This window comes from Dendrobates tinctorius, unplaced genomic scaffold (genome assembly GCF_039654945.1).
Source record: "Dendrobates tinctorius isolate UK_male_01 unplaced genomic scaffold, ASM3965494v1 ptg000250l, whole genome shotgun sequence".
Taxonomy (NCBI): Eukaryota; Metazoa; Chordata; class Amphibia; order Anura; family Dendrobatidae; genus Dendrobates; species Dendrobates tinctorius.
This window is the reverse complement of record NW_027361917.1, coordinates 62,196,031-62,484,388: the sequence shown is the minus strand read 5'-3', so window position 1 is coordinate 62,484,388 and position 288,358 is coordinate 62,196,031. Positions and strand designations below refer to the sequence as shown.

The window sequence follows — 288,358 nt, the reverse complement described above, 5'->3', positions numbered from 1 at the left end:
GAGCAGCACCGTAAGGTGCAGAATGAATGGCAGAGCAGAACTGCAAGGTGCAGAGCAAAGCGCAGGTACAGAGAGAGCAGAACCACAAGTTGCGGAACTTGAGCAGAGCAGAACCGCAAGGTGCAGAGCAGAGAACAGAACAGAATCGCAGGTTGCAGAGCAGAGTGCAGAGCAAAGTCACAGGATGCAGAGCAGAGTGCAGAGTAGAGTCGCAAGAGAAAACACAAGGATACACACAGTTTGGTAGGGAAGGCTACAGACAAGGATGCAAAGTATAGGTATAGGACTTAGTTCAGACAGGTACGGGTACAGGTATGGGACTCAGTACAGACAGGGTCAGGTAAGGGTACAGGTACAGTATCAAGGATTCAGACCAGGGTATGCAGCCCCCTGGGAGGCGGAAAAGAGAGACACAGAATACAGGCACGGGCCCTCTGGGAGGTGGAGACAGAAGAAACAGAATGACAGGACCTGGCAACTCAGTAGCCAAAGACAGACTGAAAGAGTTTATTGCTCAGGCATCCTCCTATAGGTGGGGATGCCTTAAGTACCTGATGCCTCTTGGCAATTGGCTGGGAACACCTTAGGAAGGTGCACACTGTCTCTATAAGAAACAGGAAGTGCCGGTGCCACAGCCCTAAGCACATATCCAGGAAGTATGCAAAGAGCAGGCAGGAGTCATGAGGTTCACAGCATGGAGCTGGCAGAGAGCAGAACTCACAGCAAGGAGCAGGCAGAAAGCAGAACTCACAGCATAGCCTGGAGGGCTAAGTAAGATGATGCATCTGCCTTGTGAGAGATGGAAAGCCATGCAGTGATGCCGGCAGGGTTGTTATACTCTCAAGTGGGGTACCACAGAGCTCTGTCCTGAGCCCTGTATTGCTCAATATCTTTATCAATGATTTAGATGAAGTAATTGAGGGTAAACTGATTAAATTTGCTGATGACACAAAGCTAGGAGGGATAGCTAATCCTAGAGAAGAGAGAGGATTCAAAAAGATATAAATAAACTGGCGCTGTGGGCAGCAACTAACAGAATGGTTTTTAACAGGGAAAAATGCAAAGTACTACATCTGGGCAATAAAAATTAAAAAAGCATATACAGAATGGGAGGAATAGGGCTAAGCAAAAGCACATGTGAAAAAGACTTGGGTATACTAATAGATCACAGACTGAATATGATTCAACAGTGTGACGCAGCAGCAAAAAAGGCAAATACGATTCTGGGAAGTATTAACAGAAGTATACAGTCTAGATCACGTGAAGTCATTACTGCCCTCTACTCCTCTTTGGTCATCTGAATTACTGTTTTGGGCAACATATTTTAAAAAAGACATCAACAAACTGGAGCAAGTTCAGAGAATAGCGACGAGAACGGTGACCGGTCTGCAAACCATGTCCTATGAGCAGGGCCTTATTTAGAGTTTGTGCTGCCCTAGGCACTTTTAGTGCTGCTGTGGTATTCGCAGGTACGCAGGATGCAGTGACGAGGCGGAGACGGAGAAAGCTTAAATTCAACTTTTATATATGGGTTATTTGAGTAACTGGCTACCCCTGATGAAGGAAACATACCGAAACGTGCGTCGGGGAGCACGCAAATGGGACGTGGTGACCCTTAAAGGTATATGAGCTAATTCCCTGTATTCCTCTGCAGCATTGCACCTTATGTAAAAAAGTCACTGTGACTCTTTTTTGCATGGTAATGTGAGTTTAATGATTTATGGTTGCTAATTGCACATGCACACTGCACTTTATATTGCAGTAGTCATTGGTTTCAGCATTGATATATGGTTTATGATTGTTTTTTGCACATGCACATTGCACCTTATATTCCATTGAATACAGTATTGATATATCTGATTTTTTCATCTTATTTGCACTTTTTTTAATAATGATATACTGTGATTTTTTTTTTTTAATTTTCTTTGATTTTTTGCCTGCACAAAAAGTTTTTGTTTTCATTTCTCTAAATATATTGAGGAATACATATGCGAATATAGTATATATAATTGGGTCAAATTTATTGTCATACAATTGTCCCTATACGTGCACATTGTTCTTAAATTGGTTTTAATATATATTTTTTTACCACTAATACAATAAAAATTATTGAAGTAACTATATCCTGTTTGGTCTTTTCTGGTCAATGGGTCCCTCGGTAGATTGGGATCTGGTCTCTTAATCAGTGGGTAAACCACTAACTTCACTGAACACTGGTGGTAATATATATAATTATTTTAATAATTCATCCCTATTATTATTTTATATGTATATATATATAAATATTATATATCTCAGATATAATACTATATCTGGTGCTCATGTATTTTTTTCTCTGACGTCCTGCAGAGTGGTTGTCCAGGAGGTGTCCGTTCAGCGTCTCAGCCGCTGGGCCCAGCCGACGAGGAGTTGACGTAAGCTTCGGACTGCAGGCGGGTAGGCCGTAGACGCGGTCTGGAGTCAGGCAGCGGCGGCCGCGGGTGGCAGCGAGCAGACCGCAGCCGCGGGCTGGAGTCGGGCAGCAGTGGCCGCGGGTGGCAGCAGGTAGGCCGCAGACGCGGGCTGGAGTCGGGGCCGTGGCGGTCACGGGTGTCGGTATCTGGAGTGTGACCACGGTCATCCGGTCGGCGTCCCCCTGCTGTGCTGCTCGATGCTGTCCTCTCCCTGCTACCGGTGAGTCCCCGTCCAATCTCCCTGGTAGGTGCTGACTCCTTCCGGCTCTCTGGCACCACCTAGGTTTCCTGCTCTTTCTCTCCCGCTCTGTCGAGTGCCCCCTGCTGGTGTTCTGCGTTCCTTTCATATCCACTCCGCCCCCACTCCTAGAACTGTCTCTGGTCGGTCCTCTAATTATGTCCCCCAGAAACAGTTCTCATAGGAACCTTGGTGACAGCTCTCTTGGTTCCGGACCGGTTACACAGCGGAAACTCTCCCCCCTACACTCCCCCATCCTGTGTGCTTGCCAGTCCTCGGGCGAGGGCCTGGGGGGCTTATAGTTGTCCTTTGATATTGAATTCTCATCTGCCACACGAACTGATCCTGCTCATAGCGTTAGGGGGGTTTTCCGGCTGTAGACCGCTCAGAGCGTCGCGGTTCGACTGTGGTGTAGTCTTCTGGGGTGGTGGAAGGTGGTTGGGTGACCGGGGTCATCGGGATATTGGTCTTAGAAGTGTCCGCTTGTACTATCGGAGGTCCTCCTCGTCGTCATCGTTCCATATAACGGGTGGAGTGTCATGATCCAGGTCGGATCTGACAGATTAAATGCACAAAGTAACCTTTTTTTTCCCTTGGCTGTGTGCCAAAGGTAGTTTTCCCCCCGGTGGCCATTAGGGTCATTGCACTCTGGTTACCTTAGTTTGTGCACGTGATTATGTAACAGGTGTGATTGCTCTATAAAAGAGTATCAGGTGTGTTAATCACGGTTGGTGAGAGTTTCTCATTTGCAAGCAAGCCTGGGTGAAGAATGGAGCTGAAGGAGAGTCACAGGCAGCTCAGTGAGAGTCCTGGAGTGTCAGCTATGGTGTCTGCAAGGAGGGCTGGCATGGCTTGGTGGAGTCGCAGCTATGGTGTCAGCAAGGAGTTCTTGCATGGCTTGGTGGAGTGGCAGCTATGGTGTAGAGCTGCACTCAGGATGCTGGATTTGGTTGCTGGAAAGCTGGACTCAAAATGTTGGACTCTTTGGCAGAAAAGCTGGACTCATTTGCTGGACTCTGTTTCTGGACAGCTGCACGCAGGTGGTGGACTCTGTTTGCTCCAAGGCTGCACTATGGTGTTGGATCCGGTCGGAGGAAAAGATGCACGCAGGTGGTGGGCTCTGTTGCTGGGAGCGTAAGCAACAGAGCAAAGCTAAGTGGTGTTCCCCTGTTTTGTCATTTTTCCTTATGTGTGTTTAGTGCAGTGGTGGGATTAGTTTCCGCACCACCATTTCCCTAATGAGGGTTTAGGTGCAGGACGAGCTAGGGATATTAGGTATCCTGATCGGCGCCCGGTGCGGAACCGGCCTAGGGTACGTTAGGAGTGTAGAGACACTGACTCAGGGGAGTGTTGTGAGTTCATTCTCACCAGTTGTGAGTTCCCCTTCTGGACTCCCTCTGGTGGTGATGGTAGGTGGTGTGGCTGGATTGATCAGTGGAGACCTTCCACCTGAGAATGAGGATGATGATTGGATTTCAGGATTCTCAGATTGGATTTAAGACAGCCGACGCCCTATTCAGTTGCTGGTGATTCCTTCTGGCTTGTCAGCTCTTGGTTTTCAGCTCTGTTCCAGTCATGTAAAGCTAAGTTTTACTGCTAATGTTCACACTTGATTTTTGTTGGTCTATTCAGTTTTTTGTGAGGTCTGCCAGCCCCGGCTGGGGGCTGAGCTGAATTCCCACTCTTATTTATCAGTATTTTGCCAATTGGCTTTTTGTCCCTTACGAGTTCCACCTTTTTGCTCTGTCTCAGAATATTTCAGAATGCTGATATAGTGGGAGAAGTCTAGTGACTTCAGGGTTAATTTTGCTATCAGAAGTGTTGGACATTATTTTGTAGGGTTTTTTGCAGGTTGCAGATAGTGTGTACATGTGTGAGGGCTATCTATTCCTTTGGGGTCTGCTCTGGGGCAGTTCGTTTTCCCTTTTCTTGCTTTAGGCTTATGTAGTCCTCCGGCCGTGATGAGGCATCTAGGTTCATCATAGGCATGCTCCACAGCTACTGCTAGTTGTGTGGTAAGATCAGGGATCTGCAATCTGCATAGTTACCAAGCACTCTGTTTTCTGTGGCTTAGCGTGTTTGCTTTTTTTCTCCACGGTGACCCATTCATAACAGAATCACCAGCCATACCGCAGATTCTAGGGTACTCAAAAGCAGGAAAGAATTGTAAAAAAAAAAAAAAAAGTGTCAAAATTTTTTTTTTAGTTTATATGTACATTTTTCCTCTTTTTCTCTGGGCCCGCAGGAGGATTTTTTTTTTTTTTCAAATGGAGATTAAGCAATTGTCTGATCGTGTGGAGCAGCTCACTGCTGAAGTGCGGGGGAATTTCCGCCTATCTCGCTCATTCACATGCTGCTGAACCAAGGATCCCTACTCCTGATGTGTTTTTTGGGGATCGGTCTACATTTTTGAATCTTAAGAATAATTGTAAATTATTTCTTGCCTTGAAGCCTAATTCATCGGGGAGCTCTGCGCAGCAGGTTAAAATTGTCATCTCTTTGCTGCGCGGCGATCCCCAGGATTGGGCGTTTTCTTTGACACCTGAAGATCCTATTCTGACTAATGTGGATGCATTTTTTTCAAGCCTTGGGGTTGTTGTATGATGAACCTAATGCTATTGATCAAGCTGAGAAAGTCCTACTGGCATTGAAACAGGGTCAGGATTCTGCAGAGTTATTCTGTCAAAAATTCCGAAAGTGGGCGGTCCTTACTAACTGGAATGATGGTGCCTTGGCAGCTCTCTTTCGGAAGGGTTTGTCAGAAACCGTAAAAGATACTATGGTGGGATTTCCTGTTCCCTCTGGTCTTGACGATTCTATGTCATTAGCCATTCAAATTGATCGGCGTTTACGTGAACGCAAAACTACACGAGAGGAGTTGCCACCTATTGGACAAATGTCTGAACCTATGCAATGTGATAGAGTTTTGTCTAGGGCGCAACGTCAGGAGTTTAGAAGGCGTAATAAGCTGTGTTTTTTCTGTGGAGACGTCTCATATTATTTCTGTCTGCCCAAAACGAGAGAAACGTTTCTTTTGGCAATTACACTGATCTGCTCCTTTTCCACATTTTCCACAAAGGCTTTTGTGGATTCAGGTGCAGCATTGAATCTGATGGATTTGTACTTTGCTAAACATTGTGGTTTTTCCATGACGCCTCTGTGGACACCTTTTCCTTTGAGGGGTATTGATGCTAATCCTTTGGCGGAGAATAAACCTCAGTTTTGGACCCAGGTGACGATGCGGGTTGCCCCAGACCATCAAGAAAAGTAAATTTTTGGTGCTGCATAATTTGCATGATACTATTGTTCTGGGTTTTCCTTGGTTGCAAACTCATAATTCAGTTTTGGTTTCGAAATCTGGGTCTGTGGTGAGTTTGGGTTGTCATTGTGTTCTTAGGCCTCTTTCACACATCAGGTTTTCTGCTTCAGGCGCGATCCGGCGCTTTTGACTAAAACCGGATCCGTCGAAATGCAATGCCGGATCCGGTTTCCCCCCCATTGACTTGCATTAGAGCTGGATCGAGCCGGATGGCCATGCGTTTCATCCGATTTTCGCCGGATCCGGCAATGTGACGTGATCCGGCGTCTGGAAAAAACGTTGACTGTAACGTTTTTTGTATCCGTCGAAAAAGGCGGACACGCCGGATCAGGCGTGTCCGGCTTTTTCATACAATGAAAGCCTATGAGCGCCGCAATGCGCCGGATCCGGCGACAGCCGGATCCGCCGGCCGGATCCGGTTTCTTTGGTCTGAGCATGCTCAGTAGCTCTGCCCACAGGACATATATAAAAGCAAGACAATGGGACCCTCAGCCACACCCAACATGCCACCCAAGCCAAGAACCAGGAGCAGGAGAAGGCAGCAGACATCTGCAGCAGCAGCACCATCAGCACCACCCCAAATGGAGCAGCATGCTGAACAGCGGGAGGGGAGTCCAGCAGCAGATGAGAGACGGTAATTATCAAATCCCCCATTCCTCCAAACTAGGGCTATGGAATATCAAGATATTCATTGGCCCTTTGTTTCTCTTTATTCAACAGCCGCCCAATAGATGCAGCAGCAGCAGCAGCAATGGCAGCAGCAGAAACACCACCCACAGCCATGGAGTCTGGCCATGAGGAAGACAGCACATCTTCAGGGAGCCCTCCCTCGCATCGTCAGCGTTTGACGGTAAGTTTTTATTTCCAAAATCCATCATCTCTGTAATATATGTGTATTCATTGCCTTTTATTTCAAAACAGGAATCACAAGATGAAGAGGAGCTCCCAGAAGAAGAAGGAAGGGGTGGACAGACACTTGGAGTGGGCTCACAATTGGTAAATTTTTTGCATCAAACGCAGAAACACAACATCACACTACACACAACACATAGAAAACAATGTTCTGCAGACCACACACAGCAAACAAATGCCTACATCCAAAGACATAACATTTTTTGTTTTCTTCTCTAGTCTTCCCAATCTGGTGCTCGGCCAAGAGGTCCTCGCAGTGCCTCCCAGGGTCGTCGGCGACAGCAACGCGGCGGTCACCAGCGTGTAAGTATAAATATTTTTGCTTTGTTTTTTTTGCACTTTTTATTTCATTTCTTTTGTGGAGGCTAATTATGTTATTTTTGTCTTTTTCTTTAACAGCCTTCACAGCGTGCTCCCGACTCTGACGGTGAGGATGGAGGGATTGATGTGGACCGCCTCATCGATCTCGTCAGAGAAAGGGAGCCGCTCTGGAATATGGCTGACCGACGCCACGCTGACCTGATCGTTACCCGACGACTCTGGGAGGAAATCTGTTCGCTCCTTGTGGACCGCTGGGAGGACCTCGAAGCTCGGGCCCAGATTAAAGAGCGTAAGTATATACAGTACCGGTTGCTTGATTTAAACCAGTGTTTCCCGAACTCCAGTCCTCGTGGTCCCCACGGATCATGTGTTCAGGATTTCTATTTACTTTGGAAATCCTGAAAACATGACCCCTGGGGACCATGAGGACTGGAGTTTGGGAAACACTGATGTTGTATACTAACCACTTTGTCCTTTCTCGTTTCAGGGCAGAGAATTGTGAAGCGGTGGCGGTCTGTGAGGGATCGTTTCAAGAAGGAGTTCAATAAAGAGATGCGGGCCCCGAGTGGATCTGGAGGACGCAGGAGCAAGTACAAGTACGCACGAGCCCTGTCGTTCCTCCGGGAGACAATGCTCACCAGAAGGTAAATATTACACACCACATGTGACAAAAAAATGTTTAGATGTAACTTTTTTTTTTCAGCCAGGGCCATACCATGTCACTATTTTAATTGTTTTTTTTTCTCTTTATTCCACAGCACGGTGAGCAGCACTCGGGAGCCTGCACGATTGGACCCTTCTGAGGCGATCCCTGAGGAGACCTGCACCGAGGGACACTTCGACCGCCCCGATACATCTGCACCTTCCCAGCCTTCCCACACATTCGACCCATCTGTCCCATCCACCAGCACAGGAGCATCGTGGCCGCCTACATTACATGAAGCTGCTGGTGAGGAGATCGCTTTCCCTTTACCCCACCCTTCTGCCCCTGCCACCTCTAGTACACCTGCGGGTACTGGGCGGCAGCGGCAGAGGGGTCAGGAAAAGACTTATGTGCCAGAGTTCTTGCATCTGAATGCATCTTTCCAGAACTGTCTAAAAGTCTTTTCAGAGCAAATCTCCGCAGGCTATCAGCAGATCAACTCCAGCATTCTGGAGGTGAAGACACTTCTGCAAACCATGCATTCAGAAGCAAGATCTTCGCCAAACCACACCTTTTTCAGGTCTGTTGTGGAGCGCATGGAAACGCTCTCTCCTGCCCAGCAGATGCATGTAATGCATTCATGCCACGCTGCTCTCCAGCAAGTTACCTCCCAACCTCCTCCTCCCACCACAGTAGTTCCTCCAACTGCACCCCCTCCAGCCACTTTCCATCCTCCCCCTCCTATTACATCTACACCCCCTCCAGCCACTTTCCATCCTCCCCCTCCTATTACATCTACACCCCCTCCAGCCACTTTCCATCCTCCCCCTCCTATTACATACCATCCACCTCCCCAGCACCATCCACCTCCCCAGCACCATCCACCTCCCCAGCACCAGCAACCTCCCCAGCACCAGCAACCTCCCCAGCACCAGCAACCTCCCCAGTACCAGCAACCTCCCCAGTACCAGCAACCTCCCCAGTACCAGCAACCTTCCCAGTACCAGCAACCTCCCCAGTACCAGCAACCTCCCCAGTACCTGCAAACTCCCCAGTACCAGCAACCTCCCCAGTACCAGACATCTCCCCACTTCCAGCAACCTGCCCCGTACCAGACATCTCCCCACTTCCAGCAACCTGCCCCGTACCAGACATCTCCCCACTTCCAGCAACCTGCCCAGTACCAGACATCTCCCCACTTCCAGCAACCTGCCCCGTACCAAACTCCTTCCCCATACAACTTGCCATCAACATCATCTGCTCCTACAGTCCCTGCCCAACCCTCCACTCCACCACCCACCACCTCTTCTGCTTCCCACATGTCCACCCATTCTGTAGTTTTTTCCACACCTTCACCTCTAACTGTTCCTTCCCCACCACGATCCCAGTCCTCTCTCCACACTCCCAGTGTCGAAGTGTCCCGCAGCCCCTACAGCAGTATTTCCACCACACACTACACAGATTTATAATGTGTGTATTTAAATAAAAATGACCAGTTTTATGGTTTCAAAGCTTTATTAAACAAGTTTATTAAAATTTTAAAAAAGTTTACTAAAAAAAACATTTTTCAATAAAAGTTAAATTATTTTACACTGGTTGTCTGTCATTTCTTTCTGCGGCGAAAAAGGTTAAATACAGGGTATTTAAAAGGTGAAATGGTATTCAAAACTAGGTATATAACTGTGGGTAAATTTTAGCTTTTTGCCACAGTTGTGTTCCTGGTTGTGTTTGAAGCAAAGTATTTCACCTAAAAAGTTGTGTTTATTGTTGGTGATTTCATAACAATGTACACAACTTTTGTTAAAAGGTGAAATACTTTGCATAAAACACAACCAGGTACACACCTGTGGCCTAAAGCTAAAAATAGAGACCATGACAAGATAGCCAACTTTGGTTGGCAAAGGTATATACTGTTGGTACAGAAGGTACACAAGTTTGGTTGGGCACAAATCTTTCACACTCTGTCATCCTGCCAGTGTACTCTGCCTTGAGGTGACATAAAGTATAGTGCAAAATTGTCCCTCATTACTGAAACCGTCACAGAACTTCTAGTGGTAATGTCATGGTAATCTTGCAAGGTAGTTTCTTCAGAGGTGTCCTCAATGGAAATGGGTTCCTTGCAGATAACAAAATTGTGGAGTACCACGCACGCTTTGATCACCTCGTCCACAGTTTCTGTCTTGAGGTTGATCGCAGTCAATAGGACCCGCCATTTGGCTGTCAGAATACCAAAGGTACATTCAACCATTCTTCTTGCTCTTGTGAGGCGGTAATTAAAAATGCGTTTTGGTCTTGTCAATCCTCTGCTAGAGTACGGTTTCAAAAGGTGTTCTGACAGCTGGAAGGCTTCATCCCCTACACAGACAAATGGCATAGGTGGACCAGATGTTTGCGGCAGCGGTCTAGGTGGTGGGAACTGGAAGGTGTTTCCATACAGTTTACGCCCCATGGCAGACAGTTTGAAAACTTGAGAGTCATTGGAGCGGCCATAGGCCCCAATATCAACCGCAATAAATTTGTATTCCGCGTCAGCGATGGCCATGAGGACAATTGAAAAATATTTCTTGTAATTGAAATATTCCGATCCCAATCCAGCTGGCTTTACAATGCGGATATGTTTCCCGTCCACAGCGCCCAAGCAGTTGGGAAACTGACATATCTGTTGAAACTTGTCAGCAATTTCAATCCACCTCTCTGTTGTGGGCTCTGGTAAAAACTCTTCAGCTAAGGAGTCCCACAGTGCACGGCATGTGTACTTCACTATTCCAGATATGGTGGAAATCCCGAGTCTGTACTGGAAATGCAGTGACGAAAGGGATTCTCCAGTTGCAAGAAATCTGTGGGGAATTAAAAAACAATAAATTAGTTTTAAATCACAGCATTACATACCAAAACTGAGCTATAACACTTGGAGATACAAACTACCACCAACAAGATTGCAGTGAAAGTGTGCTCTGATGCGATCACATCCAATAAATGTGGCTTACCTTAAAGTCACCATCAGACGCTCTGTGGGTGAAACAGAGAAGCGGCAATAGGTGTCCGCTTTTCTTATGAGGTGTGCAATGCAATGCACCAAGTAAACAAAATTCTCCATTCTCATCCTAACATATCCAAAAAATTTATCCGGGTTTCGTCGAAGGTCCATGCAGAGTGTAGAATAGACCCCACGCGTCATTCTCTTGGCTGTGATGGGGTGGATCCACAAACGTCGTCTACGATGCCTGATGCGCTGCTGTCTCGCTCTCTCCTTCTCCAGAACAATCACCCTCAAACGATTCGCCTCCGCTATAAAATCCGCCAAATTCTTCAAAATATTTCCAATGACAACATCCATCTTCGCCAGTAACTTGCTCTTCTCTCCAACCTGCACTTTCTCCTCTACAACCTGTCAAAGAAGGGCTGTAGGAACATGCTATATATAGTTTTCCAGTAGCCAATCCCGTTCGGAAGGCCACAAGGGTCAATTTTAAAAACCGGATCCGGCGTAATCCGTCAAAAAACGGATAGAAAAACGGATGGACCGGATGAGACGGATCCGGTTTTGTCTGTCAAGAAAAAGATGGATCCGGCAGAAAACCGGATCCGTCACATCCGGTTTTACTAAACATTTGCCGGATCCGGCGTTCCGGCATGACGCCGGATCGCGCCTGACGCCGAAAACCTGAAGTGTGAAAGTAGCCTTAGGGACGCTCCTGTTTTCTCCACCTCTCCTCAGTCTCATGATATTCCTGATTATCTAGCCGATTTTTCTGATGTATTTAGTGAGAGCAAGTCTGCGTCTTTGCCTCCTCATAGGAGTTATGACTGTGCAATTGAGTTGATGCCTGGGTGTAAATTTCCCAAGGGTCGACTTTTCAACTTATCAGTACCCGAACATGATGCTATGCGATCCTATATTAAGGAGTCATTGGAGAAGGGTCATATTAGACCATCCTCGTCACCTTTAGGTGCTGGGTTTTTTTTTGTGGCCAAGAAAGATGGTTCATTAAGACCGTGTATTGATTATCGTTCCCTTAACAAGATGACGGTTAAATATCAGTACCCGTTGCCTCTGATGTCTGATTTGTTCTCCAGAGTTAAGAGTGCCTGCTGGTTTACTAAGCTTGACCTCAGGGGGGCGTATAATCTTATTCGCATCAAGCACGGGGATGAATGGAAGACGGCGTTTAATACTCAGGAGGGACATTTTGAGTACCTGGTGATGCCTTTTGGGCTCACTAATGCCCCTTCTGTCTTCCAGTCCTTTATGAATGATATTTTCCGTGACTTTGTGGATAAGTTTTTGATCATCTATCTGGATGAAATTTTGATCTTTTCTAGTGATTGGGATTCTCATGTGGAACACGTCCGGACTGTGTTCCGGATTTTGAGAGAGAATTCCCTGTTTGTTAAGGGATCGAAATGCCTCTTTGGTGTACAGAGGATTTCATTTTTGGGATTTATCTTATCTCCATCAACTATTGAAATGGACCCGGCCAAGGTACAGGCCATTTATGATTGGGTTCAGCCTACTTCTTTGAAGGCCCTCCAGAAGTTTTTGGGTTTTGCTAATTTCTATCGTAAATTTATAGGTAATTTTTCTGGTATTGTCAAACCACTGACTGATCTGACCAAGAAGGGCACTGATGTGCTGAATTGGTCTCCTGAGGCTATCTCAGCATTTCAGGAGCTTAAGCAGAGATTTACTTCAGCTCCAGTTTTACGGCAACCTGATGTCTCACTTCCATTTCAGGTGGAGGTAGATGCTACTGAGATTGGTGCAGGAGCTGTTTTGTCCCAAAAAGACCCTGTGACTTCTAAGATGAATCCCTGTGCCTTCTTTTCTCGAAAGTTCTCCCCATCTGAACGCAACTATGACGTGGGGAATCGGGAATTGTTGGCCATGAAATGGGCATTTGAGGAGTGGAGACATTGGTTGGAGGGAGCTAGACATCAAGTTGTGGTCCTCACACGCTTGAATCCTAGACAGGCTAGATGGGCCTTGTTTTTCACGCGTTTAAATTTTGTGGTCTCTTTTCTTCCGGGCACTAAGAATGTTAAGGCAGACGCCCTTTCTAGGAGTTTCTTTGCCGATTCTCTTAGTGTGACCGAGACTACTACCATTCTAGGTAAGGGGGTAGTTCTTTCTGCCATTTCGCCTGATTTGAGACGTGCCCTGGAGGAATTTCAGGAGGATAAACCTGAGCGTTGCCCTATGGGAAAATTGTATGTTCCAGACCAGTGGAGAAAGAGAGTGATGTCTGAAATTCATTGCTCCGCATTGGCTGGTCATCCAGGTATTTTTGGTACCAGAGATTTGGTGAGTCGGTCCTTTTGGTGGCCTGCCTTATCTCGTGACGTCAGGAATTTTGTGCAGTCCTGTGGGACTTGTTCTCGGTCTAAACCCTGTTCTCGTTCTAGTGGGTTGCTGATGCCCTTGCCGGTGCCCAAGAGGCCATGGACCCATATCTCAATGGATTTTATTTCTGATCTTCCTGTCTCTCAGAGAATGACTGTTATCTGTGTGATTTGTGATAGATTTTCGAAGATGGTCCATCTTTTACCACTCCCAAAGTTGCCATCTTCTGCTGAGTTGGTGCCCTTGTTTTTACAACAGGTGGTTCGGTTACATGGGATTCCTGAGAACATTGTGTCCGACAGAGGAGTCCAGTTTGTTTCCAGATTTTGTAAAGCCTTTTGTTCCAATCTGGGAATTCAGTTATCCTTCTCCTCCGCGTTTCATCCCCAGACCAATGGACAGACTGAGAGAACAAACCAGACTTTGGAGTCTTATTTGAGATGTTTTATATCTGCTGATCAGGATGATTGGGTCTCGTTTTTGCCCTTGGCCGAATTCGCGCTGAACAATAGAGCTAGTTCTGCGACTTTGATGTCACCCTTTTTCTGTAATTTTGGGTTTCATCCTCGGTTCTCTTCAGGGCAAGTGGAATCTTCGTCCTGTCCAGGTGTGGACACTGTGGTTAAGAGAATGCAGCAGATATGGGACCAAGTGGTGGATAAGTTGTCACTTTCTCAGGAAAAGGCCCAGCGATTTTCCAACCGGCATAGGACCATTGGTCCCCGGTTTAAAGTGGGTGATATGGTTTGGTTGTCGTCTAAGAATATTCCTATGAAGGTTGCATCTCCTAACTTTAAGCCAAGATTTATTGGTCCTTATAAGATTTTGGAAATTCTTAATCCTGTTTCGTTTCGATTGGCTCTTCCAGTTACGTTCAAGATCCTTAACGTATTTCACAAATCTCTGTTGAAGAGGTTTGTTGAGCCAGTGGTTCCTATGGCAGCACCTCCTGACCCTGTGTTGGTCGAAGGCAATGTGGAATATGAGGTAGAGAAAATATTGGATTCTCGTTTGGTTAGACGGAGACTCCAGTATTTGGTAAAATGGAAGGGTTATGGTCAGGAGGATAATTCTTGGGTCTCTGCCTTCGATATTCATGCCAATAGATTGGTTCGTCCTTTTCACTGGACCCATCCTGATCGGCCTGGTGGCGTGGATGAGTGTTCGGTGACCCCTCCTCAAGGGAGGGGTACTGTTGTGAGTTCCACCTTTTTGCTCTGTCTCAGAATATTTCAGAGTGCTGATATAGTGGGAGAAGTCTAGTGACTTCAGGGTTAATTTTGCTATCAGAAGTGTTGGACATTATTTTGTAGGGTTTTTTGCAGGTTGCAGATAGTGTCTTCCCTTTCCTTTCCTGTCTAGTTAGTTTGGGCCCCATCATTTGCTCAGCCTATTTTCCTGCCTGTGTTTGTGCCTTCATCTTGTTTCACCGTCAATACATGTGTGAGGGTTATCTATTCCTTTGGGGTCTGCTCTGGGGCAGTTCGTGTTCCCTTTTCTTGCTTTAGGCTTATGTAGTCCTCCGGCCATGACGAGGCGTCTAGGTTCATCGTAGGCACGCTCCATGGCTACTGCTAGTTGTGTGGTAAGATCAGGGATCTGCAATCTGTATAGTTACCAACCACTCTGTTTTCTGTTGCTTAGCTTGTTTGCGTTTTTCTCCACGGTGACCCATTCATAAAGGGGGAGTGCAGGAGGTCTCCACTTCCCCGTTCCCTATCGCAGGGCCACCATTGTTATTGTTACCCAGGTTTTCCCTATTCCCTTGTCTTATTGTATTAGTTACCGGCCTGCGGGTCGTGTCACATAGGACAATTACACGTGTCACTCAGGATGGGGCAAGTGACACGGAGGCTCTGGGGGCTGAGGAGAGGCCTCAGGCTGTTCGGGGTTTGTGGATATACAGGGTCGCAGCATATTGCGATGTACTGTTCGGGTGGGGTGATCCCCCTCCCTTTCAGATTGTATCTCATACACCGACCCATCTGGCCTTATTCATCGCCGTACTCGGTAGGGATTTTCTTCCCAGCGGTGCCCCAATATGTTTTGGGGGAGCTGGTCTCGTACGAGTACGCGATCCCCTGTCTGGAATTCGGCAGGTTGGGACGGGGTCTTCCCTAGATGTTTCAGGTCCCGAAGTTTTGTTTGGACTATTCGGTGCAGGGTTTGCAGACGGTACCGGTGATTTCGGACCCACAAGGAGACTCCTGCCCATGGTTGCTCCTCCTCTGGGTCCAACTCCACCTCAGTGATTCCCTTGCCTTCTCGGTCGAAGAGTAGCGAATACGGGGTGTAGCCAGTAACTCGGTGTATTCGATTGTTATATACCCAGATCAGTTCGGGGTTGTAGTTCGGGATTTGTCAATGTATAGACGATGTAGTTTCTCCATTACTTTCCCCAGGAAGCAGGTACCTTGGTCTGAATGAATTTGTTGGGGGCAGCCGTATACTTGAATAAAGTTCCTACAGATCACGTAGGCGGCCGATTCCGCTGTTTGATCTCGGGTTGGGGTCACCACGGCGAATTTGGTAAAATGGTCCACCATGGCCAGACAGTGCTCGTGTAAGGGGCTGACATTGCTATGGACAGCAGAGACACGCTGCCCCTTTAAGAGACAGCACCCCCTTGGCTGATGCGATGGAACATTCGATTCTACCCTTCAAAAGACTGCTTTGGTTTGCTATTCCAGCTATGGAGAGGGGAGGAGCTGTTTTCCCAGTGAGTGTTTGTGTTAGGAGTCACATTTCTGCCGTTACTATGCAGGAAGCCAGACCCTCACATTTTGCAGTCTCCTGCGCTTTATCTACTGCAGAAGAGATTGCAGAGGAGATTGCCTTGCGGCAAATCTCTCCAGAGGCTAAGTTCTTCCATCTGCCTTCTGAGCATGCTTGTGAGACGATCTCCTATTGGAGATCGGGAGTCATGTGCTCAGGACCCACTCCAGATCTCATTGGTCCATCTCGGAGGTCTGGAAGCTCCCGGCTGCTATAAAAGGCACGCATGGCTGTTCCGCCATGCGCTAGTATAGTCATACTTGCTGCTGTGTGAATGAGGATGTATGCATGATCTGGTGAATGACTCATTTGAAACCCCTACACTTTGATAATATGCTTGTGTGAGGGATTGAGTTATTGCCAGTACCAGCGCCAGCGCTCTATTGCTCCATAGCCACAGCTGCTAGCGTCTGACATTGCGCTTGCGCAATAGCAGTGTCGTTGAGTGGCAGTATCCACGCCGCGCTGCAGTAGCAGCCCTTTTGAGCGTTCGCGGTTGCGAAGCTATATATACGGACACACACGGTAGGTCTAGAAGGACTTAGTGCCGCCATCTTGGGCTACTCCTGTGACCATTTACCATGAGTGTTATTTCTCTGAGTTCCTGTGACCCTAACAGGCTCAGCACTTTATGTTCTGTAGCATCTCTGTGACTAAACAGTGACTGCTCTGCGCACCTGGGTGAAGGTTAACCCCGTGCACACCTCCGCCATATTGCTCTGCCACCAGCTAGCAGCGGTTATACAATCTACCGCACGGTGGACTCCGAGCGGCGAACGCACTTTATTTATATTTTTATTTACTGCGTTCCGCCGTTCCTAACAGTTTGGAGCTGGGAGTCTGCAGGAGACTGACGTGAGGAGAAAAACGTGCAGCTTAGAACTGACTGAACCTGTGGGATTGTGTATACCCTTCTGGGGATAATCTACAAGAAAGAAATTCAGAAGAGGGAGTTCACCGTTTCTAGGAACAGGTTCGGAATCGTCACACAAGGACAAGACCATGTTGCACAGAGCTTCCAGGGAGGACATCGCATCATCTTGCAGAGAACTGCAGGGGGCCCCCAGGAAGGAACTGAGACACCAACTTTACCGTGAGTGTTAACCCTGTGTGCGCACATGTTTAGGGCTTAGGATAGGCTGCAATAGACAGAGCACAGTAGCCGTGCGGCCGAAGTAGCAGTGGCCAGTCAGGCTACAGTTAGAGTAGCAGTATACTGTACTTTATTGTATTGTTTAGCCTTTTGAAAGAATACACTGATCTGTAATAGTTGGTGCACCGTGCCATTTGTACGGCCCAGCTAGAGAATATCACTTTTGTAAATTGTTTTATGTCATTGCATACCGCTGTTTACACTTTCCTAACACTGCATTCCTTGCCTGTAAATAAATTAACCCTTTGTTGTTTGCACCTCATCTTGTGTACCGTAGTCTCCCTGCATTGTGGTGGTCCCCCGGCCATCGCTTCACTCGTACCCCTGGTGAACCGGACCGATGGTTAAATAGTCTATCATCAGTAGTTCGAAGGGTGCTGTTATTTTATCGTTTTTATAGGAGCCTGTTGCTCAGGTGGTTTAGTTAGTTCACACAGGCGGCATGCACGGCAAACGCCTTCCACTTTGGCTTATAAACGGGGATGGTAGGCCATCTGTTGTAGCCACTGAAAAGTCTTTTGTGCCCCAAAATGAGCCCCTTTCTCGTGAGCCTCACGAGCAAGTTCAGTAAGTTGGTCCCCCGGCACCACTACCTGCTATGCTACGGTTGGTTCTGTGCGTAGCACTGTCTTTCAGTACAATAATCCACCTCTGATTATCAGTTTCTCCCACTGGTGTAGCATTAGCAAAGTGTCTCTAGAGAACGTCTTTCTTTGGGCGTCGTTGGGTAGCTGTCTCGTGGCTGCCCATCGACGAAGAGGACCGAATTTCTCCATCTTCCTACTGCTGTTGGATCCATTCATCCCAGGACTGCTCTAAGATGCCCCTAGTGGGTCCCGTATGGGACTGTTCTCGTGTTACCGCCGTGATTTCGGCGGGGCCTAGGGAAAACGACGTTTCTTCTCCTTCTAGCTCTTCATCTCGGCTCCACCCAGGGGTCGTGCGTCGAATTCGGGAGAGGGCATCAGCGTGTACATTCTCCGCTCCCTGTTTGTAAATGATTTTGTATTTGAACTTTGCCATCCGGGCCACCCACCATTGCTCCAAGGCCCCCAGTTTGGCATTTTCGAGGTGGGCCAGTGGATTGTTGCCTGCTCCTCCGCTAACTGCTCCATCATAGCCCACACTACCACGAGAAGCTCAAGGTTAAAGGAGCTGTAATTGTCAGGGTTGCGTTCGGAGTCGTGAAGTGATCGGCTACCGTAGACGATCACTTTCTCCCGGCCGTCCTGCACTTGGGACAACACAGCTCCCAGCCCGTGCAGGCTTCCATTGGTGTGCAGGATGAATGGTTGCGAGAAATCGGCATAGGCCAACACTGGGGCTTCCAAGAGTGTGGTCTTGAGGTCTCTGAAAGCTTCTTCTTGTGGTTCACGCCATTGGACCTTCCAGCTATTGGCTCCGGTAGGGGTCCCCTTCAGCAGGTCTTGCAGGGCTCGGTCCCGGCGGGCGAAGTTTTTTACAAAGCAATGGTAATATCCGGCCAGTCCCAGAAAGGCCCGCACATCTTTTACCGTCTCAGGAGTAGGCCACTCCCGTATTACAGCTACTTTCTCCATAGACGGTCCCTCGGCGGAAACGATATGTCCCAGGTATTCGATTTGTGTGCGGAACAGGTGACATTTCTGGGGCTTTACCTTCAACCCATACTTTTGCAGCCGACCGAGCACCTGCCCCAGACGTTGCAAGTGATCCTCAAACGTGGCGGCGTAGATTATGATGTCGTTCAGGGATATCAAGGTGGCCTTGAAGTTGAAGTCACCCAGACACCGCTCCATCAATCGCTGGAAAGTCCCGGGGGCATTGGCTAGCCCGAACGGCATAAGATTAAATTCGAACAGTCCCATAGGTAAGATGAAGGCGGTCTTGGCACGATCTTCTTTCGACATTGGCACCTGCCAGTATCCGATGGCCAGGTCCAGGGTAGAAAAGTATGTCGCCTTTCCCAGGGCAGACAGGGACTCCTCTATATGGGGAATCGTGTATGAGTCTTTGATGGTACAGGCGTTCAACTTTCCGTAATCCACGCAGAACCGCAGTGTGCCGTCTTTCTTTCGCACCAACATGATGGGGACCGCCCAGGGGCTCTGGCTTTCCCGGATAATCCCTTTCCGCAGCATCTGGCCAAGTAGTGTTTTTACCTCTTGGTATAGTTGCGGGGGAATCTGCCGGTATCACTCTCTGATGGGGCCGTTCCTTCGGTGGGACTGCCGTGCGTGATTGCCGTGGTGCATCCAAAGTCGTCTTCGTGGCTGGCGAATACCTCTCGGTACCGGCCCAGGAGTGCTTCTACCTGGTGTATTTGGGTCAGTGCTAGGCCAGAGAGTTCTGCTCGCATTTTCTCCAAGATTGCTCGCCCTTCCTGCTCAGGCGGGGATCCCGCGGTCTGGATGGAACGTACAGTTACATTCCATGGATCCCCTGCATTCACCTTTAACTGTAACTCCGGGGTCGGCAGCACTTCCTCCAGGGGTTTCACCAGTTAAGCCATTTCGGCGTGGGGTCTTAGGAAGACGTCTCGATCTTTTAGGTAGACACAGCGTACGAGGGCTGTCCTTTTCCTCACGGTGGCCAGGGGGCGGGCCACTAAGATTCCGGGGGTTAGGTGCTCCAAGAAGCATGGCTCCACCTGCACCTCTACTCCCTTCAAAGGTACGTGGGCCCGGACGGGCAGAGCAACCACCGACTGTCCTGGTGGTAACACGAGCTGGGGAGCCGCAGGTGTGATCACTCTTCCCAGCACCTCCCCCTCCTGGCAGGCCTCTTGGACCCACGCACCCCGCACCAGCTGTTGGAAGACTTGCCCTTGGGAAGTACGAGGGCTCCATTGTTTCAGAGTCTCTTGGGCTGGTTCGCTAAGGAGCAGGCTGCCAAACTCCCTCAAAATATTCATGCCCAGGGTGACGGTGTGTCTGTCGCTCGCGTCTCCCTGGGTCAGGACCACACCTCGCCGGCCTAGTTGTTTGCCGCATATCGAAATTTATCACGGACCCCCACTGGGGCCTTATGGCTTTGGGAAAGTGCTGCCGGAAATAAGTCTCTGGCATGGTTGTGACTTGTGACCCCATGTCCACCAGGCAGTGCACTGCACGTCCTTCAAACTCTGCCCATATCAGCGGACACTTTGCAATTAGATCTTTGGGACTTCCACCACCCTGTGTTGTGGATTCTGGCTCCCAGCGGCGTCCCCCCAGCTCAGAGCCCTTTAGTTTAATGGCCGCCGGGATGGGTATTTCCCACGCCGAGGGCACTCTCGGGCGAAGTGGCCCAGTTCGCCACAGTCAAAACAAACCTCACATCCCACAAACTCTGCATCACACAAGTCATAATTAACCATAGGATTCTATTTTTCACACGACCATATGCACCAATTCCAAACATTGCAACACGCCAGTCAATAAAACTCACACCCGCTTACTCCTTACACAACCCACCTACACACTTCCACACACTGCACGCGTGATCACAGTCCCACATAGTATGCCACACAGTCTCACATCCACCACATCCTTCCCTCGGGCACACATCCGTTCTGGTCAGACCTCGTCTCTTCTGAACCTGTCGCACAGGCAAAATATTGTGCAAGGGCATCCATACAATATCCTTTTGTCTATTAGACATCCCATGCGTTCCGAAACTCTTCCATGCAACCGAAACTTCATTCCCTCTCAACCCCACAATATTACATTCCACATCATTCTTACATATTATTTTCATCACATTCTTAGCCATTCTAAAATCATTCATCGGCACACTCAGTAAATCATGCTTCCTCACAAACTTCTCAATCACCTCATACCAGACCGGACACTTGAAAGCAACAGGCACTCTAGCATCCCTCTTTCTCCAACATAAGCCATGTAGCATCCAACCAGCAGAATAACTTGCCATATACGCTCCATTATTTCCTTTATTCAGCAAAATAACAACAGTTTTGATATACTGAAGCCCCAGAAAAATCTCAATGTTTGGAAAGGCCATGCCACCATGGTGACACGCCTTGAAAAGACTCTCTCTCTTAAGTTTCTCTATTTTACTGCTCCAGAAAAAAAGTAAAAACTAACTTTTCCACTCTTTTTATTTTCCTACATGATGGTGGAAAAACTGTTGCAGTAAAAAGCAAAATCGGAAGAATCACCGCTTTTATGACCAAAATCTTACCACTCAAGGTCAAGTCTCTCAGTCACCAAAAATTTAACTTACGCTCTATGCGCAATCCACACTCCTCCCAGCTCTCCTTACCTTCCAAGTCCTTATTAAATAATACTCCCAGCACTTTGATAGCACCCTCCTCACACTTTACCCCCTCCATTTTAACCCTGTCATCCCCAAAACATTTAAAACTGCATTTATTCCAATTCACTCTAAAGCCAGATGCACCACAGAAAAACTCCAGAAGCAACTTAACGCTACTTATAGACGCAACACTTTCACTCACAGCCACAACATCATCCATATATCCAAGAACTTTCACATGCTTCCCACCACTCCCAGGTACCAACAAATCTCGCATCATTTGATCACGTCTCACCAAGCACAACAAAGGTTCAATCACACATACAAACAAGACAGGGGACATGGGACACCCCTGCCTTACACCAGACTTCATATTCACTTTCTCACTCAACCACCCATTAACAAGAAACTCACTTGACACACAATCATACAAAGACATTATCCCATTCACAAATTTTTGAGGAAAACCCATTCTCTCCAGAACTTTAAACAAAAACACATGCGAGACCCTATCAAACGCTTTCTCAAAATCAATTGACAGAACCATACACTTCCGTTTCCTTCCCATGCAGTCTCCAATCAAATCCCTTAATAACAATAAGTTATCACTCATACTTCTTCCAGGCACAGCACACACTTGATCCTCATCCACAACACTACCAATCACCTCACGCATACGATTCGCCAACAATTTGCTATAGATTTTGTAATCTGCGTTCAGCAATGTTATAGGTCTCCAATTCTCTAAACACTTTCTCTCACCTTTCTTATGCACAAGCACATCCACCCCCTCTTTCATTGATTCACACAACTTACCACTCTCCCACATATACTTACATATCTCAGTCAAATCAGCACCCAGAAAATCCCATGCCTTCACATAGAATTCTACCGGCAATCCATCTTTACCTGGAGTCTTATTCTTTTTAGCACTCTTCATCACATTTTCTACTTCTTCCATAATTACGTTCTCATTCAAAATATCACATTCTCCACTGTCCAACTTGTTCTCTAACCCATTCAGCACTTCTGAAACAAGACCAGAATCAATCCATTTTTTATCATATAACTTACTATAGAACCTATTCACCTCCTTTATCACATTCTCACCTGACACACACAAACCGTTCCTATCCAGGATTTTATCCATATCAACCTTTCTCCCATTCATTTTCTTAAAAAAGAACCGCGTGCACTTTTCATCTTTCTCAAGATGTTCTATTTTGGTGCGATAGATGATTTCTTTCCCTTTTTCATCCATAACACGCTTTAATTCACTCTTTGTCTCAGCCAGCAGATCAGACACATCCATCCCACTTTCTCCACACTTCCTTAACCAGTCTAAGCGCCTGTTTAAATCATTAAAACTACTCCGATAAATAGCAGCTTTTTTATAGCCCCACTTTTTGAAGAATTTTTTGCAACACACCTTAACCCAATCCCACCACTCCAGTACACACGCAAAATCCCTCTTACATACTCTCCACTCTTTATACTTTATTTTTAATTCATTCATCACATCCTCATCTTCTAACAATCTTACATTCAGCTTCCAAACCCCACCCCCATACACACGGTCATCAATCGCACTAAACACACCTCTCAAACACTCATGATCAGAATGGTACGTTGGCGGTGGTGGGATGCCAAATTTCAGAGCAGCAGCAACTAGAAGGGAAAAATCAGTAATAAGATTGGATAACTTTTTACCAGTTATGTCACAATTCCCTTCTGTGGTGCAATTAAAGTCTCCAACTAAAACTGTAGGCATTTTGCCTGGAAGAAACAAACTTAATTTTTCCAAAAGAGCCAGACGCTCCTTTTTCCTGTCGTGTCCTGATGGACAGTACACATTAATAATTCTAGCCCGCCACCCCCTATAACTAACATGTGCAATTATACATCTACCCACCTCTACCACTGTGTAGCTATCTAAACTAATCTCCCTGTTACCCATTAATATCCCTACACCATCATTCCTATTAACACATGAGCCAGACCATACATGCTGTCCGTAAGGCCAGTCCTTATGGCTTGGCGTGTCCAAAATCCCACATTCCTGAAGACAAAAGATGTGAACATTCATCTGTTTAATATAATCTAGAACGATTGCCCTCCTGAATTTGGATCTAATTTGCCTGACATTCAGGGACGCAATGCCCCAACCAGCTTGGGGAGCCATAACATGACTGTGTTATTTAAAAAGTGTTATTTAAAAAGTGAGGATGAATGAACTCATGGAGATCAACATCCAACACTGCGGAGACACCATCACGTTTCTCAACGCAGTGATTCTAGAGCAATGCCCCCATCCCTTTTGGGAAGTATGTAAAAACATGCAAAACACAAGCCGCGGAGACAACATCACATGTTTCTCAACGCAAGCAATGAGAAAAATGTGTAGTGGCTGTCTCAAGGTCCTGCAGCGCTGGCCTCATTCAAAGTGAATGAGAACTACTCAGCAGCGCTGCACAGGAGAGTCCGCAGCTGCCAACTCTCTTCCCTATACAGCGTTTGCCGTCCCTAATCCCTGATGATCAATTCTATTATGTAAACAGTTCATTGATTTTAAACTTACCTTTGCAGTCTTCTCTTCTGTTCAGCAGGGGGGCTTCAAGCTAATGCGTGCTTATCACACACTGAAACTGAGCCACTCATACTACCCTTTCCAGTCACAGCAGTTGGATTGATCTTTATGGGAAAAAAAATGCAGAATATTAGATTGATGGATTTTACCATGGAATGCAAGCAGATCCCAAGCTGAAATCCACATTTCACAGCGTGAATTTCTCTAATCTCTAGCCACAGTCACACAAATGTGATAACACTTACTGTATCTGGCTGCTGCTGACTTCTGAATCCTGGCATGGAGATGGCTGGCTTGGGAAGCTGGCTGGCTTGTGGATAGCACCTGGCAAGAATGGAAGGCTAGGAGGCTTCACCGTGATCTGAAAAAGTAAAAATATTTGCTGCGGCTCCACATTTGACTATATATATATATATATATATATATTGCTGGCGGTGCAGATGCTGAGATTGCTAACAGCCGCCAAACTAGTAACAGGTACACACTTTATCTTTTAATTACTGTGCTCACCACCTGCCCAATTAGAGTGGTCCCACAGCCAGTTGTTATGTTCCCATCCTGAACCCCTTCTTGTAGTAATATTCCCCATCATTGTCCCCTTATTTTAGTAATGTGTCCCATCATGATCCCATTCGTGCAGAAATATGCCCCATCATGATGCCCTTCATGCAGAAATACGCCCCATCGTGATCCCATTCATGCAGAAATATGCCCCATCATGATACCCTTCATGCAGAAATATGCCCCATCATGACCCCCTTCATGTAGAAATATGCTCCATCATGATCCCCTTCATGCAAAAAAATGCCCCATCGTGATCCCATTCATGCAGAAATATGCCCCATAATGATCCCCTTCATGTAGAAATATGCCCCATCATGATCCATCATGATCCCCTCCATGTAGAAATATGCTCCATCATGATCCCCTTCATGCAGAAATATGCCCCATCATGATCCTCTTCATGCAGAAATATGCCCCATCATGATCCCCTTCATGCAGAAATATGCCCCATCATGATCCCCTTTATAAAGAAGCAACCGAAAAAACAGTGCATAAACATCCAAGATAAATAGAAATAATATGAATCTTTATTGAAGACACAGATAAAAATTGGCATGACAGAAGTGACACAAGGAAAACGCACAGAGGTACAAAGGATCCCTAGGGTATATCAATATGGTAAAATATATCTCCATATCTAGTATAAACAAGCCGACTAGTCATAATGAAGTGAAGGGAAAAATCCCCAGACCGTCAGACAACCCAAAAAGGAGGGGGTTATAGGAAATCAAAGTGAAGGCATAATGCTCATACCTAGGGAGCACTGGACCACTGGCGCAAGGAAAACAGCCCAACGTACGTTTCGGAAGCAACACCGCTTCCTTCCTCAGGGGGTGTGTCATAGAAGGCCACCGGGTGTACTATAAATAGGGGTCCAAATAAGTGTGAGCGCCAATCAGGGGAGCGACCGACCACCAGCCCACCAACAAATCCGGGCTGGCGCCGACAATACACGGGGCCCCGTGACGTCAGACGCCAGACCACGGGCGGATGGGGGTGGAGCTAGGCGCGCGTCACCCGCGCATGCGCAGACGGCCACGAAATAATCGCGGCCATCTTGAATGGGGGCATAGAAGATGGCAAACAAGGAAACATGATATTAAGACTCATATTTAGCAAAAACAAACGCCAGACATCTACAAATATCTAATAAATCACATAGTGGCAATATTAGGCATTTTGGATAAATATCCATTAGCATAGGTGGAAAAGGTCACCGCGCGTGCGCAGGTGACCACAAGCAATATGCGGCTGTCTAAGATGGGGACATACCTAATAACAAACATACCTTTTCCACCTATGCTCCAAAAAAACATGATTATTTCGATTTTCATTAAATTGAATTTAAACTATATATATCTACTTTTTAGCCCTATACACTGTCAATTCTGCTGCTTACTAATTGTTGCTGTGTTATGCACAGGTTTTCTGACAGACGATATGGATTTTCGGGCCAAAGAGAAATCTTGGCTTTCGCAAATGGACCAGGTGTTTGGCATGAATATGGCTGGTGTACAGCCGTCGGGGGATATTGGATTAGAGGATAAATTCACTACGGTTAAATCTTTAATAACTAAACGATCTAAAATTTGGTGGAACCGTACACTCTTGTAAAAATATCAAAGTAGTAAAATGATTCCGAGAGGTCTTAGAGTGAGAGTTGTACCATCCTTTCCTGTTGAGGATGAAACATTTATTTCTAAATGGGAGGACTCATGTAACAACTGTTCCTTCTCTCTCTTACAATGTTTGATTGATTATAATACATCTACTATTACTAATCTGGACACGATGATTGATACGGCACTAGGGGAATTTCGTGCCGATTGTCCAATAGATAAACTTCCGAAATTTGAAGGAGATCTTGATAAATCTCTGGACATCTTGGTCAAAAAGATTCAGGAGACCAGGTGTCTAAATTCAATAGGGACATTAAGGACTATCAGTCCAAAAAGGTATATCTATGGAGAAAAAGCAATACTCAACAGTCTAATCCCCGTAAGGCATCCTCCTCACTGTCGGTCTCATCCTTAAGTGGACGCTCGGATATTTCCTCTTCATCTACTTCTGCTATTGATGAGATCTCGAGGCTACGTAATCATACATATCACCCATATAAAAGAGATCTGACGATGAAACGTGACAATAAGGTGATTAATCTAAGCGATATAGAATTGTCTGATGCTGATTTGCACCTCCTTAGTAGGGGTCTCTCCTTCTGTCCAGCTTCTCATTTTGACTTATTTGACACTATTAAAGATCTACATTTATTTGCTCGTACATTGTTGTTTAAGAGATACTTTGATAATAATGACATCCGTTCACTTTTTCCCACAGAGGAGGAACAGGAGGCTCTGAATATACTTGAGGAACTATCCACTGAAAGTTGTCCTGATGGAGGTAAGATTCCTCCTTCTATCCGTCCACGGTCGACCAAATTTCCACCTTTTTCTACTTGTACCAATATTGATATGTTCGTCCGGGTGGTCACTGAAGAGCTCTATAAAATTCCCAGTTTTGTGGTGCATGATAACCTTGGTAAGGAGGAGAGATGTAGATTGGGATTCTTGCGGAATTTGCCTGGCATTTTGATTAAACCAGCTGATAAAGGTGGTAACGTTGTCTTGTGGCCAGCTGAGATGTACGAGAGGGAGGCATTCCGACAACTGAATGTCCATACTTGTTATAGAAAATTGACCTATAACCCCCTCTCTTCATACTTATCTCAGCTGGAAACAATTCTGAAAAGATCTTTACGGGATGGCGTTATCACCAAACCATTATTTTCAGCATTAATGGTTTCTGAACCCAAGATCCCAACTCTGTATCTGCTCCCTAAGATACATAAGAGTTCTTCGGTGCCACCCGGACGACCTATAGTGTCGGGACGTGGCAACTTTCTGGAAAATATAAATAAATGGATAGATTACCACCTGCAACCTCTTGTTATGAGCCTCCCTTCCTTCCTCCGTGACACTGGGGATCTGCTGCGCAGGGTCGACGGACTCTGCCTTGAGGGTGATACTCTTCTAGTTTCAGCAGATGTGGAGTCCCTATATACTAACATCAGACATTCGGATGGCCTGAGAGCCGTGAAATTCTTTTTGGAGACTTCTCCTCTGGCTCCCAGGCTTAGGGATCTTCTGCTGGAACTATTAGAGTTCACCCTCACTCACAATTTTTTTGTGTTTAATGGGTCCTTCTACTTCCAGCTCCAGGGGACCGCCATGGGTGCGGCCTTCGCGCCCACCTATGCTGGCCTCTTCCTGGGGCTGTGGGAGAGGGACCGCTTCTTGTCAGATGAGGATGCGTCAATGTGCCGTGTCCCCCTTTGGACGCGGTACATTGATGATATATTCTTCAACTGGCAAGGCAGCTCCGTCGACCTTGCGCAGCTTATCTCAAAACTGAACAACAATGACCGTAATATTATACTTACATTTACATCCGATGCGAATGAATTGGATTTTTTGGACGTTACTGTAAGGAGGGATCCCTATGGGATGTTACAAACGGACATATTTAGAAAGATTACCGCGACTAATTCCTTGTTGCACGCCTCATCCGCACATCCGAGACATGTTATTAAGGCGGTACCCATCGGTCAATTTTTGCGACTGCGCCGTATCTGTTCTACGGATGAGACATTCTTTCACCGGGCGGATGAGCTTCGTCAACGATTTCTAGAATGTGGATATAGCCGGAGATCCATCAAAATAGCATTTAATCGAGCTAAGCACGCTACTAGGCAGGATTTATTATATAGATCAAGGGTATCCAATACATCTAGGGGAAATCAAATTGTTAGGTTCATTACTACTTTTAGCTCTAGATCAGAGGCTGTTCGTTCTGCCCTTGATAAAGCATGGCCCATTCTTCGCATTGACCCGGTAATTAATAAGATTACAACAGAGAGACCAGCCATGGCGTTCCGACGGTCTAGAAATCTAAGGGATCATCTAGTTATGAGCCACTATTCTGTGGGCTCTAAAACTACATTTTTGGACGGTCATATCCCCAGGGTTGGTTGTTATCCGTGTGGCCATTGTGTCGCCTGCCCCAACATTCTGCGTTGTACTGAATTTAATAATTCGAGTGGAGACCAGGTCTTCACCATTAGACAACGTATTACCTGCACGACTAGATATGTCGTATACTATGCTACGTGCCCCTGTGGCCTTATTTATGTAGGCCTCACTACACGACAATTTAAGGTTCGAGTCAGGGAGCACGTGTTGGGGATTCAGGTAGCTCATAGCCACACGGATGCCTCCATCCTGAGGACTATACCTAGACACTTCAAGGAGCGCCATGACTGTGATTCCACCCTACTCAAGGTACGGGGCATTGAGGCCCTGAAAATAGATATTCGAGGTGGGGGTCTCTCTAAAAGACAGTCAATTAGAAGCTAAATGGATTTGGAAACTGAAAACAGTCCATCCATATGGCCTTAACGAATGTCTTTCATTCGTTCCATTTTTGTGAGTTCTTTATTTATTTTTTCCTCTTCTCCTCCACCTATTCCCCCGTTGAGGTGCTGTTACACTTTTGGAGTGACATATGTTGTGTCTTTTTTAATATTGTTTTTATTTTAGTTTTTTAGATTTGGCATCTTTCTGGCTGTGTTGTCTGGGTCCGAAATATCTCTTGGAGGCTTCGGATAAATGTGATAGTCTCTCCAATGAATATGATGACATTTTCCTGTATAAGAAGATGAGGATGTGTCTCCTGTGTTGCCAGTTTCTTCATTTTGTATGGGTGGACTTTTATTTGGTGGCCTTTGATATATGGCTATATATACCTTTATCTATAAGCATATTTAGCTATATATATGGGGGTAATTTATAATAATGAGGTTGACAGAGATTATTCTATATACTATTTATTCAAATAAATTTTTCACAATATTGTAATAGCATCATTTTTGGTCTAACTCCTCTCACTGAGATTGTAATAGAATTATGTACATTTTTATGGTCATAACAATTTTTGACTAAACTGATGTATGGTATATATATTGTTTGTTATAACCCTTATAGAATTGGAATATGTTAGGTCACTCTACATTCCTATAATGTTTGTTATCAAACCATTATTATTTATATATTTTGTAAATTTATCTAATTCGATGTTTGGTAACAACCTATAAATTTCTATATATATATATATATATTGACGTTTAGTATGTTTGTTATTAGGTATGTCCCCATCTTAGACGGCCGCATATTGCTTGTGGTCACCTGCGCACGCGCGGTGACCTTTTCCACCTATGCTAATGGATATTTATCCAAAATGCCTAATATTGCCACTATGTGATTTATTAGATATTTGTAGATGTCTGGCGTTTGTTTTTGCTAAATATGAGATGAAACTGAATGGGAAGAGACACAGATTAGATATTAGAAAAAACTTTTTGACAGTTAGAGTGATCAATGAGTGGAACAGGCTGCCACGAGAAGTGGTGAGTTCTCCTTCAATGGAAGTCTTCAAACAGAGGCTGGACAGACATCTGACTGGGATGATTTAGCGAATCCTGCTTTGAGCAGGGGGTTGGACCAGATGGCCCAGGAGGTCCCTTCCAACTCTACGATTCTATGATTCTATGATTCTATGATTCTATGAGTCTTAATATCATGTTTCCTTGTTTGCCATCTTCTATGCCCCCATTCAAGATGGCCGCGATTATTTCGTGGCCGTCTGCGCATGCGCGGGTGACGCGCGCCTAGCTCCACCCCCATCCGCCCGTGGTCTGACGTCTGACGTCACGGGGCCCCGTGTATTGTCGGCGCCAGCCCGGATGTGTTGGTGGGCTGGTGGTCGGTCGCTCCCCTGATTGGCGCTCACACTTATTTGGACCCCTATTTATAGTACACCCGGTGGCCTTTTATGACACACCCCCTGAGGAAGGAAGCGGTGTTGCTTCCGAAACGTACGTTGGGCTGTTTTCCTTGCGCCAGTGGTCCAGTGCTCCCTAGGTATGAGCATTATGCCTGCACTTTGATTTCCTTTAACCCCCTCCTTTCTGGGTTGTCTGACGGTCTGGGGATTTTTCCCTTCACTTCATTATGACTAGTCGGCTTGTATATACTAGATATTTAGATATATTTTACCTTATTGATATACCCTAGGGATCCTTTGTACCTCTGTGCGTTTTCCTTGTGTCACTTCTGTCATGCCAATTTTTATCTGTGTCTTCAATAAAGATTCATATTATTTCTATTTATCTTGGATGTTTATGCACTGTTTTTTCGGTTGCTTCTTTATATATTATAGTCAGTGTATCCTATTCTTGAATTGTGTTGGGCTATAATAATAATATACAAAAAAACATGATTATTTCGATTTTCATTAAATTGAATTTAAACTATATATATCTACTTTTTAGCCCTATACACTGTCAATTCTGCTGCTTACTAATTGTTGCTGTGTTATGCACAGGTTTTCTGACAGACGATATGGATTTTCGGGCCAAAGAGAAATCTTGGTTTTCGCAAATGGACCAGGTGTTTGGCATGAATATGACTGGTGTACAGCCGTCGGGGGATATTGGATTAGAGGATAAATTCACTACGGTTAAATCTTTAATAACTAAACGATCTAAAATTTGGTGGAACCGTACACTCTTGGAAAAATATCAAAGTAGTAAAATGATTCCGAGAGGTCTTAGAGTGAGAGTTGTACCATCCTTTCCTGTTGAGGACGAAACATTTATTTCTAAATGGGAGGACTCATGTAACAACTGTTCCTTCTCTCTCTTACAATGTTTGATTGATTATAATACATCTACTATTACTAATCTGGACACGATGATTGATACGGCACTAGGGGAATTTCGTGCCGATTGTCCAATAGGTAAACTTCCGAAATTTGAAGGAGATCTTGATAAATCTATGGACATCTTGGTCAAAAAGATTCAGGAGACCCAGGTGTCTAAATTCAATAGGGACATTAAGGACTATCAGTCCAAAAAGGTATATCTATGGAGAAAAAGCAATACTCAACAGTCTAATCCCCATAAGGCATCCTCCTCACTGTCGGTCTCATCCTTAAGTGGACGCTCGGATATTTCCTCTTCATCTACTTCTGCTATTGATGAGATCTCGAGGCTATGTGATCATACATATCACCCATATAAAAGAGATCTGACGATGAAACGTGACAATAAGGTGATTAATCTAAGCGATATAGAATTGTCTGATGCTGATTTGCACCTCCTTAGTAGGGGTCTCTCCTTCTGTCCAGCTTCTCATTTTGACTTATTTGACACTATTAAAGATCTACATTTATTTGCTCGTACATTGTTGTTCAAGAGATACTTTGATAATAATGACATCCGTTCACTTTTTCCCACAGAGGAGGAACAGGAGGCTCTGAATATACTTGAGGAACTATCCACTGAAAGTTGTCCTGATGGAGGTAAGATTCCTCCTTCTATCCGTCCACGGTCGACCAAATTTCCACCTTTTTCTACTTGTACCAATATTGATATGTTCGTCCGGGTGGTCACTGAAGAGCTCTATAAAATTCCCAGTTTTGTGGTGCATGATAACCTTGGTAAGGAGGAGAGATGTAGATTGGGATTCTTGCGGAATTTGCCTGGCATTTTGATTAAACCAGCTGATAAAGGTGGTAACGTTGTCTTGTGGCCAGCTGAGATGTACGAGAGGGAGGCATTCCAACAACTGAATGTCCATACTTGTTATAGAAAATTGACCTATAACCCCCTCTCTTCATAATTATCTCAGCTGGAAACAATTCTGAAAAGATCTTTACGGGATGGCGTTATCACCAAACCATTATTTTCAGCATTAATGGTTTCTGAACCCAAGATCCCAACTCTGTATCTGCTCCCTAAGATACATAAGAGTTCTTTGGTGCCACCCGGACGACCTATAGTGTCGGGACGTGGCAACTTTCTGGAAAATATAAATAAATGGATAGATTACCACCTGCTACCTCTTGTTATGAGCCTCCCTTCCTTCCTCCGTGACACTGGGGATCTGCTGCGCAGGGTCGACGGACTCTGCCTTGAGGGTGATACTCTTCTAGTTTCAGCAGATGTGGAGTCCCTATATACTAACATCAGACATTCGGATGGCCTGAGAGCCGTGAAATTCTTTTTGGAGACTTCTTCTCTGGCTCCCAGGCTTAGGGACCTTCTGCTGGAACTATTAGAGTTCACCCTCACTCACAATTTTTTTGTGTTTAAGGGGTCCTTCTTCCTCCAGCTCCAGGGGACCGCCATGGGTGCGGCCTTCGCGCCCACCTATGCTGGCCTCTTCCTGGGGCTGTGGGAGAGGGACCTCTTCTTGTCAGATGAGGATGCGTCAATGTGCCGTGTCCCCCTTTGGACGCGGTACATTGATGATATATTCTTTATCTGGCAAGGCAGCTCCGTCGACCTTGCGCAGCTTATCTCAAAACTGAACAACAATGACCGTAATATTATACTTACATTTACATCCGATGCGAATGAATTGGATCTTTTGGACGTTACTGTAAGGAGGGGTCCCTATGGGATGTTACAAACGGACATATTTAGAAAGATTACTGCGACTAATTCCTTGTTGCACGCCTCATCCGCACATCCGAGACATGTTATTAAGGCGGTACCCATCGGTCAATTTTTGTGACTGCGCCGTATCTGTTCTACGGATGAGACATTCTTTCACCGGGCGGATGAGCTTCGTCAACGATTTCTAGAATGTGGATATAGCCGGAGATCCATCAAAATAGCATTTAATCGAGCTAAGCACGCTACTAGGCAGGATTTATTATATAGATCAAGGGTATCCAATACATCTAGGGGAAATCAAATTGTTAGGTTCATTACTACTTTTAGCTCTAGATCAGAGGCTGTTCGTTCTGCCCTTGATAAAGCATGGCCCATTCTTCGCATTGACCCGGTAATTAATAAGATTACAACAGAGAGACCAGCCATGGCGTTCCGACGGTCTAGAAATCTAAGGGATCATCTAGTTATGAGCCACTATTCTGTGGGCTCTAAAACTACATTTTTGGACGGTCATATCCCCAGGGTTGGTTGTTATCCGTGTGGCCATTGTGTCGCCTGCCCCAACATTCTGCGTTGTACTGAATTTAATAATTCGAGTGGAGACCAGGTCTTCACCATTAGACAACGTATTACCTGCACGACTAGATATGTCGTATACTATGCTACGTGCCCCTGTGGCCTTATTTATGTAGGCCTCACTACACGACAATTTAAGGTTCGAGTCAGGTAGCACGTGTTGGGGATTCAGGCGGCTCATAGCCACACGGATGCCTCCACCCTGAGGACTATACCTAGACACTTCAAGGAGCGCCATGACTGTGATTCCACCCTACTCAAGGTACGGGGCATTGAGGCCCTGAAAATAGATATTCGAGGTGGGGGTCTCTCTAAAAGACTGAGTCAATTAGAAGCTAAATGGATTTGGAAACTGAAAACAGTCCATCCATATGGCCTTAACGAATGTCTTTCATTCGTTCCATTTTTGTGAGTTCTTTATTTATTTTTTCCTCTTCTCCTCCACCTATTCCCCCTTTGAGGTGCTGTTACACTTTTGGAGTGACATATGTTGTGTCTTTTTTAATATTGTTTTTATTTTAGTTTTTTAGATTTGGCATCTTTCTGGCTGTGTTGTCTGGGTCCGAAATATCTCTTGGAGGCTTTGGATAAATGTGATAGTCTCTCCAATGAATATGATGACATTTTCCTGTATAAGAAGATGAGGATGTGTCTCCTGTGTTGCCAGTTTCTTCATTTTGTATGGGTGGACTTTTATGTGGTGGCCTTTGATATATGGCTGTATATACCTTTATCTATAAGCATATTTAGCTATATATATGGGGGTAATTTATAATAATGAGGTTGACAGAGATTATTCTATATACTATTTATTCAAATAAATTTTTCACAATATTGTAATAGCATCATTTTTGGTCTAACTCCTCTCACTGAGATTGTAATAGAATTATGTACATTTTTATGGTCATAACAATTTTTGACTAAACTGATGTATGGTATATATATTGTTTGTTATAACCCTTATAGAATTGGAATATGTTAGGTCACTCTACATTCCTATAATGTTTGTTATCAAACCATTATTATTTATATATTTTGTAAATTTATCTAATTCGATGTTTGGTAACAACCTATAAATTTCTATATATATATATATTGACGTTTAGTATGTTTGTTATTAGGTATGTCCCCATCTTAGACGGCCGCATATTACTTGTGGTCACCTGCGCACGCGCGGTGACCTTTTCCACCTATGCTAATGGATATTTATCCAAAATGCCTAATATTGCCACTATGTGATTTATTAGATATTTGTAGATGTCTGGCGTTTGTTTTTGCTAAATATGAGTCTTAATATCATGTTTCCTTGTTTGTCATCTTCTATGCCCCCATTCAAGATGGCCGAGATTATTTCGTGGCCGTCTGCGCATGCGCGGGTGACGCGTGCCTAGCTCCACCCCCATCCGCCCGTGGTCTGGCGTCTGACGTCACGGGGCCCCGTGTATTGTCGGCGCCAGCCCGGATGTGTTGGTGGGCTGGTGGTCGGTCGCTCCCCTGATTGGCGCTCACACTTATTTGGACCCCTATTTATAGTACACCCGGTGGCCTTTTATGACACACCCCCTGAGGAAGGAAGCGGTGTTGCTTCCGAAACGTACGTTGGGCTGTTTTCCTTGCGCCAGTGGTCCAGTGCTCCCTAGGTATGAGCATTATGCCTGCACTTTGATTTCCTATAACCCCCTCCTTTCTGGGTTGTCTGACGGTCTGGGGATTTTTCCCTTCACTTCATTATGACTAGTCGGCTTGTTTATACTAGATATTTAGATATATTTTACCTTATTGATATACCCTAGGGATCCTTTGTACCTCTGTGCGTTTTCCTTGTGTCACTTCTGTCATGCCAATTTTTATCTGTGTCTTCAATAAAGATTCATATTATTTCTATTTATCTTGGATGTTTATGCACTGTTTTTTCGGTTGCTTCTTTATATATTATAGTCAGTGTATCCTATTCTTGAATTGTGTTGGGCTATAATAATAATATACAAAAAAACATGATTATTTCGATTTTCATTAAATTGAATTTAAACTATATATATCTACTTTTTAGCCCTATACACTGTCAATTCTGCTGCTTACTAATTGTTGCTGTGTTATGCACAGGTTTTCTGACAGACGATATGGATTTTCGGGCCAAAGAGCAATCTTGGCTTTCGCAAATGGACCAGGTGTTTGGCATGAATATGACTGGTGTACAGCCGTCGGGGGATATTGGATTAGAGGATAAATTCACTACGGTTAAATCTTTAATAACTAAACGATCTAAAATTTGGTGGAACCGTACACTCTTGGAAAAATATCAAAGTAGTAAAATGATTCCGAGAGGTCTTAGAGTGAGAGTTGTACCATCCTTTCCTGTTGAGGACGAAACATTTATTTCTAAATGGGAGGACTCATGTAACAACTGTTCCTTCTCTCTCTTACAATGTTTGATTGATTATAATACATCTACTATTACTAATCTGGACACGATGATTGATACGGCACTAGGGGAATTTCGTGCCGATTGTCCAATAGATAAACTTCCGAAATTTGAAGGAGATCTTGATAAATCTATGGACATCTTGGTCAAAAAGATTCAGGAGACCCAGGTGTCTAAATTCAATAGGGACATTAAGGACTATCAGTCCAAAAAGGTATATCTATGGAGAAAAAGCAATACTCAACAGTCTAATCCCCGTAAGGCATCCTCCTCACTGTCGGTCTCATCCTTAAGTGGACGCTCGGATATTTCCTCTTCATCTACTTCTGCTATTGATGAGATCTCGAGGCTACGTGATCATACATATCACCCATATAAAAGAGATCTGACGATGAAACGTGACAATAAGGTGATTAATCTAAGCGATATAGAATTGTCTGATGCTGATTTGCACCTCCTTAGTAGGGGTCTCTCCTTCTGTCCAGCTTCTCATTTTGACTTATTTGACACTATTAAAGATCCACATTTATTTGCTCGTACATTGTTGTTCAAGAGATACTTTGATAATAATGACATCCATTCACTTTTTCCCACAGAGGAGGAACAGGAGGCTCTGAATATACTTGAGGAACTATCCACTGAAAGTTGTCCTGATGGAGGTAAGATTCCTCCTTCTATCCGTCCACGGTCGACCAAATTTCCACCTTTTTCTACTTGTACCAATATTGATATGTTCGTCCGAGTGGTCACTGAAGAGCTCTATAAAATTCCCAGTTTTGTGGTGCATGATAACCTTGGTAAGGAGGAGAGATGTAGATTGGGATTCTTGCGGAATTTGCCTGGCATTTTGATTAAACCAGCTGATAAAGGTGGTAACGTTGTCTTGTGGCCAGCTGAGATGTACGAGAGGGAGGCATTCCGACAACTGAATGTCCATGCTTGTTATAGAAAATTGACCTATAACCCCCTCTCTTCATACTTATCTCAACTGGAAACAATTCTGAAAAGATCTTTACGGGATGGCGTTATCACCAAACCATTATTTTCAGCATTAATGGTTTCTGAACCCAAGATCCCAACTCTGTATCTGCTCCCTAAGATACATAAGAGTTCTTCGGTGCCACCCGGGCGACCTATAGTGTCGGGACGTGGCAACTTTCTGGAAAATATAAATAAATGGATAGATTACCACCTGCTACCTCTTGTTATGAGCCTCCCTTCCTTCCTCCGTGACACTGGGGATCTGCTGCGCAGGGTCGACGGACTCTGCCTTGAGGGTGATACTCTTCTAGTTTCAGCAGATGTGGAGTCCCTATATACTAACATCAGACATTCGGATGGCCTGAGAGCCGTGAAATTCTTTTTGGAGACTTCTCCTCTGGCTCCCAGGCTTAGGGACCTTCTGCTGGAACTATTAGAGTTCACCCTCACTCACAATTTTTTTGTGTTTAAGGGGTCCTTCTTCCTCCAGCTCCAGGGGACCGCCATGGGTGCGGCCTTCGCGCCCACCTATGCTGGCCTCTTCCTGGGGCTGTGGGAGAGGGACCTCTTCTTGTCAGATGAGGATGCGTCAATGTGCCGTGTCCCCCTTTGGACGCGGTACATTGATGATATATTCTTCATCTGGCAAGGCAGCTCCGTCGACCTTGCGCAGCTTATCTCAAAACTGAACAACAATGACCGTAATATTATACTTACATTTACATCCGATGCGAATGAATTGGATCTTTTGGACGTTACTGTAAGGAGGGATCCTTATGGGATGTTACAAACGGACATATTTAGAAAGATTACCGCGACTAATTCCTTGTTGCACGCCTCATCCGCACATCCGAGACATGTTATTAAGGCGGTACCCATCGGTCAATTTTTGCGACTGCGCCGTATCTGTTCTATGGATGAGACATTCTTTCACCGGGCGGATGAGCTTCGTCAACGATTTCTAGAATGTGGATATAGCCGGAGATCCATCAAAATAGCATTTAATCGAGCTAAGCACGCTACTAGGCAGGATTTATTATATAGATCAAGGGTATCCAATACATCTAGGGGAAATCAAATTGTTAGGTTCATTACTACTTTTAGCTCTAGATCAGAGGCTGTTCGTTCTGCCCTTGATAAAGCATGGCCCATTCTTCGCATTGACCCGGTCATTAATAAGATTACAACAGAGAGACCAGCCATGGCGTTCCGACGGTCTAGAAATCTAAGGGATCATCTAGTTATGAGCCACTATTCTGTGGGCTCTAAAACTACATTTTTGGACGGTCATATCCCCAGGGTTGGTTGTTATCCGTGTGGCCATTGTGTCGCCTGCCCCAACATTCTGGGTTGTACTGAATTTAATAATTCGAGTGGAGACCAGGTCTTCACCATTAGACAACGTATTACCTGCACGACTAGATATGTCGTATACTATGCTACGTGCCCCTGTGGCCTTATTTATGTAGGCCTCACTACACGACAATTTAAGGTTCGAGTCAGGGAGCACGTGTTGGGGATTCAGGCGGCTCATAGCCACACGGATGCCTCCACCCTGAGGACTATACCTAGACACTTCAAGGAGCGCCATGACTGTGATTCCACCCTACTCAAGGTACGGGGCATTGAGGCCCTGAAAATAGATATTCGAGGTGGGGGTCTCTCTAAAAGACTGAGTCAATTAGAAGCTAAATGGATTTGGAAACTGAAAACAGTCCATCCATATGGCCTTAACGAATGTCTTTCATTCGTTCCATTTTTGTGAGTTCTTTATTTATTTTTTCCTCTTCTCCTCCACCTATTCCCCCGTTGAGGTGCTGTTACACTTTTGGAGTGACATATGTTGTGTCTTTTTTAATATTGTTTTTATTTTAGTTTTTTAGATTTGGCATCTTTCTGGCTGTGTTGTCTGGGTCCGAAATATCGCTTGGAGGCTTTGGATAAATGTGATAGTCTCTCCAATGAATATGATGACATTTTCCTGTATAAGAAGATGAGGATGTGTCTCCTGTGTTGCCAGTTTCTTCATTTTGTATGGGTGGACTTTTATGTGGTGGCCTTTGATATATGGCTATATATACCTTTATCTATAAGCATATTTAGCTATATATATGGGGGTAATTTATAATAATGAGGTTGACAGAGATTATTCTATATACTATTTATTCAAATAAATTTTTCACAATATTGTAATAGCATCATTTTTGGTCTAACTCCTCTCACTGAGATTGTAATAGAATTATGTACATTTTTATGGTCATAACAATATTTGACTAAACTGATGTATGGTATATATATTGTTTGTTATAACCCTTATAGAATTGGAATATGTTAGGTCACTCTACATTCCTATAATGTTTGTTATCAAACCATTATTATTTATATATTTTGTAAATTTATCTAATTCGATGTTTGGTAACAACCTATAAATTTCTCTATATATATATATATATATTGACGTTTAGTATGTTTGTTATTAGGTATGTCCCCATCTTAGACGGCCGCATATTGCTTGTGGTCACCTGCGCACGCGCGGTGACCTTTTCCACCTATGCTAATGGATATTTATCCAAAATGCCTAATATTGCCACTATGTGATTTATTAGATATTTGTAGATGTCTGGCGTTTGTTTTTGCTAAATATGAGTCTTAATATCATGTTTCCTTGTTTGCCATCTTCTATGCCCCCATTCAAGATGGCCGCGATTATTTCGTGGCCGTCTGCGCATGCGCGGGTGACGCGCGCCTAGCTCCACCCCCATCCGCCCGTGGTCTGGCGTCTGACGTCACGGGGCCCCGTGTATTGTCGGCGCCAGCCCGGATGTGTTGGTGGGCTGGTGGTCGGTCGCTCCCCTGATTGGCGCTCACACTTATTTGGACCCCTATTTATAGTACACCCGGTGGCCTTTTATGACACACCCCCTGAGGAAGGAAGCGGTGTTGCTTCCGAAACGTACGTTGGGCTGTTTTCCTTGCGCCAGTGGTCCAGTGCTCCCTAGGTATGAGCATTATGCCTGCACTTTGATTTCCTATAACCCCCTCCTTTCTGGGTTGTCTGACGGTCTGGGGATTTTTCCCTTCACTTCATTATGACTAGTCGGCTTGTGTATACTAGATATGGAGATATATTTTACCATATTGATATACCCTAGGGATCCTTTGTACCTCTGTGCGTTTTCCTTGTGTCACTTCTGTCATGCCAATTTTTATCTGTGTCTTCAATAAAGATTCATATTATTTCTATTTATCTTGGATGTTTATGCACTGTTTTTTCGGTTGCTTTTTTATATATTATAGTCAGTGTATCCTATTCTTGAATTGTGTTGGGCTATAATAATAATATACAAAAAAACATGATTATTTCGATTTTCATTAAATTGAATTTAAACTATATATATCTACTTTTTAGCCCTATACACTGTCAATTCTGCTGCTTACTTTATGATCCCCTTTATGTAGAAATTGCCCATTCCACCACCTCCATCATTTCCTCCTCCCCATCATTACCCTCTCCCCATCACTCCCATCATTGTCCCTCTCCCCATCACTGGCCCTCTCCCCATCACTCCCATCATTGTCCCTCTCCCCATCACCACCATCACTGGATCTCTCCTCATTACTCTCATCATTGTCCCTCTCCCCATCACTCCCATCATTAGCCCTCTCCCCATCACTCCCATCATTGTCCCTCTCCCCATCACTCCCATCATTGTCCCTCTCTCCATCACCGCCATCACTGGCCCTGTCCCCATCACTCCCATCATTGTCTCTCTCCCCATCACTGCCATCATTGTCCCTCTTCCCATCACTGCCATCACTGGCCCTCTCCCCATCACTCCCATCATTAGCCCTCTCAGCATCACTACCATCATTGTCCCTCTCCCCATCACTACCATCATTGTCCCTCTCCTCATCACCGCCATCACTGGCCCTGTGCCCATCACTCCCATCATTGTCTCTCTCCCCATCACTGCCATCATTGACCCTCTCCCCATCACCGGCCCTCTCCTCATCACTCCCATCATTGTCCCTCTCCCCATCACCGCCATCACTGGCCCTGTCCCCATCACTCCCATCGTTGTCCCTCTCCCCATCACCTGTCCTCTCCTCATCACTCCCATCATTGTCCCTCTCCCCATCACTGGCCCTCTCCACACACACAGGGCCACATTCACGACACACACACCAGTGGCCACACACACACCAGTGGCCACACACACACCAGTGGCCACACACATACACACCAGCGGCCACACTCACCTCTCCGCGCGCCGGCAGCGTCCTTCCTGTCACTTCCTCACACGCATTGAGAGGCGTGGCTGGATGACATCATCATTCAGCTCCGCGGCCGCGCCACTCAACGTGTGTGAGGAAGCTGCAGCTCGTCTGAACAGTGAGGCGAGGACTTGGCCGCGTGCCAGCTGAGAGGGCTCTGTGTGCCTTGTCTAGCATGCGTACCATAGGTTTGCCATCACTGCGTTAGGGTATGTGCACACATTGCAGATTTGTCTGCAGAATTTTAGCAGAAAATGCAGATAAAAATCTGTGCGTTTTGATGCAGATTTTCAAGCGTTTTTTTTCATGCGGATTTGTATGCATTTTTGTAGGTTAAATAAAGATCTATTATTTACAAAAAAAAAAGAATTGTGATGTCATTTCTTGTTCAACCTCTTCATTTACATACTTCATTGAAGAATAATGTTTACACACACAGATACAAAGATAGATAGATAGATAGATAGATGATAGATCTATCATCTATCTATCTATCTATCTATCTATCGATACATCTATCTATCTATAGATATCTAATACCAAGATAATACCAAGCCGATGTTTAGTAATATTTATAAATGGTACATAGTTAAATAAAGACACACACACACATAAAATCTGCGTTAGGCCGGGGTCACACTTGCGACAAACTCGCATGAGTCTTGCACCTCAATACCCGGCACTTGGGACTGGAGCGTTCAGCTACATAGAAATACATGCAGCCGCACACTCCAGTCCCCTCCATGTATGCATGGCTGGGCTCATCCCCCCTTGTATGCATGGCTGGGCTCATCCCCCCTGGTATGCATGGCTGGGCTCATCCTCCCTTGTATGCATGGCTGGGTTCATCCCCCCTTGTATGCATGGCTGGGCTCATCCCCCCTTGTATGCATGGCTGGGCTCATCCCCCCTTGTATGCATGGCTGGGCTCATCCCCCCTGGTATGCATGGCTGGACTCATCCTCCCTTGTATGCATGGCTGGGCTCATCCCCCCCCTTGTATGCATGGCTGGGCTCATCCTCACTTGTATGCATGGCTGGGCTCATCCCCCCTTGTATGCATGGCTGGGCTCATCCTCCCCTTGTATGCATGGCTGGGCTCATCCTCCACTTGTAGGCATGACTGGGCTCATCCCCCTTTGCATGCATGGCTGGGCTCATCCCTCCCTTGTATGCATGGCTGGGCTCATCCCCCTTGTATGCATGGTTGGGCTCATCCCCACTTGTATGCATGGCTAGGCTCATCCCCACTTGTATGCATGGCTGGGCTCATCCCCCTTGTATGCATGGCTGGGCTCATCCCCCCCTTGTATGCATGGCTGGGCTCATCCTCCACTTGTAGGCATGACAGGGCTCATCCCCCTTTGCATGCATGGCTGGGCTCATCCCTCCCTTGTATGCATGGCTGGGCTCATCCCCCCTTGTATGCATGGCTTGGCTCATCCCCCCTTGTATGCATGGCTGGGCTCATTCCCCTTGTATGCATGGCTGGGCTCATCCCCCTTGTATGCATGGCTGGGCTCATCCCCCTTGTATGCATGGCTGGGCTCGTCCCCCCCTTGTATCCATGGCTGGGCTCATCCCCCCTGTATGCATGGCTGGGCTCATTCTCATCCCCCAGCTGGGCTCATTCTCATTCCCCCCTCTGGGTTCATTCTCATCCCCCCCGCTGGGCTCATTCTAATTCCCCCCGCTGGGCTCATTCTCATCCCCCCCGTGCTGGGATCATTCTCATCCCCCCTGTGCTGGGCTCATTCTCATCCCCCCTGCTGGGCTTATTCTCATCCCCCCCTGTATGTGGGTTGCCCGTCAGGGCAGTGGGGTACTCGGTACCGGGCCGCTATCTCAGAGGGAAGTGTCACAGTAGCGGTGACCCGGTCCGTGGCCCTGGGCATCCATGTAAAAGGGGTTAAGAGTGGCTGATTAAAGTTTATAAGTGGATGATACATGACACCACCTGTGGTGATCGACAATGAAGGTGTTAAGCCGACGCTGCAGTGCAGATCCTCTGGGACAGATGGTGTGGGGCAGCAATGATGTTGTAGCCCTCCACAGTTAGGGCTGTAGTCCCAGGGCAGTGAGGATAGGTGTTGAGGAAGAGGGTGTAGTGTTTGGCACAGAGATGTAGCAGTGCTGGAGAGGTTGCAGGAAGGAGGCAAGGACACAATAAGGTGCAGTTTCTTTTACCTTTACTTTGCTTGGTAAATGCAGTTCAGACTTCCAAATTACAGATGAAACAGAGGCTGGCCAGCCTGGAAGCAACTTAGGAATCTCTCTATGCTGATGGGTTGTGTAGTCTTCTTTCTGGCGCTTATCTTAGGTACTTGCAGTACTGTGTTACACTGAAGTTCCACTTGCTTGTTCTCATCTAGAACTCCCTCGTATGGCAGACAGCTGTAGCCTTCTTCTTCTTCTGGCTCACCCGTTGCTGTTGTGCCTCCGAGTCTTATATGGGAACAGAGCATTTACAGCTTCCTATTCCTCCGGTTTCTGCTGCAGGAACATCAGTATTCATACAACCTTGGAGACCGGCTCCAGATCATGCACTATAGCTAGAAGTGAGCTCTGAACTCTGCTCAATCTTCCAGCTCCTCTCCTCACGTCCGCACACCAACTCCTAATTTCCCCTTCCCGGCCCCAGAGAGCAGTTCTTCCCTCAGTTTTGGGTTCAGAGCTCCCCCTGCTGGCCTGGAGTGGGAACTGTGTTGTGTGTTGTGATTAACTGACAGAGAGACCCTTCATTGTTTCCAAGCATGACATCACACTCCTTAGGAGTAAGGTAATGCCATTGTGGCGACCAAACTCCTGGGGGCACCACATTCCCCCTAGTGCAATTCAGTACTACCGGACTGAAGAAAACATGCAAAAAAAATTAACAAATTAACAATTGTAACTGTTACAAGATTTCAAAAATGAAAAATTACAAAAACCAAAGCTCAAAAATAGTCCTGATGACGATTAGTCCATGCGGCAATGTCCATGGTCCATTTCCTGAGCATTTGGTAAACTATGTACAAGATTGTTTTGCTGGACAATTGGACCACAGGACTATGTGTGGCCAAAACTAACAGATTGTTCAAAAGTTCTTACAGAGTCTCTGTAGGCACATAAACTTGAAAAGTTGCATATTTACATGTACAGTTTACATTTTCTAGTTGCACTTTAATCTCTATATCTAACTGGGATCTCACCTTTTGTACTACGGGTAGATCTGCGTAGCATGGGTTCTTCTAATGGCCTATTTAGGTTTAGTGGGCCTGTTACTGCTGTTGGTAAACTGGGTAGTAGCCGTCTACGAACTCTTAGACTTACTGTAGGCATGACAGATTCACCACTGGCAGGGTGAGGATTCTCTTGTTCCACTGCTGGTGTAGCATCCGCTGCCTGAACTTCCTGATTTTCAGAGTTGTCTTGAGTCTCTGCTACTTCAGTTGCAGTAGGCTGGGGAAAGATTAGGACAGGAACTACGATGGCTTGATCCATTCTTGTCCAGTTTGCAGGAAATTCTCCGAGTACAGTGTTGACCTTTTCTTCTTCTTCTATGGGTTGAAGGTTGTTTTGTTCTCCCATTCTGTCCTTTAGTTGGTCAGGGCACAGTTTCAGATGATCCCTCAATACTGCTGATGAGGTTTCTCCTAAATCCTTACTGATAAGGCACACTTTGGTGTTGTCGAAGTTTGATGGTAAGACGGTGTAGGGTTCAGATTCCCATTGGTCATCCAATTTATGCATCCTTCTTTTCCTGTTTAGGACTTGTTCTCCTGGTGACAAGGGAACTGCAGGTGTATGTTGATTGTAGTTCTTCTCCTGCTTTTGTCTCGCCTGAGCTAGACTCTTTTCCACGCACTCTTGTACTCTACGGTACTGCTGTTGCCGTTCTGTATCCCAGTCAGCATCTGGTGATGTTACCTCAGGTGTCATGACTCCCATGTCCAAATCAATAGGCAGCTTGCCAGGCCTCGCTCTCATTAGGTAGGCTGGAGTGCAGTCGGTCGAATTCACAGGAATGTGATTGTAGAGGTCGACCAGATCTGGCAACTTCTCTGGCCACAGATTCCTTTCTTCCAAACTCAAGGTCTTCAGTAGGTCGATCACCACCTGATTCATCTTTTCACACATGCCATTGGTCTGTGGATGGTACGGTGTTGTCCTAATCTTCTTGCAACCGTACAAGTTACAGAATTCCTGGAACACTTCTGCCTCAAAGGCTGGACCTTGATCTGTAAGCACTCGCTCGGGATATCCGTGTGGTCGACAAAAGTGCTGTTGGAATGCTGTGGCTGCTGTCCTGGCTGTTTGATCCTTGACAGGCATGACTACAGGAATCTCGAGTAGTGGTCAACGATGGTAAGAGCATAAATGTAGTCTGAACAACTTGGGACCAGCTTCACATGGTCCAGGGCGACCAACTCAAGTGGTTGTTTGGTTATTATTGGCTGCAAAGGAGCTCGCTGGCTGTTACGGTCCTTTCTGCACAGGTTGCATTGTCAACACTCCCGGCACCAATTTTTAATGGCCTTCCTCATACCAGCCCAGTAGTATCTCCCCCGGAGAAAGGCCTCCAACTTCTTCCATCCGAAGTGTCCAGCTCCATTGTGGTATGCTTCCAAGACCATTGATGCCTCCCTCTTTGGGACTACCACTTGCCAGACCAGCTCATGAGTGCTGGCATTGATACTCCTCTGACACAGCTTTCCCTCATAGATGAACAGCTTGCCTCTTTCCTTCCACAACTGCTGGGTTTCATCAGGAGCATCTGGATCTGGGCGTGAGTCAGCTTGTGACAGTAGCTCCTTTACCAAGCGGACTGCGGGGTCACTATCCTGCGTTTCTGCCCAGTCTTGATGAGGCAATGGATTTTGGGTGGCCTCTTTCATGATAGACCATCTGTTTCTCACTCCTTGGGCACGTTGGGCCGCAACTGGCTGGTGAAAGGCAGGTAACTCTATTTCTTCAAGTGCCTCAGTGTCTTCTCCTGCATCTGGCAGATTAGGCATTCTGGACAGCGCATCAGCATTGGCATTCTTGTGCCCCGCTCGGTACTTGATGGTGAATTCATAGTTATACAGCCGGGCCATCCATCGCTGCTCCAGTGCACCTAATTTTGCAGTTTCCAAGTGAGTCAACGGGTGGTTGTCCGTGAAGATGGTAAACTTGGCTGAAGCTAGGTAATGCTTGAATCGCTCAGTCACAGCCCAGACTATGGAGAAGAACTCCAGCTTGAAGGAACTGTAGTTGTCAGGGTTTCTTTCAGTGAGATGAAGCTTCCTGCTGGCGTAGGAGATCACTCTTTCTTTGCCATTCTGTACCTGTGACAGTATTGCTCCCAGTCCCACGTTGCTGGCATCAGTATAGAAAACAAATGGTTGGTCATAATCTGGGTAGGCCAGAACTTCATCTCCTGTGAGAGCCATCTTCAGTCGAGTGAAGGACCTCTCCAGTTCCTCATTCCATTCAAATGTAGGACTCTTCTTCCTGGCTTTCTTGGGCTGGCCCACCAGAATATTTTGCATAGGTGTGGCTATCTCAGTGAAGCCTTTGATGAACCTTCGGTATTAGCCTACCAACCCGAGGAATTGATGTACTTCATGGAGGTTGCTGGGCTTCTGCCAGTCCCGGATGAAGGTGACTTTGTCAGGATCCGGTGCCACACCTTCTGCACTTACTACATGACCAAGGTACTGTACCTTGGGCTTCAGGAGGTGGCATTTGGATGGCTTCACTTTCAGGCCAAAGTTGGACAAGGCTTCAAACACCTCAGCCAGGTGCTTCAGATGGTCTTCATAAGTCTTGGAGAAAACAATGACATCATCAAGGTATAACAGGACTGTCTTGAAGTTCTTGTGTCCAAGACAGCACTCCATTAGCCGTTGAAATGTCCCAGGGGAGGTGCAGAGCCGGAACGGCATGTAGTTGAACTCGCAGAGACCCATTGGTGTAGTAAACGCTGTTTTCTCCTTGTCTGCCTCTGCCACGGGAACCTGCCAATACCCACTAGTGAGATCTAAGGTGGAAAAATAGTTAGCAGTTTTAAGTGCAGCTAATGACTCTTCAATTCTGGGTAATGGGTAGGCATCCTTATGTGTAATGCTGTTAATTTTTCTGTAATCAACACACATTCTCATGGTACCATCTTTCTTTTTCACAAAGACTATTGGGGCTGCCCAGAGGCTACAACTGTCTCTGATCACCCCAGCCTCCTTCATTTCCCGCAACATACTTTTGGCACATTGATATTGTGTTGGGGTATAGGCCGGTACCTTTCTTTAATGGGGGGATGATCTCCAGTGGGGATATGGTGTTGAACCCCTTTTGCCTTCCCAAAGTCTAGAGGGTGTTTACTGAATACCCGCTCATACTCCTGAGTCACTTGGTAAACCCCACTCTTTTGGTATGAAGGGGTGGAGTCAGTCCCCACCTGCAGCTGCTGACACCACTCCTCCAGCTGCTTTACCGAGCCATTGTCCTCCACCTGGTCGGATGAGACCAAGGGCTCTGATGCCTATATTGCGTTGTTACTGACAGTAAGCAGCTTAGCAACTGTGGCATACCGAGGTATTGTGGCCTCCTCTTCCCCACAATTCAAAAGGCGTACAGGTACTCTCCCTTTGCGGACATCAACTACCCCTCTGGCTGTCAGGACAGTGGGCCTACTATCAGAGTACACTGGCTCTACCAATGCTTGGTAATCTTTTCCTCCGAGGCCTATGGCTGCCCGACACCAAATTAACATTTCCCATCTGGGGGGTATCGCAATGGGGAAAGGATCACTCACTCTGACGCTGCCAATTTCTCCGCCAGACAGTTCTACCTGCTGTCTTTGCATTAGGGCCTTGATCTCCTTCTGCAGGACTCATTGTTCACTGGAACCAGCAGTCTCGGCCACCTGTTGCAACAAAACAATAACCTCGGCAAGACAATTTTCAATCACATTAGTACCTAAGCTCATCATTGGGTTACATTCTCGTCGATCAATGTCTACAACTATCAGACCTTGAGATTTTAACTCTACTCGACCCACTTTAATGGTAATCTCTTTACATCCTACTTGCGGCAAAGACTGACCATTGCTGGCAACTACTGTCAGTTCATCACTTGGGCCGCAAGTAAGTTCAGTCAGACCAATACCGCTTGTAAAGGATATATGGCATAGTTGTCACCTGAGAGCCAGTGACCAGGAAAGCGTTCATGGGGATGCCGTCAATCACCACTGGGAGGATCGGTCGCCCTCCAACATACTTGGCTCGCCAGTTCTTTGGGCCTTGTGGTCCTACTCATGGGGGTTGGCCCTCTGCCCCAGGGGTTGCTCATTTAAATAACAGAACCTTGCCATGTGGCCTGCCTTGTGGCAGTGACGACAGATGGGACGTCCGTTCTGGTCATAGCGATCGTTGTCTCTCCCTCGGCCTGGGACTGCACAGTTTTGGCAAGTGCAGCCATATTCTTGGTCAGCTCTTGGACCTGAAGGCGCAGTTCTGTAGATGGATCCTTATCCAGAGTCTGTGCATCAGCCCCCAAAGGGCTGGGAGGGAAAGATGCTGCTTCTTGGTGGTATGTGATCGCTGGGCGCCTAGGGGGCGCTGGACGGCTGACATTTGGTTCATGCAGCACCCGGATAGACCTGTCCTTGAAGTCTGCAAAGTCTAGGTCAGGGTTTTGTAGGGCTATGATGCGCAGCTGTGCTTCTGTGGTTGCTGGATAGGAGGCCCTCAATAAATTGCTCCTTTAACAGTCTGTCTCCATCTTTCACACTGACTGGGTCAATCTGCTTTATAGCTCGCAGCGCCTCCTGCAGGTTAAGAGCATAGTCCCGTATACTGTCCTGCGCTCTCTGCTTACACCCAAAGAATCTCATTTTTATTTCAGCTGCAGTGCTGATGTCAAAGGTGCTTCTTAGCTTAGCCAGGATCTTTTTAACAGTCTCTTTATCAGTGTCCTGCCAGGCTTTTACTTCCCTTTGCGCTGCACCAGTTAGCTGCCCAATAAGGATGTTCACTTTTTGGTTTTCAGTCAGAGGATACACCTCAAACAAACTGCACAGTCTCTCTTTGAATTCACTCAGGGTATGTGACTCCCCTGAGTACTGCGGTAGCCAGGCTGCTCTCGGTATATAGGGCATGGACAGCGGCATTATGGGGACTGCAGAGGTGGGCACTGATTCTTGCGGTGCTCTGGAGGCAGCGCTGGCTGCTGGATTCTGCGGCGCTATTGGAGCCGTAGCTGCGCTGGCCCCTGCATCTTGCGGCGCTGTGGGGGGTGCGGTGGCATCCACCGCTGCATCTGCTCTTGCCTCTGACATCCTCCTCCCTCATAGTTAACGTTGGCCAGGCCCTGGGTTGCGCTGGCTTACCAGTTGCCGCTTTGCAGGCTGGATGATAGGGGGACGCCGGGACTGCAGGCCTCGGCTTCTCACTTCCCGCACGCTGGCCTCTTCCCGCGCAGCACTTCACTTTTTCGCGCTCTTCAGCTGGCTCCGCCCACAACGGCCCGCCCCTTTTGCTTCCCGCGCGCCAAGCGGCGGGGCAATGGCGGCAATTGCACAGATAGTCTATGGCACACAACACAGAATCTGGCACACAGGACCCGGGGACACCGGGCTCCGTAAATCCTGTTCGTGACGCCAAAATGGGTCGCCTGTCAGGGCAGTGGGGTACTCGGTACCGGGCCGGTATCTCAGAGGGAAGTGTCACAGTAGCGGTGACCCGGTCCGTGGCCCTGGGCATCCATGTAAAAGGGGTTAAGAGTGGCTGATTAAAGTTTATAAGTGGATGATACGTGACGCCACCTGTGGTGATCGGCAATGAAGGTGTTAAGCCGACGCTGCGGTGCAGATCCTCTGGGACAGATGGTGTGGGGCAGCAATGATGTTGTAGCCCTCCACAGGTAGGGCTGTAGTCCCAGGGCAGTGAGGATAGGTGTTGAGGAAGAGGGTGTAGTGTCTGGCACAGAGATGTAGCAGTGCAGATGTAGCTGGAGAGTTTGCAGGAAGGAGGCAAGGACACAATAAGGTGCAGTTTCTTTTACCTTTACTTTGCTTGGTAAATGCAGTTCAGAATTCCAGATTACAGATCGAACAGAGGCTAGCTGGCCTGGAAGCAACTTAGGAATCTCTCTATGCAGATGGGTTGTGTAATCTCCTTTCTAGCGCTTATCTTAGGTACTTGCAGTACTGTGTTACACTGAAGTTCCACTTGCTTGTTCTCATCCAGAACTCCCTCGTATGGCAGATGTCATGGTATCTGGAATTTTGGTCTGACAAGCAAAGGGTTAATGTCATGGTATCTGGAATTTTGGTCTGATAAGCGAAGGGTTAATGCTTGGAGCCTCTCTTTGGTCTCAGGGAGGGTATTTATGGCCACAGGCGAGCAACCTTCCCTGTCGTTTATACTTCATACATGAGTGTGTCCGACCCTGCCTTTGCTAAGTGCCTCTCGCCTGTTTTCCGTGTTTGTTGTGTGTATGACCTGGTCTGGATTTTGGTTTCTGTCTCTTGGCTTTCTGATTTTGTACCGTGCAGCCCGACCCGTGTTTCTGATCTTTGGCTTCCCAAGACTACTCTAGGACTTTCTGATTTTGTACTGTGCAGCCTGACCCGTGCCTGACCTCCTGCTTCCCTGACCATTCTTGCTCTGCCTGACTCTGTAACGCATTGATTCTCCTGTGTATGACTTCTGGCTTGCCCGACCATCGCTACTGTGTAAACTCCTGGCTTTCTGAGCCCTCTGCCTGTCACTTCAGCGTCCCTGCGATAAGCTCCGCCCCCTCTGACGTCACAGGTCACGTGGTGCTAGGTCCTACAGCTTCTGAGTGCTTCTGTAAGCGCTCCGCCCCCTCCACAGGTCCTGCGATATTTCAGACTGTGTTGCTGACAGCCCCGTGGTCCTAGTTCCTACGCCGGGACTGCTGACCGGTCACGCTACCCTCCTGCAGATAAGGGTAAGCGTGATATTATAAACGACCTTATTACTTTTTCCTCCCCCCCACTCATCCTTCTGTTACTACCTGTGTGTGGTGGGTTTGCTGCAGTCATGGACCCGATGCAGGCATTGTCAGAGCAAGTGAAGCAGCTCTCTCAAATGTTCCAAAAGATGAGTGTTGAACAGCGCAGTATGGCTCATACCCAGCAGCAGCTGGTTAATACTATGCAAGGGGCTATGTCTTCCGAGAGTAGGGATGTATCCCTTACGTCCCCTGAATCCCCGGTTTAAAATGCCTGACTCCCTTTCTGGAGACAAAAAGGAGTTCAGAGCGTTCCGGGAGGGGTGTAAATTATTTTTCTCCCTGAGACCTCGCTCATCCGGGGGAGAATTTCAGAGGGTGGGGGTAGTTATCTCCCTGTTGCGAGGTGCGCCACAAGCCTGGGCATTTTCGCTAGCACCCACAGCACCAGAACGTATGACTGTGGATGCGTTTTTTGAGGCCTTGGGGCGTATCTTTGATGAGCCTGATAGAGTACGCCTGGCGGAAGACATGGTGATAAGCGCACGTCAGGGTCGGCACTCTGCAGAGTGGTATTGTTCTGAGTTTCGGCGGTGGGCAGCGGAAGTCACCTGGGACGATGCGGCTCTCCGCGGTCTATTCCGTAGGGGCTTAGCAGAACGCCTTCAGGACGCCCTAGCTCTGCATCCGCCTCCTGATACCCTGGAAGATGCCATGACACAGGCAGTTCGGATGGATCGACGGTTAAGGGCCAGAGGGGTGATGCAATCTGAGTCCCCTCTGTTTACTGGGAGCAAGGAAATTGGGGCCAGTGCAATCCCCATGGAGATTGGTGTCACATCCATCAGAGAGAAAGAGAGGAGACGCCGGCGCGATAAACAGCTGTGCTTTTATTGTGGAGAAGCAGGACATTGGAGGAGAGACTGTCCATCCTGTCCCTCGTCTTCCCAGCCGTCGGGAAACTACTAGGTCTGGGTAGTGATCGAGGAGGCTGCCCAGACCCGCAGGTACCTTTTTCCTCATGCCCCAAGCTGTTGCTTGATGTTGAACTGCTGGTAGACAAATGTAGTTTTTTTTCCACAGCTTTGGTGGACTGCGGTTCCTCTCTAAACCTGGTCAGTGCCAGCACCGTCTCCAGGGCCAAGATAGGGACAGTCAGGTTAGAGACCCTGTTGAAAATTGTGGCAATTGACTCCTCCCCTCTCACCCGTTCGGGGATTCGTTATGCCACCAATACCTTTGTGTTACAGGTTGGCTCCTCTCATGCGGAGGAGATGAAATGTTTCATTATGGATAATCTACCTGAAGGGCTGGTGTTGGGTATGCCGTGGCTTCAGCGGCACAACCCGGTAATTGACTGGGAAAGGGGGGTAATTGTTAAATGGGGTCTGAAATGTGATGACTGTTCCTATAAAGCTGTGTGTTGTGTTTCCCCTGCAAATACTGTCTTGGAGTCTTCTGTGTGTCTGGAGGGCATTCCGGAGTGCCTGAAAGACTTCGAGGATGTGTTCTCCAAAAGCGAGGCCGAGGCATTACCCCCACATAGGCCTTTTGATTGTAACATTGATTTAGTCCCAGGGGCCAAATTACCAAAAGCCCGTCTGTTTAATTTGTCTGGGCCTGAATGCTTGGCAATGAAAGAGTATATAAAGGAAAGTCTCCGTAAAGGGCATATCAGACCGTCGGTCTCTCCAATAGCAGCGGGGTTCTTTTTTGTTAAAAAGAAAGATGGTGGCCTGCGTCCCTGCCTCGACTTTCGGGAACTCAATAAAATCACTGTTAAAAATGCTTATCCCTTACCGCTGATTCCCGATCTGTGCAATCAGCTCTCGGGAGCAAAATGGTTCTCCAAACTAGACCTTAGGGGGGCTTATAATCTTATCAGGATTAAAGAGGGGGATGAATGGAAAACGGCATTTCTAACTACTGAAGGGTTGTTTGAGAATCTGGTGATGCCATTCGGTCTCGCCGACGCACCAGCCGTTTTTCAGAACTTTATTAATGTGATTTTTGCGGACCTGATTGGCCGCTTTGTTGTCATTTATTTAGATGATATCTTGGTTTTCTCCACAGACGAGCAGTCTCACCTATCTCATGTTAAGATTGTTCTCCAGAGACTCAGCAGCCCGACCCGTGTTTCTGATCTTTGGCTTCCCAAGACTACTCTCTGACTTTCTGATTTTGTACCGTGCAGCCTGACCCGTGCCTGACCTCCTGCTTCCCTGACCATTCTTGCTCTGCCTGACTCTGTCTGTACCGCATTGATTCTCCTGTGTATGACTTCTGGCTTGCCCGACCATCGCTACTGTGTAAACTCCTGGCTTTCTGAGCCCTCTGCCTGTCACTTCAGCGTCCCTGTGATAAGCTCCGCCCCCTCTGACATCACAGGTCACGTGGTGCTAGGTCCTACAGCTTCTGAGTGCTTCTGTAAGCGCTCCGCCCCCTCCACAGGTCCTGCGATATTTCAGACTGTGTTGCTGACAGCCCCGTGGTCCTAGTTCCTACACCGGGACTGCTGACCGGTCACGCTACCCTCCTGCAGATAAGGGTAAGCGTGATAGCAGACAGCTGTAGCCTTCTTCTTCTGGCTCACCCGTTGCTGTTGTGCCTCCGAGTCTTATATGGGAACAGAGCATTTACAGCTTCCTATTCCTCCGGTTTCTGCTGCAGGAACATCAGTATCCATACAACCTTGGAGACCGGGCTCCAGATCATGCGCTATAGCTAGAAGTGAGCTCTGAACTCTGCTCAATCTTCCAGCTCCTCTCCTCACGTCCACACACGTTGCCCTCCTCACACAAACTCCTAATTTCCCCTTCCTGGACCCCAGAAAGCAGCTCTTTCCCCAGTTTTGGGTTCAGAGCTCCCCCTGCTGGCCTGGAGTGGGAACTGTGTTGTGTGTTGTGATTAACTGACAGAGAGACCCTTCATTGCTTCCAAGCATGCCATCACACTCCCTAGGAGAAAGGTAATGCCATTGTGGCGACCATACTCCTGGGGGCGCCACATATGCATGGCTGGGCTCACCTGAGTCCCCGCGCTGTCCCAGCATGTATGTCCAGGTGCCGGTATCTTCTTCCTGTGTGAGCGGTCACGTGGTACCACCCATTAAGGTAATGAATATGGGTGCCACGCCTATGGGAGTGGAGTGGCGTCCATATTCATTACTGTAATGAGTGGTACCACGTAACCAATCACACAGGAAGAAGATACCGGCACCGGAGACCATCGGAGCTGCAGGCACAGCTGGAGGAGGTAAGTTTGATGTCTTCAAGAGGGGGGAGGGGGAGGTAGAGGGGGGAGGGGGAAGGGGCGTCCGACCCCGAAGTTATAAAAAAAAAACTTGCTCAGGTGCCCCCCGCCACATCCTCCCGCCCTAGGCACATGCCTGTTGTGAGATCATTTTTCCCTCCATCATTGAGGTCTGATGAACTCCCTCCTCTGGTGAAGGAAGGTAGTGAGACTGATTGCCAAACACCTGGGCAGCTAGATGATAACTGGGTGGCTGGAATTGAGGACTGGCTATAAGGCTGCCGACGCCCTTCTTCCTGGCTCTTCCCGTCACATTTAAAATTCATAATGTGTTTCATAAGTCCTTGTTGAAGAGGTTTGTTGAACCAGTAGTTCCTGTGGGGTATGATGAACCTGAATGGCTAATGACATAGAATCGTCAAGACCAGAGGAACTACTGGTTCAACAAACCTCTTCAACAAGGACTTATGAAACACATTATGAATTTTAAATGTGACAGGAAGAGCCAGGAAGAAGGGCGTCGGCAGCCTTATATCCAGTCCTCAATTCCAGCCACCCAGTTATCATCTAGCTGCCCAGGTGTTTGGTAATCAGTCTCACTACCTTCCTTCACCAGAGGAGGGAGTTCATCAGACCTCAATGATGGAGGGAAAAATGAACTCACAACACATGCCCTCAAGTGCCTATTGGCAAATACGGCCCTGCCTATGAGGAACGGTTACAGGATTTGGGAATGTTTAGATTGCAAAAAAGACTGAGAGGAGACTTAATAGCTGTCTACAAATATCTCAAGGGCTGTCACATTGTAGAATGATCATCTTCTCATTTGCACAAGGAAAGACTAGAAGGATTGGGATGAAACTGAATGGGAGAAGATACAGATTAGATATTAGAAAAAACTTTTGGACAGTTAGGGTGATCAATGAGTGGAACAGGATGCCACGAGAGGTGGTGAGTAGTGGTGAGCGAGTATGCACGTTATTCGAGATTTCCTGAGCATGCTCGGGTGATCTCTGAGTATTTGGATGTGCTCGGAGATTTAGTTTCTGTCCTCGTAGCTGCATGATTTGCGGCTGCTAGACAGCCTGAATACATGTGGGGATTTCCTAACAGGCAGTGTGGGGCTCATGCAGCATATATGGAGGCTGTGTGGGGCTCATGCAATATATAGGTAGGCTGTGTGGGGCTCATGTATTATATAGGGATTGTTTTTTCCCGACCCCAGTGTCGCGATCACCGTTATTCAAGGATTAACGGCGACAGCAAAAATAAATTCCGATTTTCCATTTAATTTTTCTTTCCTCTGATGTGATTTTGCACCTTAATGGGGAGGGTGCAGCTGTACTGGGGGAGAAAATGGCTAGAAGGTTGGAAGGGTGTTTAAACTAGGGATTGGGGGAAGGGTATTCATTTTATAGGAGGGGAAGATAGTTCAGATAGAGACCTAGGCACAAATAATGAAATTGGGGGTGGGGGTGGCATGGGGAGTGGGGTTAGAACAGTTAATAATTTAAGAAAGAATAGAGGTACAGAGAGATACATAAAGTGCATGTATACTAATGCGAGAAGCCTCACCACCAAAATGGAGGAATTAGAATTAATTTTGTTGGAGCGTAATTATGACACGGTGGGGATATCTGAGACATGGCTGGACGAGAGCCATGATTGGGCTGTTAATTTACAGGGCTATAGCATGTTCAGAAATGACCGTACAAATAAGCGAGGGGGAGGCGTGTGTTTATATGTAAAATCATCCTTAAAACCCATCCTGCGTGATAATATATATGAATCAAATGAAAATGTAGAGTCCCTGTGGGTAGAGATAAGGGGAGGGGGAAAAAATAATAAATTACTGATGGGGTTTGTTATAAGTCTCCAAAAATAATGGAAGCTACAGAGAATATCCTCATCAAGCAAATAGATGAAGCTGCAACTCAAGGAGAAGTCATTATTATGGGGGACTTCAACTACCCTGAAATACATTGGGGAACCGAAACCTGCAGTTCCAGCAAAGGTAATAGGTTTTTTACAACTATGAGAGACAATTACCTTTCACAACTGGTTCAGGACCCAACAAGAGGGGGGGCACTGCTAGACCTAATATTAACCAACAGGCCAGACCACATATCAAATGTAAGGGTTGGGGGTCACTTGGGTAATAGTAATCACAAAATAATAAGTTTTCATGTATCCTTTAATAAGATATGTAGTAGAGGGGTTACAAGGACACTAAACTTCAGGAAGGCAAATTTCCAACGGATGAGAGATGATCTTGGTGCAATTAACTGGGATGATATCCTGAGACATAAAAATACACAAAGAAAATGGGAGATGTTTATTAGCATCCTGAATAGGAGCTGTGCACAATATATACCGTATGGGAATAAACATGCTAGAAATAGGAGGAAACCACTATGGCTAAATAGAGCTGTAAGGGGCGCAATAAGTGACAAAAAGAAAGCATTTAGAGAATTAAAGCAAGTAGGTAGTGATGAGGCATTAAATAAATACAGAAAATTAAATAAATTCTGAAAAAAGCAAATCAAGGCAGCAAAGATTGAGACAGAGAGACTCATTGCCAGAGAAAGTAAAAATAATCCCAAAATAATCTTTAACTACATAAATAGTAAGAAACTATAAAATGATAGTGTTGGACTCCTTAAAAATAGTCTGGGTGAAATGGTGGATGAGGATGAGGAAAAAGCCAATATGCTAAATAAAGTCAACAGAATTTACACAAGAAATTCCCATGACGGATAACATGATCAGTGATAATAAAAATTCTCCATTAAATGTCACCTGCTTAACCCAGCAGGAAGTACGGCGTCTTAAAAATCACTAAATTGACAAATCTCTGGGCCCAGATGACATACACCCCCGAGTACTGCAGGAATTAAGTACAGTCATTGAATTGACCATTATTTTTAATCTTTGAAGATTCCACAATAACAGGGTCTGTACCACAGGATTGGCGTATAGCAAATGTGGTGCCAATATTGCAAAAGGGGACAAAAACTGAACTTGGAAATTATAGACCAGTGAGCTTCACTTCTACTGTGGGTAAAATCCTGGATGGTTTTCTAAGAGATACTATACTGGAGTATCTGAAGAATAAGCTCATGACCCAATATCAACATGGGTTTATAAGGGGGGCTGTTCCTGTCAGACTAATCTGATAAGCTTTTATGAAGAAGTAAGTTCTGGACTGGACCAAGGAAATGCAGTGGACGTGGTGTACATGGACTTTTCAATAGCTTTGTCATGATCCAGGTTGGATTATGACAGATAAATGCACAAGTAACCTTTTTTTTCCTTAAGCTGTTTGCTTAAAGATAGTTTTGCCCCCGGTGGCCATTAGGGTCATTGCACTGTGGTGGTTTCAGTTCTAGTTTTGCCCCCGGTGGCCGTTAGGGTCATTGCACTCTGGTTACTTTAGTGCACGTGATTATAAAGCAGGTGTGATTGCTCTGGCTCTGCTCTAAAAGAGTGTAAGGTGTTGCAATCACTGTTGATGATATTGCTCATTTCCAACCAAGTCTGGTGGAGGAAGGAACTACAGAGAGGTGTTCCTTGCAGCTCTGACAAAGATTGGAGAAGTAGCAGCGATTCTGGAGGAAGGTTGCATTCTGGTGGTGGACTCTGTTGCTGGGAGCAAGCACCACAGAGCAAAGCTAAGTGGTGTTATCCCTGTTTGTGACTTCCCTTATGTGTGTTTCAGTGCAGTGGTGGGATTAGTTTCTGCACCGTCCATTTCATTAGAAAGGGCTAGGTGCAGGGCGAGCTAGGGTTCTTAGGTTCCAGCTCGGCGACAGGTCCGGAGCCTATATAGGGTCTGTTCGGAGTGTAGAGACTGGCTCAGGGGAGTGCAGGAGGTCTCCACATCCCCGTTCCCTATCGCAGGGCCCTCCATTGTATCGGTTTCCCTGGTGTTTCCCCTTATTATTTAAATTCACCCTGCTGGAGGCGGTGTATCCAGTTTCACGTGTAATTCTGAAATTTGCCTGCTGGAGGCGGTGTATCCGGCTGCACTTTATATTATTTAAATTCGCCCTACTGGAGGTATCCAGGGTCACGTGTGTCAGAGAAATTCGCCCTGCTGGAGGTGGTGTGTCTAGCCACACGTTGATCATCACAAGCTTTTGATACGGTGCCACACAAAAGGTTGATACATAATATGAGAATAATGGGGGATAGGGGAAAATATGTGTAAGTGGGTTAAGAACTGGCTCAGGGATAGGAAACAAAGGGTGGTTATTAATGGAGCACACTCGGACTGGGTCACTTTTAGCAGTGGGGTACCACAGGGGTCAGTATTGGGCCCACTTCTTTTTAACATATTTATTAATGACCTTGTAGGGGGCATAGAGAGAAGAATTTCAATATTTGCAGATGACACTAAACTCTGCAGGGTAATCAATACAGAGGAGGACAATTTTATATTACAGGAGGATTTATGTAAACTAGAAGCTTGGGCTGATAAATGGCAAATGAGCTTTAATGGGGATAAATGTAAGGTCATGCACTTGGGTAGAGCAATTACAATGTATCATAGAATCATAGAATCATAGAGTTGGAAGGGACCTCCTGGGCCATCTGGTCCAACCCCCTGCTCAAAGCAGGATTCGCTAAATCATCCCAGTCAGATGTCTGTCCAGCCTCTGTTTGAAGACTTCCATTGTAGGAGAACTCACCACTTCTCGTGGCAGCTTGTTCCACTCATTGATCACTCTAACTGTCAAAAAGTTTTTTCTAATATCTAATCTGTGTCTCCTCCCATTCAGTTTCATCCCATTGCTTCTAGTCTTTCCTTGTGCAAATGAGAATAAAGTTGATCCTTCTACAATGTGACAGCCCTTTAGATATTTGTAGACAGCTATTAAGTCTCCTCTCAGTCTTCTCTTTTGCAAACTAAACAATTCCAAATCCTGCAACCTTTCCTCATAAGACAGGGTTTGCAGACCGGTCACCATTCTGGTTGCTCTTTTCTGAACTTGCTCCAGTTTGTTGATGTCTTTTTTAAAATGTGGTGCCCAAAACTGGACACCATATTCCAGATGAGGTCTGACCAAAGAGGAGTAGAGGGAAATAATGACTTCACGTGATGTAGACTGTATGCTTCTGTTAATACATCCTAGAATTGCATTTGCCTTTTTTGCTGCTGCATCACACTGTTGACTCATATTCAGTCTGTGATCTATTAGTATACCCAAGTCTTTTTCACATGTGCTGTTGCTTAGGCCTATTCCTACCATTCTGTATATGCTTTTTTCATTTTTATTGCCCAGATGTAGTACTTTGCATTTTTCCCTGTTAAAAACCATTCTGTTAGTTGCTGCCCACTTCTCCAGTTTATTTATATCTTTTTGAATCCTCTCTCTCTCTTGTCTAGTATTAGCTATCCCTCCTAGCTTTGTGTCATCAGCAAATTTAATCAGTTTACCCTCAATTCCTTCATCTAAATCGTTGATAAAGATGTTGAACAATACAGGGCCCAGTACAGAGCCCTGTGGTACCCCACTTGAGACATTCTTCCAACTGGATGTGCAGCCATTTACGACCACTCTCTGGGTCCGATCACTAAGCCAGTTATGAATCCACCTAACAGTTGCCTTGTCCATTCCATACTTAGTCATTTTTTCAATAAGGATTGTATGAGATACTTTGTCAAATGCTTTGCTGAAGTCAAGATACACTATATCTACAGCATTTCCTTGATCCACCCAATCAGTGATTCCGTCATAGAAGGAAATTAAGTTAGTCTGACATGACTTATTAGTTACAAACCCATGCTGACTCTGTTTAATCACTTCATTCTTATCCAGGTACTGACATACATGTTGTTTAATAATGTGTTCAAAGATCTTTCCTGGTATAGAAGTCAGACTCACCGGCCTATAGTTGCCTGGGTCCACCTTCTTCCCCTTTTTGAAGATAGGAACAACATTTGCTCTTCTCCAGTCTTCTGGGACTTCTCCTGTTCTCCAAGAATTTTCAAAGATTATGGAGAGGGGTTCAAAAATTTCTTCTGCTATCTCCTTCAGTACTCTGGGGTGTAATTCATCTGGACCTGGAGACTTGAATTCATTTAGGTTAGCTAAGTGTTTCCTCACTATCTTTCTGTTTATAGATATCCTGGATTCTTCTATTCCCTTAATAGGACAGTGAAGAACAGTTGGTGTTACATTTCCTTTCTGAGAGAAAACAGATGCAAAATAGGAATTTAAAAGTTCGGCCTTCTCAACATCCTGTCTTACCATTTCATCATTTTCATCCTGTAAAAATCCTATAGCATCTTTGACTTTTCTTTTACTTTTGACATATCCCCAAAATCCTTTATTATTGCTTTTGACATCTCTTGCAAGCCTCAATTCATTGTCAGCTTTAGATAATCTGATTTGTGCCCTGCAGGTTCTGCAGACAGCATTATATTCTTCTTTAGATATGCCTCCCTCTTTCCATTTTATAAACATTTTTTTCTTCCTTTTTAGCATGTGCTTAAATTCTGTGTTCATCCATCCTGGCTTCCTTAAATGCTTCTTATTTTTCCCTCTTTTTGGAATTGTTAACAATTGTGCTTTTAGAATTTCATTTTTCAAGATTTCCCATCCTTCCTGGACATTTTTGTCTTTAAGGATATCCAGCCATTGGATCCCTCCAATTCTCTTTCTGAATCCCTTAAAATCTACCTTTCTGAAATCTAACCTTGACGTCTGAGTCTTCACAGGTCTTCCTCCTCTAGTTATCCAAAATTCTAAAATAGCATGGTCGCTACCTCCTAGGGTCCCAGCCACTTTTACCTCCTCAACCTTTTCCTCCCTGGTTATAAGGATTAGATCCAAGGTAGCAGTTCCCCTTGTTTTCTCCCCTACCTTTTGGAAGATAAAGTTGTCAGCAAGAGAGGATAAGAATTTCCTTGACCTGTTAGTTTTGCCTGAGAGAGATTCCCAACAAATGTCTGGATAGTTGAAATCTCCCATGACAACTATGTCATATTTTTTGGAGAACTTGGCCATTTGATGCATAAAGCGTTCATCCATATCTTCAGCTTGCACAGGTGGCCTGTAGTAAATGCCTACAATGGTGTCCTTTCCATTGTTCTGTCCTTGTATTCTTACCCAAACAGTTTCCACAGAACTCCCAGTCTCTGAAGCTTCAATCTCTGTGCAGATATACGCGTTTCTAACATACAATGCGACACCTCTTCCTCGTTTATCAAGTCTGTTTCTTGCAAATAAGTTGTATCCTTCTAGTCTTGTATTCCAATCATGTGTATCGTCCCACCAGGTTTCAGTGATTCCAATGACATCATATTTCTTTTCCTGTGTTAGTAGTTCCAATTCTCCTTGTTTGTTGCCCATGCTTTGTGCATTAGTATAGAAACATTTAAGTTTGTGATTGGTTTCTCTTTCTCCAATATTTTTATTAATTAGATTCTTTTGTCTTTGTTCTTACTTTCCACTTCTAATAGCAGAGTTCTCAATAGCATTTGTCAGGTGTATGGCTTTTTCTGGTCTTTTGCTTCCCTTCCCATGTTCTAGTTTAAAGCTCTCCTTACAAGTGTAGCAAGGCGACTTCCAAATACTTGTTTTCCAGTCTTCGTAAGGTGCACCCCATCTCTAGCAAGTAGTCCATCGTAAAGGTAATTCACTCCGTGATCCAGAAATCCAAATCGTTGCTGACGGCACCATCGACGTAGCCAGTTGTTCACCTGCAGAATCTTATTCCACCTCGTTGTTCCATGGCCATCCACTGGGAGGATGGAAGAGAAGACCACCTGCGCTCCCCGTTCTTTCACTTTCTTGCCTAAGTCTTCAAAGTCTCTGCAGATGGTTTCCAGGTCGTTTCTTGCGGTGTCATTTGTCCCCACATGTAGTAGCAGGAATGGGTAGTTATCTGTAGGTCTGAAGAGTCCTGATATCGTGTCAGACACATCTTTAATTTTTGCACCTGGAAGACAGCACATTTCTCTTGAAGTTATATCAGGTCTGCAGATAGCGGCCTCTGTTCCTCTCAACAGGGAATCCCCCATGACCACCACTCTCCGTTTCTTCTTCACAACATTTTTCTTTCTCCATTCAGGAGGACTCTGAAGGCGTACAAGGTTGCTGTTTGTGGGCAAAGTCTTATCCTGATGTATTTCTTCATCGTTTTCCTGCGTTAGAACCTGGTACTGGTTCCTGAGAAGTATGGGTGCTGACTGCCTCCCGATCCTCCTGCTTCTCTGGGTCACATGTCTCCATTCCTCTGTTTCTTCAGGTGCACTACGAATTTCTTCTCTTTCTGTAACATGAAGAGATAATTCGGCTCTGTCTAAGAACTCTTCACCTTCCTTAATGATCTTCAACGTAGCTAACCTCTCTTCGAGATTTTGCAACTTTTCCTCCAACAGGGACACAAGCTTGCATTTGTGGCATGTGAAGTTTGGCTTTTCCACTGGTAAGTCTGTGAACATGTAGCAAGAAATGCAGCTCACCAAATGGCTCCTGGCCTCTTCCATATTGAGATTTCTTAAAAACGATGAAAGATGAGCCAAAATTCGCGCGCCTATCGGCGTGTGCATTTCCGATTTCCTCTTTTCAGCTGCAACGGCCAAAACCGAGTGATCGTTGAGCTCGCGGAGACTCTTCACTTATCCCAGAAGGCACTGGGAATATGCAAATGATCTCCTCAAGACTCTTCCCCTGGTTTTCCGATTTCCTTTTTTCAGCTGCAACGGCCAAAACCCAGTGATCGTTGAGCTCGCGGAGACTCTTCACTTATCCCAGAAGGCACTGGGAATATGCAAATGATCTTCTCAAGACTCTTCCCCTCTTCCTTATGTGCTTAATTGTAAAACACTGGGCAAAACCGTCAATGAAAAAGAACTGGGTGTATGGGTGGACGACAAACTCACATTTAGTGGCCAGTATCAGGCAGCTGCTGCAAAGGCAAATAAAATAATGGGATGCATTAAAAGAGGCATAGATGCTCATGAGGAGAACATAATTTTACCTCTATATAAGTCACTAGTGCAACCACACTTAGAATACTGTGTACAGTTCTGGTCTCCGTTGTATAAGAAAGACATAGCTGAACTGGAGCGGGTGCAAAGAGCGACCAAGGTTATTAGAGGACTGAGGGGGTCTGCAATGCCAAGACAGGTTATTACACTCGGGGTTATTTAGTTTGGAAAAACTAAGGCTTAGGGGTGATCTTATTACAATGTATAAATATACGTGGGGACAGTACAAAGACCTTTCTAATGATCATTTTACTTTTAGACCTGTGACGGGGACAAGGGGGCATCCTCTACGTCTGGAGGAAAGAAGGTTTAAGCATACTCACAGACGCGGATTCTTTACTGTAAGAGCAGTGAGACTATGGAACTCTCTGCCATATGATGTTGTAATGAGTGATTCCCTACTAAAATTTAAGGGACTGGATGCCTTTCTTGAAAAGTATAATATTACAGGGTATATACACTAGTTTCCTTAATATTGTGTTGATCCAGGGAGCTAGTCTGATTGCCGTATGTGAAGTCGGGAAGGAATTTTTTTCCCCAATGTGAAGCTTACTGTTTGCCACATGGGTTATTTTTGCCTTCCTTTGGATCAACATGTTAGGGCAGGTGAGGATAGGATATGGGTTGAACTAGATGGACTTAAAAGTCTTCCTTCAACCTTAACCCCTTCACCCCCAAGGGTGGTTTGCACGTTCATGACCGGGCCAATTTTTACAATTCTGACCACTGTACCTTTATGAGGTCATAACTCTCGAACGCTTCCATGGATACCGGTGATTCTGACACTGTTTTCTCGTGACATATTGTACTTCATGTTTGTGGTAACATTTCGTTCAAATAACTTGCGTTTATTTGTGAGAAAAACGGAAATTTGGCGAAAATTTTGAAAATTTCGCAATTTTCCAACTTTGAATTTTTATACCCTTAAATCACAGAGATACGGCACACAAAAAACTTGATAACTAACATTTCCCACATGTTTACTTTACATCAGCACAATTTTGGAACCAAAATTTTTTTTTGTTAGGAAGTTATAAGGGTTAAAAGTTGACCAGCGATTTCTCATTTTTACAACACCATTTTATTTTTAGGACCACATCACATTTGAAGCCACTTTGAGGGGTCTATATGATAGAAAATACCCAAAAGTGACACCATTCTAAAAACTGCACCCCTTAAGGTGCTCAAAACCACATTCAAGAAGTTTATTAACCCTTTAGGTGCGTCACAGGAATTTTTTTGAATATTTAAAAAAAAATGAACATCTAACTTTTTTTCATAAAAAAAATACTTCAGGTTCAATTTTTTTTATTTTACCAAGGGTAACAGGAGAAATTGAACTGCAAAAGTTATTGTGCAATTTGTCCTGAGTACGCAGATACCTGATATGTGGGGGGGAACGACTGTTTCGGCGCATGGCAGAGCTCAGAATGGAAGGAGCGCCGTTTGACTTTTTCAATGCAAAATTGGCTGGAATTCAGATTGGACGCCATGTCACGTTTGGAGAGTCCCTGATGTACCTAAACAGTGGAAACCCCCTACAAGTGACCCCATTTTGGAAACTAGACCCCCCAAGGAACTTATCTAGATATGTGGTGAGAACTTTGAACCCACAAGGGCTTTACAGAAGTTTATAACGTACAGCGGTACAATTAAAAAATCATATTTTTTCCACAAAAATGATCTTTTCACCCCAATTTTTATTTTCCCAAGGGTAGCAGGACCCTAAAAGTTATTGTGCAATTTGTCCTGAGTACGCTGATACCCCACATGTGGGGGTAAACCACTATTTGGGCGCATGGCAGAGCTCGGAAGGGAAGCAGCGCCATTTGACGTTTTTGGCTGGAATTGAGATCCGACACCATGTCGCGTTTGGAAAACCCCTGATGTACCAAAACAGTGGAAACCCCCCACAAATGACACCATTTTGGAAAATAGACCCCCTAAGGAACTCATCTAGATGTGTGGTGAGAACTTTGAACCCCCATGGGCTTCACAGAAGTTTATAACATAAAGCCATACAATTAAAAAATCATATTTTTTCAACAAAAATGATCTTTTCACCCTCAATTCTTATTTTTCCAAGGGTAACAGGACCCTAAAAGTTATTGTGCAATTTGTCCTGAGTACGCTGATACCCCACATGTGGGGGTAAACCACTATTTGGGCGCATGGCAGAGCTCGGAAGGGAAGCAGCGCCATTTGACGTTTTTGGCTGGAATTGAGATCGGACACCATGTCGCGTTTGGAAAACCCCTGATGTACCAAAACAGTGGAAACCCCCCACAAATGACACCATTTTGGAAACTAGACCCCCTAAGGAACTTATCTAGATGTGTGGTGAGAACTTTGAACCCCCATGGGCTTCACAGAAGTTTATAACATAAAGCCATACAATTAAAAAATCATATTTTTTCCACAAAAATGATCTTTTCACCCTCAATTCTTATTTTTCCAAGGGTAACAGGACCCTAAAAGTTATTGTGCAATTTGTCCTGAGTACGCTGATACCCCACATGTGGGGGTAAACCACTATTTGGGCGCATGGCAGAGCTCGGAAGGGAAGCAGCGCCATTTGACGTTTTTGGCTGGAATTGAGATCGGACACCATGTCGCGTTTGGAAAACTCCTGATGTACCAAAACAGTGGAACCCCCCCACAAATGACACCATTTTGGAAACTAGACCCCCTAAGGAACTTATCTAGATGTGTGGTGAGCACTTTGACCCCCCCAGTGCTTCACAGAAGTTTACAACGCCCGGGCGTGAAAATAAAAAATTCGTATTTTTTCCACAAACATGATCTTTTAGTCACCATTTTTTATTTTCCCAAGGGTACCAGGAGAAATTGGACCCCAAAAGTTGTTGTCCAATTTGTCCTGAGTATGCTGATACCCCATATGTGGGAGAAAACTACTGTATGGGCACACGTCGGGGCTCGGAAGGGAAGTAGTGACGTTTTGGAATGCAGACTTTGATGGAATGGTCTGCGGGTGTCATGTTGCCTTTGGAGAGCCCCTAATGTACCTAAACAGTGGAAACCCCCCACAAATGACACCATTTTGTAAACTAGACCCCCCAAGGAACTTATCTAGATGTGTGGTGAGCACTTTGACCCCCCCAGTGCTTCACAGAAGTTTACAACGCCCGGGCGTGAAAATAAAAAATTCGTATTTTTTCCACAAACATGATCTTTTAGTCAGCATTTTTTTATTTTCCCAAGGGTACCAGGAGAAATTGGACCCCAAAAGTTGTTGTCCAATTTGTCCTGAGTACGCTGCTACCCCATATGTGGGAGAAAACTACTGTATGGGCACACGTCGGGGCTCGGAAGGGAAGTAGTGACGTTTTGAAATGCAGACTTTGATGGAATGGTCTGCGGGTGTCATGTTGCCTTTGGAGAGCCCCTAATGTACCTAAACAGTGGAAACCCCCCACAAATGACACCATTTTGTAAACTAGACCCCCTAAGGAACTTATCTATATGTGAGGTGAGCACTTTGACCCCCCAGTGCTTCACAGAAGTTTACAACGCCCGGGCGTGAAAATAAAAAATTCGTATTTTTTCCACAAACATGATCTTTTAGTCACCATTTTTTTATTTTCCCAAGGGTACCAGGAGAAATTGGACCCCAAAAGTTGTTGTCCAATTTGTCCTGAGTACGCTGACACCCCATATGTGGGAGAAAACTACTGTATGGACACACGTCGGGGCTCGGAAGGGAAGCAGTGACGTTTTGGAATGCAGACTTTGATGGAATGGTCTGCGGGTGTCATGTGCGTTTGGAGAGCCCCTGATGTACCTAAACTATTGAAACTCCCCACATGTGACCCCATTTTGGACACTAGACCCCCCACGGAACTTATCTAGATGTGTGGTGAGCACTTTGAACCCCCAAGTGCTTCACAGAAGTTTATAACACTCGGATGTGAAAATAAAAAAATCATTTTTTTCCACAAAAATGATATTTTTGCCCCCAATTTTTTATTTTCCTAAGGGTAACAGGAGAAATTGGACCCCAAAAATTGTTTTGCAATTTGTCCTGAGTAGGCTGCTACCCTACATGTTGGGGTAAAACACTGTTTGGGCGCATAGCAGAGCTTGGAAGGGAAGGAGCACCATTTGACTTTTTCAACTCAGAATTGGCTGGAATTGAGATCAGACGCCATGTTGCATTTGGAGAGCCCCTGATGTGCCCAAACAGTGGAAACCCCCAATTCTAACTCCAACCCGAACCCCAACACGCCCCTAACCCTAGCCCTAACCCTAGCCCTAACCCTAGCCCTACCCCAACCCTACCCCAACACACCCCTAGCCCTAACCCTAATGGAAAAATGGAAATAAATACATTTTTTTTATTTTATTATTTTTCCCTAACTAAGGGGGTGATAACGGGGGGTTTGATTTACTATTTATGGCGGTTTTTATGTTTGGCGGCTGTCGCACGCTAAAAGACGCTTTTTATTGTAAAAATAGTTTTTGCATCACCACATATTGAGAGCTATAATTTTTCCTTATTTTGACCCACCGAGTCATGTGAGGTCTTATTTTTTGCGGGACGAGTTGACGTTTTTATTGGTACCATTTTCGGGCACGTGAAATTTTTTGATCGCTTTTTATTCCGATTTTTGGGACGCAGAATGAACAAAAACCAGCGTTTCATGAATTTCTTTTGGGGGGGGTGCGTTTACACCGTTCCGCGTGCGGTAAAATTGATAAAGCGGTTTTATTCTTCGGGTCAGTACGGTTACAGCGATACCTCATTTAGGTCGTTTTTTTATGTTTTTGTCGGTTTTATGCAATGAAAACTATTTTATATAAAAAATAATTATTTTTGCATCGCTTTATTCTGCGAGTTATAACTTTTTTATTTTTTCGCTGATGATGCTGTGTGGCGGCTTGTTTTTTGCGGGACAAGATGACGTTTTCAGCGGTACCATGGATATTTATATGGGTCTTTTTGATCGCGCGTTATTGCACTTTTTGTTTGGCGGTATGATAAGAAATCATTATTTTTTGCTTCGTTTTTTATTTTTATTTTTTAAGGGGTTCGCTAAAGGGGTTAACTAATGGGACAGTTTTATAGGGCAGGTCGTTACGGACGCGGCGATACCTAATATGTGTACTTTTATTGTTTTTTTTTTTTATTATTTTCAAAAAATGAATTTATTGGGGAATATTTTTTTTTTTTTTTACTAATTTATTTGGCGATTTTTTTAAATTTATTTTTACACTTTTTTTTTATTTTTTTTTTACTTTATTACATAGTCCCAGGTGGGACATCACTGTCCTGTGACAGATCGCTGATCTGTCACATCACAGATCACTGTGACAGATCAGCAATCTGTCACAGGCAGTGCACAAGGCTTCCTCATGCCTGCGCTTTGCAGGCACTGAGGAAGCCAGCTTCCCCAGGCCCCCGAAGGCCCCCGTCGCCATCTTGGATTCGGGGGCCTGGAGGAAAGGAGCCCCCCGCAGCAGCGCTGCACATTGCGCTGCCGTGGGGGGCTCAGGGAAGCACGGAGGGAGCCCCCTCCCTGCCGATGCTTCCCTTTAACCCCCGGTACACCGCGATCATGTTTGATCGCGGTGTGCAAGGGGTTAACGTGTCGGGGGCGGTCCGTGACCGCCCCTGACACGTAGTGCCGGGTGTCAGCTGTGATAATCAGCTGACACCCGGCCGCGATCAGCGGCGCTCACCACGTGGGCGCCGCTGATCGCGGTAGACGTACTATCCCGTCCCCGGTCATACGGGCCCGGGTACCGTGGACGGGATAGTACGTCTCATGTCAGGAAGGGGTTAATAACTATATAACTATTTTGTGTGACATATTTCTCTGATTCAAGGGTAGAAAAATTAAAAGTTCGAAAACTGCAAAATTTCTAAATTTTTGCCAAATTTCCATTTCTTTCATAAATAAACACAAGTTATATCAAATAAATTTTACTACTATCATGAAGCACAATATGCCACGAAAAAAAAAATCTCAGAATTAGTGGGATCCGTTTAAGTGTTCCAGAGTTATAACCTCATAAAGTGACAGTGGTCATAATTGTAAAAATTGACCGGGTCATTATACCAAATTGTCTCTGTCACTAAGGGGTTACAAAGGATGTCCACTACTACTAAGGGTAGGTTTCCACGGTCAGGATTTGCTGCAGATTGGACGCTGCGTACAGCCGCAGTGTCCAGATGTTACAGCATAGTGGATTTTCTGAAATCCCATGTCCACTATGCATACAAAGCCTCAGGTGGCAGACCAGCATATATGCACATGCGGAGCGTCTTTATAGACCGCTGCATGTCTATTTATCTTGTGGAGACGCTGAGTCTCCGCAACATAAAATACACAGTCTATGTATAGGATGCAATGATTCTGCATGTGTTCAATGAACACATGCGGTATCACCGCACGTACAAAAGGCGGAGTGGGTGTCAGCTGCGTCCAAAGCGCAATAATTCCGGAACTTGGACACATACCCTTCGAACACTAGCATGAAGGGGTCGTCCTAGTAGTGAACAACCCCTTTAAGTTCAATAAATGTATGATTTTTGGCTGCGAGACTTTTATGTATTTATTTCTGTATAGCATATTATTAGATACAATGCTGACAGACCTTTCCTAGTAAGCCACTTTGTAGTTTAACCCCTTAACCCCCAAGGGTGGTTTGCACGTTCATGACCAGGCCAATTTTTACGATTCTGACCACTGTCCCTTTATGAGGTAATAACTCTGAAACGCTTCCATGGATCCTGGTGATTCTGACATTGTTTTCTCGTGACATATTGTACTTCACTCTAGAGGTAAAATTTCATTGATATAACTTGCGTTTATTTGTGAAAAAAAACGGAAATTTGGCAAAAAATTTTAAAATTTCGCAGTTTTCCAACTTTGAATTTTTATGCCCTTAAATCACAGAGATACGGCACACAAAAAAAAAAATTAATAAGTAACATTTCCCACATGTTTACTTTACATCAGCACAATTTTGGAACCAAATTTTTTTTTTGTTAGGAAGTTATAAGGGTTAAAAATTGACCAACGATTTCTCATTTTGGCAACACCATTTTATTTTTACGGACCACATCACATTTGAAGCCACTTTGAGGGGTCTATATGATAGAAAATACCCAAAAGTGACACCATTCTAAAAACTGCACCCCATAAGGTGCTCAAAACCACATTCAAGAAGTTTATTAACCCTTCAGGTGCGTCACAGGAATTTTTTGAATATTTAAAAAAAAATGAACATTTAACTTTTTTCACAAAAAAAATACTTCAGATTCAATTTTTTTTATTTTACCAAGGGTAACAGGAGAAATTGGACTGCAAAAGTTATTGTGCAGTTTGTCCTGAGTACGCTGATACCTGATATGTGGGGGGGAACCACTGTTTTGGCGCATGGCAGAGCTCAGAAGGGAAGGAGCACCGTTTGACTTTTTCAATGCAAAATTGGCTGGAATTCAGATCGGACACCATGTCACGTTTGGAGAGCCCCTGATGTACCTAAACAGTGGAAACCCCCCACAAGTGACCCCATTTTGGAAACTAGACCCCCCAGGAACTTATCTAGATGTGTGGTGAGAACTTTGAACCCCCAAGGGCTTCACAGAAGTTTATAACGTACAGCCGTACAATTAAAAAATCATATTTTTTCTACAAAAATGATCTTCTCACCCCCAATTTTTATTTTTCCAAGGGTAACAGGACCCTAAAAGTTATTGTGCAATTTGTCCTGAGTACGCTGATACCCCATATGTGGGTGTAAACGACTATTTGGGCGCATGGCAGAGCTCGGAAGGGAAGCAGCGCCACTTGACGTTTTTGACTGGAATTGAGATCGGATACCATGTCACGTTTGGAAAGCCCCTGATGTACCAAAACAGTGAAAACCCCCAACAAATGACACCATTTTGGAAACTAGACCCCCCAAGGAACTTATCTAGATGTGTGGTGAGCACTTTGAACCCCCCGGAGCTTCACAGAACTTTTTAACGCCTGGGCGTGAAAATAAAAAAATCGTATTTTTTCCACAAACATGATCTTTTAGTCACCAATTTTTTTTATTTTCCCAAGGGTACCAGGAGAAATTGGACCCCAAAAGTTGTTGTCCAATTTGTCCTGAGTACGCTGATACCCCATATATGCGAGAAAACTTCTGTATGGGCACACGTCAGGGCTCAGAAGGGAAGTAGTGACGTTTTGGAATGCAGACTTTGATGGAATGGTCTGCGGGTGTCATGTTGCTTTTGGAGAGCCCCTGATGTACCTAAACAGTGGAAACCCCCAACAAGTGACCCCATTTTGGAAAATAGACCCCCCACGGAACTTATCTAGATGTGTGGTGAGCACTTTGAACCCCCAAGTGCTTCACAGAAGTTTATAACGCCCGGGCGAGAAAATAAAAAAATCATTTTTTTCCACAAAAATGATATTTTTGCCCCCAATTTTTTTATTTTCCTAATGGTAACAGGAGAAATTGGACCCCAAAAGTTGTTTTGCAATTTGTCCTGAGTAGGCTGATACCCCATATGTGGGGGTAAAACACTGTTTGGGCGCATGGCAGAGCTTAGAAGGGAAGGAGCGCCGTTTGACTTTTTCAGACGCCATGTTACATTTGGAGAGCACCTGATGTGCCCAAACAGTGGAAACCCCCCAATTCTAACTCCAACCCTAACCCCAACACGCCCCTAACCCTAATCTCAGCCCTAACCCTAGCCCTAATGGGAAAATGGAAATAAATACATTTTCTTTTAATTTTATTATTTTTCCCTAACTAAGGGGGTGATAACGGGGGGTTTGATTTACTATTTATAGCGGGTTTTTATTTTTGGCAGCTGCCATACGCTAAAAGACGCTTTTTATTGTAAAAATAGTTTTTGCATCACCACATATTGAGAGCTATAATTTTTCCATATTTTGACCCACCGAGTCATGTGAGGTCTTCTTTTTACGGGACGAGTTGACGTTTTTATTGGTATCATTTTCGGGCACGTGACATCTTTTGATCGCTTTTTATTCCGATTTTTGGGACGCAGAATGAACAAAAACCAGCGTTTCATGAATTTCTTTTGGGGGGTGCGTTTACACCGTTCCGCCTGCGGTAAAATTGATAAAGCGGTTTTATTCTTCGGGTCAGTACGGTTACAGCGATACCTCATTTATGTCTTTTTTTATGTTTTGGCGCTTTTATGCAATGAAAACAATTTTATATAAAAAATAATTACTTTTGCATCGCTTTATTCTGCGAGTTATAACTTTTTTACTTTTTTGCTGATGATGCTGTATGGCGGCTCGTTTTTTGCGGGACAAGATGACGTTTTCAGCGGTACCATGGATATTTATATGCGTCTTTTTGATCGCGCGTTATTGCACTTTTTGTTTGGCGGTATGATAATAAATCATTATTTTTTGCTTAGTTTTTTATTTTTATTTTTTAAGGGGTTCACTAAAGGGGTTAACTAGTGGGACAGTTTTATAGGGCGGGTCGTTACGGACGCGGCGATACCAAATATATTTACTTTTATTGTTTTGTTTTTTATTTCCAAAAAATGAATTTATTAGGGAATATTTTTTTTTTTTTTTTAATTTATTTAGCGATTTTTTAAAAATTATTTTTCACCTTTTTTTTTTAAAACTTTATTACATTGTCCCAGGGGGGACATAGCTGTCATGTGACAGATCGCTGATCTGTCACATCACAGATCACTGTGACAGATCAGCGATCTGTCACAGGCACTGCACAGACTTTCCTCATGCCTGCGCTTTGCAGGCACTGAGGAAGCCAGCTCCCTGCAGGTCCCCGAAGGTCCCCGTCGCTATCTTGGATTCGGGGACCTGCAGGAATGGAGCCCCCTCGCAGCAGCGCTGCACATTGCGCCGCTGTGGGGGGGCTCAGGGAAGCACGGAGGGAGTCCCCTCCCTGCCGATGCTTCCCTTTAACCCCCGGTACACCGCAATTGTGTTTGATCGCGGTGTGCAAGGGGTTAACGTGTCGAGGGCGGTCTGTGACCGCCCCTGACACATTGTGCCAGGTGTCAGCTGTGATAATCAGCTGACACCCGGCAGCGATCAGCGGAGCTCACCACGTGGGAGCCGCTGATCGGTGTGACGTACTATCACATCCCTGGGAATTAAGTCCCAGGGCACATGGACGGGATAGTACGTCACATGACAGAAAGGGGTTAAAGGATGATAAACTATAATGCATTTACCCAATAGAGAAACAATGATAACACTATATATAGGTAGCCATACCCTTAATAAAAATGGCGGCGGCAAGCTGACGGTTGTGGCTAAATCCAAGTCGGCTAAAGGACCTGGTCCCTCTGCCAACTTGGAAATAGCCGACTCAGTATAGAGAAAGCTAAATCCAAGTCGGCTAAAGGACCTGGTCCTTCTTTGCACTGGGATTTAGCTTTCTCACACGGAGTCGGCTATTTCCTAGTTGGCAGAGGGACCAGGTCCTTTAGCCGACTTGGATTTAGCCTGCTCTATATAAGAATGTTAAATCCCAGTAGACAGGACACTTATTGTATACTATATATATAAACACCTTATCATGTCTGTCTGTAACCGAAATAACGCTGCGCTGATTGGTCGCGGCCACAAGGCCCCTGCCAGGCCGCAACCAACCAGCAAAAGGCGCAGTGCGTAGGCCGCAATTAGAAGGACGCACGCCACCACTACCGTGCCGTGGGTCATCTCCGGGCGCATGGGCGTCAGCGGCGGCGCAGCCGGAGATGCCCGGCGCCAGCCGGTACCCAGGGTCCGGAGGAGAAGACTCCTTCGGACCCTCGGTACCACAAACGTGTAAAAAATAGAATTAAAATAAGATAGTTATCTACTCACCTTCCTCTCGCGAGAGGACGTCAGCAGCGGTCTTTGGCGCAAAGCAGTACTGGAAACGGAAGATCCCAGCAGCGTGGAGAGGAGGGACAGATTCTGGGGGCCGTTGGATGGTAAGTATATCACATTTTTTATTTTAATCTCCCGCTGGCCATATTCTAGAGTACTCGATGCTTTAGAATCGGGCCAGCAGCTAGTAGATATATATGAATCCTGTCATCTTATTTTTTGCAGTAATACTGAGCCGCAGACTAGATATCACATCTGATTACCCATTTATTTATATGTGACATTTATACTCAAGAATGATCCCCTTAATTCCAGTGTGTACAATATTCTGCGCCAGTCTCATCCGCGTCCCGTTTTATTTACTGGTGATCATTTTTGTAGATCACACAACCACAGATTTTTTTCCATGCATGCACCTAGGAGTGTTTTAACCCTTGGGCGATTTTCCGTTTTTTTCCTTCCCCTAACTTTATTTTTCCATCCACATCGCCATGTTTTTTTTTTGAGGGATGTTCTTATTGATACTGTCCACAAACTGAGAAAATAGATATCCGGCACCGTTGTGTGGAAAAATACCCTGGATGTCTGCACATATATTTTTCACATTATTAAAAAAACACCTTAATCCCACTTGGAACGGGTGCTCAATCCCATGTTGAAAAAACAGAACATTTCATTGTGAAGAGAAAGAAAAAATAGGATGGCATTCTGTTCATGTGAATCAAATCACTTTACCATTTTGGCACGGATACTATCTTTTGATCACCTCTTATTTCATTTTATTGCAATGCTGCAGCAACAAAAAAAACGTAATTATGGCGTTTCGATTTTTTTTCTCGTTATGACATTTACCGATCAGATTATTTTTGATTTTGATTGGTCAGACCTTTCTGAATACGTTAATTCCAAATTTGTGTATTTTTTTAATGGAGCAAAAGTGATATATTTTTTTTTCTTATATTTTTATGATAAATGACGTAACTGAATCATGCATTGTGAAGAGGTTAGGCTGAGTTCACACGTGGCTTTTTTTCGCGTTTCCGTGGCGGTTTTAACCGTGCGATTTTGCCGCGAAAACGCGAAACATAAGCATCCCATGCATTCCTATGGGATTCCGCAATGCTGTGCTAATGCTGCGGTTTTTACCGCGGCGGAATCGCTTCGCGGTAAAAACCGCAGCATGCTCATTAATTTGCGGAATCGCGGCGATCCCACACCCTTAGGATTGCATTGTTCCGCTTACTTCCCGCATGTGGCTGTGCACACCATGCGGAAAGTAAGCAGAACATTTGCGGATGGTACCCACGGTCCGGAGGAGGGGAGACTGTCCTCCGGGCTTTGGGTACCATATCCCTGTAAAAAATAGAATTTAAAAATAAAAAATATTGTTATTCTCACCCTCCGACGTCCCGCGCAGCCTTCCCGCTTCTCTTCACGCTCTCGTTCCTAGTAGTCCTTTGCGAAAATGCCCGCAATGGCGTCCGTTCTCGCGGGATCGCGAAGTCTCGCGGTCATTCGCGCGACGTCATCGCGAATTACCGCGAGACATCGCGATCCCGCGAGAATGGACGTCATCGCGGGCATTTTCGCCAAGGATTACTGGGAACGGATGCGCGGGACGTCGGAAGGTAAGAATAACACCATTTTTTATTTTTTTTTACATTCTATATTTTACTACTGATGCTGCTTAGGCGGCCTCAGTAGTAAAAAGTTGGTCACACTCGTCAAACACTATGTTTGACGAGTGTGACCAACCTGTCAATCAGTTCTCCAAGCGATGCTACAGATCGCTTGGAAAACGCTAGCATTTTGCAAGCTAAATACGCTTGCAAAATGCTAGTTTTTCCGCAGGAAAATCGCGGGAATTTAAAATGCGATTTTCCCGCGGACTGGAATTCCGGAATTCTCGCGGTAATTTCCGCGAGAGTTCCGGTACGTGTGCACTTAGCCTGAATACTATAAGGCTGAGTTCACACGTGGCGTTTTTTTCGCGTTTCCGCGGCGGTTTTAACCGCGCGATTTTGCCGCGAAAACGCGAAAAATAAGCATCCCATGCATTCCTATGGGATTCCGCAATGCTGTGCTAATGCTGCGGTTTTTACCGCGGCGGAATCGCTTTGCGGTAAAAAACGCAGCATGCTCATTAATTTGCGGAATCGCGGCGATCCCGCACCCATAGGAATGCATTGTTCCGCTTACTTCCCGCATGTGGCTGTGCACACCATGCGGAAAGTAAGCAGAACAATTGCGGATGGTACCCACGGTCCGGAGGAGAGGAGACTGTCCTCCGGGCTTTGGGTACCATATCCCTGTAAAAAATAGAATTTAAAAATAAAAAATATTGTTATTCTCACCCTCCGACGTCCCGCGCAGCCTTCCCGCTTCTCTTCACGCTCTCGTTCCTAGTAGTCCTTTGCGAAAATGCCCGCAATGGCGTCCGTTCTCGCGGGATCGCGAAGTCTCGCGGTCATTCGCGCGACGTCATCGCGAATTACCGCGAGACATCGCGATCCCGCGAGAATGGACGTCATCGCGGGCATTTTCGCCAAGGATTACTGGGAACGGATGCGCGGGACGTCGGAAGGTAAGAATAACACCATTTTTTATTTTTTTTTACATTCTATATTTTACTACTGATGCTGCTTAGGCGGCCTCAGTAGTAAAAAGTTGGTCACACTCGTCAAACACTATGTTTGACGAGTGTGACCAACCTGTCAATCAGTTCTCCAAGCGATGCTACAGATCGCTTGGAAAACGCTAGCATTTTGCAAGCTAAATACGCTTGCAAAATGCTAGTTTTTCCGCAGGAAAATCGCGGGAATTTAAAATGCGATTTTCCCGCGGACTGGAATTCCGGAATTCTCGCGGTAATTTCCGCGAGAGTTCCGGTACGTGTGCACTTAGCCTGAATACTATAAGGCTGAGTTCACACGTGGCGTTTTTTTCCCGTTTCCGCGGCGGTTTTAACCACGCGATTTTGCCGCGAAAACGCGAAAAATAAGCATCCCATGCATTCCTATGGGATTCCGCAATGCTGTGCTAATGCTGCGGTTTTTACCGCGGCGGAATCGCTTTGCGGTAAAAAACGCAGCATGCTCATTAATTTGCGGAATCGCGGCGATCCCGCACCCATAGGAATGCATTGTTCCGCTTACTTCCCGCATGTGGCTGTGCACACCATGCGGAAAGTAAGCAGAACAATTGCGGATGGTACCCACGGTCCGGAGGAGAGGAGACTGTCCTCCGGGCTTTGGGTACCATATCCCTGTAAAAAATAGAATTTAGAATAAAAAATATTGTTATTCTTACCTTCCGGCGTCCCGCGCAGCATTCCCGCCTCTCTCCACGCTCCCGATCCCTTTGCGAAAATGCCCGCGATGACGTCCAGTCTCGCGGGATCGCGAAGTCTCGCGGTCATTCGCGCGACGTCATCGCGAATCACCGCGAGACATCGCGATCCCGCGAGAACAGACGTCATCGCGGGCATTTTCGCCAAGGATTACTGGGAACGGATGCGTGGGACGCCGGAAGGTGAGAATAACACTATTTTTTATTTTTTTTTTGCATTCTATCTTTTACTACTGATGCCGCATAGGCAGCCTCAGTAGTAAAAAGTTGGTCACACTCGTCAAACACTATGTTTGACGAGTGTGACCAACCTGTCAATCAGTTCTCTAAGCGATGCTACAGATCGCTTGGAAAAAGCTAGCATTCTGCAAGCTAATTACGCTTGCAAAATGCTAGTTTTTCCGCGGGAATTTAAAATGCGATTTTCCCGCGGAATGGAATTCCGGAATTCTCGCTGTAATTTCCGCGAGCGTTCCGGTACGTGTGCACTTAGCCTAACTATTGGCCAAATGAACCAGGTCCTTCTGCCAACTTGAATTTAGACAGCTCTTTGTGAGAAAGCTAAATCCCAGTCAGCTGAAGGACCAGGTCCCTGTGAGGCTGTGTGCAGACGTTGCATATTTTTGGTCTGATTTTTCTGCACAAAAACTGCAGCTGCTGGCAGAAAACGCATGGTGAAATGTCTGCGGTTTTGATGCGGTTTTATAGCGTTTCTGATGCGTTTTTTATGCGGTTTTTTAGCATTTTTCAAACACTTTTCCATGCAGTTTCTTTGCTGATTTCATGCATTTTTTGTGCGGTTTTGCTTGCATTTTTCTGCCATGATTTGTGTCATGCCCGTCATGCTGCTTACGCTACATGATCCCCACTGTCATGCCTTATTGTCCCCAGTGCCGGGTCCCTGCGGGCACTCCAAAGGTCCCTCTCGTGTATGCACGTGCACCTCACAGTCATACCTGTTGTGTCTGTTATGCTGCATGGCCCCTGGAGCAGTGTGCACGCGTACTCCATCCCACGGCTGCCTGCCGTTGCTGGTTCACACTCATGCTTTACCTCATGGCTATACGCCATGGCTTGTGCGCACATGTGCTTCATCTCATGGCTATGCATCTTCGCTAGTGTGCACGCGTACCTCACCCTGGCTGCATGCCGTTGCTGTGCGCATGTGTGCCTTACTTTGTGGTTGCTCGCTGTTGGTAGTGCGCGGGCGCATCTCCTGGGCTGGATCCTCTGGCTGGACGCCTGTGCTCGGCGCCCGAATGCATGCTCATCTCCATGCTGCCTTCAACGAATCCTGTCTATGGTCCTGGAGGACCGAATCCAGCAATCCTCTCTATGGTCCTGGAGGACCGAATCCAGCAATCCTCTCTATGGTCCTGGAGGACCCGACCATGTGATCCTCTCTATGGTCCTTGAGGACACGACCATGTGATCCTCTCTATCGTCCTGGAGGACACGACCATGTGATCCTATGGCCCTGGAGGACCCGACCATGTGATCCTCTTTATGGTCCTGGAGGACCCGATCCAGCAATCCTTGCACACACGTTGTTTCTCGCACTGTGCGTTTCGTGCTTCTTTAGCACATGTCTTTTGCTATCTTTGCTCTGCCCTGTATCTTGTCTCTCTGTCTTGTCCTGAGTACTATGTTTTTTCTGAACCCAGCTCTGGGCTCTAGCATACACTCCGCTTCTCTTTTCTGTACCCGACTCTGTGCTACTGCCTACATTCCGCACTCTGTCCTGAAGCCTGGCGTGCCTCTTTGCACGCGCAGGACCTTGTCTCGAACCCTGCCCCTATGCACGTGCAGGACCATGCCTTGAACCCTGACCCTGGTGTGCCCCTCTGCACGTGCAGGACCTTGCCTTGAACCCTGACCGTGGCGTGCCCCTCTGCACGCGCAGGACCATGCCTAGTACCCTGCCCCTGGCGTGACCCTCTGCACGTGCAGGACCATGCCTAGTACCCTTCCCCTTGCGTGCCCCTCTGCACACGCAGGACTATGCCTAGTACCTTGAACCCTGGCATGTCCCCTAAACACACACCAAGCCTAGTATCTGGATCCTGGTGTTTCCCTAGACACGAACCATGCCTAGTACCTTGGCGTGTTCCCTAAACACGCACTATGCCTAGCACCTTGAACTTTGGTGTTTTCCCTAAACACGTATCATGCCTGGAACCTCGGACCTTAGTGTGCCCATTGGCACGTTATCACCTCTGTGTCTTCGTGATTACGTTTTGCACCTTATGGATTTTGTGACCACACTTTGTACATCCTAGAACCTTGTCATCCACCTGGCGTGCCCTACATGCACCCTTGTCATGAACGTGGTGTGCCCTCTGGCTGCACCCGTCTCAGTCATGTCTTTTGTGAGCCGGCCGTCTGGTCTCAGCAGTCGTGGTGGCTCACTCTCTTGGGCTTGCCCCTGACACTCCCTGTATAGGGGGTGGTCCTCACTAGGCCAGCTCGCCCTAGGTGAGTGGGTGCCACGACCCAGAGGGTCCACTCCAAGAGTTACGTCTCTTCTCACCACGAGACGTCACAACCCCTAACATCTAAATCCCAGTCGCCTAAAGGACCAGGTCCTTCTGCCAACTTGGATTTAGCCTGCTCTCTATGAGAAAGCTAAATCCCAGTTGGCTAAAGGACCAGGTCCCTGTGAGTGTTTTAATACTAGATCTAGCAGGCTAAATGATCAGGTCCTTCCGACAATTTGGATTTAGCCTGCTCTCTATGAGAAATCGAAATCCCAGTCGCCTAAAGGACCAGGTCCTTCTGCCAACTTGGATTTCGCCTGCTCTCTGTAAGAAAGCTAAATCCCAGTTGGCTAAAGGACCAGGTTCCTATGAGTGTTGTAATACTAGACCTAGCAGGCTAAAGGACCAGGTCCTTCTGCCCACTTGGATTTAGCCTGCTCTCTGTGAGTGTGTGCGTGAGGTTCATGTTTATTGGGCCATTCCCAGCATAATGAGACCAGATCACAGCCAATAGAGGTCAACGTGGTCTCGAACTTTCGTGCTGTAAAATGGGGGTATTAAGGGGTAAAGCTGAAAAAGGGAACAAAATGGGGGTAAGCAGGACAATAGCCCTGAAAACAAATGTGGATATTGAGATTACTTAAAATAACAGAGAATAGAAAAAAAAAATTATAATCTAGAATAAAAGAGGCGTAGGTGGTATAGTAGGTGGATAAGCTTGAGGTGGACGTGGCGATGAAGGTGGAAGAGGCAGTTTTTTTTTTTTTAATTTATTTTATTACTTTATCTTTTAGGGACAGCACTTAAAATAACATATATAAAATAAAAAAGAACAATGTAGATACAGTAGTCAGATGTCCAAGTGGAGGAGGAGGTGGTGTAGGTGGACGAGCAGAAGGTGGACATTGCGGTGTAGGTGGAAGAGGCAGGGCAGATGGTATCCCACATTATTTTTGTTGATTTTTTTCTCTTAGTTTCTGGTGAGACCCTAAAATAAAATGAATGGTAAAAGAGAGTATAACAATGTCTGGATTCAGATGGTACATTTGTCTAGTCAACCAAAGGTACAGACAAGTCCTGTGTGCTCCACTCCTGGTTTATTTTAGTGAATGCGAGTGCCCACGTTGGCTTTGGACAGGTGGATGCGCCTATACGTGATTACAAAATAGAAAAAACACAGCACTCAGTGAGGAGGGAGGTGCACAAGTCGGGTATCCAGCCAACTAACAATGTAGTACAAAAACTTGGCACTCAAAAGAAAAAAAAGAGAGCATCTCTCATACCAGCAGCACATGCGTCCAGCCACAGACCAAGCACTATTCCTCTGCACCCTCAGTGCTCCTCCTGAACAGTGCGTTCACTCTCCCTGTGACACACTTGCCTCCCTGTGCAGGACAGACCATTTGGATAATCACAGCACCCAGCGGTTCTTTAATAATAATATATGGAATTTTCCATTACAGTTCCTCTCAATTAAAACCAACTGTGAAAAAAATTCTGTTTCTGATGAAGGTCAATTGTATGACCGAAAACGTTTAACCCCTTCACTACCAAGGGTGGTTTGCACGTTAACTCCCGAGCCAATTTTTACAATTCTGACCACTGTACCTTTATGAGGTCATAACTCTGGAACGCTTCCATGGATCCCTGTGATTCTGACACTGTTTTCTCGTGACATATTGTACTTCATGTTAGTGGTAAAATTGCATTCAAATAACTTGCGTTTATTTGTGAAAAAAACGGAAATTTGGCGAAAATTTTGAAAATTTCGCAATTTTCCAACTTTGAATTTTTATGCCCTTAAATCACAGCGATACGGCACACAAAAAACTTAATACATAACATTTCCCACATGTTTACTTTACATCAGCACAATTTTGGAACCAAAATTTTTTTTTGTTAGGAAGTTATAAGGGTTAAAAATTGACCAGCGATTTCTCATTTTTGCAACACCATTTTATTTTTAGGGACCACATCACATTTGAAGCCACTTTGAGGGGTCTATATGATAGAAAATACCCAAAAGTGACACCATTCTAAAAACTGCACCCCTTAAGGTGCTTAAAACCACATTCAAGAAGTTTATTAACCCTTTAGGTGCGTCACAGGAATTTTTTGAATATTAAAAAAAATGAACATTTAACTTTTTTTCACAAAAAAATACTTCAGGTTCAATTTTCTTTATTTTACCAAGGGTAACAGGAGAAATTGGAATGCAAAAGTTATTGTGCAATTTGTCCTGAGTACGCTGATACCTGATATGTGGGGGGAACCACTGTTTCGGAGCATGGCAGACCTCAGTAGGGAAGGAGCGCCGTTTGACTTTTTCAATGCAAAAATTGGCTGGAATTCAGATCGGACGCCATGTCGCGTTTGGAGAGCCCCTGATGTACCTAAACAGTGGAAACCCCCCCAAGTGACCCCATTTTGGAAACTAGACCCCCCAAGGAACTTATCTAGATATGTGGTGAGAACTTTGAACCCACAAGGGCTTCACAGAAGTTTATAACGTACAGCGGTACAATTAAAAAATCATATTTTTTCCACAAAAATGATCTTTTCACCCCCAATTTTTATTTTTCCAAGGGTAACAGGACCCTAAAAGTTATTGTGCAATTTGTCCTGAGTACGCTGATACCCCATATGTGGGTGTAAATGACTATTTGGGCGCATAACAGAGCTCGGAAGGGAAGCAACGCCATTTGACGTTTTTGGCTAGAATTGAGATCGGACACCATGTCGCGATTGGAAAACCCCTGATGTACCAAAACAGTGGAAACCCCCCACAAATGACACCATTTTGGAATCTAGACCCCCCAAGGAACTTATCTAGATGTGTGGTGAGAACTTTGAACCCCCAAGGGCTTCACAGAAGTTTATAACGTACAGCAGTACAATTAAAAAATCATATTTTTTCCACAAAAATGATCTTTTCACCCTCAATTCTTATTTTTCCAAAAGTAACAGGACCCTAAAAGATATTGTGCAATTTATCCTGAGTACGCTGATACCCCACATGTGGGTGTAAACCACTATTTGGGCGCATGGCAGAGCTCGGAAGGGAAGCAGCGCCATTTGACGTTTTTGGCTGGAATTTAGATCGGACACCATGTCGCGTTAGGAAAGCCCCTGATGTACCAAAACAGTAGAAACCCCCCACAAATGACACCCATTTTGGAAACTAGACCCCCCAAGGAACTTATCTAGATGTGTGGTGAGCACTTTGAACCCCCCAGTGCTTCACTGAAGTTTATAACGTCCGGGCGTGAAAATAAAAAAATCGTATTTTTTCCACAAACATCATCTTTTAGTCCCCATTTTTTTATTTTCCCAAGGGTAACAGGAGAAATTGGACCCCAAAAGTTGTTGTCCAATTTGTCCTGAGTACGCTGACACCCCATATGTGGGAGAAAACTACTGTATGGGGACATGTCGGGGCTCGGAAGGGAAGTAGTGACGTTTTGGAATGCAGACTTTCATGGAATGGTCTGTGGGTGTCATGTTGCCTTTGGAGAGCCCCTAATGTACCTAAACTGTGGAAACCCCCCACAAATGAACCCATTTTGGAAACTAGACCCCCTGAGGAACTTATCTAGATGTGTGGTGAGCACTTTGATCCCCCAAGGGCTTCACAGAAGTTTATAATGCCCAGGCATGAAAATAAAAAAATCGTATTTTTTCCACAAACATGATCAATTAGTCTCCAATTTTTTTATTTTCCCAAGGGTAGCAGGAGAAATTGGACAGCAAAAGTTGTTGTCCAATTTGTCCTGAGTACGCTGATACCTCATATGTGGGAGAAAACTACTGTATGGGCACACGTCGGGGCTCGGAAGGGAAGTAGTGACGTTTTGGAATGCAGACTTTGATGGCATGGTCTGCGGGTGTCATGTTGCTTTTGGAGAGCCCCTAATGTACCTAAACAGTGGAAACCCCCCACAAGTGATCCCATTTTGGAAACTAGACCCCCTGAGGAACTTATCTAGATGTGTGGTGAGCACTTTGAACCCCCCAGTGCTTCACAGAAGTTTATAACGACTGGGCGTGAAAATAAAAATATCGTATTTTTTCAACAAACATCATCTTTTAGTTCCCATTTTTTTTATTTTCCCAAGGGTAACAGGAGAAATTGGACCCCAAAAGTTGTTGACCAATTTGGACCTGAGTACGCTGATACCTCATATGTGGGAGAAAACTACTGTATGGGTACACGTCGGGGCTCGGAAGGGAAGTAGTGACGTTTTGGAAGGAAGGGAAGGAGCACCATTTGACTTTTTCAACGCAGAATTGGCTGGAATTGAGATCAGACGCCATGTTGCCTTTGGAGAGCACCTGATGTGCCCAAACAGTGGAAACCCCCCAATTATAACTCCAACCCTAACCTCAACACACCCCTAACCCTAATCTGAGCCCTAACCCTAGCCCTAACTCTAGCGGGAAAATGGAAATAAATACATTTTCTTTTAGTTTTATTATTTTTCCCTAACTAAGGGGGTGATAACGGGGGGGTTTGATTTACTATTTATGGCGGTTTTTATGTTTGGCAGCTGTCGCACGCTAAAAGACGCTTTTTATTGTAAAAATAGTTTTTGCATCATCACATATTGAGAGCTATAATTTTTCCGTATTTTGACCCACCGAGTCATGTGAGGTCTTATTTTTTGCGGGACGAGTTGACGTTTTTATTGGTACCATTTTCGGGCACGTGACATTTTTTGATAGCTTTTTAATCCGATTTTTGGGACGCAGAATGAACAAAAACCAGCGTTTCATGAATTTCTTTTGGGGGGTGCGTTTACACCGTTCCGCGTGCGGTAAAATTGATAAAGCGTTTTTATTCTTCGGGTCAGTACGGTTACAGCGATACCTCATTTAGGTAGTTTTTTTATGTTTTGTTGGTTTTTTGCAATGAAAACAATTTTATATAAAAAATAATTATTTTTGTATCGCTTTATTCTGCGAGCTATAACTTTTTTATTTTTTAGCTGATGATGCTGTATGGCGGCTCGTTTTTTGCGGGACAAGATGACGTTTTCAGCGGTACCATGGATATTTATATTGCACTTTTTGTTCGGTGGTATGATAATAAATCATTATTTTTTGCTTCGTTTTTTATTTTTTAAGGGGTTCGCTAAAGGGGTTAACTAATGGGACAGTTTCATAGGGCAGGTCATTACGGACGCGGTGATACCAAATATGTGTACTTTTATTGTTTGCAGGCAGTGAGGAAGTCAGCTCTCTACAGGCCCCTGTCGCCATCTTGGATCCGGGGGTCTGTAGGGAAAGAGCCCCCCGCAGCAGCGCTGCCGTGGGGGGCTCAGGGAAGCACGGAGGGAGCCCCCTCCCTGCCGATGCTTCCCTTTAACCCCCAGTACACCGCGATCGCGTTTGATCGCAGTGTACAAGGGGTTAACGTGTTGGGGGCGGTCCGTGACCGCCCCTGACACATTGTGCCGGGTGTCAGCTATGATAATTAGCTGACACCCGGCCGCGTTCAGCGGCGGTCACCACGTGGGCGCCGCTGATCGCTGGGACGTAATATTCCGTCCATGGTAGTTAGGTCCAGGGTCACATGGACGGAATATTACGTCCTTTGTAGGTAAGGGGTTAAAGAAGTAAAAGAAGTATATTTATCTGGATGCCTTTTACAATAAAGGAACTGTCAAATCAATTTTTCTTTTGAGTGCCAAGTTTTTATACGTGGTTACATCCCCCGCTGTGATAAACACACGTTCCATTACACTTGCCATGGGGCTTGCCAGCACTTCCAAGTAAAAAAAGTACAAGCCTAGGCCATGTGTCCAGTTTGGAAACCAACAAGTTAAATGGGCAGACGCATCACTTAGTACCTGCAGACATGGACAAGTACACTTTCACCATGTTGTTATAATGCTGGAACCTGGTTGTATCAGATGGTGGTGGAAGATGTTGTGGCATGCTGATGGTGCCCTAGGTGCATTGGCGACTTCCTCCTCCTCTGCCTTGTTTCATCTGTCAGGTGGGAATGCTGTCAGTAGTGCCTCTACCAGCGTGTGCTTGTATTCACACATTTTGCCATCCCACTCCATTGAGGGAAGTAATGATGGTACTTTGTCTTTGCAGCAGGAGGGGTACGGTCGGGGAAACTCTGCGGTCGTTGCGTAGGCACAGCAGCATGTATTGGCTCATTTGTACCAGGCTGCCCAGAGGAAAAGACAAGCTGTCCTGTGGGAGGTGTATGGTCTGTGGCCTATATCCTCCATGCCATGCTCCAGTGATGCTCGTGAGCGACTTTGAGGGCCATTCTGTTGTGTTCTCTACATGATGGTGAAGTGGTGTTGTTCCACAGAGCGACTCACCCGTGCCTGCTGCAGTTGGAACTCTATTATTACTTGCTTCTGCTCGCAGTGTTTACAGCGGATTCAACTCTTGACTTCCACCTTGTTGATATGTCGCATTTGAGCTGAGCGAGAAGGCAGAAGTGACGCTGCAGCGCAGACAGGTAGCAGCTGCAGGGTGTGAATGCCATGAGTGTGCACAGACGTCCTACAATTTCTGTAGCAGCTCTCACATATGGGTAATTTTTAATAAAGATTTGCACCACTTAATTTAATACGTGGGGCAGGCAAGGGTTGTACATCAAACAGGCAAAGCCTAGAGCTGCTATCAGATTTTGCACGTTATCGCACACCACCAGGCCAAGACTTATGTTCAGCGGCCCCAACCACTCATCGGTCTCTTGTTTAATCACTGTCCACAGCTCCTGCGCAGTAACGTCCCTGCCCATGCTTACTGTTCCACGTATCGGTAGTTATCTGTACCTTGCCACTGATAGCGCTGCGCAGTGCACACCTGATTTTGGCTGCAACATGTGTGTGCTGGGTAGGGATGGCCTGCTTGAAAAATTAGTGGTGGATGGGAACCACGTACTGCATAACAGCCACCACCATCACTTTTTTAAAACTGTTTTTCTCCATTAGATGGAATGGCAGCGTTTCAAAGGCCAGAAATTTGTACATGCTGTTATTCAGGGCCAGGTAGTGTATTTCCTCTTTCTTTATAGGGTTTGGGTGATGGAGAGCTGAACACGTCTATTGGACGGGGTGGAGATGTTTGGTCAAAATGCTGGTGGTGGTGCTGTTGTAAGGACAAAGACCGGGCTGCGGGTACCTGTACCGAACCTGGTCTGGAACTGTTGAGGCTGCCTCCCACGTTGCAAGGGGCAGTAAGGAGGAGCCGGACCAACCTCATGACCAGGGGAGGCGTGGTAAGATAAAAGGAAAAGCACGTGCTGCAGCAGTCAGTTTGGAGATAACCAGCAGCAGCGCACAGCTGAGAGAGCAGCACGCTCCGTCCACCGAGCATCGGCACTGCGGGAGATAAAGGTGCCTTGCGCCCCTAACAGAGAAAGGTGCTGTGCACTCCGTGACTGAGTACCGCACACTTGCAGAGAAAGCCGAGCACCAGACATACGCTTTCAGCCTTCCCTGCAGGTGTCTCCGATGCCCAGCGGATGTGCTCCCATTGTGCGGATGCCGTCTGCGCATGTGCTCCCATTGGCGGCCGGACACCTACGCAGCACATGCGCAGACGGCGATCTCAGGACCAATATCCCAAGAAATGAGATTTCAGCGCTGAGATCTCATCTCTCGAGATCACCATCTGCGCATGTGCCGCCCCCAGTGGCGGCCATATACTCGGAGTCCACAGCACACGCACAGGGAACTATGGAAGTACTGGGGTTCTGGCATGTCGCAAACTGTCGGCAGAGCCCTGGGCAGCGCTAGACACCCACGCAGCACCGCTGGGCACCGGAGGCAGCAGCGGCCAGCAACCGCCGAGCACCCGCCCTCATCCCAGCCTGCGGTCTACACCCACAGTATCAGTAAGGCATGTACGCTTTGTAAGACGCACCCCCATTTTCCCCTCAACTTTGTAAGACTCACTTTTTTCCCCCAAAGTAAAAAATACGGTACTCCACTAATGTCACACCGAGCTTTATCATTCTAGAAATGAAAATTCAACTCATCTTTCAAACTATTTTATTACAAGTCAAATAGAACTCAAATATATAAATATATGCATACATGCAATTGATAATGAGTTGTAGAAATCAAAACAATGAATTAAGGCACATTAGAGATTAAGGACAAAAGAAAACAATCAAAGCACATTTTGTACCAAAAGTCCCTTGTGCTTTAGCTGCAAACATTGTATTGCGGTACTTAACATAAAATTCCTTTCTCATTGAATACGCTATAAAACATGAGGGTGGGTAAAGGGAAGGGGACTTAGGTGGGCCCTGTGCCATAGATAACACGTCCTAGGATGACCCAAAAAAAACAAACAAAAAAACAAAGCCCCGAGAAAAAGACAGAGAGAACCATGACAGTACAAAGAGTACGTAAAGCAAATACAGTAAAGGTGAGAAATAAATATTGGACAAAGGAAATGAAAAGGTGGTAGTTCTCCCCCACAGGACCAACCCTAGCAAGCCATGAGAAGTAGAAAGAGGGGAGGGGAATTTCAGAGATCTTAGACTCATCTGACATCAGAGGTGACCTGGGTCACACCCATTTTGGCAGAACACGGATGGTGGAGGCACCAGCACTCCACTTGGTGGACAGACGACAAATGATGAATTGGCATCCAAAGAGGTCACTACTGTGGAGGGCACAGTGAAAAAAGATAGAGGAAATCCACAACACCTAGAATAAAACAAAGACTTTTTTTTTAAGAAAAATCCTAAGTTGTATAAAAAGACATGACCGCACCCCCCAATATTCATACCTTGATCTAATGCCCATCAGCAAAAGTGTACAAACTGAACATGAGGTTATTACTTTACATTCTGATCAGACTGTATGAAGCCCACTACCACGTCACAGTGACCAAAACATTGGGTCCCTAGCCTTAAAGGTGCGGCGCCGTGGGCAAATCTTGGTTAGAGCGGCAGCACACCCGACAGGGCGAGCGGCAGCGCATCTCCTTCCCTAGGCAGACCCCGAGCACGCAGTCCCATGCAACCTACACCCACTTCCCCAGGCTGACTCCCAGCACGCAGTCCCATGCAACCTACATCCACTTTCCAAGGCAGACTCCCAGCATTCAGTCCCATGCAAGCAAAATCACCCCCTTATCCACAGGCAGACTCTCCCCTAAAGCATGCACATGCAGCCCCATGCAAGCAACATCACCCCCTTCTCCCCAGACAGACCCTCCCCTCCAGCATGCACATGCAGCCCCATGCAAGCAACATCACCCCCTTCTCCTCAGACAGACCCTCCCCTCCAGCATGCACATGCAGCCCCATGCAAGCAACATCACCCCTTCTCTCCAGGCAGACCTCCCCATGCAAGCAACATCACCCCCCTCCAGCATGCACATGCAGCCCCATGCAAGCATCACCCCCTTCTCCCCAGACAGACCCCCCAGCATGCACATGCAAGCAACATCACCCCCTTCTCCCCAGGTGGACCCCCCCCCCCTCCAGCATGCACATGCAGCAACATCACCCCACTTCTCCCCAGGGAGACCCCCCTCCAACCCCATGCAACCATCACCCCCTTCTCCCCAGGCAGACCCCACCCTCCAGCATCCTGCCCCATGAAAGCAACATCACCCCCTTCTCCCCAGGCAGACCCCCCCTCCAGCATCCTGCCCCATGCAAGCAACATCACCCCTTCTCCCCAGGCAGACCACCCTCCAGCATCCTGCCCCATGCAAGCAACATCACCCCTTCTCCCCAGGCAGACCCCCCCCCCCTCCAGCATGCAGCCCCATGCAAGCAACATCACCCCTTCTCCCCAGGCAGACCACCCTCCAGCATCCTGCCCCATGCAAGCAACATCACCCCTTCTCCCCAGGCAGACCCCCCCCCTCCAGCATGCAGCCCCATGCAAGCAACATCACCCCTTCTCCCCAGGCAGACCCCCACCCTCCAGCATGCAGCCCCATGCAAGCAACATCACCCCTTCTCCCCAGGCAGACCCCCCCCCTCCAGCATGCAGCCCCATGCAGGCAACATCACACCTTCTCCCCAGGCAGACCCCCCCTCCAGCATGCAGCCCCATGCAAGCAACATCACCCCTTCTCCCCAGGCAGACCCCCCCCTCCAGCATGCAGCCCCATGCAAGCAACATCACCCCTTCTCCCCAGGCAGACCCCCCCCTCCAGCATGCAGCCCCATGCAAGCAACATCACACCTTCTCCCCAGGCAGACCCCCCCTCCAGCATGCAGCCCCATGCAAGCAACATCACCCCTTCTCCCCAGGCAGACCCCCCTCCAGCATCCTGCCCCATGCAAGCATCACCCCCTTCTCCCCAGAGAGACCCCCCCTTCAACATGTACATGGAGCCCCATGCAAGCAAGATCACCCCATTATCCCCAGGCAGACCTCCTCCAACATACACATGCCGCCCAATGCAAGTAACATCACCCCCTTCTCCCCAGGCAGCCTCCCAGCTCTCGCATGAACATCCACTTACCTGATCTGTGACTCCAAATCCCACCATAGCATCCCCAGCTTTCTCGTGTCTGCTCTGCTCTGCTCTATAGGGGAAGAGGCACCGCCCCTTCTGGTCACATGGGCATGACGTCAACAGAGGTGCTTTCGCCGAATTGGAGTTAGCCTCTTCTGGTCACGTGCTCACACTGATTCTCGCAGTTTTTCCTCCAACCTCCGCACAGCTTTGAATCCCATTGGCTGGAGCTGGTCGCCTATAGTAGAGGCACGTTTTGAACTCGCGTGTAATTTGAAATTGTGTTTGGCAGAGAAAGCGGGACAGGCGTGAATGGTGAGCGGCGACTGTTAGAGCGGAGCGTCGGAGCGCAGCCATGGACGGCCAGAGCTGTGGCCAGTAAGTCACTGTTCCGTCGGGTGATCGTCCGAGAAGGCGTTACCAGCCCGGAGCCGTGGGAGGCTTTTACATGATCGAACTTGTAATGATCGACATATAGGGCATGCTGTGCCTTGTAGTTCTCACGTACTCTGCGCTGTAATACTCCTGGTACGTGTAGTTCTCCCCGTACTCTGGGCTGTAATACTCCTGTTACGTGTAGTTCTCCCCGTACTCTGGGCTGTAATACTCCTGGTACGTGTAGTTCTCCCCGTACTCTGGGCTGTAATACTCCTGGTACGTGTAGTTCTCCCCGTACTCTGGGCTGTAATACTCCTGGTACGTGTAGTTCTCCCCGTACTATGCGCTGTAATACTCCTGGTATGTGTAGTTCTCCCCGTACTCTGGGCTGTAATACTCCTGGTACGTGTAGTTCTCGCCGTACTCTGGGCTGTAATACTCCTGGTACGTGTAGTTCTCCCCGTACTCTGGGCTGTAATACTCCTGGTACGTGTAGTTCTCCCCGTACTCTGGGCTGTAATACTCCTGGTACGTGTAGTTCTCCCCGTACTCTGGGCTGTAATACTCCTGGTACGTGTAGTTCTCCCCGTACTATGCGCTGTAATACTCCTGGTATGTGTAGTTCTCCCCGTACTCTGGGCTGTAATACTCCTGGTACGTGTAGTTCTCGCCGTACTCTGGGCTGTAATACTCCTGGTACGTGTAGTTCTCCCCGTACTCTGGGCTGTAATACTCCTGGTACGTGTAGTTCTCCCCGTTCTCTGGGCTGTAATACTCCTGGTACGTGTAGTTCTCCCCGTACTCTGGGCTGTAATACTCCTGGTACGTGTAGTTCTCGCCGTACTCTGGGCTGTAATACTCCTGGTACGTGTAGTTCTCCCCGTACTCTGGGCTGTAATACTCCTGGTACGTGTAGTTCTCCCCGTACTCTGGGCTGTAATACTCCTGGTACGTGTACTTCTCGCCGTACTCTGGGCTGTAATACTCCTGGTACGTGTAGTTCTCCCCGTACTCTGCGCTGTAATACTCCTGGTACGTGTAGTTCTCCCCGTACTCTGGGCTGTAATACTCCTGGTACGTGTAGTTCTCCCCGTACTATGCGCTGTAATACTCCTGGTACGTGTAGTTCTCCCCGTACTCTGGGCTGTAATACTCCTGGTACGTGTAGTTCTCCCCGTACTCTGGGCTGTAATACTCCTGGTACGTGTAGTTCTCCCCGTACTCTGGGCTGTAATACTCCTGGTACGTGTAGTTCTCCCCGTACTCTGGGCTGTAATACTCCTGGTACGTGTAGTTCTCCCCGTACTCTGGGCTGTAATTCTCCTGGTACGTGTAGTTCTCCCCGTACTCTGGGCTGTAATACTCCTGGTACGTGTAGTTCTCCCCGTACTCTGGGCTGTAATACTCCTGGTACGTGTAGTTCTCCCCGTACTCTGGGCTGTAATACTCCTGGTACGTGTAGTTCTCGCCGTACTCTGGGCTGTAATACTCCTGGTACGTGTAGTTCTCCTGTACTCTGGGCTGTAATACTCCTGGTACGTGTAGTTCTCCTGTACTCTGGGCTGTAATACTCCTGGTACGTGTAGTTCTCCTGTACTCTGGGCTGTAATACTCCTGGTACGTGTAGTTCTCCTGTACTCTGGGCTGTAATACTCCTGTTACGTGTAGTTCTCCTGTACTCTGGGCTGTAATACTCCTGTTACGTGTAGTTCTCTCCGTACTCTGGGCTGTAACACTCCTGGTACGTGTAGTTCTCTCCGTACTCTGGGCTGTAACACTCCTGGTACGTGTAGTTCTCTCCGTACTCTGGGCTGTAACACTCCTGGTACGTGTAGTTCTCTCCGTACTCTGGGCTGTAATACTCCTGGTACGTGTAGTTCACCCCGTACTCTGCGCTGTAATACTCCTGGTACGTGTTGTTCTCTCTGTACTCTGGGCTGTAATACTCCTGGTACGTGTAGTTCTCTCCGTACTCTGGGCTGTAACACTCCTGGTACGTGTAGTTCTCTCCGTACTCTGGGCTGTAATACTCCTGGTACGTGTAGTTCACCCCGTACTCTGCGCTGTAATACTCCTGGTACGTGTAGTTCTCTCCGTACTCTGGGCTGTAATACTCCTGGTACGTGTAGTTCTCTCCGTACTCTGCGCTGTAATACTCCTGGTACGTGTTGTTCTCTCTGTACTCTGGGCTGTAATACTCCTGGTATGTGTAGTTCTCTCCGTACTCTGGGCTGTAACACTCCTGGTACGTGTAGTTCTCCCCGTACTCTGGGCTGTAATACTCCTGGTACGTGTAGTTCTCTCCGTACTCTGCGCTGTAATACTCCTGGTACGTGTTGTTCTCTCTGTACTCTGGGCTGTAATACTCCTGGTATGTGTAGTTCTCCCCGTACTCTGGGCTGTAATTCTCCTGGTACGTGTAATTCTCACTTACTCTGCGCTGTATTACTCCTGGTACGTGTAGTTCTCCCCGTACTCTGCGCTGTAACATTCCTGGTACGTGTAGTTCTCCCCGTACTCTGCGCTGTAACACTCGTGGTACGTATAGCTCTCCCCGTACTCTGCGCTGTAATTCTCCTGGTACGTGTAGTTCTCACGTACTCTGCGCTGTAATACTCCTGGTACGTGTAGTTCTCACGTACTCTGCGCTGTAATACTCCTGGTACGTGTAGTTCTCTCCGTACTCTGGGCTGTAATACTCCTGGTACGTGTAGTTCTCTCCGTACTCTGGGCTGTAATACTCCTGGTACGTGTAGTTCTCGCCGTACTCTGGGCTGTAATACTCCTGGTACGTGTAGTTCTCCCCGTACTCTGGGCTGTAATACTCCTGGTACGTGTAGTTCTCCCCGTACTCTGGGCTGTAATACTCCTGGTACGTGTACTTCTCGCCGTACTCTGGGCTGTAATACTCCTGGTACGTGTAGTTCTCCCCGTACTCTGCGCTGTAATACTCCTGGTACGTGTAGTTCTCCCCGTACTCTGGGCTGTAATACTCCTGGTACGTGTAGTTCTCCCCGTACTATGCGCTGTAATACTCCTGGTACGTGTAGTTCTCCCCGTACTCTGGGCTGTAATACTCCTGGTACGTGTAGTTCTCCCCGTACTCTGGGCTGTAATACTCCTGGTACGTGTAGTTCTCCCCGTACTCTGGGCTGTAATACTCCTGGTACGTGTAGTTCTCCCCGTACTCTGGGCTGTAATACTCCTGGTACGTGTACTTCTCGCCGTACTCTGGGCTGTAATACTCCTGGTACGTGTAGTTCTCCCCGTACTCTGGGCTGTAATACTCCTGGTACGTGTAGTTCTCCCCGTACTCTGGGCTGTAATACTCCTGGTACGTGTAGTTCTCGCCGTACTCTGGGCTGTAATACTCCTGGTACGTGTAGTTCTCCTGTACTCTGGGCTGTAATACTCCTGTTACGTGTAGTTCTCCTGTACTCTGGGCTGTAATACTCCTGGTACGTGTAGTTCTCCTGTACTCTGGGCTGTAATACTCCTGGTACGTGTAGTTCTCCTGTACTCTGGGCTGTAATACTCCTGTTACGTGTAGTTCTCCTGTACTCTGGGCTGTAATACTCCTGTTACGTGTAGTTCTCTCCGTACTCTGGGCTGTAACACTCCTGGTACGTGTAGTTCTCTCCGTACTCTGGGCTGTAACACTCCTGGTACGTGTAGTTCTCTCCGTACTCTGGGCTGTAACACTCCTGGTACGTGTAGTTCTCTCCGTACTCTGGGCTGTAATACTCCTGGTACGTGTAGTTCACCCCGTACTCTGCGCTGTAATACTCCTGGTACGTGTTGTTCTCTCTGTACTCTGGGCTGTAATACTCCTGGTACGTGTAGTTCTCTCCGTACTCTGGGCTGTAACACTCCTGGTACGTGTAGTTCTCTCCGTACTCTGGGCTGTAATACTCCTGGTACGTGTAGTTCTCTCCGTACTCTGCGCTGTAATACTCCTGGTACGTGTTGTTCTCTCTGTACTCTGGGCTGTAATACTCCTGGTATGTGTAGTTCTCTCCGTACTCTGGGCTGTAACACTCCTGGTACGTGTAGTTCTCCCCGTACTCTGGGCTGTAATACTCCTGGTACGTGTAGTTCTCTCCGTACTCTGCGCTGTAATACTCCTGGTACGTGTTGTTCTCTCTGTACTCTGGGCTGTAATACTCCTGGTATGTGTAGTTCTCCCCGTACTCTGGGCTGTAATTCTCCTGGTACGTGTAATTCTCACTTACTCTGCGCTGTATTACTCCTGGTACGTGTAGTTCTCCCCGTACTCTGCGCTGTAACATTCCTGGTACGTGTAGTTCTCCCCGTACTCTGCGCTGTAACACTCGTGGTACGTATAGCTCTCCCCGTACTCTGCGCTGTAATTCTCCTGGTACGTGTAGTTCTCACGTACTCTGCGCTGTAATACTCCTGGTACGTGTAGTTCTCACGTACTCTGCGCTGTAATACTCCTGGTACGTGTAGTTCTCTCCGTACTCTGGGCTGTAATACTCCTGGTACGTGTAGTTCTCTCCGTACTCTGGGCTGTAATACTCCTGGTATGTGTAGTTCTCCCCGTACTCTGCGCTGTAATACTCCTGGTACGTATAGTTCTCTCCGTACTCTGGGCTGTAATTCTCCTGGTGCGTGTAGTTCTCCCCATACTTGGGCTGTAACACTCCTGGTACGTGTAGTTCTCTCCGTACTCTGGGCTGTAATACTCCTGGTACGTGTAGTTCTCTCCGTACTCTGCGCTGTAATACTCCTGGTACGTGTAGTTCTCTCCGTACTCTGCGCTGTAATACTCCTGGTACGTGTAATTCTCACGTACTCTGCGCTGTAATACTCCTGGTACGTATAGTTCTCTCCGTACTCTGGGCTGTAATTCTCCTGGTGCGTGTAGTTCTCCCCATACTTGGGCTGTAACACTCCTGGTACGTGTAGTTCTCCCCGTACTCTGGGCTGTAATACTCCTGGTACGTATAGTTCTCTCCGTACTCTGGGCTGTAATTCTCCTGGTGCGTGTAGTTCTCCCCATACTTGGGCTGTAATACTCCTGGTACGTGTAGTTCTCTCCGTTCTCTGCGCTGTAATACTCCTGGTACGTGTAGTTCTCCCCGTACTCTGGGCTGTAATACTCCTGGTACGTGTAGTTCTCTCCGTACTCTGCGCTGTATTACTCCTGGTACGTGTAGTTCTCCCCGTACTCTGGGCTGTAATACTCCTGGTACGTGTAGCTCTCCCCGTACTCTGGGCTGTAATACTCCTGGTACGTGTAGTTCTCTCCGTACTCTGAGCTGTAATACGCCTGGTACGTGTAGCTCTCCCCGTACTCTGGGCTGTAATACTCCTGGTACGTGTAGTTCTCTCCGTACTCTGCGCTGTAATACTCCTGGTACGTGTAGTTCTCCCCGTACTCTGGGCTGTAATACTCCTGGTACGTGTAGCTCTCCCCGTACTCTGGGCTGTAATACTCCTGGTACGTGTAGTTCTCTCCGTACTCTGAGCTGTAATACGCCTGGTACGTGTAGCTCTCCCCGTACTCTGGGCTGTAATACTCCTGGTACGTGTAGTTCTCTCCGTACTCTGAGCTGTAACACTCGTGGTACGTGTAGCTCTCACGTACTCTGCGCTGTAATACTCCTGGTACGTGTAGTTCTCTCCGTACTCTGCGCTGTAATACTCCTGGTACGTGTAGTTCTCCCCGTACTCTGGGCTGTAATACTCCTGGTACGTGTAGCTCTCCCCGTACTCTGGGCTGTAATACTCCTGGTACGTGTAGTTCTCTCCGTACTCTGCGCTGTAATACTCCTGGTACGTGTAGTTCTCCCCGTACTCTGGGCTGTAATACTCCTGGTACGTGTAGCTCTCCCCGTACTCTGGGCTGTAATACTCCTGGTACGTGTAGTTCTCCCCGTACTCTGGGCTGTAATACTCCTGGTACGTGTAGCTCTCCCCGTACTCTGGGCTGTAATACTCCTGGTACGTGTAGTTCTCCCCGTACTCTGGGCTGTAACACTCCTGGTACGTGTAGTTCTCCCCGTACTCTGCGCTGTAATACTCCTGGTACGTGTAGTTCTCCCCGTACTCTGCGCTGTAATACTCCTGGTACGTGTAGTTATCCCCGTACTCTGGGCTGTAATACTCCTGGTACGTGTAGTTCACCCCGTACTATGCGCTGTAATACTCCTGTTACGTGTAGTTATCCCCGTACTCTGGGCTGTAATACTCCTGGTACGTGTGGTTCTCTCCGTACTCTGGGCTGTAATACTCCTGGTACGTGTAGTTCACCCTGTACTCTGCTCTGTAATACACCTGCTATCCCCACCGATCTGCTGCCAGGTCTTGCAGCAGCTCAAAGTACCGTACATTACTTATTGTCTGTTATCTGGTGCTGCAGCTCGCTATCATTACTTAGCTAGGAGCTGAGTTGCTGTGTCGGAGTCTGCAGGGTGGCAGACCATCAATAGCAAAGTGCTGGATGACTTGAACGGGAACCTGTAGCTTCCAAAATTTCAATTTGCCTGCAGATAGTGTTAATATGTAGGTAAATGGTGGCAGGAATAATGGAAGTACTGCTACAGGAATAAAATATGGTAGTATTGTCCCTGCGTCGGCACTTCCAGTCATGTGAGCGGCACAGGGAGGTGTTGGTCATATAGTGACAGCCTGATCTGCACAAAGACCCTGTGGAGCTGGCTGTCAATCACTGCCCCGGAGACTGGGAGCATCCGGGTGCAGGCAGAATGTCTAGCTTTGTTTTCTCCCTGTATCCTCTGCTCCAGTAATTCTGAAAGAATACATATAAAAAAGATGATCAAAAGCTAATATATGTATAAAAAATACAATTTTTATCATGCAAAATCACATAACCAAATACTGATGAGAAACAGAAAAGTGCAAGGTGTTTACCACTCCTAACTCTCAAGGTCGCACAGGTCCAGGAAGGACATCACAGATGGATTATTCAGACCATGCAGATACCCAAAATATTTCCCCATGCTAAGTAGAGAAGAATATAAATAGTAGACATTCATGTATAGGCCTATAAAAACATTATTTACCTAGCGCCACCTAGTGTGCCGCATGTGTCTCCATATTAGAACTGCAAGATAACATCAAGTAAACTAGATGTGTATTTCCTGAAGGAAGTACAGATAGTGCTTTGAAATGGTGCCCAGGCTGCCCCTTTAAGAGACACTTGCCTGCTGCCCCTGCAAGACTTTCAACTAAGGATCCGTTTTAACTGTGGGTGCCTCTCAGGGGCCACTTTGGCCTGCGGGGCCCCTCTGGGTCCGATTTGGTGGGCGGGGCCCATCTGGGTCCGGTTTGGTGGGCGGGGCCCCTCTGGGTCCGATTTGGAGGCCATGGTGGCTCAGCTTTCGATTTTGCGCGCCGGTCCTTTAAGACTCATTTCGGTGCGCCGGCCCTTTAAGAGCCAGTTCTGTCTGTTAACACTGCCCATACTACTTGGCACGCATCCATAGTCCCAACATTACCCGGCAAATCCCTCATACCAGTGACCAAAAAGTATTTCATAATATAATCCATAGTGATTACCTATTGACGTCAGTGGTACCAGGTGGTGTGATTCCTGGGCCAGCGCTGGCCCAAATTGCTAGTAATTTACTTGATGTTAAATTGCAGTTCTAATATGGAGACACATGCGGCACACTAGGTGGCGCTAGGTAAATAATGTTTTTATAGGCCTACATGAATGTCTACTATTTATATTCTTCTCTAAGCATGGGGAAATATTTTGGGTATCTGCATGGTCTGAATAATCCATCTGTGATGTCCTTCCTGGACCTGTGCGTCCTTGAGAGTTATGAGTGGTAAACACCTTGCACTTTTCTGTTTCTCATTAGTATTTAGTTATGTGATTTTAATTTTGCTCAAAAATATTTGAGCTGTTTGACATCTCACCAGCGATCATGTAGTGATGCACCAGCAATCCTGACAAGGTAATATCGGGATCGCTGGTGCGTAGCTATGTGTGACGGGGCCCTAAACAGTGGAAACCCCACAATTCTAACTCCAACACTAACCCCAACACACTTCTGATCTCAGCCCTAACCCTAGCCCTAATAGGAAAATGGAAATAAATAGATTTTGTTAATTTTATTATTTTTCCCTAACTAAGGGGGTGATAAAGGGGGTTTGATTTGCTATTTATGGCGGTTTTTATGTTTGGCAGCTGTCACATGCGAAAAGACGCTTTTTATTGTAAAAATAGTTTTTGCATCACCACATTTTGAGAGCTATAAATTTTTTCCCTTCCCAATGACAGCACCGCACATGAGAGATGGTATCCGCCCCCAGGACCGGAAACCTGTAGCAGAGATAAAAGAAGGGGGCGACACCTCTCTCCTCAGTTTGGTTTCCTGTTCCTCCAGGTGCCTGTGGCAGGTCTCATACCTCCAGGGGGATCCCCCTCTGATGAAGTCCGGTCTGGAGGCCGAGGTCCGTATGGGGGGAAAGGCAGCTGGGCGCGGTGACGCGCGCCAGTAATCCCAGCCAAGGGGGGGGCTGTCAGTGCCGCGCGCATTCCCCCTGCTGGACTCCCCGGTGGCCGCTCCTGTCTGGAGGCTGGGCCGGGAGGAGGCGTGCCCATTACGACATTGGCGCCGACTGAATACTGGACGGCTTCCGGTCGCACTGGAAGTGACGTCACACGCCGGGGGTAGCCGGTGTACTGGACACTTCCGGGAGGGAGTTGATCCAGGAGCGCGCACACCGCTCCCCCGTTATAATGAAACAAGGCGCAGGCGACGGCAGCAGCTGGTAAAGCATGGCGGACCCCGCAACTGAAGTGCGAACAACAGAGGAAGACCCGGAGGCTACCGTAGTACCCAGGGGGTATGGTTGAGTGCCTTTGTAAGGCAAAAATGTGTGAGTAATGATGCCCTCTGTCATGTGTTCCCTAGCATGAGTGCTCTCATCAGGTGTCAGCTGCTAAGCAGCTTAAAGCTGGGCGGCTGCTAAGCAGTTTGAGACTGGGCCTGGACCAGAATGGGAGACTAGCTGGAAATTGACAGGTCACGGGTCATGTTTAAGAAAAAAAAAAATCACCATCCCTACTGCAGAATATTAAAAATATTATCCGGGATGGGGAAAAATCAAAGCAGCACACTGCGCTCTGCTCTGCCAAACCTACCTCAACCCACCCCCTACAGAGATTCAAACGGGAGGACTCAGAGGAACAGCTGGAATATCTGCAATACCTAAGGGGGAGTGGAGATTGCTCAGGTCCCCACTCACCGTCAATATCAATGCCTTCCCTTCGGGGTGTCATGGGCCCCTCGCATATTCACAGTACAGGATTTCATGTTTAGTAATTTAGAAAGGAAGGAACACAAGGTTCCCTTCCCACGGTCAGGATGGCTGAGCGTTCTAAGGCGCTGCATTCAGGTCGCAGTCTTCCCTGTAGGCGCGGGTTCAGATCCCACTTCTGCCACAAACACTTAAAAGTAAATACCCGTTTAATAAAGAAGTATGTGAAAGTTTGAGAAAAAAGAAAAGCTCCTACACTGGATGCTGCCATCGCCAGTACCTCCAGAAGGATAGCCCTGCCATTTGAAGACATGGGTGCCATAAAAGATCCAAGAAAGAAAGAAAGAAAGAAAGAAAAAGAAAAAAAGCTGATGCTTTTCTAAAAATCTGCTTGAGAGGCGCCAGTATGGTCATTTAAACCGGGGTTACCCACCACTTGCACAGCACATGCTATGGCAAAGTGATTAGAGGAACTCGATAAGCAAATAAATGCCCAAGGGAAAGGCTGCTAGAAGCAATACCTTCCCTACAGAAAGCGGCACGATTCCTGGCAGATGCCACGGGTAATTCCGTCCAATGTGCATGCGCCCCTTCAAATTCTGGTTGCAGAGCACTATGGAAAAAAATTGGGCCGCAGATTTCCAGTCGAAGGTCAAGCACCGTGCAGTCCCATGTGAGGGACAATACCTCTTCAGGAAGGTGTCAGACGAATTTTTGGGAAAAACGGAAAAAAAAAAAAAAAAAAAGAATTCCCACCACTCACCTTCTCTAGGCTCCAAATTTTGGTGGGGGGAAAGACTTCGAAACCAGGGGCGGCATTACCTACCTCAAATTGAATAACCAAGCCATTATCGGGAGGTCTGTGCAGCACCCCGCCGTAGTGAATAAAAATGACACATGACAAAAAGAACCAGGCGATGATAGAGGAGGTTTAGCTCCTCATACAAAAGTAAGTACTGGTAAAAGTACCACACCACCAAATATGAAATGGATTCTACCGCACCCTGTTCCTCACGCCAAAGCCAGACAGTCCATTGAGAACAATATTCAACATGAGAGAATTGATCCGTTATCCGTGTGGATAGCTTCAAAATGGAAACTTTAAAATCGGCGAGCACCCTAAAAGTGGTAAGGTTACTCGGCCCGGGCTGCTGCAGGGCAGTAGTGGATCTAACCAGTGCTTACTACCATGTGCCGATATGGGCCATCGGCCATTCTAGGCTGAGCGTGAGTACATTTGTCAGGTGGCAGCCGCTAAACAGCTTGAGCCTGGGCTGGGACCCGAATTGGAGACCAGCCAGCGCTCACAGGTCCAGGGTCATGCATTTAAAGGAGAACATCTGCAATACCTAAGGGGGAGTGGAGATTGCTCAGGTCCCCACTCACCGTCAATATCAATGCCTTCCCTTCGGGGTGTCATGGGCCCCTCGCATATTCACAAAGATCATCTCAGAGATGATGTTCCGTGTGAGAAAAGAATACATACTGCTAGTACCCTATTTGGACGATGTCCTCGTCGTGGGGAACAACAAGAGAATTGTGGAGAGGCAGTCACAAAAGTATTGCGAGATATTAACCAGGTTAGGCTGGATGGTAAACCTAAAAAAAAAAAAAAATCCAGGTTGGTCCGGACCAGACAAGAATTCCTCTGAGTTCAGTTAGATTCAGTCAAACAACAATGTGTCCTCCCAGAGAAGAAGAGTCGGACCGTTCATCAAAAGTACAACAAATACAACCTGGTCAGGCCATATCGGTAAGAGGGGCGATGTCACTTCTAGGTCCCTTAAACAGCCATAATCCCGGCGGTCCGGTGATCGCAAAGCCACACACACACAAAAAAAAATAATAATTAAATTACAGTGGCAGATCTTGACCGAGCAGGAAAAATAACCCTTGCAATTTGAATCGGGAGATAGTCTTGTTGCCACAAGTTCACAACTCGTTAAAATGGTGGCTGAGCGGCAAAAACTTAAGCAGGGCAGTACCCTGGTCTGTTCAGAATCCGGTGGTGCTAACCACGGACACAAGTCCGATAGGTTGGGGAGCACACCTAGCGGACCGGATTCTACAGGGCCAATGGGAACCCTCAATAAGAACAGCATCCTCCAGTTTAAAAGAACTGGCAGCTGTAAAGTGGGCATTTCTTCAGGTAAAAGAAGAAATCCAAGGCAAACATGTTGCAATTTTATCAGACAATAGTACAGCCATAGCCTACATAATAATAATCTTATATATACAACGACAAAGCAAAGTCCAGCAATAACATGAGCAATCCAGGATGCTGTTAAAATTTTTTTTCTTTTTATTCATAAATCCATTAAAATGCAATGGTCCAAGCAGTTCAAAACAGCAATAACGCAGGAAAGTCGTGCAGATAGGACTACACGTTTCAGCGGTAGAACCCGCCTTCTTCACGGTCCAGAATCTAATCTGCTTTCCAAACATGGAACCTTATATACATCCCACTCCCATCAGGGTAATTATAAACATATGTGAGAGACTTAAAAACATGTGCTATAAAAGCAGATCAAACATATAAACTATCCACATATTGATCAGTATACAACATGCATAAAGATTATAAGGAAAGAATTCAACATATTGGAGAAAAGTACATTAGGAATGTCTGATAACCTGACCATAAGATTTAAGGCCCTGTGCACACAGTGCAGACTCCGTGCAGTTCCGCAGCAGATTTGGCCCTGCAGAACCGCAGCAGAAAAGCAACAGATATATATTTATTACATAATAGATTACATAAACCGGCATAAACCGACATAAACCGGCAAGGGGGTACATGGCCAACATTTCTGATGGCAGAAGCAAAAAAAAAAAAAAAAAATTTTTATTCATGTTGGCAGAAAGCAATCTTCTGTCCCTGACTGGGACACATTTGAAAGAGGGACAGTCAATCATCTGGCCGACTTCTTAGGCCGGCATGTGTTACACCAGGGGGAGTGGGCCCTAAATCTGGAGACATTTGGGAGAGTCCATGCCGTATGTGGCACACCAGAAGTGAGTCTATTTTCCACAAGAAAGAATCGGAAAATAAACAGGTTCTACTCTCTAAACACAAGAGAACACCCAGAAGGGGTGGATGCACTGCTACACCGCTGGGAATTTCGCCTAGCTTGTGCATTTCCCCCTATTCCGTTAATTCCAATATTCCTGGAAGGAAAAGATTCGAGAAGACAAGGCACGAGTAATCCTTATCGCGCCTTCTGGCCAAAAAGAGCATAGTTCACATGACTCAGACGCATGTCTATCTCGAACCCATGGATCCTCCTGGATATCCCGAATCTAGTCACCAGGGCCCAGTACTACATCCTCAATTGCACAGACTCCATCTCACCACATGGAACTTGAGGGGACTCCTTTTAGCAAAGAGATTCTCAGGCCCTTGGTGACCACCCTGCTTGTTAGCAGGAAAAACGTAACCTCAGTCAAGTACCAAAAAATTTGGGAATAGTTCCTGGAGTTCTCAGGCTGACAGTTATCCAAATGAGCCAGGAAGTTCCAATAAAAGAGATCCTGGAATTCCTCCAAAACGGGCTAGAAAGAGGGTTGTCCACGAGCACCCTAAAAGTGCAAGTATCTGCCCTGGGTGCGTTGTTGGACAAAAAACTTGCAATTACCCTTGGGTCTATAGGTTCATTCGAACCTCCTTCACAGCCAGACCTTCAAAATTACTCACTAAGGTAGCTCCCTGGGATCTAAATTTAGTATTAAATACCCCATCATCTCCTTTCGAGCCTATTACTTCCACTTTGGTAAAGGCATTAACGTTGAAAACTGTACTTCTGGTGCCCTGACTTCAGCTCGACGTATCTGCAAGCTATTTCTGTAAATCCCCCATACGCTACCTTTCGGGATGACAGAGTAATCATAAAAACTGACCCAGCCTTCCTTCCGAAGGTCAATTCCGAAATTCACAGGGACCAGGAAATAATTTTGCCCTCGTATTATGCCTACCCAAAATCCCAGGGAGAGCAAACCTTTCATTTCTTGGATGTCGGGCATTGCCTACTCCAATATGTAGAGGCCGCAAAATTATGGCGACAGTCTTCGGCCCTTTTTTGTCTCCTTCCAGGGGACAAACTGGGAAAGAAGGAGAAAGGGGGAAAAAAAAAAGCTTCAAAATCAACCATTGCACGATGGCTACGTATGGCTATTTCACTGTCTTATTCTTCCTCAGGTCAGACTCCCCCAATGGGTGTAACAGCTCACTCCACAAGAGCCATAGCCACATCCTGGGCTGAAAGGGCAAATGCATCTGTAGAACAGATTTGTAAAGCAGCAGTATGGTCTTCACCATCCACTTTCTTCCGACACTATAGGCTAGACCAGGGGTCCTCAAACTTTTTAAACAGGGGGCCAGATCACGGTCTCTCGGACCATTGGTGGGCCGGAATATAGTTTAAAAAAAAATTAGCACCAAATTCATATGCACACTGCACATATCTTATTTAGAAATCATAAAACAAAATAGGAACAAATACAATATTAAAAATGAAGAAGTAAAGTTAAATCATCAAACTTACCGATTCTTTTGGGTTCTTCGAATATCCTACACTTCGAGTCAATTTTTTCTTTCTTGATATCATTGTTTCCTAGGGATTCAAAATTGCTATTGGTAAAATACCAACATATATGCAGCGCTACAAAAACAATATACCAGCAATAAAATTGCCCATACAGAGACATACAGACTGCACTGCCCATCAATGCAGCCTGATCAGTGCCCATCAAAGCAGCCTGATCAGTGCCCATCAATGCAGCCTCACCAGTGCCCATATTGGTGGAACTCCACTTTTACCTCAGGCTCAGACTAGTGTGGTGCAAGAATCCCCAAGAGGCAGCATTGGTCCCTAAAAGGCAAGTAAATGTCCCCAGTAAGCAGCACAGGTCCCAAATAGGCAGCACAGGTCCCCAATAGGCAGGTAAATGTCCCCAATAGGCAGGTAAATGTCCCCAATAGGCAGGTAAATGTCCCCAATAGGCAGCACAGGTCCCCAATAGGCAGGAACAGGTCCCCAATAGGTAGCACAGGTCCCCAATAGGCAGGTAAATATCCCCAATAGGCAGCACAGGTCCCCAATAGGCAGGTACAGGTCCCCAATAGGCAGCACAGGTCCCTAATAAGCAGGTAAATGTCCCCAATAGGTAACACAGGTCCCCAATAGGCAGCACAGGTCCCTAATAGGCAGGTAAATGTCCCCAATAGGCAGCACAGGTCGCCAATAGGCAGCATTGGGCCCTAAAAGGCAGGTAAATGTCCCCAGTAAGCAGCACAGGTCCCCAATAGGCAGCACAGGTCCCCAATAGGCAGCATTGGTCCCTAAAAGGCAGGTAAATGTCCCCAGTAAGCAGCACAGGTCCCAAATAGGTAGCACAGGTCCCCAATAGGCAGCACAGGTCCCCAATAGACAGGTAAATGTCCCCAATAGGCAGGAACAGGTCCCCAATAGGCAGGAACAGGTCCCCAATAGGCAGGAACAGGTCCCCAATAGGCAGGAACAGGTCCCCAATAGGTAGCACAGGTCCCCAATAGGCAGGTATATGTCCCCAATAGGCAGCACAGGTCCCCAATAGGCAGGTAAATGTCCCCAACAGGCAGCACAGGTCCCCAACAGGCAGCACAGGTCCCCAACAGGCAGCACAGGTCCCCAACAGGCAGCACAGGTCCCCAACAGGCAGGTACAGGTCCCCAATAGGCAGGAAAATGTCCCCAACAGGTAGCACAGGTCCCCAATAGGCAGGTACAGGTCCCCAATAGGCAGGTACAGGTCCCCAATAGGCAGGTACAGGTCCCCAATAGGCAGGTACAGGTCCCCAATAGGTTGCACAGGTCCCCAATAGGCAGGTGCAGGTCCCCAATAGGCAGGTACAGGTCCCCAATAGGCAGGTACAGGTCCACAATATGCAGGTACAGGTCCCCAATAGGCAGGTACAGGTCCCCAATAGGCAGATACAGGTCCCAAATAGGCAGATACAGGTCCCCAATAGGCAGGTACAGGTCCCCAGTAGGTAGCACAGGTCCCCAATAGGCAGGTACAGGTCCCCAGTAGGTAGCACAGGTCCCCAATAGGCAGGTACAGGTCCCCAATAGGTAGCACAGGTCCCCAGTAGGTAGCACAGGTCCCCAATAGGTAGCACAGGTCCCCAATACATAGCACAGATCCCTAGTAGGCAGGTAAACGTCCCCATTTTGCAGCACAGGTCCCCAATAGGACCCGGAGTTAAAAAGAATTAAAAAAACTACTCACCTATGTCCCCCGCTGTTCTGAAGAGGCGCCCGCTTGTCTCAGTCTTCTTCCGGCACAGGTGGCGTGACGTCATTAGGCCGAGCAGGCGGCGTGATGACAATCACGTCGTCTGTGTGGTCTCTGCTGCATATTGAGGGCTTCACTACGCCTTTCCTCGGCGCATCGTCCCGCCAGCGAGTTTGCACTCTGCAGTCTAGTTCTTTAGTGGGCGTGTCAGGGGGGGTGGCAGTGTTTGTGAGCTGCAGCGCTGATTGGTTCATCACGGCTGCAGCGCTGATTGGTTCACCACGGCAGTGAGGGCGGTGCAATCAGTGCAGTTAATGTCAGCCTGGCCAGGGGCCGGATAAAAGTCCTTCGCGGGCCGCATGTGGCCCGCGGGCCGCAGTTTGAGGAACCCTGGGCTAGACCTAGGACTCTCAAATCTTGCCTTTGGGGAGAAGTGTTATCTGCTGTTGTCCCACCCTAGGAGTCTCTGCTATCTTTCCTCTCATGTGCGGTGCTGTCATGGGGAAGGGAAATGATAATTACTTACCGGTAATTTGATTTTCCAGAGCCATGACCGCACCGCATTGTTCCCGCCCTATCTTGGTGATGGTTGTGTGGTGCATAAATATATGTATATATGGGGAAAATATATAATAGATAATATATCAAAAGAAGGTGGTAAGAGTCACGTAAACAATACATGTCAACTAATAAGGCGGTTACCTTGCATACTCTGAAACAAACTGAGGAGAGAGGCGCCGCCCCCTTCTTTAATCTCTGCTTCAGGTTTCCTGTTCCTGGGGGCGGATACCATCTCTCATTTGCGGTGCTGTCATGGCTCTGGAAAATCAAATTACCGGTAAGTAATTATCATTTTTCCGTATTTTGACCCACAGAGTCATGTGAGGTCTTATTTTTTGCAGGACGAGTTGACATTTCTATTGGTACTATTTTCGGGCACGTGACATTTTTTGATCGCTTTTTATTCCGATTTTTGGGAGGCAGAATGAACAAAAACCAGCAATTGATGAATTTCTTTTTTTTGGAGGGGGGCAATTACACCGTTCCGCTTGTGGTAAAATTGATGCGGTTTTATTCTTCGGGTCAGCATGATTACAGCGATACCTCATTTATATCTTTTTTTTTTTTTTATGTTTTGGCGCTTTTTATACAATAAAAACAATTTTTTATATAAATTATTTTTGCATAGCTTTATTCTGTGAGCTATAGCTTTTTTTTATTTTTTCGCTGATGATGCTGTATGGTGGCTCGTTTTTTGCAGGACAAGATGACTTTTTCAGCGGTACCATGGTTATTTATATACGTCTTTTTGATTGCTCGTGATTGCTCTTTGTGTTCGGCGGTATGATGATAAAGCATTGTTTTTTTGTTTTTTTTTTTTATGGGGTGCACTAAAGGGGTTAACTAGTGGGACATTTTTATAGGGTGGGTCGTTGCGGACACGGCTATACTAAATATGTGTACACTTATTGTTTTTTTTATTTACAAAAAAACAATTAGGGAATTTTTTGTATTTAGGAATTTTTTAAATTATTTTTAACACTTTTTTTTATTTTTTACTTTATTACTTTGTCCCAGGTGGGGACATTACTATAAAGTGTCAGATCGCTGATCTGATACTTTGCAGTGCAGTGTGTCAGATCAGCAATCTGACAGGCACTGTAGGAGGCTTCTCAGCGCCTTGTTGTGAATTCGCTTTCTGACCTACCTCTGGTTATGACTGAAGGTAGTGGAGCTGGTCAAATTAACAGAGAGGTTGCGAGTTCTCTTTCTGGGCTCCCTCTGCTGGTTACTGGAGGTAATGGAGCTAATCTGATTAACAGAGGCTTGCCACCTGATAATGAGGACGACGATTGGAGATCTGGGGTTTCAGACTGGATTTAAGACAGCCGACTCCCTCTATCCCTGCTGGTGATTTTTTCCTGCCTCCTGAGGTCTTAGTTTCCAGCTCAGTCCCTGCATCTTCAGCTAAGTGTTCTTTTGCTATTCTGTTCACATTTGATCTGGTTCTGTCTATTTCAGTGTTGTGTGGTCAGCCAGCTCCGGCTGGGGCTGTGCTGAATCACCCTCCATATGTTACTGCTTGTGCCAGTTTGTTTTTGTCCCTTATTAGATTGGCCTCTTTTTGCTCTGCTTTCAGAATATGCCAGAGTGTTGATATAGTGGGCGAAGTCGTGTGACTTCAGTATTTTTGCATCAGACGTGTTGGACATTTTTTGCTGGGTTTTTTGCGTGATTGCAGACAGTGTCTTTCCTGTCCTGTCTAGTCAGTGTGGGCCCCATCGTTTGCTCAGTCTATTTTCCTACCTGCGTTTGTGTTTTCATCTTGTCTCACCGACAATATATGTTTGGGGGCTATCTATTCCTTTGGGGTCTACTCTGGGGCAGTTTAGATTTCTCCTTTCTTGCTTTAGGCTTAGTTAGCTCTCCGGCTGTGTCGAGGCATCTAGGATCATCGTAGGCACGCTCCACGGCTACTGCTAGTTGTATGGATAGTATCAGGGGTCTGCAATCCACTTAGTTACCAACCTCTCTGGTTTTCTGTAGCTTAGCTTGGGCTTGCTCTCCTCCTCGGTGTCCCAATCATAACAGCGCCTGTTCTCAGCAGGCGCTGAGAAAGCCCCCTCCCTGCAGGACCCTGAAGGCCCCCGCGGCCATAATGGATCTGGGGACCTGCAGGGAGGAGGACCTCGGAACAGCGCGATCACATCACAGGGTGTCGGGGAAGCATGCAGGGAGCCCCCTCCCTACCTGATGCTTCCCTGTGCCGTCAGTACACTGCGATCATGTTTGATCGCAGTGTGCCAGGGGTGAATATGCTGGGGGCGGTAAGTGACCGCCCCTGGCACATAGTACCGGGTGTCAGCTGTGATAATCGGATGACACCCGGCCGCATTCAGCGGCGCTTTCCCCGTGAGCGCCGCTGATCGTGGTGACATACGGGCCCGGGTACCGTAGATGAGATAGTATGTCAGAAAGGGGTTAGATAAAAAGTTCCCGTGCTGAGATGATCTGATAAATGTGTGGCTGCTGTGTACTGTGTAATGTCTGTGTGACCGTACAGGAACGTGGTCTGATCATACCACAGCTCCTGGGCAGGGGAGAAAGCAAAAGAGTATACAGACGTTACAGCATGGGATCACCGCTAATTCTTTCTGTGAGGTAATGTATTTCACTGCTTGTTTTTAAAAAATGTTTTACCTCAAATATATAATTATTTGTGATACTCTTCTGTAATGTATGGTAAAAAAAGAAAATTTTTTCAGCTCACCCCAAAGAAGACAGCTATAAGTCCGATCGGTGCACGGAATGTGGAAACAGGATCCCTCTGCAGCAAAGCGTAATATGGAAAAAAATTCCAGCATCCAGATCAGTAATTAGATTAAAAAAATTTTTATTCCTTTATTCCAAAATTTAAAAAAATCATAAGATTCTCCATCATGATAAGAGACGCATCAGGACGTGTAGTTGGACGCGTTTCGGACAAAAAAACAGTCCTTATTCTATTGTCTTAGAATAAGGACTGTTTTTTTGTCCGAAACGCGTCCAACTACACGTCCTGATGCGTCTCTTATCATGATGGAGAATCTTATGATTTTTTTAAATTTTGGAATAAAGGAATAAAAATTTTTTTAATCTAATTACTGATCTGGATGCTGGAATTTTTTTCCATATTACGCTCTTCTGTAATGTATGTATACTCTTTTCCTTCCTCCCCTACCCAGGAGCTGTGGTGTGATCAGATCATGTCCCTGTACGGTCAGACACAGACTTTACACAGTACACAGCAGGGGCACATTTATAAGATTCTCAGCACAGGAACATTGTATTTAATCTCGTCCAATTGTGAAAATTATTATTCCATGATCTATTGATTCAAATTAACTTTGTTTGTGGTAAAACACCTTTAATCTCTGGAGTCTGTGAAATTGTGAATGCAGCTTTGGATGATATTACAAGCTTTTCCAAATTTGTTGCAGTAACGTTACTAAATAAAACATATATTTTATGTTAGTAATAACTTTGAATTTCAAAATGATTTATTATTCTGCAACTATGTTCTATATCATCAGACATTGTCTTCTGTCTGTCACTAATGGAATTTTTATTTTCTTCTTAACACTCTAGAGCGTCTCAGATGAGGATTCCCCAAAAGAATCAACCAATACAAGGTAAAGATTCCACAATTTTGTTTCCCAAGAGCCCAGATGACTCTACTTTGGTTAAAGGAAACCTGTCACTAGTTGTCATATATCAACTAAAACTATCACCTTATTCAGCGCATGTGCTGCATTCCAGAAATGCTTATATAACCCCCTGTATACCACCCAAAAACCTTTTAAGTTCTCCCACGCTATATGGTAATCCGGTCGGTCCGGTTCGATGGGCGTAGTTTCGGGACTCTCCCATCTCTGTCCCTGACTGCTGTTCGCAGTCCTCCTTCTTTAATTGATGTCGATGACTCCTCACATCATCCGCATTGCCAGGCTAAATCTCGGGGGGTTAGATAAGCATTTGTGGAATGGAGAACAGACAGGGGTAGATTATGGGTAGCCAGGGCCCCGGGCTGTTCATACTCTGTGGGCCCCCGGTCATGTGACGGGGTCAGAAAGTCACTAGTTTTCATGACGCATACGGTGCGTCAAGGGGCAGGAAGGGGTTAAATACTGAGGTTAAAAAACTCTGCAAATACGCAACATGTGCACGAGGCCTCACAAATACTGAGGTAAAAATCACCAAATGCTCAGCGTGTCCATGAGGCCTTACAAATACTGAGTGGAAAAACTCACCTAATATTCAGCGTGTGCACGAGGCCTTATAAAAACTGAGGTAAAAACTCACCAAATACTCAGCGTGTGCACGAGGCCTTATAAATACTGAGGTAAAAACTCACCAAATACTCAGCGTGTGCACAAGGCTGTTGTGAGTTCATTTTCCCCTTCACCGTCGATGTCTGATGAACTCCCTCTTCTGGTGAAGGAAGGTAGTGAGGCAGATTACCAAACACCTGAGCTGGTAGATGATGACTGGGTAACAGGAAATTCTGACTGGATATAAGGCAGCCGACGCCCTTCTGAGTCGCTGGTGATTTCTCTGCTGGATTCTTGGAGACCAGTCTGATTCCTGCTTCCCAAAGATAAGTTTTTGCTCTGCTAGTGAACTTATTAGTTTTGTTTTGTTTACCTTGTTTTTTTTTGGAGTTCAGCCATCCCCGGTCGGGGGTGTGCTGAGTTCCATTTTTGTCTCTGATCAGTTTGTCTCTTTGCTCTGTCTTCAGAATTTACCTGAGTGCTGATGTAGTCTTTTTGAAGTCCTAGCGACTTCAGGGCCTGTTTTTCCTATCAGACGGTTGGGATATTTTTTGGTAGGGTTTTTTACGGATTGCAGACAGCAGCTTTCTATCCTGTCCTTTTTAGTTAGCTTGGGCCCCATCGTTTGCTCAGCCTATCTTTTTATCTGTGTTAGTGTTTTCATCTTGCTTCATCGTCATTATATGTTGGGGTCTGCCTATTGCTTTGGGGTCTGCTTTGGGGCAGTTTAGAGTTCCCCTTTCTTTAGGTCTATTTAGTTCTCCGGCTGTGATCGAGGGGTCTAGGGCATCGTAGGAACCCCCACGGCTACTGTTAGTTGTTGTGGATAGGATCAGGGGTCTGCAATCCGATAGCTACCAACCTCTCCGGTTTTCTGGACTTAGCTTGTATTTTTGTTTTTTCCTCCTTCGGTGACTCATTCATAACACAAGGCCTTATAAATACTGAGGTAAAAACTCACCAAATACTCAGCGTGTGCACGAGGTCTTATAAATACTGAGGTAAAAACTCACCAAATGCTCAGCGTGTGCACGAGGCCTTACAAATACTCGAAGACTTCCACCCAACATCTAGTCCTGACTCACCTGTACCTAACATCGAAACCAGCTAATAGTCTGCAATCACCTGCTGACCTGGACCCATGACCTGTCAGACAAGTTACTTCACATGAGTCACACAGAGGCTTTAGCTTCATGAACTTCCCCAGATAGAAGAAGCAGCCTCCGATGTGCAGCCTGTGGCTGGATACACAGGAAGAGACACTTCTCGTCACAGGCTGTGCCCAACACGGCAGTAGAGGGGTTAACGCTACAGACAAGTCGCCGTCTCCTCACACACTGGACACGACGCTGCATCTGGCGACGAACAAGCGCACATTGCGCAATGTTAGTCATGTCCCAGATGTTCAGCATGTGGAGGACCAAGGGGGGACCAAAAAAGACCCCAGGATTGGAAAAGGAGCATGGGAAAGTGGACGTGTGTGTGTGTGTGTATGTGTGTGTATATATATATATATATATATATATATATATATATATATATATATATATATATATATATACATACACACACACACATTACTTTACTACATGCGGGCAGTGCACAAATGCACAATCCTCAGTTGTATAACTTTCAATTGGTCAAAACATTTCTCTCAGTAGGCCAAGAAAGAAATGTGGCAGGAATAAAGTACACCTCATATTAACTTATGTGTGAGGCAGAGGTGACAAGACCCGCCATCTCGTGCCCACCTTACTAGAGGTGGCCACTACCCACATATAACAAAGTTGATGGAAGCAGATGACTTCCACTATGATGATTGGTTACCGGCTGTTCGACCACACCCATTTCAAACTAGTCACACCCATGTCCATGCCCCAACCACACCCATTTAGCACTTCTGATCACACTGATTGGTACTGAGGGCACAGTGGCTGATACTTTGGGCACACTGACTGGTACTGAGGAAAAGAAAGAACAGAGAGGAAGAAAGAAAGAGAAATAGAGAAAGGAAGAAAGAACAGAGAGAGAGAAAGAAAGAGGGGACAGAAAAGAAAGGGGAAAGAGAACAGAGAGGGAGAGAGAAAGAAAGAGTGGAAAGAAGGAAGAAAGAGGTGAAAGAAAGAACAAAGAGAGAAGAAAACAAAGAAAGGGGAAAGAAAGAGAACAGAGAGGGAGAGAGAATGAAAGACAAGGAAAGAGGGGAAAGAAAGATTCTATAAAGATACTATACCAGCCCGGCTCACATTGTAGTGCCCACCTGAGCCTCCTGGTGCAGGACATATCATGATCCACTCACATGGCTGACATCCCCAAGTCCAAGGCGATCCCGCTGTCCACGCTGTCAGAGGAGGGCATGGTGATGATCTGAAACATTCCTTGAAGTGCCTCCATGGTTCCGTCACAATCTCCTCCGGGCAGCTTCCAGCACGTCACTTCTGATGGAATGTCACGTGCAAGTTTTTAAGTGCTCCTCGGGGCTCCGCCGTATACTCCTGTTAAGCTCCCCGTCGGGGCAGTGGGGCAGACTCAAAATCTGTGACGGTTGGAAGGTATGAATGCTCCCCATCATACATCTTGTACACGGATGGCTCTGCACACCTCATACACACACGGTTCCGCTTTGCATGCCTCGTACACACAGCTTTGCTCCGTACACCTCGCACACACGGATCCACTCAGTACACACATGGCTCCACTCCGTAAACCTCGTACACATGCGGCTACGCTCTGTACACCTTGTACACACATGGCTCTGCTCCGAACACCTTGTACACATGCGGCTTTGCTTCATAAAGCTTGTACATACGAGGCTCCGCTCCGTAAACACACGGCTCCGCTCTGTACACTTTGTACACATAAGGCTCCATTCCATACACCTCGTACACAAATGTGGCTTCGCTCTGTACACTTCGTACACACACGAAGCTCCGCTCCGTGCACCTCGCACGCTCGCGGCTCCGCTCCGTACACCTCGCACGCGCGCAGCTCCGCTGAAGCCCCTGATCATGTGACCCCCTGACTCCTCCCTTCCTGTGACCTCATCACAGGTCCTGTGCGCACAGAGCAGGGATTTATCAGTGAGGGGATGGTGCTGCGGTGGCCGGTGTGTCTGGGAGGGAGAGGAAGGGATCGGTACATGGGGGGGCATGGCGCTATGGTGGTAGATTATAATGGGGCAATTTTTCGCTGGGCTGGTGGGCCCCCCCCCCACACCACTACCGCCCAGATTGACCTCATTATAATCCGCCACTGAGCACAGGCACTGAATAAGGTGATAGTTTTTTAGTTGATATGATAAAACTGGTGACAGGTTCCGTTGAATCCTTTTACCACCTTAGACTTAGTTATGTCTAAGGTGGCCTACCCCTGTTTGCTGCGGGTTCCGACAATGAGTCAGCAACTTTTCCAGCACATGTCAGCTGGTTTCATCAGCTGTCATATGCCTCTAAGAGCCGAGGGTGGAATCGCAATCCACCCACCGCTGTTAACATGCTAAATGCCGCTGTCAATCTTTGCACTCGGCGCTCATAGCAAGTGAGCATTGCTGCTACACAGAGCAGGGCTGTAGCACAGGCGATTGTATAAACGCAGCTTCTAGTCTCCCATGGAGACTATTGAAACAAGTTAAAAGTGAAATGTTTTAAAAAATATAATATATATAAAAGTTAAAATCGCCCCCCATTCAAAATGAAATAATAAAAAAAAACATATACTTGGTATCACCGAGTTCAGAATCACCCAGTCTCAGTATATAAAAAGAATTAATCCGCACGGTAAACTGCGTAACGAGAAAAAAATCAAAACTCCAAATTTGTTTTTTTGGTCGCCGCGAGATTGCATTTAAATGCATTAACAGGTGATCAAAAGATCATATCTACTCCAAAATGGTATCAATAAAAACGTCAGCTTGGCGCGCAAAAAATGAAGCCCTCACCCAGCCCCAGATCATGAAAAATGGAGACCATACAAGTCTCGGAAAATGGCACCCTTTTTTTTCTCCACCACTTAAATAAAAGAGAACCTTTGCATGTTTGGTATCTACAAACTCGGAATGACCTGGAGAATCATAATGGCAGGTCAGTTTTAGCACTTGGTGAACATGGTAAAAAAACCCGAAAACAATTGTGGAATTGCATTTTTTTTTTGCAATTTCACCGCACTTTGAATTCTTTCCCGTTTTCTAGTACACAATATGGCAAAACCAATGGAGTCTTTAAAAAGTACAACTTGTCCCGCAAAAAACAAGCCCTCACATGGCCACACATTGACAGAAAGGTAAAAAAAAAAAGTTATGGCTCTGGGGAAAAGGGGAGCAAAAAAATGGAAACTGAAAAATCCAAGATGGTGAAAGGGTTAAAATTTTCTTTAATTTATAATAAAAATGTTTTTGGTTTAGTTATATAACATGTATGATATGGCGTTGTTAATTTTTTATCTACTTTTAATCCGCACACTTTTTGCAATATACGCATCTTGATTAGTCACGTTGATCAGGCTGAAGCCATATCTCTGAGCCATACATAGTGAAGCAAGGTGTACTTGCCTCAATTTTTTTCAACAAGTTGTCTTTATGGCTTTAGTCCAGACAGCATTTGTTCGAATTCAGTTCCAAATACGATTGGCTGCGATATTGTTTTTGCAATATTCGTCGAACACAGCCGAACGTCATTAGAGTCAATGGAAGTAGAAATTATTGAATATGTTTGGAACCAATCATAAGACATACATTCGGCACAAACAGGGTACCAATATGGCACGAATAAGTCAAATTCATTTTCAGCGACCGAATCCAAACAAATTTGCTTAACTCTAATATCACTCTCCAGACTGGCATCCATTCCCTAAGGTGTTCCTCTTTCCTCGTCTACTTCTGCATGAAAGTTTTGGGCTAGATGATTGCTGCCATTGGGACCATTCTTTTTTTCTTCGTTCTGGACCAGCTCCCTGCAGCTCATTCCCTTCTGTAATAGACTGTGGGTTGTCCAATTTTCATTCTGCCTATTGTCAGACAGTCTCCGATCTAGTGATGGGTCTAATCATTGGCAGATTGTGACGAGGGCCATTTGTCTGTCCCTTCTCCTTTGTCAGGTCCAGCTGTCATGCCTTGGCAGAGTTCTCTTAGAATCTTGTGTGCTGGAATTCTTTGTTCTGCTCAGTCTCTGCTGTCCATTAGTGTGGTCAACTGGCTGGTGATTTTTCCAAAGATGCAAGGAAACTTTCTGTGGGAAAATGATCTCATTTACCAGACGTCTTCTATCAGATATGTATCCAGTGCAGCATTCCAGATGTCAACCAGATACAATCTAGACTGAACTACAGTGTTTCAATTCATATCTAGGTCCCAAGGTCTTCTACTGATCGCTTCCAATGCTTTGGTTATGCTATGGCTTCCGTTCTTGTTTCATTTTCTGTTCCTTCCTCTGCACTTGATCTTCTTGAGCAATATAGGAAACAAGTCTGAAGTGGTTTCTATTTTCTTTGAGGCCCTAAATTGATTCAGAAGATCCCAGTACACAAAATTAATCAACTTCCTTTCAGGCGCTCGATGACACTATTGGATCATCAAGAGCTATTTTCCCCAGAGTTCTCTCCTCTTCTGGCTTCTCGATCACTTAAATCCAGAATATGATTGGAGCATGAAAACCTTCCTTTTCGCATATTGTACTAAGAAACCCACTTTTCTCTAGATGATTCCATGTCACACCTTTATTCTCTCTCCTAGTCTTCCTCACCATCTTGTAGTTGGATCTGGAGTCAATTCCTTTAAGGGCCAGCTTCCTACCCTGCCTATACCTTTTTCATAATAATCTGGATTTTAAACATTCTCAAATTGGGGCTTGTGATAGCCTATCACACTATGTGGATATCATTTTGTGTATATTTCTATTTCACTGCTTTTCATAATGTTTTCTTGTTGCCCTGTATCGTTTTGTGTATTCCACCTAATTTGCCAGAGTCTCAATTACCTTCCAAAAGGCTGATAATTGAGTTAGCTCACTTACTGTCTGCAGCCTGATGGTACATAGTGTGTGTTTATCTTTTGTCTGTTGATGTGTACTGATATGCTAATTGTGCATTGTATCATGAAACTAGTTTGTTGACTTCTAAAGAGGGAACCGATTGTGAGGGTGTGCTGAAGGACACTGGGTAACTCTAAAAAAAAATAGCTTACCTTTCTGGGTATAAAAAACCCTGAGACGGAGAGACTACATCTCATCTCATCACACAGCACGTCAGAGAGAAGGGGAAGCATATGGACCCATTTTATTCTCTGTCTGCCGGATAATTGGACTCTCATCTCCCTGGACATTCATCCTGTTACTGAACTGCATTCGTGTTCTGGACTATTGTATCCTCAGTGTGGTGGATGGTTTATGGACCGTTTAATTTTGCAAATAATAAAGGTCTTGGGATTGTTCACACTTCCCTCGCTCTGTTGATTGTGTGATACCAGAGAAGAACCCCGTGACAACTGTTGGCAGCAGTGGGATCAACAGAGTGTAACCCAATGGAGAACCACCCACAGAGTGAGTACAGAAATTGGACTGTAACCAGTTTACAGGAGAGAGCCAGACACCTGGGCCTGAACTACCAGGGACTGACTAAAGATTCCTTAATTGACCTACTGGTGGGTGCTAGCCCGGCCACCTCCTCCCTGATGTCTGAAGGACTAGCTCTGGAGACAGAGATCCCCACCCCAAAAAGCCAGTGATTGGTGTGGTACGAAGAAGAGATGGTGGTTCTGGGTCCAGGCGTCTCCTAGGAGTACAAGGAGGAGGCTGCCCGACGGGCACAGCGGAGACAAGAAGCAATGTAGCTTGAAAGAGGGAGTAACGTAATGTGGAGTGTAAACCCAACGATCCGGGAGCCTGTACGGATCACTCGGACAGAGTTTAAGCCATTTGATGAGACTTCCGGAGATGAGGAGGGGTTCTTCAAGGACTTTGAGCAGCAGTTTGCTGTGATGGAGGTGCCCCACTCTAGCTGCATGTGTTTGTTAGTGGGACTCCTGAACGGTAGCATGGCAGAGGCTTACCGAACCATTGACGCACAGCAGAATCGGGATTATAACATTGTAAAGCAGACAATCCTGGATTACCATGCTATTACCCCAGACTCATATAGGGCCAAGTTCCCAGACCTCCCATGCACCACGGGGGGATCGTTTAGGATGTATGCACATAAGATGTCCCAGGCATGTCGGAGAGGTTCTGGAAGCAGAAAACTCCTTTACTGTGGAAGATGTTATACAGGCGTTCCTTATAGAACAATTTCTTACCAAGTGCCCCGCAGAGGTACGGGAATGGGTCCAGGAGCGCACGCTATGTACCGCGAATAGAGCTGCAGCCCTGGCAGATGAAGCCCTTACTATCCGGCCGCAATGAAGGAGGCTTCTGGACAATGAACCACGGCCTGCTCCCACGCCCCGTACCCCTCCGATTATATCTGCCCTTCCACCTAGTCGCAAGCCGATGACAATCACGCCTCACAATCCTAGGTCCCAACAGTTCCGACCACGACCTGGGGGTATCACAGAGAGGAGATGTCATGTGTGTGGGTAACCTGGACATTTTCAGTCTGGCTGTCCCTCAAGGATTCGGAGGGAGCCCCATGCAGCCCCACCTCGTCCAGTGCATCTTGTACCCTCCATCTTGCCTGAGGAAGAGCTACCACCACCCTCACCAGAGTGGACCACTGACCACGGCACCATAGATACCCCTCCTGGAGTGTACGGACTCCGGCCTTTGTCCTTTAGCTTCCCAGAGCAACGGCAATGCCACCTGCAGGACATCTTAATTGATGGATACAAAGTTTCAGGATTTAGAGACAAGGGTGCATTTCTGACTATCGCTGACCCCCATGTGGTTCGACCCGAGGTAATTTACCAGGGTCCGGGAATTCCCATTGTCTTGGCGGGGGGTGCCCGCAAATATATACAGCAAGCTTCTGTGCTTTTGGATTATGGTTGTGGATAAAAACTGTGTTGGATTGGAGTTATGGGAGGACTTCCTGCAGATATCCTCCTTGGGAACGACATTGAGGAGTTAGGCTAAGTGCACAGTTACCACGGAAATTCTGGAATTCAATTCAGCGGGAAAACCACATTTTAAATTCCCGCGATTTTCCCCGCAGAAAAACTAGCGATTTGCAAGCGTAATTATCTTGCAGAATGCTAGCGTTTTCCAAGCGATCTGTAGCATCGCTTGGAAAACTGATTGACAGGTTGGTCACACTCGTCAAACACAGTGTTTGACGAGTGTGACCCACTTTTTACTATTGAGGCTGCCTATGCAGCATCAGTAGTAAAAAGATCTAATGTTAAAAATAATTTAAAAAAAAAAAAAAAATGGTGTTTTTCTCACCTTCCGATGTCCTGCGCAGCGTCCCCGATCATCGTGATGCTGCCGGCAGGTCCTGTTCCCAGTGATGCATTGCGCCAATGACCTTTGACGTCGCGGTGTTTCGCGAGACCGTGACTTTATCAAAGGTCATTACCGCAATGCATCACTGGGTACGGGACCTGCCGGCAGCATCGCTGATGCCTGGTGACGCTGCAAGGGACATTGGAAGGTGAGAATATGACAATTTTTTTATTTTGATTCTATTTTTTTACAGGGATATGGTACCCAGAGCCCGGAGGACAGTCTCCTCTCCTCCGGACCGTGGGTACCATCCACAAATGTTCTGCTTACTTTTCGCATGGTGGGCACAGCCACATGCGGAAAGTAAGCAGGACAATGCATTCCTATGTGGGCGGAATTGCCACGATTCCGCAAAATTAATGAGCAAGCTGCGTATTTTTCCGCGATGCGATTCCACCGCGGGAAAATCCGCAGCATTAGCACAGCATTGTGGAATCCCATAGGATTGCATGGGATGCTGTTTTTGTGTTTTCGCGGCAAAATTGCGCATTAAAAACCGCAACGTGTGAACGCAGCCTTACAGTGCCAAGTTGTGGGAGCAGTCACCCGACTACAGGCCCTTCAAGCACTACGTCATCCGGACCTCTCCGGGGAGCAACCACCACAAACTGCATCAGAGGTGGTAAGCAATACGTTCTCTGCTACTACATTGGGAGAGTCTTGGGACAGAGAGGAGTTTAGGAGAGAAATGAAGGGTGACACTACCTTAGCAGCCCTTACGGGAAAGGCGGAAACTGGGCACATGGGAGATAATAGGGATGGCTTCACTCGAGAAAACGGACTGTATTATCGTGTAACAAAGGTCAGTGACCAGGGCAACCCTGACCCAACGACCAGGCAACTCATTGACCCTCAGAAGTACAGGGCACAGCTACTCCAACTGGTCCATGACATCCCCTTGGCTGGGCATCAAGGGAGGAAAAGGACTGAAAAGAGACTCGCCCAAAGTTTTTACTGGCCTGGCATCTCGCAGTCGGTAGCCCATTATTGCCGCACCTGCGATGTGTGCCAGTGAATGCGGCATCCAGGAGCTTGACATAAGGTACCCCTGCAATCCCTGCCCATAATTGAAGAACCATTTCAACGTGTAGCTGTCAACATCATAGGTCCTCTGGCCCACCCCAGCCGGTTGGGGAAAAAATATATCCTGACCGTGGTGGATTATGCCACTAGGTATCCTGAAGCTGTGGCCCTGTCCTGTATTACAGCAGTCATGGTAGCCGAGGCACTTGTTACCATCTTTACCCGGGTAGGGTTTCCTAGTGAAATATTATCGGATCAAGGCACTCAGTTCATGTCAGATCTGGTCCAGTCCCTATGGCATACCTGTGGTGTTCGAGCCATTCGCACCACCCCATACCACCCGCAGACCAATGGACTAATGGAACCCTGTGGTGCTAATAAAAATATGGATATCTTATAGCCTACATATTGTAATATATTGATTAGTCCATATTGAAATTAACCTGTAATGTCAGCATTAGAAGGCCACATATCCAGTACCAGAGTTCATGAGGTCAGACCTGCAATGGCTATTGAAATGCAGCCTGTTTGTTGAGTATACTGAAAGACAATGCTTGTTGAAACAGTATGTTTAATCTGGATTACTAGAAAGGATTAACCTTTGTGTACGTTGTTGACTTACTTGAATTTTAAGATCAGTGAATGGTGCAGTATATTGACAAGACATCATCTGATATTTGTGTCATGTGGAGGTTAAAAAGTGGACTAGGCATATGGACAGTTGCTCATTATTATACATAAGGTCATAGAAATATGGATGGAGGAGCCTAATGAATATAGTTGGCGATCTGAAACCATTATAGTATATTCAATCTTAGAGATCTCTTTAACCGTAGTCTGAAATATATATATATATTGTGCTAGGGCTTTGGTCATAGAAAGTTGTTGGAAACTTTGTTCTGTGTATGATTTGTTGTTATCATATGTAAATTTCAGGGCAAGAGTAAATAGTCCGAAGAGGCAAGTCTTGTTTGATGTTATTTATTCATGATAGGTGGCCACTGTCATGTTATTGGAACATCAAACTACTAACTTGTGTATTTTTCATGTTTACCCAATATTATATTGAGTAAGCCTTTGTTTAAAGCATATAAAAGCTGGGAGGCAGCCAGAAGAGAGAGGAGCTTGTGGATCTGTGTGAGAGGCACAGTGTAGTAGATCCTAGGACGCATTCTGTCTTCACTGGCTGCTCCTCACAGTTGAAGTATTTCCGGACAGGTGTAAATGCCCCTAGTGAAGATTCTTTTCTTTTCTTCTTTCTGATGTAAGTATATGTACCAAAACCTTTGTAATTTGAATATATAAGTATACGCAATATCATACTATTTTCTATTTCGATATCATTGTCATACATTCCATTGATTTAGTGTTTTGCCACTTGGATTGATCATTGTATAATAAAATTGTGTTATATGCAAGTAGTAGCCTTCTTTAAAGCCGTATCCGAACCTTATTGCTAAACAGTTGGCAATACAAACCCTAAAAAATATGCTGAGGGCTTTTGTTGACGTTGAAAAAGACTGGGAAAAGTACCTGCCTCATCTCTTATCCTATCGTGAGGTTCCCCAAGAGTCCACAGGGTTCTCTCCCTTCGAACTACTGTCCGTGGGCCTCTCACTCTTCTGAAAGAACTTTCTGAGGGAGATATCTCAGACACCGGAATGCCCATCATTCCCTATGTTCTAGAGTTCAGAGACCGTCTCGCCCAGCTAGCTACCTTGGCTAAAGAACATCAGCGAATGGCCCTGTCCAGACAAAAAACCTGGTATGACAGTAATGCCAGGACCCGGGAATTTATGGAAGGACAACAAGTGCTCATGATTACTGCTTCCCCTGCCAACAAGCTTCAAGCAGTGTGGGAAGGCCCTTATCAGGTTGTCAAGAAAGTTAATGACACTAACTACATTATTGCCCTGGACTCTAGTGGTTGACGACAGAAAACCGTCCACATTAACATGCTGAAAGACTACCACGACCGATCTCTGCCTGTTCTAGCTGTGTGCCACCCCCCTAGTGATACTGCCGCTGACGAGTATCTCCCCGATCTTCTCCAGGTTGCCCAAGCGGGAGGATTACTGGAACAAGTGCCCCTGGGCTCTCATTTATCGGATATACAAAAGGACGATATTTTTGCCGTACTAAGGCCAAGGGCTGCTGCTCTCTCCTCAAAGCCGGGGAAGACTACTCTCACCAGCCACCATGTGGAAACCCCCGGACAACGCCCCATCCTGCAGGCTGCCTACCGGTTTCCAGAGGCTGTTCAAGGTATGATAAAGAACGAACTGGAGGAGATGAAACGACTGGGAGTTGTTCAGCCATCTCTCATGGTTCTTGGGCCTCTCCTGTCGTCCTGGTCCCCAAGAAGGATGGTACAACACGATTCTGCGTTGATTACAGGCGATTAAATGATGCCACCAAGAGTGATGCTTACCCCCATGTCCAGGATTGATGATCTATTGGATCGTTTGGCCAGTGCCCAATTTGTGACCACGTTAGACTTGTGCAAGGGGTACTGGCAGATACCCCTAATGGAGTACGCTCAGGAGCGCTCGGCCTTCATTACTCCATTTGGGCATTTTGAGTTCCTGGGAATGCCCTTTGGGATGAAAACTGCCCCCACTACTTTCCAGAGACTGGTAGATCGACTGTTACAACAATGTCAAGACTGCCAGTGCTTGCTTAGATGACATTGCCATTTTAGAACCACCTGGGAGGAACATCTTAAACACTTGGGCATAGTGCTAGACTGTATCTTTGCTGCGGGACTGACCATTCGCCCTAAGTGCCAAATAGGGATGGCTGAGGTGCAGTACCTTGGGCATAGAGTAGGGGGTGGGACCCTAAGGCCTGAGCCTGCCAAGGGGTGAAGCCATTAGCAACTGGTGTAGACCCCAGACTAAAAAGCAGGTACTTGCATTTTTAGTAACTATCGCAAATTTGTTTCTAACTTCAGCACCTTGGCCAAACCCCTAACCGACCTGACGCGCAAGAACATGCCTAGGAATGTGACGTGGATGACTGCATGCGAGGATGCCTTTTCAGCGTTAAAGACCGCCCTCATCACTGCTCCTGTCTTGGCTGCCCCTGATTATAAGTGCTGGTTCCTCATGTAGACAGATGCATCCACCTTTGGGATTGGGGCAGTACTTGGCCAAGTGAACGCCACCGGAGAAGAACATCCTGTTGCTTTTGTCAGTTGGAAACTACTGGATCGGGAAGTTGCCTATGCCACTATTGAAAAGGAGTGCCTTGCCATCGTATGGACGCTAAAAAAAATTGCAGCCATACTTGTATGGCAGAGACTTTACCATTGTTACAGACCACAACCCCCTCACATGGCTGAACCGCGTATCGGGGGGACAATGGCAGATTGCTGTGGTGGAGCTTATCCTTACAACCCTACAGCTTCTCCATCCAATACAAGCGGGGAAGCCAACACCAGAACACCGATGAATTGTCTCGACAAGAAGAACCATAGGCTCCCCAGGCCGACCTACCCCTGCCACTGTACAAGGAACTATAAATGATTGAGCAGTGTGGACTAAAGTGAGCAGGCCAGAGGTCTGTGTAGATCTCATGGCGTGCTCCCTTATTATGAGGGGGAGAGGTTGTGATGGTGTGATATGCTACGTGGATATCATTTTGTGTATATTTCTATTTCACTGATTTTCATAATGTTTTCTTGTTGCCCTGTATCATTTTGTGTATTCCCCATATTGTCTGCAGTCTCAATTACCTTCCAAAAGGCTGATAATTGAATTAGCTCACTTACTGTCTGCAGCCTGATGGTACATAGTGTGTGTTTATCTTTTGTCTATTGATGTCTACTGATATGCTAATTGTGCATTGTATTATTAAACTAGTTTGTTGACTTCTAAAGAGGGAACAGAATGTGAGGGTGTACTGAAGGACACTGGGTAATTCTAAAAATAGCTTACCTTTCTGGGGTATAAAAGACCCTGAGACGGAGAGACCACGTCAGAGAGAAGGGGAAGCATATGGACCCATTTTATTCTCTGTCTGCCGGATAATTGGACTCTCATCTCCCTGGACATTCATCCTGTTACTGAACTGCATTCGTGTTCTGGACTATTGTATCCTCAGTGTGATGGATTGTTTATGGACATTTTAATTTTGCCTATAATAAAGGTCTTGGAAATGTTCACACTTCCTTCGCTTTGTTGATTGTGTGATACCGGAGAAGTGTCTCACTCTGTTCCTCATTACCAGAAACCTGGATCTATGAGATCTCAACGTTGACCTTGACACCATACATTGATCTCTACTTGAGCCAACCGGGACATTTCCCTGCTCTCACTCTCTCCTTTAAGGAGTGCATGTGTTTTTTGTTTTTCCTGGTTGCATTTACTTCCCATTAACAAGTTTCCAGCTGGTAGCTCTCCCTTGTCGCTCTCAGTTCCTTGGCCTTCGGCAGGATAACTGATCCGAAGAAAAAACGGATCCGTCGCATCAGTTTTTCACAATCTGCGACTGACTATGACTGACGGCAAAAAAACTGATGTGTGAAAGGGGCCTTAGAGAAACGTTCAGATCAGTTTTTTTTATCCGTTTCTTCTGTTTTTCGACGGATCCGTTTTTTTAAACCAAGATTCGATACATACACATAGAATATGAATATATATATCACAGTACAGACCAAAAGATTGGACACACCTCATTCAAAGAGTTTTCTATATTTTCATGACTATGAAAATTGTAGATTCACTCTGAAGGCATCAAAACTATGAATTAATACATGTGGAATTGTATAATTAACAAAAAAGTGTGAAACAACTGAAAATATGTCTTATATTCTAGGTTCTTCAAAGTAGCCACCTTTTGCTAAGATTACTGCTTTGCACACTCTTGGCATTCTCTTGATGAGCTTGAAAAGGTAGTCACCAGAAATGGTTTTCACTTCACAGGTGTGCCCTGTCAGGTTTAGTAAGTGGGATTTCTTGCCTTATAAATGGGGTTGGGACCATCACTTGTGTTGTGCAGAAGTCTGGTGGATACACAGCTGATAGTCCTACTGAATAGACTGTTGGCTGCTTTTTTCTTGCCATAATACAAATTCTAAGTAAAGAAAAACGAGTGGCCATCATTACCTTAAGAAATGAAGGTCAGTCAGTCCGAAAAATTGGAAAAACTTTGAAAGTGTCCCCAAGTGCAGTGGCAAAAATCATCAAGCTCTACAAAGAAACTGGCTCACATGAGGACCGCCCCAAGAAAGGAATACCAAGATTCATCTCTGCTGCGGAGGATAAGTTCATCCGAGTCACCAGCCTCAGAAATCGCAGGTTAACAGCAGCTCAGATTAGAGACCAGGTCAATGCCACACAGTGTTCTAGCAGCACACACATCTCTACAACAACTGTTAAGAGGAGACTTTGTGCAGCAGGCCTTAATGGTAAAATAGCTGCTAGGAAAACCACTGCTAAGGACAGGCAACAAGCAAAAGAGACTTGTTTGGGCTAAAGAACACAAGGAATGGACATTAGACCAGTGGAAATCTGTGCTTTGGTCTGATGAGTCCAAATTTGAGATCTTTGGTTCCAACCACCGTGTCTTTGTGTGACGCAGAAAAGATGACCGGATGTACTCTACATGCCTGGTTCCCACCGTGAAGCATAGAGGAGGAGGTGTGATGGTGTGGGGGTACTTTGCTGTTGACACTGTTGGGAATTTATTCAAAATTGAAGGCATACTGAACCAGAATGGCTACCTCAGCATCTTGCAGCGGCATGCTATTCCATCCGGTTTGCGTTTAGTTGGACCGTCATTTATTTTTCAACAAGACAATGACCCCCAAACACACCTCCAGGCTGTGTAAGGGCTATTTGACCAAGAAGGAGAGTGATGGGGTGCTACGCCAGCGACCTGGCCTCCACAGTCACCAGACCTGAACCCAAACGAGATGGTTTGGGGTGAGCTGGACCGCAGAGTGAAGGCAAAAGGGCCAACAAGTGCTAAGCATCTCTGGGAACTCCTTCAAGACTGTTGGAAGACCATTTCCGGTGACTACAAATTGAAGCTCATTAAGAGAATGCCAAGAGTGTGCAAAGCAGTAATCAAAGCAAAAGGTGGCTACATTGAAGAACCTAGAATATAAGACATATTTTCAGTTGTTTCACACTTTTTTGTTAATTATATAATTCCACATGTCCACATGTGTTAATTCATAGTTTTGATGCCTTCAGAGTGAATCTACAATTTTCATAGTCATGAAAATAAAGAAAACTCTTTGAATGAGAAGGTTTTTCCAAACTTTTGGTCAGTACTGTATATATAATATATAAATTGTCCATAGATTCATAGAGTTCTACATAGCATAATAGCCGCTAAATCAATTGCCGGCTTCTGTAAAATCATTACAAAACCCAACATGAAATGACACATGGTTTACAGTAAACCGTTTCATTTAGTTTTTTTTTATATGTCTTTGACTAATAATTAGATTAATCTACGTGTGTCAAATTTGGGACATATAGGTGTAGAATTAAAGGGTAAATGCGTTGAAAAAAAAAAACCAGAGAGGGGAAGCCAGTGACAGAGGGCAGATATTAATAACCTAGAGAGGAACCATGGTTATTGCCCCCCCGCTTAAAAAATCCCGGTCAATAAGATACCTATCCATTATTAATCCTATAGTAAAGGGTTAAAAAAGACCCATTAATTCTTTTAATGAAATAATTACACACAGTTTTTGACAATTTATTATGCTGCCAATCCAAAATAATCCCTTGTTGTCTTGTAACAAAAAAAAAATCCATACCTCTCTGTAGTTCAGTCAAGTCCCCCGCTGCAATAATTCACAAGGGGTTAACTAGTTTACAACCGGGACCAGTGCTAATGCTAGCTGCCTGGCTGTAAACCACTGCAGAATGAATGAAATCATGTCTGCGCAGGTGCCCCGGCTGACCAGGAATAATCTCATAAGCGTGGGAGAGTTTCTGAACTTTTCCCACACTCCTGACTTCACCTCAGGTCAGGCGGGGACTTCGCACAGCCTCACTCACTACCGCTGACGTCACTGAGGCTGCGCAGAGTCCTCGCCTGACCTGAGGTGAACTGACAGCATGGGAAAAAGTTCCTCTCTAGGCTATTAATATCTGCCCTCACTCACTGGCTTTCCCTCTCACGCATTTTTTTACGCGATTATAGCCTTAAATTTAACCCCTAAAGTTCCAAAATGTTCCTAACACAAACTAATAAATTTAGTAAACACTGACATATATAAATCGTTTCGATATGACATGGTTTAAACCATGAATTTTTTCAATTTTAACTAAACTTTTGTACCTTGTCACCCCATGTTTTGTACCTTCCTTGTCTCCCACGTTCTGTACCTTATAAGTAAGTAAATGAAAGACAAATCTTTTTGTCAAACAAAAATATTTTTATTTATTAAAGAATTATAAATTAAGAAAGTTTGGGGTGGAGATAGTACTGGAGGGGCTGAAAGGTCGGACCACTTCGAGAGTGGGAGTATGGAGACCAGATTGTGGTTGTGACGAATTGGAAGGTGAAGGGGTGGAGAAACCAAGAGTATGGGTGGATAAAAAAACGTGAGTAGGGATGGGATTTGGTAAGGTTGAGGTGTGGCGTGGAGGGATTAGGAGACACAGAAGAGGTGGTGGGTGGAGAAGAGGCTTGTGTTTGGGGCGTGATGGGTGTGGAAGGAGACTGGTGGTAGTGGGCCGGGAGTACAGGTTGGGCAGGAAGTGGAGGCACAGATACTGTGGTTGGGAACTGGTACAGGGCAGGAAGATGATATGGGGCAGGAAGATGGTATTATTATTATTATTATTATACAGGAGGGGGAGGAGGGACAGTGGGAGGAACTACCGGGGTGGGTGGAGGGGCTTGGGAGCTAACCTGCGCTAGAACAAACTGGCAGACTTGCATTACATGCATCTGTTGATCAGGAGATAGCTTGTCTGTGTCCCCGACTACTGCCTGGAAAAATGAATGATTGGGCGATTTACTTGCATCTAAATGCATCCTATCCAGACACATGCTCAATTTGAGCATACTGTTGTTCATGAGGTTGAATCCAGCACTCATTTGCTCAGACAACAGTTTTAGCGAGTACTGGAAGGATGCATTTAGATGAAAGAACTCGGGTGCATAATTATTTTTCTGACCCCTCTGGCGCTGCCGCCCAGAACCCAAAGCTGTTCTATAGGTGGCAGCAGTGTCAGAGTGGTGGGGTAAAGGAAAAGCTACCTCGTCACAAGCAGCTTCATGTAACGAAGTCTACCATGATGCTCCAGCGCTGGTGGATGGGACCGAGGGACCAGATGTGAGGACAGGTGCAGATGGGTCGGGTCTGTCGAAGTGGTCCCCGGTGGCGGATTCATGTGGGATCACTCCAGAAGGGTTCAACTCTGCAGGCTCCCGAGTGCTGCAGGCTGCCGAGTGCTGCAGATGGTGCTGTGGTTCAAAGAAAAGAAATATGTAATATATTGCTACTGCTTGGCCCTGGCTGAAACAAAAGAAAAAAAAGGTTACATGTAAACATTTTTACTTAGTAAATTGGGTGGGGAATTTTTACCTTCTGCTCACCATAGTTGACCGGAGGAGCGACAGGGCTCTTGCATATTTATACTTGATCTGGGTCCTCCCGATCCACTCGGGGCCTGCATCTCTTTGTTGAACTCCCTTTTTTGAAATCCCTCTTGAAGCGATCCCTGAGTGATTGCCACCGCTTGATAATTCTGTCCCCTGTAAAGTGAAAGCACAAATAATAGTATACAACACATTACATCCTGCAACATATCTTACTGAACTGTGAATACTTGCGCGCTTGATTCTGGGCCCGATCATCAAGGTCCTCCCAATCTTCCACAACTTCGTGGCACACTTTCTCCCAGACCCGACGGGTCACAACCACATCAGCGTGGCGGCAGTCCCCCATGTTCCACTGCGGCTCCCGCTCTCGAACTACATCGATAAGGAGGTCGATGTTTATTCCTGCCTCCTCACTGTCAGTCGGGAGCACGCTGTGAAACCTGTTAAAGTAAAAAAAAAAAATTATCCACATGAAATTGAAAAATACAAAAAACAAACACAAAAAAACCCTTACTCTCTGACCGCGCGGACGTTCACACCGATGACCCTGGGAGGCGCTTTGAAGACCTCTACGTTCAGCCCTAGAATCGGAAGAGTATAAAAAAAAAAAATTATGTGCTTGGATGTAGGCTTATGTGTTGGGTGTACTGTGATGTCTGTGATGATCTGTTTCTGCGATGCACATAAGAAACTTACACTTCTCGTGCCTGCTTCGGGTCTTTCTCCACTCTGTCCGTCTCCTTCTGAAAGCACCTCTAATGCTGCAGCTTCCTGTTAAACAAGAATTAATGCATATAGAGTCATGTGTACAAAAAATGTTATCCCAAAAAAAAAAAAAAATTACCTCAGTTCTCTCACTATGCGAGGGAGGGCTCAGAGAAGAAGACATATTTTGAGACTGGTCGGCCTGGCTGTGTTGCTGGTAGGGCGGCACAAGTATCTGCAAGTATAAAGACACTTGTTAGCTACTATACAAAGGATATATAAAGCTTTCTGGCCTTTAATACTTACTTGATGGGTTTTACTAGCTGGCCTGGCTGTGTCGCTGGTGGCCTAGGCAACTTTCTGCAAGAAATAAACACGATTGTTAGCCATCATACTAAGATTTTTTCTGTGTTGTATGCCGATTTAGAAAAAAAAAAAGGTAGCTCCATAGCCATTAGGATTTCAACCCCTCCCCCAAAAAATAATCCCCCTATACCCCCCTAACAAAAATGCTAACTACTTTAGTAAGATGCTAAACCACCCCCCTCTGTAATTAAAAGGTTTTAGATATGCGCGATGCGCTAGCAAACATAACTTTCCCCCTCCAGTATTTCCCAAAAATAACAAAACATAACACACCCATCCAAGTACTACCTTGCAAACACCATTGCACAGTAAGTACCCTCCTTCCCACTTTAAATCAATAAGCCCCCACGTGAATATATATTGACCACAGATGTAATATTTTAAAAACCCTGGTAAAATTTTAAAGACCCAATTTCTGCATTCCCCATTTGTATACGCCATGTTTTTTTTAAAATACAACCTCAAACACCTCAGTATTGCACGTAAACCAAAATAACCACCACAGGTGCTTTCCTGTGAGACATAACCCAAAAATTTAAAGTTACCTTGGTGAAATGATACTATGGATGGCAAGGTTTTGGAACAATTTAAATATTTTTTTTTAACTCACTTTTTTAAAATTTTCTTAAATCAAAGTAGGAGCTACACCGCTCGTTATTGAAATACAAGGACAGTAATGGGAAAAAAAATAAATTGCTTGCCTGGACACTGCAACTCCCACTGGCTGCACCCACCGCTGGCTGTGGGCTGGCTGGACTGCCACTGGCTGGACTCTGGCTGGCTGGACTCCTGCTGGCTGGCTTGCTTGCTGGGACATAAATGAGTGAAGCCCTACCTGGCAGGTTTATATACTTTTCCTGGTGTCTGGCTAATTGGATACAAAATAAAAATCGTCGCATGCTCAGTTAAAAAAAATAAAAAATAAAAACAGAATCCTTCGCCGGATTCCGTCATTTGACGGATTATGAAGGATCTTGCACCCATAGGCTTCCATTCTAGCAAATGACGGACGGCGACGAATCCGTCGCCATCCGATTTTTCAACATAGACAAAAAACGTTACTTTGTCCATCTCCGGCCGACGGACAAACAATTTTTGACGAATTTGTCGAATGATGGATGAAACGTGAGGCCATCCGTCGCTAATACAAGTCAATGAGAAAAAAAACAGATCAGCGGCATCAGTCGCCGGATCCTTTTTTCAAAATTCGATTGATTGCGACTGATAGCAAAAACCTGATCTGTGAAAGGGGCCTGCTTCATTGTGGGACACTGCACACACCCTTTTAATTGTCCTTGTTTGGGCTTGTGTGTTTCTTCCTTATGTTGCTTCTCCTACTTTCTCATGAGTTCCTTGGTTGCCAGTAAGGCAGGTGTAGCCTTCAGGAGTAGCGATGGGTGGACCAGTGGAAGTTCGGGTTCTGGGTCCTGACCTGAACTTCCACCAGAACCCGAACCCATTGAAATAACGGATTCCTGAACTGCTAATAAAAAAACAAAAAACAAAACAAAACCTCCATCTCCTGATTTATCCCGAACACCGCATTGGACTTCAGCAGAAAGTCCGTGTTTAGACCTGAACAGTAACTGGTACAAACACCAAACATTTCTGTCCCGGTTCGCCCATCTCTATTCAGGAAGATCCAACTTTATTCTTTTCTTTTAGTATAATTCTTAGTGTCAGCCTCTTGGTGGTAGCAGCATACAGCCCATAGTCTCTTGTATCTGTCAAATAAAGCTATGTCAGATTTTATGGTAAGTAACAAAAATCCTCTTTGCACTATTAATGGGGGGTGTCTGCCACTTTTGTATTTTCGTTCCTTTTCTTATGGGGCTAAGAACTTACAGGCAGTTAGTTGCTGCCTGGGGCCTATCTCTGCCAGCTCAGAACAGTCATGGACTGCTCCTGCTGGTGATTCTGCAGCTTCCGTTGATGTCATTTTCACAGGGCAGCTTTTCTCTTCCCCTTTGCCCTGATGGCTGAGTGTCTTTGCCTTTTTCATGCTGATTGACAGCCAGCTCCCTGCTGCCCAGCTGCGGGGGTACGGCTGTTAATTAGCATTGTGTTGGCACTGACTGCACACCGGCAAAGCAGACTGGAAGAGGAAGCGACGCTCTGTTGAAGTTAGGCCATAAGCAGCTGCAGAATCTCCTTACAGAATCACTTGTGTTCTTATACCCTGCACACGTGTAATCTGTTTGGGGGTTAGAACGAACTGACAGATTCCCGATCTCTATGAAACATTGCCACTAAACACGGAAACTGTAAGATATTCATATTTGTAGAAAAGCCTTGTGTAATACTCAGTGCTGTGATCTTTAGAAAAGGACTTTTACTTTATTTTGATTTCACCTCCCTTTCGTAAATGCAAGCAGATTCTGCACACCGACAATTGCTTGTTCTAGACGACACAGTAGTAATGCGTTGGTTTTTCTCCATCTGTGTAGAGAACGCTGTACAACCCCTAAAGGATTCCCAGATTATAAATCAGATGGTGCCGGCATCAGAGGTTGCCCCCTTATCACGTGGCAAATGTCAGGTAAATACTCTGTAGCAATCTGTAATGTATTTATTACTTATATTACTTTAGTCACATCCGGTAATGTCTATGATCACAATGATGGTTGACAAGTCAATACTAATCTAGGAATGTTTGCAAATTTGTATAGTAATTTACATTTTTGTTATGGTGATGTGATTATGTGACTTTTTTCGTCACTGTACTATGTGGCCATCTTTAACTAAATAGTTTGAGTAAAAAATATGATCAAGTAAAAATTTCTCTGGTGAGCATTACATGGCTACAACTGCCGCGCCATCATTGCTAGATCTTTATAGGTGTTGGATTATGTATTTTGGATCCATAAATTATGCTTGTAAGGCTGCTTTTACACTTACCGTGTTTTTGCCAGCCGATTTTGTGGCCCCAATAGATTCCTATGGGGCCGCAAAATCGTCCCGCAAAAATTCCACGGTGCGCCGGGGGCTGTATTTGCGGCCGTGATAAAAGATCAAGCTTGCTCGATCCTTTTCACGGTGTACGGACTCCGCCCCCATTGAAAATCAATGGGACCGCAAAAACCCTAAATGGAAGTTTGTTTTTGCAGTGCACCGTGACTTCCGTTTTGCAGAACGCCGTTTTTTTTTCTTTCTTTTTTTTCAAATACTATTTCAATATTATTGGAAAACTAAAAAACAGCGATCCGCAACATTTTTTTACGGTCCGTTATTGTGGCGGACTGTAAAAATTGCGGCAATAACGGGCTGCAAAAACAGCTGTAAGTGTAAAAGTAGCCTAAGGGCACAAGCCCAAGTGAGTGGTCCTCATGAGATTGATTTCAGGTTATAATTTGCCCACAGTTAACAATGTATGTATCTCGGCAACCAAATGTTTCTGTTTTTCAAGTGCCTCTAAAATGAAAGAAAAAAAAAAGCAGCTTTGCAAATACTGTTACTTAAAGCGAACCTGTCAGCAGGATTGTGCACCGTAACCTACAGTCAGTGTCAGGTCGGCACCATTAGGGTGAGTGCACACGCTGCGGATTCTGCTGCGGGTTTTTTCCCGCGGAAACGCAGGTAAAACCGCAGGTAAAGTGACCTGCAGTTTGGCCTGTGGTTTTGCCCTGCGGTTTCACACCTCTACTATGTTAAAGGTGTGAAACCGCAGCAGAATCCGCAGAAACAATTGACATGCTGCGGAAAAAAACCCGAAGCTTTTCCGCAGGTAAAAAACCGCAGCGTGAGCACTGCGGTTTTGAAAACCCATAGGCTAACATGGTGAAGTACCATGTCTGCGGAACTGCTGCAGTTCTGCAGGGCCAAAACCGCAGCAAAACCGCAGCGTGTGCACATACCCTTATACTGATTAAAATGATACCTTGGTTGATGAAATCCGTCTTGTGGTGGTTTAATTTTCAGTTTTGTTAATGATATGCCTGTGCTCTGGGGTGGGCTGTGGGGGGCTTCATGTGGTGCCCTGATTATGTATTCATGTGTATGGCTTCTGACAGGTCGCTGATCCCTCACTGACCTGCCCCCTAGTTTACATAATGAATATAATATGTATTGAGAAAAAAAATAAAAATCCCTTTCAGCAGGCCGGCGCTGCAGCATGATAGCGTCTATAATATGCATTAAATTATTTTATTTAGTGATACACATTTTTGCTGAAAAAAAAAAATCTGTCTCAAAATAGCACTGTCAGTGCCTGCACAGTAGCATCTATCGACGATCGATGGCGGACAATCGGTGTTGATAGAGACATTTTTATTTTCCTTTCGCAAAATGCCTGCCGAATGTGTTTTTCTTTTTTTTTTTTTTTTTTTGTACCTTACTATTTACACTATGCTGGTCTTATAGTTTTCCATATGATTTCAGCAGGTTTTTGCTATGTAATGAGTAGCATGATGTAAGGGCTGATTCCAGTGATGTCACTTTCTGGATTCTCTGCTGTAGATGTAGCAGTGGTCCGAATGCCGAGCCCTATGTCACTCCACCACATCCCTAATTGGTGTCGTCTTGTGTATGCTGCGATTTGTCTGCAATCAGTGGTAAGGGCAGGGTTGCATAGATTAGCTGGACTGCACGTGCACATGAGGCATAGTCAGGCATTCATAATTTCTTGCTGATAAAACACTATTTGTATTGAATCTACAGCACACAGCCAAATAAGTGACATCCCTGGAATCAGACTTTCTGCCCATACCTCATGCTGCTCTCAAATTATAAAGCAAAAACCTGTTGAATAATTCCTTTTAAAGAACACTTGCTTTGTCAAAAGTAGCCAGTTTTTGCTCTAATGTTATGCCCGCTGCTCCCCTGAATCTGCTTTTTATATTTCTTAAAATCTGCCTTATGGTTCTAAAGATATGGACTTTTTTTATTTAGTGCTAATTTATTTGGAAGTTACTAAGGGTAATCATGGAGAGCCGCCTAAAGAAAGAGGAATGAGCAAATACTCCGGGTAGCGGCAAGGATAAAATGGCAACAACTGTCCACTTTTGGGCTGATGATCGGTGCTTGTTAAAGGGGTTGTGGGAGATATTATTTTGTCACTAACATAGAAGTATTGCTGGTTCCTCTCCTTCCTAGCAGGTTACACTTGCTCTCCTGTTTTCAAAATGGCTGCTGATTGAGGAGCTTGGGACCAGACCTCTCTGTAATTCTCCTCCTGTCACGATCAGGGGTGTGACCTTTGGCCAGCACACGGCTATCACACGTACAGGGGGGGCTTATCTTAGTTATCCCACCGCTGCCACAATGTGTTACAAACTGCCGAGATTTATGTATATCTCACTTTCCAGTTCCACTTTGGAACTTGCAGCTCTCCGGCACCCCCTTTACCCTCAGGTCAGTCAGGGAACTGCACCTAGGATAATTAGTCGCCGGACGGGCCACATGTTGTGCACTGGCTATAAGGCCACTGCAGCGAGGGAATTATAAAGGCTCTGGCCGCAGCCAGACAATCAGCTTATAAAACCCCTTGCGTCACTGCCAGCTAGCCCAGTGCACACTTCACTGCCACCAGCTTCCGGTTTCTCTATCAATATTTAAATTAATAAAGGGGTATGAAGCAAACCCAAATTAGTAGTGCAATTAACTTTAAGGCACGTGAATTCGTTATAGAGCAAGGAGATACGAGACTAATAATTTTATATTTTACTCCAAAAAAAAAGGTAGGCAGTGTTTACAGAAGGTATAAAAAGATTTTACAAAATGAGACAATTAAAATATGTACAATGCAATTACAAATAAAAGGGGATTAAGAGAAGAAATAAACTCGCGTATTGCTTAGATCATCTTGGGCAAAACCAGGCTGGGGAGATGAGTGACACATCCCAATGCATGTGGGGGTCTTGAGACAACAGCGTCCAGGCAGCAACTGCTGGGGGGGCTTAGTTGCAGACTTGCCACCAAAAGAGAAAAACGAAGGAACAAGATCCCAAAAATTTATCAAATTTTATTAAACCATAAACAAAAAGCATATATCATAGCACCACCATATAACAATAAATACAATACAGAGTACAAAAAGGGAGGAAATTGCCTCACCCTAATTACAAAAGCTCATAGTTGTGGATATAGGATGAACTGTATAAAGGTTCACACTAACCTGATAAGGGGCAGCCTTGGCCTATTAACAGAATTACACTTGATGTGCACCTTGTGTGCAACTTTCAAGGTGCAAGATATCACCATATCAAAAGGCACTCAGAAAAAGTCACTATATAAGAATTGCCAGTGTACCTGTAGTCATGTTGCCGCCTGGTTAAGTGGACCTGTAACACACCCCGACGCGCGTTTCACCGCCTCTGCAGTTTCACCAGGAGGTAAGTAAGCATCATATCTGATCCTTTATATAGCTCCCACATGGATCGCTGACCACCCACAGCTGTATGCGGCGCGCCACCGCCATGTTGTGACGCGGCGAGGGAGGCGGCGCTCAAGGCGCGCGTCACAGAGTCACATGATCCGGTCATGTGACCGGGCATGTTGCTATGCGACGTAACGCCCTAGAGAACACCGGCCGCCTCACCGCAGCACAGCGCATGCGCGGTGCGCGCTCAAGCCTGTGGAATCAGAAGATGTCTAAGTCCATTCCCAATGCATATTATAATAGAGAGAGGCTATACCTCAGACCGCACCCATATATAAAAAAAAAAAACTTCATATGAAAAAAGAGGGGGTGGAGAGAGAAATAAATATAGACTAATATAAGTAGACATGTCATCCTTAACTGCATTTGGATCCAAACGCTCAATGGATTATAACTTCATTTGTAAACATACATAAGCGATTAGATATCCAAATGCATAGTAGACAGGAAATACTGCACTATTTATAACACCATAAAAATACAGTTATGCAGATACAAAAATACATACATTCACATATAATCACTAAATTGTCAATATGCTACTTATAGTGTTAAGATATATCAATATGCATAGATATCCCAAATCCATTCCATTGCAAAAAGAATATCTAACATTATTCTATACTAATATCCATAATTAGCGCTTTAATATAATATCTCAGAGTCCTGGATTATTCTACATATTCTCACAAGGAAAACAAAACAGCAAATTACTCAAAATTTATTCCATGGCTGGTATTGGGAGAAGTAAGCAGTATGTAGATTTGCTTGATGTTTTTCTTATTTCATCCAGAGCCATGTCTCTTCATCTGAGTCCATAGGACCAGTTTCTAGTGGATAGGTAGGTAGACAACAAACACCCATGTGTGGCACAGAAATCAGAACCTCAGTGTGCTGATATGTACTAGGAAAGAATTTAAAAACACATATAATCAATACTTGACACACACAAAGAAGATTAATTAAAATTTGCGCTTACTATAAAAAGGACTTGAAGCCCAATGTTTCATTAAGACCCTTAGGGGCACATGTATCAAGCACAACCATCCATTTAGTTTCTTTTTTGAGCAATTCCTTTTTATAATCGCCCCCCCCCCGGATGCCTAATTGTACCCTGTCTATTCCTTTCACCCTGAACCATTTAGGATCACTTTTGTGGCATACACGAAAGTGTCTTGGTACAGTTTTCAAAATGGTCAGATCTTGCACCGTCACTGCATATTTATATTTGCTTGGATTCATATTGGTATAGTTTATCTGTGTTGCAGATGCCTCAAACACTGAGTATATCGATTTTAGAAAATGTGACAAAAATTGGATCCCCCCCATTTAGGGTCCTTATTTGGTAATAAGGTAGTTGTGGAAACGGAGAACTGTGATGTCAAGGACTTGAAGCTCAATATTAAAGGCCTATTAAAAAAGCGCACAAAACTTTGGTGGAAAAGTATCTTTGGAGAACTATCTCCAAAAAGATATTCTCCCAACAGGGTTGAGGATTCAAATTTACCCCATATTGGCTGTTTTTATTGGCGTTTATATTTTCTCTGAGATTGTTTGCATTATACCCAGGGCATTTTTACGATTCATTTCTGCACTATCGGATATTGTTTTCACACCTGTGATATTAGGGACTGGTAGGGGAGCGAGGGACGGTCCTAGTTGAGTGGGGGCGCCAAAAAATCGTGATCTATAGGGTGCCAACCTCCACGGATAGGAAGGTAACAGATATGCCTAATCTAGGGCTGTGCAGCATCTCAGTTTATGTCTTTGTTCTATATTGTGGCATTTGCCGCTATTTTTCACTGGGAAAACGGTATTTTTTAATATTATTAAATAAAATAGTTTTTTATAGCCTTTAGTGATGTCACAAGCCGAGACATATAAGTATGCACTAATATGAATCCAAGCAAATATAAACGTCATATCATCATAAATACTGATCCCTTCACATTAAGAACATTCCAACAAAAGAGAAAAACGATCCCAAAAACTATCAAATTTTATTAAACCATAAATAAAAAGCATATATCATAGCACCACCATACAACAATAAATACAATACAGAGTACAAAAAGGAAGGAAATTGCCGCACCCTAATTACAAAAGCTCATAGTTGTGGATATAGGATGAACTGTATAAAGGTTCACACTTGCCAGAAAAGGGGCAGCCTTGGCCTATTAACATAATTACACTTGATGTGCACCTTGTGTGCAACTTTCAAGATGCAACATATCACCATATCAAAAGGCACTCCGAAAAAGTCACTATATAAGAATTGCCAGTGTACCTGTAGTCATGTTGCCGCCTGGCTAAGTGGACCTGTAACACACCCCGACGTGCGTTTCACCGCCTCTGCAGTTTCATCAGGAGGTAAGTAAGCATCATATCTGATCCCTTATATAGCTCCCACATGGATCGCTGACCACCCACAGCTGTATGCGGCGCGCCACCGCCATGTTGTGACGCGGCGAGGGAGGCGGCGCTCAAGGTGCGCGTCACAGAGTCACATGATCCGGGCATGTTGCTATGCGACGTAACGCCCTAGAGAACACCGGCCGCGTTACGTCGCATAGCACAAGCGGTTCATCAGGAGTCATAGAAGATGGGTATGATGGCCGTCATATCAGATACCATGATACAAAGAGCACTGGTGCAGGGAAATGCGTTAGGGTGACACCATACATGATAAGTGACCACTTCTCTAATCTTTATTCTTTATGCTCCATTGTCAGGGCATGTCTAATTTAATGCAGATACATGGTGGACCTTTGATTATCATGATGTGGTAATCTGTTTTTATTGGCGTTTATATTTTCTCTGAGAATGTTTGCATTATACCCAGGGCATTTTTACGATTCATTTCTGCACTATTGGATATTGTTTTCACACCTGTGATATTAGGGACCGGTAGGGGAGCGAGGGACAGTCCTCGTTGAGTGGGGGCGCCAAAAAATCGTGATCTATAGGGTGCCAACCTCCACGGATAGGAAGGTATCAGGCCTAATCTAGGGCTGTGCAGCATCTCAGTTTAGGTCTTTGTTCTATATTGTGGCATTTGCCGCTATTTTTCACTGGGAAAACGGTGTTTTTTAATATTATTAAATAAAATAGTTTTTTTTATAGGGATTATATGTTCACATGATTTGACTAGTGATTCCTACATTGTTTTTTTTTTTCTCTAATTGACATCACTAAAGGGGCTGGTTTTAGAACGCCCTCCCCCTGCTTTCAGAGTTCACATTCTGTTCAGAAAACTTATAACGATCATAACTGGGCTTGAGGACCTAGCAGAATATCGTCAGAACCATCATTCGTCTTATATTGAAATTAGCTTTCTAATGACACCAAACACTGGCTGTCTATTCAACTCTGTTCAGGAGAAATCCGTTTCTCCGGTTCTGTTAGCGCTGGAACTGGGAAAAACACGGGCTATGAAGCTTAGTCAACGCACGTCCCAGAAATGTAGTTTTCATTTTTCTAGCACAACCTCACATCGCTTTATGACCAAATGATCAGATTCTCATTATTGTCTATGGGAAGTCAGAGCACATGGGAAGACAAAGAAGCTCCCTGCTGTGAGGAGGGATATCACTCACTGGTATCTCAGGTTACACTGAGTGTGTGTGTGAAGAGTGGGGGGCGAAGGGGGGGTGGACAGTGTCACAGACTGTGAGTGAAGAAGTCTGCAGATGCTGGCAGGCTGACCGGAAGGGAGGTCGCTTGTCTCTGTGCAGCCATGAAATTATTCACATTATCGTTACACCCCCAATTGGAAATTCCTTCATGTGGGAAAGCTGGATGTCCGTTGGAGGCTGATGGACAGATCTGGTTACATGCTTCCGCCTCAGCTGCCATGTTGAGAACAAAAGAGGTGTATTGTCTGCAAGGAAGGTTGCACTAACGAGAGCAGAAGACCCTGTAATGCTTGCCACAAAATTGTGTCCTCTGCATTTCTGTTACGATCAAGATAAAGTGGATAATGCCATGAAATTTTAAATAGTTTGTGTCCATAACGCTACTTTAGTGTCTATATGTGGTGGCAGCCTGCCAACAAATCCAGGTAATCTAACCCTAACCAACCAAATGTACATTGCCAACAAGTGGGGGAGGTAGTCTGTCATCCATTTGGTGGTGGTTGTAGTTTATTGTGGTTAAAGAAGTCCTCCCATCAGAGTTTTTACCTCTTAATATATTGCAGTCATCATATTATAAAGCACTGTGCACTTACAATTGCTGATTTTGCCTTTCTACCCACCTAATTCTTCTCTGTTCTCTGCGCTATGTAGAAACAGGAAGTCTCTTGTCCTTACATTCATCGTTCCCCTCTTCCAACTCCTGATCCAGCTGCTCCCTTTCCCCCACCCCTTCCAAACATTTTTGCAGTGACTTATGACTCCTTCAGGGAAAATTGACCTCCTGTTTCTACATAGAGCTTAGAAGAATTCAGATAATCAGTAATTAATTCAGAGGATTACATTTTGATTGGAGTACTTCTTTAAACATAGGTAGATCAAAAAATCTGAACATTTTTAATTAAAGGGAACCTATGATGTCCCTAAATGCTGTTAATCTGAAGGTCAATAACGCTAGAACCGGCCACCTTTCTGAAAGTAAGCCGGCTGTATTCATGCTGGCGTGACGTCCGTCATTACTAACTGTACTGTGAGTGCGTTCCAGCACACTTACACTCACAGCAAGCTCTACAGTGCAGAGCCAGCTGTCAGTCATGTTGCTGGGGTGTACTAACAGCACAGTGCTGTAGGAAAGCCAGTGGTTCCTGAGGGAAAATAAAGTTCATTTTCTCCTGGAAGCTGCAGTTTGAGTGTGGCAGCTGGACACCTTCATAAAGCTATTAACTTCTGATTAACCCTACATCTGCAGGCTAGTGGAATAATCAATCGGGACCGGTTCCCTTTTAAGAATATGTGCAGAGTTGCTCTCTTTTCATTCTAGATGCACTAAAATGTAATTGGTGGACATTTTATTGTACTTTCTGTTGGATGATAAATCTTTTGATGCAGTTAGTGTTTGCCAATCTAATTGAAGTGAGACCTCATCAACCTCATGACATCCTCTTGTAGGGGAGGTATCCTGGATAAAAATCACACCTTAGTCTTCTAGTTGCTGCCTCTGTCCTCCCGAAACATTTGTGTGTGTAAACCTGTTGTGCGCAGTCACTGAGAGCGGAGACTGATGGAGTCAATTCTTTCAGCGTTTTTGTTGCATTTATGACCCATTTGAATGAATAAAAATTAGGGTTGATCGAATAGCTTTGGATAAGTCCTTATTAGAGATGGGCGAGTAGCATTGTTGATCGGGTCTCCTCGAGCATGCTCGGGTGATCTCCGAGTATTTTGGCGTGCTCGGAGATTTCGTTTTCGTGGTCTTATCTGCATGATTTGCGACTGCTTGACAGACTGAATACATGTGGGGATTCCCTAATAAACAGGCATTCCACACATGTATTCAGGCTGTCTAGCAGTCGCAAATCATGCAGATAAGACGAGGAAAACTAAATCTCCGAGCACGCCAAAATACTCGGAGACCACCTGAGCAACGAGCATACTCGCACATCAATAGTCCTTATCCGAAGAGCTTATAACGCTTCCCAAATAGCTGCATCGGTAACCCGGATACTTGGAGAGCTCCCGATAATCAGCTGTTGGGCACCGCAGCTGCATGTGTCACGGCTGTGTGACAGTCACAACATGTATGGAGAGCTCAACACACAGGTTATCCAGGATACCAGTGCATCTATTCGGGAAGCGCTATAGCTGTTCAGATAAGCTCTTATCCAAAGCTATTCATTCATGCCAAATAAAATGAATAAGGGAAAAAATCACGTTAAAAAAAACTCCTCAAAAGTGTGTGTGTTTTACACATTCTCTTTCCTGCCAACACTCTGGTATAGACCATTCTGCCCCAAATACTCAGCGTCTGCACATACCCTTACATTTGAGACACATGTTTCGAGCAGTGTTTCTTCAGGATGCAATGTGTCCTGAACATGCCTAAAGACGGGGACAGAGGGGTGAGGGTTGCATCTTCAAACGGGATGTTGGTCATTTTGATCAAGTTCTCAGGAAGCCTCTTTATTACATATGCTAATTAGTGCACTTGTCGCACACCGTTCAGCATGCTGGTTTAGCATACCCCCATCTTTCTCACTGGTGATTGCCAGCGCTTTCTCTGCAGGCAAGGCAGAGCTGTCAATCACCAGCGAGTGAGGGAGAGCCATATGCTGCACTGAGCACCCTAATTGGTCGATTTGGTTTCCCTTCAGTTTCTGAAAACCAGAGGCAGTGACTAAAACGTGCAATTATTTTAATTTTTTGTTTTTAATAAGGTGGTATAACATCTATAAGCTTATGTGATGAGTTTATACTGTCAGTTTGTTAGACTTCCTTTTAAGTTGCGGTTTTGCTCTTTTATTATTAAATGTTGAATATTTTCATATAGGACTCTGCAGAATTGCCATATCCACCTGCAAGGAAATCAGAAGTGTCCGTTCATAGGGACGAGCCCCGACTGTAAGTAATCTCTTCACTGTTGACATTTCTCAGAAGAAACCAATTGAGAGTTACATTATATTCTGGAAATAATTCTCTAGAATGTGACTTGTGGCTCACGTTTTAGAAATATAGTTTTCACACAGCAGCTCAGATCAGGTTAAGACCGAAAAGTGATATTTTAAAAGAAATTCCATTTCTAATGTATACTAATCTCAGTGGCCCTGAGATATGGCTGATGCAGCAGCATAGACAGGCTAGATCTGTGGTAAGCATGTTTTTTAGGCTGCCATAGCCAGTCTTGTGACTTTTTTATTTTGCAAAATTATGCTGCATAATGGTGCCATTAAACAAGAAATATTTGTGCACTCAGTGTATAACCATATGCTTAGGATTAATATTCACCGCACACTCAAGTGGAATGACTTGCATAAAGAGTAAATTTTATTGTGATACAAACAATAAGCCAGGGAGCAGATTTACATATGCAATTATAGGTATGATCGCATATGTAAATCTGCTCCCTGGCCTATTGTTTGTATCACAATAAAATTTACTCTTTATGCAAGTCATTCCACTTGAGTGTGCGGTGAATATTAATCCTATTGATTTGGGGCCTTGGGTCCGTTACACCGACACCTCAGAATTTCACACAGTGTGCATGCTAATCTAATTATTTATAACCATATGCTGACAATTATGAAATATAATGCCCCACAATATCTTAGGTCAGGCTACTCCTGTGTGAGATGTAGCGCTGGACACCCCTCATTTCCTAGTCTGACCTGCTTCATGATTAGAAAGTGCTGGGAGTAGAGCACAGATGATTTAGTGCCTTTCAGATGAGGTCCTTACAGTCAGTGTGGAGTGAGAGCAGCACAGCTGAGTTTAGCCCTTACATTACAAGCCCTTCTATCAGCTCTCCTCCTCTCCTCCCTCTGCTATACTGTTCCCTCCCCCAGATGAGAGATGAAGAGCTCAAAGGTGTCAGTAATCAGAGTTCTCTGCCAGTTGTGCTTGTGATTGCTCTGCAGTGAGAGCAGAGAGGCCATCATTATAGCTCACATGGAGCTAGCCTGTTGTGATCCATTGAGGGGGGTGTTCTATTTCTCCTGTGGGAAAAAAATTAAAAGAAAAAAATTCTGCTTTCAATCATTACTAGTTTTGTGTCCACTTCATCATGAAAAATTAGTTGAAACTTCAAAGTACATAAAGCAAATGGTAAAGCCTTGTTTTAATTGGTGGTCAACGTGTTACCTTTTGGATTGTATTTAAAGGGATTGTCCGGTCTAAATCGATAAGTCTGCAGTCACTGTGTATGACTGCAAACCTATGAATCCCTTATGAGTTGTGAGGCCGCGCTCACTGAACAAGGCTCTGGCCGAGAGTTTGTGTAATGAAGGTGACCGGATGCAACGCACAGAGACCAGGAGACGAGAACAGTCAGTGAATGGTGTAATTTGCAGTAGTTATAAGACAATTGGTGATATTAATGCAAATTAACAATGAACCATATAATGATGCAATTCTAATAACAATGCAAGCTCTTTGGTATATAGCACTAATATTCTCTTTACAAGGTCACGCCCATTCACAGGAGTTGCCACGAAAGTTCTTCCTGCAATTCTGGCCCTAGCGGGGTTCACTAAGTTTTCCCACTAGATTGCAAGTCTTTCTGATGAAGTCTAGTAAAGCTCGTTGAGCCTCCCACTGTCCAACCACACGTCCCTCCTCCATCCCCAACTGTGTCCTAGCCCAGGCTAGCCCCAATACCATATGTTATAACTGGAAGTGAACGGCCCTGCTCACTCGCGCTGTCCCTCTGCAACCACAGGCGTGCTCCTCTGGTCACATTCACCTCGCGGATTTTCAGGAACATTGCAGAGTATTCGGTCAGTGATTGGTCAGTGGAAAGTTGATGCCTCTTCCTTGACAATGTAAAAAAAATTTAAAAAAAAAATTGTAAAAATATATATGAAAAGAAAAAAATAAAGAACAAAAAAATAGAAAATTTTAATCCAATAAAAACATTTATGTAAAAATAAACAAAAGTACACACATTTGGTATCTGTGTCCAGAACAACCCGCTCTATAAAACTGTCCCACTGTTACCCCTTCAGTGAACATCTTTAAAAAATTAAATAAGACGAGGCAAAAAAGGATGCTTTATCATACTGCCGAAAAAAAGTGGAAGAAAACGTGATCAAAAAGACCAATGTAAATAAAAATAGTATCTCTGAAAATGTCATTTGGCCCCGAATAACAAGCCGCTATACAGGTCCATCAGTGGAAAAATAAGTTATACATCTCAGAATAAAGTGATTCTAAAATTAATTCTTTTTACTATAAAATATATTTTTTATTGCATAAAAGCTCCAAAACATAAAAAAAAATAAATGTAGTATGGCTGTATTCATACTAACCCGAAGAATAAAGCTGCCTTATCAATTTTACCACACGCAGAACGGCATAAAAAAATCCTGAATTGATGATTTTTGTTCATTCTGCCTCCCAAAAATCGGAATAGAAAGCAATCAAAAAATATCATGTGCCCGAAAATGGTATCAATGAAAATGTAAACTTTTCCCCTCAAAAAACAAGCCCTCACATGACTCTGTAGGTGGAAATATGGAAAAATTATAGCTATCTAAATATAGGGATGCAATAAAAAGCATCTTTTAGTGTGTGACAGCAGCCAAACAGGGAAAAACATTGTAAGGCTATGTGCACAAGCTGCGGTTTCACCTGCGGGTTTTTTCCCGCGGAACCGCAGGTAAAACCGCAGGTAAAGTGACCTGCGGTTTTGCTGCGGTTTGGCCTGAGGTTTTGCCCTGCGGTTTCACACCTCTACTATGTTAAAGGTGTGAAACCGCAGCAGAATCCGCAGAAATAATTGACATGCTGCGGAAAAAACCCGCAGCAAAACCGCGCGGAAAAAACCGCAGCGTGAGCACTGCGGTTTTGAAAACCCATAGGCTAACATGGTAAAGTACCATGTCTGCGGAACTGCTGCGGTTCCGCAGGGCCAAAACCGCAGCGGAACCGCAGCAAAAACCGCAGCGTGTGCACATAGCCTAAGTGCGCATGTCGCGTATTTGCTTGAAGAAATTTCTGCAAGGTTTCTGCATCTCTTGACAGAAAAACGCAGCGGAAAATAAGCGTTTTTTTTGCATGCGTTTTTTTCCTGTCCATTCAGTGGGTCAAAAACACACACAGAATTGACATGCTGCAGAAAATAAAATGCTGCAAAAACGGACGTAAATTTACTTATCATGTGCACACTTCAGGATTGTCATTGAATTACCTTGGATAGAATTCCATCAAGTTTTTGGACCATTTATGTGCATAAAACAACGCAGCAAATACGCAACGTGTGCTGTGGTATTTCTTTAATCGCACCGACCCAAAGAATAAAGTCATCTAATCACTTATACCACATGAAGAACGGCATAAAAAATAAATACAATAAATTCTTCACCTGCTGTTGATTTGTTCATTTCATCTCCTAAAGATCGCAGTAAGGCTTGGCGCACATTTATCCTGTGGTCTGTGCTGAGCATTTACACCTATAATGAGGCAAATTTAGCCACCGTGGATGCCGTCTGGCCTATGATCCGACGGTGACCGTATTTTTAGGCATGCATTACAGCACGGTCTGCTAAATTTTGTCCTCTAAAAATGACACCTCTGAACAGAGGCCAGATGGCATTCACAGTAAAGGCCCCGTCACACATAGCGATCTCGCTAGCGAGATCGCTGCTGAGTCACAATTTTTGTGACACAACAGCGATCTCACCAGCGAGATCGTTGTGTGTGTCACTGACCAGCGACCGGCCCCCCTGCCGATATCGCTGATCGCTGCAGGAAAGGCCTGGACTTTTTTTTTGGTCGAAGGTCTCCCGCTGGCCACCACGCATCGCTGCGTGTGACAGGCGGGAGACCAGCGATCTGTTGGTAACTAATGTACACATCGGGTATCAAAGCTCCCCCCTTTCCAAAAGAAATTAAACAAATCCAATTGCCGCCTTCCCTTCTGAGCCTGTGTACCAAAACGACATTTAGCGTCCACATGTTTGGCATTTCTGTAGCGATGGCAACCCACCTAATTGACAGGTGCATGTCTTCAGGAGCACCGGCTGGTGACTGCAACATACTGGGCACTGCAATGTCAGTTTGCATTTCTCACTCAGCAACATCCACTGCTGCTTGTTTCTGGAAAACACCCATGAAGTCTAAATAGTCACTACATCTGTAGAATAACTCCCAGAGGGGAATACTTTCCTAAATGACTTCACGTGAGGGGTGATTCAGCTATTCTAGCACTTAGGGGCTCTGTATATGGAGTCCACAAAGCTATTGTAGCAGACTCTGGAGACAAATAGTGCTCCGTCCCTCCCGAGTCTCTCCATATGGCTAAGCAGTACTGTACAGCCACATATGGGGTATTTCCTCATTCAGCAGAAATTGTGGGACAAATTTTTGTGCCATTTTTACCCATTTCCCAGTATGAAAATGTAAAATCTGAGGCTAAAACATTTCTTGGGGGTAAAAATGTAACTAGTTTTTCTTTACTACCCAATTTTACAAAAGTCTGTGACACAACCCTTAGATTAATTCATTGACAGGTGTAGTTTGTAAAACTGGGTCACTTTTTTGGGTTACTTCTGTTAAGGCACCTCAGGGGGCTCTACCAATGTGACATGGCACCCTCAAACCAGTCCAGCAAAATCTGATCTTCAGTATGGCGCTTCTTCCAGTTTCAGCTTTGCACTGTACATTAAAAGTAGTTTTCAACCACATATGGGGTATTGGTGTACTCAGGAGAAACTGCACAACAAATTTTGGGGTCTATTTTTTGCTGTAAGCCTTAGTGAAAATGCAAAATTTGAGGCTAACAAAACAATCATTTTTGTGGGAAATTTTTTTTTTTTATTTTCACTGCTCAACATTATAAACTTCTGTGAAGCACCTGTAGGGTTCAAGGTGCTCAATACACATCTAGAGAAGTCTCCTGAGGGGTCTAGTTTCCAAAATGGTGTCACTTGTGAGCAGTTTCCACTGTTTGGGCACATCAGGGGCTCTCCAAACGCAATATGGCATCCGCTAATTATTCCATTTTTGTTCCCAAAAAATGACGCCTTTTTCCTTCCGAGCTCTGCCGTGTGCCTAAACAGTGGTTTTCCCACTCATATGAGGTTTCTGAATGCTCAGGAAACATTGCTCAAAAAATTTTGGGGTCCATTTTAAAAAAAATTGAGTCTAATGTAAAATTTTTGTGAAATTTTTTTTTCCTTCCACACTCCAATAATTCCTGTGAAGCACCTGAAGGATTAATAAGGGGCGTGGCCTAACCTGTGATGTGAGCGGTCACATGCTTAGCGCTCTCCCTCCTGTAAATCCGCTTGTGGGATGAGATCGCCGCGTTACAGGGCCAAGTGAGTACTGTAGCCAGTGTGGGGAGTACCTTGGAACCTGAGGGTGTATCCGAAGCAGAGCGGGATGCCATTATGACCCGCACAAGGCAGTGGGTTGCCGGCAATGCTGAGGGAGGGAAAATCCAAGATGGCGCCGATGCACTGAAGGATACGGCAAAGGAGAACGCGGCATGTGCCAGGAGGATGGCGGCGGCTGCCAGACTTGAAAGGTTTGCTAGAGTGGAGGTGGAGGAGCAGTCAGTGGATGAGAAGGGGGAGTTGGAGGCACCGGTTGAAGAGGATGATGAAGATCAGGAGCTGTGCAGGAAAGAACCCATGGTGGGGGAAAGAACTGTGTATGGAAGCCCACCTATGAGTAGAGGAGATGATGGTTCAGGAGATATAGCTGCCTCTATCACCGAGCCCATTAAAAAGGATGTCTTTGCTGTAGTGAATTTTTCTAAAGCCCCCGTCACACATAGCGATCTCGCTAGCGAGATCGCTGCTGAGTCACAAGTTTTGTGACACAACAGCGATCTCACCAGCGAGATTGCTGTGTGTGACACTGACCAGCGACCGGCCCCCCTGCCTGTTATCGTTGATGTTCCTGGAATGGCCAGGACATTTTTTTTGATCCCTCGTCTCCCGCTGGCCAGCACGCATCGCTGCGTGTGACAGGCGGGAGACCAGCGATCAGCGCGCTGGTAACTAAGGTAAACGTCGGGTTTCTAAGCAGCGCTTAGAATAGAAACCCAATGTGTACCTTAGTTACCAGCGCGCTGTTGCAGGGAGCTGGTAACCAAGGTACACATCAGGTTTCTAAGTGCCGCGCGCTGCTTAGAAACCCGATGTGTACCTTGGTTACCAGCTCCCTGCACGAGCGCGCTAGTAACTAAGGTACACAGTGGGTAACTAAGCGACGTGCGTCGCTTGTTACCCTCCTGTCGCTGGTCCTGATCGCTGATGAAGCTGCCTGTTTGGCAGCTCACCAGCGATCATGTAGCGACACACCAGCGATCCTGACAAGGTAATATCGTTGTGGGGATCGCTAGTGCATCGCTGTGTGTGATGGAGCCCTTAGGCGACCCTTACCACTCTGACTCAGTAGGTTCATGGCATTCAAGCTGAGATGTTGAATATGAGGACTGCTATGCAAAAAGCAGATGCCAATACTGGAGAGGTGGAGGAAAGAGTGGGTACTGCAGAGGATCAAATAGTTAAATTGCAAAAGGCTCATAAACAATTGGCTGAGGTTATTGCCAAAAATGATGATCTGGAAAACCGCTCGCGGCGGAATAATTTCCGGATAGTGGGAGTCCCAGAAAAAGCTGAAGGTCTAAATCCAACTGAATTCATAGAGAAATGGTTATTACAAAAAATTGTCGCTGATGCACTTTTCTAAGTGTTTGTGGTTGAAAGAGCCCAAAGAGTACCAATAAGACCCCTGCCCCTTGGCACAGCTCCCCGCACTGTTCTGGTAAAGATCTTTAATTATTGGGATAGAGACAGTATTCTGAGGAAAGCTAGGAATGCTGAAGACAAGATGATTGACGGTCAGAAGAATGTTTCCATCTATTCTGATTATTCTGCCAGCGGTACAGAAATTAAGAATGAGGTTTGGCGAAGAGAAAGAAAAAGAGACTGACAGGTTTCCTGCAAAGCTGAGAGTGGTGGCATTTGAGAAAATTCATTTTTTTTCAGTCCCCTGGAGGAAGTTATTGAATGGATTGAACACAACGACAAGCGGCTGAGAGACTTGGGAGCTGGCTGAGTGGTGTCAGTTTGAAATGAGTCTTCTGTTTTCATGTTTCCGATCACTTCAAGAGGAAGAATCTTCTTGGACTGGCATCCTAGATGGTCTCCTTTTGAGCTGTGACACTGTGGCGTGCTACTGTAGCTTACAATGAAAGTTGTTGTTTTTTGAATTGTTTATAAAGGCAGGAGGGGGAGGAGGGGGATTTGACTGTTATTTTATAGTCTATTTAAGGGAGTGGTTTGCTCGGTTGGGCGCTTTTACCCACTTTTGGATAGAGAGATGCTAATCTTTGGAGGGTGAAAGGGGTTGGGAGTTGGTAGTATAAGCTTGTATAGGGGATTGTTTAGCGGGGAGGGCAGATTGCGAGAATTGGAGCTCTTTCGGGTACTAATGCTGGAGATAATTGTTTTCAATGTGATATGGCTAGACAAGTAAGGGTGATCGGCTGGAAAATTTGGGGCCTTGCTGACAGGAGTAAGAGAGCGGCTGAACTGAGACATGCTCTTTCTTTTAAACCGTCTACTTTGTGTCTGATGGAAATATACCTGGTCAGAGACAAGATTGGGTTTTGGCCAGAAGGTGGATTCGTCATTCATATCACTCTATGTGCTCTAACTTATGCAAGGGGGGTCTCGGTCTTAGTTCACATTTCGGTGCCATATGAGGAGGTGGAAGTGTAACTGGATAAAGATGGACAGTATGTGTATATAGTGTGTCGTGTGTATAGGTACATGTTGTGTCTGGCTGCAGTGTATTTTCCGCCACCATACATGTATAAGAAATTGTAAGAGATTCTGGAACTCACGAGGCATAGAGTGGGGATACCGTTGTTGATAGTTGGAGATTAGAATAATATTTTGAACTGGGAGCTGGATAGGCATTGGGGTGGCATAAGGGGCACGGGAGGGGACGTTGAAACATCCTTTGCAAAACGTATAAAATAATTTTGTTTGGATTTGTGGAGAGTTAGGAATGTAAATGTGAAATGTTACTCGTGCTTTTCGGCTTCTCATAATGCTATGTCAAGAATAGATATGGCGTTTGGAGGTAGACTTATAGATGCGTGGGTTAGGAAGGTGGACTATTTACCTAGAGTGGCCTCCAAATCATAAACCGGTGTAGGTGGTAATACAGATTGGGTCGGGAAGTGCGGGACAAAGAGGGGAGTGGAAAGTTCATCCAGCCTGTTTAAAATCTATTGATTTGGAGAAAATTAGGAGTGAGGTGTAATTGTTTTTCCAGGATAATGAAAGGAGTGCACCTGAGGGAACTGTATGGGACTCCATGAAGGCCTATTCATTAGGGAAATTTCCAGATGAAAGAACGAATCTAGGAGGGAGGAGCGACAGGCTTTGGAGGACTTGAGGAGTGCTGAGAGGGAGGCGGAGAGTTGGCCCACCCCAGAAATGCAGGGGCGCCTAAAGGGAGCACAAGAGGCACTGGACAAAATCCATTTAAAAATGCAAAAAAGGGCATGAGTTTCAGAGGGAGTCATTTTATGAAGACGGTGAAAAAGTGGGTCATCTCTTGTTGTTGATTGCGGCTGCTCAGAGGGAGTCGTCTTATGTGTATAGTCTGTATGATGAGGAAGATAGGTTGGTGGTGGAGATGAGGGACATTTTGGATGTATTTGGGAGGTTCTATGGAGAGCTGTACAGTTCTAAGCTTTCGGCTTCTAGGGAAGAAATTTTAAGTTTTCAGGAGGGGTCGGGCCTATTGCAGCTCAGTGCGGAGGATAGGGATAGTTGAGAAAAACCCTTAACAGTTGAAGAGCTGAAATATTGACTTTTATAAATAGGTCCCCATACCTGTATTGCATCCCAGAGGTATGTTGTGTCCCCCTGTATCAGGCGCCTCCCAGCCATCCATCATGCCCCTGTGCGCTTCTGCCTCCTGCTGTGTTTTATAACGGCGCCTGCGGTGTGGCAATAGTTCTCAGGCAGCGCGCATTGTGCATGCCCGAGAACTGTTGTCACAGCGCAGGCGCCGGCATACAACACAGGAGGAGGTGGCGGCGCACGGGCATGATGGACAGATGGGAGGCGGCGCCCAGACGCAAGACAGGGGCATGATGGATGGCTGGGAGGAGGCACACAGACGCAAGACAGGGTCATGATGGACGGATGGGAGGCGCCTGATTCAGGGGGACACAACATACCTCTCGGATGCAATACAGGTATGGGGACCTATTTATAAAAGTCAATATTTCGGCGTTACTAGGGGTCAGAAACATAAGAGCCACCCACCTTCACAGAGTGCAGCCTTAGTGCTGCTGAAGGTGGCTCTTTTACTGAAAAACACCCTGGGGGGGAGGGGGGGGGTAACAGGTTCCCTTTAAATACATCACAATCTAGGTAGCAAAACATCCTTAAGCTGTTTATAAACTCCAACAGGTAGGCCATCTTCCCCAGGAGCCTTATCATTTGCCATGGAAGCCAACACCTCTTTCAGCTCTTCAACTGTTAAGGGTTTTTCCAAACTATCCCTATCCTCCGCACTGAGCTGCAATAGGCCTGACCCCTCCTGAAAACTTAAAATTTCTTCCCTAGAAGCCGAAAGCTTAGAACTGCACAGCATACCTCTGGGAGGCAATACAGGTATTGGGACCTATTTATAAAAGTCAATATTTCTGCGTTACTAGGGGTCAGAAACAAAAGAGCCACCTTCACAGGGTGCAGCCTTAGTGCTGCTGAAGGTGGCTCCTTTACTTAAAAACGCCCTTGGGGGGTAACAGGTTCCCTTTAAGGGTGCCCTAGGGGAGGTACGTCTGAGGAAGGCAACGATTGTGGTTTTGCCAAAGGAAGAGAGAGATGCTCAGAGACCGGATTCGTATAGGCCAATCTCACTTCTGTCGGTAGTTGTCAAATTATTGGCAAAAGTCCTGGCAGGCAGGCTGGCGAGGGTGGTAACTGGTGTGTGTCACCCGGATTCAGTCTGGACTTACGCCTAATAAATCAACAGCCATCAATCTGAGGAGGATGTTCTTAAATATTCAACTGCCGGCGGATAATGCGGGTTACAGGACGGTGGCTTCTTGGATGCCCATAAGGCATTTTATTGTGTAGAGTGGGAGTATTTGTGGATGGTGCTGGGCAAATGGGATTTGAGATGGTTTTCATTTCTTGGGTAAGGCTGCACTATTCCTTCCAGGTGGCTAGAAAAAGGGTGAACGGAGAGAGATCTGATAAATTTGATGTTACCGAAGGGACTAGGCAGGGATGTCCCCTCTCTCCATTATTGTTCACCCTCGCGATCGAGCCACTTGCTGCTCATATTTGGAGAGCAGCTGGAGTTAAAGGCTTTAAGTATGGCCCGGTGGAGGAAAAAATTGCACTCTATGCAGATGGTGATCTTCTTTTTTGGAGGATCCCCTCGAGTCACTGAGCCAGACTGTAGCTATTGTCAAGCGGTTTTGGGTTATGTCGGGATTGAAGATAAATTGGTACAAATACAATCTTATGATTGTAGACAGGGATAGAGTGGGTGAGCTGGGAGAGTACTAAACTCAGAGTTGTTGACCAGTTTAAATATCTGGGAATACAGATTGCTTTATCGATCAAGGAATATACTAGGTAGAATGTGCTTCTGCTCCTGGCTAAATTTAAAGATAAGGCCCAGACCTGGTGCAAGCTGCGCGTCTCGGTGGTGGGTAGGACGAACCTGTCTAAAATGATACTTATGCCGAAGGTCCTATATGTACTTCATAATTCACCGATGTGGCTCTCGTGGGGTTTATTTCAGTGACTTAATTCCATATTCCGAGTCTTGGTCTGGGGTGGTTGTCAACCCAGGGTAAAATTAGAGATATTGCAAAGACCCAAGGACGGGGGGGGACTGGCTCTGCCAAATCCGTGGATATACTTCCTGGCGTCCCAAGGCCAGCATACTAGAGTTTGGGTATCAGGGGTTGGTGGGAGTTCTGTGCAGGCTATGCTTGGGTATGTGGTTCGTAGGACCCCTTTGGTGCAAGGGCTGGAGGATGGTAGTTATGGACGGTTGGGCAAGAGGTTCCCCACTCTGGATCTGGTACAGAAAACGTGGTCCAGGATCAAAAAGATTGGAGAGGTTTCCGAAATGACGATCTATACTCCCGTCTGGATTAATTAAATTTTGTGCAAATTCCATAAATTGTGGGAACAGAAAGCATGGTCACGTAGGGGGATATGCTATATATCGCTGCTATAGGTGAATCAGGAGTTATGGTCATTTGAGTCCTTACAAGAAGAATTTCAGGTACCAGATATGGATCGGTTTCTCTATACAAGGATTCAACATGCCTATAGGCTGCAGAGGCGGGTTTGTGGTCTAGGGGTCCAGAAATACATTTTGTTAGACTATATTTGTATGGAAAGGTCCACGAGAAGGGTTATATCCACGATCTATGAAGACTTGTTACACACCTTTTTGTTGTGGCACCCTGTTCTAGCACTGGATTAATGGGAGGAAGAATTGTGAGTATTGGATGATGAAGTTTGGGAGTTTATTTTAGAATATATTCCGAAATTATGTCCTAGATGTATGAATCAGGGCACGGGTATTTTGCATATGCTATGGGAATGTCTGTGGTTACATACTTTTTGGATTGTGGTTATTAGTCTGATTGAAGGGAGGTATGAATGTGTTGTGCCTAGGACTCCATTAGTGTGTGTGTTGGGGTACGTGGAAGAAATAGGAATTAATATCTCAAAGATGTTGGCCGTGGCGAGGCTACTGTTCATGGCCAAGAAATTAGTTCCTAGATATTGGGTGAGGGCTGAGCCACCCTCTCTAGAAAGGAATATATTCAGCAAGTGGATTATATGGTGTCTATAGAAGAAAGTACCGGTATATGTCGGAAAAGTAATGCTGTAAATAAGTTTGAACAAGTTTGGGCATCATGGCTAAAGATAACGTAGGGAGGCATATGAACATTTAAGATATATTGGAGGTTGCATAAAGGCTCCTGAGTGAGTGACCTGATCCAGCTACATATTACAGAGTGATGTGTATATTGTAAAATCTGGTTGTTTGGTGCCCAAAGGGAGGTGGAAAATGTGATTGCTGTCTTCTGGGGGGGGGGAATAAAAATCTGTTAAATGCCTAACTATATGTTATTGGGTATAAGTTGTACCAGCTTTACTTGTTGAATAAAAATTATCTGATTTAAAAAAAAAAGGGGTTAATAGACTTCTTAAATATTGTTTTGAGCATCTTGAGGGGTGAAATTTTTAGAATGTCACTTTTGGGTATTTTCTGTCTTGTAGACTCCTCAGTCACTTCAAATGTGATGTGCTCCCTTCAAAAAATGATTTTGTTGTAAAAATGATAAATCGCTGGTCAATTTTAACCCTCATAACTTCCTAACAAAAAAAATGATATTTGAAAAAAAATTGTTCTGATGTAAAATAGACGTGGCAAATTTTCTTTAACTATTTTGTGTGACATAACTCTCTGGTTTAAGGGCATAAAAATGAAAAGTTTGAAAATAGCTACATTTTGCAAATTTTCACCAAATTTCCTATATTTTCACAAACAAATGCAAGTCATATCGAACAAATTTTACCACTATCGTTGAAGTACAATATGTCACGAGAAAACATTCTTAGAATAGGCGGGATCTGTTTTAAGTGTTCCCAAGTTATTACTTCATAAAATGGCACTGGTCAGAATTGTAAAGTTTGGCCTGGTCAGGAAGGTGAAAACATGCTTTGGGGTGAAGGGGTTAAACTATATTTTCTATTTTTTTGTTAATAGAGGATGTGGGAGAGGTGAGCGCAGCCCCCACACTCTATCTCTGCTGCTGCATCTTAGAAGTGTGAGTGACAACAGCGGTACCCTATGGGGGCTTCTAGCACTGGGACAGTGCTGGTGTCTCTCACTGCTTCGATCACCGCCCTCTGATGACAATTCATTTGAGGTCGGTGCTAGAAGCTGTGAGGCAGCGCTGGTGCCACTCGCTACTTCTATTTCCACCAACTGACATCTTGTTTCCCAGTTAAAAGATGAGCCATCAGAGATAGAAGCCGAGTGCCGGCGCTGTGCTCACCTCTCCCTCAGCTTCTATCACCATGGATCCAAGACTTCTTCAGAGGGCGGCTAGGTAAGTAATGGCAGCAGTAAGTGCAGCCTCCTGTGATGTCCTGTTTGAGGCACCTCTGAAAGGAAACACCACATCACAGCTTCATTTAAAAAAACACAGGATATTTTGGGTACTGGAATCTCCTTTAAACTTAAAAGCTATAGATTAAAAAGTGGCTCAAAAACCTTATCTTTAGTCTCAAAAACATCTAAATCTATTAATCATCTGGAAAATTCTAGGAAATTGGTACACAGATGTTTTTCTACAGCGTCAGGCTTGCAGGGGATGTATATGGAGTGCCCTAAAACCAGTCCTAATCCGGAAGCGTATCTGGTGGGGTTATAGAGTGGCCCTTTCTCTGTGGGAAGCGGTCAGTACTGTATAATCCATAATTTGGAGATATAATATTTTTCTGACAGCCAAGCAAACCCAGACTTGTTAATGTTAAGTTCGGATAATTACCATTATACTTTATAAAAGTTCCTAACCATTGTATTGTCGAGGTAGCTATTTAGGGAGGGCTAAATTAACCCTTCACGGTTGAGCCAGTGATTTCCAAATTATTCCAGTGTTGCTAGCAACTCAAATGACCACACGGAGACGGGGGTCTCTGTACGGGAGGATCGAGGCAGATCACTAAGCCCCTTTATTTTTGTCACATCTTTTATAATCTTTTGCTTAATTATGCAAGGTTCTCAAGTACCAATAGCATCATTTCACTTTGTAAGCCAATAATATTGCAAGAAAACCGGAAACTACATATATGTCCGTACCTAGATAGCGTAGAAAGTAGTATAATGGCATATTCTTCAGAGTTTTACACCCCCGCCTCCCTTATCTTATACAGATGGGAACAGTCTGGTTTCATGACAGCCGATGCCAATTACAAAAATTTATCTTACAACAACAAAAATTAAGAAACGAAACCTTACAGAGAAATGGAGAAGTGAAACTTAAGCTCTGATTTTAGTATTAACCCTTCACAGTATAATGGACACAAGAATGAAAATTGCTTATTGGAGACAAAAAAAAGTTTTTATTCATTCTATTAATGATTTCAGCAGTTGATGAACATTGTAAACCTATAAATATGACCTAGAACAACAAATATTCAACATGTTTATTGGTTCAATAATAACATAAAATAATTTGAGAAGGATTACACAGAAAAACTACTTTAAAAAAGGCATGATTAGGGGTGTATCCTGATTACACGTGTCTATATATTATCTAGAGCTGGGGTGGGGAATCTTTTTTCTGGCAAGGGCCATTTGGATATTTATACCATCCTTCGGGGGCCGCACAAACTCCGCCCACAAATTACATCCTGACTCTGGCACTGGTGTCAGGATGTAATCTTTCATTTCATGCCCTTCAGTGTTCAGTAGTGAATATGGCGTGTGTGTGCTAACAGAGCAAGAAGAAATTAATGAGTTTGTGGCAATCAAAATACATCTCCCTGCCAAAGCACTGCAGTCCCTGAGAATCTGCCCGGGGGGGCCTGATAAAAGGTCATTGAGGGCCGCAAATGGCCCTGGGAACTGAGGTTCCCCATCCCTGATCTAGAGTGTTATGTATGTAGGATGTATAATAATAATAATGTGCTAATTCTTGTTTTGTCCAGGAACAAATATGTAACCATTTCCAAGTCTGCTGTGGTTCCTCAGCCAGCTCCATCTTCATATACAGACATGCAGCAAGTTGCCATGTATTGTAAGGACAAGCTTTTCTGTGGGGATTCTGAGGTGTCGCTAGAAGAATTTAGAGCAATTGTCTACAAAAAGAAACATGAGCAACGGAAGAAGATGCAACAGTGGGGTAATCTCCGAGTTCATTTTACATGTCTAATGCGTCTATATATGTTTGCATTTTATCCTCTGTGGCAGTCTCGCAATGTTGGGTCTTATGTACATCCTGAATAATTGCACACAAAATCAAGGAATATTGGAAACTGAATAGAATACCATCCTGGGTATTACACCAACTGCAAAGTGTTTCTGCATGTAGAAGTGCCACTTGTCAGGGAGAGTGGTGTATGGTCACTAGAGGATTCTTTATTTCTTGGCTTTTGTGTAGAACAATCCAGGCAATCATTGTTAAGGATATGAGTGCTGTATAAGAAGCTAAAAGGAAGAAGTTATAAAATTTGCTGGCGCTCATCAGCCACACTCTCTCACCATTGTGGATACCGACTTGTTTAATTTAAGCTAAACTGCAACCTGTCAGTCTTCTCAGATCACGCAGAAGCGGTTTTAGGCTTAAAATGCTGTGTCCACATGTGCCCTTTTAGTATTTGTGTATCTTATTTTCCGAGCGAAGATCCTGGACCCGACAGAGGCCACTGAATAGTGACACGGAGCCATGCTGTACACTGTTTCCATCTGGGGCTGGTAACAGCTGATCAGTGGGAGTGTTGTGTGTCGGACCCTCACCAATCTGATATTGATGACCCATGCTAAGGATGGGTCATCAATATTATAGTAGTGGACGGTTCACTTAATAAGGATTCCAGATCCCTTTTGACAATCATAAGGCTTGTGTGCCCACGTTGCGTTTTTTAAGCGTTTCCGCCGCGTTTTTCCCGGATGGTACCTAGGGTCTGGAGGAGAGGAGACTCGCGAGCGTGACGTCATCTGGGGTGATTCTCGCAATGCATCCCTGGGACTGGAACGTACCGGCCGCGTCGCTGGCGACATCGGGGCCGTCGGAAGGTGAGAATAACCTTTTTTTTTTTTTTTTTTTTTTTTTTTACATTCTATCTTTTACTTTTGATGCCACATAGGCAGCATCAATAGTAAAAAGTTGGTCACACTTGTCAAGCACTATGCTTGACAGGTGTGATCAACCTGTCGATCACTTTCCAACTTTCCAAGCGATGCTTCAAATCACTTGGAAAGCACAAGCATTCTGCAAGCTAAAAACGCATGCGAATTTCACATGCAATTTACCTGCGGCAGGGAGTTTCGGAAATGCTGCAGACATTTCCGCAGCATTTCTGCAACGTGGGCACATAACCTAACAGATCTGCATATATATTTACACATAGCTGCACATAAGTATGCTTTATGTTTCCTTCTCATGTTTAAGGTGGTAACTAGTCAGCTTCAATTAAATTTTCATGTATTCATTATCAGAAGAAGAAAAGAAATACATGAAGTCTAAAGAGGAAGCTGTCCTCCATGAACATATGCTAAAGCAAAAGATGGAACAACTAAACAATTTGCTAAATGGGCAAGAATCCCCGAGTCTGGCCTCTCCAGAACAGAGTAAACTGGTGAGTATGGTTGGCATTTCCGACCAGTCTAACCTTTCATCCTCACTTCATATCACTATCATATAATAGTCTTCGCATTTTGCATAGAAGTGTCTACTTTTGACCATCACGTTTTGCTATAACACTATTCTCACAGCATTTTTCATCAGCCAAAACTTGCTCTCTTGGCAGCAAGGACAATGTGTTGAAAACTGTTAGTTTTTCAGTGTATTTTGGTGCTGATTACTTGTTTTATTTAACAGTAAACAAAGTTTGTTTGTTTTCATCAAAAATGCAACTAAATGTCTTTGCACTTTATCGGAAAAGGATGCTTATTGCATTCAAGCAAAAACACTTCTCCGAGCTCTGGAAGCCCAGGGGCATTGAGCTGTTTAGTTTTTTTTTCTCTCATTGTCTGTCTTTTCACATGCTCATCACTTTCTAGAGGTGAAAAAACAAGGCAAAAACTCCGAAAGAATCAACATATTGCAGATTTAAAAACAGTTTTCGAAATCTGTCAGGGATAAAAAGGGCTTGAAATTTCTAAAATCTCAGCTTTTGCTGCTATTGTAAGAAGCAGCTCTAATTTGCTGAAAAAATATGCAACCTGTGAGCATGGCAAAAGGGTCCACCAACGATGGGTTGATCATGACTTTTCTGTCTCATCTAGGGTCTCCTAGTGATCATTAATAGCGTGGGTGAACTGGACAATGAGTGTACAACTGTCCCTGCAGCACCGCCATAGTGTTGGATCAGGGGGTGAAGTATACGATGGATGTGATGTAGTGTATTTGTAATAGCCCTTTAGAAAGTTGAAGCTGGGATCTGTGTAGTGAAAGCCGTGTGTTATCTACCTATGAGGCAACTGTCTTTCCCATTCCAATCAGATCCTCTGTAGTGGTTTATGCAAGATTTATAGTTAATAATTAGCCAATTTCCTTGAAGTTCAATAACTTATCAAATCCTTTTGGTCTCTGATTTGTCAGAAACAATTGGAATAACAACCACCAGATTACATAATATGAAGAATTGTCACCATGGCTGTATGCAGTTCTGGCTGTGATTTGCGTTTCTCTGTATTTCCCATACATTTCTAATTATTCTTCAGCAATGGCCTGATCATGAACTGATTAGTAATAGATTTCCTCAAAAGATATGTCACACTCTTTTTGCAAGGGTAAAAACTTCTAAAGTACGATCTAGCATTTTTTTCTACACCTTCATAAACCTTTTTAAAGTAAGAGTGCTTTCAAACTTAAAAATATTAAGTTTGTTTTTGTCAATTAACAAAACGCAAAGTGGATGAACAAGAGAAATGTAAATCAAACTAATATTTGATGTAACTACCATTTTGCCATCAAAATCGCAACAAAGCACCAATTCTTCTGGGTTCACGGTTTTCAAGGAACTCTGCAAACAGGTTATTACAAACATTTTGGAGAACTAACCACAGATCTTCTGTAGACTTGTGCAAATAATTTAGTCTCTTCATATAATCCCTTACAGCCTCGATGATGATGAAAACAGGTCCATGGTGGCCTATTTCATCCCTTCAAGGACTGTAGTTGTGCTGCTGCAGAATATGGAGCCAATCAGATGCTTCCCTTTTGGCATTGCATAATGGATAAATATCTCCCTGTATTTCTAAGCATTGAGGACACCAAGGAAAGAACAACGTTGAGGACTAAAGACACAGAGGTCAGTCAAGAAAGTCAAGTGCAGCTGATGAAAGATCTGTCATGCTTGTGTCAAAATCAAGATGTCCAGCAGTGCCTTCAGCTCGGAATGGTGGGACCCAGTTACAACAATCTGCTGTGCAGCCACAATGGTTCTTCATGGATGCCAAGAACTATACCTTTGACATGGAAACAAGGCTAAGTGACTGAATTATGCACGAAAACATAGGAACTGGGGTGCGGTAAAATGGCAGCAGCTTTTCTGGGCTGAGGAGTCAAAATGAACAAAATATTGGCCTGTCACAGAAGGAAGGTTGCTCGACAAAAGGCTGCAGGGCGGTACAAAGATAAGTGTCTGCACAAACCGTGAAGCGATGTTACAAGTTTGGGGCTCCAATTCAGCAAACAGAGTCGGGTTTGGGTCAAGGCTAATTGTGTCCTTAATGCAGAGAAATAAAGGCCGATGCTTATTCATTATACAGTACATTAATGGAGGTGTCTGGATCCCTTTTTTTTTTTTTTTTTTTTTGCAGTCTGACAAATGACCCCAAACATACAGCAAATTTGTCATTAAGAACTCTCTCCAGCACAAAAAATATCGGCGTTCAGGAAGTATATGACCTCCACAGATCCCTGATCTCAACATCATGGAGTCTCTGTATTTAATTGGAAGTATCCAAAGGATTTGCACAATTCTACATTAATTGATCTGTGGTTAGTTCTCCAAGATGTTTAGAGCAGCCTCCTTAAAAAAGCTGTGCTCGTGTACCTAGAAGAATTGGTGCTGTTTTCAATGCAAAGGGTGTTTCACCTTCACAAATATGATGTCATTGGAATCACTGAAACTTGGTGGGACAATACACATGATTGGAATACAAGACTAGAAGGATACAACTTATTTGCAAGAAACAGACTTGATAAACGAGGAGGGGATGTCGCATTGTATGTTAGAAACGCGTATATCTGCACAGAGATTGAAGCTTCAGAGACTGGAAGTTCTGTGGAAACTGTTTGGGTAAGAATACAAGGACAGAACAATGGAAAGGACACCATTGTAGGCATTTACTACAGGCCGCCTGTGCACGCTGAAGATATGGATGAACTCTTTATGCATCAAATGGCCAAGTTCTCCAAAAAATATGACATAGTTGTCATGGGAGATTTCAACTATCCAGACATTTGTTGGGAATCTCTCTCAGGCAAAACTAACAGGTCAAGGAAATTCTTATCCTCTCTTGCTGACAACTTTATCTTCCAAAAGGTAGGGGAGAAAACAAGGGGAACTGCTACCTTGGATCTAATCCTTATAAACAGGGAGGAAATGGTTGAGGAGGTAAAAGTGGCTGGGACCCTAGGAGGTAGCGACCATGCTATTTTAGAATTTTGGATAACTAGAGGCGGAAGACCTGTGAAGACTCAGACGTCAAGGTTAGATTTCAGAAAGGCAGATTTTAAGGGATTCAGAAAGAGAATTGGAGGGATCCAATGGCTGGATATCCTTAAAGACAAAAATGTCCAGGAAGGATGGGAAATCTTGAAAAATGAAATTCTCAAAGCACAGTTGTTAACAATTCCGAAAAGAGGGAAGAATAGGAAGCATTTAAGGAAACCAGGATGGATGAACACAGAACTTAAGCACATGCTAAAAAGGAAGAAAAAAATGTTTATAAAATGGAAAGAGGGAGGCATATCTAAAGAAGAATATAATGCTGTCTGCAGAACCTGCAGGGCACAAATTAGATTAGCTAAAGCTGAAAATGAATTGAGGCTTGCAAGAGATGTCAAAAGCAATAATAAAGGATTTTGGGGATATGTCAAAAGTAAAAGAAAAGTCAAAGATGCTATAGGATTTTTACAGGATGAAAATGATGAAATGGTAAGACAGGATGTTGAGAAGGCTGAACTTTTAAATTCCTATTTTGCATCTGTTTTCTCTCAGAAAGGAAATGTAACATCAACTGTTCTTCACTGTCCTATTAAGGGAATAGAAGAATCCAGGATATCTATAAACAGAAAGATAGTGAGGAAACACTTAGCTAACCTAAATGAATTCAAGTCTCCAGGTCCAGATGAATTACACCCCAGAGTACTGAAGGAGATAGCAGAAGAAGTTTTTGAACCCCTCTCCATAATCTTTGAAAATTCTTGGAGAACAGGAGAAGTCCCAGAAGACTGGAGAAGAGCAAATGTTGTTCCTATCTTCAAAAAGGGGAAGAAGGTGGACCCAGGCAACTATAGGCCGGTGAGTCTGACTTCTATAACAGGAAAGATCTTTGAACAAATTATTAAACAACATGTATGTCAATACCTGGATAAGAATGAAGTGATTAAACAGAGTCAGCATGGGTTTGTAACTAATAAGTCATGTCAGACTAACTTAATTTCCTTCTATGACGGTATCACTGATTGGGTGGATCAAGTAAACGCTGTAGATATAGTATATCTTGACTTCAGCAAAGCATTTGACAAAGTCTCTCATACAATCCTTATTGAAAAAATGACTAAGTATGGAATGGACAAGGCAACTGTTAGGTGGATTCATAACTGGCTTAGTGATTGGACCCAAAGAGTGGTCGTAAATGGCTGCACATCCAGTTGGAAGAATGTCTCAAGTGGGGTACCACAGGGCTCTGTCCTGGGCCCTGTATTGTTCAACATCTTTATCAACGATTTAGATGAAGGAATTGAGGGTAAACTGATTAAATTTGCTGATGACACAAAGCTAGGAGGGATAGCTAATACTAGACAAGAGAGAGAGAGGATTCAAAAAGATTTAAATAAACTGGAGAAGTGGGCAGCAACTAACAGAATGGTTTTTAACAGGGAGAAATGCAAAGTACTACATCTGGGCAATAAAAATGAAAAAAGCATATACAGAATGGGAGGAATAGGGCTTAGTGACAGCACATGTGAAAAAGACTTGGGTATACTAATAGATCACAGACTGAATATGAGTCAACAATGTGATGCAGCAGCAAAAAAGGCAAATGCAATTCTAGGATGTATTAACAGAAGCATACAGTCTAGATCACGTGAAGTCATTATTTCCCTCTACTCCTCTTTGGTCAGACCTCATCTGGAATATTGTGTCCAGTTTTGGGCACCACATTTTAAAAAAGACATCAACAAACTGGAGCAAGTTCAGAAAAGAGCGACCAGAATGGTGATCGGTCTGCAAACCCTGTCTGATGAGGAAAGGTTGCAGGATTTGGGATTGTTTAGTTTGCAAAAGAGAAGACTGAGAGGAGACTTAATAGCTGTCTACAAGTATCTAAAGGGCTGTCACATTGTAGAAGGATCAACTTTATTCTCATTTGCACAAGGAAAGACTAGAAGCAATGGGATGAAACTGAATGGGAGGAGACACAGATTAGATATTAGAAAAAACTTTTTGACAGTTAGAGTGATCAATGAGTGGAACAGGCTGCCACGAGAAGTGGTGAGTTCTCCTTCAATGGAAGTCTTCAAACAGAGGCTGGACAGGCATCTGACTGGGATGATTTAGCGAATCCTGCTTTGAGCAGGGGGTTGGACCAGATGGCCCAGGATGTCCCTTCCAACTCTACGATTCTATTCTATTCTAACTTCTCAGCACATGACATGTAGTGTGCGCCTGCAGGGGTTAATTTATTTCCTTGCACTCAACCTCTGTTCTAGGCTATAAAGCGAGCATAAATCACACTCTGACACACTCAGCACACACCAGTTTTTACGCTGCCACCACTCATCAAACACACGGGTGATGAGTCCCCAAAATATGTTACGGTCAGAAAATCAAAAGGTCACACACTCTCTGAAGAGCTACTGGATTCTTTTAGGGCATAAAAGGTCAAACATATTACGGATTATAGCCTTTTAATATAAAAATATACTGTGCTTACAATATATTAGGAAGTAAAAAACACACACAAATATGCTTAACAGTTATAAAATAAAAAGGATAAATAGCAGAAATAATTTAATGTTTCCTTCTACAGTTAGTCTGTTTTCCTGAGGGAAGGAGAAATGAATTACGGATCACATCAGCCTTTAGGCTGCCCTCACATGTGAACACTTCTCTTTGTGTAACCCAGCTTTTTATAGTCCACACCATAGGCTCATCTTTCCAGCATGACCTGGATTGCTCTATCTAAACGATGCTGTGTGTGTGAATGGATGATGAGCCACGTTGTGCTCTTTCAAATACCTGTGTCTTCGCTATCCAGACAATAGGAAGTATTCCTTCTAGTACAGATCATTTGCTACCCCCCTTTCCAGGATGTCTATTTTCCTAACCTGCACTATTTTGTTATATTACAGATGCAGCCTGTTACTGCACATCCTGGATTGGTGGCATCGTTGGGTCCAGATAATCCAGATCTTCCAATTCTTGCTGTTTCATGCTTGCCTCAAGCTCCCATTTCAGCAACTCACACTGAGATAGCTGTTCCTCCCTTGCCACAGACCTCACCATCTCTTGGAATTTCCTTGAATGGTGATCAAACCATAACTGCTTGTGCTGGACCCCAGCTATCAATGCTTTCTGCTCCAGACCAGCATTTTGGCTCCATACTGCACAGACCTGATCCTAGATCCCAGTCTGCGACTGAAGCCTTGGCTGACAGTGTGTTCATCAAGCCTACTGCGCTACTACAGAGGTCAACATCTACTCTTCATGGCTCACCAAAACCTTTGTAAGTTCATTACATTATTAAAAGAATGACGCGTTCTCTTTATTTTTAATGTTGAAATTCATTATTTATTTATTTCAAGGGGTCCCAATTACAGTATCCTAAAATTACAGCCTGGAGTGAGAGAAAGTAAGTTTTGTCTCTGTACTCAATTTCTTTCATTTGTCGTTTTTGTGCGAATGGTAAAATCTGTCTTCTTGAATACTTCTGTTTATCAGTTTGTTTTCCAGAAAGTTAGGTTTTCCAAATAATTCTGTAATGCATCTTGTTATTTATTTTGTAGATACTATGATGGGAAATTTGTCTGGTTTAGCAAATACATCGCATGTCACTCCTAACACATCACTAGGATTTGTGCAAGCAACGCCATCCAAAGTCCTTCCATCACCCACTGTTAACACAAAGGAAGCATTGGGTAAGAAAGCGTTACGGAGAAGAGCCAGACTGACTTTGCTTTTCTCCTTATATTGCTTGCAAACATGAGAATTGAGCAACACCTAACCTAAATAATTTGACATGTGGGAAAACTCAGCTAAATGGCAGCTATTTTAAGGGGGTTCCCAATTTCACACATCAGTGAGCCAAGAGTTTGAACTTTTTTTTTTTTTTTTTTGGGGGGGGGGGGGTAAAAATAATTGCAAAACCAACCTTAAGAACGCTACTTTCACACTAGCGGTTCCTGGAGCTGCGGAGGGATGCGCACGGCTGCCGTGAAGCTCCGCCCACGGCCGGACCTCCTCCGGTCAGCTCCGCTTATGGGCGCATGACGCTGCATGCGCCCTGCATACCTTATCTTTAGCATTGGGTATGCAGGCCGTGCGCAGGTATGCTTTTGCCGGCGCATGCGTCCTTTTGACGGTGCGCTGGCCACACCAAAATGCAACACGATGCGTTTGGCGCAGGTCGGCGCACCGTCAAAAGGATGCATGCGCCAGTGAAAGCATACCTGCGCACGGCCTGCGTACCCAATGCTAAAGATAGGGTACGCAGGTCGCATGCAGCGTCATGCGCCCATAGACGGAGCTGACCGGAGGAGGGACGGCCGTGGGCGGGAGCTTCACGGCGGCCATGCGCATCCTTCCGCAGCTCCAGGAAACGGTAGTGTGAAAGTAGCCTAACTGACTGCTGCTTTCACGCTACTGATGTTCAGGGCCATGGCTGCAGCGGTGACATAACATCTACTACTGCACCTACCCGCTCCAGCCAAGCGATGGCTCGGCAGTCTGAAGGTCTTCCCTGCATGGTCAGCACGGTGGCTCAGTGGCTAGCATTGCAGCCTTGTAGCGCTGGAGTCCTGGGTTAGAATCCCACCAAGGACAACATCTGCAAGGAGTTTGTATGTTCTCCCCGTGTTTCCTCCGGGTACTCCGGTTTCCTCCCACATTCCAAAGACATACTGCTAGGGAATGATTGTGAGCCCTATCAGGGACAGTGATGATAATGTGTGCAAACTGTAAAGCGCTGCGGAATATGTTAGCGCTATATAAAAATAAAGATTATTATTATGGTCGCTGACTTTATTGATTGCCTGCACAGTGCTGTTAATGTGGTGATATCGATGCTGGCATGCTAAAACAAAAATGATATTGGAGAGATGGTGCTGATGTGGCAGTCAGGCTGATGTTATTGTTTTTAGGCCGTTCACCAGCATAACAGAAATGCCAGTTTAAAAATAGTAATATGTTGTTTTATGTACAATACACTGATGTTTTTTTTACTGGGGTGCCCAACAGTCCATTCCTCTAAACCCATCGCCCTTCCCAGCATTCTATAAACAGAACAGCCTTACACTCCATTTTCTCATCTTTACGTAATGTGAACATTTGTTATCTGCAGGTTTCATAATGGACATCTTCCAGACTTCCACCGTTCCTGATGATGAAGAGGATGACCATCAGTGTGAAGTTACTGATCCAACAAAGCCAGATATTGAGACATTGTGTCGAAATGAAAGTAAGTTTTGTGACAACTGCTAAGATTGCCAGTAGCCTGTATTTATTACAAATCCGACAGTGCAGGTCTACACATCACGGCCACCTGCCCACCCACATACTGGTGACTTTCCACATTAGCAGAGAATGTACGATAATTATGTAATCAAGTCCTCCTTATCCAGGTATAAAATGCACTGGTCTCCAGCCTTTCTCTCTTTGAGGCACATTTAGCTCTGAGAGATGCTCATGAGCCACATCCAGAGCTCCCCAAAAGAGATGCCCAAAGCCCCCTATTACTGTTATAATGATAGCCAAAGCTCTCCTGCCATTCTGATCTATAGGCCGTATTCTTACATCTGGTGGTTACCACTTTCCATCCATTGTGTGGAGCCTTCCTCCATACTATCACACCCAGCTTCCATCAGCCCTGTAACTGGCAGTGTTCTCCTATTACCGCCACATCTAGTATATGTGCATCCAGAACAGCTGGTCAGTGCAAGGCTACTCCCAGAAGTCACCATCGGGAGACTGCCAGTTTGGTGGTTTGGCAAACATCTATGTATAGTAGACGACCACGAGTCACATCATGGGCCTGCGAGCCTAATATAACTTGCAAGCCACCGGTTGGACACCCATGATATAAAGCATAACTGACCAAGCTAAAGCCACTTGTATGGAGTCCAGAGATGGCAGATGTTCTCTTCAGCCTCTTGTCTTGTTGGTAACATTTAAGCCATTTTTTATTCATTTACTCTTACGATGTTCTTTACAGGCACTACAAAGTCAACCGGATGCGGTCTCCTGGAAGTGCACAGTACGGCTGTTTCATTGCCTTCACCGTTTTGTATCTTTGAAGATGATGCAGCTAAAAGAAACGGGTGAGTTCTGAGATCACAAAACTGATTTACATTTTTAAACATTCACTTAGCTGATCAATCTGAACAAATCGCAAGTCTTCTAGTTCCTATCTGTGCCTTTCTGTCGCTCTCCCCGTGCTGTCTCACCTCCCTCCCTTCCCACGCTCTCATTACATTAATACCCATTTCCTTTCTTTTTCAGCACTACTCATTTGAAGCCAGTAGAATCCAGAACATTTGGAGAGTGTTCAGTCCTCAAGCCGGCTCCTGAAAATGTAATTGTTTGCACCATTTGTTAACATAATTGTCATTCAGATTCATAATTATTGCTGGTCATCAACTGCTCTCTTGGGGTGCGGCCTAAAAGTGTCTACATTAAATGTTCAACAAAGTTAGTTGTATTCACTAAAAATCTGCAAAAAGTTTTTTTCAGCTTTTTTATGTATCGCCTTCTATGGCAGAAAAAAAAGAGAATTGACAGATTTAGAAAAAAAAGTGCGTTTCTGAAATTCAGTCGGAAAATAAAAAAGCAGCTTTTAACCCCTTCACGACCTTGGGATTCTATGTTTTTGTTTCTGGTTTTTTGCTTTCCTTCTTCCCAGAGCCATAACTTTTTTTAATTATTTTTTTTTTTTTCATGAATATGGCCGATTGATTTTACGATCGTCTAGTCTAAAGGAAAACGGAGGAAAAAATTCCAAGTGTGGTGAAATTGCAAAAAGTGCAATTCCACAATTGGGTTTTTTTTTTTTTTTTTGACCATGTTCACTAAATGCCATTATGATTCTCCAGGTCGTTACGATTTCATAGACACCAAACATGTATAGATTATTTTTCTTATTTGTGTAGTGAAACAAAAATTCCTAATGTTTTGTGTTAAAACCAAAAAACACAGTAGATATGAGGTTTTGATTGCCTGTAATGCATTTTATTGCAATACTGCGACAACTGAAAAACCTTAAAGGGAATCTGTCACCCTATTTTTCGCCTATGAGCTGCCGGCACCGACATCCGTGGCTTATCTACAGCATTACAGAATGCTGTAGATAAGATGCTGATGTCGGTGCCGGCAGCTGATAGGCGAAAAATAGGGTGACAGATTCCCTTTAATCCTGGTTCTTGATTTTTTTTTTTTTCTCGTTTTGCTGTTTACTCAGCAGATTATTTATATTTATAGCTTGATAAATTGGGCATTTCTAAACACGGCGATACCAAATATGTAGGGAGGGGTTTAATTTTTATTTTGAATAGGGCAAAATGGGGGAGATTTGAACCTTTTTATATTAGAAAAAAAAGGTTTGTTTTTTTTTTTTAACTTTTTACTAACTTCAGTAGTCTGCTCAGGAGACTTGAAGCTGTGATCTTCCGATCGCTTGTGCTACACATAGAAGGGCTTCAGCCCGATGTGTAGCAAAAATCATCACCTGCTATCAATGTCGGCAACGGGCCAACGTCCATAGCAGATCAGCAATGATGAGCACAGCTGAATTCTGCAGATCCCTGGTGGTCATGCAAACCTGTCAGTGCCCTGCAATCATGTGACATGGGTGGGATTAGTGAAGCGCACACAGTAAGTGCGAGTTAAATGCCGCTAAAATCAGCTGTCATGTGCCGGAAAAGACGCAGACTCAGAGTGGGGGACCGCATCAAAGGGAGAGACGCGATATATGACAAGTAAATATAATAAGCTGCTAAAACTCTGAACGTGAGCATAGTCTTACAGTTGCCTAACGTGAAAGATTATTTATATATAGATATAGATAGATATAGATATATATATATATTATTTTACACTGCCGCTCAAAAGTTTAGGGTCACTTAGAAATTTCCTTATTTTTGAAAGAAAAGCAGTTTCTCCCAATGAAGCTACCGTTAAATGATTCAGAAATACACTCTATACATTGTTAATGTGGTAAATGACTATTCTAGCTGCAAACGTCTGGTTTGTAATGCAATATCTTCATAGGTGTATAGAGGCCCATTTCCAACAACCATCACTCCAGTGTTCTTATGGTACTTTGTCTTTCATAACTGTAAGAAGGCTAATGGATGGTTATAATATCCTTGAAAACCCTTGTGCCAGTGTGCTAGCACAGCTGAAAACAGTTTGACTGATTAGAGAAGCTATATACCTGACCTTCCTTTGAGCTAGTTGAGAATCTGGAGCATTACATTTGTTGGTTCCATTAAATTCTCAAATTGGCCAGAAAAAAAGAACTTTCATGTGAAACTCGACAGTCTATTCTTGTTCTTAGAAATGAAGGCTATTCCATGTGAGAAATTGCAAAGAAAATGAAGATTTCCTACAACGGTGTGTACTACTCCCTTCAGAGGAGAGCACAAACAGGCTCTAACCAGAGTAGAGAGAGAAGTGGGAGGCCCCACTGCACAACTGAGCAACAAGACAAGTACATTAGAGTCTGTAGTTTGAGAAATTGACACCTTACATGTCATCAGCTGGCAGCTTCATTAAATAGTACACGCAAAACGCCAGTGTCAATATCTACAGTGAAGAGGTGACTCCGGGATGCAGGCCTTCAGGACAGAGTGGCAAAGAAAAGCCATATCTGAGACTGGCTAATAAAAGGAAAAGATTTATATGGGCAAAAGAACACAGACATTAGACAGAGGAAAATTAGTAAAAAGTGTTATGGACAGATGAATCCAAGTTTGAGGTGTTTAGATCACACAGAAGAATATTTGAGACGCAGAACAACTGAAAAGATGCTAGAAGAGTGCCTGACGCCATCTGTCAAGCATGGTGGAGGTAATGTGATGGTCTAGGGTTGCTTTGGTGCTGGTAAAGTGGGAGATTTGTACAAGGTGAAGTGGATTTTGAATAAGGAAGGCTATCACTCCATTTTGCAAAGCCATGCCATACCCTGTGGACAGAGATTGATTGGAGCCAATTTCATCCTACAACAGGACAATGACCCAAAGCACACCTCCAAATTATGCAAGAACTATTTAGGGAAGAAGCAGGCAGCTGGTATTCTATCTGTAATGGAGTGGTCAGCGCAGTCACCAGATCTCAACCCCATTGAGCTGTTGTGGGAGCAGCTTGACTGTATTGTACGCAAAAAGCGCCCATCAAGCCAAACCAACTTGTGGGAGGGGCTTCTGGAAGCATGGGGTGAAATTTCTCCAGATTACCTCAGCAAATTAACTGCTTGAATGCCAAACGTCTGCTATGCTGTAATTGCTGCAAAGGAAGCATTCTTTGACGAAAGCTTAGTTTAAAGGTGAAAATTATTATTTCAAATAAAAATCTTTTTTTCGAACCTTGTTCGAAAACTTGGACTAGATTTTAAGTTCATTTGGAAACTCAATTGAATAATAAAAGTGTGAGTTTTCATGGAAAACATAAAATTGTCTGGTTGACCCCAAACTTTTGAACGGTAGTGTGTGTCTGATCATTTCTGCTATACATAACAGGGGTTCAGCACTGCTATGTATACCAAAAATCACTATCTGCTATGAGCATCTGCCACCGGCCAGCATTCACAGGAATATCATAGTCAAAGGCACAGTGGCTCTTCTGGAGACCCGAAACTGTCATGACAACCCATCGATGCCCCGGGATCATGTGACGGGTGCCAATGGGTGGGACTTGTGGCCCACTTCACACTGGCATATGTTAAATGCCAAAGGATCCTGATGCTGCCATCTTGGTGCTCCTGGTAAGCCCAACTATAGGTTGAGTTTCACAGGAATCAAAGTTGTTCACTAAATGCGTCACTACCATCTGGTCTACAAAAAAATAATAGAATTAACCCGCAGTAAAGAGAAAAAATATAAACACAAATTGCATTTTTTCAACCCACATAAAAAAAGGTAATTAAAAAATATCAAATGTATGAACATAAAATTATCAATGAAACAGTCAGCTTGAGATGCAACAAACAGGCCCTCGCCCTCCTATAGCTCAATAACAGGAAAGTAAAAACATTTTATGGATCGTGGGACATAGTAAAGAATTAAACTGACTTGGAGAATCGTGCTTCCAGGCCATTTTTACCCTAGAATAAGCACTGTTTAAACCAGAAAAACTATTGCAGAGTTGCAGTTTTTTTTTTCATCCCAAAACTTTTGCGCGAGACGGTGTTGCTGACTGGAGTAACATTTCTGTCATTGGTCACTCCACTGATGCACCAATTTAATTAAGTGCCGTGTGCCTCTTAGTGATTTCGGCTCATCTTATTCCTGCACAACCCTTACTAGCGCTGGAATAAAAAACGCCAGTGTTAATGCATGTGAGCCAGTGTGTTCCCAGGACAGTAGACTTTCTGCAGCATGCTCTTCGTGAAACATGTAAGTGGGTGCTCCTTCTGATTGGTACCCTGAATGTGTTTGGGCTTATGGTAGATGATGCTTACCATGCCTCTATCCGCGAACCATGTAACTGCATGGATGCTTTTTGTTATAGGGCTCTGCTAGAGCGGCTACCTAACAAAATGGATTTGGTTGTCCCAACAAACACCCCAAATCTTCGATACTTTGGCAACTCTACTCTTTACTTATGGTAGTGTTAGCTGCAGCTGCTCGCCTCATGTTTTGAGCAATGAAAGCTGTTACTATCTGTTAGGGTATGTTTCCACAGTCAGGATTCTGAGCGCTTTGGAAGCAGCAGACACCCACCCAAAGCGCTGCCCCTTTTTCTACGTGCGGTGATTCCGCATGTGTTCATTGAACCATGTGGAATCACCGCATCCTATACATAGACTGGGTTATTTATCTTGCGGAGACTGGGCGGCTATGCAAGATAAATAGACATGCTGCGATCTATAAAGACGTGCCGCATGTCCGGTTACGTAGGTCTGCCACCTGCGGGTTTGTACACATAGTGGAGATGGGTTTTCATTAAAAGAAAGGGAGGGAAAAAAAATAGAAAATCACCTGGTCTGGAATGGGTTAATTGTAAGATAACTAGGCAATCCAAATCAACTTCCTTGTAAGAAATTCCTTAGCAAGAAAAAACAAAATTGATTTTTTTTTTCTTCTCCGTTACAGTATGACGTAAGGATGGCTGAATCGCTGGTAAAAGATTGTACCATATGGGCTGCACGATGTAACAAAACTCTGGCCTCCAGTCCAAACAGTACAAGGGACTTTCTACTTGCAGCTCAACTTGCATCAACTCCTGCCAGCAACAAACAGCCCGAGCTTCCTTGGAAGATTTTGGAAGACAAAGGTAGAATTGATGGCCTCCTGCCACTTATTATGCAGCTTATTTTATTGATGTATGCCACTAGGGAGAAAGACAGGCGAACGGCATCAAGACAATGTTCAATGTCCATTTCCAGACCAAATCCCATTACGCTGAAATCAATCGGTATTCCGCAACCGGTAATTGGTGCTCAGCATGAAAAAAAAACAAGTAAATGCTCAAATTCCAGAAGCAAACGCAAAAATACGACAGTCACTGGATTGCTGTAAAACCAATGTCCTTTAATCTACCATCAAGGGTTAAGACAAGGTGCTCAAAAAGCGACGGCATTTGGAATTTGGACTTTTATTGATGTGCTGTAGCATAGACTTGTTGTGATGACGTTTTCTAGAGTACTGTTATTTCCAATATCGCTTCATTTGAATGCACACAAGGGATTTTATGATGGCACATGACATGCTGTCTCCTTCCTAATCTACCTGCAGCATTGTCTAACTAAAGCTCTTTTGGTAAATTTCCTCCACTCCAGGATCGATGCTCCCATGATCTTCCTGTGTACACTGACACTACAAAGCCCATTAATTGGCTGTACTGGTCACATGCATGTTTTGTTTTTTTAAACAAAGACCACTAGAGCTGGACAACCCCTTCCTGATGTGCAACATGCTTGTATGTAGTTGACCAGATGTGGATGTATGGGGCTTGCCCAGGAGCGTGAGCCTGCACCATGCCCAGTAGATCTCAACTGTGTTTTAAAGCCGAAATCTGCATGTAACATTGATTTGGAGCTGATCAACGATTGGTGCTGTCAACCCATTAAACGCTGGTGTCACACTACTATTTACAGAGCGCAGTCCCGGAATGCTTTCTTGGCTGCTCTATTGATATGCATGTGAATGTGAGCCCTGAACCAGAATTTCCAGTCCTCGATCACGTGATCGCCGTTATTCAGTGAATAATGGCGATCACGAACAAAAAAGTGTGCCTGCTGTTAAGATTACTTCTCTCTCTTCTGACTTAATATACATGTCAGAGAAGAGAGAAAGGATGCCACCTCCTCACCCAGTCCCCCCCCTTTCCCCGATACCTCTACCATCCCTGGTCCATCCTGATGCGGCTCACCGCATCATCTGACATTAACCACCGATGGCCTGAAAGAAAAAAAAGTTTTACTCTGAGAAGCCAGATCTGCCACAGATCCAAAAATGGATCGTGACAGATTCTATTAGGCAACGAGGGGTCCGGAATATAAAATACGGTCCTGAGCGAGTAGCTGGTGAGTTGCACAGATTTCCATTCAATCCCTTATACTAGCATATTGAACTGATATACTTTTAACATCTGTGTCCCAGTTTGTCATCTTGGTAGGAGGTGTAAACAGTTGCACTAATCTGAATTAAACCATTGTAAGTCCAGTGTCTGGAGTGTCAAGATGGACTGGTCGACTTTTTAGCTTGGTATAATATCTAGGTACCAGTTATTCTTCTAGTCATCCTTCCTGAAGCACTATCCGTTATTCTAAAATATTCTTGAGAACATTCTTCAGGTGTAAGGGAGCAAGCACCCCTGTAAGGCTAGTTTCACACTAGCATTTTTTAGCGCTGCACTTCGTGCGCAATAGAATCGCATGCAAAAAACGCATCATGCGTTTTGTATGCGTTTGCTTTTTTTTTTTAGGCACATGCCGTTTAACCAGTTTCTAGCCATATTAACTCTTAAAACGCCTGTGTTCCCATAGACTGTAATGTGATTTTTTTTTTGCGCATTCCGTGCGCAAGCGTGAGCATGCGGTTTTTTTTTAGACCGGTCGAACGGACCAAAAATGCAACAGGTTGCGTCTGGCGCGCCTAGGCGCACACTACAAAAACGCATGCGCACGAAAACGCATACGAACGCTTGCATACGCTAGTCTATGCGCCCCCATGTTAAAGATAGGGGCGCATGCGCATGAACGCGCACGAAGCGCAGCGCTAAAAATCACTAGTGTGAAACCAGCCTAAGATCTATTGGAGGATTTCTTGGTCGTCTTCGTTCATGTCATGGGTGAGGGGAAAAATGATAATTACTTCTAACTTTGATTTTCCTTAAACCCATGACAGCACCCCTATTTATTCCCTCCCTGTGACTTACGGTTGGTGGTGGTTCTGAATCTTCTCTTCTCACAAAGTAGTATGGGCTTGAGTGAATTTACAGTATTTTTTGGATTATAAGACGCACTTTTTTTCCGCCAAACTTGGGGGGAAAATGGGGGTGCGTCTTATAATGCGTATATACCTTATCGGTGCGCCGCTGCCCTGTGTCCGGTGCTGGCGCTGCCTGTGTCCGGCAGTGCTGTGGGGGGCTCTGTGGACCTTTTGTGAAAGGCCAGAGCCCCCGGCAGTTCCATGGTTTCCTGTGCGGTGGACTCCAAGAAAATGGTCTCCGGGGGGCTGCGCAGATGGAGATCTTGGCACCAAGATCTCAGGAGATGAGATCTCAGCGCTGAGATCTCATCTCCTGCGATCTTGGTGCCAACATCTCCATCTGCGCATGCGCCGCCCCCCTGCGGCCATTTTCTCGGAGTCCAGGACGTAGCAGTGTTCTGGATCTAGCGTATTTCTGTTGCGTCCAAAGTGTTCTAAATCCAGATAAATCCGCATGTGTTCACTGATTAAGGCGGATTTACCGCATCCAATACATTCTATTGTGGAAATTCCTATTGTGGAGACTAGCAGCTACATTTAAGGTAATTTATATCTCTATGCCTCGGTGCTCTGATTACTACCATGATGCAAGCTAACTAGTAAAATTCAATATCCATTAGGCACCTTTTATGCGGCTTTTTTATTACCATTGTGCAGTTTATATATGCCCTATAATTTATAATATGACTGTTGACTCTGTTTACTTGGTCCATCCCTTGCTGTGAGGGCTTATTTGTTATTATATAACACATTAACTCCTTGTGGATCTAGCCCGCCCTTTTCTATGAGGGTTTATGTATGCCCATGTCTTTAAATCACCATTTTTATATCTGCTCTCTATTTATCAATAATGTTTTTTTGCATTTTCATTAACTGATGTTTGAATTGTCCTCTGTTGGATCATTTCCTTCTCCCCCTGTGGCAATTCGTCTTGATTATTTGTCCATTTATATATTTTTTCAATGCCTGATTTGATTTTGGCTAATAATGATATACTATATCATTTCATTTTCATGACTCATAGCTAATACATTGATATCTAGATGTCTGTCATGTATTACTAGTGTCATATAGAGGCATAGTGGGCATGGGATTTCTATAAATGAATTGCGTGGGAAGGGAGGTTTTTTTTTTTTGTTTTTTTTTATAATTTTGTATGGTAAAATGATTATGGGATTCAAAACAACCCGTCTTGTATAAAAATCAAGCCCTCATATGACTATGTCGATGAAAGAAAAGTTACAGCTCCTGGAACACAGGGAGCACAAAAAAATGCTCAATCGTGTCGGGGTTCACTTGACCGCTCAAAAATGCACTCAAGTACATCTGTTAAACCAAACCTCTTTCATTCCTCTGGGTTTCCAGTAACTTGCTACTTTCACTTTTCTAAGAATCTAAAAACTGGGGAAAATTCTAGTCTGATCAATGTATTTTGAAATCATTTTGGTTAAGGGGAGAATATTAGACTATTAGAAGACTTGTAATTCCTGCTAAAACATGTGTATTTCAAAACCTTCAGAAAATGCAGTGACACCGGATGATGGATGTAACGTGGGTTTAGACGATTCTGAGGAAAATATTGTACAGGCACACAAAAAAAAGAAACTAAGGTATAAAATACTGGTTTACGTTTGCATATATAATTTGCTTGTATCTCTATGTAAATACAGTGGCACATAAAAGTTAAGGCACCCCTGGTCAAAATTACTGTTATTGTGAACGGTTAAGCAAGTTGAAGATGAAGCAATCTGTAAAAGGCATAACGTTAAAGATGACACATTTACTGCATGGCTAGTACCTAATAGCACCCCCTTTTGAAAGCATCATGGCTTGTATACCTTTTTTGTGGCCAATCAAGAGTCTTTCAATTCTTGTTTGAGGGATTTTCATCCATTCTTCCTTGGAAAATCCTTCCAGTTCTGTGAGATTCCTGTATTGCCTTGCATGCACTTTGACGTCTAGCCACAGATTTTCAATCATGTTCAGATCCAGGGGACTGTGAGGGCCATTGTAAAACCTTCAGCTTGTGTATTTTGGGGTAGTCTATTGTGGCTTTTGACGTGTGTTTAGGATCACTTTCCATTTGTAGAAGCCATCCTCTTTTCAACTTCAGCTATTTTACAGTTGGTGTTATGTTTGCATCAAAAAATTTTTGACATTTCATTAAACCCATTCACTCTTCCTTCTACCCATGAGATATTCCCTGTGCCATTAGCTGCAGCACAACCCCGAAGCATCACTGATCCTCCCCCATGCTTAATGTTTAGCGAGATGCTCTTTTTCTGAAATTCTGTGCCTTTTTTCTCCACACATACTTTTTGATCATTGTGGCAATAGAGTTCTATTGTAACCTCATAGGTCCACAGGACTTGTTTCTAAAATGCATTAGGCTTGTTAAGGTTTTATTTTGCATACTAATGGCACTGAATTTTATGGTGAGGATGCAGGAGAGGTTTTTTTCTGATGACACTTCTATGAAGGCCATACAACTCCATTGTCTGTTAAATCTTCCAGATAGTATTTTGCAGTCAAGGGGGAGGAGGGGTTCTGATTTGCCTCTCTAGCAATCCTATGAGAGGCTTGAAATTTTGCTTGGTCTTCTAGAGCTTATTAGAGGCGGTTGGCTCTTTATAAAGCTGGGAAATTTGCATCACCTGGCCATTCCTAACAATGATAGTCAACAAGCCATAGCCCTAACAAGCTAGCTAATTTAAAGTCTGCATCCCTGGTCAGTTATCTAACCACACAGATCTCCAAGGGTGTCTAAACTTTTGCATTGGCCCATTTTACTTTTTGTAATTTTTAAAATAAAAAAAAATATATCATATTTTTCGGATTTTAAGATGCACTTTTCCCCCAAATTTTTTGGGGGAAAGTGGGGTGCGTCTTATAATCCGAAATCTGTGTGCTGCTATGCTACAGAGGTGGGGGGGCGCTCTGGCGTGGTGTCAGGGGGCTGGGGTGGGCTGGCTGCGGGCTGTAGAGACAGCGGGTGGTCACGTGCTCCAGCTCATTAGGCTCATGTAATATTCAATGCACCCGCTGTCCATCACCTCGGCGCCGAGTTGGTAGACAGGGGAGCGGTGCATTTTACATGAGTGTGCATTGGGAGTCACGTGACCGCAGGTCCTATTGATCACGTGACGTAAGGTCCTGAAGCTACAATGAACTGCCTGAATGAGCAGCTGCTGCCGCGCACCCTCGCAAGAAGAGGATGTCGGCACAGACGCAGGAAAAAACCACAGGAATGCTGGAAGCTGGAGTCCTCATCGGAAGGTGAGTTAAGTGTTTATTTTATCATGTGCTTGCCAGCAGGGGGAAATATAGAGACGGGGGTCCGTGTGCATGCCAGCAGGGGGGATATAGGGACGGGAGGCCGTGTGCATACCAGCAGGGGGGAATATAGGGACGGGGGGCCGTATGCATGCCAGCAGGGGGGAATATAGGGACGGGGGGCCCGTGTGCATGCCAGCAGGGGGGATTTAGGGACTGGGCCGTGTGCATGCCAGCAGGGTGTAATATAGGGACGGTGGGGGCCGTGTGCATGCCTGCACGGGGGCATATAGAGAGAGGGGGGCCATGTGAGTGCCAGCAGGGTGGGCATATAGTGACTGAGGGGGGCCATATCCAGGATGGGATGGGGGGCTATGTGCCAGCACAAGGGGGCAATGTGCCAGGATGGGGGTTATATAGATAGATACCAGGATGAGGGACATATATATGATTTGAAAGACGGAAACTGGCATTATAAGACACACCTCCATTTAACATAAAAAAAATTTTTTCCCTTTTTCTTCACCAAATTTGGGGGTGCGTCTCATAATCAGGTGCGTCTTATAAAGTGAAAAATACGGTGTGTGTATGTATATACACACATATACACACATACTTACTAATATATATATATATATATATATATATATATATATATATATATATATATATATATACACACAGTATATATGGAAGAATGTCATCTTTAACGTTAGGCCTTTTAGAGATCATTTCATCTTCATCTTGTTAAACTGTTCACAACCCAATAACTGTAGCTTTGACCAAGAGTGCCCAAACTTTTGCACGCAACTGTATGTTAATATGTGACTTGATGTAACCAATGTTTTTTATTCCTTTTTTTTTGAATAGCCCCATTCAAGAACACAGTCCTGAAAAATCAAGGATGGCAGGCGGGGCTCCACCGTCTTCCTCCTGTAGTATGGTGACTCCACAGGTTACTGTACAAGAAGATGAGGTTGAGAGCTCCAGAAAGCACCTGGCCGAATGTAAGCTCTCTGATTCCTCGCAACACAGTGCAGTAAACTTGGAAGACCCTTGGGGAATAACAGCTCAGCCATTCATTGTATGTGATGACGTTGATGTTATAGAGACTGAACCAACCATTCAAAAATCAGGTATAGGTGTGTGTGTGTGTCTGTAGTAATTATAGTCATCAAACTTCAGTTAATAAACTCTAAACCAAATTATCATATGTTAGGCCTGGTTTGGACAGCTTTGGGCCAAATGTGGCCTTAAATGTAATTCTTTGCAGCTCCAAGTATTTTTGACACTCCCATATGTAGAACCCCGCTTTGTGTGTACATAAATGCCTCCATAGGTTTTCCCTGTGGCGTCCATTGAGCAGATGATGTCCATTTTCTGGATAAGTAAAAGTCCCAAAAAATGGGATCTCTCCACTTATCAGATATTTCTAGGTTATGCTGTCTGAAAAGACTTAGCCCTTTGTTTTAATGTGGCTTAAAAGTGTTGTCTGGTCCAAATCGATAAGTCTGCAGTCACTTTATAGGACTGTAGACTTGTGAATACCCCTAGTGTACATTTCTGAGCTGGGACTGGAGGATATGTTTGCGTTATGCATATTCCAGGCCCGTCCATTGGGCGCAGCCTAGCTTCATACACTTCATACAAGTGTGTGGAACAAGACCGCCCTCTCTGGACAGGCTGTGGCCGATAGTATCTGTAACGCATACATACCCTCTGTGCTGGGGGGATTCGTAAGTTTGCAGACTTATCGATTTAGGCCAGAAAACCCCTTTAAAGGAATTTGACCTTCTCCCTACAAAGTAGAGGTCTCTGTGATTTTCCCACCTTGATTCCTCCAGGTTTTCACAACTTCATGCAAGGGGAGGTGTATTAATATGTACCTGGTATACTTGGATATTTATATGGAAAATGGGACCGGGCTCTACACAGCTCTCCTATGCAACTAAGCAAGATTCTGGGCTGGCAAATCTAAACCTGGATCTGGCCAAGATTATTTCAGTCTGGTTAACAAAGTTTGGTCCTGGAACCCCCTTTGCACCCTCTGACATTGTCATCAGGGCAGGAGTTGTGACTCCTGCCTCGCCATATAAATGATTAGCTTGTAGCCCCATCAGACAGGGAGGCTACAGAAAGTACTATGCTGTAAACACATGGGTTTTTCTTCATTCTATATAGTTGCATTATTAAATTTGCTTTTTCAGTTGTTGACAACCGTTCTTTTTTTTTTCTTTTTTTTTTTTTTCTCTTCCCCTTTCAACAGAGCAAGTAATAGTAGAGAATGCCTGGGATGACAACCTGCTCACTAGTTTACTGTCTCAGTTGTCCACACCCCTTAGCTCCCTGAGCAGTTATCATCAATGGCCTACTAATGTGCCATCCTTTAAGTTGAAAACACAAGTAAAGCTTGGTAAGATTAAAGTGATTCCTAGTTTATAACTGGACTTATCTCATGTTGAGCCCTTCAGCACTGTACATGCTTATATCTGTGCGTGAGATGTAAAGTACTGTAGAAGTTGGCAGAAATTTTGCTATGCTATGTCCGTTACATAAGATCCTTGTGATCATGCTTCATTGATATTTGTAATTTATTGCATTAAACGTCTGGTGACGAGTGGTAATGTTAAAAAGTAAGCGTAATTGTAGGCTGAGGCTTAGATGACTTTTTAACTGGACATTCCTGCACATAGCAGCCCGAAGGTAGATAAAAACTTGTGGGCATGTACTTTTAAGCCCACTCGTAAAAAGGCAGCTTCATGGGGATGAAATTGTAGATTCCCACCGTTTTGGAAAAAAAAAAACTATATATAAAAGGTAAGAACTGTGTTGCCTCTTTCCCGTTGTTACACCCTTCCTGATGTGCGGGAGGTGCTTTCCCGCAAACACATGTGTACAGCACGACGATTACATCGGTTCACTTGCAGAGCTGGCACAATAATCAGCGGGCGTCAGCTATATATTATAGTTGGTGCCCTGCGTCAACGTCCAAGATCTGTGCTAGTACCAATCGTGGGCTTGTAACCCCTCTGATGAAGTTGTCAATAGCGACAATAAGCTCTCTCTCTGTGCCGATAAGCACATACTGCCAAACTAAAATCAGAATAAAACGAGATCAAAAAGTTAAATGTAAATAAAAAATGGTATAGCTGAAAGCGTCATCTTGTACCACAAAAAAACTGCAATACAACTCCATCAGCAGAGAAGTAAAAAAAAGCTATAGCTCTCAGAATATAGCGATGCAAAAATAATTTATTTCTTTTTATGAAATTGTTTTGTGTAAAAGCGGCAAAGCATAAAAACAAAACCAAAAAGTGGTATCGATGTAATCGTACTGTCCCAAAGAAGAAAGCCGTCTTATCGCTTTTACCACACGATGGACAGCATAAACAAAAATAGTGATGCAAAAACTTGTTTGTAAAAAAAAAAAAAAGCAGAAGAGAAGCTTTTGCATTGCCATATTTTGAGAACTATAATTTTTCCATATTTCTGCTGACAATCATGTGAAGACTTGTTTTTTTTTGGGGGGGGGATAAGTCGGAGTTTATATTGGTATCATTTTTAGGCAAGTGACATTCTTGATCGCTTTCTATTCCAATTTTTGAGAGGCAGAATCAACAAACAACAGCAATTCAGGAATATTTTTTTCTTTACAAAAAGCATCTTTTAGTGTGTGACAGCAGCCAAACATAAAAAAAAGATAATTCTGATATCTGTTTAATCACACCAACCCAAAGAATAAAGTTATCCAATCCCTTATACCTCACGAGAAACAACGTAAAAAATAAATAAAACCAATTTTTCACCTCCTGTTTGTTCATTCTGCCTCCCAAAGATCGCAGTAAGGCTCAGCTCACATTTATCCTGCACTCTGCACTGGGCACTTACACCGGGGATTTCGTGTAAATCTCTGAAGTCCGTGATTCAGATGGAACCCCCAGTGGAAGATTCCCTATAATGAGGCAGATGAAGGCACTGTGAACTCAGTGTAGCTTATGCTCTGACTATATCCATCTTTTTAACTATTTCATGCTAGAGCCTGTTTTAATTTTCCTGACCAGGCCAATTTTTTTCAATTCTTACCAATGTCACTTCATGTGGTAATATCGTAATTTCAGATTATAAGACGCACTTATCTGAATCAAGTCACTCTGAGGTTTAGATGTAAATCCCGATGTGAGTGCTCAGTGTAGTGCACTGGATAAATGTGATCCTAAAATATCATTTAAAATGTTCCCAACAAAAGCTTTAAATCAATCCACAAATAAAGCAAGGCCCCACTCATGTCAGTCATTTGTTAATGGAATTATAGGAGGCTTCCACGTTACTGGTAGCACAAAGGGTCTGGAAAAGTGCTTTGGCTCCTCGTCCCTTAAAGGAAATCCAGGCAATTCTGCACTCCCAAATCTAAAACAAATTCGGCAAGTTTTGTGCTCCCAAATCCAAATATCACCCTCCCTTCTGTGCGCCAGTGTGTCTAAACCACATTTAGCATCCTTTAGAGATATGCGACTTTGCCTTTTTCGGGTCGAGTTGGGTTTCATGAAATCCGACTTTCGCAAAAGTCTGGTCCAACGAAATCGGCCGACTATAGGGAAAAGTCGGAGGCCGACTGAAACACAAAACCCAATGCAAGTCAATGGGTAAGCAAAGTCGGCAGGGAGTGGAAGACAGTAAACACACCTACAGTGCCCATTTCAATGCCAAAAACATCAATTCTTATAACTGAAGCTTGTCAACCTTAATTTACTTCCTAATAATAGTTACGCATTGAAAACTAGGGGTTATTTGGCTAAAGTTGTGGGGGGTTGGGCTGGCTCCAGGTTTTCGTGTGCCCTGGGCCAAAGAGTATCAGTGCGACCCTTTAACACATACCACAACTCATGATGCTCCGATACGCCACAGAAATATAGGTATAGTACAATGACACATACTTCACTGCTTACATGACATGACTGATCTATTTTAAATTGTACAATAGCTCAAAAAAGGACAGTATATTACTCCATACAGTGTTATGGCCACCACATCTGCGCCATAGAGAATAATGAGCCCCATATATTTCTCCATACCAAATAATTAGTCACATATAATGTTCCATACAGTATATGATGAGCTCCACATAATGCTCCATATATAATGGGCCCCATTTGTAATGCTCCAGTGTATAATGTGCCCCTTAGATGCTGCTCCAGTGTCTGATCTGCCCCATTTACATTGCTCCAGAACATGATGGGCCTCATGGATGATGCTCCAGTGTATGATGCGCTCTAATAATGCTCCATATATAATGGGCCCCATTTGTAATGCTCCAGTGTATAATGTGCCCCTTAGATGCTGCTCCAGTGTCTAATCTGCCCCATTTACATTGCTCCAGTACATGATGGGCCTCATGGATGATGCTCCAGTGTATGATGGGCTCTAATAATGCTCCATATATAATGGGCCACATTTGTTATGCTCCAGTGTATAATGTGCCCCTTAGATGCTGCTCCAGTGTGTGATCTGCCCCATTTACATTGCTCCAGTACATGATGGGCTCTATTTTTAATTAACCCAGGCATAGTATGTGAAAAGAGCTCCATGGAGTAATCTGAGGTATGTGCTTCCACATCCTTCACTTTTGGTTTGGGTGAAGGACACAAGGAAAGGGGTTGCTCCTAACCAGAAGCCTGCAGTTACGACTCGGTGCTTGCATTTTTAACAACTTTAGAAGAGGAGGCGATAGAGCTGGAGGCTGTTTCAGCAATGTAAGCCACAAACAGTTCCTGATACTCCGGCTTTGAAAGCAGTCTACCTACTCCCAGAAAAGGGAGCCTTACAGGCCTTCCAGAGCTACACCAAGACACTGGCTCAACACCTCATGCCTTAGCTGCTATTGTGTTTTTGGCTCTACCAGCAGATGCACCACCACCACCATCAATACGAGGTGGCCCTCCACGCCCACATCCGCATCCTCCTCCACCATACTTCCCCATGTTTTTTAAAATGGACCCAAAATACCAGCAGATATATGGTACTGTATCAGAAGTGCACAGCTCTATACAGTATATGGATAACAGTAAATCTCCATATATATTTCATGAGGCATACACAGACCCTCACAGGCTCAGTATGGATTACCCAATAAAATAACAAGTTGAAAAAGAGGAACAGTATCACCAGATACAAGGTATATATAGTATAGTGTAAACATTCTGATTCTCCGTATGCATTTCAGGAGGCAGACAAACGCTCTCAGGCCCAGTATGGATTACACAAGAATATGAAAAGCTGTAAATGGGTTATGTAACACAAGCGTACAGCTGTATACAGAGTTTAGTAATCTTAACGTTCCAAATATATTGCCGGAGTAACAGACAGACGTTTACAGGCTCATTATGGATTACACCAGAATCTAAATTACTAAAAAGGTTACTGTATCAGAAGCATACAGCTGTATGCAGTGTTGGCCAAATTGAAAATTTCGGTATATATTTCCGTAGTTGGCCTCGGACGCTCGCTCAGTTTTGTTTTGACCATAATAAAAAATGTTGTAAAAAAAGGTCCTGGCTAACAAGATAGCAAGTATATATTTTTTAGGGTACAATTGAAATCTCCGTATAAATAGTCCCGTAGTCGCTCTCCGACGCTTACACAGTATCGATTTGACCGTAATGCTAAATGTCGAACAAAGGTACTATATAACAAGATACAAGTTGTATCGAGTATAGTATAAAAATTGGTTTCTCCGATTCACCGTATATATAGAAGGCGTAACCCACACACGCTCACTCACTATGGATGATGTAGGGAAGGTGGACTGACAGACAAACCAGCCTGTAGTGAGAAGCAGAGGTGTAACGCAGTGTAGGTGTGAAAATGCAAAGATGAAGAGAAAGGGTGCAGTGTTTTAGCTTGCCCATTGGAGGGCAGTGGAGAGTGTAGGAGTGGGACTGAATAACGACCATTGGTCAGAGAAACTGTTAGGTGATGGTGGGCGGAGTTACCCGAACTGGAAGTATATAAGGCTGAGGGAAGGTTCTGGAAGAGTCAGTCAGCGAAGGGAGCACAGTAAAGAGGAAGTTCTGCGAGGAAATAGAGACAGTGGAAAGGCTCCAGAGAGGACTGACAGTTGAGGCGGTCAAGGGGGGGGGGGGGGTGGCACAGAGGACGGTAGCCGCAGATGAAGATTGCCTGGGGCTATCATACAGACGGTGTGCTCAGACTGGTGCAGCGCTGTGGTGGTTGGGCCTAGGCCAGCCACAGTGGAAGAGCCACAGAGGACTCCACGATTACAGTTACAAAGGAAGTGAAGGTACCAGGGCCTGTGTACAGAGATATGTGAAACGGCTGTGGTGAATTGCTGTTGTCGACAGAAGGATGGGCACTAAAAACGGACCTGTTCAATACAAACTCTGTCTTAGTCTCGTGTTTGTCTGCGGCAAGAAGAGGGTCCCCCCCACAGTTGATTATCCTACAGATGATACCTTAATACAAATTTTTGAAACAAGGTACTGTATCAGCACATACCAGGTGTGTCCAGTCTAGGTTTAAATTTCCGTCTATACTTCCGGAGTCAGACACAGACACTCACAGGCTCACTATGTATTACACCAGAATTAAAAAAGTAGAAAAAGGGAAAGGTATTCATAGCGTACATCAGTATACAGTGTTGTGGTACTTTTAAATGTTCGTATATATTTCAATCTCAGTAAGCCAGTCAAGAATCTCCGCTACTGGAAACTACATGGATACAAGTATTAGACATTAGTCGAGTGTTAGCAGAAATTTTGGAATTACTCCTCGCGGGAAAACCTCCCGGTATATGTTGCAGAGACGATGCAGACCCTCAATTACTGTGTCTGTGGAGAAAGCGAAAAAGGTTCTTTGTGAAGAAAGGATTGCTTTATCGCAGTAGCGTTGATCACATCACCGTTACTCGTCTCCATCAAATTGTGATCACAAGGAGAGATGTACCCATGGTCCTCACTGCCTATCATGATGTGTCTGGTCATTTTGGAGTGCAAAAGACAGAAGCCACAGACCGTAGGCGATTGTATTGGATTGGCATGAGAGGACACATTGAAAAATGGTGGCAGGAATGTCACACGTCTGTGACTATCACAACTGTGAAAGGTAATCATAAACCACCACTGCATCCACTTGTAAGTTGTCGTCCATTTCAAATGGTAGCCATTGATCATCTGAAGGTAGAGGCCAGCAGGACAGGCCATAGCTACATCTTAACCATCATTGATCAATACACCAAATTTTGAGTGGCCGTCTCTGTGAAGGATTTAACTGCCCAGACTACACAGCGGTGGAGCAGAGAGAGGTAAGTATTGCAACTTTCAAGTGCTGCGGCCATGACCAAGCAGAGGGGGCACAATCGTGGTCGACGGTACTGGCACAGGGCCCCTGATAGTACGCTGGTGTGTCTGACAGCGAGTGGGCCCTCCCACCGTCTGAGACACTGTATTGTACTATGAGGGGCCCTGTGCCATTGCCGTCGGCCAACAGTGGGCCCATCCACCTGTTCAGAGCAACGGCACTTGCCCGGGTGCGCCAGGTCTTGACCCCAGCAGTTGGGGGAGGAGTTGGCTGCTCAGTTATGGAGGTTTAAAAATTGGCATATGTAGATGTGTTGGCTGGACATTCAGCTGCTGCAAAGGGCGTAATTGGGCAAGTCCGAGGAAGAGGAGGGAAAAACCGAGGCACTTTTCTGGTAACCTATGTGTCATCAGGGGAAGGTTGTGCAAAATCCTTTGAAACCCATGCATGGATCATTTTAATGAAGCTTAGATCATCCACATTTTGGGTCAACAGACGGGTCCTTTTTTTTTGTCAGGATTGATCCAGCAGCACTGAAGACTCTTTCAGATAACACACTAGCAGCAGGGCAAGCGAGCTCCTGTAAGGCATATTGTGCCAATTCAGGCCAGGCGTCCAGTTTAAGGCCCAATAGTCAAAGGGGAATGACCTGTGAGGGAGAACATCGATATGGGAAGAAAAGTAGTTTGTAACCATAGTTGACAACTGCTGCCTCCTGTCACTTTTAATCAATGCAGTATTAGCAGTCGTGTGAGCGGTACTTGAGAAATCAGTCCACAACATGGTCATTAAACCCCTGTCTCCAACGCCACTTCTGCTGTGTGCACCACGAACACCTCTTCCATTGTGCCCACTACTGCCCTTGGGAGAACCAGCACCGCTGCTGTGTGCTGGGAAAGCCTCAAACGGTTTACCAGAGTTGCTTGTTTGTTAGCCAATATTATCTCTAGGTTCTCCTGTGGCATGATGTTGTGTAATTTGCCTTTGTAGCGTGGATAAAGGATGCTGGCCAGCCTGTAGTCGTCATCCCTCATCATTTTGGCAATGCGGGGGTCCCTTTTTAGGATCCGCAAGGCATAATCGCACATGTGGGCCAATGTTCCAGGTGTCAATGATGCACTGCCCGTGGTGGGCGGAGGAGCAGTTTCTGGCAAATACACATTCCTACAGTCACGCGCAAACACTGCCCGTGACCTTGGAATGCCAACATTTTCTCTTGCCCCCTCAGAAACATCCTCCTGCCCAAAATAATCATCCCCCTCATCCTCCTCCTCTTCTTCCTCCACCTCGTCCAGGACAGTTCCCTGACCAGACAATGGCTGACTGTCATCAAGGCTTCCCCCCTCCTTCTCCGCTGCAGACGCCTGATCCTTAATGTGCGTCATACTTTGCATGAGCAGACGCATAAGTGGGATGCTCATGCTTATGGCGTCGTCTGCGCTTACCAGCAGTGTGCATTCCTCAAAACACTGAAGGACTTTACAGAGGTCTTTCAGCTTTGACCACTGCACACCCGACAATTCCATGTCTTCTCTCAAACTGCCTGCCCGTGTATCCTCCCACAAATGCATTACAGCCTGCCTCTATTCGCACAGCCTCTCAACCATGTGCAGGGTGGAGTTCCACCTTGTTGCAACGTCTATGATTAGGCGGTGCTTGAGGAGGTGGAGCAATCGCTGCAGCTTCTGCATACGTCTGGAGTGTACAGCCAAGCAACAGATGTGTGAGCACAGTCTTCGCACCTTATGGAGCAGGGATGTTAACTCCAGATAATTAAGGACCCACTGCACCACCAGGTTCAAAGTGTGAGCCAGGCAAGGTATGTGTCTGAGTTTTGAAAGGACTATGGCTGCCACAAAATTCCAGCCGTTATCACGAACTACTTTGCCTGCCTCAAGATGTAGACTGCCCAGCCATGACTCAGTTTGTCACTGCAAGTAGTCGGCCAGTACCTCCGCGGTGTGTATGTTGTCTCCCAAAAACATCATCTTTAACACAGCCTGCTGACGCTTACCACTAGCTGTTCGATAGTGGGACACCTCGTGTGCAACACTGCCAGCTGCGGATGTAGTGCTCGTGCGACTGCGCTCTGTGGACGAGCTTTCGCTGATAGACGAGGAGGAGGAGCGAAAGCCTACAGCCAACTGTTTCCTATACCGTGGCCTAGGCAGCACTGTTCCACCGCCGCTGTCCCCGGTGGAGCCTGCATCCACCACATTAACCAAGTGCGCAGTGATGGACACGTAACGGCACTGGCCATGCCTACTGGTCCATGCATCCAATGTGAGGTGCACCTTTCCACTCACTGACTGTTTTAGTGCATTTACAATGCGGTCTTTCACATGCCGGTGGAGGGCAGGGATGGCTTTTCGAGAAAAGAAGTGCCGACTGGATATGTCATAGCGTGAGACAGCGTAGGCCAAGAGGTCGCGGAAAGCTTTGCTTTCAACCAAACGGTAGTGCATCATCTCTAATGAGATTAGTTTGGCAATATAGGCGTTCAAACACCGTGTACGCGGATGAGAGGATGAGTACTTTCTTGTCCTACTCAGAGTCTCAGGTAGGGTGAGCTGGACTGGAGAGCTGCATATGGGGGAAGTAGCGGTGGACCGGATGGAGTGAGAGGGTTGGTGATGGTATTGGTGGTGATGGCCTAGATTCAGTGTTGTGTTGCAAAACCATTGTGATTCCCTGAGTGCTTTGGCCTTGCGACGACACCTCCACATTTAGTGCTGGTGGTGTGCTTAATGGTGGCGTTGGTCTTACAGTGGGGGTAGCGATGGAGCGTTGCTGGCTACCTTCAGTCAGAGCAGGTGCACATGTGCTACCTGAGGTTTTGTAGTCCGTCCACGCTTGCAAGTGCATGTTGATTAAATGTCTAAGCATGCAACTGGTATTCAAATTTCTGAGTTGATAACCTCGGCTAAAGGTCCTTCCGCACTGCACTCTTCCTACTATGGTAAACAATTCTGGCCTTGCACGCTGTGCTAAGTTGACCATCTGGTCAAGCTGTCCTGCAACTCTTTTAGTTTTTATTCCACGTTTTAGGACAGCTACGGGCCTGCTAGATAACCGCTGCTGCAATGTCACTGCCTGCTGCGGATCCTTCTCGTTATCTGAACTATTGCCAGCGCCACCCTCCTCCCCCAATGGATGCCAATCCGGGTCCAGAACTGGGTCATCCATCACCTCCTCTTCAAAGTCATCTGCACCTTCCTCTTTACCTTCCTCTGTGTCACCGTGTAAGGTGGTATGGTATGCAAGAAGGGGCACCTGGGTTTCATCTGGGTCAGATTCTAGCTCAATAGACTGTGAGGGCAATGTAGTGCTGTGGGTCAATGTACCAGCAGAATCATCTAGCAGTGGCTGTGCATCAGTGCACTCCATGTCAGATTCATCTTGGACTGGGGAATTCTGAATTTGACTGGATAACCCAGGCATTGTTTGTGAAAAGAGCTCCACAGAGTAATCTGAAGTGGGGGCTGCCGCATCCGTAATATTTGGTGGGGGTGAAGGACACAAGGAAAGGGGTTTTTTATGACCAGAACCCTGCACTGACGACTCCGTGCTTGCAGTTTTCGACCGTTCAGAAGAGGAGGCAATAGAGCTGGTGGCTGTTTCGGCAATGTACGCTAAAACCTGTTCCTGATGCTCCGGCTTTTAAAGCGGTTTTCCTACTTCAAGAAAAGGCAACCTTACAGGCCTTCTTGGGCCAGAGGATGACGCAGGCTCAACACCTCCTGCCTTAGCTGCTATTGTGCTCTTGCAAGAACCAGCCGATGAACCAGCCGATGCACCACCACCATCAGTACCAGCTGCGCCCCCCTGGCCACGTCCACGGCCTCTTCCACCATACTTCCTCATGTTTGGGAAAATGTACCAAAAATACCAGCAGAGAGATGGTACTGTATGAGGAGCGTCCAGCTGTGTAAGGTGTATTAAACAAATTAAGTCAACGTATATATTATGTTACTCACAGATGCTCTCACAGTATGTATTGGACTGTAATCCAACAAGCAGATATACGGAACTGTTTGAAAAACGGACACGACTCTAAGGTGTAGGTCTGGAAAATAGGACAAACTCCTCTTTTCTTTTTTCCAGAGTCACACACAGGTAGCTTCTATTTGTCCACGTTACCAGCCGGAATACACGGTAGTGTGTGAGGAGCGTACACTGCTGTACGGTGTGTGTATGTAAAATTGTCAAGCTCCGTGTATATGTATACAGACTGACACATGCGGTCTCTGTCTAGTTTAGACCGTAATCAAACAGCAGATATACGAAACTGTTTGAAAAATGGACACGACTCTAAGGTGTAGGTCTGGAAAAACGGACAAGCTACTTTTTTTTTCCCAGAGTCACACACAGGTAGCTTCTATTTGTCCGTGATACCAGCCGGAATACACGGTAGTGTGTGAGGAGCGTACACCACTAGACGGTTTGTGAAAAAATGAACGCTCAGTAACTCACCAGGACAAAATAATAAAATTTGGAGTGCTTTGAAAAAAGCAGTTTGTACAGCAGTGTGCACACAGCAATGCAGCTAGCAGGTAGCCTTAAAAGGCAGCCTAATCACCACCAGCGCTGCTGCACACAACAAAAATCCTCCCCTTTCACTGCACACTAACTGTACAGTGAAAAGTGTTATCAGCAGAAGCAGTTTTTTTTTTTTTCTTCCCTGCCTAACGCTCTCCCTGTTCAGAATCAGCAGCAGCACCTCTCCCTATGCTAAGATTGGCATAAGTAAGATGGCGGTCGGCGTTCACAGCCTTTTATACCCCCTGTGACGCCACACAAAGCCAGCCAATCACCTCAATGCCCTTCTCTAAGATGGTGCTGGCCGCTGCGTATGTCATCGCGTTGCCCACAGTGTGTGTCCTCCATCATTGGGTGAGAAAAGGTGCTGAAAGCATTATTTGAAACTCTACTTTGGCGCGCTGATCGGCGACCTCATGGCCGACCTCACGCTAGGGTCGGGTTTCGATCGGCGAAACCCGACTTTGGCGAAAGTCAGCGGTTTTTTTTTTTTTTTATCTGACCGACCTGTTTCGCTCAACTCTAGCATCCATATATTTGTCATTACTGTGAGAATGAGAGCCCGCTTAATTTTCTGGAGTCCAGAAGCACGAACTGGACACAATAGTGTATGGGCACTACAATGGCAGATTTGCAGTTTTCGGCAACATCCATTGATACTTGTTTTTGGAAAACACCTATTGAGTAAAAATAGTCATTACACCTATAGATAAATTCTAAGAGGGTGTAATTTCCAAAATGGGGTCACTTGAGGGGGGCTACTACTGTTCTAGCAATTAGGGGCTCTGTATATGGAGTCTGCAAACTAGTCTAGGAAAATCTGCGTTCCAGGAGGCAAATAGCGCTCCGTCCCTCCCAGAGTTTCTCCGTGTGGCTAAGTAGTACGTAGTACTGTACAGCTACATATGGGGTATTGCCACATTCAACTGAAGTTGTGGAACACATTTTGGTGCAATTTTTAACGAATCCCTGTGTGAAAATGTAAAATTTGAGGCTAAAAATAATTTTTCAATTTTTGTGGTAAAAATGTGATTATTTTTTTTTTTGACCACCCAATGGTATAATATTCTGTGAGGCACATGTGGTGTCAACAAGCTCCCTGCGCCCTATAGATGAATTCATTGAGAAGTATAGTTTGTAAAATGAGGCCATTTATGGGGGTTTCTGTTGCTCTAGCACCTCCGAGGCCCTGCTAATGTGACATGGCACCTGCAGACTATGACCATAAAATGTGCGCTATAATATGCAATATAATATAATGTTTTGCTCCTTGCTTTCGGAGCTTTGCACGGTGCCTCAAAAAATGTTTTTGACCACATATGGGGTTATTGTTGTTCACAGGAGAAACTGTGCAACAAATTGTACAATTTTTGATTTTTTTTTCCTGTTTATTCTTGTGAACATTTTAAATATTTGGGGCTAAAGCAACAATTTTGTGCCGAAAATGTTAATTTTAAGATTTTCGTGCCATATTTCTTTAATTCCTGTGAAGCATCTAAGGTTTAATAAAGTTCTTGAATGTGATTTTGAGCACTTCAAGGGGTGCAGTTTTTAAAAAAAAAAAAAAAAGGTCTAACTTTTGTTTTTTTATGTCTTATAGGCTCCTCAAAGTCACTTCATGTGTGATGTGGTCCCTTAAAAAAAAAAAAAAAAATGATTTTGTTGGAAAAATTAGAAATTGCTGATCAACTTTATCTATTTTCTAATTTGATCAATTTTTTTGTTGTAAAAAATAAACGCAAATCTTGGCAAACGATTTACCATAATAATATATGAAGTACAACATGTCACGAGAAAACAATCTCAGAATCACTGATATCCGAGTTGTACGCTCATAAAGTGACAGCGGTCAGAATTGTAAAATTTGGCCTGGTCAGGAAGGTGAAAAAACAATTCGAAGTGAAGATGTTAGAGGGAACCTGTCATGTAATGCTATTAATATGCAGATATGGGGGTAAATAGCATTATGAGAGCTCCGCTGCCGTGAGAAAGTGATCTTTATTCCTCCCGGCAGGCTCTGTCTTTAAGTTATACGGTGGTGGCGCTGGCACGGTTTCAGTCACTGCGCAGTGTATAGGGAGCCGTGCTGGCAGTAAGGAGGATAAATATTATCACGTGACCTCACTGGCACAGTTCTGACCTTCCCTATGGGAGTTACGTTTCAGTCAGAACTGTGGACGTCTATGTTTTGATCCCAAGGACGCTGCCTGTGAATGATTGGACACCATCATGGGTTTAAAGGACATACCCATAGAGTGAAATGAAATGTCTGGTTAGACAAAAGTAAAATTGGCGCCAGAAACTATAACGCCCTGTATCTCCATACCAAACTGGAGGAGAAGAAAAAGTTTTCATCTACATTCCTGCTCTAAATGCAAAAATGTACAGTTTGTAATGCTGAAATTAGTAAAATGGTCCTAGGATGTAAAATAAATAAAAAAATAAAAAAAAATCTTTATTTTTATATAGCGCTAACATATTCCGCAGCGCTTTACAGATTGCACACATTTTCATCACTGTCCCCGGTGGGGCTCACAATCTATATTCCCTATCAGTATGTCTTTGGAGTGTGGGAGGAAACCGGAGTGCCCGGAGGAAACCCACGCAAACACGGGGAGAACATACAAACTCCTTGCAGATGTTGTCCTTGGTGGGATTCGAACCCAGGACTCCAGCGCTGCAAGGCTGCAGTGCTATCCACTGAGCCACCGTGCTGCTCACATGTACAGTTACGTCATATGCCGGAGCCTTGACTTTGATGCACTCTTGCTCGCCATCCGGCAGATGATGATTGTCATGTTTATCCATCAATATGCCTCCTACAGATGTGGGGGTTGCGGAGTGCCACCTGTAACTCTTAACCTGTTTAAATACTGCTGTCAATCTGACAGCAGCATTAACAGCATGTTGGCATGGGGGCGCATTATTTTATGTGCCCATCAGTGTTCCCGTCGGAGTCGTGGAGTCAGTCGGTGCATTGGAAATTGAAGAGTCGAAGGCTTGGCTTACTGACTCCACAGCCCTGGTTCCCGTCCCATGATTGCAGGTCGCTGATGGTTCACTATGACAACTTGGGCGCTGTTGAAGACTTAAAGGGGTATTTCCATCTCCAATATCCTATCCCCCTTATCCCAATATTTAGTTGATGTAATGACAATAATATTAGCAAATCGCACAAATTAGAAATGTAGTATAGTTTTTCTGATTCACTTTCTTGCCGACAGAAAAATAAGCTATTGCTTTTGGGAGAGGAGGACAAAACAAATTGGCCTAAGCAGGAAGGGGTTAAAAGCATCAGCAGATTTAACTTATTACATAAAATTGCATACAGTTCACAAACTGAAGAGATGTCAGATGAACATTTTGCGTCTGCCATAATTATATGCAAATCTTACTAACTTTGACTCTTTATTTTTCAGGTTCACAATCCTTTTACATTGATCATTTAGTTGGAGAAGGTGCTTTTGCACATGTGTATCAAGCATCCATATCGGATATCCACACACAGGGCAATCAGAAAGTGATTTTAAAGGTAGTTGCAGGAATCTTCTATTTTGTGCTATGCGGAGAATGAGACGGGTTGTTGTAACTTTGTGCCAATATGAGCTATAATTGTGTGTGCACACGCTGCGGAATTTTCCGTGCGGATTTGTCTAAAACCGCAGGTCAAAAGACCTGCGGTTTATCTGCAGATTTTCTATGGTTTAGCCTGCGGGTTTCCCCTGCGGTTTGACACCTGCCATGGAGCAGGTGCCAAACCGCAGCAGAATCCACACAAAGAATTGACATGCTGCGGATTTAAAACCGCAGCGAATTCGCGCGGAAAAATCTGCACTGCGGATTTCATTTTCCATTGACTATAATGGTACTGAACCCCACAGCAGAAACTGCTGCGGATCCGTAGGACCAAATCCGCTGCGGGTCCGCAGCAGAATCCGCACCGTGTGCACACACCCTAAAGAAAACCAACATCCTGTCTCCTTCGCAGGTTCAGAAGCCGGGAAAGCCATGGGAATTCTACATTGGAACCCAGATTTCCCAACGAATGAAGCCAGAGTTACGGCATCTGTATATCCGTTTCCATTCTGCACATATTTTCCAGAATGGCAGTGTGCTGGAGGGAGAGCTGTACAGTTATGGGTCATTACTGGTGAGAGATCCTTTGTCATTTATTCTTTAGTAATTCTAGCTTTTTGATTTGTTGGGCTTTTTTTGAACTATTTTTTGGACTTTTTGTCATACCACTTGGCGGCTGTTTTTTTTTTTTTAATTATATTACTGTACTTTTTAAACATACTTTAATGTATAGTTAGTACTGTGTAAAAGTTTGTCAGGTATGGAAAAAAGCTGCAAAGTAAGGATATTTTAAAGAATATAAAGTTTATTTGTATTAACAAAATGCAAAGTGAACGAGCAAAAGATAAATAAAGAAAAATATTTAGTGTGACTACCCATTTCCTCGAAAACCTCATCAATTCTTATAGGTATAGCTCTCACTTGTACACGGTTTTTGTATGAACTTGGCAGAGAGGTTGTTCCAAAAATCTTGGAGATCTAACCACAGATCTTCTGTGGATGTAGGCTTGCTTAGATCCTTCTGTTTCTTTTTATCATCTATGCAAATTGCCTCTTCAGAGATGAAGAGTACTAGAACTCTAGCACCATCTATAGGAAGTAGCAATCCTAAAAGTCACTATCGACACTTTAACGAGCCTTGTCACATGACTTAGGATAAAAACCAAACCAGAATTTCAATTTGCAGACACTATCGGTATTTCGTGTATTGACCCTCATCAGAGCAAAGTATGAGTTCTGATCTCACACAGACTTGATGCTGAAATCAGGGATTTATGAAAGCCATATCACTTCCAGGACTCCTTGTTCTCCTTTACACAGGAGATTATTCTTAAAGGGGTGGTTCGAAGGCAAAGTAATTTTGCTTCTAACTTCCTATCTATTTAGGCCCATAATCTGAGCTATTTTCTATTGTACTTGCTTTAAAAGTTCCCTATCGTTCCTTAACTACACTATCGAACAGCTATTGTGTTTTTTTCCTATTTCCTGTCTAATGACTACTCATTACAGTATCACCAGTGCATGTTGGGATACGCTGTGTCATCAGGGAGCAGAGGCTCTGCAGTCACTGCCACGTCCCCTGCCCCTGATTATGGTATTACTGTGTGTGGCAGGCAATCACCGCTTCTTTATTGTCTATCTAACTGCCACGAAACATGCAGGGCAGGGACTCCTTGCATGGCGCTTTGTCAAGCAACCGGCGATACTTGATGCGTACCCCAGCACCCCGATGCACAAGTGGTGAGCACGCTCACTCATCAGTCGCTGCACTACACACAATTGTAGCTCACACAGAACCCTGCAAATGAAGTCAGGAGTGGTTAGAAACTGCTTCTGCCCTTTTCTCTGTGCCCCTGTCTGATAGATGTACTAGACTGACTCCTGCTGATTGCAGAAGCGTTAAGACTTTGATGCGGGCGCTCATATGCCAAGCTTTCCCAGCAGATGATGGCTCTGCCCCTGGCTGTTAACATGTGAAATGCCATTATAAATCTCTTAACAGTGACATTTAACACACACCAGCAGGGGGCTTGTCATTCCACGCACCCGTGACGTGATCGCGGGGCACCGATGGGTTGCCGTAACAGCCGGGGGTCTGCTGAAGACATTCATGCTTGTCATAACGATTCTTCTGTGAAAGCCAGCATTTAGTTGGCTTTGAGAGGTGAACGTAATTTTCGCTGTACAGAGCAGAACATGAGCACTGCTACGTATAGTACAATCGATCTGATGATCGCAGCTTCAAGTCCCATAAAAGGACTAACAAAACACAGTTAAATGGGAACAAGTTCTTTAAATGTGAAAAAAAAAGTTTAAATCGCCCCCCTTTTGCACCAAAAATAATACACATTTGTTATTGCTGCGTTCTTAAAGTACAATTGGTAAAATGCATAACAATACAAAAAATTAAAATTCCAGAATTGCGTTTTTTATTTGTTGCCACAGCATTGCAATAAAATGCAATCATACAAAGCAATCAAAACACTGTATCTACTCCAAAATGAAATCAATAAAAACATCCGCTCATGGCACAAAAATGATGCCCTCATACAGCCCCATATCCCGAAAATTGAAGACACTGCGTGCCTCAGTACATTGGCAAATTCCGATTTTCTTTTTTCCCGGCATATAAAAAATATATATATATATTTATACATACACACACACAATATAAGACAAAGTATTTTCAGTTGTTTCACACTTTTTTGTTAATTATATAATTCCACATGTGTTAATTCATAGTTTTGATGCCTTCAGAGTGAATCTCCAATTTTCATAGTCATGAAAATAAAGAAAACTCTTTGAATGAGAAGGTGTGTCCAAACTTTTGGTCTGTACTGTATATACATGTTTGGTAACTCTGTAATCTTACTGATATTGCCAGGTCATGGAATTGTGTTTTTTTTTTTTTTTACAACTTCAATGTACTTGGATTTTTCCCCCCCCCGTTGCCAGTGCATTACATGATAAAATGAATGGTGTCATCCAAAAGTACAACTTGTCCCGTAAAATACAAGCCATTATACAGTTAGGTGGACAGAAAAACAAGAAGTTATGACTGAGAAAACCACCTGGTCATGAAGGGGTTAAACAAGCCTTGCATGTTGGTAATAGCATTGGTTTTTAAGAAGTTTAACCAAAGCAAGTCAGTTTGTGTAAACTCCATGCATTTCCTGTTGCCCCTGTATTGTATGTATTTGTTTGACATTGGTCTTGATATGTTTTAATTGTAGAATGCAATTAATTTGTACAAGAAGCTGACTGACAAAGTGATGCCGGTGCCACTTGTTATGTTCTTTGCGATCAACATCCTATACATAGTAGAGCAACTCCATGACATCGGTATCATCCATGGAGACATCAAACCTGACAACTTTGCTCTGGGAGAAAAGTAAGTGCTAGAAGTGTCATGTCTTCTGCTCTTTGTGTCTTGGCTGCTACTCGGTTCTATTACTCATTATGTGCTATTTGTTGTTTAGGAGGAAAAACACGATTTTCATAAACACCTGATTACTGTATTCTTGCTTTCTTCGTTTTTGCAGGGATATGTTAATGGTCCCTTCATAACTATAATTTATGCACATTCATTTCATTAAAACCACACAAACTATACCGTAATAAAGGTTCATTCATTGTCTTGCACTCCTGTCTATACCAAGACCATCTCATACACCACACTGGTCGAAGACATTATTTTATTTTACTGCGTGTGCAAGGCTGAAACCCCTCCATGTATGCTTGGTGAACATAACACTATAATGGGATGGAGTTGCATATTAGAACATCGGGACGGTGACGGAGGGAGCGGGGCTGGTTGACAAGACTGAGCATTCGGAGGAAGAGCAGAACTCCTAGAGCAGATGTCATTGATGACTTTCTGTTTCAGGGCAGGAGAGTATACAAATAGCCCCTTATCTTAAAGGGAACCTGTCAGCAGGATTGTGCTGAGTAACCTACAGTCAGTGTCAGGTCGGCACCATTATACTGATTAAAATGATACCTTGGTTGATGAAATCCATCTTGTGGTTGTTGTTTAATCTTTATTTTCAGTTTTGACTTAATTATATGCTCGTGCTTCAGGGCTGGGCTGTGTGGGGGGCTTCATGTGGTGGTTTGGTTATGTATTCATGTGTATGGCTTTTGACAGGTCACTGATTCCTCACTGACCTGCCCCCTAGTTGGAACACTTCAATGGATCCCACTGATTGTTTTTTCATGATGTATTGTACTTAATGTTAGTGGTAAAATTTCTATCTGACTTGTTTGCTTCGCGAGAACTAAAGCAATGTGGAAGGAAAAAATTAACATTTTTACTTTTTTCACAAAAAATTTACTTTGGAACCAAACGTTTTTTTGTTTGTTTTTTTCACAAGGGTATCAGGAGAAAGTGGACCACAAAATTTGTTGGGCAATTTCTCCTGAGTACACCGATACCCTGTGGAAAGCCACTGTTTGGGCCCATGGCAGGGCTCAGAAGGAAGGGAGGGAGCCCCGTTTGACTTTTTGAATGCAAAATTGTCTGGAATCAATGTCACGTTTGGATACCCCCCAATTCTAACTCCAACCCTAAGGCCTCTTTCACACTTCAGTTTTTTGCATCAGTTGAAATCCGCCAAAAAGGCAGACAAGCGGATCCGTTCTCAAGAGAGAGAGAGAGAGAGATTTTTTTTTTGGTCCGGCACCCAGAGAGAATTTCGGGTTAAATTAGTGTCTGGAGGATCCGCCAGAAAAAAAAAACGTTGCAAGCTCCGTTTTGAAATCTTTGAGGATGGTGACGGACAGCAACTTTTGGCGGATCCGCAAAAAAAACGGATGCAACGGACGGCAATCCGTCACAATCCACCAGTAATGGAAGTCAATGGGGGAAAAAAATGGATCCTCAAAAGAAAATTGAGGATCCGTTTTTTTCAAAACCTGGCGGATTGTGACTGATTGTAAAAAACTGAAGTGTGAAAGAGGCCTTATCTACAGGTTTAGTGACCATTTTGATTCAATGGGTGTTTTCCAGAAACAAGCAGCAGTGGATGTTCCTGAGTGAACATTGCAAATCTGCCATTGTAGTGCCCAGTACATTATGCCCACCTTGTGCTTGGGCAAACACACACCGTAAATTAAGCGTGCTCCCATCCCTACAGTGCTGACAAATGTGGACTCTATATGTGGTTTAGATACATTGTGGGGCTCAGAAGGGAGGGGGCATTTGGATTTGGGAGTGCAGAATTGGCTGGATTTCTTTTAAGGGATGAGGAGCCATTTCGCTTTTCTAGATCCTTTGTGCTACCAGTTATGTGGAAGTCCCCTACATTTCCGCTAACAGATGACTGAACTGAGCGGGGACTTTTTTGGTAGATTAATTTGAAGCTTTCTTTGTGATCCAAAATGTTATGTAAATTGTTCTCATTTATTCTGCATTCTACACTGATAATTTCCATTCAGATGTCCACCTAAATCTCGGAATGATGTGATTCAGATTAAAACCATGAGGGATCTATTCACTATAATGAGGCAGCAGAGTTACTCTGAACTCAGTCTGGCTTCTGTTCCAGTGGTGTCCTTCTTTTCAGAAGTGCACAAAACTGTAGCAGACTGCTTTTATGCAATCCTAAAAAGACATACACCACAGGATCATAAGCCAGATGGCTTTCAGTGCCTCCATCTGCCTCTTTATAGGGAATCTTCCGCCATCGGATCCATCTGAATCACGTATTTCAGAGGTTTACATGGAAACCACGGTGTAAGCGCTCAGCGTAGAGTGCGGTATAAATGTGCGCCGAGCCTTACTGCGATCTTTAGGGCGCACAACGAATATGTTAACAGCAGGTGAAGAACTCGTTTCATTTATTTTTTTCTTCTCGTGCATAAGAAGTGTTTAGACCACTTTATTCTTTGGGTTGGTGCGATAACATCAATACCAGATTTATATCATTTTTAAATGTTTAGCTGCTGTGGCACTCTAACCCTTAGTGACTGAGCCAATTTGAAGCTTAATGACAAGGCCAATTTTTATAATTCTTACCACTGTCACTTTGAGGTTATAACTCTGGAACGCTTTAACGTATCCCGCTGATTCTGAGATGATTTTTTCGTGACATATTTTACTTCATGTTAGTGGTAAAATTTCTTCGATATGACTTGCGTTTATTTTTGAAAAAAACGGAAATATGGCAAAAAATTTTGCAATTTTCAAACTTTTAATTTTTATGCCCTTAAATCAGAGAGACATGTCACAAAAAATAGTTAATATATAACATTTCCCACATGTCTGCTTTATATCAGAACAATTTTGGAACCCAAATTTTTTTTTTTGTTAGGATGTTATAAGGGTTAAAAGTTGACCAGCAATTTCTCACTTTTACAGCAAAATTTACAAAACCATTTTTTTTAGATACCACATCACATTTGGCACCCCTCAAGGTGCTCAAAACTGCATTCAAGAAGTTTATTATTATTTATTTATATAGCACCATTAATTCCATGGTGCTGTACACGAGAAAGGGGGTTACATACAAAGTTATAGATATCATTAACAGTAAACAAATTTACAATGACAGACTGGTGCAGAAGAGAGAGGACCCTGTCCTTGTGGACTTACATTCTACGGGATAGTGGGGAAGAGACAGAAAGGTCGAGAGTGCAGCAGCTCTGTTGGTGTTGAGGCAGCAGCTTGGGTGGTGGTGAGGCTGCAGAATGGTTATTGCAGGCTGTAAGCGTTCCTGAAAAGATGGTTTTCAGGTTCCGTTTGAAGGATCCGAGGGTGGTAGATAACCGGCCGTGTTGAGGCATGGAGTTGCAGAGGATGGGGGATAGTCGGGAGAAATCTTGGAGGTGGTTGTGTGGGGAACGAATAAGTGTGGAGGAGAGTAGGAGGTCTTGGGAGGATCAAAGATTACGTGAGGGAAAATATTGGGAGATTAGTTGAGCGTTATAGTGAGGGGACAGGTTGTGGATGGCTTTGTAGGTAAGTGTTAGTAGTTTGAACTGGATTTGTTGGAGAATTGGGAGTCAGTGGAGGGATTTGCAGAGGGGAGATACAGGGGAGTAGTGAGGAGAGGTGGATTAGTCGGGCAGCAGAGTTGAGGACAGACTGGAGTGGTGCAAGAGAGCAGGGAGATCACAGAGGAGGGTGTTGCAGTAGTCAAGGCGGGAGATGATGAGAGCATGTACAAGAGTTTTAGTAGATTGAGGGCTGAGGAAGGGACGGATTCTGGAAATATTTTTGAGTTGGAGGCGACAGGAGGTGTCAAGAGTTTGGACGTGTGGTTTGAAGGACAGGGCAGAGTCAAGAGTTACTCCGAGGCAGAGGATTTCAGGTGCGGGAGAGAGCGTAATGCAATTTACCACAATAGATAGATCGGGTAAGGAAGATACATAATAATAGTAATAATAATAATCTTTATATAGCGCCAACATATTCCGCAGCACTTTACAGTTTAAGATGGAGGAAAGATAATGAGTTCAGTTTTGTCTACATTGAGTTTTAGAAAGTGAGAGATGAAAAAGGAGGATATGGCTGATAGACACTCCGGAATTCTGGACAGCAGAGAGGTGACATCTGGGCCAGAGAGCTAGATCTGAGTGCTGTCCGCATACAGGTGGCACTGGAAGCCATGGGATTTTGAGTTGTCCTAGGCCAAAGGTATAGATGGAAAAAAAAAAGTAGGGGCCCCAGGACAGAGCCTTGGGGGACTCCAATAGAGAGAGGACGGGATGAGTTAGTGTGGGAGTGGGAAACACTAAATGTGCGGTCAGAAAGGTATGAGGCAATCCAGGACAGGGCAAGGTCTTTGATGCTAAGGGAAGAAAGAGTCTGTAGCAGTAGGCAGTGGTCGACTGTGTCGAAGGCAGAGGACCGGTCGAGAAGGAGGAGGACAGAGTTTTGGCTGTGAGAAAGTCATTAGTAATTTTTGGTCAGGGCAGTTTCAGTGGAGTGTTGGGGGCGGAAGCAAGATTGGAGGATGTCAAGGAGGGAGTTAGATGAGAGGTGGGAGGAAAGTTGAGCATGGATATGCTGTTCAAGGAGTTTGGAAGCAAACTGGAGCAGTGATATGGGGCGATAGCTGGGCATAGCAGTTGGGTCAAGGTTTGTTTTTTGAGGATTGGTGTGATGGTGGCATGTTTGAAGGCAGAGGGGAAGGTACCAGAAGATAGCGATAGGTTGAAGAGATGGGTTAGGGCTGGGATGAGCGTGTTAGTGAGGTTGGGGAGCAGGTGGGAAGGGATGGGGTCAAGTGCACAGGTGGTAAGGTGTGATTTGGAAAGGAGATGAGTAAGCTCTCCCTCAGTGATGTTGGAGAGTGAGGTTATTAGGGAAGGGCAGAGGTCTGGTATGTGGAGTGGTTGGGGTGGTGGAACAGTAAAGGTTTGCCTTGCCTTTATTAACCCTTTATGTACTTCACAGGAACTGAAGCAATGTGGAAGGAAGAAATTAATATTTAATTTTTTTTTACAAACATTTTACTTCAGAACCAATTTTTTTTTTTTTTTCACAAGTGTAAAAAGAGAAAATCAACCACAAAATTTGTTGTTTAATTTCTTCTGAATACGCCGATACCCCATATATGGGGTTAAACCAATGTTTGGGCACACGGCAGGGCTTGGAACAGAAGGAGCGCCCTTTGACTTTTTCTCCTTCGCCTCATTGGGGGACACAGGTACTGTGGGTGTATGCTACTGCCGCCTGGAGGCTGACACTAAGTGGAAAAAAAAGAGGTTAGCTCCTCCTCCGCCGTATACACCCTCGCCCCGATTGCGGGCGGAAACTCCCCAAACAACAACGGGCGAGCACGTGCGAGTGTCCCTCCACGTATCCTCTCCCGCAACTGGGATTTTCCCTTCACCCATGACAGCACCACCTGAGAGAGGGGGATCCGCCAGGACAGGAACCTACTGAGACATAAGGGGCAGCACCTCTCCCCCGCTTCAGTTGGGTTCCTGTCCGGGAAGGAATCCCACTGTGGCGGTGCCTGTCATGGGCGAAGAGAAAGATAAAGACCCAGGCCCGTCCCGGCGCGGGAAGAACAGGTAGCATACCTGTAGCGCCGGCTGTCGGGTCCTGGAAGCGCAGTCCCCGGGGTCCCTGGGGCTCCGGGTTCGTGCGGGCGTGGATGGGATCCCGGTGGCTCCGGGAAGCCCCCACCGCGCCGCCCTCCCCTCGCGCACGCCGCATCTCGATCCCCGGGGTAGGGGAGAGACGCTGGCGTCTTCCGGCCGCTGTCGTCAGCGGCGCTTGGAATGCTGGGTGCGCCGGCTGACGTCAGCAGAAGGCGACGGTGTAATGGCGCCGGGTGCGACGCCGGCTTTCTGAAGCGCTGGGCCGGCGGTCGCAGGGGGGAGGGGAGGAAGACGCTCACCAGGCGGAGGCATGCAATTTAAAAGGAGGAAGACAGCTGTAGATCGGCGGTGCAAAATGGAGTCCGAGCAGGAACGTTCAGCGTCCCTGCCTCCCTCACAGCCCTCTGGCAGAAAGCATGGAAGCCATTCAAGCAGCAGTCGCCCCAGCCGCAGGTCGGGGCACTCCTCAAAGTCCAAAGAGCGCGGGTCACGTGCTCCGACGCAGCCTCCAAGTCCGGTACCCTTGATTACGGGTGGTGAGTGATCTTCGTGAATGTTAGCAGTATATTAATAGGGGTTTTCTATTGTATGCTTCACCCTGTAGGAAAGGCCCAGAAAAGCGGGAAGCAAGAAGAACAATAGGGATTGTGCTATATGTAAATCTCCCCTGGCAAGAGACTGGCAAAAAGATCTCTGTGCTTCGTGCATTCAGCGGACTATGGCGGAGGAAGCGCCTAGTTTCGCAGCCAATCTAATATCTGCCCTATGGTCAGAAATGGAAGGCTCAATTAAGTCCTTATTGAAAAAAGGGAAAAAAAGCAGGAAGGATTTCCCTAGTTCCCCCTCAGATTCCGCGTCAGTATCATCTCAGGCAGAAAAATCATCCTCCTCAGACTCCTCAGATAGTGACACAGGGGGTAAGCCATGTTTCCCTGTAGAAGATACAGATGCCCTCCTAAAGGTCATTAGAACCACAATGGGCCTACAGGAAGAAAGGGCGGCTAAAACCCTAGAGGGTCATGTTTGGGGGGCTTCAGGAGAGGAAAAAACGAACCTTTCCAGTAAACGCGAAAATCCAGGCGCTTATTGAGAAAGAGTGGAAAAAGCCTGAAAAATCGGGGGCCCTTCCATCCGCCTCTAAGAGACGATACCCCTTTGAATACAAGGATACGGAGACATGGGACAAAGTCCCAAAAATAGATGCAGCGGTGTCCAGGTCTTCCAAAAGGTCGGCCCTGCCCTTGGAAGACGCAGGGGTTCTTAGGGACCCGCTGGACAAAAAAGCGGACTCGTATTTGAGGCACGCATGGGAAGCGACAGCAGGAGGTCTAAAGCCAGCGATAGTGGGCACCTGCACGGCACGCTCCCTCATGATCTGGCTGCAGCAATTAGAAGAGAAGCTGGCGTCAAGGGTCCCAAGAGAGAAGATCTTATCAGACATGTATCTCTTGCACGGGGCAGCGGCTTTTTTGGCAGATAGCTCGGCGGACTCTATGCGATTGACAGCCAGAGAAGCGTCACTATCAAATGCTGCTAGACGCGCGTTATGGCTTAAGGGCTGTCCGGGTGACCTTCAGTCCAAGGCCAAATTGTGCTCTCTCCCCTGCGATGGTCGATTCCTGTTCGGCAAGAACTTGGACGATATTCTGGAGAAAGCAGGCGATAAGAAAAAAGGCTTCCCCAGATTCCCTATGGATCAGAGGAGACAGCCCTTTCGGAGGGGGAGATTCAATAGAGGGCGTCCTCCCGCTGACAGAAGAAGATGGGAGGATAAAAGGAAGAAAGAATCAGGGTTTATGTTTGGTGGAGGCACCTCCACCTCAAAAAAGTCACCACAATGACGCCAGTATTCCAGTAGGAGGGAGATTGGCACTCTTTTTCCAGGCCTGGGAAAAGATCTCCTCCAATACCTGGATTCTGAGCATCCTAAAAGAAGGCCTGAAAATCCCCTTTATTCGTCAGCCAAAACCCGTGGTCGTCATCACACCTATCAGGAAGATGACCGAGGAACAACTGGCCTTAGAAACAGAAATCCTGAGCCTGATAGACAAGCGGGTACTGTCCGTGGTGCCACGCTTACAGGAAGGAAAGGGGTTTTATTCACCCCTTTTTCTAATAAAAAAACCGGATCAGTCGTTCAGGACAATCACAAATCTCAGACGCCTCAATCTATGGATAAGGAACCCGACCTTCAAGATGGAATCAGTAACTACGGCAGTGAAGCTGCTACATCAAGATTGCTTCATGGCCGTAGTCGATTTAAAGGATGCGTATTATCACATCCCTATCCATCCAGATTACCAGAAATACCTGAGGGGTAGCGCTTTATATTCAGGGCACACTAAGGCACATTCAGTTCAGGGCTCTTCCGTTTGGCATATCCATAGCCCCGAGGGTCTTCACCAAGGTCATAGCGGAAGTGACAGCTTTTCTCCGGATTCACGATACGGTCATAATACCATACCTGGACGATTTTCTTATAGTGGGCAGTTCAGAGGACCACTGTACAGCACAGTTGACTCAGGTGATCAACACCTTGCAAGAGTTAGGGTGGATAGTCAATTTCAAAAAATCAAAATTACAACCCCTAAAGAAACAGACCTTCCTAGGATTTATACTGGACTCAGAAAGGCAAGAGTGTCTGCTCCCAGAGTCCAAGATAGAGAAGGTGCAAAATCTGGCCTTGGCGGGCCGAAACCAACCATGTATGACATTAAGAAAAGCAATGTCCCTACTAGGTACCCTAACATCCTGTATTCCGGCGGTCAGGTGGGCTCAGTTTCACACCCGGCAACTCCAGGGGGAGATACTAAGAGCACAAAGATCGCTAAGAGGGCGTTTGGAAGGAAAGCTGGAGCTTTCCTTAAAAACCAGAGACTCTCTCAACTGGTGGTTGAACGAGACAAATCTGACCTTAGGAATACCATGGGACAGACAGGCGACAGATATAATTTTAACAGATGCAAGCTCCTCGGGATGGGGGGCACACCTAAGGGGCCTCATAGGTCAGGGTTCCTGGACACCTCAAGAAAGGAAGGCATCCTCCAACCTGAGAGAACTGTGGGCAGTGGGCAAGACCCTAAGCCACTTCATTCCGCTACTCCAGGGTCGAGATGTACGCATCATGTCAGACAACAAGGTAGCAGTGGCATACATCAACCACCAAGGAGGGACAAGATCACACTCCTTAATGGAAGCAGCAACAGACATTCTGAGCAGTGCAGAGGAACACCTACACTCTGTGACAGCCCTACACATAAAAGGGGCAGAAAACATAGAGGCAGATTTCCTGAGTCGCAATACCCTGAGGCAAGGAGAATGGGCGCTAAACCGGTCCATTTTTCAAAAGATAATTCAGCTTTGGGGGGAACCGGTGATAGACCTCTTTGCAAACAAGCACAACAGGCAAACAGAAAGGTTCTGCTCTCTAAACCCGAGGGAAAATCCATGGGCAGTGGACTCGTTGCACATCCAGTGGAACTTCAGTCTGGCTTACGCGTTCCCCCCAGTAGCTCTGATCCCAACTGTGGTAAGAAAAATCAGAAACGATCAAGCCAGGGTGATTCTAATAGCTCCATTTTGGCCAAAAAGGCCCTGGTTCGCTCTGCTACGGAAGATGTCCCTCTCCGATCCATGGGTTCTGCCAGAAATCCCGGACCTACTAGCTCAGGGTCCAATATTGCATGCTCAGGTCAAAGGATTCCATCTGACGGCGTGGAATTTGAAAGGTCGCTTTTAATGGATAGGGGGTTCTCCCCTGGGCTGGTGGCCACTCTGCTAAAAAGCAGGAAACCGGTGACTACTAACATCTACGGCAGAACATGGGATAAGTTCCTACAGTTCTTGGGTAAGCCGTTAGGAAAAGAACCCCCGATTAGTGCCATCCTAGAGTTCTTACAATCTGGGTTGCAGATGGGGTTAGCAGTGAACACACTTAAAGTTCAGGTGTCGGCACTAGGGGCGCTCTACAATTGCAAACTGGCATCAGATAGGTGTGTAGCCAGATTTATTAAATCCTGCCATAGAGCTAGGCCTATTCCAATACCCAGAATAGCCCCCTGGGATTTAAACCTGGTGTTAGAAGCCCTTACAAAAGATCCGTATGAGCCATTACATCAGCTACCCCTAAAGTTTTTGACCCTAAAAACGATCCTGTTAGTAGCCCTCACATCAGCCCGCAGGATAAGCGACTTACAGGCTCTCTCAGTAAACCCTCCTTATACGCAAGTCTTTCAGGATAGGGTAGTGTTAAGAACAGACCCCAGTTATCTGCCCAAGGTAGTATCAGATTTCCATCGGGGTCAGGAAATTGTCCTTCCATCCTTTTGCGAAAATCCAAAAAATCTGGGGGAGGAAAAATTCCATAATCTAGATGTTAAGAGAGCTCTTGTAGAATACATATCTGCCACTAGCCAGTGGAGGAGGTCACAGTCCCTATTCGTAGCTTTTCAGGGTGCCAGGAAAGGCTATGGGGTTTCAAAAGGGACTATTGCTAGATGGATTAGGGAAGCCATTAGTGTAGCCTATTCAGCTAGTGGTATCCCGATTCCTGACGGCATCAAGGCTCATTCCACCAGAGCCTTGGCGACCTCCTGGGCTGAAAAGGCAGAGGTATCAATCGAACAGATTTGTAAGGCCGCTACCTGGGCCTCACCTTCAACCTTCTTTAAGCACTATAGATTAAATCTATCCTCCTCTGCTGACTTAACCTTTGGTAGAAGGGTGCTGCAAGCGGTGGTCCCTCCCTAAGGTGTTTCGAAATCTCCAAAAATCTCTCAGGTGGTGCTGTCATGGGTGAAGGGAAAACCACCATGGTTACTTACCGGTAGCCGGTTTTTCCGGAACCCATGACAGCACCCGTACATTCCCCCCCTTTTTCACTGTATGGGTGTGCACAATTAGTAGGGTGTTGTGGTGTTGGATTAAACATGTAACTAACCGGGAAGTCCTCTCAATGCTCTGTAACCCAACTGAAGCGGGGGAGAGGTGCCGCCCCTTATGTCTCAGTAGGTTCCTGTCCTGGCGGGGCGGATCCCTCTCTCTCAGTTGGTGCTGTCATGGGTTCCGGAAAAACCGGCTACCGGTAAGTAACCATGGTGGGTTTTTTTCCGGATGTTCCTTTTTTACTTGAAGATGAGATGGGCGACGGATCCTATTGAAAGGGTCCGATCTCCCCAAACCAACAACGGGCGAGCACGTGCGAGTGTCCCTCCACTTATCCTCTCCCGCAATATGGGATATTGCCAGACCATGGAGGTGAGATACGGGCGACGGACCCTATTGAAAGGGTCCGATCTCCCCAAACCAACAACGGGCGAGCACGTGCGAGTGTCCCTCCACGTATCCTCTCCCGCACCATAGGACATGATGCCGGACTTAGCCCTGTCCACCCTAGGGTATTGAAACCCTAGGGTATTGAAACCCTAGGCTGCACAGAGGCACAAGTGTAGTCCGTGCGGCCCCCAGTGCCCCACCAATGCTAAGACTGCGGTGGGGCAAAGCGGCGGACGGTCCCTCTCCTCACCCCGGCAAGGGGTTAGATGGAGTTAACGTGCCCGCACAGTCCTTTTTCATATGGCCCCCCCTCTCCTCTACCTGAACTGGACGGAGGAGGATGGCCTGCTGGAGCCCTTAAACTTCTCCCTGGCGGCAGCAGAGATGGGCATCTGGCAGTGGCGGATCCGGTTCCCGGCCTTGGTTCTGGGGTCCGGCGGTTACGTCCAAAAGGGCGGATGGTAAAAATTGAGGCCGCGGCTTCAGCCGGCACTAGGCTGCGGCCGGAAGTCCCCGGCATCGCGTCACGGCGGCCCCGCCCCCCGTGGCCTGTGCGGACGCCAAAGAAATTTAGGCCCCGGCTTCAGGCTGAAGCTAGGCCGCACACGGAAGTACCGCCCCCAGGATCCCTTTTTTCTTCCGGGAGCCTGCCCGCAGTTGTGGCGCGCAGAATGAAGCGACGCCCCGCACGCTAAGACACAGGGGACACAGGACTAGGGTAAGTGCTGCCCCCTAGCCCCACAGAGGCCACGCTAAGAGAAGGGAAGAGTGCCCTCGCCCGGTGTTTTTTTTCCAGCACGGATGCCTGACAGGTACAGCATGTCAGGAAAACCTAAGACGCATACGTTTTTATATGCTGCATGCATCTCCTGTTGGTCCGCTTTTCCGCGGGCGCAGACCAAGCGAGTATGCGAAGCCTGCGAGTCTGAACGTGCTCAGGAGCCCTCCCCTGCGACCGAGCCCAGTGTACCAAGTCCCCCGGAATGGGCGTTATCACTGTCGCAATCTTTGGCATCACGAGAGCAATCGAGTCCCTTCGGGCCCCATATAGGGGCAGGGACAGTGGCTCGCCTGTCTTAGAGGGGTCCTCTACCTCACAGGAGCCTCCGGCCTGCAGGGGCCGCTCTCACTCCAGGCAGACCCGGGGGAAATGAACCCACACGGCTTCTCCCGGTCCATCCGGTGCCTCAGCATCCATGAGCTCTGCTTCTCGCTCCCCGTCACCAGCAGTCGATAGCGAGCAAGGCTCAGACTACGACTCGGACGAACCCCTTAACCTAGATACGCCGGGTGGTCAGGAAACGGTTGACAGTCTCATAGAAGCCGTCAACCAGACTCTGGGGATTGAGGATGATTCCACTCTGGCTTTGGGCCATAAGGTGTCATTTAAGCGAGTCAAGCGTCCCAATAGAGTATTTTGCACTCACCCTGAATTTGAGCACATAGTGCAACGACACAGAGAAAGGCCGGACAGGCGTTTCTCGGGCCAGAAGGCACTCGAGGCGAAGTATCCTTTTGCCCCGGATCTCCGTAAAAAGTGGACGGAATCCCCAATGGTGGATCCACCTGTGTCGCGCTTGGCTACAAAAACTCTACTATCTGTACCTAGTGGTCCTTCTATTAAGGATCCCACTGATCATCTCATAGAGAACTTGGCTCACTCAGTGTTTGAGGCATCGGGATCAGCACTCTCTCCCTCGTTATGCAATCTCCATTAGGAAAGCGCTATGGTTAGGGACATGGCGGGCCGATTCAGCCTCAAAAAAGTCCTTGACAGCGCTACCATACCAGTGTGGCCGCCTGTTCGGAGAGAAGTTAGATCAGCTCATCTCCGACTCCACAGGAGGAAAGAGCGGTTTTTTTCCTGAACAAAAGGTCAAACCGCCGTTTCGTCACCAGTTTTAGGCACGTTTTCGGGCCTTTCGCAACCCCGGGTGGATGACAGCAGCTTATTCCGCCGCGTCAGAGCACCCCAACCAGAATAGGGACCAACAGGTCTCATATAGAGCCAACCCATTGGGGAGGATGCGTACTAACCGGTCCAGGTCGAGGGGATCCAGGTCCTAAAGATCTTCAGCCAAATGACATGGGGCATTTGTCAGGCGGCACCAGCAAGGTAGGTGGCCGCCTACTCCGGTTTCACCACGCCTGGTTCAATGTCGCACACGACACATGGGTGAGAGAGCTGGTGTCCACAGGGTACAAGATAGAATTTGTCAGGTACCCCGAAGACAATTTTTTTCTTTCCTGTCTTCCCAAAGTGAATTCCCAGGCAAAGGCTCTACTAGGAGCCATCAATTCGCTCAGCCACAAAGGAGTCGTCATTCCAGTACCGGAAAACGAGAAGACTCAGGACTTCTATTCCAACCTGTTTGCAGTCCCCAAATAGGACGGGACTGTCCAGCCCATTTTGGATCTAAAGCTCCTAAACAAATTTATCAGGATCGGACTTTTCCGGATGGAGTCTCTCCGTTCAGTCACATCGGCAATGGGGCAGGGAGAGTACTTGGCCTTTATCGATATCCAGGACGCATATCTACATATCCCCATTTTTCCTCTGCATCAAAGGTTTCTATGCTTCGCCATCAACGGTCTACATTATCAGTTTGCAGCGCTGCCCTTCGGGCTAGTCACTGCCCCCAGAGTGTTCACAAAGGTCATGACAGTCCCCATGGCCATCCTGCACTCCCGGAGCATAGTCATATTCCCCTACTTAGACGACCTCTTGGTCAAGGGCCCTTCAAGGCGGGAATGCGAGGAAAGTGTCAGCATCACGCTAGATACTCTTGCCCGCTTAAGGTGGTTGGTCAATGTAAAGAAGTCATCCCTTGTTCCAGCTCAGAGAATTTCCTTTTTAGGGATGACCTTCGACACTTGCTAAGGGTTGGTAATTCTCCCTCGAGACAAGGCCCTAGCCCACCGGCAGGGATTGCAGGTGCTGCGCCAACCAGTCCCTCACACCATCCATTTCTGCATGAGGATTCTAGGAAAAATGGTGGCGGCGATGGAAGCGATCCCGTTCGCCCAGTTCCATCTTCGCCCCCTGCAGCACGCCCTCTTGTCATCCTGGGACAAGAACCCGTTCACACTCGATCATCGGTGCCGGTTGTCCTCTCAGGTCAGACAGTTACTAGATTGGTGGACAATCAGTTCCTCCCTTCTTCAGGGGAAACCCTTTCCCACAGATCAGTGGCTGGTGGTCCCAACCGATGCCAGCCTCCTCGGCTGGGGAGCGGTTTTTCGCCACCACACGACCCAGGGACGGTGGTCACCGCAGGAGGCACGTCTCCCGATCAACTTGTTGGAGATATGGGCGATCCTGCTGACTCTGCAACAGTTTCATCACCACCTTCTAGCAGGCCGCCCCATCCGGATACAGTCGGACAACGCCACGGTGGTGGCTTACATAAATCACCAAGGGGGCACCCGCAGCAGGGCAACCATGCGCGAGGTAGGGCACATGCTTCGCTGGGCCGAGAGGAACCGCTCGGTGATATCGGCGGTCCACATCCCGGGGTTAGAGAACTGGGCGGCAGACTTCCTCAGCTGGCAGGGGCTTGCGTCCGGGGAATGGTCACTACACCCAGAGGTCTTTCAGCAGATTTGCGAATGGTGGGGAACACCGGATGTGGATCTGATGGCCTCCAGGGTGACCGCCAAGGTGTCCGTATTTGTCGCTCGGTCCCGGGACCCGCAGGCAATCGCCATTGATACGCTGGTTCTGCCATGGAATCAGTTTCGCCTACCATACCTATTTCCCATGCTGCCACTACTTCCGAGGGTCATCAAGAAGATCAAGGCAGAAAGGGTGCCAGTGATTCTGCTGGCCCCATACTGGCCTCGTCGGGCATGGTACGCAAATCTAGTGCAGCTGCTCGTCGACGTACCATGGCGACTACCAGAGCGCCCAGATCTACTTTCTCAGGGGCCGATCTGCCACCCGAACTCAGGGGCGCTGTGTGTGACGGCTTGGCCGTTGAATCTTGGATTCTGACGCAGGCGGGGTTTGGGCGCAAAATGATTGCTACGATAGTTAGCGCCCGGAAGCCTGCCTGAGCACGAATTTACCACCACTCCTGGAAGGTTTTCTTTGCATGGTGTCGAGGCAACGGTTGTTCTCCACTGAGATTCTCCATCCCTAATATCTTGGCTTTTCTCCAGTCTGGCCTAGACTCAGGCTTGGCCCCCAGCTCTCTCAGGAGACAGATTTCGGCTTTATCCATCCTTTTTCAGCGCAGGATTGCTACCAACTTGCAGGTAAAGACTTTCATCCAGGGTTTCTCCCACTTGGTACCTCCCTATAAGGCACCTATGGACGCCTGGGACTTTAACCTGGTCCTAAGTGTTCTGCAGGAAGCTCCTCTTGAGCCGCTACAGGATGTCTCTTTGTCATACCTTTCCTGGAAGGTGGTGTTCCTGGTAGCTATAACATCAATCAGGCGGGTCTCTGGCAGCGTTATCTTGCCGAGCCCCGTTTCTGACCTTTCACAAAGGCAAGGTGGTTCTTAGACCAGCTCCTCCTTTTTTGCCAAAAGTCGTTTCCTCATTTCACATTAATGAGGATATTGTCTTGCCCTCTTTTTGTCCAGCATCGGTACACCGTGTGGAAAAGGCCCTGCATACGTTAGACCTGGTGAGAGCACTCACGACGTACGTGTCACGGACGGCACCTTTTTGTCAGTCAGACGCGTTGTTCGTGCTCCATGAAGGTCGCAGGAAGAGACTCGCTGCCTCAAAATCGACTATAGCAAGATACATTCGTTTGGCTATTCAGGAGTCCTACCGCATCAGAGGCGCGCCAATTCCAGCAAGGATCAGAGCACCCTCTACTCGGGCAGTGGGCACCTCTTGAGCGCTTTGGCACCAGGCTTCAACGGAACAGGTTTGCAAGGCAGCAACCTGGTCCAGCCTGCACTCGTTTACTAAACATTGCAATATCCATACTCAGGCTTCAGCGGATGTGAGCCTGGGTAGAAGGATTCTTCAAGCAGCGGTGGCGCACCTTTAGACAGGAGGTGCATGTAGCTTGGATTGGTGAGTCAACTTCCCACCCAGGGACTGCTTTAGGACGTCCCACAGTACCTGTGTCCCCCAATGAGGCGAAGGAGAAACATGGATTTTTGTGATAATTCACCGTAAAATCCTTTTCTCCGAGACGCTCTTTGGGGGACACAGCACCCACCTGTTAGCCAAGTTGGCTTCTGTTTGTTTAATATGTTCTCTGTATGATATTAGGGTGGTTATTTTCTAGACATGTTACCTGCATTAAGGTTGATGTCAGATTTTTGTTTGATCTCCTACTGCTTTTGCACCAAACTGGTTTCCGCCCGCAATCGGGGTGAGGGTGTATATGGTGGAGGAGGAGCTAACCTCTTTTTTTCACTTAGTGTCAGCCTCCAGGCGGCAGTAGCATACACCCACATTACCTGTGTCCCCCAATGAGCGTCTCGGAGAAAAGGATTTTACGGTGAATTATCACAAAAATCCATGTTTCAATGCAGAATTGGCTGGAATTGAGATCGGACGCCATGTTGCGTTTGGAGAGCCCCTGATGTGCCTAAACAGTGGAAACCCCCTACAAGTGACCCCATTTTGGTAACTAGGCCCCATAAGGAACTTATCTAGATGTGTGGTGAGCACTTTGAACTTCCAAGTTCTTCACAGAAGTTTATAACGTAGAGCCGTAAAAATAAAAAATCATTTTTCCACAAAAATGACCTTTTCGCCCCCAAATTTTTATTTTTACAAGGATAACAGGAGAAATTAGACATCTAAAGTTGTTGTACAATTTGTCCTGATTACGCCCATACCCCATATGTGGGGGTAAACCACTGTTTGGGCGCATGGCAGAGCTTTGAAGGGAAGGAGCACCGTTTGACTTTTTCAATGCAGAATTGGCTGGAATTGAGGTTGGACGCCATGTCGCGTTTTGGAGAGCCACTGATGTGCCTAAAAAGTGGAAAACCCCCACAAGTGACACCATTTTGGAAGCTAGACCCCTTAAGGAACTTCTCTAGATGTGTGGTGAGCACTTTGAATCTCCAAGTGCTTCACAGAAGTTTATAACGCAGAGCTGAGAAAATATAAAAAAAATTTTTTCCAGAAAAATGATTTTTTAGCCCCCAATTTTTTCATTTTCCCAACGGTAACAGGGGAAATTAGACCCCCAAAGTTGGTGTACAATTTGTCCTGAGTACGCTGATGCCCCATATGTTGGGGTAAACCACTGTTTGGGCACACATCTGGGCTCGGAAGGGAGGGATCACCATTTGACTTTTTGAACGCAAAATTGGCTGGAATCAATGGTGGCGCCATGTCGCGTTTGGAGACCTCCTGATGTGTCTAAATAGTGGAAACCCCTCAATTCTAGCTCCAACCCTAACCCAAACACACCCCTAATCCCTAACCTTAATTCTAAACCTAATGGAAAAATGAAAATAAATATATTTTCTTTATTTCATTATATTTCCATAACTAAGGGGGGGGGGGTTATTTACTTTTTTTTTTTATTTTGATCACTGTGATAGGGTTTATCACATTGGGCATAATAATAGCATGCCGATGTTGGACACCTTCCCTTTGATGTGGGCTCCAGCGGTGACCCCATCCATCCTCCCTTCAAAGCGGTGCAGTCATATTGACCAAAGTATAACTTTCCTTCTATAATTATTTGTTTTTAATTTTGAAACTAAATAAACATTATTTGTGATTTTATAATTTTGAGTTGGAATCACTTCCTATCTAATCGTGATAAACTGTATAAGATTATGTTGAATTATTGAGTTTGAAATATTGGACATATAGGAATGACAGCACTAATGACAGCATGCAATTCAAATTTCATATATTTCATTACTGCCCTGGAAAATGGGGGGGGGGAACGTAGATATTTAGTACATAATTTGGAAAATTCATGCATGCCAGCAGTCACAACAAGGTGACCATCATTGCTGGGAACCTATGCTATGCTAATGTGAAGCCTCTCCCGGGCTGAAAGCCTATATTTATATGAGTAGGTAGGATCCTGCTGTAATTTAAAACTGCCGTTGGCTGATGTGTGGACAGCTGGGTCAGAGCCTATATATACAAAGATCAAGACTGTCACTTCCAAACAGAAATCAGGTGTGTACAGGTGCATACTATGCATAGCCATCTCCATACTTTACTAACAAAGTTGCATGCTATAGCGTTAGAGTGCAACTTTATGTATGTATGGAGATGGCTACTCATAATGTGCACCTGTACACACCAGTACTCTATTTCAAAGTGACAGTCAGTCTTTTGATGTTCGTACACTACACAGCACACACTGTATTTTCATGGTTTTAGCAAATAAAAAAATGAACAGAACTGCTTCTATTTATATGGAAAGCATCACGCGATGTTTTACATGATGCCTCTCAAGACTGTCATGCAGTATTTCATGTCTGTTTTATATTTCTATCTTCTCAGGTTTATGTCAAATGAATCCTGTAATCTGGACCTTTTATCTCATGGGCTTGCACTGATTGATCTGGGTCAAAGTATAGACATGGCTCTATTCCCCAAGGGAACAGTGTTCACTGGAAAGTGTGAGACATCAGGATTCCAGTGTACAGAAATGCTCTCAAATAAGCCATGGAATTATCAGGTACTTTGAGAATCTGTCTTATGGGTTGTCCTATAAATATTCTCTCTAAAGGGAACCTGTCAGCAGAATTGTGCATAGTGTCAGGTCAGCGCTGTTATACTGACTAAAATGATACCTTTTTGATGACATTCACCTTGTGCTTCTTTTTTAATCTTTGTTTTTAGTTAATGATATGCTCGTGTCCTAAGGCGGGGTTCATGTATGTGGTGCTCTGATTATACAGGGTGGGTCATTTATATGGATATACCTGGGTGGGCCATTTATAAAGTTGGATCAAAAATGGCCACCATGGTCCCCACCCATCTTGAAAAGTTTCCCCCCTCCCATATACTAATGTGCCACAAACAGGAAGTTGATATCACCAACCACTCCCATTTTATTTAGGTGTATCCATATAAATGGCCCACCTGTATATTCATAATGCAGACTGCTGACAGGTCACTGCTCCCTCACCGACCTGCCCCCTAGTTTGCATAATGAATTTACTAATGTGTGTATTTGAAAAAAAGCATGTCACTTCATCAAAATGGCGGTGCCTGCGCACTCACCTGTCAGTTAGTGCCCAATATCTTGCGCTGTTAAAAATAAACAAAAATCACCATCAAAATGGCGCCATCATCTGCACATTAGCATCTTTGTGTCCTCACCCCTCCTCTTCTTAGGCTGCATTGTTTTATTGTGCATTTATTTGCAGCAGACTGACGTTATACAATGTATGTGTGTATTGTAAATGCTGTGTTTCTCCTATGTGACAGACGGACTACTTTGGAGTGGCTGGGACTGTTTATTGCATGCTGTTTGGCAAATACATGAACGTTCGTGAAGAGAATGGAGCGTGGAAACCAGAAGGCAATTTTAAACGGTCAGTTATTATGGAAACCCCAACGGAAAGAACATTCAGTCTGAATGATCTTTTTACCGGTGTACATGGGTCCATATTTTCTAAAAAGCAATGGCAGGAATTCGAAGCGAAAACTCCACATTTTTACAATGGATGTGTCAAAAATCTGCATGTGGATCAAACTTCTAATTCACAACAATAAGAACTATAAGGCTATGGGCCCACGTAGCGTTTTAAAACGCACAATGAAAACCAGACTCCTTCCCAGAAATCGCGCGTTTTTTTCCTAGCGATTTCACCGTGATTTTGCCGCGATTTTCTCAAGCGCTTTCCAAGCGATTTGAAGCATCGCTTGGAATGTGATTGACAGGTTGGTCACACTCATCAAACATAGTGTTTGACAAGTGTGAGCAGCTTTTTACTATTGAGGCCGCCTATGCGACATCAATAGTAAAAGATAAAATGTTAAAAATGATTAAAAAAAAATAAAAAAAAAAATCGGGGTATATTTACCTTCTGACATCCCACGCTGCCATCCCGGGCCTCAGCGTTCCCAGCGATGCCTTGCAAGACCTGTGATGACGTAGTCTCGCGTTACTATAGCGATCTCGCGAGACCATGTCATCACAGGACCTTGCCGCAAGGCATTACTGGGAACGCTGAGGCCCGGGAACGCAGCGCGGGACGTCGGAAGGTAAATATACCCCAATTTTTTTATTCTTTTTTTTTTACAGGGGTATGGTACCCAGGGCCTGGAGGACAGTCTCCTCTCCTCCACACCGTGGGTACCAACTGCACATGAGGCGCTTAACTTCCCGCATGGTGGGCATAGCCACATGCGGGAAGTAAGCGATTCTCATGCATTCCTATGGGTGCGGAATCGCGGCAATTCTTTGCGATTCCGCACAAAAAAAATGATCTTGCTGCGATTTTTTCCGCGATGCGATTCCGCCACGGAACAAAGCGCAGCATTAGCACCGCATGTGCGGAATGCCATAGGAATGCATGGGGTGCGTCATGTACAAGATTTTTAAACGTTTTCGCGCCGAAAATCGCTGCAAAAACGCTTAAAAATCGCATCGTGGGCACACAGCCTAAAGGGATCCAGACATCTCCACCCACTTCCCTTCAGTGACCGGAAACTCGAGGAGCGGGCAGGGAGAAGTTGTCGACATCCACCTTTTATGACTAATTTCTGTCAGCTTTTAAAGTATGTGTTTTTCTCTGAAACACAGCAATGTTTCTGAGTCACATACACTGTGAAGTCATGGAGGCAATGCCTGAAACATGCGGTCAGTGGCTTTTATATGCTACACAATCTCCGATTTGTCCGATATCCAGCGCCTCCTCTTCTGAGTCACATGACTGCAATGCAGACTCCCTGAATCACTCTGTTCTGTGTGAGCCAGAAGTCTCTCTAGTTTTGGCTTACATATACTGATGTGAAATACTGACCAAATACTCATTGTGAATGTGGCCTTACACTGTAAGTCTATGGATCCCTATTTTGACGCTCTAGAGGTTTGAATGGTTAAAAGATACAGGTGCATCTCCCAAAATTAGAATATCATCAAAAAGTTAATTTATTTCAGTTCTTCAATACAAAAAGTGAAACTCGTATATCATATAGAGTCATTACAGAGTGATCTATTCAAGTGTTTATTTCTGTTAATGTTGATGATTATGGCTTACAGCCAATGAAAACCCAAAATTCATTATCTCAGTAAATTAGAATACTTTATAACACCAGCTTGAAAAATGATTTTAAAATCCAGAATGTTGGCCTACTGACATGTATATTCAGTAAATGCACTCAATACTTGGTCGGGGCTCCTTCTGCATCAATTACTGCATCAATGCGGCGTGGCATGGAGGCGTTCAGTCTGTGGCACTGATGAGGTGTTATGGAAGCCCAGGTTGCTTTGATAGCAGCCTTCAGCTCATCTGCATTGTTGGGTCTGGTGTCTCATCTTCCACTTGACAGTACCCCATAGATTCTCTATGGGGTTTAGGTCAGGTGAGTTTGCTGGCCAATCAAGCACAGTGATACTGTTGTTTATAAACCAGGTATTGGTACCTTTGGCAGTGTGGACAGGTGCCAAATCTTGCTGGAGAGTGAAATTTCCATCTCCAGAAAGCTTGTCGGCAGAGGGAAGCATGAAGTGCTCTAAAATTTCCTGGTAGACGGCTGCGCTGACTTTGGTCTTGATAAAACACAGTGGACGTACACCAGCAGATGACATGGCTCCTCAAACCATCACTGATTGTGGAAACTTCACACTAGACCTCAAGCAGCTTGGATTGTGGCCTCTACACGCTTCCTCCAGACTCTGGGACCTTGATTTCCAAGGTCATGCCAAGCTGCATTGATGCCAAAGGAGCCTCGACCAAGGATTGAGTTAATTTATTGAATATACATTTCAGTAGGCCAACATTTAGGATTTTAAAGTCCTTTTTCAAGCTGGTGTTATAAAGTATTCTAATTTACTAAGATAATGACTTTTGGGATTTCTTTGTCTGTAAGCCATAATCCTAAACACTTGAAATAGATCACTCTGTTTGTATAGACTCTATATAATATACGAGTTTCACTTTTTGTATTGAAGGACTGATGGTATTCTAATTTTGTAAGATGAACCTGTACTTCCATCACATACCGACCCCAGTGTGAGCCGAAGAATATGACTCTGAAGAGGGGCAGAGTGGTGCTGGATACCGGAAAAGACTGCATTTTCTGCGTATATTAACACACAAGACACTACACCAACAATTACACTTTTATGGAATAATAAAGTAACAGAAGTGCTTCTTTAATATGTGCAGTGTATTGATTATTCCATGCAATATACCCCTTGCATTACATGTGAAATGTCAAAGTATAGTCTGAAAGAGCGCCTAAATCTGACAAAGTGGAAACCTGGAGTATGTCATAGCTCTGTATATGAAGATTGCTTCTACGACACATCAGCAGATCATTTTGACTATACTGTTTCTCTCACCAAATTCCATTTGTCTCCTCTTTCATAACTTATGTTTGTTTTATTTTAGATTGCCGGATGGAAAAGTGTGGGTAGACTTTTTCCATATATTGCTGAATATCCCTGACTGTCACAGCCCATCTCCACTCAAACATTTGCGAGAAAAACTGACATACCGCTTCCAAATAATGTACAGTAAAAAGATGACATCTCTGCACAACAGACTTGTTATCCTGCTCCTAGAAAACAAGCCTTCAAGGAAGTAACCTTGACCGGACTTTTCACAAAAACTCTTTCAATGGGTCAGTTTTTGTACTTTCATAGTTTTAAAGAGACTGTTTCACAGTAAGCATAGAGTCTAGAGAACATCCCTTCATCCACAGTAACCGCTGACCTTCTACAGCAGATGGGCAAAATAAATGCAATGTATTCATCATGCTATAAGCGCCTGAGTACTGCCATGATTTGTGCTGAAACTGTTTTTAACGGCTGGCACTGCATTTGATTTTTTAATTTTGTCTGTAAGACCGATTTTACAACTTGTTTTGCAGCATGTTCTCTCTGAAGAGTGTGACTTGTAAGAGAAAGGAGTATGGCTTAAATTGTGACAAAAAATGTGCGCCACAGTTTTGGTGTAAAGTAAGCCAATAAAGGTTGTATAAACTTACAATAGATAGTCTTAAGTGCGCCATATCTATCAGGGATGCCGTAGGATATATCTGTCCAGTCTAACTTTCCATCATCTAAGAATTAGATGGTTTTGGCAAATTGCCCAATTTTTTAGTAATCGTTCAAATGTGAAATTTCTTGCCAGTGTATTTCTATTGTTTTTTTTACTAAGCAATACTTTGCCAAATATTAAGTTATCCAACTAAAAGAAAAGTTGAAAATTGTTGCAAATGTGACAAAAATACTTTTCTATCACTTGCAGTGATGCTTCAACAGTCCTCCCAAAATGAGATATCTATATATACGGGGGGGGGGGGGGGTGTGTGTGTGTGTGTATATATATGTATGTGTGTGTATATATATATATATATATATATATATATATATTGTGCATGCTGATAGTTTAGTGCCCCATAAAACAAAACATGATGCAACTGCCTATGGTGAAAACCTAAAGTGCAAAAAAACTCAGGTGTCAGGTTCTGCTGCATTTTTGCACTTACTCGGCTTTCAATCGGAAAAAAAGACTGAAAGTTACATGTTGCAGTTTGCAAAAATGCCGCAAGATTCCAAGTTGGCCATGAAAAGAAAACAATGTGTGTGCATGAGGCCTCTGAAATCTCACAGCTTTTGCTGGTTCTGTAAAATGCAGCTTAAAACGTAGCGTAAAAATGCAGCAGCAAAGCCTGAACATAGCCTTAAGTCTAGGGTAAGGTGTTTTTCAAAAGTTTAAGAAAAAATATACCGTACTCGTGTTAGGCATATAAATTACACTAATAATACATTTCCAAACAACCCATTGCCTTTCATTCCCGTTCACTGATCCCCACAAATCTCCCTGATAATTACTAAGCGACCCCAAACTATGATCGCCTTAGCAACTTGAGATCCCTAATTTCCCTCCTAAAAGAGTTTTTCACATTCCTATACCCCGGAGAGCAATGTTGCAGTTGATGAGGCCTTGATAAGTTTCAAGGGCCGTCTGTAATTCCTCCAGTTTTTCCCTGCCAAGTGAGACAAATATGGTATCCATTTACATAAAATGTGTGAGAGCACAACAGGGTACTCATGCGCCTTTCTAATATGCGAAGGGACCGCTAAATTAACCCACCAAACTGCCCCAGACAATCGACATCCCAGGTAAATTTCATGCCCAAAAGAAAGTTGTATTCAATGAGGAATATGACAAATTTTAATAGATAATTAATCACACAATAACAATGATTGCACAACACATGATTAAAAACCAAAATCTAAAAATATGTATAACATATACCGGTAAGTGTGAGGGGAACGGGGTGTGCAGAAAGGAATAGCATAATAGGGGATGCATTTCGTACATGAAAATAATATACAGATCAAACATGTATCATATACAGTTGTGGCCAAAAGTATTGACACCCCTGCAATTCTGTCAGATAATACTCAGTTTCTTCCTGAAAATGATTGCAAACACAAATTCTTTGGTATTATTATCTTCATTTAATTTGTCTTAAATGAAAAAAACACAAAAGAGAATGAAGCAAAACATTGATCATTTCACACAAAACTCCAAAAATGGTCCAGACAAAAGTATTGGCACCCTCAGCCTAATACTTGGTTGCACAACCTTTAGCCAAATAACTGCGACCAACCGCTTCCGGTAACCATCAATGAGTTTCTTACAATGCTCTGCTGGAATTTTAGACCATTCTTCTTTGGCAAACTGCTCCAGGTCCCTGATATTTGAAGGGTGCCTTCGCCAAACTGCCATTTTTAGATCTCTCCACAGGTGTTCTATGGGATTCAGGTCTGGACTCATTGCTGGCCACCTTAGAAGTCTCCAGTGCTTTCTCTCAAGCCATTTTCTAGTACTTTTTGAAGTGCGTTTTGGGTCATTGTCCTGCTGGAAGACCCATGACCTCTGAGGGAGACCCATCTTTCTCACACTGGGCACTACATTATGCTGCAAAATTTATTCGTAGTCTTCTGACTTCATAATGCCATGCACACGGTCAAGCAGTCCAGTGCCAGAGGCAGCAAAGCAACCCCAAAACATCAGGGAACCTCCGCCATGTTTGACTGTAGGGACCGTGTTTTTTTCCTTGAATGCCTCTTTTTTTCTCCTGTAAACTCTATGTTGATGCCTTTGCCCAAAAAGCTCTACTTTTATCTCATCTGACCAGAGAACATTCTTCCAAAACATTTTAGGCTCTTTCAGGTAAGTTTTGGCAAACTCCAACCTGGCTTTTTTATGTCTCGGGGTAAGAAGTGGGGTCTTCCTGGGTCTCCTACCATACAGTCCCTTTTCATTCAGACGCCGACGGATAGTACGGGTTGACACTGTTGTACCCTCGGACTGCAGGGTAGCTTGAACTTATTTGGATGTTAGTCGAGGTTCTTTATACAACATCCGCACAATCTTGCGTTGAAATCTCTTGTCAATTTTTCTTTTCCGTCCACATCTAGGGAGGTTAGCCACAGTGCCATGGGCTTTAAACTTCTTGATGACACTGCGCACGGTAGACACAGGAACATTCTGGTCTTTGAAGATGGACTTGTAGCCTTGAGATTGCTCATGCTTCCTCACAATTTGGTTTCTCAAGTCCTCAGACAGTTCTTTGGTCGTCTTTTTTTTTCTCCATGCTCAATGTGGTACACACAAGGACACAGGACAGAGGTTGAGTCAACTTTAATCCATGTCAACTGGCTGCAAGTGTGATTTAGTTATTGCCAACACCTGTTAGGTGTCACAGGTAAGTTACAGGTGCTGTTAATTACACAAATTAGAGAAGCATCACATGATTTTTCGAACAGTGCCAAAACTTTTGCCCACCCTCTTTTTTATGTTTGGTGTGGAATTATATCCAATTTGGCTTTAGGACAATTCTTTTTGTGTTTTTTTCATTTAAGACAAATTAAATGAAGATAATAATACCAAAGAATTTGTGTTTGCAATCATTTTCAGGAAGAAACTGAGTATCTGACAGAATTGCAGGGGTGTCAATACTTTTGGCCACAACTGTAAGCATTGTCTGGCATGAGTCACTAGTGAATATTTAATAAAATATTTCATCCAAATGGACCACTGCATGAAAGAGAAGTATAGTAAATATCAATTGGCCGTAATAGATAAAGTACAATTCGGAGTAATAAAATCTAATTTATGATATCAAACACAGATATGAGATTATATAAGGTAAAGAGAACAACAATTAATGTAAGGCTATATAAAACATATTTGGTGATCCAAGTTCATATAAGAGCAGCCATGCTTGGTGCTAAGTAAATGTTATGGTGTCATAGCGCAAAATACCATCCCTAAAGAGGCACACCACAGTTCCCCTCACAGCACTCCAACTCCACTGTCGCCTTGTCAGGGACTTCTGATTCCAATTCCAAACAAATTATTATGTAACCTAGCACTAGAAGCAAATCTGTAACTGTAAAGCCAACCACCTAGATCGATCTAAAGGTTCAAGCTTTTAAAACAAATAGAAAACCTACATCATTAGAATGCATCCAAGGCAAAGGAGCATGGCAATATGCTTCAGAGCTGCTGTGAGTCAGATGTTGAGTGCGTGTTTATTTTCACTTGAAAATAGTGTCCTTTTTTTTTTTTTTTTTATTGTCCATGGAAAAATAGATGTATTCCTGCAGCTGCTGCCGGTCACGTGTGCCTCTACTTCAAAGAAATGAATATTCACCCCATTTTCTGAATATTCATTTCTCTGAAGTAGAGGCATACGTGACCGGCAGCAGCAGGAAGGCACCGGCTGACACTCTGCTGGTTAGAGAGCAATGAATACTCACTGCTTTGCGTGCACACAGTCCCGGCGTGCAGAGCATTCAAGTATTCCGACTGCTACCCTTCGACTTGCAAGCAGCGCGTGATGTCCCTGCCATGCTCTGCTTGCGAGCATTAACCCCTTAGTGACAGAGCCAGTTTGCAGCTTAATGACCAGGCCAATTTTTACAATTCTGACCACTGTCACTTTATGAGGTTATAACTCTGGAACACTTTAATGGATCCCGGTGATTCTGAGATTGTTTTTTCGTGACATATTGTACTTCATGTTAGTGGTAAAATTTCTTCGATAAGTCTTGCGTTTATTTATGAAAAAAACGGAAATATGGCAAATTTTGAAAATTTTGCAGTTTTGAAACTTTAAATTTTTATGCCCTTAAATCAGAGAGATGTGTCACACAAATTTCTTAATAAATAACATTTCCCACATGTTTACTTTACATCAGCACAATTTTGAATGCAAAATTTTTTTTTGTTAGGAAGTTATAAGGGTTAAAAGTTGACCAGCAATTTCTCATTTTTACAAAACCATTTTTTTAGGGACCACATCATATTTAATGTCATTTTGATGGGTGTACATGACAGAAAATACCCAAAGGTGACACCATTCTAAAAACTGGACCCCTCAAGGTGCTCAAAACCACATTCAAGAAGTTTATTAACCCTTTACGTGCTTCACAGGAACTAAAGCAATGTGGAAGGAAAAAATTAACATTTAACTTTTTTTTGCAAAATATTTACTTCAAAACCAATTTTTTTTATTTCCACAAGTGTTAAAAGAGAAAATGAACCACAAAATTATTTTGTGCAATTTCTCCTGAATACGTCGATACCCCATATGTGGGGGTAAACCACTTTTTCAGCGCACGGCAGAGCTCGCAAGGGAAGGAGCCCGTTTGACTTTTTCAACACAGAATTGGCTGGAATTGAGATCGGATGCCATGTTGCGTTTGGAGATTCCCTGAAGTCCCTAAATAGTGGAAACCCCCAACAAGTGACCCCATTTTGGAAACTAGACCCCTTAAAGAACTTATCTAGATGTGTGGTGAGCACTTTGAATCTTCAAGTGCTTCACAGAAGTTTATAACGTAGAGCCATGAAAATTAAAAATAATTTTTTTTTACTCAAAAATGATTTTTTAGCCCGCTATATTTTATTTTCACAAGGCTAACAGGAGAAATTGGACCACAAAAGTTTGTGCAATTTGTCCTGAGTACGCTGATACCCCATATGTGCGGGGAACCACTGTTTGGGTGCATGGGAGAGCTCGCAAGGGAAGGAGTGCCATTTTGGAACGCAGACTTTGATGGAATGGTCTGCGAGCCTCATGTTGCGTTTGCAGAGCCCCTGATGTACCTAAACAGTGGAAACCCCCCACAAGTGACCCCATTTTTGAAACTAGACCCCCAAGGAGCTTATCTAGATGTGTGGTGAGCACTTTGAATCCCCAAGTGCTTCACGGAAGTTTATAACTCAGAGCCGTGAAAATAAAAAGTCTTTTTTATTTCCACTAAAGTGATTTTTTTAGACCCCCAAAGTTGGTAAATAGTGGAAACCCCTCAATTATTGCTCCAACCCTAACCCCAACACACCCCTAACCTAATGGAAAAATGAAAAAAAAATATTTTCTTTATTTCATTGTTTGCCTAACTAAGGGGGTGATAAACGGGGGGTTATTCACTATTTTTTTTTATTTTGATCACTATGATAGACTATCATAGTGATCAAAATGAATGAATGGAATCTGCCAGCCGGAGCCTGCAGATTCCCGGCGGGCACACTGCACGTGACCGCCATTTTCCCCGGATCCAAGATGGCGGCGCCCAACGGAGGACGTCGGCGGGACGCAGGACCACCGGGAGGGGACCCTGGACCACGGAGATGTACCAGCGGGGGGATCGGGGACCCTCTTTCTCTCTTCTCTGATGTGCGATCACATCAGAGGAAAGAGAAATTAAATGCAAAATCGCTGCTTTTTTTTTTGCGATCGCCGTTATAGGGTTAATAACGGCGATCGCAGAAGCGGGGTCGGTAAAAACCGACCCGATTCATGTTCTCTGGGGTCTCGGCTACCCCCTGCAGCCGAGACCTCGGAGAAAATCCGACACTGGGGGGCGCTATTTACTCCACAGCGCCGTGAATTCACGGCGCTGTGGTTTAATTACCCTTAATTACCACCGTTAAAAGGCGTATCGGCGGTCGTTAAGGGGTTAAGCAGCTGCTGGCATCAGAGCAGGACACTGCGAGGGAGCACCGGGAAGGTAAGTGTAATGGTTTGGTTTTTTAATGTTTTCTGATGGGGGTGAGGGCCAATCATACCAGGATAAGGAAAGGATGGGGGAACATGCATACCAGGATGCCATTAAAGAGAAATGAATATTCATTGCCCTCCTCGCTCATGGGCATGGAACGCAGTGAATATTCATTTCTCTTTAGCAGCGGTGACTGGAGTTAGCATCAGCAGTCGGCTCCTGTCTCTGTGACCCACTGCTCTGCCGAAATTGCTCCTCCACCTCCCGACCATAGCCGTTACATCCAGACTATAAGACACACCCCATTTTCCTCCACATTTTTTGAGGATAAAAGTGTCTTATAGCCTGAAAAATGCAGTATTTTGTTTTTCTAATTTGTCTGGACTAAATGTTGTTGGTCAATGAATTTTAAGGTTGAAAAGAAAACAGAATGGCAACGCTGACAAGCATGCAACCTTGCTACATTCATACACAGGTGCTTCTAAAAAAAAAAATTAGAATATCATCAAAAAGTTCATTTATTTCAGTTCTTCAATACAAAAAGTGAAATTCATATAAGAGTCATTACAAACAGAGTGATGTATTTCAAGTGTATATTTCTGTTAATGCTGATGATTATGGCTTACAGCCAATGAAAACCCCAAAGTCATTATTTCAGTAATCTAGAATAATTAACAAAAAACACCTGCAAAGGCTTCCTAAGCGTTTAAACGGAATCTGTCACCTATTTTTAGCCCTATCAGCTGCCGACACCGCCATCAGGGGCTTATCTACAGCATTCTGTAATGCTGTAGATAAGCCTCCGATGTAACCTGAAAGATAAGGAAAACAATTTAGATTATACTCACCAGGGGGTGGTGGGTGTCTCGGTCCAGTCCAGCGCCTCCCATCTTCATACGATGCCATCGACCTTCTTACTTCTGCCTCAGCTCCTACCCTCAACAGGGCAGATAAAGTACGCCCGTGCCGGAGCCGCAGCAGAAGTAAGAAGTAGGATGGTATCGTATGAAGATGGAAGGCACCGGACCGCGACACCCATCGGACTGGACGCCAGGGTGAGTGTAATCTAACTTGCTTTTCTTCTTTTTAAGGTTACATCGGGGGCTTATCTACAGCATTATAGAATGGGGTGACAAATTTCCTTTAAAAAGGTCCTGTCACACTTAGCGATGTACCAGCGATATGGCGTGGTCAGGATCGCTGGTGCATCGCAAAGTGGTCGCTAGTGAGCTGCCACACAGGCAGATCTCACCGACATCGCAGGGGTCGGCGGCCGTTAGTTACCTGTCAGACAAGGCGATCCTGACGTCCTCCCGCCCGCGTCCACGCATCGCTCATCTCCACAGCAGGAAGCTGACGACAAGAAACAGTCCAGGACGTTCTCGCGCGATCAGCGATAACCAGCGGGGGAGCGGTCGGAGGTAAGTATCGCACATAGCGATATCGCTAGCAATATCGCTATAACGTCACAAAAACCAGTGACGTTATAGCGATATTGCTAGCGATATCGCTTAGTGTGACAGGCCCTTTAGTCTGTTACAGTAGGCTCCACAATCATGTGGAAGACTGCTGACTTGGCAGATGTCCAGAAGGCAGTCATTGACAAACTCCACAAGGAGGGTAAGCCACAAAAGGTCATTGCTAAAGAAGCTGGCTGTTCACAGAGTGCTGTATCCAAGCATATTAATGGAAAGTTGAGTGAAAGGAAAAAATGTGGTAGAAAAAGGTGCACAAGCAACTGGGATAACCGCAGCCTTGAAAGGATTGTGAAGAAAAGGCCATTCAAAAATTTGGGGGGAGATTCACAAGGAGTGGACTGCTGCTGGAGTCATTGCTTCAAGAGCCACCACACACAGATGTATCCAGGACATCGGCTACAAGTGTCACATTCCTTGTGTCAAGCCACTTATGACCAATAGACAACGCCAGAAGCGTCTTTTTATTATTATTATTTATTTATATAGCGCCATTAATTCCATGGTGCTGTACATGAGAAGGGGATTACGTACAAAGTTATAGATATCGTTAACAGTAAATAAATTTACAATGACAGACTGGTACAGAGGGGAGAGGTCTTACCTGGGCCAAGGAGTAAAAGAACTGGGCTGTTGCTCAGTGGTCCAAGCTGTTGTTTTCAGATGAAAGTAAATTTTACATTTCATTTGGAAATCAAGGTCTCAGAGTCTTGAGGAAAAGTGGAAAGGCCACAATCCAAGCTGCTTGAGGTCTAGTGTGAAGTTTCCACAATCAGTGATGGTTTGGGAAGCCATGTCATCTGCTGGTGTAGGTCCACAGTGTTTTATCAAAGTCAGCACAGACGAATTTTAAAGTACTTTGTGCTTCCCTCTGCCGACAAGCTTTTTGGAGATGGAAATTTCACTCTCCAGCAGGACTTGGCACCTGTCCACACTGCCAAAAGTACCAATACCTGGTTTATAAACAACAGTATCACTGTGCTTGATTGGCCAGCAAACACGTCTGACCTTAACCCCATAGAGAATCTATGGGATATTGTCATGAGCAAGATGAGAGACCAGACCCAACAATGCAGACGAGCTGAAGGCTGCTATCAAAGCAACTTGGGCTTTTATAACACCTCAGCAGTGCCACAGGCTGGTCACCTCTATGACATCAGAAAAAAGGCAGAGATGCTTACCTGTCCAGGCCTCCAAACAAATGCACTATCAGGGTGCAGTGGACTCGATTTAAAGATGGCAGCAGAGGTGCAGCAATACCGTTGAAACAACCACTCTCAACCTACCAATCCATGGAGGGGGTGGTTGTTTGGTATATTAGTGCACAAAAGATGATCTGTATGAGGCATTATTCACATGCAGGTGATGCAGAGCATCTGACTTGCAGCCTATTAATGACGCCCATACTCTTAAATCAGGCGGGCTGCCCAGTGCTAACCAAAATGCATCATTTCTGAACAGAGGCCACAGCTTACAGAGCCATCTGGGCCCAACTGCACCCTGAAAAATAAATTGCAAAAAATATATACAATATATGTGAGGCATTAGTTGATATGGCCAAAATGGAAGCTTTCAACCTATTTTAAGGGTCCCCATGTTTGCAAGTCCAATCACTAAACATCAAAACAGAGCTCACAGACACAAAAGGATACACCAAACCATGGATTGGTAGGTTGAGAGTGGTTGTTTCATCGGTATTGCTGCACCTGTGTTGCTGCCATTTTTAATCGGGTCTACTGCACCCTGATAGTGCAACCCAAAAGTCATTATCTCAGTAAATTATAATACTTTATAACACCAGCTTGAAAAAATTATTTTAAAATTTGTAATGTTTGCCTACTGAAATGTATGTTCAGTAAATGCACTCAATACTTGTTCGGGACTCTTTTTGAATCAATTTCTGCGTCAATGGTGCATGGCATGGAGGCGATCAGCCTGTGGTACTGCTGAGGTGTTATGGAAGACCAGGTTGCTTTGATAGCTGAAGGCTGCTATCGCGATCCACCCGAGGCTATTAACCAGTTAAATGCCGCTGTCAAACTCTGACAGCTGCAATTAACAAGCACTTCTGGCAATTGTACCAGAAATCCGCCCACGGTGACCCATGTCACGTAAACCCGGTTCTCTGGTGTGTTGGCATGACAACCAGAGGTCTTCTGAAGACCTCTATGGTTGTCAGTGCCAGCTTGCTGTGAGCGCCACCCCGTGGTAGGCGCTCATTGCAAGTGAGTAATTCTGCTATATAGAGGAGATCTGATCATCTCTTTGTAGCAGAGCCAATTGGGTTGTGGCAGCTTCTAGTCTCCCATGGAGACTATAGAAGCATGCCAAAAGTTTAAAAAAAAAAAATGTTCTTAAAAATATAAAAAAAAGTAAAAGTTCAAATCACCCCCCTTTCACCCCATTCAAAATAAAGCAATGAAAAAAACAATCAAACATACACATATTTGTTATCGCCGCATTCAAAATCACCCGATCTATCAATAAAAAAAATTAACCTGATCACTAAACGGCATAGTGAGAAAAAAAGTAAAAATGCCAGAATTACTTTTTTTGGCCGCCATCGCATTACATTAAAATGCAATAATGGGTGATCAAAAGATCATATCTGCACCAGAATGGTACAATTAAAAATTTCAGCTCGGCATGCAAAAAAATATGCCGTCACCCAACCCGAGATCACGAAAAATGGAGACGCTACGGGTCTCGGGAAAATGGTGCAATTTTCTTTTTAACAAAGTCTGGAATTTTTTTTTTCACCACTTAGATAAAAAAGAACCTACATATGTTTCCTGTCTATGAACTAGTAATGACCTGGAGAATCATAATGGCAGGTCTGTTTTAGCATTTAGTGTACCTAGTAAAAAAAGCCAAACACAAAACAAGTGTGGGACTTCCCCTTTTTCTTTTTTTTTTGCAATATCACGGCACTTGGAATTTTTTCTCCCATTTTCTAGTGCACGACATGGTAAAACCAATGGTGTTGTACAAAAATACAACTCGTACCACAAAAAAAAATAAGCCCTTACACTGTCATATTGATGGAAAAATAAAAACTTATGGCTCTGAGAAGAAGGGGAGCTAAAAATGAAAACGCAAAAGCGCAAAAAGCTCTAGGTGTAGATGACATGCACACTGCTAATTGGGTGTAATTGACTCATTTACGGAATGGACGTTTTCTAATAGAAATGCAGAGATCGGTGAGGTCATTTATTCTTGGAAGAAACAGGAATCATTTATGGCCCTTATTTAAAGCAGGAGGGAAGCAAATGTTGTACCTGCTCGTTTTAGCCCTTGCTCAGTGAGTAAAATGGGTTGTTCCAGACATTGTACCGAAGGAGAAAGAACTTTGATCAAGAAGTTGATTGGAGAGGGGAGAACCTATAAAGAAGTGCAGAAAAAAAATTGCCTGCTCAGCCAAAATTATTTCCAATTGTTTAAAATGGCAAACAAACCTTGAAACATGTGGCAGGAAAGGAAATATTGCCATCTGCATAAATCATAGAATGGCAAAGACGAATCAAATGATCAGCTCTAGTGAGATTAAAGAAGCGCTCCAGACAGATACCTATGAGTCCTGCAACCATCGGAAGACTCCTACATGAAGCTAAACTACAGTATTAGTAATAAGCCCTCTTAAAGTACCGTATTTCTCAGACTAAAAATCTGCATTCATCCCCACCCTGGTATGCATGGTCCCCTTATCTCCTCCCTGGTAGACATGGTCCCCATCAGAAAAACATAAAACATTCTACTTACCTTCCCTGTGCTCCCTCGGGCAGCGTCCTGTTCCTGTGTGACGTCATGTTCCGCTTACAAGCAGAGGACAGCTGCCGGAATACACACTGCTCTCCACGCCCGGGACTATGGGTTTGTGGAGCAGTTAATATTCATCTTCTATAATAGCAGGCACACTGTTAGCCACAGCAGCTGGGCGAACACGTGTGCCCGCTACTAATGAGAATTAATATTCAATACTCTCCACTCCCATGGGCATGGAGAGCAGTTAATATTCATTCTCTTTAAGAGCAGGCACAGTGATTGCCCGATCACTGCAGGAAGGCTGCGGCCACTGTGCCTGTGATTAAAAATCAATGAATATTCACTGCTCTCCACACCGTTGGGAGTGGAGAGCAGTGAATATTCATTCCCTTTAGTGGTGGGCACATATGATCTCCCAGTGGCTGCAGGAGACAGCGCTGCGGCTAACTGAGTATCTGCTATTAAAGAGAAATGAATATTCACTGCTCCCCATGCCCATAGTCCCTCCCACCTCTCGGCACCCGCTTTAGTGCATAGAGGTGGGAGGGACTATGGGTGAGTGGATCACTGAATATTAATTTCTCTTTAGCAGTGGGCACAGGGGTTAGCAGAGCAAGATTGTTCTTACTGGGTCTAAAGGCCGCAGACAGTTTGTGAGACGACCACAAACCCTAAATTCAAACTACAGTGCACTGTGAAGACTGTAGAGTAATGATTTGGAGATATTTCTCATACTATGGAGTTGGGCCCATTTATGCCATACCAGGCACCATGGACTAGTTTGAATATATCAAAGTACTGGAAGAGGGACTGTATGTTTCCTTACACTGAAGAATTGTCATTGAAATGGATGCTTCAGCAGGACAAAAAAAAACAAACACACATCAGCAAACAAGCAACATTCTGGATCCAGACCAACGAGATTGATGTTATGAAGAAGTCAGCCCAATCCCCAAACATAACCTCAATCTGATTGAGAATTTGTGGAGTGACATAAAAAATTCTGTTTTTGACACAGAACCTAAGAATGCAAAAGAACTGTGGAACGTATTCCAGGCAGCTTAGGATGGAATATTTGCTTTCAGTTTTCAGATGTTAGTTGACACCATGCCACATAGATGTAATGCAGTTATCAGAAATAAGTCTGTAGACAAGTTTACATAAATATAATATAATATAACTATAAGTATTCGGGATTGTAAATGAAAATGCAGACACTATTTCTTTTTGAGCAGCCTATTCCTGTTGCGTCATTTTCAGTTTAAAAAGGTATATTTTGTTCATGTTTTCATTTGGAATTGAATGTGCAGTGCTCCCAGTGCCTTTGTGTATAATGAAATAAAACAACTGAGCTCAATCCTCATAATAGTATTTAATACCTTCACCCCGAATCTTGTTTTAACCTTCATATCCAGGCCAAATTTTACAATTCTTGCCAGTGTAACTTTATGAGGTAATAACTCTGGAAATGCTTCAACGGATCCCACTGATTCTGACACTGTTTTTTCGTGACATATTGTACTTCATGACAGTGGTAAACTTTCTTTCATATGACTTGCGTCTATTTGTGAAAACAAAAATGTTGCAAAAATGTTGAAAATGTTGCAATTTACAAACTTTTAATTTTTATGCCCTAAGGGTGGTTTCACATTAGCGCTTTTTAAGCGCACGCACGGCCGGGGGTAGCTCCGCCCCCGAGCCGGCTCTCTGCCCGGCGTGCCCGCCCCTTGCTTGTAGCGCCGCCTCCTAGCGCACAGCGGCGCCTGTGATCGGCGCACCCTATCTTTAGCATAGGGTGCGCAGATCGTGCGCAGGCCGTGCGCTAGTTGCGCTTTGACCTGCGCTGTGCACTTTTGACGGTGCGCCGTGCGCGCCAAAATCCGAAAAGTTTGATTTTGGCGCGCACGGCGCACCGTCAAAAGTGCGCAGGTCAAAGCGCAACTAGCGCACGGCCTGCGCACGATCTGCGCACCCTATGCTAAAGATGGGGTGCGCCGATCGCAGGCGCCGCTGTGCGCTAGGAGGCGGCGCTACAAGCAAGGGGCGGGCACGCCGGGCAGAGAGCCGGCTCGGGGGCGGAGCTACCCCCGGCCGTGCGTGCGCTAAAAAGCGCTAATGTGAAACCACCCTTAAATCCGTTATGTCACACAAATTAGTTAATAAATAAAATTTCCCACATGTCTACTTTACATCAGCACAATTTTTGAAATATATTTTTTTTATTAGGAAGTTAGAAGGGTTAAAAGTTGACCAGCGATTTCTAATTTTTCCAACAAAATTCACAAAACCATTTTTTTTTTTAGGGACCACCTCTCTCACTTGAAGTGAAAAAATGCTGGGGAGAGAAGATGGCGCAAAAATAGTTATATCCACATAAAAATCGGGGTATGAGCGTTACGAGAGTGTAAATCTGATTAGACTTCTTTTGCGCTTGTAGTATGTTACCTCTGCTGCAGATCCACGAGTTACGACATAACCTGAAAGACTTTTATCCAGAGGAATTGTTTAGTGGAAATCCTCTGCGCTGCTGAACGATGGAAGAGGCGTCAGTCCATGTGTGGTTTATTAATAAATTGTGGCTTTATTCTACATGTGGTCCTTTTTTTTCCTGAGGAATAAGTTCTTGTAACTTTGAAAAGCGTAGAATAATTTACTAACAAACCACACATGGACTGACGTCTCTTCCATCGTTTAGCGCAGAGGATTTCCACTAAACAATTCTTCTGGATAAAAGTCACACTTGAAGTGATTTTGAGGGGTCTATATGACAGAAAATACCCAAATGTGACACCATTCTGAAAACTGCACCCCTCAAGGTGCTCAAATCCACATTCAAGAAGTTTATTAACCTTTCAGGTGCTTCACAGGAATTTTTGCAATGTGGAAGGACAAAATGAACATTTAACTTTTTTTTCACAAAAATTATACTTTAGACCCAATTTACACAAGGGTACCTCAAGAAAATAGACCACAAATGTTATTGTGCACTTGCTCCTGAGCATATAGATACCCTATATGTGGTGGAAAACTATTGTTTGGGCGCATGGCTGGGGTTATAAAGGAAGGAGTGATGTTTTGGAACGCTGACTTTACTGGAACAGTCTGCAGGTGTCATGTTGAGTTTAGAGAGCCCCTGATGTGCCTAAACAGTTGAAAATCCCTAAAATTGACCCCATTTTGGGGACTAGACCCCTCAAGGAATTTATTTAGATCTGTGGTGAGCCCCTTGGACCCACATGTGCTTCACAGAATTTTGCAACGTGGATCTTTAAAAATGAAAAAAATATTTTTCCCACACAAATGTTGTTTTAACCCCATTTTTTCACAAGGATAGCAGGAAAAAATTGACCCCAAAAATTGACCCCAAAATTTGTTATTTCTCTTGTGTATGCTGACACCCCATATGTGGTCGAAAATTACCTTTGAAGCACATTTCAAAGCTCAGAAGGGAAGAAGTGCCATATTGAAGTTCAGATTTTCTGGACTGGTTTGAGGGTGCCATGTCACATTGGCAGAATCCTCGAGATGCCTCAACAGCAGAACACCCCCCCACCCCTGCATATGAGACCCCATTTTACAAACACATCATATTGACACCACAGGTGGATCACATAATTTTATACCATTGAGCAGTGAAGAAAAAAATAAATTAGGGTACATTTTTACCTTCACGATTTAGTTTAAGCCCCAGATTTTCCATTTTCACACTGTAAAATGGGTAAAAATGGCACCATAACTTGTCCCATAATTTCTGCTGAACGTAGAGATGCCTTGCATGTGGCTGAACACTGAACAGTACAGCTTAGCCACACGGCGAGACTCTGGAAGGACATAGCACTATTTGCCTCCTGGACCGCAGATTTTCCTAGAATAGTATGTGGACTCCATATACAGAGCCCCTAAGTGCTAGAATAGCTGAATCCCCCCACCCCAAGTGAAGCCATTTTGGAAATTGTACCCTTTTGGGAATTTATCTACATGTGTAGTGACACTTTTGACTATGGATCTTTTCCAGAAATGAGCAGCAGTGGATGTTGCTGAGTGAAAATTGCAAACTGCCATTGTAGTGACCAGTACGTTGTGCCCAGATCATGCTTCTGGAGACACGCACCTGTAAATTAGGTGGACTCTTATCGCTACAGGAATGCCAAACGTGGACGTTAACTACGGTTTAGGCACACTGGAGTTCAGACGGGAGGGGGACATTTGGATTTGGGAGAGAAAAATTTGCTGAATTTGTTTCAGTGGGCAAGGAGCCATAGCTCTTTTCCAGAGCGTTTGTTTTACATAACATTTGGGATCACAGTTATCTGGCGCTCTACGCTGACCACTTACATTGGGGTTTCCATCTAAATCTCTGAGTGATGTGATTCAGATGAAACCCCCAAGAGATTCATATTCATCCATATTTCGGCCGACAGTCATGTGAGGGCTTATTTTTGGTAGGATGAGCTGACGTTTTAATTGGTACAGGTTTCGGGCACATGACAGTTTTTGAATGGTTTCTATTCAGAATTTTGGGATTCAGAATGAACAAACACCAGAAATTCAGGAATTGTTTTGTTTTTTTTTATGCCATTTTGCATGTAGTAAAATTGATAAGACCACTTTATTCTTTGGGTCAGTATGATTACAGCAATACCATATTTAAAAATTTTTTTTTTACTTTTAGACAGTCAAAACAATTTTATGGAAGAAACAATTATCTTTGCATCACTTTATTCTGAGAGCTATAATTTTTTTATTTGTCTGCTGATGTAGATGTGTGGCGGCTCGTTTTTTTTGCTGGACCAAGTGATGTTTTCAGAGATACCCACTTTTTGTCCGGCTTTATGATAAAGCATCATTTTTTGCCTCATTTTTTTTTTAATCAGATAACTTTTTATTAAGATTTAGTTTCAACAATGCAACAAAAACAAACAGGTAAGCCCCCTCCCCTTACTGATCTCTGGATAGTATACAGTCCTGCCACACATGAAAAAGACCACCATTACAATCAGCAGATACAGAAAATAAAGAAGTAGAGATTAACGGCAGGATGTGTGACGTCAACCTCATTATGCATGAGACAGATCTGTAACAAAATATACCGTATGTATTTAAGCATTTTTGCACACCTGTGTGACTCAACAGGAAGTGGATCAGGCATTGAACTATACATACAAAACAATTCAGCCCAATAAGGATAATATATACATTCCATGGTAATTTCTCCAAGTTTCCCATATTTTGTGATATTTATGGATAGCCTCCATTATCTGTATACCTCTTCCTCCAAACGTAGAAGCAAAAACATTTTATCCATAAATTCTCTGAACTTTGGCTGTGTGTAATGCAACCAGTTGGATGCGATAATCTTCCTAGTTAGATACAGAATCCTCTTAAAGGGAACCTGTCAGCAGGATTGTGCTCAGCAACCTACAGACAGTGTCATGTTGGCGCCGTTATACTGATTAAAATGATACTTTGGAGATACTGATAAAAGCATTTATTAGAAAGAAGAAACTTGTCTGTGATGAGTTGGAAACTATCAAGAATCCCATTAGACTGTACTTGAGCTAGAAACAACACTGGCCTTTATGGCAGGGGCTGAGTTCCTCCAGTCTAATAAAAACTCCAGTAATTTCAGGTTTTGCCAAACAGGCAAAACCAATTAAACCAATAAAACCAATATATAGCACTTGTTTAGCTTTTATCAAAGTTTTAATCATAAGGACTACTGTTGGAAGCTTGTCCTTGAAACCACTCTGAAATACCACCTGCAGGAAGGGCAAAATTGGAAGTCTCCCCATATGCTCCAATAATATAGTGACTGAGGAACCCTGAAGCAGTTTAAGTTTTTGTAAGGCTATGTGTACACGTGCGGAATTGCCGCGGAAACTTCCGCAACTCCCTGCCGCGGGAAATTTGCATGCGGAATTCCCACGAAAAACTAGCGTTTTGCAAGCGTAATTAGCTTGCAGAATGCTAGCGTTTTCCAAGTGATCTGTAGCATCGCTTGGAAAACTGATTGACAGGTTGGTCACACTTGTCAAACCGTGTTTGACAGGTGTGACCAACGTTTTACTATTGAGGCTGCCTATGCTGCATCAGTAGTAAAAGATATAATGATAAAAATAATAAAAAAAAAAAAATAGAGATATTCTCACCTTCCGGCATCCCCTGCAGCGTTCCCAGGCCTCAGCAATGCTCCTGGCAAGTCCCGTTCCCAGCGATGCCTTGCGACAATGACCCCAGATGACGTAGCATCTCGCAAGACCGCTATGTCATCACAGGTCATTGTCGCAAGGCATCGCTGGGAACGGGACTTGCCAGGAGCATTACTGATGCCTGGGAATGCTGCAGGGGACGCCGGAAGGTGAGAATATCTCTATTTTTTATTTTAATTCTTTTTTTTTTTTAACAGGGATACGGTACCCAGGGCCTGGAGGAAAGTCTGGGTACAATCCTCACATTTTCTGCTCACTTTGCGCATGGTGGGCTTAGCCACATGCGGAAAGTAATCGGATCAATGCATTCCTGTGTGTGCGGAATCTCCGTGATTCCACAAAAAGAATGAGCATGCTGCGTATTTTTCTGTGATGCGATTCCGCAGCGGAAAAATACGCAGCATTAGCACAGCATGTGCGGAATGCCATTGAATACAATGGGTTGCAGATTTTTAGCGTTTACGCAGCGTTTTCACGGCGAAAAAACGTGGCAAAAATGCTAAAAATCCGCAACGTGTGCACACAGCCTACTTGCGAGGCCAAAATATACAACCACGGGTTAGGGGCAGCCAGACCTCCCTTTCAACAGCCAATCTGAGTGATTGTAGCCACAGGGAGCAAAGCCACCGCCCCCCGGGGTGAAGTACAAGTCCTACTGTACCTGCGGGTTAGGTGACCTTTCAGTGACCCCAGTCACCCGACCCGCAGGAACGCGATTTCCGCCACGACGCCTACGTAGGCATCAAAGGTCGGAATGGCACAAATTTTCATGACGCCTATGTAGGCGTCAAAGGTCGGGAAGGGGTGTTAATAGCCAGAAGCTCCATGGCCAATGCAAATAAAAGAGGGGACAAAGGAATACCCCTGCCTCGTCCTCTACCTAATTTAAAGGGTCTTGACACAGCCCCATTAGCTTTTATTTCCGGTCACGGATTAGCATCTAATAACTTGGCCCAGGCCAGGAACTTTTTCCTCAAACCCCATGCCCCTCATTGCTGCCCAGAGGTACTCCCACTAAACACTGATGAATGCCTATGCTGTGTCAAGCGAGAGCACCGCACGCTCCCCAACATTCAACGACTGAATCTGTAACTTAAGAAAAAGACGTCTTATATTTATAGAGGTAGATGTGGCCAGCAAAAAGCCCATCTGATCCTCATGAGCCAAAGATTTTATAACTTTAATAAGCCTCAGTGCCAGTACCTTAACCGAAACCTTAACATCAACCTGTAACAACAAGATAGGCCTACTATAGGAGATGGTATAGATGGGATCCTTTCCCTGTTTTAGAATTAGTACTATTGCAGAATCACACATTGAGCTACTCATCTCCAGGGATGCCCAGAAGACCTCCAGCAAAAGGGGCAGTACTTATATAATTCCACTGGGAGACCATCAGTACCTGGACCCTTATTTGGTTGAAAGGTACTGTAGCAAATGGAAACAGAGGCACAGATGGTGAAGTGCATATTCGTTTATTGAAATTTTTGTGGAACCATGGGACCACCCCCCCGGTTGGGTCCGAAGGGGGCGTGACTAAGCAAGTACCAGACTCCCGTAGTAAGAACTCCTCAAACAGGGTAAGAATGGAAAGTGCAGGAGACACAAGGTACTACCTCCAGTTAGGCCCCGGGGCTGTGGAAGCTGACTCGGCCGGACTGGCTGGCAGGCTGATACTGCAAGTAGCAGAGAACTAGGCAGGAGATGAGTAGCTGGAGCCAGGTAGCGGGCAACAACTGGCATGGAGAGATGCAGGCGTTGTCCCGGTAGGCATGGAAATTCAAGCAAAAAAGGAAGCACACTGTAGTGCCAAACCATGCAAACATGAAAAATGAATAATGAATTGCATTACTGCATTAGAAGTATGAAAAATTGAGAAAGTTTAGCGCAAAAAATGGCCAAGTTATGTGTACCAGGAAGCCACGTTAAGGTATTTCTCGTTTTCCAGGTCTTTATTCTATGCCCATCATCACTAAGACTTTAGTCTCCATCTGAATGGGAACCTATGAAAAATCTTCTGTTAGGACTGAAGTCTATATCTCTGTGGAGGGGAAATGGCCCTGGTTTGATTAAAAACACCTGCAGCTAACAGGTGGAGTGCTCAGTCAGAAGGTAAATGAATACAAATTTCAAAAACTGACCGTCACATCCAAGCATAAGCATAGTGTGAACAGGTGCTTAACCTAGAGTCACCAACTCCTATAAATTCAAGCAAAAAAGGAAGCACACTGTAGCGCCAAACCATGCAAACATGAAAAATGAATAATGAATTGCATTAGAAGTATGAAAAATTGAGAAAGTTTAGCACATAAAATGGCCAAGTTATGTGTACCTGGAAGCCACGTTAAGGCATTTCTCGTTTTCCAGGTCCCTATTCTATAAGAGTTAATCAAACCAGGGCCATTTCCCCTCCACAGAGATATAGACCAGTCCTAGCAGAAGATTTTTCATAGGTTCCCATTCAGATGAAGACTACAGTCTTAGTGAGGATTGGCATAGAATAGGGACCTGGAAAACGAGAAATGCCTTAACGTGGCTTCCAGGTACACATAACTTGGCCATTTTATGCTCTAAACTTTCTCAATTTTTCATACTTCTAATGCAATAATGCAATTCATTTTTCATGTTTGCATGGTTTGGCGCTACAGTGTGCTTCCTTTTTTGCTTGAATGTATATGAGTGTTAGGAACGGCGGAACGCACTAAAATAAAAAACTAATAAAGTGCGTTCGCCGCTCAGGGTCCACTGTGCAGTAGGTGATATAACCACTGCTAACTGGTGTCAGAAGCAATATGGCGATATTGTGCACAGGGTAAACCATCACCCAAGTGCACAGAGCAATCGCTGTTAAATCACAGAGATGCCTATGAACATAAACAAAAGTGCTGAGCCTGTTAAGGTCACAAGTACTCAGAGTAGTTACACACACGGTATAAGGTCACAGGAATAGCCAAAGATGGCGGTACTAAGTCCTTCTAGACCTACCATGTGTGTAGCATCATAGCTGCGAACACTTAAGTGGGCTTCTACTGCATAGGACACTGCCGCTAAACGACAATGCTAGACGCAAGCGCAATGTCGGACGCTAGCAGCTGTGGACAATGAAGCAGAGGTGCGCTGTCGCTGGTACTGAACTCAATCCCTCACACAAGCGTAATATCAAAGGGTAGGTGTTATGATTGAGTCACCGAGGAGGATAAAACAAAACACAAGCTCAGCCCAGAAAATCAGAGAGGTTGGAAACTAGCGGATTGCAGACCCCTAATCCTATCACACAACTAGCAGTAGCCGTGGAGTGTTCCTACGGTGATCCTAAACACCTCGTCACAGCCGGAGATCTACATAAGCCTAAAGAGAGAAAAGGGAAAAACTGACTACCCCAGAGCAGACCCCAAAGCAATAGGCAGCCCCCAACATATGACGGTGAAGCAAGATGAAAACACTAACACAGATAGAAAGATAGGTTGAGCAAACGATGGGGCCCAAGCTAACTAAAAAGGACAGGACAGAAAAGCTGCTGTCTGCAATGCGAGAAAACCCTGCTAAAAATATTACCAACACAACTGATAAGCAAAAAGGACCCTGAAGTCACTAGACTTCAAACCCTATATCAGCACTCAGAATATTCTGAAAGCAAAGGAAAAGAGAACACTGATCAAGGAAAAAGAATCCAGCCCACCCCCAGCCGAGGATGGCAGAACTCAGAAAACAAGGAAAACAAAACCAAAACTAATAAGTTCAATAGCAGAGCAAAAACTTATCTTTGGGAAGCAGGAATCAGACTGGTCTCCAAGAATCCAGTAGAGAAATCACCAGCCACTCAGAAGGGCGTCGGCTGCCTTATATCCAGTCTGAAGTTCCCGTTACCCAGTCACAATCCACCTGATCAGGTGTTTGGTTTCTTTCATCCAAATCAGCCTCACTACCTTCATTCACCAGAAGAGGGAGATCCTCGGACACAAAAGGTGAATGAACAGATGAGCTCACAACAGTACCTCCCCCTTAAGAAGGGGTCACCGAACCCTCATCCAATCCACCAGGCCGATCACGATGAGCCCGATGAAAAGCACGCACCAATCTTTCGGCATGAATATCAGAGGCAGAGACCCAGGAATTATCCTCCTGACCATAACCCTTCCACTTAACCAAATACTGGAGTCTCCGTCTAGCCAGACGGGAATTCAGTATCTTCTCTACCTCATATTCCATGTTACCTTCAACCAATACAGGGTCAGGAGGTGCCGCCATAGGAACCACTGGTTCAACAAACCTCTTCAACAAGGACTTATGAAACACATTATGAATCTTAAATGCGACAGGAAGAGCCAACCGAAAAGAGACAGGCTTAATAATCTCCAAAATCTTGTAAGGTCCAATAAATCTAGGTTTAAACTTTGGAGAAGCCACTTTCATAGAGATATTCTTTGATGACAACCAGACCATATCACCCACCTTAAACTGGGGACCAATGGTCCTATGCCGGTTAGAAAATCGCTGGGCCTTTTCCTGACCAAGAGACAACTTATCCACCACTTGGTCCCAAATCTGCTGCATTCTTTCCACCACAGTGTCAACCCCTGGACAGGCAGAAGACTCCACCTGCCCTGAAGAAAATCGAGGATGAAACCCAAAGTTACAGAAAAAGGGTGACATCAAAGTGGCAGAACTAGCTTTATTATTTAAAGCAAATTCGGCCAAGGGTAAAAATGAGACCCAATCATCCTGATCAGCAGATATAAAACATCTCAAATAAGCCTCCAAAGTCTGGTTTGTTCTCTCCGTCTGCCCATTGGTCTGAGGGTGAAATGCAGAGGAGAAGGACAACTGAATTCCCAACTTGGAACAAAAGGTCCTCCAGAATCTAGAGACAAACTGAACTCCTCTGTCCGATACAATGTTCTCAGGAATCCCGTGCAAGCAAACCACCTGTTGCAAAAACAAGGGCACCAACTCTGAGGAAGATGGCAACTTAGGGAGTGGTACAAGAAGGACCATCTTAGAGAATCTATCACAAATCACCCAGATAACAGTCATCCTCTGAGAGACAGGCAGATCAGAAATAAAATCCATTGAAATATGGGTCCTTGGCCTCCTGGGCACCGGCAAGTTCATCAACAACCCACTAGAACGAGAACAAGGCTTAGATCGGGAGCAAGTCCCACAGGACTGCACAAAATTTCTGACATCACGAGACAAGGCAGGCCACCAAAAAGACCGACTCACCAAATCTCTAGTACCAAAAAATACCTGGATGACCAGCCAACGCGGAGCAATGAACCTCAGACATCACTTTCCTCCTCCACTGGTCAGGAACATACAACCTACCACTGGGACAACGCTCAGGCTTATCCTCCTGAAACTTCTCCAGAGCACGTCTCAAATCGGGCGAGATGGCAGAAAGAACCACCCCCTCACCTAAGATGGTAGCAGGTTTGGTCACAATAGGAGAATCAGCCAAAAAACTCCTAGAGAGGGCATCAGCCTTAACGTTCTTAGTACCCAGAAGAAAGGAGACCACAAAATCAAAACGTGTGAAAAACAAGGCCCACCTGGCCTGTCTCGGATTCAAGCGTTTAGCTGACTCAAGGTAGATCAAATTCTTGTGGTCAGTGAGTACCACAACTTGATGTCTAGCTCCCTCCAACCAATGTCTCCACTTCTCAAATGCCCACTTCATGGCCAACAGTTCTCGATTCCCCACATCATAGTTGCGTTCCGAAGGAGAGAACTTTTGGGAAAAGAAGACACAGGGGTTCATTTTAGATGTTACAGGATCCTTTTGGGACAAAATAGCTCCTGCACCAGTCTCGGAAGCATCCACCTCCACCTGAAATGGAAGTGAGACATCGGGTTGTGGCAAAACCGGAGAAGAAGTGAACCTCCGCTTCAGCTCCTGAAAAGAAGAAACAGCCTCTGGAGTCCAATGCGCCCTTCTTAGTCAAATCAGTCAATGGTTTGGCAATAACAGAAAAATTGGCTATAAACTTATGATAAAAATAAGCAAACCCCAAAAACTTCTGGAGAGCCTTCAAAGAAGTGGGCTGAACCCAATCATAAATGGCCTCTACCTTGGCCGCGTCCATTTCAATAGTTGACGGAGACAAAATAAATCCCAAAAATGAAATCCTCTGTACCCCAAAAAGACATTTCGATCCCTTAACATACAGGGAGTTTTCCCTCAAAATCCGGAACACAGTCCGAACATGTTCCACATGAGAGTCCCAATCCCTGGAAAAGATCAAAATATCATCCAAATAGATGATCAGAAACTTATCCACAAAGTCCCAGAAAATATCATTCATGAAGCACTGGAAGACAGAAGGGGCGTTAGTGAGCCCAAAAGGCATCACCAGGTACTCAAAATGTCCCTCCGGAGTATTAAACGCTGTCTTCCATTCATCCCCATGCTTAATGCGAATAAGATTATACGCCCACCTGAGGTCAAGCTTGGTAAACCAGCAAGCACCTTCAACTCTAGAAAATAGGTCAGAAATCAGGGGTATCGGATACTGATATTTAACAGTAATTTTGTTAAGGGAGCGATAGTCAATACAGGGCCTTAATGAACCATCCTTCTTGGCCACAAAAAAAAACAGCCCCAAGGGTGAAGAGGATGGTCTAATATGACCCTTCTCCAACGACTCCTTAATATAAGAACGCATAGCCTCATGTTCGGGTACAGATAAATTAAAAAGTCGACCCTTGGGAAATTTACACCCCGGACTCACTCAATTGTCATAAATCCTATGAGGAGGCAAAGACACAGACTTACTCTCACTAAACACATCATAAAAATCAGCCAAATAGTCAGGTACCTCATGCGACTGGGGAGAGGTGGAGAAAACAGGAGTGTCACTAAGAGCACACCGACAACCCCAACTCACCACAAACACAGATTTCCAATCCAAAACTGGATTATGGATTTGCAACCAGGGGAACCCCAGAACGATGTTATCATGCAAATTATGCAACACCAAAAATCTGCAATTTTCTTGATGGTCTGGGGTGACCCGCATTACCACCTGGGTCCCAAACAGAGGTTTATTCTTCGCCAACGGAGTAGCATCAATACCCCTCAAAGGAATAGGCGTCCGCAGGGGTGTCATAGGGAAACCACAACGTTTAGCAAAATCCAAATCCATTAGGTTCAAGGCCGCTCCTGAGTCCACAAAGGCTTTAGCGGAAAATGTAGACTGGGAGCAGATCAGAGTAATTGCCAGAAGAAACTTAGGTTGTACACCACCTACAGCAAATGTGTGTGCAAAACGTTTCTCTCGTTTAGGGCAGACAGAAATAATATGAGAGGCATCTCCACAGAAAAAACACAGCTTATTACGTCTTCTAAACTCCTGATGTTGCACCCTAGACAAAACTCTATCACATTGCATAGGTTCAGACATTTGTTCAACAGGTGGCAACATTTCCCGTATAATTTTACGTTCACGTAAACGCCGATCAACCTGAATGGCTAATGACATAGAATTGTCAAGACCAGAGGGAACAGGAAATCCCACCATAGTATCTTTTACGGTTTCTGACAAACCCCTCCGAAAGAGAGGTGCCGAGGCACCATCATTCCAAGTGGTGAGGACCGCCCACTTTCGGAATTTTTGACAGTACAGTTCTGCAGAATCTTGACCCTGGCTCAATGCCAACAGGGTCTTTTCAGCTTGATCAATCGCATTAGGTTCATCATGCAACAACCCCAAGGCCTGAAAAAATGCATCCACATTTGTTAGAATAGGATCATCTGGTACTAAAGAAAACGCCCAATCCTGGGGATCGCCGCGCAGCAAGGAGATGACAATTTTAACCTGCTGCGCAGAGTTCCCCGATGAGTTAGGCTTCAAGGCAAGAAATAATTTACAATTATTCTTAAAATTCAAAAATTTAGACTGATCCCAAAAAAACACATCAGGAGTGGGGATTTTTGGTTCAGCAGCGTGTGAATGAGCAAGATAGGCGGAAATTCCTCGCACTTCAGCAGGAAGCTGCTCCACACGATCAGACAATTGCTTAAACTCCATCAGAAAAAATATTCCTCCTACGGCCTCAGAGAAAAAGAGGAAAAAATATACACACGAAAAAAAAAATTCTGACACTTTTTTTCTTTTTTTTTTTTCCCTTTTAACAATTCCTTCCTGCTTTTGAGTACCCTAGAATCTGCGGTATGGCTGGTGATTCTGTTATGATTGAGTCACCGAGGAGGAAAAAACAAAACACAAGCTCAGCCCAGAAAATCAGAGAGGTTGGAAACTAGCGGATTGCAGACCCCTAATCCTATCACACAACTAGCAGTAGCCGTGGAGTGTTCCTACGGTGATCCTAGACACCTCGTCACAGCCGGAGATCTACATAAGCCTAAAGAGAGAAAAGGGAAAAACTGACTGGCCCAGAGCAGACCCCAAAGCAATAGACAGCCCCCAACATATAATGACGGTGAAGCAAGATGAAAACACTAACACAGATAGAAAGATAGGTTGAGCAAACGATGGGGCCCAAGCTAACTAAAAAGGACAGGACAGAAAAGCTGCTGTCTGCAATCCGAGAAAACCCTGATAAAAATATTACCAACATAACTGATAAGCAAAAAGGACCCTGAAGTCACTAGACTTCAAACCCCTATATCAGCATTCGAAATATTCTGAAAGCAGAGGAAAAGAGAACACTGATCAAGGAAAAAGAATCCAGCACACCACCAGCCAGGGATGGCAGAACTCAGAAAACAAGGAAAACAAAACCAAAACTAATAAGTTCAATAGCAGAGCAAAAACTTATCTTTGGGAAGCAGGAATCAGACTGGTCTCCAAGAATCCAGTAGAGAAATCACCAGCCACTCAGAAGGGCGTCGGCTGCCTTATATCCAGTCTGAAGTTCCCGTTACCCAGTCACAATCCACCTCATCAGGTGTTTGGTTTCTTTCATCCAAATCAGCCTCACTACCTTCATTCGCCAGAAGAGGGAGATCCTCGGACACAAAAGGTGAATGAAAAGATGAGCTCACAACAGGTATGGGTTTCAAATGAGTCATTCACCAGAATCATGCATTCATTGTCATTCACACAGCAGCAAGTATGGTCTATACTAGCGCATGGCGGAACAGCCATGTGCACCTTTTATAGCAGCCGGGACCTTCCGCATGCCTCCAGATCTCTGAGATGGAAAAATGAGATTTGGAGCAGGACCTGAGCACATGACTCCCGATCTCCAATGGGAGATTGTCCCATGAGCATGCTCAGTAAGAGGAGAGAAGGACTTGGCCTCAGGAGAGATTTGCTGCAAGGCAATCTCCTCTGCAATCTCTTCTGCTCTGGATAAAGAGCAGGAGACTGCAGAATGTGAGGGTCTGGATTCCTTCATAGCGACCGTAGAAACCTGACTCCTAACAATGAGTTGGTGACTCTAGGTTAAGCACCTGTTCACACTATGCTTATGCTTGGATGTGATGGTCAGTTTTGGAAATTTTTAAATTGGTAGGCATGGAAAGGCACGTACGGCACACTGAGGAGACAAACCGGTATTAGCGAGATGCAAGCAGAGCATGAACATGCAGATACAAGGAACCTGAGAACTAGCAACAGGAATCACTTGTTCCGTAGGCACATCTTTTAGGTCAGAGGTGCCTGAAATAGTGTGAGACACTCACCCATTGGATAAGACCCACTTTAGGCATTGATGTGCTGTCTCTTTAAGAGAGCGGGAGCACGCACTCTTAGAGCCATGCCTGGAGACCTACGGACCGCACGCCGAGACCAGGAAGTGGCACCAGAGGAAGAACACGCGGGACCCTGGACGGAGGCACCGGGAGAGGGCCCCGACAGGTAACAGGAAGGGGACCAGGCACGGGAAGTACGGCGCTGTCCCTGCAGGGGAAGGGGACCGGAACTATGCAGAGGCACCGGCATTACAGTACCCTCTCTTTACACCCCTCTTTTTCAAGCCTGCAAAAAACTTCTCCAGTAGGAGAGGGGCCTGGATATTCTCTTTGGGCTCTCACGACCTCTCCTCAGGACCGAAGCCCTTCCAATCTACCAGGAAAAAGGTCTTTCCCCTTACCCTTTTGTGGCCAAAATATTCTCTACCTCAAAGACATCCTCCTCGCTGATGGGATCATCAGAGGTAAGTTAGATTTGGGGCCCATTCGATTTTGAGATTACCTTGACGTTGGTGAATGGGCTCACAATTTTTGGCCAAATTTTGTGCTAAGTATCTCATGTGTCTTTTCTAAATTTCAAAAGCCATTATGCTACTCACACTTCTTAGATTTCATATTGACATGTCTTAATGCAATTGAGTGCAACCATTTTTCTCATTTTGATACATAGCAATGCGCTGCGGGGGGACAGAAGAAATGGGAAACGGCAGAAGATGTCCGGACGGAAGATGCTTCACAGTCTTGTTTCGGGCACAGGACGGCCAAGCTTAAATGTGTTCCAAGATGTCTTTACGCATGGTAGGCCACCAATAATAGCGGGAAATTAGTTGGGAAGTCTTCCTCTGCCTGACGTGACCGGATAACTTAGAAGAGTGGCCCCACTGAAGAACTCGCCTCCTGTCCGAACTACCTACCAATTTTTTACCGGGAGGAATCTGAGACAGATTGACAGAGGCCACTGTCACCATTCGGGAGGGCTCAATGATGTGTTGAGGTTCTTCCTCCAAGTCAGGAGGCAGAAAGGACCTAGAGAGAGCATCGGCGTTGATGTTCTTGCTGGCAGGACGAAAATGAAGAACAAAATTAAATCAAGCAAGAAACAGACCACCTGGCTTGGTGTGGATTTAGCCTTTGTGCAGAATGAAGGTAGGCGAGATTCTTATGGTCGGTGAAAATAACAACCTAGTGGACTTCTCCCTCCCTGTAGATACCTTCAAAATCCAGTTGGATGAAAAATTAGTAAAATATCGCAATGATATAGAGGAGACCAAGAGAACCAAATGGTTCCGAGATGCGGATGACTATAAATCTGGCCGGGTCTTTTCGTGGCATGCTTGTACACAGAACCCTACATATAACAGAAGGGATAGATTTGTGAAATCGAGAAGGAAGAGGAAACAACAGACAAGAGAACAAAATAAATTTGGTTTCACGACAGCAGAGTCAGATTCCACTGATGACTCTAGTGTGAGTGCACCTTCAACTTCCACTTTTTAAGGGAAAGAAAAGATGGACAAATATACAACAAAAGGAGGTCCCGTCGAGGGGGGAGGAAACATAGGAGGAAGAGGAACACAGGTGTCTGTACGCAAAAGCCCAGTGAGGAAACACAACATGGAGGTGAAGAAGAAGGGCTTGTGAGACATCAAAGTCTGGTGGTAAATATATCCTCATATGTATTATCTGATATTGAGGTTAATTTGTTGTCCAAAGGTTTCACATTTTGCCCTACGAACTCATCGGACTGGTTTGAAATCGAGTGTGATCTTTTTGCTTTTTTTAGGAGATTGAGATTGACTACCTATTTCTCTGATAAACAGGGGACACTTTCCATGTCTGATGATGTGATCTCTGGTGGTTTCACCTTACAGGGTGTTGGTTTGTATAACAAAAGCAATTTTCAGCCTCCTGTCAAAAATAATTTTGTTGAAGCCTATATTCAACTAGTGGAAAAGGATTTTCTTCAGTTGAAGAAGGAGTCTCATAGATCTAGAGGGGGAAACCTCAACAGTGCTGAGAGACAGGCTTTAACACAATTGTTCAAAAATTCTGCCATTACTATCAAGAGTGCAGACAAAGGTGGGGCTGTGGTAATAATGGATACCACCAAATATAAGGCAGAGATTTTATGCCAGTTAACAGATACGGCTGTTTATCCAAAATTACCTTGTGATCCTACTATGCAATTTTCAAATGAGCTGTGGCTCTTGATCAGTGAGCCCTTATATAATGGACTCATTGATCAGAAACGTTTTGATTTTTTGATGATTGAAAACCCTGTGACACCACTTTTATATACCTTGCCAAAGATCCACAAGGACCTATTGAACCCTCCTGGACGCCCTATAGTGTCAGGGAGAGGTTCAATTTTCAGCATTATGTCCATTTTTCTTGATAGGGTTTTAAGACAGTTTGCCACATCTGCAAAATCGTATATTGTGGACACCAATGATTTTTTTGAGTAAAATTAGTGAGTGTAAAGTGAATTCTGACACAGTTTTGGCTTCTTTTGATGTGGTCTCCCTATATACATCCATCAAACATGACAGGGGATTACATGCCGTTGATGTGGTGCTGTCAGGCTCTGACATGGCTTCCGGTTGTGCACAGCTGGTCCTCTCCCTGCTAGGTTTCATCCTCAGGAAAAATTATTTTCTCTTTGGGGATGATTATTACCTGCAGGTGAGGGGTACCACCATGGGGTCCAATGTGGCCCCTACGTATGCAAACATCTACATGGCGGTATTTGAGGACCAGTATGTGTACTGTTCCAACTACTGGCGCCATGTTCGGGCCTGGTGGCGCTACATCTATGACATTTTTTGTATCTGGGATGGCAGTTGTGATGACTTGCTGAGGTTTCAGGATGAATTAAATAACATATTCCCTGAATTGAAATTTACTTTGACGCATTCTACTGATCGAGTTCAATTTCTTGATACTATGGTGTATAAGCAAGATGGTGTCTTATGCACTAAGCTTTTTCTTAAGGAAACAGACAGGAATGGTCTTCTCCTTTACAATAGCAATCATCCAAGGAGGATGGTTGAATTATTACCTTGGAGTCAGATGTTGCGGGTTAGGAGAATTGTGAAAGATGAGACTTTAATCAATTCAAGACTTGAGGAGATGTGTGACAAATTTGTTAAGAGGTGTTACCCGATTAGGGATGTCAAACGTTATAAAGAAAAAGCTTTGATTTTGACACCTGATGAGATTGGTCACAAGCGCGATATAGGGACCTCCAAACGTGTTCCATTTGTATCTACTTTTTGTCCGGTGAGTAATAGAATTGTGGGGATCTTAAATAGACACTGGAGCCTCTTACAAAAGGGTTTACCACAGATCAGTGAATTTACCAGTAGACCAATTCTTTCCTTTAGACGGGGCCATTAATTTCAAGGATAAGCTTGTAAAATCGGATGTAGGCCCTGTTAAAAGTTCATTTCAGCTAACATTGTGTCCACCAAGACCTGGAAATTTTCCATGTTTAGGATGTGCGAGCTGTGGGAATATGATTAAGGGGGATAGTTTTAATCACTTACGGTCGGGCAAAAGGTTCTTTATAAAAGAGAGATACACATAGTAACATAGTTTTGAAGGCTGAAGGAAGACCTTATGTCCATCTAGTTCAGCCTATTTTTAGTGCAGCTGTTCTGCATTGTTGATCCTGGGGAAGGCAAAAAACCCACAGAGTAGAAGCCAATTTTCTCCATAGGGAAAAAAAATTCATTCCCCTAAGCTGGGTCAACCATCTACCTATAATATTCTGTTATTCGTAACCTTCTGTCAGGAACACCGCACTGCACTTGCTCACTGTGCCAGTGCGGGTGTCCTGAGTACAAAGACAGTACTCACAGATACCTGTGGAGCAGGGCAGCAGCAGTGATGATGCGTGCTTCAGAGTATCAGGACCTGAAGCACATGACTGCTGGGGGCGTGGCCTAAGCTCCACAGATCTGGGAGCTGCAGGGAAACTCCTAGAAAGGTAACTACGGGGCAATGTTACCAAGGGGCATAGACAGAGACAGAAACCAGACGAAACCAGGGTCAAAGCACCAGATAGCAATACAGTACCACGGGGTTTAGACAGAAAGGATAGTCAGGACGTAGCAATAGGTCAGAAAACCAGAACGGGCAATAGACGGTACAATAGGGACAAACTGTAACGGAGTAACGATAGCCAAGCCAGGAGGTCAGAACCGGAGAAGACAGTAGTACCAAAGCGAGAGACGGAGTACAGAGTGAGGGAACAGGCCGGGTCATACACAGGAATCAAACAAGCAACGCAGAATACACGCACACCAGGGGTCAGACACACCAGAACAACAGTATAGCTGACAGAGAACCCTGGTAAAGAGTGAGTATAAATACCCCTCCCTGATCCAGAAAGAGGCCACGAACACTTAACCCTGTGAGTGCAGGGCACGAACCCTGTTCAAACCATGACACTTCTATACATGTTCTTCAAGTTTTGTTATCTATTTAATTACCTGTCCCTGTGGGCTCATGTATGTGGGTAAGACGTCCATGGAGGTCAGGGCAAGGATTAGCAAACACAAAAGTACTATTAGAACTAAACTTTTAGATCTACCTGTACCTAAGCACTTTTTTGATTGCAAACATTCAGTCAAACAATTGCGGTTTAGAGTGATTGATGGAGTCCCAATGATGAGGCATGGTGGGGATAGGGTTAAACTTTTGAAGAAGAAGGAGTTAAGGTGGATATCTACCTTAGATACACTACAACCGAGGGTTTTGAATGTGGATTATAATTTGCATATATGTACCCGGTAAATCCCTCCGAACCTCTGATTATGTTGACATCCTCCTCTAGTGTCAAGTGTAAACAGTGAAATTTTTTATTTATTTTTTTTAATTGTTTTAACTTTTGTATGTTTTTTGTGCTTTAGGTGGCGTCTGGGGAACGACTGGAGGATATAGGGACTGAACAGTCCTGAAGGCACTATTTTGTATTTGTGATGTGGTTCTGCTGTTCGATTCCTGTGCCCTCTGTCCTTCCTTATATGCTATTACTGTTGTTATTGCTATGTAATAAAGATTGTTAAGCATTCCATTTATGATATTTGTTTTTATATTGTTATTATATATAATGTCATTAAATCCAAGTATAGGAAAGGTCGCACTCGAGAGGATAAAATATAGCTCCTTTATTGACACATACAGAGTGGTGTGGCAAGAGTGTTCACAAGCTGACAACAGCCGTTTCGCGCTGTTCAAGCGCTTCCACGGGTCAAAGAGCAGGAGGAAATGACGGACTCATATGCTACTCGCTTCATCTCGTCTACCCTCCTGCTGCAGCTGATGCATAAGTGATAAGTGAATTAAAACCATGTGCACAATACAATTCACAAAATACACCATGAAATAGACATTTCATTAACCGCTGAACTGCGGGATAACAATTCCTCATATAGATGAACAAAATTACAATACCATTTCTTTGTATTCTTTTTTCTATATATGCTGGACTATAATTTATTATAGTTTCTTATCCTTTTCTGTGGAACAATAAAGCAGATATTTATGCCCATAATTATTAATAACCATAACGTGTATATATGGACAAAATTCCGCCCAGTAATATTCTCATTAATGCAACTAATCTGCAAGATAAATGTCCCTCATATAAATAGGCAACAAAATTATTATAATGCCATTTCTTTATGCCATTTTTTCTATATGTACTAGACTTTAATTTATAATAATTTCTTATCCTTCTTTGCTAAAGGACAATTAAGCAGAAACTTGTGCCCATTAATATCAACAATCATCACGAATATACCTGAGAAAGTTCTATCCTATAATATTCTCATTGACGCAGCTAATCATACTAAAAGTCACCAAACTAGATGGCTACAAAATATCTAATATTTATAACAAACATATATACAACTTATGATTATCTGAATGAATATTTCAGCATACTAAATAATTTATAATGTCTAACTGTCCGTCACGTACTAATCATTCAAGTGACATATATGTGAGTCAATAAGAGTACATATGATCCCCTCACTTATATGGAAATGTAATCAAATCTATATATTACTTCTGATACAAATTATTTACTCGGCCATCTACAGTCATGGCCAAAAGTATTGACACCCCTGCAATTCTGTCAGATAATATTCAGTTTCTTCCTGAAAATGATTTCAAACACAAATTCTTTGGTATTATTATCTTCATTTAATTTGTCTTAAATGAAAAAACACAAAAGAGAATGAAGCAAAAAGCAAAACATTGATCATTTCACACAAAACTCCAAAAATGGGCCGGACAAAAGTATTGGCACCCTCAGCCTAATACTTGGTTGCACAACCTTTAGCCAAAATAACTGCGACCAACCGCTTCCGGTAACCATCAATGAGTTTCTTACAATGCTCTGCTGGAATTTTAGACCATTCTTCTTTGGCAAACTACTCCAGGTCCCTGATATTTGAAGGGTGCCTTCTCCAAACTGCCATTTCTAGATCTCTCCACAGGTTTTCTATGGGATTCAGGTCTGGACTCATTGCTGGCCACCTTAGAAGTCTCCAGTGCTTTCTCTCAAACCATTTTCTAGTGCTTTTTGAAGTGTGTTTTGGGTTATTGTCCTGCTGGAAGACCCATGACCTCTGAGGTAGACCCAGCTTTCTCACACTGGGCCCTAAATTATGCTGCAAAATTTGTTGGTAGTCTTCTGACTTCATAATGCCATGCACACGGTCAAGCAGTCCAGTGCCAGAGGCAGCAAAGCAACCCCAAAACATCAGGGAACCTCCGCCATGTTTGACTGTAGGGACCATGTACTTTTCTTTGAGTGCCTCTTTTTTCTCCTGTAAACTCTATGTTGATGCTTTTGCCCTAAAAGCTCTACTTTTGTCTCATCTGACCAAAGAATATTCTTCCAAAATGTTTTAGGCTTTTTCAGGTAAGTTTTGGCAAACTCCAGCCTGGCTTTTTTATGTCTCGGGGTAAGAAGTGGAGTCTTCCTGGGTCTCCTACCATACAGTCCCTTTTCTTTCAGATGCCGACGGATAGTACGGGTTGACACCGTTGTACCCTCGGACTGCAGGGCAGCTTGAACTTGTTTGGATGTTAGTGGAGGTTCTTTATCCAACATCCGCACAATCTTGCATTGAAATCTCTTGTCAATTTTTCTTTTCCGGCCACATCTAGGGAGGTTAGCCACAGTGCCATGGGCTTTAAACTTCTTGATGACACTGCGCACGGTAGACACAGGAACATTCAGGTCTTTGGAGATGGACTTGTAGCTTTGAGATTGCTCATGCTTCCTCACAATTTGGTTTCTCAAGTCCTCAGACAGTTCTTTGGTCTTCTTTCTTTTCTCCATGCTCAATGTGGTACACACAAGGACACAGGACAGATGTTGAGTCAACTTTAATCCATGTCAACTGGCTGCAAGTGTGATTTAGTTATTGCCAACACCTGTTAGGTGCCACAGGTAACTTACAGGTGCTGTTAATTACACAAATTAGAGAAGCATCACATGATTTTTCACACAGTGCCAATACTTTTGTCCACCCTCTTTTTTATGTTTGGTGTGGAATTATATCCAATTTGGCTTTAGGACAATTCTTTTTGTGTTTTTTCATTTAAGACAAATTAAATGAAGATAATAATACCAAAGAATTTGTGTTTGCAATCATTTTCAGGAAGAAACTGAGCATTATCTGACAGAATTGCAGGGGTGTCAATACTTTTGGCCATGACTGTATTTATGGATATTTATTATCAACGAAAAATAGCCATATCGACTCTATCATTGAAGAACACTGGACCTATTGCTCGTGTATCAAGGATCCATTTAGATTCCCTTTTTAATAATAATTTATTAAGATTGCCCCCTTGTGGGGGTAATACTACTTTTTCAATCCCCGCAAACGAAAGAACACGAGGATCCATTCCATGTACATTCCTGACGTGGTCAATCAAACCCGGAACACCCTTTCCTGTTGTAATCGATTTAAAGTGTTCACGAAATCAGACAAATAGGGGCCTTATAGTTTTAAAATTATTAGCAGGGGTATATACCAAAGATAGGATGTATATTTTGTAGCAGATTGGTACGGACCAGTTTTAAATAAACCTTAACTTTTAATGTAGCTTTAAAAACATATAACAACAAAAAGTGCCATACAAAGTGCTCGTGCTGAAGTGATTAAAAAATGATTCAATGCCTCCTGAAATCACCCATATGGAACAATGGGGCACTCATTATATCATGGCCCCACATATAAATTGTCCTTATATGGTTAATACTATTCTCTAGGCTCTATAACAGTCCATATAGGACATGAATATAAACAGAAAAGTGAGCCACTGTACATACATCAGACACCCTCAGAGAGGAAATGTATAGAGTCTCCTTTAGATTACTGACCACAAATCACCTCTCTAGAGTGTAAATAGATCATAATGTACTTATCTCAGATAACGTTGTTTTCAATGACGGTACCCAAATACTGCTCACAGCTAGGGGGCTCCACATATCAGCGCATCGCTGGGAAGCTCGATTCCCTCTATATGTCTCCCAACGCGTTTCATCTACCACAAATTCATCAGGGGAGTAGTGGCATATAGTCCAGTGGCATTGCGCGCCATATCGCGCTCTCGTTATCTTTTAAATACTTTCAGAAGTCCCGCGGTCTATCCCCACTTCCGGACGCCGGGGTCGGCACTTCCGGTTTCCATCTTGTTCAGGCCCCTAGACTCCTCTCCTGCCCCACTTCCTGGGCATGTCTAAGGGACGAAACGTCACATCCGGTGACGCGTATTGACCAGATCATATGCCCCACTTCCTGGGTTCGTCTGGACGTCAATAGCGTCACAGCCGGTAAAAACAGCGATGTAAACACATCGCGTTCATGTGACTCGCCCGTGCCCATAGCAACCAGCCGCTATTGTACATGTCTATCTAGCGTTAGGCATCTCCTTCTAGAGAGTAGGGCTCGGGCTAAAAAAGAAAATTATACAACTATTCCCATTTAGATAACACTAGTATCAATGCATTAGAGACGTGTATAATAACAAGAGATCAGCAAAAACCATTTTTTATTTTTTGCTGATAACCCAAACAAGGGACATTTTCAGTGCATTCCTAAGTCCAAAAAACAATTTTTACACCATATTCAGGATACAAAACGTATGATTAAAATTTCAGAAAAAATAGTCAATTCCAAAACAGAAAAACACAGATGAAGGAACGATTAGATTTATAACAAAATATTCTAATGGATCCAATGACTTGAGGGAAATTATGAAACGGCATTGGCCAATTCTCCTCATGGATCAAGACCTTCTAGGAATTTTACCTGGTACCCCACAAATTACGTTCAGAAAAGGTCGTTCTATCAAGGATAGACTAGTCCGTAGCCATTTTTCCTTAAACACTAACATTAGATCTACTTGGCTGGGTACCCAACCCAAAGGGTGTTTTAAGTGTGGCAACTGCAAATACTGTGCATCAATCACACAGGACACTAATTTTCACAGTAGTGTCACAAGAAGAACTTTTCCCATACAACAGTTTATTAATTGTAGATCGGTTGGAGTTGTGTACAAGATTACCTGTAGATGTAGTTTAGAATACGTTGGCAAAACCAAGAGAGAGTTCAGAGTGAGAGTGGGAGAGCATCATAGGGATATCATAAACAAACGAGATACACCAGTGGCGAATCACATCAACCAGGCCCACAATGGGGATGTTAAGGCTGTCAGTTTCATAGGCATTGAAAAAGTCCCAAAAAATCAAAGAGGAGGTGATTGGGATAAGCGAATCCTCCAGAGAGAAACCTTCTGCGCTGATGCGCTGATATGTGGAGCCCCCTAGCTGTGAGCAGTATTTGGGTACCGTCATTGAAAACAACGTTATCTGAGATAAGTACATTATGATCTATTTACACTCTAGAGAGGTGATTTGTGGTCAGTAATCTAAAGGAGACTCTATACATTTCCTCTCTGAGGGTGTCTGATGTATGTACAGTGGCTCACTTTTCTGTTTATATTCATGTCCTATATGGACTGTTATAGAGCCTAGAGAATAGTATTAACCATATAAGGACAATTTATATGTGGGGCCATGATATAATGAGTGCCCCATTGTTCCATATGGGTGATTTCAGGCGGCATTGAATCATTTTTTAATCACTTCAGCACGAGCACTTTGTATGGCACTTTTTGTTGTTATATGTTTTTAAAGCTACATTAAAAGTTAAGTTTTATTTAAAACTGGTCCGTACCAATCTGCCTTATAGTTTTACCTATATAATAAAAACGGCATGTACAAAAGATTACATACACAACATGATCCGTCTTACATGTGATAAAATCCATCACAGTATGTTTAACTGCGCCCATCTGTAATGTGCGATCAATACAATGATATTTACAATATGAGCAATGCCCACATTTAAAGTTTCCCTTAGGGATACCTTGCTCCAACCAAGTGTCTCGTTTGGTTACTATTCGATTATGGACCAATATATCCCTAATTCTAGTACTGCGTTTACATGAAATTAACGCTCCTCTTGACACTACATCACTTAGTTCTCTATCCTGTTCCAAAATATGCCAATTCTTTCTGATTACAGATCTAATTTGTTGGTCCATGGGACCATAACGGAAACAAAAAGTGAATCTCTTTTCCTTCTTAATGGGTTTGTGTTGCAAATACATCATACCTCTCTTTTTTTATCTGCCCATTGTGATTTCACTTTTCGAAGTGTAGCATCTAACAAAGTATCAGGATATCCTCGTTGTTTTAGTCTATCATATAATTCCTTAGATTGCATTTCCGCCCTTCTGGTGTATTATTTAAACAAAATATTCTAAGGAATTGACTATATGGCAAAGAATTTACTGTATGTGAAGGATGGAAACTATCATAACTTAATAGTGAATTAGTTGCTAACGGTTTTCTAAAAACCGAAGTGCAAATATTTTCTTCTTTTATTTCCACCAAAACATCCAAAAATTCCAACTTTGAACCCCCAAAATTGTATGTAAATAACATGTTCATTTGATTTTCCTCATTTAAATATTTAACAAACTCTTCAAATGAATTCTCCGTACCATCCCAGATTATAAACATGTCATCCACATATTTAAGATATAATCTAATCTGTCCCAAAAAATTTTTTGCATTATAGACATACTTCTCTTCGAATGCCCCCAAAAACAAATTAGCAAATGTACACGATACCGGAGTACCCATCGCAGTTCCCACATTTTGGCAATACCACGACTGATCAAATGTAAAAGCATTATGGGTTAATATGAAGCTCAACGCTTCACATACAAAATTCACAAAATCCCCTCCTTTTTCTGTAGTATCTAATATTTCTCTAATAACTTCTACTCCCATTTTTTGGGGAATTCTCGTATAGAGACTCTCTATGTCTATTGATACCAAATTAAACCCCGGTTGCCAAGCAAAATCATGTATTACTTGTAAAAACGCATTTGTATCTTTTATGTATGATGGAATCTGCGTTAATAATGGACGTAATAGCCAGTCCACATATTGCGATAGAGGCTCGGTGACTGACCCTATCCCTGATACGATAGGACGTCCTGGTGGAATGGTGGATGATTTATGTATCTTAGGTACATGGTACCAATGCGGACGTGTAGGGAATTCTGGCAATATAGCCGATAGGCTTCTGCAATATACATATCTCTTGACAATAATACCGTATTCCCTCCTTTATCTGAAGGTCTTACTACGGTGTCAGACCAAGATCTGATCTCTTTCATGGCCTGTTGTTCCATTACTGTTAAATTTGGGGGAACTGTTGGATATATAATTGACTCTATATCTTTTATAACTTGCTTCTCAAATATATCTATAGCATTCCCAGGGGAAATAGGGGGCATATACTCAGATGACACTCCTCCTATAAAAGGTATATTTTCCACTTGTGGAACACTATAATTCCTCTCTGGTTCCGTAATACTCAAAAGTAAGGCAGCATCTTCTTGTACCTCAGCTAATGTACCCGTTCCTGCCATAAACCCTAAAGGACCCACCTTAAATTGTGACTCCCCTGATAATGAGGTATCATCAACTGATTTCTTTAAAAAATGCTTGTATAAATGGATTTTTCTAATAGACTTAAATAGATCAATTCTAAACTCCGTTAGATCAAACTTGTTAGGTATACAGTAATTCAAACCTTTAGATAATAATGTATGATGCGCATCGTCCAGAACATGACTAGTTAAATTAATGACTGCAAATGACGGAGTGTCTCCTAACGCCTTGGTCTCCACGAGACTTGTTTTCTTTTGCGATTCTGACCAAATTGTCTTCTTCCTTCCTCTTCTGACTCTCCACCTAAAGGGTTACTCCATCCTGATGCAGCTACATCATGTGGTGATTGTGCACCAGGTGGAGCTGTAGCTGTGTAAGCTCCTTCCCCCACACTTGAATCCAAGTCTGTAGTTAAATAATCTTTCCTTGCTGAAAACTGCCTGTGTTTTTGATTATACCGTTTATGCTTCCCCTTACCCGATAGTCCTGCATACACCTTACGATTGGTGCGTTGTTTGTTCCAATTAAATATCTGACCATTGTCAAAGTCATTTTTATCACTTAAAAATTTGTCACGTTTTCTTAATTTAATTTCTGCTTGTATCGGTGAGTTTACTGTCCACCTTTTTATTAAATAACAGCCATTTATTTTCTGTCAATCTTGATTTCAGTTCTTCTTGTGATTTTAATTCATTTTTAACCACGTCGTAATTACGTAAATTCGTAGCCAAAACTAACTGCAACAAATCTTGCGAACACTTTAGCAGGATCTTTTTCCATTCCTTACAAAATATGGCATCATTTTTAAACTCAGAAATTTCTTTCCACACCCTCATACCTCGGGGTACTCGTCCACAGTCACTATAAGACTTCAACGAATTATTAGTCCAGAACAATTTAATCTCCCTTTCAGCCAAATTGGTTAATTTAAATTCCAAGGCTTTTGTACTCAGAGTGTGCACTTCATCACGTTTCACACTCTTTAAAAAAATTATCCACATTTTCTCGACCTGCCTGTAGGCTCTTTCCAAATGACACTGCTTCTGCCTCCATGTCCACTGACATAGTGAGACCTTGTCTCAAGCCGACAACTCGTAACCACCAGTGTGTAATCAAGCGTGCTCAGTCCAGAATTAATCCAACACAGAAAGTAAATGAATAGAAACTGCGGACGGCACCGCTATTACCATATATCAGCTGATGGTATGCGTCTGGCAGCAAGCTGTCATCCAATGCTCCTGGGTGCTTGACCTCGCAGCGATCAAATCATTGAATCCAAGTATAGGAAAGGTCGCACTCGACAGGATAAAATATAGCTCCTTTATTGACACATATTTACATGTCAGGTCAGAGTGGTGTGGCTACGAATTCACGTAATTACGACATGGTTAAAAATGAATTAACAAAATCACAAGAAGAACTGAAATCAAGATTGACGGAAAATCAATGGCTGTTATTTAATAAAAAGGTGGACAGTAAACTCACCGATACAAGCAGAAATTAAATTAAGAAAACGTGACAAATTTTTAAGTGATAAAAATGACTTTGACAATGGTCAGATATTTAATTGGAACAAACAACGCACCAATCGTAATGTGTATGCAGGACTATCGGGTAAGGGGAAGCATAAACGGTATAATCAAAAACACAGGCAGTTTTCAGCAAGGAAAGATTATTTAACTACAGACTTGGATTCAAGTGTGGGGGAAGGAGCTTACACAGCTACAGCTCCACCTGGTGCACAATCACCACATGATGTAGCTGCATCAGGATGGAGTAACCCTTTAGGTGGAGAGTCAGAAGAGGAAGGAAGAAGACAATTTGGTCAGAATCGCAAAAGAAAACAAGTCTCGTGGAGACCAAGGCGTTAGGAGACACTCCGTCATTTGCAGTCATTAATTTAACTAGTCATGTTCTGGACGATGCGCATCATACATTATTATCTAAAGGTTTGAATTACTGTATACCTAACAAGTTTGATCTAACGGAGTTTAGAATTGATCTATTTAAGTCTATTAGAAAAATGCATTTATACAAGCATTTTTTAAAGAAATCAGTTGATGATACCTCATTATCAGGGGAGTCACAATGTAAGGTGGGTCCTTTAGGGTTTATGGCAGGAACGGGTACATTAGCTGAGGTACGAGAAGATGCTGCCTTACTTTTGAGTATTACGGAACCAGAGAGGAATTATAGTGTTCCACAAGTGGAAAATATACCTTTTATAGGAGGAGTGTCATCTGAGTATATGCCCCCTATTTCCCCTGGGAATGCTATAGATATATTTGAGAAGCAAGTTATAAAAGATATAGAGTCAATTATATATCCAACAGTTCCCCCAAATTTAACAGTAATGGAACAACAGGACATGAAAGAGATCAGATCTTGGTCTGACACCGCAGTAAGATCTTCAGATAAAGGAGGGAATACGGTATTATTGTCAAGAGATATGTGTATTGCAGAAGCCTATCGGCAGTTATCTGTTGTGGTGTCTTATACTAAGTTGAAAGCAGACCCAACTTTCAAGTTCATTAAAGAATTAAGGTCTCTTCTCAGGAAACATGTTATGAGTAATGTAATTTCTGAAAAAAAGGCAGAAAAATTGTTGCCAGAATTCCCTACACGTCCGCATTGGTACCATGTACCTAAGATACATAAATCATCCACCAATCCACCAGGACGTCCTATCGTATCAGGGATAGGGTCAGTCACCGAGCCTCTATCGCAATATGTGGACTGGCTATTACGTCCATTATTAACGCAGATTCCATCATACATAAAAGATACAAATGCGTTTTTACAAGTAATACATGATTTTGCTTGGCAACCGGGGTTTAATTTGGTATCAATAGACATAGAGAGTCTCTATACGAGAATTCCCCAAAAAATGGGAGTAGAAGTTATTAGAGAAATATTAGATACTACAGAAAAAGGAGGGGATTTTGTGAATTTTGTATGTGAAGCGTTGAGCTTCATATTAACCCATAATGCTTTTACATTTGATCAGTCATGGTATTGCCAAAATGTGGGAACTGCGATGGGTACTCCGGTATCGTGTACATTTGCTAATTTGTTTTTGGGGGCATTCGAAGAGAAGTATGTCTATAATGCAAAAAAAAATTTTGGACAGATTAGATTATATCTTAGATATGTGGATGACGTGTTTATAATCTGGGATGGTACGGAGAATTCATTTGAAGAGTTTGTTAAATATTTAAATGAGGAAAATCAAATGAACATGTTATTTACATACAATTTTGGGGGTTCAAAGTTGGAATTTTTGGATGTTTTGGTGGAAATAAAAGAAGAAAATATTTGCACTTCGGTTTTTAGAAAACCGTTAGCAACTAATTCACTATTACGTTATGATAGTTTCCATCCTTCACATACAGTAAATTCTTTGCCATATAGTCAATTCCTTAGAATATTTTGTTTAAATAATACACCAGAAGGGCGGAAATGCAATCTAAGGAATTATATGATAGACTAAAACAACGAGGATATCCTGATACTTTGTTAGATGCTACACTTCGAAAAGTGAAATCACAATGGGCAGATAAAAAAAGAGAGGTATGATGTATTTGCAACACAAACCCATTAAGAAGGAAAAGAGATTCACTTTTTGTTTCCGTTATGGTCCCATGGACCAACAAATTAGATCTGTAATCAGAAAGAATTGGCATATTTTGGAACAGGATAGAGAACTAAGTGATGTAGTGTCAAGAGGAGCGTTAATTTCATGTAAACGCAGTTATAGAATTAGGGATATATTGGTCCATAATCGAATAGTAACCAAACGAGACACTTGGTTGGAGCAAGGTATCCCTAAGGGAAACTTTAAATGTGGGCATTGCTCATATTGTAAATATCATTGTATTGATCGCACATTACAGATGGGAGCAGTTAAACATACTGTGATGGATTTTATCACATGTAAGACGGATCATGTTGTGTATGTAATCTTTTGTACATGCCATTTTTATTATATAGGTAAAACTATAAGGCCCCTATTTGTCCGATTTCGTGAACACTTTAAATCGATTACAACAGGAAAGGGTGTTCCGCGTTTGATTGACCACGTCAGGAATGTACATGGAATGGATCCTCGTGTTCTTTCGTTTGCGGGGATTGAAAAAGTAGTATTACCCCCACAAGGGGGCAATCTTAATAAATTATTAAAAAGGGAATCTAAATGGATCCTTGATACACGAGCAATGGGTCCAGTGTTCTTCAATGATTTTTCTTTGATAATAAATATCCATAAATATTTGTTATAAATATTAGATATTTTGTAGCCATCTAGTTTGGTGACTTTTAGTATGATTAGCTGCGTCAATGAGAATATTATAGGATAGAACTTTCTCAGGTATATGCGTGATGATTGTTGATATTAATGGGCACAAGTTTCTGCTTAATTGTCCTTTAGCAAAGAAGGATAAGAAATTATTATAAATTAAAGTCTAGTACATATAGAAAAAATGGCATAAAGAAATGGCATTATAACAATTTTGTTGCCTATCTATATGAGGGACATTTATCTTGCAGATTAGTTGCATTAATGAGAATATTACTGGGTGGAATTTTGTCCATATATACACGTTATGGTTATTAATAATTATGGGCATAAATATCTGCTTTATTGTTCCACAGAAAAGGAGGATAAGAAACTATAATAAATTATAGTCCAGCATATATAGAAAAAAGAATACAAAGAAATGGTATTGTAATTTTGTTCATCTATATGAGGAATTGTTATCCCGCAGTTCAGCGGTTAATGAAATGTCTATTTCATGGTGTATTTTGTGAATTGTATTGTGCACATGGTTTTAATTCACTTATCACTTATGTATCAGCTGCAGCAGGAGGGTAGACGAGATGAAGCGAGTAGCATATGAGTCCGTCATTTCCTCCTGCTCTTTGACCCGTGGAAGCGCTTGAACAGCGCGAAACGGCCGTTATCAGCTTGTGAACACTCTTGCCACACCACTCTGACCTGACATGTAAATATGTGTCAATAAAGGAGCTAAATTTTATCCTGTCGAGTGCGACCTTTCCTATACTTGGATTCAATGATTTGATCGCTGCGAGGTCATGCACCCAGGAGCATTGGATGACAGCTTGCTGCCAGACGCATACCATCAGCTGATATATGGTAATAGCGGTGCCGTCCGCAGTTTCTATTCATTATATATAATGTGATTGCTGCCAATATATTGCCATGGATTTGGTTATATTTAGCTTTTGACTCAGCATTTTGGCGTAATCTGTGGGCGGTTTGTCAGGGATGTAGGTCTGTTCACATGGCGGGCCATGTGACCTGTCATGTGACGTCCTCCTTTCTCTGATTGGTGCCCTCAACTTGGCTGATGTGTTTGAGCCATAGCAATGGCTCATGGACTGGATAGGGGCCTGTGCGCATGCGCGACTGTTGGTGGGCGGAGCGGGGCGGACTCTTGCTCTTGCCGTCCTGTCTGTAACACCGCGCTTGCACGGTGTTCCTGACATGAATGCATCGCGAGATTTCGCTCGTTCTCTGCCTTTCCTGCGGCTGCGCGGCGCCAGTGCTAGCTATCTGTTAGCCATTATACGGGTATTCATGGCAGCTATTCCGCTTTATTTTACCTGTATGGATTGCAGTAATTGGCTAGATTTTTGGCGCTAACGCTATACAGCGCTTTTATTGGTCTGAGGAAGTGTGCCATGTTAGGGGGATCGTGATTGGTGATTTATCACCATAGCAACTATTATGCTATTTAGCGATTGGGCAATTGTCTTTTGGGTTTTGTTTACAAATATTTTTTTCTATTGTCGATGTGATTTCCTGGAAATATATGATTGCACATTGTGTTTTGTATGATGTATTGATTATCTTACATATCTGATGTTTTATATGAAGGGCTATATATGTATCTTTGACTGAGGGGAGTTTACTTGATGGTGATTGGTTCGTCCACACCATATATGGTCGCTTCATTTGTTTGTTGTACTTGATAAAGACCAGGTTCTGGTCGAAAGGTTGTATCTATTGATGGCAGAATAAAGCTAGAATTTTTTCAACTGGAACGGATGCTGCTCCTCCTTCACGTTCTCTTCTCCCTTGAGAAGATGACGCCACTTCTGCAGAGCCAACTTGATGGCCAGTAACTCCCGATCTCCGATGGAATAATTTCTGAGAAACAAACAGCCTCTGGGAACTGGGAGCCAGGCGATAAGACCTCTTCTCCCACTTTTCCTCCCTGGAACGTTCTAGGAACCGGAGGTCTATTCGAGTCCCCAGGGATATCAGATCATCCAAGAAGGTAGGAACGTCCCAGCCTGCCAATTCGTCCTTTATTCTACTAGACAGACTCTCCCAGAAGGTGTCCACCAACGCCTCATCATTCCAAGCCAACTCGGAGGAAAAGGTGCAGAGTCGAACAGCGCAGTGAGCCACAGTGAGATACTCTTGACGGAGACGAGAGGACGTTGTTGATGTAGTACAACCTGGTTCATCAAAGATCCTGCGTAAGGCCCCAAGAAAGGACTGGAGACCATTGACTAGCGGATCCCCTCTCTCACACAACGCGTTCAGCCAGGTGAGAGCCTCTCCTGTGAGATAAGACATAATGAAAGCTACCTTAGCCCGATCGGACGTAAACAGATGACCCAATGGTTCAAAGTGCAGCATGCACTGATTAATGAACCCCCAACACTGCACGGGATCTCTGTCAAAGCGGGTGGGGGCTGCCAGATGAGATCCTTTACCAGATACGAAGCTGGGTGTCTGGAGACCGGCAGCTGAGGCGGTCACAGCCTGGACATATCAAAATGAGGAAATGGTTGCACTCAATTGCATTAAGGCATGTCAATGTGAAATACAAGAAGTGTGACTAGCGTAAAGGCTTTTGAAATTTAGAAAAAACGCATGAGATGCTTAGCACAAAATTTGGCAAAAAAATGTGAGCCCATTCACCAGCGTCAAGGTGATCTCATTGAATGGGTCCCTGACCTGACTGCCTAGTGTGAGCACTTACCTCTGGCTAATAACTTGGTCAAGCCTGTATTTATAGGAAGGTCAGAACTAATAGATCACAGACTGAATATGAGTCAACAGTGTGATGCAGCAGCAAAAACGGCAAATGCAATTCTAGGATGTATTAACAGAAGCATACAGTCTAGATCACGTGAAGTCATTATTTCCCTCTACTCCTCTTTGGTCAGACCTCATCTGGATTATTGTGTCCAGTTTTGGGCACCACATTTTAAAAAAGACGTCAACAAACTGGAGCAAGTTCAGAAAAGAGCAACCAGAATGGTGACCGGTCTGCAAACCCTGTCTTATGAGGAAAGGTTGCAGGATTTGGGATTGTTTAGTTTGCAAAAGAGAAGAATGAGAGGAGACTTCATAGCTGTCTACAAATATCTAAAGGGCTGTCACATTGTAGAAGGATCAACTTTATTTTCATTTGCACAAGGAAAGACTAGAAGCAATGGGATGAAACTGAATGGGAGGAGACACAGATTAGATATTAGAAAAAACTTTTTGACAGTTAGAGTGATCAATGAGTGGAACAAGCTGCCACAAGAAGTGGTGAGTTCTCCTTCAATGGAAGTCTTCAAACAGAGGCTGGACAGACATCTGACTGGGATGATTTAGCGAATCCTGCTTTGAGCAGGGGGTTGGACCAGATGGCCCAGGAGGTCCCTTCCAACTCTACGATTCTATGATTCTATGAAATGTGATTAGATGGAATTAAAATCATAACATGGTGAAGGGCGTGATTAAGTGAGCCTCAGACTCCCATAGTAAGAACCCCTCAAACAGGGTCAGAATGGAAAGTGTGGGAGACGCAACGTGCTACCTCCAGTTAGACCCCGGGGCTGTGGAAGCTGACTCGGCCAGACTGGTGGGCAAGCTGGTACTTCAAGTAGCGGAGAACTAGGCAGCAGATGAGTGGTTGGAGCGGGTAGCGAGCAACAGGTGGCACAGAGAGATGCAGGTGGTGCAGGAGTTGTCCCGGTAGGCATGGATAGGCACGTAGGGCACACTGAGGAGACAAACCAGTATTAGCGAGTTGCAAGCAGAGCATGAACACGCAGATTCAAGAAACCTGAGAACTAGCAACAGGAAACACTTGTTGCTCAGGCACCTCTCTTAGGTCAGAGATGCCTGAAATAGTGGGAGACACTCACCTGTTGAATAAGACCCTCTTTAGAAAATGGTGTGTTGTCTTTTAAGAGACCGGGAGAGCGCACCCTTAGAGCCATGCCCGGAGACCTGCGGAAGCGGCAGCAGATGCAGAACATGCAGGACCCGGGACAGAAGCATCAGGAGAGGGCCCCGACAGGTAACGGGAAATTATTCGGGCACGGGAAGTACAGCGGTGTCCCTGCAGGAGAAGGGACCCGGAACTATGCAGGGGCACCGGCGTTACAGGTACTCAGAGCCTCTTCTAGTTCTTCCACCAAAAGTAGGGCATCCAAGGCCTCTCTTTGTTCTGCTGTTAACTGTGGAAATGATTAATGGCCAAGGTAACTAGCAATAGGCTCCAGTATCTAGCTCTGTTGACTCGGATGTTGTCATGACAACGGGTCACCATGTTGACTATCAGACTCCCGTGATGATGTCCATTTGAATGCTTGCTACATGCTTTCCTCCATCTGGCCGTGTAATGATGTATAGTAGGTTTCTATGAAGACAGTGGCTAGATGATAGAGTCACAGACACAGGTATACGTGAAAGTAGTTTGTATTAAACAAGCAGCACAGAACAGCACAGGTGCTGGCGGAGCCAGATAATGACAGCAGTGGTAACAGCAGCAGAACTCAGTCCAGTAGATAGCAAGTTGTACACCGGCACTGTGTAGATGTAAGCAGACACAGTCTGAAGAATGCAGGCAAGGACAGTCACTTAGCCCTCTCCCTTGCGGGAGGGGAATCTTCGGGCACAGTGCAGTGGCAGAGAAAGTCACTAGGTAATTGATACTGGATGTGCAAAGGTAGCAGGGATAGTCTCTCAGGTGGAACGCACACAGCAGTCAAGATCTTCAGCGCATACCGTGAGTGCTGTAGTAGCGGTGAGCGGTGGAGGCAGGGCTGGAAGGAGCCTTCAGGCCGACCCCGTCAGAAGGTCCAGGCAGCGGCAGTTAGGCAGCAGGTAATCCAGGTGGATTCAGCAGGAAGGAAGGAGGTAGCACAGCGTGCAACTCCCAGCTAGCAGATCAGGTACAGGACGAGATATACAAGCAAGTTAGTCAGGTCCAGGAAAGCTATTTAAACCCGGCGGGCGGGACCAACAGGCGGTGATGTCACAGGAACCAGTATGGCCGAACGAAGCCAGGCTTAAGGGCAACAGTAAGGGCAAAGTCCGGAACACAGCAGAATAGGAACGATGCTTACATTATTCCCCCCTTAAAGAATGTCCTCCGGACAATCTTCGACCAGGCTTGTCCGGGTACCTTAGATGAAACTGCTCCAGCAGCCGCGGAGCACAGATATTCTCCACCGGTTCCCAGGAATTCTCCTCGACAGAGTATCCTTGCCACTTGACCAGATATTGCAACTTCCTTCTGAAGATCCGTGAATCCAGAATCTTCTCCACGACATATTGTTCATGTCCATCAACGAGCACTGGAGCTGGAGGAGAGGAAGTACGCCCTGGGAAAGAATTTGGTACAACTGGCTTTAGTAGGGAAACATGGAACACCGGGTGAACCTTCCAGGCAGGGGGTAATTTCAGACGCACCGCTACCGAATTCACTAGAGCCACGATCTTGTATGGCCCTACAAACTTCTGCCCCAGCTTGACAGTCGGTGCCCTCACCCTCAGATTCTTGGTAGACAACCAGACCGTATCTCCCACCCTATACACCGGAGCCGGCCTCCTGGTACGATCTGCTGCTCTCTTATACCTTTCCTGCGCAGTCGTCAAGGTGGTCTTCAGAGCTTCCAAATTCTGCTGTAAGAAAGAAAGATGGTCAGACACAGCAGGCACTGCAGCCTCCTTGGGGAACTGCGGCAAGATGCTTGGGTGGTAACCCTGATTAGCAAAGAACGGTGACTGCTTAGTCGAGGAGTGCTGCGAGTTGTTATATGTGAACTCTGCCAGGGGAAGCAGATCTACCCAATCGTCCTGCAGATGACTTAAGTAGCAACGGAGGTACTGCTCCAGGGTCTGATTCGTACGTTCCGTCTGTCCATTAGTCTGTGGATGGTAAGCCGAAGACAGACTTACTCTAATATCCAGAGCCGCGCAGAAACACCTCCAGAACCTAGACGTGAACTGCACCCCACGATCCGAGATCACCTCATCCGGGACTCCGTGCAGACGGACCACCTCTTGAATCAACAAGTCTGCAGTCTGTTTTGCTGTGGGTAATCCAGCGCAAGGGATAAAGTGTGCTGCCTTAGTGAGGCGGTCCACGACCACTAGAATGGTGTTCTTACCCTTGGAGACCGGTAGTTCAACAATAAAGTCCATTGAGATGGATCTCCAGGGACGAGATGGTATAGGCAAGGGTTGTAACAACCCGGAAGGCGACGCACGAGGCGTCTTGAACCGAGCACATACCTCGCAGGATGACACGTATCCCTCCACGTCCTTCCGGTACGAAGGCCACCAGAAGTACCGAGCCAGGAACCCTTGGGTCTTCGTTATTCCACGATGTCCCCCAATCTTAGAATCATGGATCAGTCGGAGGACTTCAAGTCTTGTCACCTCTGGTACATACAGCCGATTCTCCTGTAACCACACTCCTCCATTGTAATTTAGGCTTACTTCGGGGGTAGGTTGCCTTAGCAACGGATCTGCTGCGTATGCTGCTTTGATCTCAGACAGAAGATCCTGATGATGGATTGCAGAGATGAAATGAGCGGGAGACACAACAGTACTAGGAGACGACTTAATCACTTCCTCAGGAGCAGCAATCCTAGATAGCGCATCTGCCTTACCATTCCGTGCCCCCGACCTGTAGGAGATGATGAAGTTGAATTGGTTTAGAAACAAGCTCCAACGTGCCTGACGTGGGTTCAAACATCTTACGGACTGCATGAATTCCAGGTTTCGGTGGTCGGTAAGAACTGTAATCGGAGTTGAGGACCCCAGCAGCAAGTGTCTCCACTCCTTGAATGCCGTCACAATCGCCAGTAACTCCTTGTTCCCTACGTCATAGTTCTTCTGCGCCGGGGATAGCTTCTGAGAAAGAAAGGCACAAGGATGAAGAACTGCCTTCTCACCTCCTCTCTGTGACAACACTGCGCCGATGGCGACATCCGATGCGTCCACCTCAAGAGTAAAGCTCAGGTCTGGGTCTGGATGTCTTAAGATGGGAGCCGACACAAATTTGTCCTTCAGCCGTGTGAACGCCTCCTGGGCTTGCGGAGTCCACCGGAACGGTACCCCCTTCTTGGTCAGTTGGGTGATGGGAGCCACAATCTCAGAGAAGTTACGGATGAAGCGCCTATAGAAGTTGGCGAATCCCACAAACCTCTGAACTTCCTTCACCGATCCTGGCGCTGGCCACTCCTGGATCGCTCTGGTCTTTTGATCGTCCATCTGGAGACCCTGTGGAGAGATGACATAACCGAGGAACTGCACTGTTGCCCTGTGGAACTCGCATTTCTCCAATTTGATGTAAAGATGGTTATGCAGCAGGCGTTGCAGCACTGTCCTCACGTGGAGCCGATGTTCCTCGAGATCACTGGAAAAGATTAAAATGTCATCGAGATACACAACCATAAATACATCAAGCACATCTCGGAAAATGTCATTAACAAAATGCTGAAAGGTTGCAGGAGCATTTCGTAGTCCGAACGGCATGACCCGTGATTCGAAGTGTCCATAACGGCAGCGGAAGGCCGTCTTCCACTCATCTCCAGACCGAATTCTCACGAGATTGTAGGCTCCCCGAAGATCCAGTTTGGTGAATATCTTAGCCTGCTTCACCCTCTCCAGTAGTTCAGAGATTAAGGGTAGCGGGTGCCGATTCATGACCGTTACCTTGTTTAAATCACGGTAGTCCATGCAAGGACGCAGACCCCCGTCCTTTTTCTTCACGAAGAAGATTGGTGCACCCGCAGGAGAAGTAGACGGTCGGATGAAGCCCTTGGCGAGATTCTCGTCGATGAAGTCCTTCAAGGCCTTTAATTCAGGACCAGACAAAGGGTAAATACGCCCGAATGGGATCTCCGCCCCAGATATCAGTTCTATCGGGCAATCATAAGGCCGGTGGGGAGGTAACATATCTGCCCTCTTCTTATCACATACCTCTGCCAGATCCTGATACTCCATTGGTAATTGTCCCTCAGTCGTAGCTACTACCTTGGGGATAGCAGCGACCTTAGGAATAGCGGGGTTGCTGTTAGAACTTGGAGGGAACTGCACTTCCCTGGTCTCCCAGTTGATGCGAGGATTCTGAACCTGGAGCCAAGGTAACCCCAGGATAATAGGAAAGTGAGGAGAAGATATTAGTAAAAAGGACAAATGTTCCACATGTTCCTCTCCAATGCATACCTTCACCGACTCAGTCTCCATGGTTACCGGTCCCGATGTAAGTGGTGACCCGTCTACTGTCTCCATCAAGACTGACGACTCCCTCTTCACTGCCCTGATTCCATGCTTCCTTGCAAACGCGATATCCATGAAGTTTCCACTGGCCCCGGAGTCCAACATGGCGGCGCTCTCGACACACCGACCCTGGAAGCAGACCCTCAAGGATAGGTAATAGTGGGAATTCTTCTTAGTAGCGAAGGAGGAAACGACGGATGTCATCGAGATCACCACTGCGTTCAATGGAAGAGATGCCAGCGAATTCATATCGGCAAAGTCCAGGTCTCTCTGATTGTCTCTGCCCCCCGAATTGTTCAGATCTAGGACGCAGGACTCCCCCGCCTCGGAGTTACAATCAATGATAGCTGCAGCCGTCTTACGTCTCCTGACTGGACACTCGGAGATGAAGTGACCGGTCCCCCCGCAGTAGAAGCACAGGTTTTCCTTAAAGCGATGCTCCTTGCGGGCATCAGGAGGATTTCTACGTACGGCATCCACCTGCATCGGTTCGGGCTCGGGATTCCTCCTGCTGGTGACATCTCTGGAGGGAGAAGAGAACGGAACAGTGTTATTAAACCGTAGATCAGACCAGCGCTCCTGTCTGCGCTCAGAGAGTCGATTGTCAATGCGGATGCAGTGGTTGATGAAGTCCCCAAGAAGCACGGGCGAGTCCCCGCGCGCCAGTTCATCCTTAACTGCCGTAGACAATCCCCTGCGGAAGATGGCCTGCTTGGCTGCCCCGTTCCAGGTGGTGTCTAAAGCCCATCTACGGAAGTCCAATGCATACTCCAGCACCGAACGCTTCCCCTGCCGAAGGGTCAGCAGCGTCGTCTCAGCAGTATTAGCTCGGTTCGGGTCATCAAACATCTGCGTCATTGCGGCAATGAAATTGTCCATAGAGTTAAGCAGAGGGTCGTCGGTCTCAATCAAAGGGTTGGCCCACGCGAGCGCCTTACCAGACAGCAGCATGACTATGGTCAGAACTTTGGAGCGTTCCGTAGTGAACTGTGGGGCATGAGCAGCAAAGAAGATCCGACACTGGTTCAAAAATCCTCGGAATTTATCCCTCTCACCAGCGAACCGGAAGGGTGGAAGCTTCGGGAAGGTCGGTGTAGTATCCCGGGCAACACCTGCTACCTGCGCGGCTGGGGCCTGTTCCAGAGCAGCAATCCGATCGAGCTGCACAGGAATCGCTTGCTCCAACGCCAGAACACGATCACCCTGAAGAGGAGCTGCTTGTTCCAGCGCCGTAATCCAATTTGCCAGTCGTTGCAACTGTGCCTCTGCTGCCCCGGCGTTGTGTTCGATACGTTGCTCCAGCGTGTCCAGCTGGGTCCTAATGCCTGCCACATCCTGCCGTATCAAAGCAAGCTGCTTGCTTACACGTTTCTCCAGGGACTCTACACCTGCGGTCTCCATATTGGTGGCTTGTATATCCTGTAATGATGTATAGTAGGTTTCTATGAAGACAGTGGCTAGATGATAGAGTCACAGACACAGGTATACGTGAAAGTAGTTTGTATTAAACAAGCAGCACAGAACAGCACAGGTGCTGGCGGAGCCAGATAATGACAGCAGTGGTAACAGCAGCAGAACTCAGTCCAGTAGATAGCAAGTTGTACACCGGCACTGTGTAGATGTAAGCAGACACAGTCTGAAGAATGCAGGCAAGGACAGTCACTTAGCCCTCTCCCTTGCGGGAGGGGAATCTTCGGGCACAGTGCAGTGGCAGAGAAAGTCACTAGGTAATTGATACTGGATGTGCAAAGGTAGCAGGGATAGTCTCTCAGGTGGAACGCACACAGCAGTCAAGATCTTCAGCGCATACCGTGAGTGCTGTAGTAGCGGTGAGCGGTGGAGGCAGGGCTGGAAGGAGCCTTCAGGCCGACCCCGTCAGAAGGTCCAGGCAGCGGCAGTTAGGCAGCAGGTAATCCAGGTGGATTCAGCAGGAAGGAAGGAGGTAGCACAGCGTGCAACTCCCAGCTAGCAGATCAGGTACAGGACGAGATATACAAGCAAGGTAGTCAGGTCCAGGAAAGCTATTTAAACCCGGCGGGCGGGACGAACAGGCGGTGATGTCACAGGAACCAGTATGGCCGAACGAAGCCAGGCTTAAGGGCAACAGTAAGGGCAAAGTCCAGAACACAGCAGAATAGGAACGATGCTTACAGGCCGCTTGCTCCATGCTGCAATCAATATTGATCGCAGCATTTAGTGGGCTAAAGTGCTGGGTGTCAGCTGTCGGAATCAGCTGACACGCGGCAGCGATCACATGCGCACAGCCTCCTGTGTGCGGGAGAGCGCCATGACATATATACAAGTATTCGGCCCCCTGGAACTTTTCATTCTTTTTCCACATATCATACTTCAAGTGAGACACAATTGCGAAGTTGAACGAAATTTATTGGTTATTTTAAATTTTTGTGGAAAGTCAAAAACTGAAAAGTGGGGTGTGTAATATTATTCGGCCCCTTTACTTTCAGTGCAGCAAACTCACTCGAGAAGTTCATTGTGGATCTCTGAATGATCCAATGTTGTCCTAAATGACTAATGATGATAAATATAATCCACCTGTGTGTATCAAGTCTCCTTATTAATGCACCTGCTCTGTGATAGTCTCAGGGTTCTGAGAGCATCATGAAGACCAAGGAACACAACAGGCAGGTCCATGATACTGTTGTGGAGAAGTTTAAAGCCGGATTTGCATACAAAATGATTTCCAAATCTTTAAATATCCCAAGGAGCACTGTGCAAGTGATCATATTGAAATGGAAGGAGTATCATACCACTGCAAATCTACCAAGACCGACCCGGCCGTCCCTCTAAACTTTCATCTCAAACAAGGAGAAGACTGATCAGAGATGCATCCAAGAGGCCCATGATCACTCTGAATGAAATGCAGAGTGTTATGAATGGGTCACCGAGGAGGAAAACTAAACAAGCTAAGTCACAGAAAACCAGAGAGGTTGGTAACTATGCAGATTGCAGTCCCCTGATCCTAACCGCACAACTAGCAGCAGCCATGGAGCGTTCCTACGATGAATCTAGATGCCTCGTAACAGCCGGAGGACTAAATAAGCCTAAAGCAAGAAAAGGGGAAAACTAACTGCCCCAGAGCAGACCCGAAAAGAAATAGACAGCCCCCACACATGTATTGACGGTGAAACAAGATGAAAATACAAACACAGGCAGGAAAATTGGCTGAGCAAACGATGGGGCCCAAACTAACTAGAAAGGACAGGAAAGGAAAGACACTGTCTGCAATCTGCCCAAAAAACCCAACGAAAATAATGTCCAACACGTCTGAAAACAAAATTAACCCTGAAGTCACTAGACTTCTCCCACTATATCAGAACTCTGAAATATTCTGAGACAGAGCAAAAAAGAGGCCAATCTAATAAGGGACAAAAAGCAAATTGGCAAATACAGATAAATAAGGGCAGAAATTCAGCACAGCCCCAGCCGGGGCTGGCTGACTACACAAAAAACTGAATAGACCAACAAAATCAAGTGTGAACATTAGCAGAAACACTTAGCTTAAGATGACTGGAACAGAGCTGAAAACCAAGACCTGAAAAGCCAGAAGGAATCACCAGCACCAGAATAGGGCGTCGGCTGTCTTAAATCCAGTCTGAGATTCCAGAAATCCAATCGTTATCCTCATCATCAGGTGGCAGATCTCTACTAATTAAATCAACCTCACTACCTCCTGTTACCACCAGAGGGAGCCCGGAAGGAGAACTCACAACTGGTAGACCAGAAAATGAGTTCACAACAGTACCCCCCCTTGAGGAGGGGTCACCGAACCCTCATCCACGCCACCAGGCCGATCAGGATGGGCCCGGTGATAAGCATGAACCAATCTATTGGCATGACTATCAGAGGCAGAGACCCAAGAATTATCCTCCTGGCCATAACCCTTCCATTTGACCAAATACTGGAGTCTCCGTCTAACCAAACGAGAATCCAATATTTTCTCTACCTCATATTCCACATTGCCTTTAACCAATACAGGGTCAAGAGGTGCTGCCATAGGAACTACTGGCTCAACAAACCTCTTCAACAGTGATTTGTGAAATACGTTATGGATCTTGAACGTTACTGGAAGAGCCAATCGAAAAGAAACAGGATTAAGAATCTCCAAAATCTTATAAGGTCCAATAAATCTTGGTTTAAATTTTGGAGATGCAACCTTGATAGGAATATTCTTAGACGACAACCAAACCATATCACCCACTTTAAACCGGGGACCAATGGACCTATGCTGGTTGGAAAATCGCTGGGCCTTTTCCTGAGAGAGTGACAACTTATCCACCATTTGGTCCCATATCTGCTGCATTCTCTCAACCACAGTGTCAACACCTCGGCAGGACGAAGATTCCACTTGCCCTGAAGAGAATCGAGGATGAAACCCAAAATTACAGAAAAAGGGTGACATCAAAGTGGCAGAACTAGCTCTATTGTTCAGCGCGAATTCGGCCAAGGGCAAAAATGAGACCCAATCATCCTGATCAGCAGACATAAAACATCTTAAATAAGACTCCAAGGTCTGGTTTGTTCTCTCAGTCTGCCCATTGGTCTGGGGATGAAACGCGGAGGAGAAGGATAACTGAATTCCCAGATTGGAACAAAAGGCTTTCCAGAATCTGGAAACAAACTGGACTCCTCTGTCCGACACAATGTTCTCAGGAATCCCATGTAACCGAACCACCTGTTGTATAAACAAGGGCACCAACTCAGCAGAAGATGGCAACTTTGGGAGAGGTACAAGATGGACCATCTTCGAAAATCTATCACAAATCACCCAGATAACAGTCATTCTCTGAGAGACAGGAAGATCAGAAATAAAATCCATTGAGATATGGGTCCATGGCCTCTTGGGCACCGGCAGGGGCATCAGCAACCCACTAGAACGAGAACAGGGTTTAGACCGAGAACAAGTCCCACAGGACTGTACAAAATTCCTGACATCACGAGATAAGGCAGGCCACCAAAAAGACTGACTCACCAAATCTCTGGTACCAAAAATACCTGGATGACCAGCCAATGCGGAGCAATGAACTTCAGACATCACTCTCTTTCTCCACTGGTCAGGAACATGCAATTTTCCCATAGGGCAACGCTAAGGTTTATCCTCCTGAAATTCCTCCAGGGCTCGTCTCAAATCGGGCAAAATGGCAGAAAGAACTACCCCCTCACCTAGGATGGTAGTAGGCTCGGTCACATTAAGAGAATCAGCAAAGAAACTCCTAGAAAGGGCATCTGCCTTAACATTCTTAGTGCCTGGAAGAAAAGAGACCACAAAATTAAAACGCGTGAAAAACAAGGCCCATCTAGCCTGTCTAGGATTCAAGCATTTGGCCGACTCAGATAAATCAAATTCTTGTGATCGGTGAGGACCACAACTTGATATCTAGCTCCCTCTAACCAATGTCTCCACTCCTCAAATGCCCATTTCATGGCCAGCAATTCCCGATTCCCCACGTCATAGTTGCGTTCAGATGGGGAGAACTTTAGAGAAAAGAAGGCACAGGGATTCATCATAGAAATCACAGGGTCTTTTTGGGACAAAAGAGCTCCTGCACCAATCTCAGAAGCATCTACCTCCACCTGAAATGGAAGTGAGACATCAGGTTGCCGTAAAACTGGAGCTGAAGTAAATCTCTGCTTAAGCTCCTGAAATGCTGAGACAGCCTCAGGAGACCAATTCAGCACATCAGTGCCCTTCTGGGCAGGTCAGTCAGTGGTTTGACAATACCAGAAAAATTACCTATAAAGTTACGATAGAAATTAGCAAAACCCAAAAACTTCTGGAGGGCCTTCAAAGAAGTAGGCTGAACCCAATCATAAATGGCTTGTCCCTTGGCCGGGTCCATTTCAATAGTCGACGGAGACAAGATAAATCCCAAAAATGAAATCCTCTGTACACCAAAGAGGCATTTCGATCCCTTAATAAACAAGGAATTTTCCCTCAAAATCCGGAACACAGTCCGGACATGTTCCACATGAGAATCCCAATCACTAGAAAAGGTCAAAATATCATCCAGATAGATGATCAAAAACTTATCCACAAAGTCTCGGAAAATATCATTCATAAAGGACTGGAAGACAGAAGGGGCATTAGTGAGCCCAAAAGGCATCACCAGGTACTCAAAATGTCCCTCCGGAGTATTAAACGCCGTCTTCCATTTATCCCGTGCTTGATGCGAATAAGATTATACGCCCCCCTGAGGTCAAGCTTAGTAAACCAGCAGGCACTCTTAACTCTGGAGAATAAATCAGACATCAGAGGTAACGGGTACTGATATTTAACCGTCATCTTGTTAAGGGAACGATAATCAATACACGGTCTTAATGAACCATCTTTCTTGGCCACAAAAACAAAAACAGCACCTAAAGGTGACGAGGATGGTCTAATATGACCCTTCTCCAACGACTCCTTAATATGGGATCGCATAGCATCATGTTCGGGTACTGATAAGTTGAAAAGCCGACCATTGGGAAATTTACACCCAGGCATCAACTCAATTGCACAGTCATAACTCCTATGAGGAGGCAAAGATGCAGACTTACTCTTACTAAATACATCAGAAAAATCGGCCAGATAATTATTATTATTATTATTTATTGTTATAGCGCCATTTATTCCATGGCGCTTTACATGTAGGGAGGGGTATACATAAAAACAAGTACAATAATGTTGAACAATACAAGTCATAACTGGTACAGGAGGAGAGATGACCCTGCCCACGAAGGCTCACAATCTACAAGGGATGGGTGAAAATACAGTAGGTGAGGGTAGAGCTGGTCATGCAGCAGTTTGGTCGATCGGTGGTTACTGCATGTTATAGGCTTGTCGGAAGAGGTGGGTCTTCAGGCTCTTTTTGAAGGTTTCGATGGTAGGTGAGAGTCTGATATGTTGTGGTAGAGAGTTCCAGAGTAGGGGTGACGCGCGAGAGAAATCTTGTATGCGATTGTGGGAAGAGGAGATAAGAGGGGAGTAGAGAAGGAGATCTTGTGAGGATCGGAGGTTGCGTGCAGGAAAGTACCGGGAGACAAGGTCACAGATGTATGGAGGAGACAGGTTGTGGATGGCTTTGTATGTCATGGTTAGGGTTTTGTACTGGAGTCTCTGGGCAATGGGGAGCCAGTGAAGGGATTGACAGAGGGGAGAAGCTGGGGAATAGCGGGGGGACAGGTGTATTAGTCGGGCAGCGGAGTTTAGAATAGATTGGAGGGGTGCAAGAGTGTTTGAGGGGAGGCCACTGAGCAGGAGGTTGCAGTAGTCAAGGCGAGAGATAATGAGGGCATGGACTAGGGTTTTGCAGATTATTGGTTGAGGAATGAGCGGATTCGTGAAATATTTTTGAGTTGAAGTCGGCAGGAAGTGGAAAGGGATTGGATATGTGGTTTGAAGGAGAGATCAGCATCAAGGATTACCCCGAGGCAGCGAGCTTGTGGGACTGGGGAGAGTGGGCAGCCATTTACTGTAATGGATAGGTTCGTTGGGGGGGTCACGTGAGATGGGGGAAAGATATTGAATTCTGTTTTGTCCATGTTAAGCTTCAGAAATCTGGTAGAGAAGAAGGATGAAATAGTGGACAGACATTGAGGGATAGCAGGGAGGTGATATCTGGTCCAGAGATGTAGATCTGTGTGTCATCAGCATAGAGATGATACTGAAAGCCATGAGATTCTATAAGCTGTCCCAGGCCAAAGGTGTAAATGGAGAAGAGCAGGGGTCCTAGGACTGAACCTTGTGGGACTCCGACAGATAGGGGGCGAGGTGAGGAGGTGGTGTGTGAGTGGGAGACGCTGAATGTCCGGTCTGTTAGGTATGATGAGATCCAGGACAAGGCCAAGTCTGTGATGCCAAGGGATGAGAGGGTCTGTAATAGTAGGGAATGGTCCACTGTGTCAAATGCAGCCGACAGGTCCAGGAGGAGGAGGACAGAGTAGTGTCGCTTGCACTTGGCGGTTCAGAGGTCATTGGTGACCTTAGTAAGGGCAGTTTCGGTGGAGTGGTGTGACCGGAAGCCAGATTGTAAGCGGTCGAAGAGGGAGCAAGAAGAGAGATGGGAGGACAGTTCAAGGTAGACGTGTTGTTCCAGTAGCTTGGAGGCATAGAGGAGAAGTGATATAGGGCGATAGCTAGATACAGAGGATGGGTCAAGAGAGGGCTTTTTGAGGATAGGTGTGATTGAGGCATGTTTAAAGCTTGAGGGGAAAACACCAGTTGTTAGTGATAGGTTGAAGAGATGGGTTACGGTTGGGATGAAGACTGTGGTGAGGTTTGGGATGAAGTGGGAAGGGATTGGGTCAAGTGCACAAGTGGTGAGATGTGATCTTGAGAGTAGAGTGGAGAGTCGATCTTCTGTAATGGTGGAAAAGTTGGTTTTGGAGGTGGAGGGCTGGGAAGTCGGGAGGAGGGGCTCTGGGGGTTGTTGACCAAAACTGTCTCTGATGTTATCAATCTTCTGCTTGAAAAATGAGGCAAAGTCTTCAGCTGAGATGAGTGGGGAGGGAGGAGGTGCTGGGGGACGGAGGAGAGAATTGAAGGTGTTGAATAACTGTTTAGGGTTGTGAGACAGGGCGGATATGAGCGATGAGAAGTAGGTTTGTTTAGCTGTGGCGAGTGTGGTCTTGAAAGTAGTGAGAGACTGTTTGAATGCAATGAAGTGCTCGTTGAAGTGGGATCTTTTCCATCTGCGCTCAGCAGCCCTGGAAGCTCGCCTCAGTTCTTTGGTCAGGCTGGTGTGCCAGGGCTGTCTGTTGATTTTGCGAGCTTTGGTATGTGTAAGTGGGGCAGCAGATTCCAAAGCTACAGCTATTGTGGTGTTATATAGAGCAGCAGCGTCATCCGCATTGTGTAAGGAACTTATGTTATGTCTGTGAGAGGGAGGAGGGATTCAGAGAATGAGTGTAGGTCAAGGTGTTTAAGATTTCTGCGAGGGTGTGAAAGTTTGTGGGGTGGGGATTGGAGACATGGAGTGGAGAGGGAAGAGAATGTGAGAAGGTTGTGGTCAGAGAGAGGAAGAGGTGAGTTAGAGAGGTTAGATAGGGAGCAGAGGCGGGTGAAGATGAGGTCCAGTGTGTGGCCATCTTTGTGGGTGGCTGTAGAAGACCATTGAGTGAGGCCGAAGGAGGAAGTGAGAGATAGAAGTTTAGTGGAAGCTGAGAGGGAAGTGTCAGTGGGGATGTTGAAGTCGCCCATGATGATAGTAGGGATGTCCGCGGAAAGGAAATGAAGTAGCCAGGTGGTGAAGTGGTCAAAGAAGGTGGTGGCAGGCCCTGTTCCAGAGTAGGGGTGATGCGCGAGAGAAATCTTGTATGCGATTGTGGGAAGAGGAGATAAGAGGGGAGTAGAGAAGGAGATCTTGTGAGGATCGGAGGTTGCGTGCAGGAAAGTACCGGGAGACAAGGTCACAGATGTATGAAGGAGACAGGTTGTGGATGGCTTTGTATGTCATGGTTAGGGTTTTGTACTGGAGTCTCTGGGCAATGGAATCAGGAATATCATGAGACTGAGAAGAGGTGGAGAAAACAGGAACGTCCCTAAGAACACACTGACAACCCCAACTCACCACAGACCCAGATTTCCAATCCAAAACTGGATTATGAGGTTGCAACCAGGGAAAACCCAGAACAATAGTATCATGCAAATTATGCAGCACCAAAAATTTACAATTTTCTTGGTGGTCTGAGGAAACTCGCATTATCACCTGGGTCCAAAACTGAGGTTTATTCTCCGCCAAAGGAGTAGCATCAATACCCTTCAAAAGAATAGGCATCCGCAGAGGCGTCATGGAAAAACCACAACGTTTATCAAAGTCCAAATCCATCAGATTCAAAGCTGCTCCTGAATCCACAAAAGCCTTAGTGGAAAACGTGGATAAGGAGCAGATCAGAGTAATTGCAAAAAGGAACTTAGGTTGTACACTGCCCAAAGCAAATGTGTGTGCAAAACGTTTCTCTCGTTTCAGGCAGACAGAAATAGTATGAGAGGCGTCTCCACAGAAAAAACACAGCTTATTACGCCTTCTACACTCCTGACGTTGCGCCCTAGACAAAACCCCATCACATTGCATAGGTTCAGACGTTTGTTCAAAAGGTGGCAGCGCCTCCCGTGTAGTTTTACGTTCACGTAAACACCGATCAACTTGAATGGCTAATGACATAGACTCATCCAGACCAGTGGGAACAGGAAATCCCAACATAACATCTTTTACGGTCGCTGATAAACCCTTCCGAAAGAGAGCTGCCAAAGCACTATCATTCCATGTAGTAAGAACCGCCCACTTTCGGAATTTTTGACAGTATAACTCTGCAGAATCCTGACCCTAGTTTAATGCCAACAGGGTTCTCTCAGCTTGATCAACAACATTAGGTTCATCATACAACAACCCCAAGGCTTGAAAAAATGCATCCACATTAGTCAGAATAGGATTTTCAGGTGTCAGAGAAAAAGCCCAATCCTGGGGATCGCCGCGCAGCAAGGAGATGACAATTTTATGTTGAATCTATTTTTATTGAAAGATCAAGTGGACAAAGAAAGCATACAAGATGATGAAAGTTATACACCCATCTGAGCAATATCACAGTATAAACAATCACTAATAAATCAATCCGGCACGATGGCTAAGATAAAGTCTTGTGGCTTCCATTGGGACATAGATTGAGCAGACACAAACACATCATCACTGAGCAGTTCTAACCGGGTAGTTGTCACTAAGTATTGGTTAACCCAGCCATATAGGCTACGTCAGACATTGTGCATATATAAAATGGAACAGACTGGAGAGTAAACTTTCCTCCCCCAGTATCCGAGTTCTTAGCAACATAGATGGGTAGGTATCTTAACAAAGGCAATCATTCATAGTGCATTACACATGTATCAGCAGGGTATATCATAGAGAAAGAAAGGTTAATATGAGAAAGGGGAAAGAACACAAAAAGAAATTAGAATGGAACATTTAGGAGTAATAAAGAAGGAGAAAGGGGAAGGGGGAGGGAGGGAAGACGGGCACCAAACTCCCAAACCGGCCCCTAAGAAGCCTCCTCAACCAGTTGAGACAGCCCAGCAGTTTCTTTAAACAAGATCCAGGGACGCCAGATGCGAATTAGGCGGGTGCTGTCCCCCTCCATCTCAGCCATCAGATCCTCCATTCGGAAAATATCTGCAAATTCCGACACCCACTCCGCCATTGTTGTCGTTAATGCCACTCGCCAATGGTGTGGGATTACCATACGTGCTGCAGTGACACAAAACCTAAGAAGGCTCCGTTTCTGGGCCGATATGGAGCCCAGGAGGATCGAAAGGATGGCAACTTGCGGGGAAGGGAGAACAACATCTCCAGTAATTTTTTGATAAGCCGAGAACACCTTCTTCCAAAAGGGTTGTATAGCAGAGCACTGCCACCATATGTGGTATAGTGTGCCTCTCTCGGTTCCACACTGCCAACAAGTGTCCTCCACATACTTCAATCTAACGGGGGACAGATATCATCTGGTTAGTATTTTAAAATTTTTCTCCTGTGCGCCCCCGGCCGGGGACATTTTGTGTGTGAATAGGTAAGCTTTGTTAAGATCCTCTACCGAGAATCTACAGCCCATCTCCTCCTCCCATGCCCGAATGTAACTTGGAATCTCCTCCGAGTTCTTAATATGAAACTCCTTATATAGGAGAGAAATCAGATGAGAAGGAGGATCCTGTTGCTGCAATAAATTTTCCATCCTTGTCATGGGGGGGGGAAAGGTGCGGCCCCCCATATGTCTCTGGACAAACGACCTCAGCTGATTATATTCCATCCAGGAGAGCCCCCCACTGGGAGACTGTCCTTGTAGAGTCTCCAAAGATGGAATATCTCCTCCCACCAGTACCTGTCCCAGGCGTAAGTCAGAGCTAATGTGCCAGCCCAAAGAACGATCCCTGAGGCGACCCGGAGGAAAGTCCGGGTTGCCAAAAATTGGTGTGAACGGATTCAGGACACTAATCAATTTCTTCTTAATTTTTACACGCTTCCAGAGTTGTAATGTCTCTTGTGCCAAAAAGCCCGTGGATCCCTCAGAGCCGCCTGTAGTAAGATCATAGCATCGGATCCAAGGAAGGTGTCGCAAGGGAATTTCAAAGGATGTCTGTTCCAGCTGAACCCATTGTTTAGAGCAGTAGCCATACTGCCAGTCAAATAGGCGCGCTAGTATGGAGGCCCTGTGGTAAAGTTCTAAGTCAGGGAGGCCAGCGCCCCCCTTGGATTTCGGCGTAGTCAGACTGGTATATTTTAAACGGGGTCTAGAAGTCTGCCAAACAAATCGGATCAATGCGGATCTGATGGTCTGGAAGAATGCCCTCGGCGGTATAATCGGGACCGCCTGAAACAAATACAAAAACCTGGGAAGGACATCCATCTTAAAGGAGTTCATCCTACCAAACCATGAAATGTTCTTTCGTCCGTATTCCCTCAAACGCTTCAGAGTCGACTCCAGAAGGGGCAAATAGTTAAGTTTGTAAAGGTCAGCCATGTCGATAGGAATTTGAACGCCCAAATATTGGATAGCTCCACTTTTCCACCGAAAGGGGAAATTCTCTGTTATTCTCGTAAGTTCTTCTGGACCCAAGGATATATTAAGGGCTTCGGTTTTCTGAAAATTAATTTTAAAATTACTGACTGCACCATATTTTTTGAATTCCACCATCAGCGACGGAAGGGAAATGTGTGGTTGAGTTACATACAGTAGGAGGTCATCCGCATAACGAGAGACCTTATAATGAACTTGATCCACCGATAGGCCGTGTACACTGGGATTCCCCCTAATTGCTACCGTCAAATGTTCCATGACCACCGTGTATAAAAGGGGCAATAGAGGGTATCCCTGTCGTGTGCCGTTCCCGATAGCTATAGGATCTGACAATGCGCCATTGACCCTAACGCTCGCCGAGGGGCTGGAGTATAGAGCCGCAATCTTTTGTAGGAAGCGGCTCCCCAGGCCTATTTGCCGTAGGGCCGAGAACATGAATCCCCAGTGTACCCGGTCAAAGGCTTTCTCCGCGTCGATTGACAGCAGCGCCATCGGTTTATGTTTTGATTTGGCATGTGCAGTCAGAATGAGGGTTTTATTTATCCCGTCCCTCGCCTCGCTCCCCCGTACAAATCCCACCTGATCCGAGTGCACAACCAAAGGCAGAAGGGGAGCTAATCGGTTAGCTAAAATTTTTGCATAGAGTTTCACATCTACATTAATGAGTGATATTGGGCGATAATTAGTTACTACCGTAGGATCCCTTCCCGATTGCGGTATCACTGTGATAAAGGCCTCTAAGGATTGTGGGACAAATGGAGCATTGCCTGCGATGGAGTTAAATATCTGTGTCATAATGGGGTTAAGGTGCTCTTGAAATGTCTTGTAGAAATTAGGGGAAAAACCATCCAGTCCCGGGCTCTTACCAGCTGGAGTGTTCCGAATGACCTCATCAATCTCCTCCGTTGTGAAATCAGTTTCTAGTGGTTCTGTTAGATCTGTAGTCAATGTCGGGAGGGCGGTATCATGTATGTACAACTCAATTTGTGGTTGGGGGTCTAGAGGCGGCTGAGAGGGGTCACCTCCCTTAATATTGTACAATTCATGGTAATAGCGCCGCATTATGTCTAGGATTTCGGTTGGGTTCGACGTTACCTGACCACGATGCTTCTGAAGGGAAGGTATGTATGTGGTCTGACAACGTGGATGTAAAAATCTAGCTAGCATACGTCCACATTTATTAGCTTGGCCATATAAAAGACTTTTAAAACGATTTCTATGAATACAGGACTTCTCATTTAACAGGGATTTCAGGTCGTCCCTACATTTGATCAGGTCATTCTGCGTCTCTGCTCGTAAGTCATTCTTATGGTTCGTCTCCAGAATTAATATTTTTTCCGTAAGATCCCTAATTTCCTTGTTTTTCAATTGTTTCAAGCGTGAACCATGTTTAATAAGTACCCCTCTAAGGACACATTTAAGAGTTTCCCATTTGATAGGCATAGCGGTGTCATCATGTGCGTGATCTTGTAAAAATGTCACTAGGGTAGTTTTAACATCAGCCACACATGTGGGGTATTTTAAAAGATTATCGTTCAGTCTCCACGTCCACTGTCGCATTCCCGAATCAGGGGGCTAATGTCCAGAAAAATTGGGGCAT

At 44.8% G+C, this 288,358-nt stretch overlaps 1 protein-coding gene and 1 long non-coding RNA gene across 4 annotated transcripts; one reads left to right on the top strand and one right to left on the bottom strand.

Moving 5' to 3' along the window:
* Nucleotides 1–88,191: 88,191 nt before the first annotated feature.
* On the bottom strand, nt 88,192–90,769 carry LOC141063586 (uncharacterized). Its single transcript, XR_012224897.1, has 2 exons — nt 90,655–90,769; nt 88,192–88,874 (listed from the first exon to the last, which is right to left on the bottom strand). It is a non-coding gene; the product is annotated as an uncharacterized lncRNA (long non-coding RNA).
* A 57-nt stretch (nt 90,770–90,826) lies between these two features.
* Nucleotides 90,827–222,459, top strand: BUB1 (BUB1 mitotic checkpoint serine/threonine kinase). Of its 3 annotated transcripts, none has more exons than XM_073557720.1 (22): nt 90,827–90,963; nt 110,685–110,728; nt 132,909–133,000; nt 143,297–143,367; nt 158,199–158,392; nt 159,709–159,848; nt 165,803–166,176; nt 166,256–166,302; nt 166,457–166,588; nt 168,010–168,126; nt 168,880–168,985; nt 169,167–169,239; nt 173,975–174,155; nt 177,834–177,924; nt 180,458–180,723; nt 181,854–182,000; nt 195,859–195,971; nt 196,428–196,589; nt 199,249–199,406; nt 217,793–217,970; nt 218,726–218,832; nt 221,860–222,459. In XM_073557720.1, exons 2-22 carry the CDS (start codon nt 110,695–110,697, stop codon nt 222,053–222,055), a joined length of 2,979 nt encoding a protein of 992 aa, XP_073413821.1. In that variant the 5' UTR covers nt 90,827–90,963; nt 110,685–110,694; the 3' UTR covers nt 222,056–222,459. The 3 variants fall into 3 exon arrangements, with proteins under 3 accessions (XP_073413821.1, XP_073413820.1, XP_073413819.1); XM_073557719.1 differs by having other exon boundaries at nt 90,899–91,026; XM_073557718.1 differs by lacking the exon at nt 90,827–90,963 and adding an exon at nt 109,675–109,718.
* The last annotated feature ends 65,899 nt before the right edge of the window (nt 222,460–288,358 follow it).

Excerpts from the sequence above, each read along its gene's own strand:
- BUB1 (XM_073557718.1), top strand. The coding sequence starts at position 109,690 with ATGGGATCACCGCTAATTCTTTCTGTGAG. Across the intron at positions 168,127-168,879 it reads GACATTGTGTCGAAATGAAA|GCACTACAAAGTCAACCGGA; the intron begins GTAAGTTTTGTG and ends TGTTCTTTACAG. Across the intron at positions 177,925-180,457 it reads CACAAAAAAAAGAAACTAAG|CCCCATTCAAGAACACAGTC; the intron begins GTATAAAATACT and ends TTTTTTGAATAG.